At 37.8% G+C, this 288,358-nt stretch overlaps 5 protein-coding genes across 15 annotated transcripts; 3 read left to right on the plus strand and 2 right to left on the minus strand.

The window, feature by feature from the left end:
- The first annotated feature begins 11,884 nt into the window (after nt 1-11,884).
- CFAP206 (cilia and flagella associated protein 206) lies at nt 11,885-50,786 on the plus strand. Of its 4 annotated transcripts, none has more exons than XM_049896957.1 (13): nt 11,885-12,155; nt 19,783-19,895; nt 20,498-20,581; nt 22,002-22,092; nt 23,974-24,162; nt 24,947-25,105; nt 26,484-26,692; nt 31,915-32,034; nt 33,146-33,344; nt 35,291-35,431; nt 39,011-39,204; nt 44,331-44,474; nt 50,413-50,786. In XM_049896957.1, exons 2-13 carry the CDS (start codon nt 19,788-19,790, stop codon nt 50,641-50,643), a joined length of 1,869 nt encoding a protein of 622 aa, XP_049752914.1. In that variant the 5' UTR covers nt 11,885-12,155; nt 19,783-19,787; the 3' UTR covers nt 50,644-50,786. The 4 variants fall into 4 exon arrangements, with proteins under 4 accessions (XP_049752914.1, XP_049752928.1, XP_049752922.1 ...); XM_049896971.1 differs by having other exon boundaries at nt 26,484-26,608; XM_049896965.1 differs by having other exon boundaries at nt 19,787-19,895.
- Nucleotides 50,787-58,569: 7,783 nt separating this feature from the next.
- Nucleotides 58,570-95,590, plus strand: SLC35A1 (solute carrier family 35 member A1). 3 transcript variants are annotated; one of them, XM_049897016.1, is made up of 8 exons: nt 58,570-58,646; nt 64,138-64,315; nt 84,258-84,417; nt 84,610-84,762; nt 89,762-89,828; nt 91,860-92,036; nt 92,491-92,625; nt 94,729-95,590. In XM_049897016.1, the coding sequence occupies exons 1-8, from the start codon at nt 58,631-58,633 to the stop codon at nt 94,851-94,853; spliced, it is 1,011 nt and encodes a 336-aa protein (XP_049752973.1). In that variant the 5' UTR covers nt 58,570-58,630; the 3' UTR covers nt 94,854-95,590. The 3 variants fall into 3 exon arrangements, with proteins under 3 accessions (XP_049752973.1, XP_049752964.1, XP_049752983.1); XM_049897007.1 differs by lacking the exon at nt 94,729-95,590 and adding an exon at nt 93,263-94,708; XM_049897026.1 differs by lacking the exons at nt 58,570-58,646; nt 94,729-95,590 and adding exons at nt 62,056-62,609; nt 93,263-94,708.
- Nucleotides 95,591-97,026: 1,436 nt separating this feature from the next.
- RARS2 (arginyl-tRNA synthetase 2, mitochondrial) lies at nt 97,027-154,231 on the minus strand. Its single transcript, XM_049896995.1, has 20 exons — nt 154,148-154,231; nt 150,286-150,359; nt 145,431-145,533; nt 144,018-144,101; nt 131,719-131,816; nt 130,578-130,633; nt 127,807-127,890; nt 124,718-124,794; nt 113,194-113,352; nt 112,127-112,233; nt 110,663-110,758; nt 107,598-107,658; nt 106,302-106,378; nt 105,618-105,742; nt 101,768-101,835; nt 101,578-101,687; nt 101,046-101,141; nt 99,804-99,878; nt 98,306-98,369; nt 97,027-97,844 (listed from the first exon to the last, which is right to left on the minus strand). Exons 1-20 carry the CDS (start codon nt 154,181-154,183, stop codon nt 97,758-97,760), a joined length of 1,737 nt encoding a protein of 578 aa, XP_049752952.1. The 5' UTR covers nt 154,184-154,231; the 3' UTR covers nt 97,027-97,757.
- Nucleotides 154,232-154,332: 101 nt separating this feature from the next.
- Nucleotides 154,333-240,375, plus strand: ORC3 (origin recognition complex subunit 3). Of its 6 annotated transcripts, none has more exons than XM_049896917.1 (20): nt 154,333-154,421; nt 159,784-159,838; nt 172,499-172,596; nt 173,712-173,856; nt 176,200-176,304; nt 177,724-177,875; nt 179,124-179,254; nt 181,062-181,221; nt 182,428-182,577; nt 185,180-185,313; nt 185,814-185,877; nt 199,928-200,044; nt 200,893-200,972; nt 224,011-224,144; nt 228,357-228,436; nt 229,615-229,715; nt 234,913-235,054; nt 236,750-236,866; nt 237,817-237,893; nt 238,475-240,375. In XM_049896917.1, the coding sequence occupies exons 1-20, from the start codon at nt 154,398-154,400 to the stop codon at nt 238,578-238,580; spliced, it is 2,172 nt and encodes a 723-aa protein (XP_049752874.1). In that variant the 5' UTR covers nt 154,333-154,397; the 3' UTR covers nt 238,581-240,375. The 6 variants fall into 6 exon arrangements, with proteins under 6 accessions (XP_049752874.1, XP_049752854.1, XP_049752864.1 ...); XM_049896897.1 differs by having other exon boundaries at nt 179,121-179,254; nt 238,475-240,371; XM_049896907.1 differs by having other exon boundaries at nt 179,121-179,254; nt 228,360-228,436; nt 238,475-240,369.
- A 7,767-nt stretch (nt 240,376-248,142) lies between these two features.
- On the minus strand, nt 248,143-271,109 carry AKIRIN2 (akirin 2). Its single transcript, XM_049897036.1, has 5 exons — nt 270,289-271,109; nt 253,578-253,721; nt 249,727-249,876; nt 248,757-248,828; nt 248,143-248,499 (listed from the first exon to the last, which is right to left on the minus strand). Exons 1-5 carry the CDS (start codon nt 270,521-270,523, stop codon nt 248,489-248,491), a joined length of 612 nt encoding a protein of 203 aa, XP_049752993.1. The 5' UTR covers nt 270,524-271,109; the 3' UTR covers nt 248,143-248,488.
- Between the last annotated feature and the right edge of the window lie 17,249 nt (nt 271,110-288,358).

The raw sequence follows: 288,358 nt of genomic DNA on the forward strand, positions 1-288,358 counted from the left end.
AAAGATGTCCTCAGCAAAATCAGAAAAGAAAGAACCAAATCAACCAAGTGATACTCCAAATCCATAATGCAGGTATCCAGACCAGACCAGTTGCTGCTGAGTCTATTCTGTCTCATGGTTACCCCCACGTAGGTCAGAGTAGAATTGTGCTGCACAGGGTTTTCAATGGCTGTGACCTTTTGGAAGTAGATCTCCAGGCCTTTCTTCCAAGATGCCTCTGGGTAGACTTGAACTTCCAACCCTTTAGATAGCAGCTGAGTCTGTTAACCATTTGTACCATTCAGGGACTCCAATGCAGGGTATAAGGAGCTTTTTTTCTCCCCCCACTCAAAAGATTCTTGCCTATTAAGAAAATAGGACAAAAGGTTTTTGCTATCATTATTCATTTTTGTAATTTGGAATACTGTTTTCTAATGAGGTTTTGAGAAGATCTACCTAATGATTAACAAAATGACACGTGAAAGAGCTCTGCAAAAAATAAAGTCCTTTTTACTTAGTTATTTCTTCTCAAATAACTTGTAACACAATTTACGTTAATGGGAAAATAATATAAAATTAAATACACGAAATGGAAATGTATCCATAATATAAACAAATAATAAACAATATTCTTCAGAACAAAGCGAGAGAGGAGAAGAGGCAGAGTGGGAGGAGGGAGATGAAAGGGGAGATGGGGGGTGTCTTAGTCATCTAGTGCTGCTATAACAGGAATACCACAAATGGATGGCATTAACAAGAGAAGTTTATTCTCTCACAGTCCAGTAGGGTAGAAGTCCGGATTCAGGGCACCGGTTCCAGGGGAAGGCTTTCTCTCTGTCAGCTCTGGAGGAAGGTCCTTGTCATCAGTCTTCCCTTGGCCTGGGAGCATCTCAGCACAGGAACCTCAGGTCCAAAGGACGCACTCTGCTCCTGGCACTGCTTTCTTGGTGATATGATGTCCCCCTGTCTCTCTGCTTGCTTCTCTCTTTTATATCTCAAAAGAGATTGGCTTAAGACACTATCTAATCTTGTAGATCTCATCAACATAACTGCCACAAATCCATCTCATTAACATCATAGTGGTAGGATTTACAACACATAGGGAAATCACATTAGATGACAAAATGGTAGACAATCATACAATACTGAGAATCAGGACCTAGCCAAGTTGACAGATATTTTGGGGGGACACAATTCAATCCATAGCAGGGAGATAAGATGAGAAAGGAAGGTAGAGAGTAATGGAAGATGAATTGAGGGAGGAAGGGAGGGCCCATAGGAGACATCAGGGTGGATAGAGCTTAGGTATAAAGCAAGCAAGAGACTTCAAAAGTTCCTCATGTATTCACTGCCCTCTGCTTCTTCACCACATCTTCCATCACTGGCACACTCATTTGAAAGTTCTGGGCTGGATACTGCTTGCTCATCTCCAAATCCAGGAATAAAGAGAACTTAAAGGTCATATCTAGGTCATGGTTCACATGATGATAAGCTCTTCATCCACAGTCTATGATTTGATAAGGCTTTCAGAAATTGCCTACCTTTGCAAAAGGCTTCATAGGTTAATAATTTTATTGCAAAGACATTTCACTTTTCAAAATGCCTTCATATCCATTATCGCCTCTAATCTTACAGCTATGTAGGGCAAGAATTCTTTTCCTCATTTGGCAGATTAGGTAAAACGGCTATAGGGTCTTCCTGAGTACAGGATATCCATTTCCCAAAGAACTATCTATGTCCATTAAGATGTCATCCTGGTAAAAATATAAAGATATGAGTGGATCAGATGTCTGTCAAGTGAGCAGAAACTATTTGTCCTTTATAAAACACCAATAACGTTTTAAAATCAACAATTACATAACCTGTTCCTTTTTTTTTTTTTTTTTTTTGGAGAGAGTAGTTTATTGTAGTGAAAAGGCTACCAGGTTGAAACAGAAAATTTGAGTTTTAATAGTAATAGTGATACATTTAAGCCCCAAAAAGCAAACCTATTGCCATAAAGTCAATCCTGACTCATAGTGACCCTACAGGACAGAGTAGTACTACCCCATAGGGTTTCCAAGGAGCAGTTGGTGGATTCTAACTGCCAACCTTTTGGTTAGCAGCCAATTGTTTAACCACTGCACCATAGCTAGTAAGCACTTACAACATGCCAGACACAGTGCTAAGTCCTTTACGTGCCCTATTGCCTTCCATCTTTATCACGATTGTATGAGGTCAATAATATTTTTTGATAAGTGATAAAACTAAGGCTTAGAGAACTTGAATAATTTGGCCAAAGGTTTTAGTTGAGGCTTTGTGTCATTCAAACAATTTAAAACCTCTTTCTGTCTCTCATTTCTTTATTTGTAAAATAAGACTAAGATGATTCGAAAAAAGAAGATACAGTGTTTGCATCAAAGCAAGAGGGTCTGATACACTATATTAGGGGCTGGCAAAATTTTTCTGTAAAGAACGGCCATACCATCTCTGTTGTAACTACTGAGCTCTGCTGTTGTAGAACGAAAGCAGCCATAGGCATCACATAAACTGTGTTCCAATAGAAAACTTTATTTATGAACACTGAAATTTGAATCGTATATAATTTTCACATCACAAAATATTATTCTCTTGATTTTTTCAAGAGTTTAAAAGTGTAAAATTCATTTTTAGCTTGCAAGTCACACAAAAACAGGCAGTGGGCTGGATTTGGCCTTCGGGCCTTAGTTTGCTGACCCCTTATGCTTCGTGGAGATACTGTAGACATGCATGTTTATGGAAGATCTTCTTATAAAACAGCTTCACCTATAAAACAGACATGACTGATATTTTATTTATAAATCATTAGGAAGATAATGTTATTCAAGTAGAAGAAACCTATTCATCTATCCCCACCAGTAACCACTGATTCTGCAGTGCTTTATAGTTTTGTTTTGTGCCTTTTTAGAGAGAATTGCCAGAACACATAAGAATCTAAAAATTCTGGGGCTGGATGGACTGAGGACTCAGTAGAGGGCAATGATCAAATTGATTTCAAAGGCAAGCTTCAGAAAAGATACTTCTAGGTAAAGCATTGTTGCCAGATTAAGAAATAGTGTCTAAAAAAATTAATGAGGAATTTAGTACAAATGAATGAATAGTTTTTCGAACCTATACAATTATGGACCTAGGTCTGCTCAAGATGGTCTGGCCACAGTGGACAGACAGGTTTGGAGGCAGCATCAGTAAAAGCGACCACAAATATACTGTCTTCCATCTTGTCTCCACAGGCAGTCTTTTCAGTGAGCACCCCGCCCCAGTCCCTACACGCCAAATTTCAGCACCTAGAAATAAAATATCAACACCCCCTAGTCCATGCTCGCAGGCACGTACGCGCATGTGCAGAGCATTGCCTGATGCGTTCCTGGCCAGAGTCCTTTCATCTTGTTGGCTTCTCTTAAACACTTAGGGATTCTGGCATAAGAATTTCTTTCATATCCTGATACCCTGACCAAAGAAGTTAGTTTGTGACCACCTAATACTGTACATATAAATATCTTATACAGACTTTAGGTTTATTTTGTTTTCCTGTTGAGACTTAAGAATAGGTCTCATTTGTTTATTCCTCTGGCAGTCCATAGTCTATTCAATATTCTTCACCAACACCACAATTCAAAAGGAATCAATTCTTCTTCTGTTTTCCTTATTCATTGTCCACCTTTCACACACATAGGAGGTAGCTGAAAATACCATAGCTTGGTCAGCCGTGTCTTAGTCCTCAAAGTGACATCTTTGCTTTTTAACACTTTAAACAAGTTTTTTTGTAGCAGATTCACCCAATGCAATGTGTTGTTTGATTTCTTGACTGCTTCTTCCATGGGCATTGTTTGTAGATCCAAGAAAAATGAAATCCTTGACAACTTCAATCATTTCTCCACTTATCATGATGTTGCTTATTGGTACAGTTGTGAGGATTTTTGTTTTCTTTATGTTGAGGTGTAATCCATACAGAAGGGTGTAGTCTTTGATCTTCATCAGTAAGTGCTTCAAGTCCCTTTTGCTTTCAGCAAGCAAGGTTGTGTCATCTGCATATCACAGGTTAATTATTAGGTCAATAGCAAATGCTAGCCATTAGTATATCTCACCATGAAGCAGTGTGTGACGAAGTGCCAACAAGAGAGGCCACTGTGGGATGGAGCACTGATGTGGTCTTCACGGAGGAGGTAAGACTTGAGCTGAGCCAGCAGGTTGGGTACAATTGAGACAGTTAAAGACAAGTTCAGGAAGGCACCGTGGGTGGAGGGATTAGTATTGCCAAAAAACACTAATCAGCAAACTGGCAGGGATATTACTATAGATAGCCTTATTAACACAGGTACAACAGGACATTTTTTGAGGATTGCAATGAGTTACAACTGTGATATGATATTTAGTGAATATTTCCTGACTTGCAAAAGAGACAGGCTACTGTGGATTGTTTCTCCCTAAATTATTTATACCAATTTCTAGAATTCTACAAAACTGTTGGTCTGGATTATTGCAGCTAAGCTTAAGCGGTCATGTAGCTGGAAAAAAATTGGAAGAATTTGTAGCTGTAGGATCCAATTTTGACAGCAGGTGGCTCCATCACCTAAGTGTAAGGAAGTGGCACTGTGGATGGGAATCCTTTGAGCCCTGTGAGTATTGAGTAGTTGTCACTTATTTTATATCATTGAGGCTGAATTTGGAGTCAAATCTGCACATTGATTTTTGTGCAAAAGATTTCATTAAGCAGCAGGAGGGTTTTTCTTCCTTCTTAGGAGCTATGCTTGCCTCTCAGGATGACAATATCATTATTTTTCTTTCTGGGGATAAAAGTCAGACACTTGGCAGTACGTGTTCACACCAATTGTCTCATAAAGACTGCCATTCAGTTTTAACAGTACCTCATCCGTACATTCTGTAGACATCATAAATTTGGACCTCTAAGCCACTTCAAAATTAGGATATTTTAGTAACAATACTGAAGACCCACCAGAAACCTTTTCATTTTTCATGGTTCAGCTCCATCCTGGCTAGCTTGGCCCATTGTCCCACTCCATTTCTCCATGACTACATGAGCTTTGCTATAGTCCCCCATTCTTGAGTACTGCTGAAGAAAGTCCATAAATGGAGAAAATTTGGGCCACTACAGATTTAAAGTAATAGGATTACAGAGTTGGGATGTCACTTCGGGCTCCTCTGGTTCAAATCTCTCCTTTTATGGTTTTTTCAAATGAGGAAACCAGAAAGGTTACCTAGTTTGTCAATTGCTCCTTTGCCTCTGTAAATCAAAAACCAAACCAAACCATTTGCCACCGATTCTGATTCATGGTGACCCCATGTGTGACAGAGTAGAGCTGTGCTCCATAGGATTTTCAATGGCTGTGACCTTTCAGAAGTAACTTGCCAGGACTTTCTTCTGAAGTACACCTATGTGGATTCAAATTGCCAACCTTTCGGTGAGCAGTTGAGTGCTTAACTATTTGTGCCACCCAGAGACTCCTCATTTGCCTCTGTAGGCAAATCTTACTCTATTTTCCCAAAACCACCCAATGGACTGTCTGTCTTACTTTCTTGGCCATACCCTGAGTATTTGATACAGGACAGACTTGAGGACGGCATCACACTAGAAGGGGCCGGGGGGATCCGTGAAGAAACTGCATTCACATAGCAAACTACTGTTTCTACTTAGAGTGTATGTTTAGTGGAGGAGTGTTGTTGTCGTTTACTGTCATGGAATAGTCTGGTGTTATGGTGTGACAGAGTAGAACTGCCCCATAAGGTTTTCTAGGCTATAATCTTTATAAGAGCAGGTCTCCAGGTCTTTCTCCCACAGAACAGCTGGGTGGATTCAAACTACTAGCCTTTCAGTTAGCAGCCAAGCGCTTAACCATTTCGCCACCAGAGCTCCTTATTGGGAGAATAGGATTAACTCCAAGCCAATCCTTGGTGCCACCACTGCTATGTTCCTTACCCTCCTGCCCAACATGATGACTGTGAAGATTGTGAGCACTGTTGAGCAGATTTCTCTCCACCATACCACACCCTGTTCCCACCCTGTCAATCTTTTCAGTTCTTAACAAAGTGCATTCTTGTTAAGGCTATTGTTAAGCGATAAAATTAAATCTAATTTAAATTCTTGAATCATAAAATCCTTTGAGAAACTAATGAAGCCATGATCTCTTTTTCCAGAAATCATGTCCATATACACAAAAGTATGAATACCGTGTCAGGTCCTCACTGTTTTTGAAGTCCTTCTGTGTTCTTCCAATTGAAAACCTCTGTCTTAGAGAAGTTGATGGTTTTCTTTCAAAAAGATATCCACCCTATCTGCAACATCAGATTCTTTCTCTCTTGACAAGATTTTTTTCTTATAACTGCTAGCATTTCTTGATTACAAGATTTCCTGGTTACAAGTAGTCCTGCTGGTGCAATCGTTAAGCACTCAGCTGCTAACCAAAAGATTAGAGGTTTGAACCCACCAGCAGCTCTTCAGGAGAAGAGACCTGGCAATCTGCTCCCATAAAGATTGCGGTCTCGAAACTCCGTGGGGCAGTTCTACTTTGTCCTATAGAGTTCCTGTGAGTCACATGGTCTCTGCTAAGAACATCCCATACATTCAATGATAGAATTATCACAAGAATCACATGGTTGGTGGGTACTCCCGAGCAGATCAGAAAAGTGAGATTCAACCTTTCCTGAAAAACTTTCCCTAGGCCACACAGTCAGCAAGGCTGTTTATTTCCAAAGCCTAGGTGCTTAATCATTCAACTCTATTTGTACCTTTTTTTCTAACCTATTTAATTTGTAGGTTTAGATTAGTAGAAATAATTTGAAGAAGTCTTCAATTAGTTTCCTAGGACTGCCATAACAAATTACCACAAACTGTGGCTAAAAACAACAGAAATGTATATTCTCTTACAGTTCTGGAGGCCAGAAACCTGAAATCAAGGTGTTTGCAGGACTGAATTCCCTCTGAAGGCTCTTGGGGCAAGTCAGTTCCTGGCCTCTTCCAGCTTCTGGTGACTGCCAGCTTTCCTGGGCTTGTTGCTTCATTTCTCTCTGCTCTGTGCTCACACTGCCTTCTCCTCTGTGTGTCTGTGTTGTCTGTCTTTGCTTCTCTATGATGGTATTTAGGGTTCACCAGAATAATTAAAGTAAACTCATCTCAGACCCTAAATTTAATTACATCTAAAAAGACTCTTTTTCAAAACTAGGTGACATTTACAAGTTTCAGGAATTGGATTTGGTATCTTTGGGTAGCCATTATTCAACCTACTACTAATCTTTCTTTAAAAAAAGAAAAAGAGCTAGGGCTGTGTGATACTATATTTTTAACTGACAATTATATTTTTAAATGACAATCCCTCAAAAATACTGATGATAGGTTCATGTCAACCTTGAGAGAGGTTTCCAGAGCAGTATTTCTTAACTCTGACTGCACACTAGAATCATCTTGGAAAAATACAAGTGTCTGGGTCCTATACCAGACCAATTGAGATATCACTTTATACCCGCTAGGATGGCTATGATTTAAAAAAATGGAAAACAATAGGTGTTAGGGAGGATGTGGAGAAATTGGTACTCTCGTCCATTGCTGGTGGGATTGTAAAATGGCATAGCTGCTGTGGGAAACAATTTGGTAGTTCCTCAAAAAGCTGAACATGGAATTACCATAAGACCCAGCAATTCCTCTCCTAGGTATATACCCAATAGAACTGAAAGCAGGAACACAAACAGGTACTTGTACACCAATGTTCACTGCAGCACTATTCATAATAGCCAAAAGGTGGAAACAATCTAATTCCATCAACATTTGAATGGCTAAACAAAATGTGGTACATACATACAATGGAGTATTATTCAGCCCTAAGAGAAATGAAGTCCTGATACATGCTACAACATGCATTAACCTTGAAAACATTATGCTAAGTAAAATAAGTCAGTCACAAAAGGACAAATACTATATGATCTCATTTATATGAAGTAGGCAAATACATAGAAACTGAAGCTTATTAGAAGTTATAGAGGTGGAAAAAAGGAGGGAAAGGGAAGTTACAGTTTAGGGGGCAGAGTTTATGTTAATAATGATAAAATAATTTAGAAAAGGATAGTGATGATTAACAGGTGCACAATATGAAAAATGTAATAAATGTCATCGTTGAATTGGCCAATGTTTTGTTATGTATCTTTATAACACAATAAAAAATGTTTGCTCTCTAGATTAGAAGTTTAACATTTCCTTTTGGAAGAGAATAATAACAATGATAAAAGAATATGTTTCAGTTGCAGTAAGAAAAAAAGAATTCAAGAAAGGGGCTAACAGAAGACAGGGGAAAGGCAATTTGGCTAACTCATCAAATGTGCCACTAGCAATGATAATCACATTAGTCACAAAGACAAAATCATACTTAACATTTTGGTCAATGTAAGAGAAGAAAGTAATTTTCATTATAAGAGACACTAACCAAAACCAAAAACCTATTGCCGTCGAGTTTATTCCGACTCATAGCGACCCTACAGGACAGAGTTGAACTGTCCATAGGGTCTCCAAGGCTGTAATCTTTACGGAAGCAGACTGCCACATCTTTGTTCCGTGGTGCTGCTGGTGGGTTTGAACCACCAACCTTTCGGTTACCAGCCTAGCTTTTTAACCATTGGGCCACCATGACTCCTTTAAGAGACAATAAGGAACCTGTGAATTCCCAGCCATTATACCACAGGATCAGAATGTTGCTCTTGGGGTCACAAATACTCTACTCACTGAAGGGCTAGGAAGAAGCCCAGATGGATTCTGCCTCATGATCTTACTCCCTAATGTTAGCATGGTGAACTGAAATGCCCACTTTCCCCATCATGTTCTCATATCTCATTCTCCTGACCAATTTCCTCTGGGCTGCATCTACAGCAATCACTGTGGTTTTGATTCAAACACACTCGGAGCAGGAAAATTTTTAGAGATTTTTTTTTTCTCTAGTCCTCACCATACTTCATCTGGACTGATGGGATATGGATGAAAAAGCAGTAAAAACGAGTTTCAAGAAACTTAGGCAACTGTAGAGTGAATAAGAAGGTATTCCATATTCTAATATCCTATGCTGTTCAGAAGTCTTGGGGAATAGTTGAAACTAACTGGATTGATTCAAGTTGATGTTAAGCTGCTTTCTGCAGGCCGACATTGCTTTGTATAACAAATGAATATGCATTGTTTAATTAGTTTTACGTTTGTTGTTGTTAGGTGCCTTCATCTTGATTTCCAAGTCACAATGACCTGGTGTGACGAAGTGAACTACCTCATATGGTTTTCTAGGCTGTAATCTTTACAGGAACAGATCGCCAGGTCTTCCTCCCATGGAACCACTGGGTGGGTTGGAACCACCAACCTTAACCCACTGCTGTCGAGTTGATTCTGACTCATAGCGACTCTACAGGACAGAGTAGTACTGTCCCATAGAGTTTCCAAGGAGTGGCTGGTGCATTTGAACTGCAGACCTTTTGGTTAGCAGCTGAGAGTCATTGATTCCAATTAGGGAAAGCATCAGGCTATTGATATTTTAAACTACATCCTACTGATTTTATGAAGATTTTATGAAGAAGAACAGGGCATCGGGGTTGGAGGAAGACTCTTGAACAAACTGTGTTATGCAGATGACACAACTTTGCTTGCTGAAAATGAAGAAGACTTAAAGAACTTACTGATGGAGATCAAAGACCAGAGCCTTCAGTATGAGTTACACCTCAACATAAAGAAAGTGAAAATTCTCACAACTGGACCAATAAGCAACATCATGATAAATGGAGGAAAGAGTGAAGTTGTCAAGGATTTTGTTTTACTTGGATCCACAATCAACACCTATGGAAGCAGCAGTGAAGAAATCAAAAGACTGATTGCACTGGGCAAATCTGCTGCAAAAGACTCTTCGAAGTGTTGAAAAGCAAAGATGTTACCTTGAATATTAAGGTGTGCTTGACCCAAGCCATGGCATTTTCAGTTGTTTCCTATGTATGTGAAAGCTGGATGATGAATATGGCAGATGGAAGAAAAATTGATGCCTTTGAATTATGGTGTTGGCAACAAATATTGAATATACCATGGACTGCCAAAATAACAAACAAATCTGTCTTGGAAGAAGTACAACCAGAATGCTCTTTAGAAGCAAGGCTGGCGAGAATATGTCTCACATACTTTGGACATGTTATCAGGAGGCATCATGCTTGGTAAGGTAGAAGGTCAATGAAAAAGAGGAAGACCCTCAATAAGATGGATTGACATGGCGGCTGCAACAATGGGCTTAAGCATAACAGCGATTCCGAGGATGGTGCAGGACCCAGCAGTGTTTCGTTGTGTTGTACATGGTGTTGCTATGTGTCAAAACAGACTTGATGGCACCTAAAAACAACAACAACAGATTTTAAAGTATATTGACTAACATCATCAATGAACTTTTGACTGTAACAGGATCCTTATGTTCATGTTTAATTTAGATTAAAAATAGAATTTAATTACCTACAGTTTGAATCGACTTGACGGCAAAGGCTTTGGTTTGGTTTTTGTATAGTTTGAAAAAGAAAACAAAAAGCTTAGACAAATTGCAAAAATATCAAAGATAGTAAAGCTACAGAAAATTGAAACTCTCATACAGAATTGACATAGAGATTGATATACCCGCAGTGGATAAGAGCTCACCTGCTAGCCAAAATGTCGGCAGTTCGAATCCACCAGCTGCTCCTTAAAAACCCTATGGGGCAGCTCTGCTCTGTCCTAGAGGTCACTATGAGTGGGAATTGACTCAATGGCAATAGGGTTTTTTCTTTTCTTTTTTTTTTGGTTTTGTGGAAAGCAATGTGGTACTACGTAGCAAAAATTTCACAAATGTTAATACTTTCAGATTCTGACATTTCACCTTTGGAAATCTTTCCTAAAGAAATTACTTGCAATACAAAACATTTTTATACACAACAGTATTTTTCCCAGTGTTATTTATCTGGTGAAAACTTAGAAAAATGTTAATAATCAATAACAGGGAAATACCTTAATAAGTTATTGCACATCCATTCAATTGTATATTATACAGCTATTAAAAATAACATGTAAAAAGCCTGTGTTACAATGTTAAATATAAAAGAATAACAAGGTATGATAAGCAGTAGCTTTTTTAAAATTAAAATTTTGTTGTTTCATGTTCTGCTTCTGATGTCTGTTTAACCTTGTTTAATACTTTCATGTCAATAGGCAGGCCTAACGAACCTTATTTATTTTTTTTAACGAGCCTTATTTTTAGGGAACCAAACCTTATTATTCCAGCTCCGAACATGTGCTTCTCGAAAGTGCAGTTTTCTCTTCTGGCGTCTTGGAACACCCTGCCACAGACTTCTTCTACGTAACAAGACATGAAATGAAACTGCGATCTATTTTATTCTTGGTTTTTAAAACTGGATAGACATTTTGATAAGAACTCTACTTCTGTTTTCCTACGCCATCTGAACTGGCTCCTCCCTCTCTCCCAATCCTTTTGAAAATCCTTATACGTTAGCTACAACAATAAAACAAAAAACAAAAAACAACAATGGGCTCAAATATATTGAAGTTCATGAACATGGGCATGGCGCAGCATGTTGCAATGTTTCCCTGTTACACACAAGCTCGCCAGGAGTCTGGGCCGACTGTAACTAACAATAGGTTCTCGCGCCAGCAAGTTAATACTTTTGCTTTATGTTTGACACTTTTCACCATTGAGATGAAGTGAATCTCCCTTTTTCTGCCTAGGGTTTGGGCCCTTCCGTTTTTTCTTGGTCTTTGAAAGTTAGTCCGCCCATCTTTTCAGGGAAGACTCTCTAGCCCAGCCACGCCTCCTCCGCCTTGGCCCTTCCCCCTTTACTCCCGAGCGTTTGATCTCCATGGTTACACTGCCGCTATGGAAACCACCCACAGCCGGAAAGGCCAAGGCCGCCGGGCAGAATCCTATAGACAGGGCTCGGCCTCACGATTCCGGCTATGGTCGGCCTACTCCGTGCTCCGCGTCCTTGAACCGGAGGCGTACACCGCGAGGAGGCGAGTGCCGGGAAGCGGGCCGAGCGCGGGCGGCTGGAGGAATCCGTCCAGCCTCCTGGAGACTTAACCGTCAGCTAGGACCCTTCTACTGCGCCGGCGAGCGGAAACTTCGACTGCTTCCGGCCGGAGGCGCCCAGGTCCCCAGGTTAGACTTGTAACCGCACTATTCTGGGACCTGAACTTTCCCGCCTTTGCCCGGCGCGGTTGTACCGCCAATCGCCAGAGCGCGAGAGAGTTAGCGCTTTGGGGTGTGGGTTGCTGGAGGGTACTGAGGAGAGTCTTTAGCGACCCCCAAGCACGTTGCCGGACAGCGCGCGTGCCCAGGTACACACACACACCACACAGAGACGCCACACAGACATTCAGGTGTCCCCACGGAGGCGGCTCTGAGGACAGCCACTTACCCACCGATATACCAGGAACAATTACTTCACCGCAGTAAGCCTCAATTCTCCCACTTGTGGCCAGTTGCCTTTGAGTCAGCTAACTCCTGGTGACCCCATGTTATCAGAGTAAAATCGTGTGTCATAGGGTTTGCAATGGTTTCCTTAAGTAGATCAGCATATCTTTATTCCCAGTCTCCTCTGGGCGAACTGGAACTTCCACCTTTACCGTTAATATCTGAGTGCCTTAACTGCACCAACCAGGGGCTCCCCCACCAGTGGAAGAGGGTGATAAAGTTGCCCACCTTATCCACTCAAATGGGAATGAGGAGTGAAGTGAGGCCATGAATGAAAAGTGCTTAGTTCACATAGCAAGTCCTCAATATATGTTATAACACTGAGATGAGGTCAGGGAAAGGCCCTTGTGTGCATATTTCTGTCACATGTTTTAAAGAACATCAACATCTTGTTGAATTGCCGATGTTTATTCTTATCCTGGAGTCCCTGAGTGGTGAGAATGGTTAGGCCCTAGGCTGCTAGCTAAAAGGTTGGCAGTTTGAACTTACCCAAAGGTGCCTCAGAAGACAGGCCTGGTGATCTGCTTTCAAAAGGTCACAGCCTGGAAAACCCTATGGAGCAATTCTGCTCTGTGCACATGGGATCACCATGAGTAGGAATCCACTTGTAGGCAACTAAAAACAACATTCTTATGCTGCACTACAATGGCAATGTAAAAAGATGGAAGATTCAGAGTGGAATTCCTAACCTCCATTTGGAAGGTGGTGCAACTAATGAACTCCAGTGTACACTGCAGTAACAGGCTCTGATCCTCTGCCTGTTTTGTTTGTTCGTTTCATTTGCAAATCTGGCTTCAGAGCCCTGTAATTTTCAATACCACATTGAAAGCTGAATTTAAGTTATAAAAGGAAAACAGTAAAAAGATTCTTGATATTCCATCCTTTCAGAACAAAATTCACAAAAAAACCATAGCTAACGTTCATTGGGGAAACCCTGGTGGTGTAGTGGTTAGGAGCTATGGCTTCTAACCAAAAGGTCGGCAGTTTGAATCCACGAGGTGCTCCTTGGAAACCCTATGGGGCAGTTCTACTTTGTCCTATAGGGTTGCTATGAATCGGAAGCGACTGGACCAATGGGTTTTGGTTAATATTCATTGAGTACTTGTTACAAACTGCTGCTTTAGGCACTTACCTTATGTCATACACTATCCTAACCATTAACCCATTGCTGTCCAGTCGATTCTAACTCATAGTGATCCTATAGGACAGAGTACAACTGCCCTGTAGAGTTTTCAAGGAGTGGCTGGTGTATTCAAACTGCTGACCTTTTAGTTAGCAGCCAAACTCTTAACCACTTCGCCACCAGGGTTCCATCATAACCACTAAATATATAAAATCCAAAAACCATACCCATTGCCCTTAAGTTGATTCCAACTCACGGCAACCCCGTGTGTTACAGAGTAGAGCTGCTTCATAGGGTTTTCGTGGTTATAATCATTATAGAAGCAGATCTGCAGGCCTTTCTTTTGCGTTGCAGCTGGGTGGGTTCAAAGCGCCAAACTTTATGGTTAGTAGATGAAAGCAAACCATTTGTGCCACCCAGGGACCTTACTAAATATATAGAACTCATGTCATCCTCACAACAGCTTCTGGGAAGAGGATAGTAGTGTTATCTTCATTTTTCGGATGAGGAAACCATTTCGTAGCTGAAATAAGTGCCCAAGTTCTCACAGCTACAAAATGTGTGATGATGGAACCTAGGCAATCTGATTCTAGTGGACAAAATGCCAAGTGCTACCATTTCTCATCCACCTAAACACTAACAGTGCTTAGAGTTACCTTTATTTACCTGCCATTGCCTTTGAGATTCTCTACATGCTAAGTTTGCTTGCGCTCAGTTAATGATACTCAGGAAAGTCAAAAAATGCAATAATTGTTAAAAACCTACTACTTTTTGAAATTCCTCAACACAAGAAAGGGCATCTATACAAAACCAACAGCCAATATCATTCTTAATGGACAGAGGCTGAAAGCATTCCCCCTGAGAACATTAACAAGACAAGGATGCCCTTTATCACCACTCCTATTTAACGTTGTGCTGGGAGTCCTAGCTAGAACAATAAGGCAAGAAAAAGAAATAAGAGGCATCCAGATTGGTAAGGAAGAAGTAAAACTATCCCTATTTGCAGATGATATGATAGTATAGAGAACCCAAAGGACTCTACAAGAAAACTACTGGCACTGATAGAAAGATTCAGCAGAGTAGCAGGATACCAGATAAGCATAAAAGATCAGTTGGATTCTTATGCGTCAATAAAGAGAACTACAAAAAAATAAAATAAAATACTTGGGAATAAATCTAACCAGGGGTGTAAAAGACCTATACAAAGGAAACCACAAAACACTACTACAAGAAACCAAAAGAGACCTACATGTATGGAAAAACATACCATGATAGGTGGACTCAATTTGTCAATTCTACCCAAAACAACCTACAAATACAATGCAATCCCAATCCAAATACCAATGGCATTCTTTAACGACATGGAAAAACTATCATTAACTTTATGTGGTAGGAACGAGGCCCCAGATAAGTAAAGCACTATCGAAGAAAAAGAATAAAGTCAGAGGCCTTACACTACCTGACCTCAGAATCTACTATACAGTTGCTGTAGTCAAAACTGGTACAGTGACAGACACATTGACCAATGGGACAGAATTGAGAACCCAGATGTAAATCTATCCACCTACCATTCACTTGATTTTCAACAAAGGCCGAAGGACAATTAAATGGGGAAAAGACAGTTTTTTTAAACAAATGGTGCTGGCAAAACTGGATGTCCACCTATAAAAAAATGAAACAGGAGCCATATCTCACACTATACATAAAAACTAATTAAAACACAAACAGATATATGCACATCCATGTTTATTGCAGCACTGTTTACAATAGCAAAAAGATGGAAGCAACCCAGGTGACCATCAATGGATGAATGGATAAAAAAATTATGGTATATTCACACAATGGAATACTACGCATCGATAAAGAACAGTGAGGAATCTGTGAAACATTTCATAACATGGAGGAACCTGAAAGGCATTATGCTGAGTGAAATTGCAAAAGGACAAATATTGTATAAGACCACTATTATAAGAACTTGAGAAATAGTTTAAACTGAGAAGAAAACATTCTTTTGTGGTTACGAGAGTGGGGAGGGAGGGAGGGTGAGAGGGGCATTCACTAATTAGATAGTAGATAGGGACTACTTTAGGTGAAGGGAAAGATAGCACATAATACAGGGGAGGTCAGCACAACTGGACTAAACTAAAAGCAAAGAAGTTCCCTGAATAAACTGAATGCTTCAAAGGCCAGCGTAGCAGGGGCAGGGGTCTGGGGACCATGGTTTCAGGGGACATCTAAGTCAATTGGCATAATAAAATCTGTTAAGAAAACATTCTGCATCCCACTTTGAAGAGTGGCGTCTGGGATCTTAAACGTTAGCAAGCAGCCATCTAAGATGCATCAGTTGGTCTCAACCCATCTCGATCAAAGGAGAATGAAGAACACCAAGGACACAAGGTAATTATGAGCCAAAGAGACAGAAAGGGCCACATGAACCAGAGACTACATCATCCTGAGACCAGAAGAACTAGATGGTGCTTGGCTACAACCGATGACTGCCCTGATAGGGAACAAAACAGAGAACCCCCAAGGGAGCAGGAAAGCAGTGGGATGCAGACCGCAAATTCTCATAAAAAGACCAGACTTAATGGTCTGAGACTAGAAGGACCCCGGTGGTCATGGCCCCCAGACCTTCTGTTGGCCCAGGACAGGAACCATTCCTAAAGCCAACTCTTCAGATGGATTGGAATGGACAATGGGCTGGAGAGGGATGCTGGTGAGGAGTGAGCTTCTTGGATCAGTTGGACACTTGAAACTATGTTGGCATCTCCTGCCTGGAGGGGAGATGAGAAGGTAGAGGGGTTTAGAAGCTGGCGAAATGGACACAAAAAAAGAAGAGAGAGGGCTGTCTCATTAGGGGGAGAGTAATTGGGATTGTGTAGCAAGGTGTATATGGGTTTTTGTGTGAGAGACTGACTTGATTTGTAAACTTTCACTTAAAGCACAATAAAAATTATTTAAAAAACTAATTAAAAAAACCTGTAAAGATCACAGAAGAAAAAATAGGGTCAGTGCTAGAGACCCTAATACAAGGCATAAACTCATACAAAGCGTAACTAACAATATACAAACACCAGAAGATAAGCTAGATTACTGGGATCTTCTAAAAATTAAATACTTAGGCTGATCAAAAGACTTCACCAAAAAAGTAAAAAGAGGACCTACAGACTGGAAAAAATTTTTGGCTATGACAAATCTGACAAAGGTCTAATCTCTAAAATCTACAGGAAAATGCAGCAGTTCTACAACAAAAAGACAATCCAATTAAAAAAAAAAATGGGCAAAGGATATGAACAGACACTTCACCAAAGAAGACATTCATGCAGCTAATAGACACATGAGGAAATGCTCGTGATCACTAGCCATTAGAGAAATGAAAATCAAAACAATAATGATATATTATCTCACTCCAGCATTACTGGCACGAATCAAAAAACCAAAAAATAACAAGTGTTGGTGAGGCTGTGGTAAGCTTGGAACTCTTATGCACCGCTACTGGAAATGTAAAATGGTACAACCATTTTGGAAAATGGTATGGCCCTTCCTTAAAAAGGTAGAAATAGAAATACCATAAGAGCTAGTAATCCCACTTCTAGGAATATATCCTAGAGAAGTAAGAGCTGTCACACGAATAGACATATGCACACCCATGTTCATTGCAGCATTTTTCACAATAGCAAAAAGATGGAAACAGCCTAAGTGCCCATCAACAGATGAATGTATAAACAAAATATGGTACATACACACAATGGAATACTACACAACAATAAAGAACAACGGTGAATCTGCAAAACATCTCACAACATAGATGAATCTGGAGGGCTGTATTCTGAGTGAAATAAGTCAGTCTCAAAAGGACAAATACTGTATGAGACCACTATTATAAAAACTCATGAAAAGGTTTACATAGAGAAGGAAACAATCTTTGATAGTTACTAGGGAGGGTAGGGAGGGTAAGGGTAGGTAGGGAAAAATACTAACTAGGACAATAGGTAAGTGGTAACGTTGGTGAAGGGTAAGATACACAATACTGGGGAAGTCAGCGCAACTTAACCAAGGCAAGGTCATGGAAGCTTCATAGATACATACAAACTCCCTGAGGGACCGAACTACTGGGCTGAGGGCTAGGGACCATGGTCTAGGGGGATATCTAGTTCAGTTGGCATAAAATAGTTTATAAAGAAAATGTTCTACATCCTACTTTCGTAACTAGCATCTGGGGTCTTAAAAGCTTGTGAATGGCCATCTAAGATACTCCACTGGCCCCACCCCACCTGGAGCAAGGGAGAATGAAGAAAACCAGAGACATGGAAAGATTAGTTCATAGGACTAAGGGACTACAAGTACCACAGCCTCCACCAGACCGAGTCTAACACAACTAGATGGTGCCTGGCTACCACTGCCAACTGCTCTGACGGGGATCACAATAGAGGGTCCCAGACAGAGCTGGAGAAAAATGTAGAGCAAAATTCCAGCTCACAAAAAAAAGACCAGACTTACTGGTCTGTCAGAGATGAGAAGCCCTGAGAGTATAGCCCCAGAAAACCTTTTACTCAGTACCGAAGCCACTTCTGAGGTTCATGCTTCAGCCAAAGATTAGACAGGCCTATAAAACAAAACGAGACTAAATGGGCACACCAGCTCAGGGTCAAGGACGAGAAGGCAGGAGGGGGCAGGAAAGCTCGTAATGTGGAACCCAAGGTTGTAAAGAGGAGAGTATTGACATGTTGTGTGGTTGGCAACCAATGTCACAAAACAATATGTGTGTTAATTGTTTAATAAGAAACTAACATGCTCTGTAAACCTTCATCTAAAGTACAAGAAAAAAAAAGATACTAGAAATGAACAGTTAGAAAAAAACTACCTTTTCCTGGCTTAACGTAAATAGAATTAATAACCAGGAGTTTTTTTTTTTTTTTTCTGTCATGCATAACTCTCAGAATATATTTTGATTTTTTGCCTTTTTTTTTTCAGTCAAAAGTCTAAATTCCAACTTGGATGCAGAAGACAATTTAGACGACTTGAGCAAGAAGTGTTTTCTAGCAGACTCTTATAATTATGAAAGGTTATTTAGTGAATGTGGTAGAATAAGCATTTCCTCCTCTTTCAGACTGTACTCTGCTGCCTACACAGATGGGGTTTGGGTTTCTTATTAATTCATTCTTTTTCCCAAATACTGTTTAGCTTTTTTTTTAATTAAAAAAATAATAATGTAAATATGTTTTTGGTGATTACTATCATTTAAGTAACAAAAGGAAATGTTTCAATCATTTGATGTTCCAGCTGCTCTCTGTTATCAATAAAGTCCTTTATTAAAAAAAAAAAAAGTAACTAATGAGAAGCAGGAGAGTCCTGTTGCTCTTGCTATTAGGTGCTATCGAGTTGGTGTGGGGTCATAGTGACCCTATGTACAACAGAATGAAACACCGCCTGGTCCTCTGCCATCCTCATAATCGTTGCTGTGTTTGAGCCCATTGTTGCAGCCACTGTGTCAATCCATCTCACTGAGGATCTTCCTCTTTTTTGTTGACCCTCTACTTTACCTAGTCCTCCTTCATGGACTGGTCCCTCCTGATACGTCCAAAGTATGGACGATGAAGCCTTGTCATCTTTGCTTCTAAGGAGCATTCTGGCTATACTTCTTCCAAGACAGATTTCCTTGTTCCCTGGCAGTCCATGGTATATTCAATGTTCTTTGCCAACACCATAATTCAAATGTATCAGTTCTTCTTGGTCTTCCTTATTCATTGTCCAGCTTTCTCATGTATATGAGGCAATTGAAAATACCATGGCTTAGGTCAGGCACACCTTAGTCCTCAAAGTGACATCTTTGCTTTTTAGTACCTTAAAGAAGTCTTTTGTAGCAGATTTGCCCAATGCAATATGGTGTTTGATTTCTTAGGAGAGGCCTAAATACTAATAAGTTAGGAGGCCTGGTGGCGAAGTAGTTAAGCATTTGGCTGCTAACCAAAAGGTCAGCAGTTTGAATCCACCAGTTAGTTGCTCCTTGGAAACTGGGGCAGTTCTACTCTGTCCTATAGGGTCACTATGAGTCAGCATTGACTCGATGGCAATGGCTGTGGGTTTTTTGTTTTTTCAGTAATTAATATCACGGGTCTTTGGAAATGTAAAGTGGAGAAAAGCAATATATTAATACATTTTTAAAAACTCAATCATTGTTTTATTTAGCCAGAATGCCTCCCACTCAGGCAGAAAGTGTTATAAAGAATATCATTCGCGAAATAGGACAAGAATGTGCGGCCCATGGAGAGATTGTTTCTGAAACTTTGGTTGCTTTTATGGTAAGAATGGATATTTTTGTGAATTACTCCATTATTAAAATTTTTTAAAGTGGAATTTTGTAAAGCTTTCCTAGATGTTATTCAGTTTAAAATACATAAGATCATAGAACAAGTTAGTGAAAAATAATTTTTAAAAGTCTATGAAGCATGTCAGTTCTATATGTATAGAGACAGATTTAGAAGATCTTGATGAGTTTTAGAGACAATAATGTTCTCTTCCTATGTAGAAATTTTTTAACATGTATTTTTGTTTGTTATTGTAAATATTACTCATTGCCATGGTCTCTCTGTTCATGCTTTTGGTTAACAAGACAAAAGAAAAACACAGTAAAATATGCAAATAATTTCTCAACCTAAAATCTAGCGATTGCTTTCAACTTATTATTTCGTAAAATTTTTCTAGCACCATTTTCAATTTTGATGTTTATTGCTTCCTTTTTTCGACCTCTGATGAAAGTGCCGATGAATTGGGCAATATGAAAAATAGCCGAGTAATCAATCCCTGAGTAAGCAAGAGGCAGATGTTAAAAAATGTAAAGGTATTAATTTCATAATAATATGAAATAACAAAATTATTTAATGACCTGTTTTCCTACTCTCAGGTGAAAGCTGTTGTCCTGGATCCAAGTAATGGATTTAACATGGATAGAGCCCTCATAAAAAGTGATGTGCAGAAACTTGTTAAGGTGATTATCCACCAATGCTCAAAATTGGAATTATTTATTCTCAATTCTACAGTATTTGTTTTAGTCACTTTTGCCTTCAGATGCATGAAACAATAGGAGAAATGACTGTGAGGATCAGACTGTGATGGAAAGCTTTGGAGGAGAACCAGAAAGGGCAGAAAATAATTTTTTTTCTCTTTCCTGGTTCAGGAAGAGTTTTTCTTTTTTTTCCTCTAATTCAGCTAAGTTGAAAGCAATGAAGTTCAATATACTTTTAATATCACAGGTACATAAACTAGTAAAATATATCATAATTCAAGTGATAAAAATAGTGCCCTTTTATCTCAGTTAAAAATCATGCGGGTGAGCTAATCTTTTTATTTATAAAGTCTAGTTTAGAACAGTACTTGGACGTGGACGATCCAGGTGCACAGGCTTCCATAAAGACAGAGTCTTCAATCTTCCCTTCTGCATTCTACCCCCAGCCCTACTTCCCCACACCTCAGGAAAGCGGGGTTATACTGGAGGAGGTGGGTTTGAGGGTGATGTTGCTAATGTGGTTGCCAGCTGCAGTATATGAAGCCTAAGGGGTGAGATGGCAAAAAAAAAGAAAGAAAAATTCAGGTTGACTACCCAATCTAAAAGGACAAGGCAGAGAAGTGAACTGAGCCATTTATGATAAGATACATATATACGTATATGTATGCATATATATATAATGTATATAACATAACATATGTATATACATATACCTATAGCCATTGAGTCAATTCTGACTCATAGTGACCCTAAAGGACAGAGTAGAACTGCCCCATAGGGTTTCCAAGGAGCGCCTGGTGGATTTGAACTGCCAGCATATATATACACAGAAAGAGAGAGAGAGAAACAGATCAGAAGAAGAACTTTTGAAATAGAACACAGAGCCAGAAAAATTTTGTGAGCTGAGAAGGGTAGCTGCGACAGCTTTTTATAAAATGCATGTAACCTCTACCATCCACAAAGAAGGAGTGTTGTCCAAGAGTCAGATAAAATAGTAACAAGGAACTCTAGAAGAGCTCTAAACAGCATTAAAAGCTTCGTGGGATGTTTGCCTGCATTTAAACTGCATCGGCTAACCAAAATATCAAGTTTTGTTGCCTTGCACTGGGCTGTTAGCACCTGGGCATGGTGATATTGGTTAACTTAGTGGGAGATAACTTGTTATTTAATAAATATTGGGGAAATAACTTATTAGTAAATAACTAGTTACTTAATAAGCATTGTTGGTTGGGTAGGCTATAAAGCATAAAGCCCTCAAAGAGAAAAATAATAAAAGGGTCTCTTGGTGGATAAATATCACAGCCATTGCTTCGATGTGCCTCTTTGGAAAATAACTTTGGAAAATACTTTTGAATGTTTCAGGAAATGTAACCAGAAGCATTCATGGGCTATTCTTTTCTAGCTTTGTGTGGCTCGGCTATTGGATAGTAAAAATCCATCCCTGGATACCGTTAAGATGCAAGTCTACTTTGATATGAATTATACAAGCCGAGGTAACACATCTCTACCTATTTTGATGATTTTTAAAGTTTTCATAGTATATTTTAGGTAAAAACAATTTTTGGGAGGCAATATTTTTAAATGTTTTCCAACTTTGAAGAATATAGTAATGTTGGAATTGCTAAATGAGAAAACCACTAATGGCCTTTGTGAGTATTAAAAGTTAATCCTAATTATGATACCCATAATAATTATGTTTCCAAGTCTATTGTGTTATAACATTTATGACGCTAAAATCCGAAAACCCAAACCCACTGCTGTCAAATTGACTCTAATCCTATAGGACAGAGTAGAACTGCCCCATAGGGCTTCCGATGTTGTCAATTGTTATGGAAGCAGACTGCAACATCTTTCTTCTGCAGAGCAGCTGGTGGCTTCAAACCACGGACCTTTTGGTTAGCAGCCAAGCGCTTTAATCACTGTGCCGCCAGGTCTTCTTTTTTACATAACAATTAGAAACTAAAATAACCAGGCCACTGAAGTTCAGTTTGTAATTTGCATATTTTTTCTTTGTTTCTGGTGTATATTATTATTTCATACAAGCTTAGCCAAATTATGTAACTGGCCATAAAAGAAATGAATGATGGGAAATTTAAGTAGAACATATTTTGATGTGTAGATAATTTAATACATCAAAGACAAGTTGTAAATAAAAGAAGGAAAATAAATTTCTCTGTTGACCGCCTTGCCCCCCACTGTAATGTAGTCATTATTAACCATTTGGTGATTTTCTTTGTTTTTTCTTTCCCTCTTTGTATTGGACTTTTAGTTATGCTATATATTTAAAATCACGTATTTTGCTTTTTTTGCTTAATAAGGATGACATTTTAAAGCAATAAAATAGTCATGCAATTGATGCAATTATAAGTGAGATTTTTTTTTTTTGTTAATTTGCCGAAAGTTCTCAGTTGCTTTTGTGGTAAGATTTTAGGTATGAATTGTGCATGTTTAATATGTTAATTAATGTCCTTGTAATGGTAATATGGGGTGTATCATTGAGTCAGTTGCAAGAATCACTACCAGAATGCTCAGGAAGATAGTCTCCTGCCACATTCAAGCCTAGATCTCACAGTATCACAGGGATAAGAGGGATGGATATAGTTCTTGATGTAACGTTATATTATCAGAATTGTTATTCAGAGGAAATTTAACTAGAGCCAAAATAAAATTACACATATTTGAAGGAGAATGTGTATACTACATATTTAAATACTGAATATGCTTATATAAGTGTATGTCTCTTTATGTCTATGTATGTACACACACTATAATGTATAAAACCAAACTATATACACACATATACATCTATATATATATATATATACAACTATATACATCATGGAAACCCTGGTGGCGTAGTAGTTAAGCGCTACCACTGCTAACCAAAGGGTGGGCAGTTCAAATCCTCCAGGCGCTCCTTGGAAACTCTATGGGGAGGTTCTACTCTGTCTTACAGGGTTGCTATGAGTCAGAATCGACTCGAAGGCACTGGGTTTGGTTTTTGGTTCGGTATATACATCATAGTGACCCTATAGGACAGAGTAGAACTGCCCCACAGGGGTTCCGAGGAGTGGCTGGTGGATTCGAACTGTCGACCTTTTTGGTTATCAGCCGAATGCTTAACAGCTGTGCCACCAGAGTTCCCCATATGTGTTGAAGTCACTGTGAGTAATAAATCTTTCTCACTGGCTTCTTGTCTTAAGGTTACTTGTTGGCTACTGTTTATTTTTATTTTGGTTATTACATCTTAAGAAAATCCTTGTTTTCATGTAGTAGAATTGCTATTCTCCAGACAGTTTTTCTGGTCCTACTTTCTTTTACGAACAGAATTCTAAATATCAATTATATCGAACATTGTCCTTTACCACTTTTAGAGGAATTTCTTCAAGAACATCACCGGGTTCTAGAGTCTAGATTAGGCCCTATTAGCAGAGAGATTACAGATAACAGATCATGCGCTAGAGAAGAATTGGAAAGCCTCTATCGGAAGATTGTCAGCTACGTCTTACTACGCTCCGGACTTGGATCCCCTACAGATATCAAGATTGTCAGAGAGGCAACAGGTAAAAAGGCATGAAGAATTTCCTTTCCCTAAGTGAAGATATATAATCACTGTATTTTATAAAATATGTTCAGTTAGAAGTGTAGAAGATCGAAGTTTCCTTTTTATCTGGAATAAAAACAAAAAACAAAAGCACAGACGAGGTAAAAGCTTACCCAGACTGCTTTTACACTGTGTGTCAATTCTAAAACTGAAGTTAACACCTCTAGAAAGTGAAATATTATTAATTTTCTTAGAGTTGTATGTATATAGGGACCTATCACACCTCATTAAAACATTGGCAATATAATTAAGGGTACCAGAATGATTGAGTATAGGAACAACTGATAAGGGAGATTTCATACTGATAAAAGGAGTTGAGTCTGTCACCAAAAATGGATGAAGGAAGAGGACAGGAAATACTTCCTCACTTTCATACCTTAAGATGAAGACCAGGTGAGATCTCTTAGTCTTCCTATAGCTTTCTTCCATAATTATTTTAAAAGTGATTTTTTTCTACTCACGATCCTAGTTACAAAACTTGTTTTATTACCCATTGCCAAAAAATAAAAAATAAAATGTATTGATGGATGTTTAATTATTGGAAATGGACCTGAGAAAATGGCATTAATTTTTAGTAGTCTAGCTTTGATATTCAAATGTCAGAAATTTAAAGAATCATATAAGAAACCCTAAAAAGACAAGTCCCTTCATGACTTTGTGCTGAGGGAAAGAAAAAAACTTGTGATTTAATTTTGGATATCTTTATTCTGCCATTTTGTTTTCCTTTTTATGCATTATTTTAGCTGCCCTGCAGAGTGTCTTTCCTCAGGCTGAGCTTGGGACATTTCTAACTCTTTCTAAAAAGGACAAAGAACGCCAGCTGAAAGAACTCACCATGATTGTTACTGGAATTCGTTTATTTAACAGAGACTGTGGAAAGGGAGGAGAAGGCATTGATGATTGTAGGTACATTAGGTTAATTCTATAAATCTGTGATGATTTATATAGGGTTAAAATTTAACTTGCATCATGAGGAAAATAATACACAACACACTGTTGATATTCTTAGATTTAAGATTTGCAGTTTTGATTTTTCCTGAGGGATAACTGCTGTTCATAATATGTAGTAATTTTTAATTTTGTTGGGGCAAAACTTTAAATTTCATGCACCGTGAAGCAGTATGGAGAGTAATCAGTGAAAGGGATGAGGGGGCCTGCCCAGAGACCAGCCTTGTCAATACAGTGGGGACTTCACTCCAAGTCAAGTAACCAAAATGGAGTAAAACTCACTGATTTAAAAAATAAAAATTACCCTTAAAAGAAAACAGTCGCTGGTGCTGTTAACGAAATGAAAAAGTCCAAGAAAAGATATTTGCAAATCTATAAATTCAAGAGTGTCTATTATGCTGTTATATGTTGTTGGTGATGTTAGGTGCTGTCAAGTTGGTTCCGACTCATGGTGACCCTGTGTACAGCAGAACAAAACCCTGCCTGATCCTGTGCCATCCTCACAATTGTTGCTATGTTTGAGCCTATTGTTGCAGCCATGTGTCAATCCATCTTGTTGAGGGTCTTTCTCTCTTTTGCTAACCCTCTGCTTTACCAAGCATGATGTCCTTCTCCAGCCCTGGTCCTTCCTGATAACATGTCCAAAATATGTGAGACAAGTCTCGCCATCCTCGCTTTTAAGGAGCATTGTGGCTGTACTTCTGCTGTACGTTTACTGCATTCTTTATCAAGGAGTCCGAAAGTACTCATGAAATATTTGATCAAGGACCTACCAGTAGAAGAAACTTTTTTATGAATTTGGCACTTGTGTAGGCCCGCTGGCAAGGTGTCTTATCAGATCATCGCTGGTCTAGTAATAGGGTAATTGTTAACATCTGAAAAATTGCTCTAAAAAGTCAAATTCTCATTCTGGATAAAGTTTCCTCCCTTGTGAGACTATTTTTCAGTATCCTGAGAGTTTGTAGACAGCATCCTTTTTTTTTTTTTAACTTTCTTACAAATAGAAAAGTAGATATAGGAGGAGAGATCACTGACTTTTTCTAAGAGTACATTGTCAACCTCCACGTAATACCAAAGCCTATCTCTTGTTTTAGTGGCAGTTCATCAGCTCTAACTTTGGGTTATCATTGTGACGGTATCTTTGTTTGCATAAGGTCTTTTTGGTATCCCTTCTTTCATGGTGTGGGACCCATGAGACGTGTGCCTCATTATCATTAATTTGGTTGGGAAAAAAGTACTTCAACTTAATGCTTAAAATAAGACCACTTTCTAAGTTTTTTTCTTAATTCTTTTAGACTCCTTCTTGACCCTCTTTTAAACCTTTAAAAACAGTGCCAGCTATTCTACATGAAGCAATCCCAGCCACCACGCAGCACATTGATACCCAACTTCAGACTGCTCAGGACCAAGCCTACCGCTACACAGCCATCCTTGAGAAAGTAGCACAGAACCCACTCGTGAGTCAAGAATTTCAGCCATATATGCTAAAAGAAGCACTATTTAACGTGCGACAGTATGAGATATTCCTTCAGATAGTTTTGGTGAGCTAACGTCACAATATCTGGCCTTTTCCATATAATGGAACCTCTGTATATTATGGGGCTAAAATAGAAGTAGAATCAAGTCGTTGATTAGAAGACTACCTCAATAACTGCTCAGTTTACATTGAATCTGTAGAACCAAGGACTAAAATAGAAATGGGAAAGTTGGATTTTGATTTGAATGAAATATATTTTAGAGTTGTTGACTTTCCTTGATATCCAGTAATATGATTGTTAGCATGCTATAGTTAAGGAGGGGTAAGTGTGTGTATGTGAGTAGTGTTGGTGTTGTTTGTTTTAAGTAAGAGCAAGTGCTTAACACATTTGCCAGGTAGTTGTTTGTTGTTGTCGTTAGGTGCTGTCGAGTCGGTTCTGACTCACAGCGACCCTATGCACAACAGAACGAAACACTGCCCAGTCCTGAGCCATCCTTACAATTGTTGTTATGCTTGAGCTCATTGTTGCAGCCCTGTCAATCCACCTCGTTGAGGGTCTTCCTCTTTTCTGCTGACCGTGTACTCTGCCAAGCATGACGTCCTTCTCCAGGGACTGATCCCTCCTGACAACATGTCCAAAGTATGTAAGACGCAGTCTTGCCATCCTTGCCTCTAAGGAGCATTCTGGCTGCACTCCCTCCAAGACAGATTTGTTCGTTCTTTTGGCCGTCCATGGTATATTCAATATTCTTCACCAACACCACAATTCAAAGGTGTCAATTCTTCTTCTGTCTTCCTTATTCATTGTCCAGCTTTCACATGCATATGATGCAACTGAAAATACCATGGCTTGGGTCAGGTGCACCTTAGTCTTCAAGGTGACATCTTTGCTCTTCAACACTTTGAAGAGGTCCATTGCAGCAGATTTACCCAATGCAACGCGTCTTTTGATTTCTTGACCGCTGCTTCCATGGCTGTTGATTGTACATCCAAGTAAAATGAAATCCTTGCCTTGACAGCTTCAGTCTTTTCTCTGTTTATTATGATGTTGCTCATTGGTCCAGTTGTGAGGATTTTTGTTTTCTTTATGCTGATGACATGATTTCCTTGCAAAAAACAAGTTGTCCTCACAACTGGCCTACTATCTAATTGCTGTCAGAAAGGAAGACTTTAAACCAGCTATTCAAAATCTAAATCATCTTTTAGGGTAGATGTTCCCCTAATATTTAACTGACTTGTGGCAACCAGCCTTATATAACTAGTCAGATACTGTTGTTGTTGTCAGGCGCCATCAAGTCGATTCTGATCATAGCAACCGTATGTACAACAGAACAAAACACTGCCCGGTCCTGCACCATCCTCACAGTCATTGTTAGGTTGGAGCCCATTGTTGCAGCCACTGTGTCAGTCCATCTTGTTGATGGCCTTCTTCTTTTTCACTAACCCTCTACCAAGCATGATCTCCTTCTCTGGGGACTGGTCCCTCCTGATAACATGTTCTAAGTACGTGAGAGGAAGTCTTGCCATCCTCACTTCTGAGGAGCACTCTGGCTGTATTCTTCCAAGACAGACTTGTTTATTCTTCTGGAAGTCCATGGTGTATTCAATATTTTTTGCCAACACCATAATTCAAAAGCATCAATATTTCTTTGGTCTTCTTTATTCATTTTCCAGCTTTCAAATGCATATGAGGCAATTGAAAATATTGTGGCTTGGGTTGGATGCACCCTAGTCCTCAAAATGACATTTTTGCTTTTTAACAATTTAAAGAGGTCTTTTGCAGCAGATTTGCTCAACGCAGTGCGTTGTTTGATTTCTTGATGGCTGCATCCATGGGCGTTGATTGTGGATCCAAGTAAAATGAAATCTTTGATAGTAAAAGGCATATTTTATAATCAATTTATCTTGAAGTGCATATGGGTCCACATGGCATTCTGCACTACAGGGACCTTTTAGGGTGTAGAACCTCACATTCGCTTTTGTCATTGGCCTTCGGAAAGGATATATTAGAAGAAAGAGCCTTATGAAACTGTTACACATACTGTAAGGATGCTGTAAAGGACATTGTTCATTATATAGTGTCTTCTCATAGCTTTCAATCATGAATAGTATTCAACCCACTTACATTCTTGCATTCTCATTGGAGTTCTCACCTCTCAGTGCTATGCAGACAATGAGTAGAGTGTAGAAGTGATAAATGTGTAGAAGTGATAAGTGTGGGTTCTGCAGACAATATGGGTTCTTATGGTGACTTGGCCACTTAAGAAATCTGCATCTTTGAGGAAGTTGCTTAATTTCCCTGTGTCTTGACTTCCTTATCTGTAAAATGGGAGTATTAATAATCCCCACTATCTATCGACAGCAAGTAGAACAGTAGGTGACATGCAATAATAGCTCAATAAATAGATATTATGTTGGTGATGATGCTGATGATTAACACCATCATTATTGTCAGGGCCCTAGGAGAACTGCCCTAATTTCATTTTGTTAGGGGCATAAGCTGAAGAGCTCTTATTTTTCTAGACAGTATCTCATTGCCAAGCCCCTTGATGTTTATACTACTGAGAAGGTTAACTTTCTAATCTTAGCACTCTTCATGGCTATTTTATACTGATGTTATACAAGATGAGTTCTCTTAGCTTCCTGACTTTGCTTGATCAGTGTTTCTTCTTATTGTTTAGTTTTTAACTATCCAATCCTTCCCGATCAATATGCCTTAGTTAAAATTAAGATTGATTATTACAAAGTAGATATTGGATTAATCAGTAATATTTCTAGGTTATAAAAAAAGAAAAAATAGAGTATGTCAATTAATTTATCTTTAGCTGAGATATTTTCCTATCTTAAAATCTATTAATATTTTTTAAAGTCATATTATTTGAATAGATATTGATATAATTTTGTATTGATTTTGATGGAAAAAAATTCTTTTGCTACTGCTATATTCAGTTTATGTAAAAAATCCAATTACAGCCTGGATGAGACAGTGGGTTATTTTATTTTGACAAGGCCTTTTTCTGCTGCAGTGAGCAATTTCAAATATTCTGGAAAAGGAAAGGGAGGGGCGTCTTGTTGACCCTCTTAGCTGAGAGAACAGAATTCCATCCTCTGTGGGCTTTCAAAGTGCAAGTCAGTCACCAAAGGGAGAAAGCTGCCAGTTGTTATCATGCAAGTAAAAGTTGTGTTTGTTACATAACACTTCTTAAAATTTGTGAGGCTTTTGAAGACTTCTGTTCCAAAGTTACATTTACAGGGTCTATTTACATAGTAGGCACATAGGACTTCTTGATACTTTCTGATGATGCAAGTGAAAACCCAGTTAGAATTTGTGCTTGTTTTAGACTTCTTGAAAATTGTCCATGAAAGAAGGTATGGAGCGCTTACAAATTAAAAAGGAGAAGGAAAAGAAGCAGCAGCAGCATACCAGATCACATGTTTTCCCCCAAGCATTTGACTGCACTGTGTGAAAACAGAAATTTTAGGTGACAGCATACCTAGAGGGCTAACTTTTCAGCTAAAACTTCATGCTTGTGAACAAGTCTTTTTTTTGGCAAAATGTATAGAAAGTAATTGTTCTAGAACATTGTCAGGAAAAATCAAAAAGTTCTGTGTGCCTACCCTATGAATGGGCTCTGAAAACATAGCTTGAGGGAAGGAATCTATGAGTATCTTTATCTATAGGTTTAAAAAAGTGTAATGTACTCAATTAATGTCACTGATTTGTACATGTGAAGAATGTTGAAATGGCAAATGTTATATATATTTAACACAATTAAAAAAAAGTGTTCTGTGTTGATGGAAATTTTACTTTGGAGTACCTGCAAATTTTCTTCTGTTTCTTGTGACCTACAAATACAAAAAGACTTTAAAGATTGCATTTTCATATTTTATTTTGAAAACAAAACTAAAAAACAAACAGAAAAAAAAACTCAGTGGAATAGGCAAAAGGACCTGTAGTCTAAGGATAGGATTGATAACATTATACAGGAGAATTAAGCAAGAGGAAAGGTAATGTTTAAACAGTAGTATGGATAAAATGCAAACCCTGGTGGTGTAGTGGTTAAGAGCTAACCAAAAGGCTGGCAGTTTGAATCTACCAGGCGGTCCTTGGAAACTCTATGGGGCAGTTCTACTCTGTCCTTAGTCAGAGTTGATTTGACGGTAATGGGTTTGGTTTGTTTTTTTGGATGGGCAAAATAAAACAGGATGCATGTTACATTTGTAAAATAAAAGATTTTGTTAGTTGACCTGCATTGATAATATTTTATATTTCTTATGATGCAATTATTTTTATCGTTAAAATAGTCTAGTAAAGCGTGTTATTAGGCTATTGATATCTGAGAACTCATTTTTTTTTCTCTTTAAAGAAATGTCACTCTTTTACAGTGTACTGGTAAACCCACACTACCACCGTTTCTGATCACATCTTACACAGTGTAGTATAAAGGTTAAGGGCTGGACTCTGGGTTCAGGTGGTCTGGGGTAGAACCACAATTCTACCCTGAATATCTGTGGGCAGTTTAATTACTCTTTTTACACATTGGTTTTCTCATTTGTACTTACCCCTTTTTGTACTTGTCAGTATTTAATAAGGAGCCCTGGTGGTGCAGTGGTTAAGTGCTCGGCTGCTGAAGGAAAGGTCAGCAGTTTGAGCCCACCAGCAGCTCTGTGGGAGAAAGATGTGGCAGTCTGCTTCCATAAAGATTTACAGCCTTGGAAGCCCTGTGGGACAGTTCTACTTTGTTCTATAAAGTTGCTATGAGTCGGAGTCGACTCAATGGCAAGGGGAATGTATTAGCACACAGGAAGAATAAATTTTAGTAATTATCTCAAATTCGGCATTTTGCACCTTATTTCAGATTACCATTGTCATGTCAGAAATATATTGTTTTCCTTTCAGTGCTGTGCTTTTAAAGATTTTATGCATCCTCGAGTATAATTTTACTAAATCGTGGTATCAAAATAGTTTTCAAAGGAATGCCTCATTAATTTTTATCATTGGGAAATGGGAAAATAATAGCTATACCAAGCTCTGTTGGGGGAACACTTTTTCAGGAATTCATTTATATTGAGTATCAAAGAATAATTTAAGAATTTCAAGAAATTCATCCATCTAAGAAATATTTCTGGAGCACCTTCTATATGCAAGTACTATTCTCAGTGTTGGAGATAGAGTGTAGAACAAAGCCCTGCTCTCACTGAGCTTACCCTTAGGGGGTGAGGGAAGAGGATAGGGTATAAACTGCATATGATATTTATAATTAAATTATAAAAAATCGTTCACAGTCAGATATAATTACCTGTGCTCAAGAAGTGGAAATGATGATAAAGCAGTTAGCAGCCCAACTGGAACAATTAAAAATGACTGTTAAATCAAAGACTGCTGTCCCAACATCACAAGTCTTTGTAAGTATCTGTCATCAATTTTGACCTTGTTTAAGGGTGAACATACTTTTTGAGTCCTATATGTTAGATCAGAAGGCATTACAATTATATTTAATTACTAAAAATACAACATTAATTTTATATATGTTGATTCTGTCCTTTATGGTTATTTTGTAATAATAGTATATTTTGATGAGAGGATTCCCCTTTATAAGCAATTGTTACCAAAGGAAATGAGAATATATATTATGATAAGCATAAATTAGTATTGGTTGTGGCAAAAGAAGTAATAGAGTGCAATGTTAAAAATGTGTTCATAAAATCTTGTCAGAAATTTTCTGCAGCAAGGAGGTGATAGAAATTGCGACCTTTGTGAAAAGACAGATAATAATCATCTTGTTTATCAGGCCTGCCACTTACCCTTTCTGATTATTATTTGTACCATTTTGTGGGGAAGCTTGGCAGCCCCTACCTGGACAAACAGGTATAAGATGTACATGCCGTATTTTATAGAGCATTTGAGACTCTGATAACTTTCTGCAATCATTCTCAATATTTCTTTTTGAAAACCAAGATATAAAAAGCTAAGTTGTTTTACTTGTATGTGGAGTCTGTTTTTTTGTTTGTTGTATTAACAGTGCCTTTAATGTAATAAAAACATTCATCTTATTGACCCAAAAACCTTTGACTTGCAGATCACAAGACATGCCCCAAGATCTTTCTCTAGACTTTCCAGGTTCTTTTGAATCATAATTGGGCCAGAAAAATCTAATTATAATGAGTCCCTATTTAACCTTTTAAAAAAGAGATGATATTTTTGCCTTGATTTTTTGAGGTGAAGCTTCCATAAATCTTTCTTAGGTAATTGAATGTGTTTGGCTTTTTTTGAGTACATTGACTTTATAACAAGTATGCCAAAATTAAATGCTTTGAAATAAAACACAAGTTTATTTTCTCATAATTTATAAGCCTAATTTCTATCTAGATTTTATACTCTAACTTCATAAGACTTTCACTTGATTAAGGAAGAAATAATTTCTTTACAAATGACAATTTGTATTTATTTTCAAGAGCACATTGCTTTATAATTTTATTAAATAGTTAAATTTAAACCTTTTTTTCTCTTCCTCAGCCCATTTTCATTGCACTTTCCAATCTGTGGACTAGCTTTCAGGATGAAACTGTGTTGCTTAGTGTCCTCAGTAATTTAACTACTCACCTTGAGCCATTCCTGGGCGCTCACGAACTACTCTTTCCTGAAAGAGTAATACAAGATCTTCTTGATGGGGTGACTGTGAAAACTGATGTGTGTAGAATGAAAGAACACATGGGTAATGGAAATTATCTATTATTTCCTCTTCTTTTAAGAATTACCTCCAGGATAAACTCACTCTTTTGTTTTAAAATTTTAATGTCTTTCTAATAAAGTATTAAACATTGTAATGTTCATTACAGCAAATGTAGAAAACAGAAAACATGTAAATTGAATATTTTACTATCCAGCAATGGCTGTTGCTGATTATTTCTGTTAACAATGATTTTCTGTGCTTATGTATTTCCAGTGCAGTCTTAGTGACTTTATTATTGATTTGTAGTAGGAAAGGGTATTAATCCTTTTTTATATTTGTCACAGAAAAGGCTCCATTTCTTTGGAGTGCTATTTGGCATGTATCTACCTAAGATTCAGATTTAGGATTTATAAATCAATAAATTTCTTGCATGTAAAAATTAATTGAGCTAATTTTATGCCCTTTTGGAGATACCTTGGTTCTTACTGAAAGGCTGCCTTTATCAATAAACTGCTTTGGACTATTCTATCTTAGCTAAATGCAACTTAAAATTTATGAGAAATGCCAAAATACAGCTTGGAACTTGAGTTATTTTCTAAAAAGAAAGTTTTCCCAGAAAACGAAAGTAGATAATTTTCTTTTACATGTTCTATTTTTGAAAAAAAAGGAAAATAAAAAGGTAGCAGTAATTTATTTTCTTAAATTACTAAAATATATAAAAACTGAAAATAAAATATTCAAAAGCATCTTTTTAGTTCAAGTTTTTACTAATGTCATTTCATAAAAACAGCATATCAATGCAAATATAAATGAAATTTATATTTATATACATTTATAAAAACAAATTTGTATAAATGAAATATATTAATATATTTCAAAAATATATTGAAAATGTTTTTAATATAAATAGAATTAAAAAATTAATGTAACTTTAACACTGGGTATTAAACCAAACCAGACTGACAAGACAGTTCACTTGCAACTTTTTAGATTTACCAAACACCCAGTGCTAGAGGTGTTATTTTCTACCACACATCAGAACTTTCTATTCACTAGGACAGTTTTTATTATTACTGCCCTAGGGAACTGGGAGACCTAATGTTCTTTTGAAATAATTTAACTTACACCTGTTGCAGCTCATCACTGTTTGAGGCCTCCGGGCATATCAGAAAAAAAGAGGGGAAGTTTATTTTCTCCAAATTATGCATTTACTTCTAGTTGTGGGGTCTTCTGTTTGGATGTAGAGCCAGGCACAGAAGTCTAGATGGGACTGTGAAAGCTGAGAACCTTGGGGAAACAATGTTTTATAAAGATACATTTTTATTTGTGTCAAAATATTTAGTCAGTTTGCTCATCAAATGTAAATAGGTAAACCAATCAATACTAGGAAGAATTTTTAAAAATATAAAGAACTGTATACCTTGTTATCAAAATCAAGTTATGAAGAGATACTTCTTTAACTCTTACTATTGAGAACATTCTCAACGATTTCAAGAAGCAATGGTCCTAGAGTATAAGTGTCATTTCAGAACATTTTCCACCTAGTGTATTACTGAGAGCTACACCATCTTGAGTGAAGTTGGTCTATCTCTTTCTTGTTCACCTACCAGCCCGTCTCTTCCTTGTTTATTCGGAAGCAGCAGGAAGTCTCACATGACCTTTCTGAAGTGTGTTAGTCAACTTTTCCCTTAGCAGCACAGCATGCCTTCCCTAAATGGCTGCCTCTCTCTCCATTTTGGAGCAAGCTTCTGCCTTAACTTTGCTCTGGGAAGTTTTGTAACTTTGGAAATCACTGAGGTCATTGGTACTTCTTTGCTTGAGTATCCCTCCCCATAAATCTGGTCTTTTGAGTGTCAAGTTTTTTTTTTCTAGTAGAAAAAGTATGAAGCAATAAAGAGTTAATGTTTATGATGAGCTACTACTACTTTACATAGGATGTTTAACCTTCTTACTGATAAAAGCTTTTCTTGTCTCTTTTTCCATTTTAGAAGACAGAGTACATTTGGCAGATTTCAGAAAATTAGAATGGCTTTTTCCAGAAACAACAGCAAATTTTGATAAACTGTTAATTCAGTATCGGGGATTTTGTGGTTACACGTTTGCTACAACAGATGGTCTTCTCCTTCCAGGTAGATAATTGGAAATAATATTGCTCCCGTCCTCCATTTTTTTAATATGAAATGCTGTCATTGTCACTCACTTATTCACTTTGTAAAACTTTATGAAATCAAATGGTGAACTAGAAGAGAAGCTACAAAGATCTTGACAAAGTCTTGTTTTTGAGGTGCTCATGGTATTATCTGGGAGACTGACAAACAAGAAATTACAAGTGACAAATGATGGAATGTGTATATTATGAAATACAGATGCTACAGTGCTATAAAAGGAGGAATAATTTGTATGTCCAATGTAGGATTTCAGAAATGTTAGGCAGCATTACTAAAATATGTATAATCTTCCAAAGTAATTACTTGAAAGAACACTAATTTTTTTAAAATAATTTCTATTGTGCTTTATGAGAAAGTTTACAAATCAACTCAGTCTGTCACATATAAGCTTATATACACCTTGCTACATACTCCCATTTACTCTCCCCCTAATGAGTCAGCCCTCTCCCTTCTTCTAGTCTCTCCTTTCATGACCATTTTGCCAGTTTCTAACCATCTCTACCCTCCCATCTCCCCTCCAGACAGGAGATGCCAATACAGTCTCAAGTGTCCACCTGATACAAGTAGCTCACTCTTCATCAGCATCTCTCTCCAGCCCATTGTCCAGTCCCTTCCATGCCTGATGAGTAGTCTTCGGGAATGGTTCCTGTCCTGGGCCAACAGAAGGTTTGGGGACCGTGACCGCTGGGATTCTTCTAGTCTCAGTCAGACCATTAAGTCTGGTCTTTTTATGAGAATTTGGGGTCTGCATCCCACTGTTCTCCTGCTCCCTCAGGAGTTCTCTGTTGTGTTCCCTGTCAGGGCAGTCATCAGTTGTGGCCGGGCACCATCTAGTTCTTCTGGTCTCAGGATGATGTAAGTCTCTAGTTCATGTGGCCCTTTCTGTCTCGGGCTCACAGTTATCATGTGACCTTGGTGTTCTTCATTCTCCTTTGATCCAGATGGGTTGAGACCAATTGATGCATCTTAGATGGCTGCTTGTTAGCATTTAAGACCCCAGACGCCACACTTCAAAGTGGGATGCAGAATGTTTTCATAATAGAGTTTATTATGCCAATTGACTTATAAGTCCCTTTAAGCCATAGTCCCCAAACCCCCGCCCTTGCTCCGCTGACCTTCGAAGCATTCAGTTTATCCCGGAAACTTCTTTACTTTTGGTCCAGTCCAGTTGAGCTGACCTTCCCTGTATTCAGTATTGTCCTTCCCTTCACCTAAAGTAGTTCTTATCTACTAACTAATCAGTAAATAACCCTCTCCCGCCCTCCCTCCCTCCTCCCTCTTGTAACCACAAAAGAATGTGTTCTTCTCAGTTTATACTATTTCTCAAGAACTTATAATAGTGGTCTTATACAGTATTTGTCCTTTTGCAACTGACTGATTTCACTCAGCATAATGCCTTTCAGGTTCCTCCATGTTATGAAATGTTTCACAGATTCGTCACTGTTGGAAGAACAGTAATTTTGACTGATGTATTTATTAAAAATTTTTTTGGTCACTTTATAGTTATATCCTACTAACATAGGTTAGGATTTCTCTATAAATCAAATCCCTGTAAGGAAATGGCCAGTATTTTATCAAGAAAAATTTCTCCATAATGTATGTTTTACTAGAGCTTTCCCAAAACAGAGTAAATCAGAAAGTGAGAGGAGGTGCTGTGTGAATTGGAAATAGCAAGAAGCCTGCTAGGTTTAGAATGAAAGCAGTTTGACAAGATTATTTTCTATTTGCCTTCCACCATTAAACTCTTTCCTTTTCTTATTTGTTTGTTATTTCTTTTGTCATGTTACAATTGGGTGTTACTTTTTTTCACCAAAAAAATTATTGGGATCGTGTGCATACAGGTCAGAGAACATACAAGATGACTTTTTATGGCATTACATTTTTTTATAATGGAGTAACAAAGGTTTACAATGGGGGTCTGAGATAATAGAATTCTGAGGCCCAGTGAGTGTCAGCAATGTACTAGGGAGAGAACAACTAAGAGCCATGTAGAAGTAAAAAGCAAGTGAATATAGATGGCTTCTTTCTTTTCTTTTGCCTTTTTTTCTTAGACAAAATTAAAAGGTAAAGAAGGCATGCGTGAGACACATACAGAAACATGGGTGTGGGGGTGAACAACAGAGGTGGCATTATGTGGTTGAAAAAGCAGTGGCCTAGGATTGAGGAACCCAGTAACCATTGCCGTCGAGAGCCTGGTTTCTAGTCCCAGTTGTACCATTAGTGAACTGGGTAACTTTTAGCAAGTCTCATGCCTTCTCTGGACCTCAGTTTCCTCACCAGGAAGATGAGAAGGATCAATCAGGAGATCTGTAAGGTCTCTTCCAGCTTCCACAAACTGATTGTAAGAAAGATGGAGAAAGAAAAGTGGAAGGGCTTGCGGGGCTATAGGTTTCAGACTAAATAAGCTAGTCGTGACCACCTGCCAGTGGGGAGATTGTTTTCTGTGCAGCAGCAACCTGGATTATCTCAGAGGAATTCTGTAGGATTTCCCTCTTTCCATTTGGGACTGCAAACCACATGGCTTAAATCCCAAGGTAGCACTGTGGCTTACCAGTCAGGGTCCCGTTCAGATGATTTCATTGACTTCATTGCCTTCTACACTTTCCTTTGTTCACTCCATTTCTACTACACAGGCCTTCTTTCTGTCTTGACCGTCCAACGTCCACTCTCAACTCAGAGACTTTGTATTTGCTATTCCCTCTGCTTGGAAAGTTCTCCCCACGCATAGCTATATGCCTTGTCCCTTCACTTATTCAGCTCTCCCTGACCATCCTATTTAAGTAGAAATCTCACCCTCCTTGTTTTTACTGTGTGTTTAACCTGCTTTATTTTTATTATTATTTTTCATAGTGCTGATCACTCTCTGATCTGTGACATTTTTGCTATCTGTTCCTACTAGAGTATAAGCTTCATGAGGGCAGGTACTTTGTTTCCTTCTATATCCTTGGTGACTAGAACAGTACCTGACACATAGTGGGTCAAAAACTATTTGTTGAATAAATGAAAAAATAATAAGATAGTATTGCTGTTTTCTATATAATTCCCACAAACTATATGGACCAGATTTAATAATTCATATTTTATGTAGTATTTTTTACAGTAGGAAATATTTTTTAATCTGTAAATTTGAATGTTGGGAAAAAAGTTATATTTTTTTGCAGTTCTTACAGAATTAAGGCAATTCCTATAGTAGTTAGTTTAATTTAAGATTTGAAAAATTTATCAGATGACTAAGTAGCTTCTTGTAGAAGATTTTTTAAATAGCTTGCATATGGATAGTAAAAAAGTATTTTTATATAGGTGTATTTGAAAATCATATTTTAAAGTAAAATTAAATATATAAGCAATTTAGAATAAATTTCACATAAAATATGATTTAATACAATGTATAAAAATTGCTAATTACAACATTTTAGCAAATCAAAAACATAAGGGATATGTTAAAAATGGAGTGAATAGGGAATGGCTCTATGGGTATACTGCAAACATAGAATCACTTAATATTTCATAGCCAATTCAGTTTCTTCCCTTAATTTTCAGGAAATCCAGCAATTGGAATTTTGAAATATAAAGAAAAGTATTACACTTTCAATACCAGAGACGCTGCATATTCATTTGCACAAAATCCTGAAAAATATATTGATTTGATTAGAGAACAGGCCAAAAAAAATGCAGAATTAATTCAGCTACTAGAACTTCATCAACAGTTTGAAACCCTCATTCCATATTCTCAGGTAAGCAGGGTTGATAGGCTAAGAATTTATGACCTTTAAAAAGTACAGTTAATTAAAGGTTATATTTTATTGTAGAATGGTTCTTAAGTCCAGGAAGAGACAAGGTCAAATGAAGGCCTTTATAGTTTTTCTGAAAGGGATTTACAACTGAAAACAGAAACTAAGTAATTCACAGCGAATAATAAAAACAAGATACAGAGCCAAACTGATGAACTTATAGGCTGGAACCATCTGAAAGAGAAAGGCTTCACTTAGTTAAATAATTGAAACTATGGCATTTCCTTACCTAAAGTTGAAGGAGCTCGGCACAGATACCGTAGGTGATATCTTCCTTATACTCAGAGTTGTAAAACAAGTTAAAAGGTTTTAAATAGTAATAGTCTCAAAGGGCACAAAATGGATCTGCGGGTGCTTTTCTTTATATGTCTGTGCCTATTCATTCAACAGATATTTACTGAGCTACTTACATCTGTACCAGGCACTATTCTTGGCATAGGGGATTTAGTAGTGAACAAAACAGATGAAAAATTCCTATCTGCATGGAGCTTGCATTCTAATGCTCTATATTCTTCTAATTTTCTTCCTCTTTGTCATTTCCACTGTTCACTTTTCTGTCTCTCCTCCTTCTTCAGCTTTTCTCTTTTAAACTCACTAAAATAAAAACCTGAAATACATGATTTAAAATGTTTACTGTTCGTTATTCTATCTTCATTTTAACTATGAAGTGGGTGGTTTTGGTATGGCTGACTAGGTCAGCAGGGATCCAGGCAGTAACTGGTTAGAGGACTGTTGGACTTGTGACAGTGAGGTACAGAAGGTAAAGCTGCACACTTGGCCAGGAAGACTGGAAACAATGCTAAGGACAAAGTGGTCTGAGAAGGGGAGAGAGAGCTGTGCAGTCAGGACCCTGGACAGCTCAGTTGCAGCTGTCTCAGATTGTGCTACCAGTCTGCTGATGATAAACTCTAACTGCCATTTTGGGTGAAGCTTTCTGGATTCTTCCTCTTGTAAAGAAAGATTAGCTTTGTCTGTTTAGTATCCTTCTATATGTGAACCAAGAGTTAGGCCTACAATTTTTGGCTCAACTGAGAGGTAAATCTCAAAATAAAAACATCAATAAACTCCAGTACATGAAGCTTTTCACTTACCCATATTCCTGCTAGCACTTCCTGCTACCTGGAGTTATAGTTTTTGCCAATCTGATGAATATAAAATGATATCTCATTTATTGTTTTATCCATTAATTGATATAATAGAGTCTACTGATAGAGTAGCATAGACAATCATAACATCTGCAAACATTGACAGTTTTTCCCAAACTTTATACCTTTTATTTCTTTTTCTTATTACATTGACAAGCAGTTCAGTGTTGACTAGAAGTCGTGAAGTTGGGCATCTTTTATTTCTTATCCCAAAATGAATACTTTGGACGCTTCATAATTAAGCATGATGTTTGCTAGAATAATTCCAATGATTTTATCAAGTTAAGCGTTTCCTCTCTTTTCTTATGTGGTTAATTTCTTATGTGGATGATTTTAAAATTATATCAAATTTCTGCATCTTTTGAGATGACTGTCTTTCACCCTTTATTAGTGCGGTGAATTATATTAATTTATTTTTATGATTAAGCCAATGCATTACTGGGATCAATTCTACTAGATTCTGGTGTATTTTTTCTTTTTCTTTTTTAAAATACATTGTTGGATTCAGTTTGCTGATTTTTCTTCTGAATTTTTATGTCTGTGTCTCTGAGTGAGACTGGCCTATGAATTTCCTTTCTTGTACTGTCTTTATACAGTTTTGATGTCCAGGTCTATACATTTTATAAATGAGTCTAGAAGTGTGCCTTCTTTTTCTATTTCTGAAAGACTTTATGTAAGATTAGAATTATATGGTTAAACATACCGGTAAAGCTCTCTGGGCTTTTCTTTTTTGATTGGAAAAATGTTAATTACTGATTCAACTACTCATTTTAACTTTATTCTCAAAAGTTGTTCACAGTATCCTTTCATTATTTGTTTAACCTCTATATTCTATCCCTTAAAAAATTCCTGATATTGTTTATTTGAGCCTTCTTTCTTTTTATTTCAATTAATCTTGCTAGAGATCTATTTTATTAGTCTTTTCAAAGAATCAGCTTTTGGCTTTGATCCTATTTCATGTTTGCTTTCATTTTATATTTTCTGCTCTTATATTTATCATTTCCATTTCTAATCTGCTCCAAAAGACTTCTTGAAAGTGTTAAAAAGCAAAGATGTCACTTTGAGGATTAAGGTGTACCTGACCCAAGCCATAGTGTTTTCAGTCGCCTCATATGCATGTGAAAGCCGGACAATGAATAAGGAAGACTGAAGAAGAATTGATGTCTTTGAATTATGGTGTTGGAGAATATTGTCTATACCATGGACTGCCAGAAGAACAAACAAGTCTGTCTTAGAAGAAGTACAGCCAGAGTGCTCCTTGGAAGTGAGGATGGCAAGACTTCGTCTCATGTACTTTGGACACATTATCAGGAGGGACCAGTCCCTAGAGAAGGACATCATGCTTGGTAAAGTATAAGGTCAGCGAAAAAGAGGAAGACTCTCAACAAGATGGACTGACACAGTGGCTGCAACAATGAGCTCAAGCAAAACGACGATTGTGAGGATGGTGCAGGACTGGGCAGTGGTTCGTTCAGTGTATATAGGGTCACTATGAGTTGGATACAACTCGACGGCACCTAACAACAAGAAGTTTATTTTATTCTTCTTTTGGTTTTCTAAGTTGTAAAACTGGATCCTTAGCTTATTATTGTTTAGCCTTTTATTTCTTATTTAAGACAATAAATTTCCTTTTTGTTATACATGAGCTGTATTTCACATACTTTTGAACACAGCTATTTTCATCATTGTTCATTTCTAAGTATTTTCTGATTCCTTTTAGGATTTCTTCTTTAATTTATGGGTTATTTAAAAGTATGTTTATTAGTTTTCTCACAAAGGAGATTTTCCATTTTGCAATGCAAATTAATTACTTTATTATTGATATAGAATTTTATTACATTATGGTAGAATCTCTTTTTAACTTCAGCTTTCATGGAACTTTTAAAATACACTTTTCTTTCTTATAAATGTGTTTATGTATTTCCTTTAAAAAAAAGTATATGTGTGTGTGTATCTATAGATAGATATAAATACATAAGAATGTGGAAGCATAATATGGCCATTTGTCACAAAAAGCCTCAGTGCTACTTCTGGCAGAAAATTGATATGTTCACTTTTCAAATTACTACCAAATTTATTTTCCCAAGACATTGGTTCTCAAATTTATTGAAATTGTAGAGCCCTGGAGATTGTAGTTCTTTTTGAAGAGCCCCATGAACGTTGCTATATTAAACTTAATATATATAATTTGATGTTCAATTAAATACTGTGTTATACTAAATTAAATTTAGAAAAAATTATACAAAGAGCCAACAATTTTTTAAAAAAATTATGAGAGAAAAATTTACAACAGAAGAAATTATAGTAATTAATTTTTCTGCAAATTGGAAAAATGTCATTCACCATTTTACTGTGAGTTTAAAAATACTCAATGCATTATCTGTAAGATGAAAATCCAAACTCCTTGGCTTGGCATTCAAGGCCCACTGTCTTTTTATCTTCTTTTTTTCTGATTAATTTTGGTCATGACTTCTCAGTGTCAGAAAAACCATAAGTTATATACTGGCCTCAAACCTGATCTGCCACCTTTGTTTAGCCTGGTCTTCTACTTCTAAAAAGATAATTAAAAAAAAGAATTCTCTTATAGATGTAAAAATTAATGTATTTAAGATTATACTCTATCCATTAATTAATGAGGGAACCAGGCAGATGTTATAATCTGTTCAAAAGGAATCCTAAGAACAGACACATATATAGATCATGAATATTGAAATGAGTATGCAAAAGGAGGCTACACTAATTTTTCTACAGAGAGAAAGGGAAGTGAACCTCTACAGGCAGGACAGAATTCTTGTCCATAAACAAGAATTATTTTACTTTGCTTTCACTTATTTACAGCTTCCAGTTTTGTAAAATTGCTCAAAGGCAGAGAAAGGCTAGAATCAGATAAGTGGGAACGGTGTGCTATATGTAGACAGTGCATAGTCATCCATTGAATCGCTATTTTTCCCTCCATACCTAGTCTTGTTTTTCCTTTTCTTTCTGCCTATTTAATTTCCATCTGTTCTCCAGTGACCTTCAATACTGATGGAAATGAGTTTCCTCCCCTTATAGTTCATAAAGTCCTTATTGTCTCATTACTTACTTGTCATTTACTCATATAAAACCTACCTAGTGCCATCGACTCATGTATTATTGTTAATTATCTCTTCAGCATGCTTTTACTTACCGAAATTTATCTATATCATAAGATCATTTTGAAGGCAGTAATTTTATCTTATGTTAAATGATAGACACTTAGTGATGATCTGTTGCTTGATTTGGGGAAAGAAGTTAATCTCTTCTCCCTCCTCTTCACTGAGTTCCTTAAACCTCTACCACCCCTTCTAACAACTTCCTTAGGCATAATCATATCTTGGGTTAGCCTGGAATTATTGAAGACCTAATATCTGAATAGTGAGCTTCTGCAGTATGTCAATAAAAAACCAACATATTCTACTAAAAAAATCTTGAATAATAATCTGCTATGTATGACTCAAGGGTAACATTTTTTTTAAATGTACGCATAGTTCTAGTTCAGTATCCTAATGTAGTTTTAATACTTTAAACAGATGTGATTTATAGCTAATATTTAAAAACTTTTTAAATTTCTATCCATTTCCAATTCACTTATGCTACCAATTGTGGAAATTATGGAGGGACATTTAATTTGGGAATGAATGATGTTAGATCATGCCCTTCCAAAATATACATCTTACATCCTATATTCAGTTCACAAAATCAGGTACAAAGACATACTGCTCGGAAAAATAAGTATGTCTAACTTACTAATTATGGCCTTATTTTCTTTGCTGCTATTTACAAATACCCTCTGTGTTAAAAAATTGTTTTTCTAATCTTTTGTCAATTTTACCTAAATTTTTAGTTGTCTGTAAATAATGCTTTTTTTAAACAAATACTAATAACAGAATTCTATTTCTTTAGATGAAAGACGTTGACAAACATTATATAAAACCAATTACAAAGTGTGAAAGTAGCACACAGACAGATACGCACATATTGCCACCAACTATTTTGAGATCATATGAATGGAATGAATGGGAATTAAGAAGAAGAGCTATACAACTGGTTTGTAACAATATTTTCTAGAGTTAATTTTAGGTTGGAGAATTTTAATATGTTGTTACTCATATTAAATTGTATATATAAAAGAATGAGTTCCATGCAGAGTTTTTGCTAACATAAAATCAATTAATATAATTTATAATTTTGCCAGCTTTATGTTGCAGAATTGTCCTCTAAGAATAGATAAAAATACAGAAACATGGGTTGTTGTTCTATGCCATCTAGTTGATTCCGACTCATAGCAACCCTGTATGACAGAGTAGAACTGACCCATAGGATTTCCTAGGCTGTAATCTCTACAGGGAAACCCTGGTGGCCTAGTGGTTAAGTGCTATGGCTGCTAACCAAGAGGCTGGCAGTTCGAATCTGACAGGCTCCTTGGAAACTCTATGGTGCAGTTCTGCTCTGTCCTGCAGGGTGTCTATGAGTCAGAATCGACTTAATGGCAGTTGGTTTGGTTTGGGGTAATCTCTACAGAAGTAAATTACCAGGTCTTTTCTCTCAAGGAGCTACTCTTGGGTTTAAACCACTGACCTTCCTGTTAGCAGCTGAGTCCTTAACCATTGTGCCACCAGAACTCCTTAGCATGGGACTACTCTCAAATTATACAAGCCAGTAACTAGAACAATGATAGTTGCTGTCCTATATTTGTATATATCCAAACTAGTTTTAAAACTTGGTGCCAGTATTTGAAGCACTCCCAACATCCTCTAATCATTTAGAGTATACTCTTCTCTCTTTGGACTTTTTAAAAATGTTATATTTTATTTTTATTATTGTACTTTAGATGAAGGTTTGCAGAACAAACTAACTTCTCATTAAAGAGTTAGTACACGTATTGTTTTGTGACACGGGTTACCAACCCCATGACATGTCAACACTCTCCCTTCTTGACCTGGGTTCCCTATTACCAGCTTTCCTGTCCCCTCCTGCCTTCTAGTCCTTGCCCCTGGGCTGGTGTTCCCCTTTAGTCTCGTTGTGTTTTATGGGCCTGTCTAATCTTTGACTGAAGGGTGAACCTCTGGAGTGACTTCATTACTGAGCTAAAAGGGTGTCTGGGGGCCATACTCTTGGAGTTTCTCTAGTCTCTGTCAGGCCAGTAAGTCTTTGGACCTTTTTAAGGAATAGAATGTTACCTCTGTTGTATCACAGATACTATTCCCCTCTTATTGTCAGCATATTCTCTCCAGACACTGGTTTCCCTCATCCTTCTGATTCTCAGTCACCTTAAAGCCTATCTTAGAAACTCTCATCCCTACTAACTCAGTGGAATTCTCCCAACTCACCCCTTTTTAGAATATCTTTTATTTAAAAAAACAAATGTTTATTTTATGCTGCTGCCTTTTCTTAGAATATTTTATCTATATCTTTAATTGAAACCAGTTATGGCACTTATTTACAGCTTGCTGTATAGCAAGGGACTCAGCTACCATCGCTTGTGTTTGGCAGAGACTCAAAGGCAGGCAAGGGAGTGGGAAAGCTTTACAGTGAAAAAAAATAAAAAGGCTTCATGTGCTCCGATTAGAGGTTGTTGACATGGGAAAGTTAGAGGAGGGCTAACTAGAAGTGGGGCATCTTATGGGATTGGTTTGGGGAGCATATTTGGCTTTCTCTGATAGATCTAAAAAAAAAAGAGTTGGAAATAGGGGAGGGGCAAAAATAGGGAAGCTGGTAGTCATTGACCAAGTCTGGGCTGACTGCTGCAGAGGTTGTGATTTGGCTCCCCAGACTGATTGCTGCAGAGGTTGTGGGTCAGAACTCTATTGTCATATATGGTTCTACATTGTCCATTTGCATATACTGTCTCTTATAGGCCTCCCCCTAACCACAACATTTCCCTTGCCATCCTTTCTGGTGGTAGCCTTTCGGTCCTCTGGTTTTCTGGGATAAGGAAGGAAGTATTACATCCTGACACATCTTCCAGATCACTGTTGTATAAATGTTCCCATTAGCCACTTCATGGCCACTGCAGTTCATGAACCCCCTCCCCCATATTCCTATTATTTACCAAATTCACGTGAGTTCATCAGACATTTATTGGGAGATAGATAAATAGATATAGATATCCTACTACTTGTTGTTCAGGAGCTAATAGTCTAGCAAGTGATACTGATACACTAAAAATTTTAGTACCTTTTGGTTGGTGATAAAACAGAAGCTAATACAAATATTATTCAAATTTACACACCAACCAATAAGGCCAAAGATGAAGAAATTGAAGATTTTTACCAACTTCTGCAGTCTGAAATTGATCAAACATGCAATCAGGATACACTGATAATTACTGGTGATTGGAATGCGAAAGTTAGAAATGAAGAAGAATCGATAGTTAGAAAATATGGCCTTGGTGCCAGAAACTATGTCGGAGATTTCATGATAGAATTTTGCAAGACCAATGACTTCTTCATTGCAAATACTTTTTTTGAACAACATAAACAGCATCTATACATGTGGACCTTGCCAGATGGAATACACAGGAATCAAATCGACTATATCTGTGGAAAGAGACAATGGAGAAGCTCAATGTCATCGGTCAGAACAAGGCCAAGGGCTGACTGTGGAACATACCATCCTCATATGCAAGTTCAAGCTGAAGCTGAAGAAAATTAGAACAAATCTCTAAGAGCCAATGTATGACCTTGAGCATATCCCACCTGAATTTAGAGACTATCTCAAGAATAGATTTGACATGTTGAGCGAAGACCAGATGAGCTGTGGAATGACATCAAGGACATCATACGCAAAGAAAGCAAGAAGTCATTAAAAAGACGGGAAAGAAAGAAAAGAACAAAATGGTTGTCAGAAGAGAGTCTGAAAATTGCTCTTGAATATTGAGTAGCTAAAGCAAATGGAAGAAATGATGAAGTAAAAGAGCTGAACAGAAGATTTCAAAGGGAAGCTTGAGAAGGAAAAGTAAAGTATTATAAAGACACGTGCAAAGACCTGGATTTAGAAGACCAAAAGGGAAGAACATGGTCAGTATTTCCTTGGCAAAAAACAAAGCTCCAGAAATTGACAGAATACCAACTGAGATGTTTCAACAAACAGATGCAGCCCTGGAAGTGTTCATTCACCCTTGCCAAGAAATTTGGAAGACAGCTACCTGGTCAATCAACTGGAAAAGATCCATATTTATGCCTATCTAAAGAAAGGTGTCCCAACTGAATGCAGAAATTATCGAACAATACCATTAATATCACACACAAGTAAAATATTGCTGAAGATCATTCAAAAGCATCTGCAGCAGTGTATCAACAGGGAACTGCCAGAAATTCAAGCCAGATTCAGAAGAGGATGTGGAACAAGGGATATCGTTGCTGATGTCAGATGGATCCTGGCTGAAACCAGAGAATATCAGAAAGTTGTTTACCTGTGTTTTATTGACTACACAAAGGCATTTGACTGTGTGGATCATAACAAACCATGGATAACATTGCGAAGAATGAGAATTACAGAACACTTAATTATGCTCATGAGGAATCTGTACATTGATCATTATGCAGTTGTTCAAAAAGAACAAGGGATACTGCGTGGTTTAAATCAGGAAAGATGTGCATCAGGATTGTATGCCATGATTTTGCCATGCTTATTCAATCTGTATGCTGAGCAAATAATCCAAGAAGCTGGACTATATGAAGAAGAATGGGGCATCAGGATTGGAGGAAGACTCATTAACAACCTGTGATATGCAGATGACACAGCCTTGCTTCCTGAAGGTGAAGAGGACTTGAAGCACTTACTGAAGAAAATCAAAGACCACAGCCTTCAGCTACACCTCAACATTAAAGAAAACAAAAATCTTCCCAACTGGACCAATAAGCACATCATGATAAACGGAGGAAAGACTGAAATTGTTAAGGATTTCATTTTACTTGGATGGACAATCAACACCCATGGAAGCAGCAGTCAGGAAATCAGACTCATTGCAATGGGCAAATCTGCTGCAAAAGATCTCTTTGAAGTATTAAAAAGCAAAGATGTCACTTGAATACTAAGGTGTGCCTGAGCCAACCCAATGTGTTTTCAGTTGCCTCATATGCATGTGAAAACTGGACAATGAATAAGGAAGACTGGAGAAGAATTGATGCCTTTGAATTATGGTGTTGGCAAAGAATATTGAATATACCATGGTCTGCCAAAAGAATGAACAAATCTGTCTTGGAAGATGTACAGCGAGAATGCTCCTTAGAAGCAAAGATGGCAAGACTTCATCTCACATACTTTGGACATGTTATCAGGAGCGATCAGTCTCTAAAGAAGGATATCATGCTTGGTAAAGTAGAGGGTCTGCGAAAAAGAGGAAGACCGTCAACAAGATGAATTGACACAGTGGCTGCAACAAATGGGCTCAAGCATAGCAACAATTGTGAGGATGGTGCAGGACTGGGCTGTATTTCATTCCATTGTACATAGGGTCGCTATGAGTTGGAACTGACTTGATGGCAGCTAGCCACAACAGCATAACAGAAGTGAAATAAAAATTCTACTAAATTGACTTGGGGCGACATTTTAAATTGGTCTTGAGATACAAACAGGCAAAGGAGAAGAGTGGATGATGGCTGGATAGGATATAAGAGGTAGAGGTAGCAGCATAGATGTGGACTGGAAGTGTTAAAAGGATAGGGTATTTATTCATTCAGTGGGGTTGAACTTCATACTGAGTGAAACCCTCTCTTCCCATTCTGTAACCTCCACTTCATTTTGATTCCCACCTTAGACCTAGTAATCCCCTTGACTTACATCATGTTGAATGCCTGCTCCCCAATATCACCACCACACTCTGTTCGTAAGACAGAGCTGAGTTTCTTACTTACTTACTTAAGGGAAAACACCACCTCAACAGATCTCTGGCAGTGCTTCAGAGAAGGAAAGACAGAGTGGAATTTATTGAGAATTTGTAGTTTGATTTAAGGCAGGTCTTTTAATTCTGGAAGTGAGGGTGAATTGGGGACTTGAATAGAATTGGGTAAGCATCATGAAAAAAGAATCCTGGAATGGTGGAAATAGCAAGATGAAGATGCTGAGGCAAAGAGTTCAAAGAATCTTAGTTGTGAACTGTGTGTTGATGCTTATTATTGAAGAGTTGATGAGTCTTTCAGACATTTATTGGGTAAATCAAGGTATTTGCCTGGGCAAGAGTATCCTAGAATAGTAAAGTTAAGCTAATGAAGACAGCAGAATAGTAAAGTCGTATTAATGCAGACAGTAAAGCGTGTGGAGGGATATAGTTTCAATCCTCAATCACCTGAAATATCTCAAACTCTGAAATGCTTCCTCTAACTCCAGGTCTCTCCTTTACTCACATGCTTTAACACCTTCTGAGTTTTTTCTTGGCCTTCATCATATCCTTAGCAACTCCCTATTCTCCTTTTTATAAGCCTACCTTGCGACTCAGCCTGAGTGATCTGTCTCACTTACTAGTGCTTACCGGTAACTCATAAAGAGAATAAGCAAAATGTAGAAGGTAAAAATATAATCTGAAAATATCAGAGCCTTTTATTTTAAAAATAACAGAGCTTTTTATTTTAAAAATCTGGGATGAAGTCCATTCTTTAAAAAACAATATCTTAAATTTTTGTCTTAAAAAAAATAGAGTAAAACAAAAAAAGCCAGGTTTATGAATCTCGAAGTGTAATAATGAAGGAAATAGAAGATTTCATTAACAAATAATTGAGTTAACTGTAACTTCAAATCTGTATACAATATTTTATATATATTTTCCTACTTCTAGGTAAAGGATATTTAATTTTCCTTTATGTCTAGATGTTTCTAGTGTTGTTCTTTTTCCTATATATTATCTGTTAGCATATGTTATATGTTAAGTTATAGGACTAATTTCTTTATGGATAAATTAGGCAGATACTAACAGGTACCTGATAATATTTTATATTATTTGTGCTTCGGGGAAATGTTAATTCCTGTGTATTTTCTTTCTACTTAGGCCAATTTGCGTCAGAAAGTTACTCACTCAGCACAAACTGATCTTAGTCACATGAGAAGAGAAAATTTTTCACAGGTGTACTCTTCAAAGGATGCTAGCACCCAGTCCACAAGGGAAGGCAGCACCCGTGTGCCTAGGCCCCAGATTTACATAGCTGGTCTCCGAGGAGGAAAGACTAAAACCACCCATGGAGTCAAGGTGAACTTAACTAGAGCTGTTGATGAAACCTAGTTAGAAACAGCATTTTAAAAGTAGATGCTACCCAATTATGAACAATGGCACATAGTTAATTATATGGGCCTGGCACATTCCATTAGTTGTGGGAATGTTTATTTTCACTGTCCAACTGCTACAAAAAATTAAAACAGTTTTTCTGTAACACATTTTTCATTCTATTAAAACTGAAAGGTAAAACTCTGTTCATTAATCTTTGTTAGAAAAACTTTGCCATCATTAAGATTGAAATTATGATGCTATTTAGATATTAATACATTTTAAGATTACTGTTATTGGAATAGAAAGCTATTTATTTCTAAATTCATATTTAATGTTAAACATTACCATTTATAGCTCAGTAAATATTTAACATATATTCAATTGATATAAAATACAATCTTTACTAAATTGATAATTAGAGCAAAGTTCCAAATGATGTTTTTAAAAATCTGGAAATTTTACATAAAAATATGGATTTCTGGACCATCAGAAAAGGTCAGAATATCTGGCAATACTTGGTTATCATTCCTGCAAGTGGTAGCTGTACCCTTTAATAGGGTAGGTGCTTCCAGCTCTCCAGTCTAATCCTTGCAGGCCTGCCACTTCAGTCTTTTGCCTTATAAGCATGATCCCTGCCTTAGTTATCTGGTGCTACTATAACAGAAGTACCACAAATGCATGGCTTTAACAAACAGAAATTTATCCTCTCACAGTTTAGGAGGGTAGAAGTCTGAATTCAGGGTGCCAGCTCTAGGGGAAGGTTTTCTCTCTCTGTCGGCTCTGGGGCCTTCCCTTGGGTTTAGGAGTTTCTCAGCACAGGGACCCTGGGTCCAAAGGACACACTCTGCTCCTGGCTTTTCTTTCTTGGTGGTATGAAGTCCCTCTCCTCACTTCTCTCTTTTATATCTCAAAAGAGATTGACTCAAGATACAACCTAATCCTGTAGATTGTATCCTGCCTCACTAACATAACTGCCTCTAATCCTGCCTCATTAACATCATAGAGGTTAGGATTTACAGCAGATAGGATAATTTAGAATAATTACATCAGATCACAAAATGGAGGACAACCACACAATACTGGGAATCATGGCCTGGCCAAGCTGACACATATTTTGGGGGGACACAATTCAATCCATAGCTACCCCGTAGACAGTTGTGTTTGGAGCCCCTGTATTATTGTTGTTGTTGGCTGCTGTAGAGTTGATTCCGATTCATGGTGACCCAATGTGTGCAGAGAACTGCTTCATAAGGTTTTCAAGAGTGTGACTTGTTTGAAGCAGATAGCCAGGCCTATTTTCTGAGGTGGTTTTGAACTACCTCAGGGTGGGTTTGAGCTGCCAACCTTTTGGCTACTATTGAGCAATTAATCGTTTGCACATCTTTGGGACCCTGTATTAAAGTGTGTGAATTATTGACAGTTCTACTTTAGAACTTAGGGTTGCTGAGTCGGAATCGACTGGACGGCACTGGGTTTTTTTTGTTTGTTTGTTTGTTTATTTTAGAGCTGTAGTTTTATTACTGTTGTGCTTACTTCTAATACCAAATCATTGATAATAAAGGCTCCCAGCTGGAGGCCTGTTAAACCTGTTTTAGTAGCTAGAGGGTCACTTATATTTAGTATACTTTTTTCTGCACAAGTGACTTTTATTAATCTGTTTGTATAATTTGTTTTCTATGTAGGTTACATGTTATTTATAATAGGTGTAAGTTTTGAAATCCATTTTCCATAGAACTTTAAAGATAAACTTCAAGCAGACCTACTTCTAAGTATTCATGACTTTCACACCTGTAGCTTAAAAATGATGTTAAAGATATGCTGGCTGGCTGTTAAGACAAGGCCTAGAGGTACCTGTACCTAAAGGAAGTGTGGTGGTTATAGCTAACCCTAAACTTTACTTTCAGAAATTTGATTTTATCTGTTCCTTCAACTCTTATTTGGTTCTGCAAGATTCCTAAACACAGAAAAGAATGGCTGGTAAGCCACAATTTGGAGTTACCAAGTTAGGGCTGAAAGTAAAATCGCCAAATGAATAAAAGTACCACATTCAATTTGAAAAGCCAAACTTAATATGAGAAAGTTGCCTGCTAAGTACAACAGAATCAGAATAAAGGGAGCTAAACCAGATGGTAAGCTCATCTCCTGGGGCTTCCACAGTGCCCTAAGCCCCATCAGTCTCTGAAGATTTCTAACCACATACTGGGCGCAGTGTCTGAAGGTCACCCCATTTCAGCAGGTAACAGACTGAACTAATTTTCTCTTTCAAACTTGTTTTTCCTTCTGTATTTCCTTTGATTATTACTCATGTTTAACCCTCCTAGTCCTGACTGAATTTTACATTATCTCCCTGTATTTTTTTTTTTTTCTCAGTTATAAAATGTAACAGCTCTTCTGGCTGTCTTCAGTAATATTATACCATAGAAAGAATTGGGTTAAAATAGCACTATAGCATGGATGGAGCCTGAAGACATTATGCTGGGTGAAATAAGTTAATCACAAGAGGATAAATATTGTACGGCTTCACTTATAGAAAAAGACAAGAACAGGCAAATGTTTAGAGACCAAAGTTTATTAGTGGTTACCAGGGGTGGGAGGGAGTGGAAGAGGAAGGGTAATTGCTTATGTAGCACTGAGTTTTGGTTTATGGGATGGAAAAATCACAGTTAGGGTGGGAATGTAAAATGGTACAACCATTTTTGAAATCAATTTGGTGCTTCCTTAAAAAGCTAGAAATAGAACTACCATACAATCCAGCAATTCCACTCTTTGGGATACATCCTAAAGAAATAAGAGCCTTTACGCAAATGGATATATGCACACCCACGTTCACTGCAGCACTGTTTACAACAGCAAAAAGATGGAAGCAACCAAGGTGCCCATCAATGGATGAATGGATAAAAAAATTATGGTATATTCACACAATGGAATACTATGCATTGATAAGGACAGTGATGAATCTGTGAAACATTTCATAACATGAAGGAACCTGGAACACATTATGCTGAGTGAAATTAGTCAGTTGCAAAAGGACAAATATTGCATAAGACCATTATTATAAGAACTCGAGAAACAGTTTAAACAGAGAAGAAAATATTCTTTGATGGTTACAAGAGTGGGGAGTGAGAGAGGATGGGAGAGGAGTATTCGCTAATTAGATAGTAGATAAGAACTACTTTAGGTGAAGGGAAAGACAACACAGAATACAGGCGAAGTCAGCACAACTGGACTAAACCAAAAGCAGACAAGTTTCATGAATAAACTGAATGCTTCGAAGGCTGGCATAGCAGGGGCGGGGGTTTGGGGACCATGTTTCAGGGGACATCTAAGTCAATTGGCGTAATAAAATCTATTACGAACACAAGGACAAAAACAAAAAATCACATTGAGGGTAGGGTTGCACAGCTGAATAATGTAATTGCTGTCAATAAGTTGTACACCTGTAAAACGTTGAATTGGCAAAAAAACAAAAACAAAACCTAGTAAATTGGTTTTGAACGTTTTTCTTAATAGCAGAAAAACAATTTGCTTAAACTGCCACAGAAACAATTATTTTAGGTGTATTTGTCTTCATGTTCTTTATAATTAAGAGTTTACTGTACTTTAACCCTTAACACATTTAATAAGCTCCCATGTCTGAATTTAAGTATAACCACCTTAAGCCTTTTGGTATTTGTTTCCTGCCCAGCCTGTTATGTGATCTTTTACTTCCTTACCAATAGGTGTAGTACCCAGTTTTCTTTTACACGTCTTATTGAAACTAGTGTGGCTTTCATTACTGAGCAGAGAGTTGTGAGCAGGGTACAAAGGCAAATATTGCAGCTTGATGGTGACAATCAGAGCTATCAGTAGGATCTCAAATGGTAATAGAAACAGTTGCCTGAAGCACTGTAAGGTGAATTATCAGGTAAATGACATTGTGGCCTGCATGATGGAGATTGCTGCCTCTTGCTCTGAACAAGGTTCTGCAGAAATCTAAGCATACATAAAATAAACACTTTAAATATGTTTTCCTCCAAGACTTAGAATAATTCAGAGTGACAAAGTAAAAATTAGCTTGATTAAGAATGTAAATATCTGCTTGCCTATTCATCAGGCTGGAATAACAAACACAGATAAAGCCAACTGCAAAGTTAACAGGAAATAATATTTCTCCCACAGACATGCTGCAGCTATAAAACGTAATAATAACCCCCTTCTTTGAGTGGCTACTTTCTTACTCACCGAAAAACTTTGTTCTCTAAAATCACAGACTATCAGAAACTTTGCTCTTTGAAATTATGTCAGTAAGAATGAAATATCCTACTATTGCTTGGAGGATCTAGTCACTTTGACACAGGGAAGCAGCTTTGATTTCCAACCTATGTACCAAACTTCATTTTTAAGGGGTTCCTGTACACAACATTCCACGTCTGTCATAACTTTGCAGTTTCTAGGAAACAAGATCCTGAGCCCATTTTGCAGTCTGGATCTGATGCTGACCGCTTTATACACAGCCCTGCTTTGAGTTTATCAAAAACTACTTATTTAAAATTTCACCTTAACTCAATTATTTTTCCCAGAATTCTGTAACTTTATCTTTTGCTTTATTTCCTGAGACACCTCAGAGTTCCTCTGGTGTGCAGTTTCATGCATTGCAATGTGACTTTATCAGAATACAGGTTTACTCCTCGTGGTCTTGGGCTGATGGGGCTAGGACAAGAGGCATCCAAACCTAGTCAAAGTTAGTGCCAATGGAGTAGAAAGAAAGTCTTTGTTGGCAATGAAAATTTATAAGTAGGGTTCAGCGGCATATGGGAACCGGAAATGTTACATAAAACACCATAACAGCATTTTACTCACCACCTTAATGGTGTGCAGTTTTTTGGGGTGTGTGTATGTCTGATACTATTCTCCACCAGAAGGAACTATGGTTCCTTGAAGTATGGTTGATTCTATAATCTAGGGCAGAGAAAAATCAAAAGTGGCTTGCAACTTATTATTGTTGCCAGAGATAAAAAATGCTTTAAATAGAAAATGGCCAGTGCAAGTTTAGAAAAGAAGACTTAAAGGGGCCACACTGGAACTATTTGAGCATTAAAAAGAATGATATTGTTGTTAAGTGCCTTTGAGTCAGTTCCAACTCACAGCAACCCTATGTACAATGGAACGAAACACTGCCCTGGTCCTGAGCCATCCTCACAGTTGTTATGTTTGAGCCCATTGTTGCAGCCACTGTGTCAACCCATCTCCTTTTCAGTCCATGGTATATTCAATATTCTTCACCAACACCACAACTCAAAGGCATCAATTCTTCTATTTTCGTTATTCACTGTCCAGCTTTCATATGCATATGAGGCGACTGAAAATACTACGGCTTGGGTCAGGCACACCTTAGTCCTTAAAGAGACATCTTTGCTTTTTAACACATTAAAGAGAACTTTTGCAAGCGCATTTGCCCAGTGCAATGTGCCATTTGATTTCCTGTCTGCTGCTTCCATGGCTGTTGATTGTGGATCCAGATAAAATGAAATCCTTGACAACTTCAATCTTTTCTCCGTCTATCCCAATGCTGCTTATTGGTCCAGTTGAGAGGATTTTTGTTTTATGTTGAGATGTAATCCATACTGAAGGCTGTGGTTTTTGATCTTCATCAGTAAGTGCTTCAAGTCCTCTTCAGTTTCAGCAAGCAAGGTTGTGTCATCTGCATAACACAGGTTGTTAATGAGCCCTCCTCCAATCCTGATGCCCTGTTCTTCACAGAGTCCAGGTTCTCAGATTATTTGCTCAGCATACAGATTTCATAAGTATGGTGAAAAGATACAACCCTGACACACACCTTTCCTGATTTTAAACCACACGGTATCCCCTTGTTCTGTTTGAACAACGGCCGCTTCGTCAAACAGATCCTGCATGAACACGATTAAGAGTTCTGGAATTCCCATTCTTTGTAATGTTATCCATAATTTGTCATGATCCACACAGTCATATGCCTTTGTATAGTCAATAAAACACAGGTAGACATCTTTCTGGTGTTTTCTGCTTTCAGACAAGATCCATCTGACATCAGCAATGATATCCTTCATTTCATGCCCTCTTCTGAATCCAGCTTGAATTTCTGGCAGTTCCCTGTCCATTTACTGCTGCAACTGTTTTTGAATGATCTTCAGCATAATTTTACTTGCATGTGATATTAATGATATTGTTTAATAAGCAGAATCATATTTCTTTGGAATGGGCAAAAATATGGATCTCTTCCAGTCAGTTGGCCACGTATCTGTCTCCCAAATTTCTTGGCATAGACAAGTGAGTGCTTCCAGTGTTGCATCTGTTTGTCAAAACATCTCAACTGGTATTCTGTCAATTCCTAGAGCCTTGTTTTTTGTCAGTGCCTTCGGTGCAGCTTGGACTCCTTTTAATACCATCAGTTTCCTACTTACGTAGTATAGAACTGAATAAGGAGTGGCAACTGTACCAATTACAGGAAGAGGTGATTAGCACCAATAAGCACAGGTACGACCACACAGAAACAAGGTCCAAAAGTGTGTTCCAAAATGCAATTAATCAAATCTCTGGCTCTGTAGAGTCAACTCTGGTCTCCTGGGAGCCCCTCCTAATTATAATGAGATACTAGTAAGTCACATGAAATTTCCCAATAATGTTAATAGGCCAGGTTTATCTATGTGATATCTAATGACATGGCATTAATATATAACATTAACAACACAAGCATCTAAAAAATCTTAGGAAAGGATCATACTACAAAAGTTGTAGGCTGCTGGACGTCTCAGAAGCTTGTACCTCTGTTCTGGTAAGGACTGAGGTCCCTTTATGGTATTTTTAATTCATCCACATAGGTTGCCCACTCATTTTACTAAGGAATTATTTCTAACATATGCTCTAACATCTTCTAGTGATTGACTTTATAGTGGCTGAAATGTCTGTTGATACCTCTAACATTTCATTTCTGAGGCCCTTTTGTTGTAAGAAGATCATGTAGTTAGAAAGTCTGGCTAGCTAAATATAATTGACAATCTGACCACAAGGACGCAGGCACAAGACTTCTAAACAAATATGTAATATAAATTGTATTTAATTTAAACAAGGGATAACTATGGAAGGTAATGTGTGAGGTGGAAGTTATAAAGAATTGCTGAAAGTAATTTCTACCTTATTAAAAAAATTTTTTTTATGATATGGGGCAGATTATACAATAGACATGGTAAGCACGGCTCTTACCTTGCTTACCAGATCATCTGTAGTGAACATCAAACGTGGTGAAACCCATGTGAAACTGTTGACTACAGGTTAGTAAGCACAAGTAAGCCCCTGCTTATTTACTGGGTCTCATCCCTCCCTTTCAAGGCTTACAAATTTGAAAAGAGGCTTTAATTTTGTAGGAAGGTGCTGTGCGTTTGGGAGACAGACGCCTGCCATACCTCCAAGGAGAATCTTTGATATGATGAAAAATCTTAAATTGTTCACTACAGACATGTGGTCTGCACTACAAATACGTGGTCTGCACTACAGATCATCACGGGTGCTTACCTTGCCTACTGGATAATCTGTCCCTGTTTACGATTTCTGGAGGTTTTTCCAACATCTTTGACCGGATCGAATCACTAAATCTAACCGCTAATCCTCATCTGCCGCCTAGTCCCCCTTTGCAGGGAATACAATTCCCAGAAGGTGACGCTCCGCTCCCTCGACTCCGCTCCCTGAGCCGGCTGGGAGTTGTAGTTTACTTAACAACACCTTCCAACTGAGTCTTACACACCTGTCACCCAAGACTCGGCCGTAAAGGCCTGTCCTCTCTCCGGGTCCTTCCCTTGTTTGGAAGTGGCTCAGCGTTCTGGCCTTAACCTCAGTTCTTAGCTGGGTGGTCGGCAGCTGGGCGGTCGGTCAGCGAGGCGCTCTAGGCCGAGCGTTTTTCGTCTCTATGACCATAGTGGGCGGTCCCCCGCGACTTGCGCACGGAGCGCGGAGGGGGGCGCGCGTCAGTTCCGCGCGGGGCTGTCGGGGCACCATGGCTGCCCCAAAAGGTGAGGCTGAGGGGCACCGGGAGGGCCGAGAGCGGGCGCGGCTAGAGCTCGGAGCCTGCGGGGGGCGGTGGTGGACGAGCGTCAGCAATTGTCGGCACCTGTCGGGCGGCAGTTCCTCTTGAGCCGCTCCCTGGCTTGAGTCCGCTCAGCCGCCTCTCTGGGCAGTGCGGGGCAACCAGCCTCCTATTGCGGGCTGCTCTCGGCGCGACGGACTCCGCGCCGGCCGGTTCGGCTGTCCGAGAACGTGCCTGCCTCGACGAGCTGGTTGTGGGTGGGAGCCGAATCCAGTCTGGCCCAGGCTGCGGCGGAGCCGGAAGCGGACCCGGGCGCACGTCCGGCACTGGACTCCTATCATCCAGCGGGAGGCAAGACAGTTCTTCGTTCTGGCCCGGTTCACCGCGACTGCGGTCTCTTCTGCGTCTCCTGCCCTGCAGATGCTTAGAAACTTAAGGGCATGCTCCGGGTGCAGAGCCCAAGCAGCAGCTGGTCTGTGTCACAGCCACTAAAAACATCCCTGGAGGGTTAAAACAGCACTGATAACCGTAGCGAGATGGAGAAAACCCTTGTTAACAGAATTCCCAAGAAGAAATGTTTGTGGTTAGAAGGAGCATTGGTATTTTGGGTGGGAGGTGAGATCCATCCTCCTCCCCCAAGGATTGGTACTTTCGGGTGATAATATCTGGTGACTAATTGCCATTTAAGGAGGGGGAGTTTGATTAAGTCCTCACGATTTTGTTTTGCTGACTAGGGTATGGTAAGCAGGGACCAGAACTGAATTTCTGGAAGATAGAACTGTAGCTAGCAGGAGTTGGGTGACACTCTGATTCTTCCTCCACCTGTCCCCCATAGAGCTCTTGGTTTCAGCTCTTAATAAATGTTGAACAAATATTTGAAGAATATCCTGTTGCAGGGTTGCCAGATTATTTTCCTGGTTGGGGAGTCCACAGTTATCATTAAAGCCCTGCCCATGGGCATTGTCTGTAATGGCATATGCTGTTTTTATGCATTCTCCCATTTCATATAAGTCCAACCTTAAGAGTCTATTTTGTGGCAATATAGGAAGTAAAAGGAAAAAAAGTGTTTTGATAACTAACATACAATAGGGACAGCAGCATAATGAGAAACAAAAACTTGAAAATTACAGAACTGAATTATTTGAAATTGGTGCAATATTTTACAGATCTAGCCTTATTGCCAATAAATATTGGTTGTGCCTCCTAAAAACCAAACCAAACCAAACTAAACCCATGGTCGTCAAGTTGATTCCAACTCATAGCGACCCTATAGGACAGAGTAGAACTGCCCCATAGGGTTTCCAAGGAGCGCCTAGTGGGTTTGAACTGCCGATGTTTTTGTTTAGCAGCTGTAGCTCTTAACCACTGTGCCACCAGGGTTTCCTGTGTCTACTAGAAATGAATAATAGAAAATTGCATAGTTTGCAGTTTCAGTAGTTTAATATTCACAAAGGTTTTATCTTCACCCAGACCCAGTGCCGTCGAGTTGATTCCAACTCATAGCGACCCTACAGCACAGAGTAGAACTGCTCCATAGAGCTTCCAAGCAGCGCCTGGCAGATTTGATATAACCCAGGTTATATCTGGGTCTCCTGAATTTCCAAATTCTCAGGTCTTAAAAATAATGTCCTCCATAAACTATAGTAAAATATAACTGAAAAGTATAACAACACCTTAAATGCGCCTATAAATATAGAACAAGAGTGATTTAATAAGCTATTAAAATTTTTGGCACACTTATCGAAAGATGTAAATTATAGAGCAGACTTGATCAATTCACAGAAACTGTTCTGTGCTTTATCCAAGACTTATATTTTTAGTTAAGGACTATTGATTTTTAGACCCCTTCATTTCTGTCACTGTCATTTGCAGTTGTTGGCTTTCTTTGTGGGGCCATTTTCCACATAGAAACAAATATTTGTGGGGACTAATGTGAACTTGTGAGAGGCAGAATACGATGAAGGTTAAGACGTTGCATACAGTTGAGTTGTGGGCTAGATCTATAGTCACTGACTGTGGGCATGATTTAAATCCTCAGCAAAATTTAATATGATTACATGTCATGGATTTTATGATATTAACCCTGAAAAATTAAAATTGCTGGTAATTGAAATCTCATACTGGATAATTTGTGAATGGAGTGAAGAGATATTTTGATCTAATGTTAAACTGAAGGATGGAAAGTCATACTTAGAATATTATTTTTGAAAAATTCCTTTAATATACTTTAAAAATGATATTCCCTGCCAAAACCCTGTATGTTTTACAAATATCTAAATTTATTTGATTACCCTTCCACTTAGATCAGTAGTTATTTTCAAGAATATAATACGTATTCTCATGTAATCATTACGTAAATATTTTCAAAGCTGATAAGAAAATAGTATTACAGGTCAGAGTATGTTTGCAGGCTATAAATATTTGGTTTAGTGTTTAAACATTCACTGTGTAGTTTTTGGAATCCGGAACCTATATAATACCTAAAATAAAGTAGTTTTTAGTTTGACAGCCCTAAACTTTCTTTTTATGAAAATGATAATCTAGGACATGGTTTGGCAAATTTTTCAGTAAAGGGCCAGGTTGATTTCTGTGACAACTACTCAGTTCTGCTATTGTTGGGTAAAAGAAGCCATTGGCAGTATGTAAATAAATGAGCTAACCTATGTTCCAGGAAGCTCTGGTGGCACAGTGGTTAAAGTGACCAGCTGCTAACTAAAAGTCCAGTGGTTTGAATCCACCAGCTGCTCCGAGGAAAAAAGATGTGGTAGCTACCTTCTGTAAACATAACAAGCTTGGAAACCCTGAGACAGTTCTCCTCTGTCCTATAGGGTCATTATGAGTTAGAATTGACTCGATGGCAGTGGGTTTGGTTTTTGGCTTACCTATGTTCCAATAAAACTTTATTTTTGGACATTAAAATTTAAATTTTATGTGATCGTCACATGTCACAAATTGTTATCTTCATATTTCTTGTCAACCATTTAAAAATGTGAAACCATTTTGAGCTTGCAGGTTGTATAAAAACATGATGAGAGCCATAGTTTGCTCACTGTTAATCTAGAAGATGGGAAATGTTTTCTCCTCCACTGAGTAATTAAAGATTATTGCTGTTTATTTTTTGAAGGCATACATTTATCCCTAGTGTAGGAAAGTTTAGAACAAAGGCAGTATTGTGATCTCCTTCACTTCCTTTTACATAAACGCTGCTGTTTTTTCAAACATAAACAGATCTTTGGAAAGAAAGTTTAGGCAGATAAAAGCTTTATTTCTTCTGTGCTACCTTATTACTTTTCAGTTAATACCTGATGTAATTTTACAGATTTGCCTGCAATTTGCAAATTGTTTTAACTCATTTCTTTAATTCCTCCAGTGGAAAATACTTATATTGAAGAATCTGTTTTCTTGTAAGTTCCTGTTTTACAAATGTAAAGATAATTGGTGTGGAAGTTTTATCATCCTTTGCATTTAAATTATGATTAGGTTCCCAAAGCAGTGAATTAAAGTGTACTTAGCACATACTGTAGGTACAGTAGTAGTCCAGAATCAACCTATGTCCCTTTGAACTCTTAACCTGGGGTTGTGTGGCCCCTTGGCCAAATCCGGCTCATTTCCTATTTTTGCATGGCCTGAGAGCTAAGAATGGGTTTTACAGATGAATATTTGCAATTGATTTGATGAAGGAATGCTAACTTTGAGCCCAAGTTAAGTGAAATGTTACCCTCCGCCCCCCCCCAAAAAGAATTCCATTCTTCTTGTTAGTCGACATGCAGTCGGCTCTGACTCACGGTGACCTTATGTTTAACAGAATGAAACGTTGCCCAGTCCTATGCTATCTTCATGATCATTGCATTCTTCTCATTAGTGGACTTATATTACAAAGCATTGTACTCAATTATTACTACATTTTGAATTTTGTCAAAGAATTTTCGAGAATTTGTTTTCTTGTCACGTAAGTACTTATAATATCCTCAATTTTTCTTTGTTGCCTGGAAAGCCTAAAATATTTAATAAAGAAAAAGTTTGCTGATCCCTGTTTAATCTGAGCCTGAATATTTGGATGGAGGTTAAGGAGAGCTGGGGGATGAGAGGTGGGAGATAGGTAAAGAAAGTAGAAATAGTTTGAACTTTGGAAGATTTGGATGGAAGTTATGGAAAGCTGGGGGATGAGAGGAAGTAGGTAGGTAAAAAACCAAAAAAAACCCAAACCCATTGCTGTTGAGTTGCTTCCAACTCATAGTGACCCTGTAGGACAGAGTAGAACTGCCCCATAGGGTTTCTTAGGAGTGGCTGGTGGATTTGAACTGCCAGCCTTTTGGGTAGCAGCCATAGCTCTTTACCACGGAGCCACCAGGTAAGTAAAGAGATTGCAAACAGTTTGAGCTTTGGAAATTTGGATGGAAGGTATGGAGAGCTGGGGGATGAGAGGAGGTGGGTAGGTAAAGAAAGTAGAAATAGTTTGAACTTTGGAAGATTTGGATGGAAGTTATGGAGAGCTAGGGGGTGAGAGAAGGGAGGTAGGTAAAGAAAGTAGAAATAGTCTGAACTTTGGATGATGCAGTGTTAGAGAAAGGCTGGGAGTAAGGAAGTATGAGGGAGGGCAGAAGGAGGACCTTGTACTTATCCCCAGTGTTTGTGGTTTTATTGAAGGTGTTTGATCAGAAGACATCAAGGGCTAGAGGTGGTCTTGGTGCCTGAGTGATGGCTGTGGCTCCGATATACTTGCAGGCAGTTCTTAAATTATTTATAAATTGTGTATTTCCTGCATTTCAAGTTTCACAGAGCTTCAGTCTTTCTTGTTTGTGTTATGAACTATTTCTCTGCATAATGCAGTGAAATGAGAAGCTAGATGGAATTTGTTTTTTATTATGATAAACTTCCATAAGCCCTACTGTTATCTCTTAGGTACTCCTTTTCTTTCTGCTGTTGTTACATTTGGAATACACATTACTACAGTTGTTTTCATGCTTTGCTTTGATAAATTTGTAATCGTAAAGATATCTAAAACATGAACCCTGGTGGCACAATGGTTAAGCTCTCGGCAGCTAACCAAAAGGTTGGCGGTTTGAACCCACCCACTGGCTTCTCAGGAGAAAGACTTGGTAATCTGCTCCCATAAAGATTACAGTTTAGATTACAGTTCTACTCTGTCACATGGGGTTGCTATGCTATGAGTTAAAATCGGCTCGATGGCACCTAACAACAACCTAGAGTTAGTATATCATATGATCTTGTAATTGGGGCACTCCCAGGAACAAAACTAATGCCTAACTGAAGTCGATATTTAAAGTCAGCTGTGTTTTCTGTGTTTGTTGTATTCATGTAATTGGAAAATATTGTTTTGAAATAAATTTTTAAATGTCATTGATTTTAAAAAGTATTTTGTACTTGAAATTGGAAAGCATTTGGGCTATAACAGCAAACTTTTATATACATAATATTCTCTACTCAATAATGTTTTTGTTTCACATATTTTCCAGAGAATGTCAGTTTGTTATTCAAGTTATACTGCTTGATAGTGATGACCCTGGTGGCTGCAGCTTACACCATAGCTTTGAGATATACAAGGACATCAGACAAAGAACTCTACTTTTCCACCACAGCTGTGTGTATTACTGAAGTTATAAAGTTATTGCTAAGTGTGGGAATTTTAGCTAAGTAAGTATAAATACCTTTTAGTATGTAAAATTATTTTTTCCACTTAGTTAAGATACTTTTTTAATTAGAAAATTCAAGCTACATCTCTTTATATTTTTGATTGCTGTAGAGTAGTGTTGTGGTTAAGTGCTACAGCTGCTAATCAAAAGGTTGGCAGTTCGAATCCACCAGGTGCTCCCTGGAAACCCTATGGGGCAGTTCTCTGTCCTATAGGGTCGCTATGAATCAACTCGATGGTAATGGGTTTGGTTTTTTTTCTTTTTTTTTAGAGTAATGTTTCTTAACCTGGGGCAGTTTTACCTCCCCCTACCCACCAGGAGATATTTTCGGTTGTCACAACTGGGCGGATACTGCTGGCATCTAGTGGGTAGAGGCCAAGGATGCTGCTAAACATCCTACAATGCACAAGATAACCCTCCAGAACAAAGAATTATCCAGTCTAAAATGTCAGGAGTGTCCAGGCCTGAGAACCCTGCTCTAGAAAGGGGATGGGGGAAATTATGAGCCTTGGGCCAAATGCAGCTTGCCGCCTGTTTTTCTTGCAACAAAGAGCATATGACCCACAAATCCTAAAATATTTGCTATTTTATCCTAACAGAAAAAAATTCCTGACCTTTGCTTTAAGAGGGATAAAAGATAATAGTTGACATTTTTGTGTGCTCTATGCTAAGTGCTTTTCATGAATTATCTCATTTAATCTTTATACATTTTTGAGGTAAGTACTATAATTATCCCCATTTTATCAATACAGCATCTGAGGTTCCTCAAGATCACATTGTTAATATGTGTTAGTTCTGGGCTTTGAGTCAGTAACATCATATAAGAATTGTTTTAGCTAAGGATGCAGTATAAGAGAGGGTTGAGAATAGGGGCTTTGGAGTGAGACAGACCTATTTTTAATCCTAGACTCACTGGGGATTATGGCTATGCATACATTTCTTAACCTCTCTAAGCCTTAGTTTCTTTGCTTTTTCGGTTGAGGAAAATAATATAGAGTTTTGAGAGTGAAATAAAATCCTGTAGGTAAATTACCTAGCATGGTGGTTGATGCACAGTAAGCCCATACTAAATGGTGGTGGTGGTAGTGGTAGTATTTACATACAGATAAGGGATTTTATTTGATCAAGTTCTTTCTGGTTCTAAAAGTGAGGATTAGATCTAGGATTGATAGTTTTCTTGCAGTCTTTCGTTTTTGAAAATGCATTTTTTTTTCTAGCGGAAATGGCAAATATAAAAATTTTCTTAGTTTTTAAAATATGTACAGGTGGGAGCTGTTGGCTTTTAGACGAAGCTGAAGTGCTACTTTGGGAACTCCTAGTGGTACAGCAGTGAGCACTGACTGCTGCAGAGCCATTTGCCGTTCTTGGATCTCACTCTCTGTAGGTTTTGAGCCTCCATATCCTCATGCCAGACATGTAGCCAGTGTGCTGACCAATCAGCTGCCTTCCTTATGTATCCCAGGGGCTTAACAGCTTGCTAGCTCCTAGTGTATTTGTTGCTTGACTGGTCTAGTGATAAATGTTCTCGTTCTGGGCTGCTATATTTTGTTTTTGTAAAAATTTTTTTTCGGTAAGCTCTATTGAGGTATGTTTTATATCATAAAATTTATGTCTTTTAGTGTATAGTTCTGTGAGCTTTGCCAGATGTATACAGTACAGTTCCCTCATCTCAGAGCATTCCCTCTGCCCCTTTGTAGTCAGCCTTTCTCTTCCATTCCCAACCCCTGATCTGTTTTCTGTCCCTATAGTTTTTCTTTCCCATGATATCATATAAATGAAATCATATTGCATATAGCCTTTTGAGTCTTGCATCTTTCATTTAGCATAATGCATTTGAGAGTCATCCATATCTGTTGATGTATCAGTAGTTTATTCCTTTTTATTGCTGAGAAGTAGTCTTCCATTCTGTGGTTAAACTGCAGTTTGTTTATCCATTCACCATTTAAAGGACATTAGAGTTGTTTACAATTTGATTTTAAGCTAAATTTCAAATTATTGTATTCGAGGGGCAAAATTATGCTTGTAGGATAGTTTTAATTATGAGAAAAGTCAGTTCTCTAAATTTTATCCTTAACTTTTTTTCTGTTTAAGCAAAATAAAGACAGTTTGTAAAAGTGCAAATGGAAAACTCTTCAGTTTTCAAATTAAAGTTTAAATGATGTTAAAGTCAGTCATTGTTGAGCAGCTTCTAGGTACTGGACTCTGAGGCAGCTGTTGACAATGTACTACTCAGAAAATTTATAGTTGAGATGGGGATACAGACCTACATATAGCTAATAATACGGCAGTGTCTGATGCATGCTAGGTGAGTGGTATGAAGCTACAGAAAGATGAATGTAGACTGGCTTGCTTGGGGGAGGATTTAGGAGAGGGGTGGATCTGATTCACATGGGCAGATGAGAATTCATACAGCTTTTAGGATGTATTTTGGTGAGGGCAGGGGAAAAGTCTATAGACTTGTAGGCAGAAACAGACAAATTACATTTAAATACTTTCTATTTCATTTAACAAGTATTAATCGAGTGATTTCTATGTGAAAGTTATTATACTGAAGGCTGGGTGTATAGGTATGAATGCAATAGATATGGACTCTGCTTGCATCCCCTGCGTGTCTGTCAGTTTGTTGTACTGTGGGGGCTAGTGTGTTGCTGAGATGCTGGAAGTTATGCCACCAGTATTCAGGCATCAGCAGAGTCACCAGTGGTGTACAGGCTTCAGCTGAGCTTCCAGACTAAGACAGAGTAGGAAGAAGGATCTGAAAAGAATTAGCCAGTGAAAACCTTATGAATAGCAGCAGAACATTGTCTGATTGCTTGGTAAAGTAGAGGGTCAGCAAAAAAGAGGAAGGCCCTCAATGAGGTGGATTGACACAGTGGCTGCAACAGTGGGCTCAAACATAGCAACAATTGTGAGGATGCTGCAGGACCGGGCAGTGTTTCATTCTGTTGTGCATAGGGTAGTTATGAGTTGGAACTGACTTGACAGCACCTAATAACAACAACAACAACAACAACAACTGCTTGCTTGGCATTCAGGTTTGGTGAATGGGACAGAAAATAAATCAGTAAACACAAACATGATTACTGATGATCATGTGAAGAAGAATACTCTGAAAAGGCTTGGGGCAGGAGAAAAGACCAGAAAAATAATGTGGGACCAGGTAGTGGAAAGCTTGAATATATTTGAGTTTAAAATTTATCTTGTAGGTAAGAAACTTATTAGCTTGTAAGAGGCTAAAATCTCACACCCCTCACTGTTTCTGGCTTACCAAGATTCAGTTTTCTGGAAATTTACTTTTATTATGGCATTCTTGATTCTGGGTGATATCAGATAAGTGAGAGGCCTTATGGTACCTTTAAAAGACAACATTGCAAAAGTGAAGGTCTCTTATGTTCAAAACTCCACAACAATGTCCATTGAACAACATAGAATTTAATAAATTCATAAAGTGTTAAGGCTTTGCTTCCTTAAGAAGAAATACAAGGGAATTGGAAGAAGAGGCATAGGGGAGCCTGTTTCCTCTCCTTGTTCTTCATTTTCCAAAGGGGCAAAACATTATAACTCAGGAATTAAATAGGACTGTTAAAGCATGCATGACATTTTAAACTATAAGTTGAAGTCATGGCAAAAGCAATGACACCTTTGGTATAACCCGGCATTCGGGCTGGTGTTCTGCCAACCCACCTGTGCAGACCTTTTATTTTGGTGCTTTTTTGGCTTTGCATTGTTTTATGTGCAGTATTTCTTACTCCTCTTCAGTTATTCAGTCTTACAAGTATGATCAATTGTAATTTGTTTTATGGAGACTTTTTTGGGAAATTGGGGCCCTCGTGGTGCAGTGGTTAAACATTTGGCAGCTAACCGGAAGGTCAGCAGTTCGAATCCACCAGCTGCTTCTTGGAAACCCTATCGGGCAGTTCTACTCTGTGCTATGGGGTTGCTATGAACTGAAACCAACTCAGTGGCAATGGGCTGTGGGTTCTGTGGGGAATTATGTCAAATTACGTCAAAATAAAAGCACAAAAATTTCTAAAAATTCACCAGTCAGGTCAAATAGTGGTATTGAAATTAACAGCAGTGTGGAAAAATCGAATACTGTACTTCATCATCGTCATCGTCATCATCATCATCATCTGTAATTAACTGCTATATTTGTCACCAGCATAAGGTAGAGGATTTTGGTTTTGGATGAACGTTTACCAGTGTTCATTTTGTGAGCACTTTGTAAGCACGACCAAAGCCAATCAGGGAAAAGTAATGAATTATGATGTACAGAATTTTAGTAGTTGGCATTTGACATTTCTATAAAAAAAATTTTTTTTTTATTTCTATAGCCAACAATAATTTGGCTGTGGAGAAGAATCCAGATTTACTGGACCTGGTGAGACAGTGGAATTCCTGAGACTATTACCCTGAGATATTCTTTAATCTTTGAACTGAAACTATCTTGTCAAGTCACTTTTTAGCTAAATAGCAGTTTAGCTCATAAAGTAAAAAATGTCACCCTTAAGTACTACACTGTTAAAAAAAAAACAAACAAACCCTCTATATGAGACCAAATGGTCAACAATTACTCCAAAGCATAGATGAGAAGGTTGAGGTTAATGAGGATGGAACAACTGCAACAGAAATAATAAGAGTGTTGATATAGTGTGAAGAATGTAGCCAGCATCACTGAATGATATGTGTAGAAATTGTTGAATGGGAACCTGCTACTGAAAATACAATAAAATATTAAAAAAAAAAACACACAAGGAGTTTCTAGGTGGAAAACGCATTGGAAAAAAATTCAGAAAGAAGTGAAATGCATTTGAAACCACTGAAATTTACAGTGAATCCTAATTTTTATGGAGAAATATGTTATTACATTCTTATTTGAAACACACTGGTAGAAAACACCTGATACTCTAAGAAAAATATTTTATTTCTTGGAACAAAGGGTTTACTTTTAAGAAGATGTCCGTGAAAAATGTTAAATTTTTTTGAATTATAAAAGATAAAGATAAAGAAAAATTGTTTTACCCTATGAGGTCACAGATTGAAAGTGAATAAATTTCAAAATGAAATGTTACAGCACATTGTGATTGTTTTTTCAGCTTATTCAGCAGTGTATGGTGAGAGTTGGTAATGAAACTAAACCACAGCTATGAGTTTGGGACAGGCTTCTAACGGAGGGGTTGGCAGCTGGAACTCACCAGCTACTCCATGGTAGAAAAGACCTGGTGATCAGCTCCTGTAAAGATAATAGACTTGGAAATCCTGTGGGACAGTTATACGCTGTCCTATAGACTCGCCGTGAGTTGGAATCGACTTGACGGCACACAGTTTGGAAATATTGAAAGTTAGTTCTAGATGTTGAAAGGACACCTGGGTTTTAATACTTCACCTGAAGCAGTTTGGAATTAGAAAAAGATGAATGAAAAGTATGGCCATGCTATGATTGAGCCACGAAGAATGAACTGAAAAGGGTTGCAGCAAATGAAAGCGCCTAAAACTTTATATCTGTCTTTTAGACTTAGTGGTGTGAAGCTTGCAAAGAAGTAAAAGATTTTTTAGATACTTTTAATGCTGTCATTTCTTTGTACACTTATTCAAATTGGTATTTAAAAAAAATAGAGCAAAGGCAAATAGGATGTTAAAAAACACAGGTTGGATGTCAGTCAACATATCGCTCTAATGGGGAAACTTCTAAATATCAGAAAATATTTGTTACTTGAAAATTTTATGAGGTGATTTGCTGTACACAAAAAACTAAAATTGATTTCATATTTTTGGGAATTTACATTTGCTTAAAAATCCTTTACCATACAGTGTTGAAATAATTCTTTCTATAGAGCTAAAAAAGACTTTTTCTTTGTTTTCAAAGTAGAAGCAATATTTTTTATCATCTGAGAGAAAGAATAATGATATCAGGATACTGCAGGAGAATTATTGTATCAGAAATAACAAAAAGTTTAGAACTTGAAGAAAACTTTAACAAAAAAATTAGGTCTTGATAATGAATATAGTGTGTTTTCCCATACTCTCAGGAAAATAGTATAAAGTTAACTTAAAAAAAAATAGATAACATACTACTAGATTTAGAGTTGAATTTTTTGAAAAAAAAAGGGAACAAACCCTTACTAGTTTTAAAAGAAAAACTATTAAATATAAAAGCTTCCAGACCCAAGTTTTAAATGAAATGCCCGTTTCGTTGTCAGGATTTAAGGCATAGTGGGTTTTCATAACTAGAGAGTCTTACTGGACAGAGCCCTGAATGACAATGTGGGTCAAATGACTGAGACCCCATTCTCTTTGGCTTTTTCTCTTCCCTTTTCCCTACCGCAGAGTAGGAGTAGGGCTTGCATCCCCTGGGGCAAGGAGTGTTCAAACATTCACTGTATTCGAGTGGTGAAAACTTTGTTTAGCGTATAGGCTGGAGCATATAGCTGGCTTGCTAAAACACTGGAATACCATAGTTTAATCTTATTTTTAATCCCAGTTCTTTTCTTTGCCCTACTTATTTATAATATTTAAAAAAACTAAAACCTTATCAGTGCAATTAACTTGAGTTTTTTCTCCCTGATATGTTCAGGTTATTTAACTTCTTAGAATAAACATAGACGTCTTTCAGTGAAGAGTGCCTGATATATATTGGGGCTAAAAAGATTATGGATTTCATTTTCATTTCTTCAGAAAAAAAGCAAAATCTTATTCCTTTTAGGATGTGTTTAAAGAACAGGAGGCAGAGAAATGCATACATTGGTGTGATCTCCAAGAAAACTGTAATAAATTATGAGGAAACCACTTAAACAAATTATTGATGTAAGTTATGATTGCCCTGTAAAGCCAAAGAATAATGCCCCTTTTGGGGGCTATTGTGAAAAATGCATGTTTGAAAACCTCATTAGCAGATATCTAACTTCTTTTCTTTAGAAAGCAAGCAACTATGCAGAATACCAGCTGTTAATCACTGTCAAACTGTGTTTTGTAAAGTGCCACACATCTACCTACCTCTGAGACTGCAGCAACTAAATTTGCTGCCTTCAGACATTCAGGATTGTTGCAGGGTGCCAGAGAATGGTGGTATTAAGGAAGCAACTTTTCGTGTCCCCGTTTAGAAACAGGTGAGGGAAACATGCAGGTAAATACAGCTAGTTTTCATTTCATTCATGGACCTCTATTTTAGCTGTGATGAGAAGTCTCGGGCTGAGAGAAGTTTTCATTGGCAGTGATAGGATTAGAAGACAAGTTCCTTGATCTTTAGTTTTCAGATTATGAGTCTTTCAGACAAATGAAATAAGCAGTTTTTGGTAATCCAGGACAGAGATAAGTACTTACTGACATTGTTACACATATCAGTAATTTCCAATAATTTTATTTTTTCTCTTTTTGAACTCTTTATTTCCAAATGTTAACAATTTACCATGTATGTTTTATTATATTTTCTCTGTGTATGCATTTGTATGTGTGTGTAATTTTTTTCTGAACAGCTTGAGAGTAAGTTGTAGACCAGATGCCCCTTTGTCCCTAAATTCTTCATTGCATGTTTCCTAACAACAGGGACCTTTAATCACAATAAAATGATCAAAATCAAGACATCAGTGGTACTCAAATAGTACTATCACCTAATTTACTAACCATAGACAGATTTTGCCGTTGCCCCACTAAGGTCCTTTATAGCAAAATAATTGTTTTTCCTCGACTGAGATCCAGTTCAGGATCGTACTTGAGGTTTAGCTGTCATGTCTCTAGTTCCTTTAATCTGGAACAGTTCTCCCATCTTCCTTCTTCTTTTATGTCTTTGATATTGCTGAAGAGCATAGACCATTTATTTTGTAGACTGTCTTTCTATATATGTTTATTCGATGTTTTTTTATGATTATATTCAGTTTTTTTGGAGGTCAGGGATACGACAGGAATGGTGTTGTATTCTCAGTGTGTTATATCATGAGGCATATGATACTTTTGTCCCACTACTGGTGATGTAACTTTGATCTCTTGATTAAAGTTGAGTCTGCTCTGTTTTTCCACTGTAAAGTTACCATTTTCATCTTTATAATTAATAAGTATCTCATAGAGAGACACTTTGAAACTAGGTAAAGATAATGTTTCTTATCACACTTTCACTCACTAGTGTTATCCTCTGTTGATGAGTCTTTCCTGAAACAGTTATTTCTATGGTGGTTGCTGATCGGTACAGGCATACCTCAGAGATATTGGGAGTTTGGTTCCAGACCACTGCACCAAGGCAAGTCACATGAATTTTTTTTTAATTTCCCAGTGAGTATGAAAGATAGGTTTACACTATAGAGTAGTTTGTTAAGTGTGCAGTAGCATCGTGTCTAAAAAACAATGTACATACCTTAATTAAAAAATATGTTATTGCTAAAAAAGTGATAACCATCATCTGAGCCTTCGGTGGGTAGTAATCTTTTTTGCTGGTGGAGGGTCTTGTTGATGGCTGCTGACCAGAGTGGTGGTTGCTGAAAGTTGGGGTGGCCGTGGCAGTTTCTTAAGATAGCAATGAAATTTGCCACATTATTTAAATCTTCCTTTATGAAAGATTTCTCTGTAGCACGTGATGCTGTTTGATAGCGTTTTACCCACAATAGAACTTCTTTGAAGATTAGCATCAGTCCTCTCAAAACCTGCCGCTGCTTTATCAACGATTTTTATGTAATATAAAACCTTTGTTGTCATTTGAACAATGTTCACAGCATCTTCACCAGTAGTAGGTTCCATCTCAAGAAACCACTTTCTTTGCTCATCCATAAGAAGCAACTCCTCATCCATTAGAATTTTTATCATGAGATTGTAACAATTCAGTCACATCTTCAGGCTCCACTTCTAATTGTAGTTCTCCTGCAGTTTCCACCACAGCTGCAGTTACTTCCTCCACTGAAGCCTTGAACCCCTCAAAGTCATCCATGAGGACTGGAATCAACTTCTTCCAGACTCCTGTTAATGTTGATATTTTGACCACTTCTCATGAATCACAAACGTTCTCAATGGCATCTAGGATGGTGAATCCTATCCAGAACGTTTTCAATTTACTTTGTCCACATCCATCAGGGGAATCACTAGCTATGGCAGCTCTAGCCTTATGAGATGTATTTTTCTTTTGTAAAGTTTTATTGTGCTTTAAGTGAAGGTTTACAGATCAAGTCAGTCTCTCATATAAAAATTTATACACACCTTGCTATATACCCCTAATTGCTCTCCCCCTAATGAGACAACACACTCCTTCCCTCCACTCTCTCTTTTTGTGTTTACTCGGCCAGCTTCTGACTCTCTCCACCCTCCCATCTCTCCTCCAGACAGGAGATGCCAGCATAGGCTCATGTGTCTTCTTGATCCAAGAAGCTCATTCTTCACCAGTATTGTTTTCTATCCCATTGTCCAGTCCAATCCCTGTCTGAAGTGTTGGCTTTGGGAATGGTTCCTGTCTTGGGCTAACAGAAGGTTTGGGGACCATGACCACTGGGGTCATTCTAGTCTTAGTCAGACCATTAAGTCTGGTATTTTTTCAAGAATTTGAGGTCTGTATCCCACTGCTCTCCCGCTCCCTCAGGGGTTCTCTGCTGTGTTCCCTGTCAGAGCAGTCGTGGGTTGTAGCCGGGCACCATCTAGCTCTTCTGGTCGCAGGCTGATGTAGTCTCTGCTTTATGTGGCCCTTTCTGTCTCTTGGGCTCATAATTACCTTGTGTCTTTGGTGTTCTTCATTCTCTTTTGGTCCAGGTGGGTTGAGACCAGTTGATGCATCTTAGATGGGTGCTTGCTAGCATTTAAGACCCCAGACACCACTCTCCAAAGTGGGATGCAGAATGTTATCTTAATAGATTTTATTATGCCAATTGACTTAGATGTCCCCCGAAACCATGGTCCTCAAAGCCCTGTGCCTACTATGCTGGCCCTCTAAGTGTTCAGTGTATTCAGGAGACGTCATTGCCTTTGGTTTAGTCCAGTTGTGCTGACCTCTCCTGCACTGTGTTGTCTTTCCCTTCACCTAAAATAGTTCTTACCTACTATCTTAACTAGTGAAAACCCCTCTCCCTCCCTCCCTCCCTCCCCCCTCTCGTAACCATCAAAGAACATTTTCTTCTCTGTTTAAACTGTTTCTTGAGTTCTTATAATAGTGGTCTTATACAATATTTGTCCTTTTGCAACTGACCAATTTCACTGAGCATAACACCTCCAGATTCCTCCATGTTATGAAATGTTTCATGGAATCATCTTTGTTTATTGATGCATAGTATTGCGTTGTGTGAATATACCATAATTTATATTCCATATTCATTCATCTGTCACTGGGCACCTTGGTTGCTTCCATCTTTTTGCTATTGTCAGCAGTGCTGCAGTGAACATGGGTATGCATGTAGCTGTTCGTGTAAAGGCTCTTATTTCTCTAGGATATATTCCAAGGAGTGAGACTGCTGGATCATATGGTAGTTCTATTTCTAACTTTTTAAGGAAGTGCTAAATGTATTTCCACAGTGGTTGTACAATTTTACATTCCCACCAGCAGTGTATAAGTGTTCCAGTCACTCCACAGCCTCTCCAACATTTATTATTTTGTATTTTTTGGATTAATGCCAGCCTTGTTGGAGTGAGATGGAATCTCATTGTAGTTTTGATTTGCATTTCTCTAAGGCTAATGATTGTGAGCATTTCCTCATGTATCTGTTCACTGCCTGAATGTCTTCTTTAGTGAAGTGCCTGTTCATATCCTTTGCCCATTTTTTAATTGATTTGTCTTTTTGTAGTTGAGTTTTTGCAGTATCGTGTAGATTTTAGAGATCAGGCACTGATTGGAAATGTCATAGCTAAAACCTTTTCCCCAGTCTGTAGGTAATCTTTTTACTCTTTTGGTGAAGCCCTTGGATGAGCATAGGTGTTTGATTTTTAGGATCTCCTGGTTATCTAGTTTTTCTTCTGCATTGTTAATAATGTTTTGTATACTGTTTATGCCATGTATTAGGGCTCCTAGAATTGTCCTTATTTTTTCTTCCATGATCTTTATCATTTTAGATTTTATATTTAGGTCTTTGATCTATTTTGGGTAAGTTTTTGTGCATAATGTGAGGTATGGGTCTTATTTCAATTTTTTACAGGTGGATATCCAGTTATGCCAGCACCATTTATTAAACAGACTGTCTTTTCCACATTTGACTGACTTTGGGCCTTTGTCAAATATCAGCTGCTCATATGTGGATGGATTTATGTCTGGATTCTCAATTCTATTCCATTGGTCTATGTATCTCTTGTACCAGTACCAGCCTGTTTTGACTACTTTGATGGTATAATAGGTACTAAAATCCAGTAGAGTGAGGCCTCATGCTTTGTTCTTCTTTTTCAGTAATGCTTTACTTATCCGGGGCCTCTTTCCCTTCCATACAAAGTTGGTGATTTGTTTCTCCATCTCATTAAAAAATGTCGTTGGAATTTAGATTAGAATTGCACTGTATCTATAGATGGCTTTTGGTAGAGTAGACATTTTTACAATGTTAAGTCTTCCTATCCTTGAGCAAGGTATGTTTTTCCACTTATGTAGGTCTCTTTTGGTTCCTTGCAGTAGTATCTTGCAATTTTTTTTTTTTTTTTTGTATAGGTCTTTTACATCTCTGGTAAAATTTATTCCTAAGTATTTTATCTTCGTGTGCGCTACTATAAATAGTATTGATTCAGTAATTTCCTCTTCAGTGTTCTTTTTGTTGGTATAGAGGAATCCAACTGATTTTTGTACATTTATCTTGTATCCTGATAATCTGCTGAACTCTTAGTTTCAGTAGTTTTCTTGAGGATTCTTTAGGGTTTTCTGTGTATAAGATAATGTCATCTGCAAATAGAGATACTTTTACTTCTTCCTTACCAATTTCGATGCCCTTTATTTCTTTATGTAGCCTATTTGCTCTGGCTAGGACCTCTAGCACAATGTTGAATAAGGGTGGTGATAAAGGGCATTTTTGTCTGGTTCCCAATCTCAATGGGAATGCTTTCAGACTCGATCCATTTAGGATGATGTTGGCTGTTGGCTTTGTATAAATGCCCTTTATTATGCTGAGGAATTTTCCTTCTATTCCTATTTTGCCGAGAGTTTTTATCACGAATGGGTATTCCACTTTATCAAACGCCTTTTCTCCATCAATTGATAAAATCATGTGATTTTTGTCTTTTGTTTTACTTACATGATGGATTACATTAATTGTTTTTCTAATGTTGAACCCATTCCTGCATACCTGGTATGAATCCCACTTGGTCATGGTGAATTATTCTTTTTGATATGTTGTTGAATTTTATTGGCTAGAATTTTGTTGAGGATTTTTGCATCTAAGTTCATGAGGGATATAGGTTTGTAGTTTTCTTTTTTTGTGGTGTCTTTACCTGATTTTGGTATCAGGGATATGCTGGCTTCATAGAATGAGTTTGGGAGTATTCCTTCTTTTTCTGTGCTTTGAAATACCTTTAGTAGCAGTGGTGTTAACTCTTCTCTGAGTTTGGTAGAAGTCTGCGGTGAAGCCATCTGGGCCAGGACTTTCTTTTTGTTGGGAGTTTTTTGATTACCTTTTCAATCTCTTATTTTGTTATGGGTCTACTTAGTTGTTCTACCTCTGTTTGTATTAGTTTAGGTAGGTAGTGTTTCTAAGAATTCACCCATTTCTTCTAGGTTTTCAAATTTGTTAGAGTACAGTTTTTCATAGGAATCTGATATGATTCTTTTAATTTCAGTTGGGTCTGTTGTGATATCATGAATCTCATTTCTTATTTGGGTTATTTGCTTCATCCCCTGCTTTTCTTTTGTCAGTCTGGCCGGTGGTTTATCAATTTTGTTAATTTTTTTCAGAGAACGAGCTTTTGGTTTTGTTAATTCTTTCAATTGTTTTTCTTTTTTCTATTTCATTTAATTCTGCTCTAATTTTTATTATTTGCTTTCTTCTAGAGCTTGAGGGTTTCTTTTGTTGCTCTCTTTCTATTTGTTCAAGTTGTAAGGATAATTTTTTGTCTTTGACGCTTTCTTCTTTTTGTATGTGTGCAGTTATGGATATGAATTGACCTCTGAGCACAGCTTTTTAATTTTTATTATTTGCTTTCTTCTAGAGCTTGAGGGTTTCTTTTGTTGCTCTCTTTCTATTTGTTCAAGTTGTAAGGATAATTTTTTGTCTTTGACGCTTTCTTCTTTTTGTATGTGTGCAGTTATGGATATGAATTGACCTCTGAGCACAGCTTTAGCTGTGTCCCAAAGGCTCTAATAAAAGGTGTTTTCATTCTCAGTGGATTCTCTGAATTTCTTTATTCCATCCTTTATGTCTCCTATAACCCTGTCTTTTTTGTGCAGGGTATCGTTCAGTTTCCAAGTGTTGGATTTCTTTTCCCTGCTTCTTCTGCTATTTATTTCTACTTTTATGGCCTAATAGAGAAGATGCTTTGTAATATTTCTGTGTTTTGGATTCTGTTAAGGCTTGCTTTAAAGACCTAAAATGTCTATTCTAGAGAATGTTTCATGTGCGCTAGAAGAGAAAGTATACTTCGCTGCTCTGGGGTGGAGTTTTCTGTATATGTCTATAAGGTCAAGTTGGTTGAATGTGGCATTTAGATCTTCTGTGTCTTTATTGAGCTTTTTTCTAGATGTCCTGTGTGGTGTGTTGAATGAAATGTATTTCTTAGATGGTGAGACTTAAAAGTCGAAATTACTTCTTGATCCATAGGCTGCAGAATGGATGTCGTGTTAGCAGGCCTGAAAACAATGTTAATTTCCTTGGACATCTCCATCAGGCTCTTGGGTGGCCAGGTGCATTGCCAATGAGCAGTAATGTTTTGAAAGGAATCTTTTTTTCTGAGCAGAAGGTCTCAACAGTGGGCTTAAAATATTCAGTAAACCATGTTGTAAACAGATACGCTGTCATCCTGGCTTTCTTGTTCCATTGACAGTACAGGCAGAGTAGACTTAGCATAATTCTTCAGGGCCCTAGGATTTTCAGAATGCTGAATGAGCATCGGCTTCCATTTAAAGTCACCAGCTGCGTTAGGCCATAACAAGAAAGTCAGCCTGTCCTTTGAAGCTTTGAAGCCAGGCGTTGACTTCTCTCTAGCTAAGAAAGTCCTAGGTGGCATCTTCTTCCAATAGAAGGCTGTTTCATCTGCATTGCAAATCTGTTGTTCAGTGTAGTCACCTTCATCGGTTCTCTTAGCTAGATCTTTTGGGTAACTTGCTGCAGCTTTTGCATCAGCTGTTGCTGCTCTACCTTTCGGTTTTATGTTATGGAGAGGGCTTCTTGCCTTAACTCTCATGAACCAACCTCTGCCAGCTTCAAACTTTTCTCCTGTAGCTGTCTCACCTCTGATCCTTCACGGAATTGAGGAGAGTTAGGGCCTTGCTCTGGATTAGGCTTTGGCTTAAAGGAATGTCATGGCTGGTTTGATCTATCCAGACCACTAAAACTTTCTCTGTCAGCAGTAAGGCTGTTTCACTTTATCATTTGTGCATTCACTATAGTAGCCCTTTAATTTGCTTCAGGAACCTTTGCATTCACAACTTGGCTAACTGTTTGGCACAAGAGGCCTAGCTTTCGGGCCTATCTCAGCTTTTGACATACTTTTCTCACTGAGCTTAATCATTTGTAGCTTTTGATATAAAGTGAGAGACATGTGACTCTTCCTTTCACTTGAACACTTAGAGGCCGTTGTAGGGTTATTAATTGGCCTAATTTCAATATTATCGTGTTTCAGGGAATAGGGAGGCCTGAGGAGAGGAAAAGAGCTGGGGGAACGGCTGGTCAGTGGAGCAGTCAGAACACACACAACATTTATCGATGAAGTTTGCCATCTTGATTGGGTGCGGTTTGTGGTGCCCCAAAACAATTACAATAGTAACATTAAAGATCACTGATCACAGATCACCATAGCAGATATAATAATAATGAAAAAGTTTAAAATACTGTGAGGATTACCAAAATGTGACACAGAGACATGAAGTGAGCACGTGCTGTTGGAAAAATGGTGCTGATAGACTTGATTGGCACAGGGTTGCCACAGACCTTCAATTTGTAAAAAACGCAGTATCTGAGAAGTGCATTAAAGCAAAGTGCAATAAAATGAGATATGTCTGTAGTTTCCTAATTTCATCATTCCCTGTACATTTACTAATTGGCACTTTAAGGAACTTCCTCTTCTCTTCCAATTTCTTATTTGTTTATATGAGCATGGACACCTGAATTCTTTATATATAGGTTAATAACTTATTATTATCATTACTTAATTTGATCATCAGATTGTCCCAGATTTAGACAGTGGTATCTCCTTCTCCTGTGGGTTTTTTTTTGTTGTTTAAATTTTATCAATCTTAGAGCAGTTTCTTACCTTTTAATGTAGCAAATGTTCTAGGCTTATCTTGTACTTTCCCTATTTCAGCCCTGAAATAACATCTCTCCAAGGAACCCTTTTCGTTTTAGTGGAGAATCATGTTTAGAAACCAGAAACTAGGCACTAGATGTGAGCAATCCTACTGGGTATCATTGCTTCTAGACCTTCTCAGCACACAGATAGGAAATACATGTATGTGTATATGTACACACTCATCTATATTTATACATGCATGTGTGTGTGTGTGTGTGTGCATACACAACAGTGAGTTATAAATTGGTTGATACCTACAATTCTGATCCAGCAGCACAGGATTCATTCTAGCCTCCCTTTTTCCATATTTGTTTCCCTCCTCCAGTAGTAACAAAGGTTCCCATTATTCTCAAGATATTTTATTTGTTCAATCCTAGAGTATATAATAAGTAGTTTTAGAATTTGTAACTTAAACTGAAGAAACAAACTTACCAATTTAAGTTCAGTATTCATATACTGTTCTTTATGTTTTCAGCTTTATGCACATAGTAAAAAATACTGTAGAGTACTCAGGTTAGTTCTGTCTCCATCATTGTAATCTTGTTATTCATTTGAAATAATGTCAGGTTTTTGGTGTTTGTACTCAATTTTGGGTTCTCCCCATTCTTGTTGATTTAACTTATAATTTCCAGTAAATTTTGCAATGTGAACTTATACTTGTAATTTCAAACAGACATTAAATTAGAATTGCAAGGAAAAATAAAAGGGTGTGGGGAGGAATTAATGGGTGGCTACTTTATTTTGGTAAATAGGGTTTACATGGTCTAGTTGGTGAATTTTAATTATATGCTGGGCACTGTGTATAATACACACTGTATACGCTGTTTCACTTTACTTTTTCTTTTCGGTTAAATGTTTTACCTTAGTGATGGTTCCGTGTCAGTACAGATATACCTCATTCTTTTTAAGAGCTGCATGATATTCCATTATATGGATGTATCATATACACCAGTCTCTACTGATGGGCATGCAGGTTGTTTCCATTCTTCTGATACTGAAAAATAAAGAAGTGAGAATTATCTTTGTACATACATCTTTGGCACATGTATGATTACATCAGATCACTTGTAAATTGAAAGTCACATGCTTCATATGATGGTTATTTTTGTCTTCAAATTGACTTCCTTACTGGTTTTTACACCAGGCTCCCAAAGTCTTTTATACGAGTTAATTATGCTTTACTTTGAAAATAAGAAATTTGTGTACAAGATTTAAATTTCTTAAGCACACGAGTAACTTTTGCTGTATTCTATTTCCATAGTGCCTTGGTAACCTAGCCAGATTTTATGCGTCCTAGTAGTTCTCATCAAATCAGGAGCTGGAAGAATGAGGCCTATTTTTGACCAAACACAGATCAGAAAGAATTGGTTTCAGCTGGTTGATAGGAAATTTAGGGGGGGTAGGCGGCAGTGGAATCTCTCTGCAATCAACATGGAGCTTCAGAATTTCTTCAGGTAACAAAAGGTTACACATGGATCCTGTATCAGTGACGGAAGTCAAACTAATTGTTTAAATAAGAAGCTTAGTGGGAAAGAAGACTAGATGTGAAAATAAATTTTATGTATGCTTTTCGAATATACTAGGAGCCCTGGTGGCAGCGGTTAAAGCACTTGACTGCCAACTGGAAGATTGGCAGTTGGAACCCACCAGCCGCTCCACGGAGAAAGATGCAGCAGCCTGCTTCCGTAATGGTTTACAACCTTGGAAACCCTATGGGGCAGTTCTCCTCTGTCCTGTGGGTTCACTGTGAGTCCGAATTGACTCAGTGGCAGTGGGTCTGCTTTTTTGGTTTTGTTTATACATGCTCTTTCTCTTATCTAGCAATATTATTTATATAATTAAATTTAACATACTTAACAAAAAGTGCTCATTAAGGTGCTTGTCATTTGATTTCCAAGAAAATATCAGGTCAGAAAAATAGAAGAAAAAAATAACTTGGTTTTTGTGTATTCCTTTTATGGTATACTCAAGGTTATGGTGTATTTAGAATTGATAATTTGTTTTTGTCTCCTTAATAGTAACAGAAAAGGACAGATGATTACTAGTATTTTCTGGAAGTTATGTAGCTCTTGTTACTTTTTTTTTTTTTTTTTAATAACTTTAGTGAGTAAAGCTAAATATATGCTTTAAGAGCTATATTCTTAATAAATAAGCTTAATTAAACAGGGTCGAATCTGATTAGCACTGAAACCATTTACACCTGTTTTAAAACTTTCTGCATGGTGAGATTCCCACTTATTCTTTCTTCTACCTCCTAAATACCTTGATTCTACTTTCTGATGTTTTTCTGTTAGCCTTAAAGTCTTTTTTTCTCTTTTACTGGTTCTTTTAGCATGCTTAGCTAATTTTAATAAAGCTAATTTTTGCAGCTTATTTCAAAATATTTTACTTTCTATGATTATGTAATACTGCTGTAATACTTGAACTTTCTTAGTAGTTAGCATTCTAGTGTATCTTGGCTTCTCTAATATCTGCTTTAGAGAAGCCAGAAAAGGGTATCTAAACCTTCCTGACAGTGAAGAAATAGCTCCTAAGCATCCAACAAAAAGGATTTAACCAGAAGAGCCAAAGACCTTGAGGTTAATTCTGACATATTGTGCTTTATTGGATTTTATTTCTGTGAGGGGGGAGGGTGGTAAAATTGCATTGCCTGTAGACGGGGATTAAGGGAAAGGATAAATAACTACTACCTGTAGCCTTTAAAGGTTCCATTTGAGGAATCTTATGAGAGATAAATGGATATGGGAGGAGGTGGAGTGTGAGAACTGGGTACAGGCAAACAGGTACTCTTGGTAGCTCCTTATGGTGTCACCCTGAAGGTATACCAGGTATATAAATTAGCATTCTAGAAGGATATTAAAAGTGATAGTATAGTGAAAGCAGTGTCCCATACTTCACATAGTTTGTGAGATTGTACTATCATATGGGGCTTATTAATGATAACTATGGTAATCAGTGTTCCATTGTGTTTTCTAATACATCACCTTGTTAAGATGGTCATTGGGTTGGACCCCTGTGTTTCGCTTTTTACTTTAATCTTTATACTTTTGTCTTTAATATTTTTCTTCATTTTTAAGATTGAGAGAAAAATATTTTTTGAAAAAGTATCCTTTATACACTGTTGAAGATGTCAGGAAAGTATATAAAACTTCTTAGTTTATATTGAAACACAGGTAAAAAAAGAATGTCAAACATTTAAAGGGCCAGTCTTAAGGTACCTGGAGAACTCTGCTGTCTAGAATATCTCATAGAGTGATCTTTGTGTATTCTGTCCCTCTTCTGATACAGTTTGTAGTCCACCACCAGACTGTGCTCATTACTTTTCAGCATATTTACCGTTGCGGCATGGAGGGTGTAGGACTTAGCAACAGAAGGTCTGTAAGAATGTCTTTTGTCTCTGTGGCCCAGACCATATTTTCTGTCTTACTTAAGCATTTTCTTGGGGGCTGGAATGTTCTACAGGGAACAGATAGGCACAGGTAGTCAATTTGACATTACGGACTTTTTGTTCCCAGAACTTAGGTAACTATTTTTGAAGTATTGAAATACGAAAAAATTCAGTTCACAACTGTTGATGGTAATATGTTAACCAAACATGTAGAGGCTCATTGTGATTATCATAAATACTGAGTTGAAGTGTATCTGTCTCATGGTCAAGATATTATGGTCTTTTTAAGGAAAACTTGCCGTTAGGACCCTTCTGATGAAGTTTTCTTTTTGTATTGATGGTTACTATAAAACATTGTTTTATTTTTATGTTCAGGAAATAAACGAGCTGATTTACAAAAGGATCCAGATTTGCCAATTCCTTTCCTGAGCAAAAATAAGAATAGCTAAGAGCATGCATAAGCAATATGCAGTCAAATAGCAAATTTTGTGTACATCACAGATATGGTTTACTTTTGTTGGTATTAATTCAGATTTCCTGCAGCATTATACAGATATGTACTTAAGAGCTTTAATGAGAATATGCTTATGTAAATGAACGATTTAGTCTCCTATATTTCATAAGCTCTGAGTTCATTTATGGCAATATTGATCTGAGTCTCTCAATTCCTCACCCAAGTGACTTCCATAAATATTAAAGCCTTTTTCTTTCTTCCTTTTTTTTTTTTTTGCAATTTATTGTAGTTAAAAAAAAAAAAAAGAAAACTTTAAATATGAATATGTTGTCCAAATAATTAAAAAATAATCAGGGTGAACTTGACATAATGACCTTTAAAGTGGCAGGGGATGAAATTAATTTCTCATAGGTAATAGCAATTCTGGGTTTCTAATGTCTCATTATTTAAAATACTCAAAAACTCCTGGAGCTTTGACCAGAAGTTGACATTGTAGATGTACTTTCCCAAATAGAACTTGTAGTTGTATGTCTTTTATAAGGATGCATTGTTGGCATGTTTCTTTTAATTAATCTAAAATTAGTTGGAAATTATTAAAATAAGCTTCCTAAATTGCATCAGTGGACTTACCACAATATAGCTATCCTGTGTATGAGGGAATGTATCTAGAATATGCTCATTAATTCTCTTCCTCACCATCTTCCTTTCTCCCCCCTTTTGTTTTCAAAGAGAAACTGGTAGTCTGGGTAGATTCAAGACGTCTTTAAGAGACAATGTCTTGGGGAACCCCAAGGAACTGATGAAGTTAAGCGTGCCATCGTTAGTGTACGCTGTTCAGAACAATATGGCTTTCTTAGCTCTTAGCAATCTGGATGCTGCAGTGTACCAGGTAAGTGGAGTTGTTGCTAATGCAAGGCACAGAATCTTAGAAAATGTTTTTATGGTGAACAGCTTTTTATTAACCCTTTATAACATTATCAAATACTTTTTTCTTGATAATTCTATAAATGAATCAGAAATTATATATATGTGCTAGAGACTGATATTAGCTGAATTCATTAATTCATTGTTTTGCCTCTAGGTGACTTACCAGTTGAAGATTCCCTGTACTGCCTTATGTACTGTTTTAATGTTAAACCGGACACTCAGCAAACTACAGTGGGTTTCAGTTTTTATGCTATGTGGAGGAGTCACCCTTGTACAGTGGAAACCAGCCCAAGCTACAAAAGTTGTGGTAAGAAACAAAATGTATACCATGAATAAAATAAGAAACTTCCTTAAGTCTAATACACTTCGAGCAGTCACATTGATGAATACAATATGATTTCTTTGATTTAAAATGAACTTTCTTAGTATAATGTTGCTTATTAGAAAGGATAATACAGCAACACTGGCTTTCTGTTTCTTAGAGGGGACTATACATAAAATAAGTTAGAGATAGAAAGTACAATGTAATCTAACCCCATCAAAATTGAAGTCTAAAGAGGCAAAGTAACTTGTCCAAAGTTATACAGTTAATAGCTAACTTATGACTAAAACTGCCAGCTTCCACACTGTATATGTAGAACTTCTAGGCTTCTTTTAGACATCTTCTCAGAAACACTGGGCAAGGTAAAGGTTTTCTTCAAGTTTTCATATTCGCCCTCAACTTAAGAAGTTTCTTACCCTTTGCACATAATCTCACTGTCATCATTGGAATTATAGGGGAGTAGAGTTTTTTTTTTTTTAGTGTTCTTACTGATAATTGATAACTAAAATAGGGCAAAAAATCCCCTTTACTTAGAATGAACTTTTAGTTTGTTTAGAGTTGAATATTTAGGTATATACTTGATTTTTTATATAAGCCTCAATCAGTTATTTTCCCAAAGACAAGTAGGAAGTGAAGCTCTAGTGAATGACCTTCTGAAGATCAGGGGCTTCCCTCTACCACCAAACTCTCTTCAATTTTTAGCCAACAAAGGAGCATGGTTCTATTAGGAGTATAAGGCAGCTGGGAATATATGGGGAGCCTGTGAAAGTGGAAAGTCAATTCCTTTTTAGGTAGTTACCTTCTAGCCTGGTGGAGATATGGTGTGTGTCCTCTCCCCGCAACCCCCAAAAAATGAGTTTTAGAAAAAAAATGAGTTTTAGGTTAATATTTATTGTCTTCAGATGATGCATAGCATGCTCATAATCTTGGTGACATTTCAAAACATTAATCAAATATGAGCTGCCCGTTTAACTCGGTTGTAGACCATCAGAGAAATAATTTGTTTAGGAAGTAAGGCAAATACTTCATAGTTAAATATGAGTTTTAAGTAACACTTCACAACCTTAGAAAAGATGTTAGGTTCTGCCTCACATAGGTTATGTTTTGAAAAGTTAGTGAGCTCAAGCAGAGCATAGGGCAGCTCATTCTGTTTTTGGACCACTCTTGAAAGTTCTTTCATATTTTAAACAGAATGTAGCTTCCTGTACCTGCCTCTCGTTCTTTGTGTCAGAATCACTCAGATCCCTACTCGCTTTATATGATGATCCTTTGAATATTTGAGGACAGTTATCACCTCCTTACCTTTCAAGACTTTTTTCCTTCATTTAAACAACCCTAATGTTTCCTTTTATAATATGGATTCTAGACAGAGACTTCCCGATGCCCACCTCCTGCCTGAAACCTTTCCTTTACCTTATTTTTCTCTTCCAGATGCACTCATCTGCCATTGCCCCTCAGAAAGTCTTAGACTTCACATCTTCTCCAGATGGTGCCTGAGTAGTATAAGGTGTAGCTTGCTAACTACCTGCTTTGTTCTGAATTCTACACACTTGTTAAATCAGCATAAGATTATGTTACTTTTTTTTGGGGGGGGGTGGGATATCCATTCTCAAATTGATTATATACAGTGACATGTAGCCGCTACACATAAATTTTGATAAATATGTTTCAAATGTGTCTTGTGCATGAGCTTCTTCTAAACCAAAATGCAGGATTTTTTTTTTTTTTTGTATTTATTAAGCTCATCTTGTTAGTTTTGGGTCATTGTTTAACCTTTTGGGATTTTACTAGTCCTTACCCGTTATTAGCTTTTCCCTCGAGTGTTATTCTTTCTACACATTTGATAAGTAGTTCTTCTGTGTCTTCACTGAAAATTTTGGATAGGATGGGACTGAAGTTCCGTGGCTATACCTTTAGACTGCCCTCTAGCTTGATTTTTTAAAAATTGTCTTTCTTACTTAGTAAATATTTATTTATGGGTCCGGAATTTGGGGACAGCTTAGCTGGTGGTTCTGGTTTATGGTTGCTGATAAGGTTGTAAGCAAGATATCAGCTAGGGCTGAGGTGAACTGAAGGTTTGACTGGAGCTGTAGGATCTGTTTCAAAGATAGCTTGTTTGCATGCCTTGCATGTTGGTGTTACTTGTCATTCTAGCTTGATTTTGTTCTATTAATTAGCACTCTTTAGTATGAGGATTTACTCAGCTCAGTACCAATTGAGATATTTCAACAAAGGGATGCAGTGCTGAAGGTGCTCATTGCCTGTGTCAAGAAATTTGCAAGACAGCTTCCTGGCCAACCAATTGGAAGAGATCAATATTTGTGCCCATTCCAAAGAAGGGTAATCCAACCCAATGCAGAAATTATTGAACAATATCACTAACATCACACACAAGTAAAATTTTGCTGGCGAAAAGCAGTTGCAGCAGTACACTGACAGGGAACTGTCAGCAGTTCAAGCTGGATTCAGAAGAGAACATGGAATGAAGGATATCATTGCTGATGTCAGATGGATCTTGGCTGAAAGCAGAGAATACCAGAAAGATGTTTACTGGTGCTGTATTGACTATGCAAAAGCATTTGACTGTGTGGATCATAACAAATTATTGTAATGTTGTGAAGAATAGGAATTCTAGAACACTTAACTGTGCTCATGAGGAATCTGTATATATAGACTAAGAGGCAGTGGTTTGAACAGACGAAGGGGATACTGCATGGTTTAAAGTCATGTGTGTGTCAGCGTTGTATTCTTTTACCATACTTTTTTTTTTAGTCATTCTGTATGCTGAGCAAATAATCCCAGAAGCTGCACCATATGAAGAAGAATGGGGCATTGGGATTGGAGGAAGACTCATTAACAACCTGCATTATACAGATGACACAACCTTGATTGCTAAAAGTGAAGAGGACTTGAAGCACTTACGTGAAGATCAAAGACTACAGCCTTCAGTATGGATTACATTTCAACATAAAACAAAAATTCTTACAACTGGACCAATAAACATGATAAACAAAATATCGAAGTTGTTGAAGATTTAATTTTACTTGGATTCACAATCAATGCCTATGGAAGCAGAAGTCAGGAAATCAAATGACGTATTGCATTGGGCAAATCTGCTGCAAAAGATCTCTTTAAAGTGTTAAAAAGCAAAGATGTCACTTTGAAGACCAAGGTACACCTGACCCAAGCCATGGTATCATCAGTTGCCCCATATATATGCGAAAACTGGACAATGAATAAGGAAGACCAAACAATTGATGCCTTTGAATTATGTGGTTGGCAAAGAATATTGAATGTACCATGGATTGCCAGAAGAACAAACAATCTGTCTTGGAGGAAGTACAGCTAGAATGCTCTTTAGAAACCAGGATGGCGAGACTTCGTCTTACGTACTTTGGACATGGTATCAGAAGGGACCAGCCCCTGGAGAAGGATATGCTTGGTAAAGTAGAGGGTCAGCAAAGAAGAGGAAGAGCCTCCATGAGATGGATTGACACAGTGGCTGCAACAATGGGCTCAAGCATAACAGTGATTGTGAGGATGGTGCAGAACCGGACAGTGTTTCATTCTGTTGTACATAGGGTTGCTATGAGTCAGAACCAACTTGATGGCACCTAACAACAATAAGAAGTGGTTCTCAAACTTTAATGTACCTCAGAATCAACTGGAAGGTTAGTTAGATCAGATTGCTGAGCCCTATCCCCAGAATTTATGTTTCAGTAGTCCGCGGTGGGACCTGATAGTATTTATTTCTGTCAAGTTCCAAGTGCTACTTTTAGACCAGGGAACACACTTTGGAGAACTGTAATGTACTTTTATTTCTCCTTTTGTCTTCATGCAGACATTTTAGGTCAAGATTTGTCCCTCAGGTACTTAACATAAACTAGTGCTCTCCTTGTATCAGACTTATTATTTTGAACACGATGTATCCTTCCTTGTCATGTTACAGTCGTGAGTCTTATGAGTTTCAGTAATACTATCAAGATAGTATTTATCTCTCAGGAAAGGCTAAGGAAAGCCCATGAGGGTTAGTTTAGGGCAGAAAGAGGAAATAAAGATAAAACAGTAGGTTGGGGCCCATATACACGTATCTGTTAGTACTTTTCTTACAGTATTATAATTATGTATACCTGTTAGTCTGTCCTATACATGAATTACTTAAGAACCTTCTGATATATCATCTTCGTCTTTATTCATTTAGTATATAACAAGATATTTGGGTACATAGCAGGTATGCTATAAATATTTGATAAAAATTCAACAAGGCAGAGTCTTAAAAGCCAGTACTTCTGCCTATTGTTGATAGGGACCCTTTGAGAAGTTTTCAGCAAAGATTGCTTCAAAGTAGCAACTTAAAACAAGTTAAACTATTACATTTCCAGGAATGATGCTATAAAGGCTTGAGTTAGAGTAGTGGCAATAGTTAAAATTAAGAATCAGGCTGACTATGCAAATTCTATGCCAGGGTACTTACTGGTATTAGGAACAGGAGGTACACATGACGATAAGTATTACACAAAGCCTTTACTGTGGCTGTGATTTGAGAGACACACTAAGTGCAGTGTTTTGGTTAATTTCTGTGATAGTCCTTTTGTTTGGTATTGTCTTATTCTATAGAATAACTGTGTCTGATGTAGGACAGACTTTCGGTAGAACTGTAAAGTTTTTTTAAATTTTTTTTGTTATTGCTGAAAATATACACAGCAAAACATACATCAATTCAAGTTTCTATATTACAATTCAGTGACATTGATTACATTTTTCAAATTGTGCAACCATTCTCGTCCTCCTTTTCCGAATTATTCCTTCACTGTTAATGTAAACTCTTGCCCCCTAAGCTTCCTATCTAACTTTTCGAGTTGCTGTTTTCAATTTATTCCCATGTAGATATGTAATGCAGATTTTTGCTTTTCATTTCTTTGGTCTCTTGGATGGTTGCTACTCATTAGTTACTAAAACAACTTTTACAAAATTAATATTGCAGGTGGAACAGAATCCATTATTAGGGTTTGGTGCGATAGCGATTGCTGTATTGTGCTCAGGATTTGCAGGTAAATCATAAAACCGTCAATTTATTCTGTTGTCAGATTTTCTGAAAACACTGGACTTTAGATAGGGATCGTTTATCTTGCTTTATCATAACTAACAGTTTCCTTCCCATTGAAGCTTTCTTACTTTTAGTTAGTTTTATGTCAGCTGTTTTGCAGTAAATGTGTGGCAGTGTTGGACTCAGTTCAGGCCTTGGTTCTTATTCCTACTTGCAGTTATCTAAGAATGTATTTCTGCCCACTTTGACCATCCACAGTTCAGCCAAGAACCCAAAAATAAGTGCAAAAAGACCTCTGAAAATGGAGGAAATTAACTGTCAGAAAGGTCAAGTGCTTACTTTCATTTTCCCTGGAAATGATGATGTCCTTAAGCTAAATCCTGCTGCTTTGAGTTGTTAATGCCACCAACTCCGTATATGTTTTTCCCTGGTGACCTCAAGTTCTTCTACTTTAACAGATGAAGGACAATAGAGTGGGAAGGTAGGAAGGAGGGAGGAGAGTCCTTTAGAAAATTAAACACATGGAAGTAACAGCCAGAAAAGGAGGAATAGAACACAAAATCAGTCACAGAAAAAACCATGGACATCTGGGGTCACAAGTGTAAGGTCAAGAAAAGACAAAGTATGAATGCTAAGTGTCACATAAGAAAATGAATGTGTTTTAGAAAAAGTCCCAACAGAAAGACTTAAAGCTCTTTTTTAGTAAAGAATGTATCATAGCTGTAAGTTTTTATTATTTATTTTTCGTTTGTGCTGTTTAAGAGTTAGGACTGTTTTTATTTTTGACTATGAAAGCAGCTGGATATGGGGGTGAAATACTGCTTGTAAGTAAGATGTTTTATAAGATAGGTGAAATCTAAACTTAGCAATATACTTAATAACATCATGCTAAGCTGTGATTCTTAGGAACTAGCAAATTAGGAATAAAAATTGAGTTACCCCCCAAAAAGTTACAGTATGTGACTTTTTAGCACTATTTTTGAACAATTAAACGTTTACATCCAACATTCTATTTGGTTCAGTCTTTCATTACACAATTAAGGAAAGCGTGGGTGGTTTAATATTCCTCTATGTTTGGAATGACTAAGCACTGAATAGTTAAATACTTTTCCCAGGTGGTAGAATCAAAGGTAGAAAATAGGAATAACCATTGTGTTTATAGCCATTTTCTGGCTCTTTCCAATCAAAACAATCTTGTTCTTCATTAGACTTTTCAGTTGATTAATCTCTTAGAGACAGTTCTTAGGTCTCTAACATCATGTCTATAACTAAAATCTTTAATGTCCTTGTTAAACATGCATTCCTTGTAACTATAACCAGAGCTTACAGCAATGGTTTGTGGCATTTTGGGGAAGATCATATACTCCTCTGGAGTATCTGAGAAAAATTATACACCCTCAACCCCAGAAAATGCACACACATGCAAAATCGATTCTCTAGTTAGGAAGTGCATAACCCTTCTGAAATTGTATGTGACCTTGGCTTTTGGAGCCCTGCTTTAAAGAAAATGGCTTCACTCAGCAAATTCTATTTAAATTTTAATTTAGTTGTGTTATTTGCTCTGAAAAAATTCCAAGCGGTGATTACGAAGTTTATTTTGCAAAGTTAGGAGTATTCATTACTAGACATGTATTACAGGGGTATGATTAAGATAATTCACTCTAATAGTACAGTTTTCCAGCTGACCAAAGCAAGTCTTTTATTGGCATTAAGTAGTACACAGAGATTTTGTGATCCTACTGCTGTAATACAGGCAGAAACTGTTCTTAAAAATAATTTAGCAGTCTTCTATGAAATGTGGCATGTAAAAAATTCCCTCTTATTTATTCTGTGAGATCTGTAAAAATGTAAATTGGTAATGTTCAGTATGCCATATGCCCCAACCTACATAATATTTACATTTAATTAACCTAAAGTATGTTTGTTCCCCTAATCATATACTTTATATATCTCTAGGTTATTGTTCTAAATGAAAAACATTTAATTTCCAATATCTTTATTTAATTCCATATTTGCATATCTAATTTTCTTTCAGGAGTATATTTTGAAAAAGTTTTAAAGAGTTCAGACACTTCCCTTTGGGTGAGAAACATTCAGATGTATCTCTCAGGGATTGTTGTGACATTAGTTGGAGTCTACTTGTCAGATGGAGATGAAATTAAAGAAAAAGGATTTTTCTATGGTTACACATATTATGTCTGGTTTGTCATCTGTAAGTATCTAGGAATTGAAGGCTCTGGGTAGATCCTCCCTTCCCTTTTTTTAAAAAAAGTTAGCTGTCTGTTTTAAGCGTTTGCAGCATTTTGAAATTATTCCTTTGATACTGTGAATACCCATTTGAAAATGTAATTTTGGTTTTATTGACTTACTTTTGTGACATAGCTATCCCAAAGCAATTTTGCCTTCACAATCAGAAGTATCTAATGTGTTAGCAATGAATGTGTACAATTTAGTAGTATACCACATACCTTTTGGGCATCTGAAATACAATGTTGTTATGCAGGAACTACTACTCAGTTTTAATACAAACTCAAATGGCTGCTTTTAAGGAAAATAGTATTCTGTAGGTTAATTAGTGTGTCATTTCTGGGGATGAAACTTGTTTTACCATGATAGGATGTTTCATTTATTGGAGTGTTAAGATTTTCTTTCTTTCCGTATACAAGTTCTCGCAAGCGTTGGAGGCCTCTATACTTCTGTTGTGGTCAAGTACACAGACAACATCATGAAGGGCTTTTCTGCAGCAGCAGCCATTGTCCTTTCCACCATTGCTTCAGTGATGCTGTTTGGACTACAGATAAGTATGTCCTCGTTTGTAGTTATTAACATGGAAGAGTCTCACTTCCTTGATTTATTTAATCTCTTACTAAAAATGATAGTCGGTCATAGTGTTTATAGAAATTCCTAGCTTTGTTACTATAATTCATTCTACAAGTGCAGCAGTTCAGTTGTGTGGAACGTGAGTAAGCAGTACTTAGGTTGTTTAAATGGTCCCAGAGCTTAAGCTGAGGGGTGCTGGTTCTATGTCAAAGTCAGGGACTACTCAGTTATAAGAGAGGATTCATGGTGAAATTAGAGTGATTGGGCACTTAAGGAAATAAATACGTGGACTTTTGGAAATGATTACTTTCAGCAGGGTTTTTGTTTTAAGGAAAGGGCAGAAAACATCTTTCATTTCCTTGTTTTGTACCTTCCTAAGACTTGGGTATGAATTGGCTTTGAAACTATTATCCAAATGTAGGTTTTCTTTTATGAAAATTATTTGTTTCATGTAATATGTAACTAATACAAAATTCATTAGTATAGCTAGCATTCTGGCACCACTGCTATGCTAGTCCTTCTAATATAGTTTTCCCTAGCCCACATCCAGCATTATGTTGGCTTCTGAATTAAGTCATCTTACCTTAACATTTAAGTGATGTTACCTTAACATTTCAGGGTGCTTTTATGCTGTAAGGAAACCCTGGTGGCGTAGTGTTCAAGTGCTGCAGCTGCTAACCAAGAGGTCGGCAGTTTCAATCTGCCAGGTGCTCCTTGGAAACTCTATCAGGCAGATCTGCTCTGTCCTGTAGGGTCGCTATGAGTCGGAATCGACTTGACATCAGTGGGTTTGGTGTTTTTTTGGGTTGTGCTGTAATGATGATTTTCCTTACTAATCAGTTAATATACCATAAACTAATGTGTGAGAAAAATCTGTCAAATATCTACGGTAAATAAAACAGACCTGGCCTGTATTTACATTTCATTTTAAAATTGGCTGTTGCTATATATGCAAATAGGGGAACACCAGCTTTGTAGAAATTCTAGAAAATCATTTTATAGTGTAGTTCAAACCTTGGCTATACCATTTATTAGCTGTGCAACTCTGGGGAAGGTACTTAGCCTGTGTCAATTTCTTCATCAGGAAAATGGGAATAATATCACCGACCTCTTAGGGTTCTTTTCAGGCAAAGTGCTTGGACCAGTACCTGGCACATAGGCTAAATGTTTTGTAGAAAGCCAGTTACGTACGATTTTAGAACCTTCATTAGATATTTTTATTACTTGATTTGGGTGAACTTGTAGTTCTAACTCATCCTTACGCTCAGCAAATCTCCTCATGCGTTTGTTCCTTTTCCTAATACTCAAATAGTATAAAATGCCTTTTGGTCAATGTTCTCTCCTACTGTTGATGTCAAGGAAGTTAATTAGAACGCCCTGGCGATCTTTCAGTTTTCTATTTAAATTAGCCCCCCCCTCCCCCTTTTGAAAGCAAAGCTGTTCTTTTCTAGTTAGGGATAAACTAAAATCATAGCTTGCCATTTTTAAAGCTCTTAAGACTGTGCCATTGTAGTTCATATAGAATATGGTTTGGTTTTGAACAGAATATAGAGTTTTAGCAAGCTTTTGATGTAAGCGTTTAGTTACATAATGATTGTCAATTTTGGGCAAGTTGTGATTCAATTTGTTTCCTGATTTTCAGGATTAAGATGAAAAGAGGAAAGGCAGGCAGTCTTGGGTCACCTGAATCTGAATTTTGCTCAACTATTTAGACTCTCACAGGTTTCTGCTGATATTATGGAAAAGCTACACCCTACTGCTTTTTTTTTTTTAAATCAGCATACAGGAAGTTAGTATGTCCTTTATGTCAGAGTGGTCCAGGACAGACACACTGGTGTTCTTAAGTGTGTAGTCAAAGATTGTCACTCCCTTGATTTTACTACTCCCCCCCTCCTTTTTTTTCTTTTTTTGCTACAGTTGATGACCTTTCTAAACCTGCCATCATAAAAGTAGAATACTTTATTTCCTATATGGTCTGATAGTATAAACACACTACTAGAAGTTTTCAGAATGTTAAACTGATCATTGTTATATAGTTTTAGAGATACAAATACAGATTAAACTTTTTTTTTTCCCCTTTTTAGCACTCACCTTTGCTCTGGGTACCCTTCTCGTATGTGTTTCTATATATCTTTATGGATTACCCAGACAAGACACTACATCCATCCAAGGAGAAACAGCTTCAAAAGACAGAGTCATTGGTGTGTGATTTCAATCTCAAGAGAGATTCCTACTAAGACTAAAGCATTTGCATCAAACTAGAGCCTTAAGAATCCCAGAGGGTAGCTTAACAAACAAAAACAAAAAATCGTATGGCATAAGAAGAAAGCTACCTGAATTAATTGCTAATGTGGACCTGTTTGGGGTCAAACTGTTTTGTTTCAGAATGAAGGAATTTTATTACTGTATATATCATGTACATAAAAAGTATAGAGATGATGTGGTGTTAAAAAATCACGTGAGGCTACAAGTGGTCTGGGACGATATTTAAGAGTTAAAGTGCCAAAGCCATTTCTGTACTAACCGTCCTCTTGTTCATGTACCAGGGGAGAGGGGGGAATCCCTCTTTGCTCTTTGTTCACATACAGTATTTTGTCTCAGCAGCTGTGAAGACCAAGTTCTTCTCTTTCAAAAGAGAGGCAGAACTAAGACAGGCTAGTTCAGAAAAACAAACTGAATGTGTAACTTTTTCTCAAAATGAATCTGTTTCGTAACTCAGACAGTGACTTCTGGGTGGTGACCGAGTACTACTCCTTTAGTGCTGTATTTGTGCCATTCATTGTCTGGATTCATATTTCTTTCCTGTTAGATGATATACTTTTCTTCAAAAAAATTTCTAATGTCACTTTTGTACTTTTTTTTATAAAATGTTTAACTGTTGGACTCTCAATAACTTGTGAAATTTCAGTGTTTTTAAAAAGATTTTTATAATGTTAACAGGGAAATTCAGCAATAAACCTAATTTATATGAATTCTATTTAGTAACTTTTTGTATTATAGATATGAACATTAAGGTAGTACAAAAACAGAACAAAAAACCCAAAACATTACATTTTTTATCTTCTATATGTTGGATGGAGCCCTGGTGGAGCAGTGGTTAAGAGCTCAGTTGCTACCCAAAAGGTGAGTAGTTCAAATCCTTGGAAACCCTATGGGATAGTTCTACTCTGTCCTATAGGGTTGCCATGGGTTGGAATCAACTGGATGGTAATGGGGGTACATGTTAGATTATATCTGTTAGGGTTCTCTGGTTGCAAAAGTAACTCTGACTACCCTTAAAAAAGGAATTTATCGAAGGACAGCAGTCAGGGCTGTGGAGCTGAAGGTTGTAAAAATTAATGAACAGTCGTTTCAGGGAGCTGCTTTAGCAAAGACTTGGCTCTAAGTGGCTTGCCTCATTTCACTCAAGATTCAAATGCTCACGAGGCTATCACTGATCTGGGGAGGGGACAGTTTCTCAGAAGTGGAGGAGGATACTAGACATGTAAGTCATGTCCCAAATGTACATTTTTATTCCATGATTGGTTTGTGCTAAGGGAATTCTAATGTTACTTTTAAGCAGAAAATTAGCAATCTGGAAGCGAATTCACTTAAAATTGAGATTGCATGGATGAGTCTTTTCTAGGACTAAGACGGTTAACCGTACTGGCCAATGTAAAAGTGTTCATTCTAACTGGAGAAGCTTTGGTTCAAGCTAACTTACTTTTCCATTTGTACAAACAGATTGTCAGTGGTATTCAGAAGGCTTCTAGTAGCAATGTTTAGAAAAAAATTATAGCAGACCTGAATGGGAATACTGGCAAATGAGGATGGCCATACTGATCAAACAGATTGCATCCTACTCATGTTACCTAAACAAGTCACACAAATGGAGCAGGAGTTAAGAGCTACAGCGAGCTACGGCTGCTAACCAAAAGGTTGGCAGTTTGAGTCCACCAGCCACTCCTTGGAAATCCTGTGGGACAGTTCTCCTCTGTCCTATAGGGTTGCTATGAGTTGGAATCGACTCGACAGCAGCGGGTTTTGTTTTTTTGGTGTTTTTTTAAATATGCAGATACATGAAGGAGATGGTTTGAGAAACTGCATTTCAGATTATGGTTTAACTACTAGAGTCATTTTTGGGAGAAGATACTAATACAATGTCTATACAAGTAATTCCTTGCTATCCAAACGTGTTCCGTTCCTGAGTTCATATAGTAAGGGTTACCTGTATATATCAACTAAAAGGTACGCATGAGATCTGTACTCTTGGGGTAGTTGTCAGCTATACTGACAAAAAGATGCTTCTTTCTGGTCTTCCTAAACTTATTCAGAACTAGGCACAATATAAGAAAATTGAGATTTTACCTCATCAGTTATTTTATTGATGGAAGAGTTAGATGATCTCAGTTATAAGAACAGTTTCTGGAAGAATCACTCTGTAAGAAACCTTAGGCCAGAGTTTAAACTTTAACCCTTTTCCCCATTAGACCACAATGGTTTGAATTTAAAAAAGTCTTGACTCAATTTTATTTAATGTTTATTTAGTACCTTTTAACCAAGTGAAGTCCCTGGGTGGCACAAATGGTTAAGTGGCTAACTACTAACCAAAGGGTGGTGGTTTGAAACCACCCAGAGGTGCCTCAGAAAAGTCCTGGTGATCTGCTTCTGAAAGGCTACAGCCTTGAAGGCCCTGTGGAGCAGTGCTATTCTGCACAAGTGGGGTTGCCATGAGCTGGAACTGACTCTATGGCAACTGATTTGGCTTTTTTTGACCATGTGGGAATTCAGATTTTTTTTAAGGATAAAAACTTTAAGTTGATAAATCACTTAGATTTAATATAATATAGATTCTGACACAGAGTGATAGTTTAAATTCTATTTTGAAAAGCAAGGCATCTAAGAATAACCCAAAAACCCAGTGCCGTCGAGTGAATTCCGATTCATAGCGACCCTATAGGACAGAGTAGAACTGCCCCATAGAGTTTCCAAGGAGCGCCCTGCAGATTTGAACTGCCGACCCTTTGGGTAGCAGCCGTAGCACTTAACCACTACACCACCAGCGTCTCCTGTGCATCTAAGAGTAGATAACTAGAATTCATTTAGCATTTTTTAAAGCCATTATAATTCAAAATTACATCCGAGATACAGGTGTTATTCCCAGAAGCTTCATTCCATTGGCTAGGACACAACGGGCAGCTCTGAAAAGAAGAAGTCTGGCCTATAAAACAAAAAAATGATTAAATGTTTAATTCAGTAATAGGCTATTTATAAATGAATAAATAAGAATGTTTTTAAAAGTAATTCTTTTTCTTCTAATTTAAAAAGAACAGTATCTCCGAGTGCCCTAGGGTTTAGCATAGGTAAAGGAAGATGTATTCCTAGCATCCCTTAGGGTAGCACTGGTCCACAGGAGGCTGTGGAGTTGGGGGTGAGAGCATCATCATAGTGTACAGCTTCAGATAAGGGGAACTTAGCACTATAATACTTGATGTAAAAAAATGTGTTTCATAGTCTTGTATGTTGGAAAGTACATACACATTGTTACAGCCCAATTCTAATTACTGAGTCGGTAAGTACACTACTGTAGTTGAAGAATACAATGCTCCTTCAGAAAAATTTACAAAACTAGTAATATTAATCTGAGGATGCTAGGGATTATACAGGAAACACTCAACATACCCCAGCCACTTCAGGAGGACTGTGTTTTACTTGCAGTGTTTTATGTGCCACAGCCGCAAGATGACTGAAATGGGAAAGGGGAAACGATGATCAGGACATGTAACATACTGTAACATATGAACTTGCTAGCTAATCTTATTCCCACAACTTAAAAATAAAAAAATCAAAGCTTACAGCCATTAAAAGATGTATCCAAAGTTGCAAAGTTGAGACTGGAATTCATTGCTTTTCTATACTGAGAATGGTAAAACACACTAAACTCAAGCTTTAGATTCTGGTCCTGCTTCTACTACTACCAGGCAGCAAGTTCTTAAGATTCTAATTTCATTGCTAGTCTTAGAAGTGTAGGGGATTACGTTCTAATAATTAGAACATTTGGGTATCCATTACTATTAAAGGTATAACATGTCATGGCCTTTCCCCCTCTCGTCCAGTGAGAAGGTAGGGAGAGACTTGTCATCAGTCCACTCTGCACATACTCTGCCCTCTCATCCTTCTGTTTCGGTAGAGTAGCAAGTAAGATAATGTACCAGGAGATGACAGTTGTTTTAATTACATTTAGTAAGACTTTCTGGCTTCTTTGCCTCTGTATGTCTAAGTGGAATTTAAAGGTCTCGACTTCAGTAAATTCTTAAGAAAAAATTTTTCTTAAATAGTTTTATGGGACAATATAGCTGCTGCTATGCAGTAGACTCAACTTTACTCAAAGTCTGCAAAACAGCTACCATGAAATTTCTATCCAAGTGTCCCTGATTGATCTCCCAACTCACTCTCCACCCTCTAGCTGACTGATTTTTCTGTACCTCTGCTTAAAACCCTTTTATGGATTCCACTGCCCTGAAAATAAAGTCTAAATGCCTTAGTACATAGTGAAAAGGTCTGTATATGCTTCATTTCTCATCCCTTCTAGGACTATGCCTGTAGTTCCTTTAGTGCATCATGTTCTTGCCCAGCGCTGGGCTTTTCCTCTTCCCCTGCCACCAGCTTCTCCTGATTAATACCTACTCCCTTCCTCTGAGAAGCTTTCTCTGATTCTGCAAGGCTGGGCTGGGTGCCCTAACATAGTCTCTTATGTTCATGCTATCATAACCCATAATCACTACTGTTACCACCTGTGTAGTTGTCAGTTCCTGCTCACTGAACTGTAGTGGCCACAACCTGTGTCGCTGAATGTGTGAGTGAATGAACATTAACTGCTAATTCATAAAGAAATGAAGGAAGAATTTCTATAACTTAAGCACATTACTTCTTACGCCAAAGAATTTGTTTTATAGGAAATTTTAGAATGAAAGAAAGGTTGTTTGTCAGATTAGGTGGTCTCAGATGTCACTTAATATTTGAAAATAGCAAGATCTCAATAAAAAATCCTCTTGAAGGAATGGAAAATGCTATGAGATGTAATATGCTGAGTCATATATTTGTCATATCTCTGTCCCACACCATTAGGCTCCACATAAATGGATAAAAGCCTTTTGGCAGGAACACAGTGTTAAAATACCTTAGAGTTATTAGGTAACTGACAATGTGCCTGGGCTGAAGGTCCTGAGAAGATCTGTAAAGCACCTCGTCGAACCTGAAAGAAAGATGACAAGAGAAGTTGGCGGGGAAGACTGTCCATGTGCTACACTAAAATGTTAAAGATCTTAGATGTAAGGCTGACTTGACACCATTAAGAGTAAAAGATAACATGAGAAAAGACCCTGTGTACATTTGAAGGCAAAGGCACTTTTTCTTTCTTACAAATTCCTTGATGGCAGGGACTTTCTAAATCATCCTGGTATCCCTTAGGCCTAGTCCAGAGCAAGGACTCTAGCCATGGTTGTTAAACTGAATGTAAAAAGCCTCCAGCCACGTTTTGGAACACGATCTACAAAGTAGCAAATAGAACTACCCTCAGTGCTCAGAAAACCAGGTTGGCTTATTTTTCCTCACAAATTGGCTTTTATGAGTAAAATAACTCCTAGTCCCAGGAAAGAACCATTATGTGGCAATCAGAGAAAACTGCCTTTATCCTAACCACCCACATCCTTTCCAGAGACTTATCTCCATAGGTCTGGCTTCACCAGCAGTGCCTGTGAGAGCTAAAAGATGTGGACTCTCGCCCAGTGTAAGGACATCAGGCAGATCTGTATGTGAGACTGTGAACTGAAATCAAGAGGCAAATGAAGTACTTATAGCCTCACAAAGGCAGAGATTTTCCTTCCCTTATCACAGAGGGTGAGACAATGATCTCTTCCAACATTACAGCACGACCAAGCTTCACATCAGTGTGACCAGGGGCTAGAGGATGCTTAGCATGTTCTAAATCAGCAGTGGTAACATTCTTAAGACCTAAGAATTGACCCTGAACATGGGCTTAATCCAAGCCCTCAGAAGGAAAACATCACTTTTTGGTCATACCTTTAAGAAAATGCTGTCTAGAGGCAAGAGGCAGGAGCCAGCTACTGGCCTGTTCACTCTGTTGTTCTGTGCCGTCAATTCCGACTCATAGTGACCCTACAGGACAGAATAGAACTGTCCCATAGGGTTTCCAAAGCTGAAATCTTTATAGGAGTAGATTACCAGGTCTTTCTCCCGTGGAGCTACTGGTGGGTTCGATCAGCCGACCTTTCAGTTAGCAGCCAAGTGCTTAAGAACTGTACCACCAGGGCCCCTTTTGTTCACTCTACTGGTCAACAAAATGCCAAAAGCCATTATACTAACCAGAAGCATACTTGATAATATTAGAAAAGCTTTATACCTGAGAAGATGCTGGAGAATTGAAATAGACTGTGGCTCTTGTAAACAAGCAGGATTGAAGTCATTCAGATAACTGTATCCAAAAGTCTCTTCCAAACTGTTATTGAAGGTTAGAATTAAAAACAACAAAGGATTAAACAAGTCCCCAAGCACACATAGGTGCAAATGATGAACATCACAGCCTTGCTCTCCTAATATAGCCTCAGGCTTTGAAGCTAATACTGTTTGACCTGAAGCTTCAATTTTCCCTACATCTATTTCTTCATGTGTAAAATAGAAGAAACAGTATACTCTTGTTGGGGTTATTCTAAGGACTAAATAAGATAATATTCATGAAAGTCTTTCTTACATAGGTGCTTAATAAATAACTATTAATTAAAAAACAACAAAAAGGAAACAAAAAACAATAAGGTCCCTAGTTTTGAATGAGATGTTGGAGAAGCCCAGAAAACAGAATCCTTGGAATTGCAACAGCCAGGTCCCGCCGTGGGGAGGGCAGAGTAGCCCAGCATTTCCCTGCAGCCTCTTCTCACCTGTGCAGGCGGGCATGTGTGTACTGTAGGAAGACTCCAGTGTCACCGCGACTCTGGAAAACACGATCCCAGCTAAACTGATAGTCAGATAATAGTAAACCTCTGAAGTCCTAAAATGACAGAGTAAACCTTGAGCTCTGGGATTTATTCTGGTGCCCAATGAAAGGGTCTCCCAGGAGTCTTAACAGACCTGAATAATGAGTGCTGCGAGCCCGACCCTCTCTGCAGTCTCCTGTGGGTTCTCAAGTTCTTTAGTTGCTGAAACAGACAAAGGCAGCTATCTTTAATCTTCCAGGGTCATGATGGAAGTGAACATAAAATCTGCCAAAAATGTATGCTGACAGTATCAAGAGCAAACACATTCATAGTAGGCAATTTGCTTTCTAAATTTAGGCTAATTTACCTTTGTTAATATTTCCCCTGCTACATTAAAAGGCAAGAACAGTCACTGATAAATAGAAAAATACAAGTTTATTTTTCTTATCCCTTGTAAGACTTTAGATATAGCTGATACTTATTTTTCCAGTGAAGGTTAAACAAAACCATAAGGACTTGTGACTCGTATCCAATTATATAATATAGGAACTTTGCATGACCACTTGGACAATGGAATGATGCTGCTGAGAATGTCAATGAAAACGGGACCGGGGTTATATTAACTCAGATTATATAAATAATTCCTGAGCAGCAAGTCGAGAAACGTACTACAAATTAGTGAAAGCTACTTTCAACACCACCACTTGTCTGTCGGTTTGTCGTACTGTGGTGACTTGCATGTTGCTGTGATGCTGGAAGCTATGCTACCGGTATTTAAAATACCAGCAGGGTCACCCGTGGATAGGTTTCAGACTTAGACTAGGAAGAAGGATCTGGTGATCTAATTCTTAAAAACATGGGCCAGTGAAAGCCTTATGAATAGCAGCAGAACACTGTCTGATACAGTGCTGGAAGATAAGTTCCTAAGGTTGGAAGGCACTCAAAATGACAGGGGAAAAGCTGCCTCTTCAAAGTAGAGTTGGCCTTAATGACGTGGATAGAGAAAAGCTTTCGGGACCTTTATTTGCTGATGTGGTATGACTCAGGATGAGAAGAAACAGCTGCAAACATCCATTAATAATCAGAATGTGGAATGTATGAAGTATGAATCTAGGAAAATTGGAAGTCGTAAAAAAAATGAAATGGAATGCATAAAGATCAGTATCCTAGGCATTAGTGAGCTGAAATGGACTACTGTTGGCCATTTTGAATTGGACAATCATGTGGTCTACTATGCAGGAATGACAAAATGAAGAAAATGGCATCACATTCACTGTCAAAAAGAACATTTCAGGATCCTGAAGTACAACACTCAGTGATAGGATAATATCCATATGCCTACGAGGAAGACCAGTTAATATGACTATTATTCAAACTCACTCACCAACCACTAATGGGAAAGATGAAGAAACTGAAGATTTTTACCAACTTTCACAGTCTGAAACTGATCAGACACACAATCAAGATGCATTGATAATTACTGGTGATTGGAATGCAGAAGTTGGAGACAAGAAGGACTGGAAAATATGGCCTTGGCAACAGAATGCCAGAGATCGCATGATAGAATTTTGCAAGACCAACGACTTCTTCATTTCAGATACCTTTTTTAACAACTAAAACGGCGACTATACACCTGGACCTCGCCGGATGGAATACACAGAAATCAAATCAACTACATCTGTGGAAAGAGATGATGGAAAAGCTCAATATTATCAGTCAGAACAAGGCCAGGGGCCAACTGTGGAACAAACCATGCATTGCTCATACACAAGTTGAAGTTGAAGAAAATTAGAACAAGTCTACCAGAGCCAAAGTACAAGGTTAAGTATAGCCCACATGAATTTAGAGAATATCTGAATAACACATTTGATGCACTGAACACCAATGACCGAAGACCAGAGGAACTGTGGGATGACATCAAGGACATGAAGAAAGCAAAAGGTCATTAAAAAAACAGGAAAGAAAGAAAAGACCAAATGGATGTCAGAAGAGACACTCAAACTTGCTCTTGAACGCAGAATAACTAAAGTGAATGGAAGAGATGGTCTCGTTAAAAAGCTGAAACAAAATTTCAAAGGGTGGCTCAAGAAGACAAAGTAAAATATTACAATGAAATGTGAAAAGACCTGGAGTTGGAAAACCAAAATGGAAGAACACACTCAGCATTTCTCAAGTTGAAAAAACTGAAGAAAAATTCAAGTCCTGAGTTGCAGTTCTGAAGGATTCCATGGGCAAAATATTGAATGATGCAGGAAGCATGCAGGAATACAGGGAAGAAGATGGAAGGAATACATAGAGTCACTGTACCAAAAGGAATTGGTCAACGTTCAACCATTTCAGGAGGCAGCATATGATCAAGAACTGATGGTACTTAAGGAAAGAGCCCAAGCTGCACTGAAAAAAAAGGCACTGGTAAAAAACAAAGCTCAGGAACTGGCGGAATACCAACAAATGTTTTCAACAAATGGATGCAATGCTGGAAGCACCTGCTTGTCTATGCCAAGAAATCTGGCCAACCGATTGGAAGAGATCCATATTTGTGCCCATTCTAAAGAAAGGTAATTCAACAGAACACAGAAATTATTGAACAATATCATTAATATCATACGCAAGTAAAATTTTGCTGAAGATAATTAAAAAACAGGTGCAGCAGTACACTGGCAGGGAACTGCCAGAAATTCAAGTTGAATTCAGAAGAGAATGTGGAACCAGGAATATCATTACTGATGTCAGATGGATCTTGGCTGAAAGCAGAGAATACGAGTGCTTTATAGTCTGTGCAAAGGCATTTGACTAGGGATCATAACAAATTATGAATACCATTGCAAAGATTGGGAATTCCAGAATACTTAATTGTGCTCATGCAGAACCTGTACCTAGACCCAGCGGCAGTTGTCTGAGCAGAAGGGGATACTGAGTGGTTTAAAATCAGAAACAGTGTGCGTCAGGGTTGTACCCTTTCACCATGCTAAGTCTGTATGCTAAGAAATCTTAGAAACTGGACTACGTGAAGAATGTGGCATCAGGACTGGTGGAAGACTCATTAACAACTCGTGATATGCAAATGACACAAACTTACTTGCGGAAAGCGAAGAGACTTGAAGTACTTACTGATGAAGATCAAAGACTACAGCCTCCAGTACGGATTACACCTCAACATAAAGAAAACAAAAATCCTAACAACTGGACCAATAAGCAACATCATGATAGAAGACTGAAGTTGTCAAGGATTTTCATTTTACTTGGATCCACAATCGAAGTTCAATGGCCATGGAAGCAGCAGTCAAGAAATCAAACGATGTATTGCATTGGGCAAATCTGCTGCAAAAGATCTCTTTAAAGTGTTAAAAAACAAAGTTGTCAATTTAAGGACTAAGGTGCACCTGACTCAGGCCAATGGTGTTTTCAATCACCTTATATGCATATGAAAGCTGGGCAATGAATAAGGAAGACAGAAGAAAAATTGATGCTATTTAATTACGGTGTTGGCGAAGAATACTGAATATACCATGGACTGCCAGAAGAACAAACAAATCTGTCTTAGAAGAAGTATAGCCAAAATGATCCTTGGAAGTGAGGATGGTGAGACTTCATCTCACGTGCTTTGGACATGTTATCAGGAGGGACCAGGCCCTGGAGAAAGATGTCATGCTTCGTTAAGTAGAGGGTCAGTGAAAAAGAGGAAGATCTTCGACAAGATGCACTGACACAGTGGCTGCAACAATGGGCTCAAGCATAGCAATAACTGTGAGGATGGCGCAAGACCAGGCAGTGTTTCGTTCTGTTGTACATAGGGCTGCTATGCTGAAAATGCCTTTTTTTTGCCCTTTATCTGTCTTAGAAAGAAAATGTATTAAGAAAAAAGCATCAGTGATAAATTGATTTACAAGGTTAGTAAAAGTTCAATGGAGAGACAGTCATAATAATTCACACTGCATAAATGTCCACCAAAACATAAAAGTCACTTCAAGGTTTGAGTACAAGAACAAAAAAAGTGAATTCACTCTTAATAGAAGCCATGTTCTGTAGCATCCTTAACTGAATCTCATTTAAGACATCTTCCAGAAAAGTAACATCTCCTCTTCGAGTCTTCATTCCCTGCACTACTCCGAAGGGCACATGCTGGCACCTGAAATGAGAGTGGGCGTTTAGTTAACCGAAAATTAAAAAAGTATCTAACAATACCCTTGCAGAGAGTAGTTTGAACTTTAACTCTCACAGAGGAGTTTGTAAAAAGTAATAAATTGAAATACAATGTGATTTGCTGCATGTCTTAGGCACACAGCTTAATTTTATAAAAATAATCACTAGCAAGTGACTAAATTACCCCAGACTTTATTGAAAAAAGGAGATAAAGAATTTGAAAATCAAGCCCGAGAGCAGATGTCTAATAAAAATGCATTAACTAAAATGTTTATAAGATAGAAATTACTATAAAAACCAAAAAAACCCAGTGCCGTCGAGTCAATTCTGACTCATAGTGACCCTATAGGACAGAGTAGAACTGCCCCATAGAGTGAGAAATTACTATAAGCAGGACATAAATTAATGTAAAAAAAATCAAGTCTGCTTTTCCACTCTAAAATCTTAAGACAAGGAACTGAAGTTTGAATTAAAATCTTTTACAACTGGGTGCAACTGTTGGCGTGGCTGGCTGGCCAGGCCATTAGGAGCCGTAGAGACGTTACCTTTCCACCCAGTCGTACCCCATGGTCTTCAGCATCTGGAACACGTGCTGAAAATGCTGTTTTTGCCCTTTATCTGTCTTGGAAAGAACATATGTTCACAAAAAGGGTCAGTGATAAATTGATCTATAAGAACAGTTGGACATGAATAAATGAACATATTTGAGTTTCAATAGACTAACCACCTCATTGTCAATCAATATGTTTTAAATTTTTAAAAACATACTTAACATATGTAATTTTTAAAAGAAACACAGAAAGCGTATGTATGCCACCAGGACTGTCTAAACTGAGCGCTCTACAAGAAGGAAAGAAGAATGGCAGCACTCCACCGAGTCAGCAGGAAAGGGGAACTTTCATCTTCTGAGTATTCCACTTAAATTCCTTCTCTCTTGGCTGTCATGATCTTTATCTCCAAGAAGGCCAAAGCGAAGTTCTAAAAAGATGTTTGACGGCAAAGTTTTTTCTTAGTGGAAAGGGAAGTTGCTCATGGAGAGCAAAGAAAGGGGAGAAGAGATGGGAACAGTACCAGCAGTAATAGGAACAGACAATTGCTACACACCATGCTTGGATGGCTCTCAAGGGCATTCATTATGCTGAGTGAAAAAAAGCCAGTCTCAAAGGGTTACATTCCATTTATGTAACATTCTCAAAGTGACAAATTGTAGCGATGGAGAACAGAGGTGGGGGTTAGAGTTGGGGGGAAGGTGTGTTATTAACTGGTAACTTGAAGGAGTTTGTTGTGAGAAGTTCTGTATTCTGATGGTGGTGATGGTTATATGAATCTACACATGTAATAATATTTCACAGAACTAAACACACACACCCACACATAAAAGCTGGAGAAATCTGAATAAGGTCTTTACCAAGTCAGCAATAATGTATTGATGTGAATTTCCTGGTATTGACAATGTACTACCGTTGCGTAAGATATTATCACTCGGGAAACCTGGATAAAGGATATTTGGAAACTACTACTTTTTACACTTCTTGTGAGTCTTAAACTATTTCCAAATAATAATAATAATAAACTATTACAATATTCACTTCACATATCCATTCTCCTGTGCCAGGTAATTTTTTACAATGAAGCAACGTACATTTTTCATTTTTAAAGATTAAAAAATAAAATAAAATTGCCACCTTAAATATACCTAACATTGAAATCCCTCTGCAGTTTGACCAAATGAGCAGAAAATTATTTTTTTCTATAGTTTCCAGCATGGCAGCCAATCTCTATCTTTGCAGTTTTCATGAGGTGGGGACCATAACATTTTGATCTTTATTGTGACTACTTACCACATAAATCATTGTATCAAAATTATACTTGTCCATTCGATCTATAGCAGCTGCAAGATCTCTGAAAGAACGGTCATAAATTAGGAGTTACTAAACAGATCTGGGCAGTAGTTTGCTTTCCCTATGTAATAGCAATGAGCCATTTCTAATTAAGAACTCCTATTATCCCACGGCCTTGGGTATACCACTCACCCTTGTAATCCCAAAACCATACTTTGATACAAAGTAATAATAACAAAAGTCCCTTTGGGAAAAGCAGTCATAATAAGAGCTCCTGAAAAAGCAATAATAAAATGAAAATAGATAAAAGCTCCAGGAAAAGTAGTAAGTAGAAGAGCTCTGAGAAGTGTCTCGTAGGTAAATGTTTTATGATTAGTTAACTCTCTACTAGAAAGAATCACCTACTTTGCCACCTGCCTGCAATATATTTTCTTAAAAAACATATTTAAAACATGTTGATGTGGTAGCTAAGCAGGCATCTTCTAGCTACTCTTCTGTTAGCACTACCAAGGACTTTTAAAGTTCTCGGTCAATCATAATATTTTCTGAAGCATTTATTTTAAAAGATTGTAAATCCTCTGACAAAAATTCCACTTATCTCTTTTATCTGTTTAAATACAAAATACCCGGCTTGCATATTGTATGAAATAAGGAAAAATAGATCATAAACTATAAAATTTCAAATCCAGGATTATGAAGATACTGAAGTTTTAAATTAAAGTTATTTTTGGATAACAGCCTAAGAATTCTGGGAGGGCTTAAACAGTTCCTAGGTCTTTTCAAATATTAGGAATCACCAAAATGCCATCATTACCCACTCATGATCCTGAGATTGCAGAGCGTGCATTGACAGTGGAGGTGGAAACTGGTTCTTGAGGGGCAAAAAAGTCTTACTGTTTTTGTGTGTAAAGCACAGATATAGTATGTATATATATATATATGGTATCTGTGGTATTAGAGTTTCATGGGGGTGGGCAATTGGGAAAAAATACCTAAAAGGCTTTTGAGAAGGCTTATAATTAAAACAAAAAACAAACAAACAAAAAACCCTTGAATAGAGGGTTACCACAAAAATGAAGTCATAAACCTATGCCCTGTTATATTTTTTTGGTTTGAGCAAAAGACAAAACAAAGAAAAGCCTTTTGATCAGAGAAGAATATAGGACAAAGTTCTAGGTTGAGTTTGGAGAAACTGAACTTGAAAACTGGAAGAAGTACCAGGTCATTTTGTCCAGGTCTCTCATTTCACAGGAATCCCTGGGTGATGTAAATGGTTAACACACTTGGCTGTTAATCGAAAGGACCGCGGTTCGAGTCTACCAGAAGCATCTTGGAAGAAAGACCTGGCTATCTACTTCCAAAAGTTCAGCCATGGAAAACCCTATGGAGCCCAGTTCTATTCTGACACACTTGGTGTCACCACTGAAGTCGATTAGACAGCACCTGGCCTTCTCATTTCACTCAGGAGGGAACCATGGGCCAGAGAAGTTAAGTGATTGCCTGGGTCTCAAAACACAAGCTCAGGTATCCAGCCTTGCACTCTGTGTGCTTGTCAATATTTTCTTGCACTTCATCTACTATAATGACTCTTTCAATTCACGTTCACACACATAGATGTGTACTATGAGAAATCCACTAGAAAGGCAGAAACAACTAAAGTAAATACAGGTGAAAAATCAAACATTTCAACCAGTGACAAAAAGAAAATCAATTTTACCAAAGAAGAAAGAGGAAGTTAGGTGTTAAGGTAAATACATAAAAAAATCTAGACCTAACGACAGCCTGACAAACACACCAGATCAGGATAGTTATATAACTTTTAGGACATGGCGCCTCTATTCTGAGTGGACACAATTCTTGTAACTTCTGCTTAAGCAGTTCTTTCTTGAATCTGCCCAACAATCAGCTGCCACATACACACACACAATTCTATTTTTTTTTTTTAGTGTCTCAAAAGAGAAACGTACCACTTAGATATGTGGGTCCTTCTTACTTCTTAACCCCATTTGCATGGAATTGATATAGGGAAGTATGAAAAAATAAAGTGAGAGATGAATTTTCTAAGGAGCAGTAAACAGGTTGGTTGGTTAAAATTGTTTGGAGCAAATGATGGTAGCTAATAATGGCAACAATAAAATATCATTACTTTAACTATGTTACAAAAGTGGTTGGGAGACAATACAGCCTTTTGTCAGCAGTATCTGGATATGGCTGTGTTTGCTGTGTGACTTTTTTATTGTCCTACCTCTTCTCCTTCCTGTTAGCTTTGTCCCAGAAATAGGTGAAACTAATAAACCTAGTTCTTACTGATTAACAGAGATTGCGCCTTTCTACAGGGCTCAGTCATGGTGATGGATGGAAAGAGTATGAGACAGGGCCTACTCTTCCCTTGGCCTATTTGACCACATCATAATGAGGTCTGGTATACTCATGTGCATATAAGATGGTCTTTTACAGCGTGAGGAGACCACTGAGCCAACAGGGCCACCTCCTAGTATTATTTGTATTTCCTGCCAATGTGTCATTGTAAAATACTTATGGTTCATTGTGAATTACCTCACTTTTAAAGTTTGAAGAATGATGTAATCAGCTGAAGTAATTCTATGGTATTTAACAAGAAAGTTTTTTGGTCACTTTTCTGATGATATTAAACCTTTTCAGGAACTGGAGCTGGTAATAAGGAGCCCTGGTGGCGCAGTGGTTAAAGCACTTGGCTGCTAACCACAAAAGGTCAACAGTTCGAACCTACCACTGTTCCATGCAAGAAAGATGTGGCAGTCTGCTTTCATAAAGATTTATAACCTTAGAAACCTTAAAGGGCAATTCCTACTCTGTCCTACAGGGTTGCTATGAGTCAGAATTGACTTGATGGCAGTGGGTTTGGTTTTGGTGGGTAGCTGGCAATAAATAGAATAGATATTCCTTGAATGATGATAGCAAGAGATGTTGAAACTTGCAACTAGGACTTGGTAACAGTTTTGAGGAAAAAATGATTATTTTAACATTAATCTTAGAACAAAGAACATGAAGTCATATTACTGTTCACCCTCAGAGAAGATACAAACCTGGTTGCATAGAGAGAAGTCCCATCACTTCGCATTACAGTACAAATTGAGGAGGGATCACCTTTCCCAGAGAGATCCACTATAGCTGTTCCTTTTCTAGAAATGCAAAGAGAAACTCTGAAGCAACATGAATAAATTGAGACCTCCAGAAGTCCATCTACAGCAGTACATTTGGCAAACCATAAAAGCTATTTTTATCCCAAGTAACAGTGTCAATTTCAGCTATAGTCAACAATGAAGAAAAATAAGAAGGAATATGACTATGAATCTATTAAGAGTGGGTATGATATAATATTTGGTTATCTTCTTTTTAATCTGTAGTTCTGGATAAGGCACTTATATAAAATTTTTTATATTCCCAGCTGTAGAATGAGACTGCAACTTCAGTTTAGTGAAAGATAACCATAAAACATCACAGATTCTTCTTCTAATTCAAGTTATTGTAACATTCAATATTGGGCTAATTTTTAACATGCCAGAAAACACCCTTGAGTAGTAAAAATCATGAAATTTTGTTACTATTGTTCCTGTTCAATTAAAAATTAAAATCTGTGTATTGCAATCTAAAAATTTTCTTTCAGACATTACTGAAGATGTATTAACTATATTCTTACTATGTGTCTTCCCTATAAGGATTACAGGAAACCCTGGTGGTGTAGTGGTTAACTGCAACGGCTGTTAACCAAGAGGTTTGCAGTTTGAATCCACCAGCCGCTCCTTGGAAACTCTACGGGGCAGTTCTACTCTGTCCTATAGGGTTGCTTTGAGTCGGAATCGACTCAACAGCAGGGGGTTGGGTGGGTATAAGGATTATAGGAGAAATTGCTCTTTGGTACTATCGAAAGGGGCATTTATCCTAAGTAACTGGATCGCATCTATCATACAAATGCCTGGTTCCCATGACTGGTATTATTTCTCTGTTTGGGTAGCAGGAAGTGCAAAGCTAAGTTAGTAACCTACCTTTAGCAAGTAAACAGAATCCTAGTGTGTGTTTATGAGGCACTAACATCATCCCCGATTTTGTATTATTTTTCCTGTCCCTTCCTGATTTCCTCATTTTACTGTTTCAAAAGTCTGTGGTATTATACCTATGTCCATAAATCCTTTTTGGTACAGGACGGGATTTTTAAGAAAGGCAGTGCTGAGTCAGAAGACCTGAATTCTAGTTCTTTTTTCCAGGTATACTCCTGCCAGGCTGTGGGATCCAGGCAGATCACTTATAGTGTGCTTCCGTATCGTTACACATAAAAAGCAGACAGCATCCTTTCTCGCAACCTTACCAGGATTTTGCTGTAGCAGCAAAAGACAGCATGCGTAAAAGTGCTCTGAACAGCAAAAAGCAGCGTTAAAAAACGCTGGGAATGGGTGCATACCACATCCTGTTGTCCTTACTGAAAGAATATATTAATACCAATTTCAAAGAAGAACAAATAACTTTACTAAAGAATAGTAACCTGATCATACACTGTTTTCTGTAGAAGTCCTTTACTGTCCAGCAATTTTAACACTTCTTGAGATTTTTCACGATAAAATGATTCTCCAGAGTATTCATCAAAGTGTACTCCAAGACGCTAAAGAGGTTCAGAAACAAACAAAAAACTAAAAATTTAGTTCCTTAGTCACACTATCCTACTTATACTTCAAGTACTCAATGACCACACGGGACTAATGGCTACCATATTAGACAGCACAGATAGAGAACGTCATAGCAGAAAGTGCCACTGGACAGCCCTGGACAATGTCCTACATTATGCCCTGTCCCTCAACCTCTTCCACCTCCTCTGCTACTATTCTGCATCTTGCTTATTCTGTTTCAGACACATGGGCTCTTTACTGATCCCTGCTGTGAATCTGCATTTTTACCCTGGATATACTGAATCAGAATCTACATTTTAACAAAATCTCCAGGTGATTCTTATGTATAACTTCCTGGGAACTTGTTAGAAAAGCAAATTCTCAGCAGAGATTTGAACCTGAAGAAACTGGTTCAAAGCCCTGACTAAAAATGCCTCCCCCGTCATTCTACCCACAGACAGCAGCACAGCTGATCTTCCTTTCCCTGCTTCGTTTTTCTCCTCACCACCTCTAATCATCTAACACACTAGGTATGCTTCTTGTTTATGGTAATTTGCTCTCTGTCCCCTTGTTAGAATGTAAGGTCATAAGGGCAAGGACTGTCACCTCTTCTATATACTGCTGTTACCACCCACCCCAGATGTTCATTAAATGAATGAATTTATATCCATCACAGATAGGCCTAAGGAAGCAAGAGAAGAAAAATGAAAGTGAAGGAGTGGTAGAAGACCAACAGGAAAGGTCAGACTGAAATAAAATATCAGAATTTTGCTGATACCGCCTCAGGATTATTTTATAGCTCTTCTAGCACAATGAACAATATCTGAATCCTAATTTTCAACTCAATGACAAATCTATTCTGAAAATATGAGCTTATGATGCACATTACTACACAGTAGTATCAGTCTAGAGCTGTAGCACACCACAAGAAAGCAGATGGGAGAATCTACAGGTACCTTGTAAATCCGAATGTACTCCTCAATGCTCAGGTCCCGAAATTTCTGCCATAGAGAAAGTGCTTGCACGTCTCCTAGTTCCAGTCGCTGGAAGAACTCATGTGCTGATTTTGCTATATTTTTATCATCTGCTGCTTCTTTATTAACTTGTACATAAACCTAAAAGTACAGCAATATATTAAATGAAGCACATTACTAGTCACTGTTATCTTCAATAAGGAAAGGAAGAAAACAAAGCACAATTCTGAGAATTCTCATTTAAAGGTTATAGAAGTGGCCTCATCAGAGTTTAATCTTTTTTTCCTGCCATGGATCCTTGGTGAAGCCAATGGACCCCTTCTCAAAATGTTTCTAAATGTATTAAATAAAATACATAGGATTACAAAGAAAATCAACTACACTGAAATACAGTTATCCAAATATTTTATAAGAATTCACTTATGATATAGTAATGGAGGAAAATGCTGAGTTTCAGAGAGAGGTTATTGAAAATAAAGTATAATTTTTTTCCCACCCAAGTTCACAGACCTCCCCCAGCCAGGTTAAAATGCCTCATTTAGACTAAACTGGCAATTCTCCTTTTTTTCAAAATGCCAAATTTTCATCCTTGCAACTACTCTGAGACAAGGTCAAAGAAAGTACGATGGCTCAACCTGGCAAAGAAAATGCCAAAGGATGATTTAGCAATTGTTTTAATGAAAGACTTTTAAAACTGTTCTCTAAATCTGTGAAAGATTACTAAAATAGGTGGTCTTGGTAAGAAGGAAGGAAGGCCTGTTGGATAATTAGCTTAATTACCCTCTAATACGGGCTTCTGAAAACTGTGTAGAGCACCCACTTCAGGCATGATTCCAGCACCATCTGTCTCGGCTGGTTTAGCTGTGCACCCACCCGATGACAGACTCGAAGTCAGAAAGCTTATGAAGGGCTCTTCCAGCTCTAAGATTCTGTGTTCATAATGCAGTTATTGATCATCTTCCAGTCTCCAAAGTGTGGTGTTAATAAATGACATTAAAATATCAATACTATAGATCACGCGGTATTGAAGTTATACATATGGACTACAAAGGGTTTACTTAAGAAGCTGTAACTCATTTCCAGGTTGAACCTAATGATAAATTTATTACCCTTATATTATTCCCTGAAGCCTGTTAAAGTAACATAAAATAAAAATTGGCAAATATATTACCAAAAAACACGAGGCCTCTAAACTCTTACAGTAATATCATCAAGATATCATGGCAGCAACATTTGGGTAAAAAAGTTTATTTTTGTTGTTGGAGAATATACTGGGACAAGAATAATATGGCTTATACCCACTAGACACCAGTGATAAAAGGGACAGAGTATCAATCATCCATCTCAAGGTGAAAATGGCTCACATTTCATACATGGTTTGTGTTATCACTGGAATGGTATATTAAATAAATGCTGTGTTAAGTAAAGGCTAAAAACTTCCTAGTATCTTGTTTTGTAAAGCATATTGTGCAGAAAAGAGTTAGTATTAAGTCTGAGCCTGCTATACTTAAAAAGGCCTATTTGCAAAGTTGGGCCTTGGCTTGTACTTGGAAACTCAGAATTGGGGAATGTTCTTACCACTCTGACAATGAGTGGCTGATTGTGCCTAAACTGTTTGTGCAAACAATACTGTTTATGCTGAGTACCTGCTTTCCTTCTGGGATTCTGAAATTTTAGCACAGAGGTGCCTATATGACCAACCCCCAATAAAAACCTTGGGCATGGAGTGCTGAATGAGCTTCCCTGACAGACAACATTTCACATAATTGTTACAATCTATGGCTGGAGGATTTAAATGCACCCTGTGTGACTCTCCTGGGAGAAGACTCTTAGAAGCTGGGGCCTGATTTCCTCCAGGCTTTGTCACATGGTGCCTTCTCTCTACTGATTTTGCCTTGCATCCTTTTGCTGTAATATATGATAGTCATGAGTTCTCCCAGTGAATCACTGGACCTGGGGATGGTCTTGGGGACCACCAAGGCACGTATCATAAAAAATTAATTTCCACCATGGTCCTATCAGTAAATGCAGAATAATGCATATAATGCCAGTTAGAAAACAGAGAAAGAAGATTTTGGTAAGGTATGGGAAAACTGAGAGAACCACTTGAAAGAGTAAACTGTACACTCCTGACACTTGAATGACCTATCCATTTGACAGCTACTTAACAGTGCAAAACCAAAAAACTCATTGCCATCGAGTCAATTCAGACTCACAGTGACACCATCGGACTGAGTATAACTGCCCAATAGGTTTCTAAGGAGCGGCTGGTGGATTCCAACTGCGGTCCTTTTGGACAGCCAAATTCTTAACCACTGCGCCACCAGGGCTCCCCTAACAGCGCAGCCTACAGGAATCAAGACATACTCGTACGTACACAAATGGCTTGAGACACATATATGCATGTGTGTGCACAAAATTTATGCACAAAATTTATACATAAAAATACACACAAAATGTCCTTTTCAGAAATGTTTGTTTTTTCTTTTTAAGAAAATCCAGGACTCTAAACTCAAATATACATTTAAAAATTTAATATGCATATAAACTTCTGATATGAATATTTTTAGAAAAAACTTCACCAGTCTTTTCCCTTCTTAAAACAATTAAAACAAAAAACCCCTAATACTTGAAGGATCTTGGCATTTCGCAATTTGTAGTTAAAAACCGAACACTGAAAATCAATCAGCAATAACCAACAGAATAGGAAAGTCCTAATAAGCCCTTAATCTCTGTGTAAATGCCTGATAGAAAACTGTAATTATTAATGTTTATCAGTTTTAGAAAATAATCACTTTTCTCTTCAAAAAATAAATTTAATACTATACACTTCTGAACTTACACAGTTTTAATTAGTTACCGTGAACCTTTTACTCTTAGAAAGTATGCATTTTGAAGATATCTTCCTTTTGAGGCTAGATCTAGACACAAACGGAATAAAACAGATATTTTAAATTTGGGTTTGATAATAAAACAGTGTTTTTCAGAATGGAAACACAATTTTTCTTTTAATGCAAAAACCAGCTGTATTTCCATTATAAACTAAATGTCTTAAACTTCTTTAAAGGAATATTAACCTTTTTTTTTCACTATATCTACATATGAGGATTGGCAAAAAGCATGATCTTTTAATTCAAAATTAATTAATTAATATAATTATAGGCAGTTCTGGGGATGGCCTGTCCAAATGTAAAGAAGTAAGTGTGATGCCCTTCTATCTCAATCTTAATTGTGCTCATGTGGAACCAAGAGACAGTCATTTGAGCAGAACCAGGAGATACTGCAAGGCTTAAAATCAGGAAAAGCATGCGTAAGGGATGTATCCTTTCACCATATTCAGTCTGTATGCTGAGCAAATAATCCAAGAAACTGGACTATATGAAGAAGAATTCAGCATCAGTACTGGAGGAAGACTTGTACAACCTGTGTTATGTAGATGACACAACCTTGCTTGCTAAAACTGAAGAGGACTTGAAGCACTTACTGATGAAGGTTAAAGACTACAGCCTTCAGTATGGATTACACCTCAACATAAAGAAAACAAAAATCCTCACAACTGGACCAATAAGCAACATCATGATTAAAGATTTCATTTTATTGGATCCACAATCAATGCGCACGGAACCAGCAGTTAAGAAATTAAATGACATATTGCATTGGGCAAATCTGCTGCAAAAGACCTCATTAGAGAGTGTTAAAAAGCAAAGATGTCACTTTGTGGACTAAGGTGCGTTTAACCCAAGCCAAGGTATTTTCAATTGCCTCATATGCATGAGAAAGCTGGACAATGAATATGGAAGAACATTGAAGAATAGATGCATCTGTATTATGGTGCTGGCAAAGAATACTGAACATACCATGGATTACCAGAAGAATGAACAAATCTGTCTTGGGAGAAGTATATCCAGAATGCTCCTTAGAAGCAAGGAAATGAGATTGCATCTCACATACTTTGGACATGTTATCAGGAGGGATCAGTTCCTGGAGAAGGACATCATGCTTGGTAGAGAGTCAGCGAAAAAGAGGAAGACCCTCAAAGAGATGGACTGACAGAGTGGCTGCAACCATGGGCTCAAATATAGCGAGGGTTGTGAGGATGGCACAGGACGAGGCAGTGTTTCCTTCTGTTGTACACAGGGTCGCTATGAGTCGGAACTGACTTGGCAGCACCTAACAACAACTCTCAATCCTTAAATTCGATTCTAAATTCTTGCCACATAGGGACAAGTTTAACACCTTGGTGCCGAACTCTAACCCCACACTTATTCTTAACAATACTAAGAGTCACTGCTAAATATGGTTAGCCTAACTCAGACACTACACTCCTCTACCTTAAAATGCATTTAATTTTTATCTGTTTAGAAAAGAACATTTAATAAATTGGTGGTTAGAATTTAAACAAACAAACTCATTTTTTCCTGCCTTGATCGGTAATGTCTTAAAGAACTGCTGGCTAAGACACAGTCCTATCGTTAAATGAAATTCAAACAATTTCGTATGATTAAAATTTAACATATCAATACAAGTTGTCCCTGACTTACCACAGGGTTCCATTCCAATAACTCTGTCTGTTGTAAGTTGGTTCTGATGTAAGTCCAATACCTCATTTTTTTTTAAGCCTTCATTATTACTGCCTTTTATTATCACTATCTCTATATATCATAACATTGAACATCTGTGTGTGAACATGTGAGAATGATAACATCAGCAAATTACACACTGTAACACTGTATGTAGTACATATTACTAATGATAAGGTGTACCAAAAAAACCCCAAAAAACCAGATGGTCCTAAGTGTGGTTCATTGTAACTTGAAAACATCATTGGTCAGGGACCACGTGTTCTTGAAACAGTTAACAGTAAGAAGAAACCTTACTAGTAAAAAAATAACTCACTTAAACTAATTTCTCCTAATAATTATTAACAGCGTATAAACAATATTTTACCATCCATTCATCGTCTTTTAATTTTGGGAATCTGCTACCTTTATGCTCCCTGGTATCTTACATCTTTATCCAAGGGTGATAATTAATGTCTTGTAGATCACCATGCACTAATGCTTAATAAATGCAACATTTCTCATGAGTATTTTTTTGGACATTTCCATGTGGTGGGATAATTATCACGCTATCAGCTTTGGCCTTGTTAGGTATTTCTATCTTCATACTAGGGACAGGACAAAGAAGACAATAACACATTGTTGGGTTGTCCCAGACAAGTAGGAGTAGGGGAGAAAGGCAAGCAGCTTTAGGGAAGGCAGTCAGGCATCAAGATGGAGGGAAGAAGGTGCCAGGCTGCAGGAAAGGAGAACTGCCTAGATGGGGGAGGGGATGGGAAACACTCCCAGGAGTAGCAGAAACTGGGCAGCCCTTGGGGTGGTGGCAAGCCCTCAACAGGAAGTGCTTCACTGTGTTTATACAGGGAGGCTGGCCTCTGGCCTGTGGAGCGGGGTGCAGCAAGAACTTCTCCAGGCAAAGCTTGTGACACAGCAGAGCTGCTAGCCTTCAAAGCCTCACGTGAGCTTGGTACTGGGCATATCATTCCTGACCAGTGTGGACTGAAGACAGAAGTCTTCTATGACCATTTTGGGATGCACAAAAGAGCCTGCGGAACTATGTGAGATTTGGAGGTGGGAAGTCCCTAATAATGACTTATTGACTCTTATCACTCTCAAAAGTCATAGCTTGGGACAGATTTAATTAGATTTATACTTAGACTTAAAATTCAAAAGTTATTTCTTGCATATAAATATTATTAAGAACTAAAATTCATACCAACTGTAACAGGAACTTTCCCTGAAAAAATTAAAATTTCTAACTGCACAGATATTCCTACGTATATCTAGAATCAATTTGTCTTGAATTATTTGCTTAACTTTGTGAAATTGTTTGACAATCTAAAGTCAGGAAAAAATGTCTCAATGGGTAGAAATAACAAAACTGTGGGGGTCATTTTGAACTTAAGGAAATATACTATTTGTATTAATAGATCATGTGCCAGTACTAGGGTACAGGGCTAATGTGTACTCTTATTGGCACGATATTTATCTCTTGTGAGAGGTTACCATTCTGTTTCAGAAGAATTTCTATGGTTATCAAATCCATGTTAATAAGCAACATGCAAGGAGTCAAGTTTTAAACCTTTTATATATATATTAAAAAAAAAACCCAAAACAAAAAACCAGGCTATATATTCTCAAAGATACTACACTAGATGTTATAGTTGTTCATATCCAGGAAGAACCCTGAGAAATTACTTGTAAAAAATACTAAAACAGATAAAACTAAAAGATGACATCCACACACCCATGATTTAGATTTAACTGTTAATATCTTACATTTAAACAATTTTGCAGAAGATAATTAAAAAACAACTGCAGCCATAAATTGACAGGGAATTGCCAGATGTTCTGGCTGGATTCAGAAGATGATGTGAAACGAGGGATATCACTGCTGATGTCAGATGAATCTTGGCCGAAAACAGAGAGTACCAGAAAGATGTTTACCTGTGTTTTATTGCCAAAGGCATTCGATTATGTGGATCATAATAAATTATGGGTAACACCGGGAAGAACGGTAATTTCAGAATACTTCATTGTGCTCATGTGGAACCCCTACATGAATCAATAGGCAGTTGTTGGAAGAGAACGGGGGATACTGTATGGTTCAAAATTAGAAAAGGTGTGTGTCAGGGTTGTATCCTTTCACCATACTTATTCAGTCTAATGTGCTGAACAAATAATCCCAGAAGCTGGACTATATGAAGAACATGGCATCAAGGTTAGAGGAAGACTTGTTAACAACCTACAACATACAGTTGACACAACCCTGTTTGCTAAAAATGAAGACAACTTGAAGCACCTACTGATGAAAGTCAAAGACCATAGCCTTAAGTATGGATTACACCTGAATGTGAAAAAAACAAAAATTCTCACAACTGCACTGATAAAGGATATCATGATAAATAAAAAGAAATTGAAGTTGTCAATGATTTCATTCTACTTGGATGAACAATCATATCCATGGAAGCAGAAGTCAAGAAATCAAACGATGCACTGCATTGGACAAATCTACTGTAAAAGACCTCTTCAAAGTTTTAAAAAGGAAAGATGTCACTTTGATGACTAAGGTGGTCCTGACCCAAGCCATGGTCTTTTCAGTTGCCTCACATGCATCAGAAAACTAGACAAGGAAAAAGGAAAACAATAATTATTGATGCATTCAAACTGTGGTGTTGGCGGTTGGCAAAGAATGTTGAATATACTGTGGACTGCCAGAAGAATGAACAGATTAATCTTAAAAGAAATAAAAACAGACTGCTCCTTAGAAGTGAGGATGGTGAGACTTTGGTTTGCTTACTTTGGATACATCGTCAAAAAGGCCAATCACTAGAAAAGGACATCATATTTGGTAAAGCACCGGGCCAGCAAAAATGAGGAAAACCCTCAATAAGATGGAATGACACAACAGCCGCAACAATGGATTCAGACATAGCAACAATCATAAAGGTGGTGCCAGACTGGGCAACTTTCATTCTGCTATACATAAGATTGCCAGGAGTCAGTGCTGACTCAATGGCAACTAACAACATTCTGCCATAAGAAATTTTCAGTATACTTGGAAAGGCTTTTTGGTAAGTGTTCCAAAGCTTATTACAAATATTTTCCATGAATCACTAGTGTGAATTCTAAATAGGAAATACATTAGTTACTTAACCCATCAGCCAATACAAGGGAGAGGGAATTATTAACAACTGTTTTCCACAAGCGGCCATCTAAGATGCCTCCATTGGTCTCAATCTACTTGGAGCAAAGGAGAATGAAGAACATGAAAGACACAAGGAAAATAAGAGCTAAAGAGACAGAAAGGGCCACATAAACCAGAGACTCCATCAGCCTGAGACCAGAAGAACTAGATGGTGTCCAAATATCACCAATGACCGCCCTGACAGGGAACTCAACACAGAATCCCTGATGGAGCAGGAGAAAAGTGGGATGTAGAACTCGAATTCTAGTAAAAAGACCAGACTTGATGATCTGACTGAGACTGGAGGGACCCCAGAGGACACGGCCTCTGGACTCTCTGTTGGCCCCAAACTGAAACATTCCTGAAGCCAATTCTTCAGACAAACATTAGACTGGACTATAAGACATAAAATGATACTGGTGAGGAGTGTGCTTCTTAGCTCAAGTAGACACATGAGACTATGTGGGCAGCTCCTGTCTGGAGGTGAGATGAGAAGGCAGAGGGGGACAGAAGCTGGTTGAATGGACATAGAAAACAAAGGGTGGAGAGGGGAAGTGTGTTGTCACATTATAGGGAGAGCAACTAGGGTCACATAACAATGTGTGTATAAGTTTTCGTATGAGAAACTGACATGAATTGCAAACTTTCACTTAAAGCACAATAAAACAAAAGAGGGGGGGAAACCATTTTCCTGTTTTGTGACAGGAGCAAATAAATAAATTAAAACAATTAAGGAAAAGGTTTCAGATGTCAGTCAACGGAAGTCCTAAGTCCATGCACAACACAGCCAGCTGCCACAGGAAAAGACTGTAGAAAAAGTGAAAACTAGTCGCAAAGCATATGCAGCAAAGCAGAAACACAGTAGAGAAATGAGTGTGGGTGCTAAATATTTTTATTACAGAAACAAAATGCTAAACTATCATATAGTTTAATTTCTAATCTGGCAGAATAACTGAAACTTGGGGTACCATTTAGAGGAAGGTACTAGGCACACAAAATACACAATTGGATGGCCTACACCAAATTCAAAACAAGGACGCCAGAGGTTGAAACTACAAAAACACAACTCTAGTTGTGTCTCTGGTACAGCAATTTGGGAATGAAAGAAAAAAATGCTACGTAAGTAATTGCAGCAAACAGAAAAGAATGGTTCAGAAAGGCACTTTGTCGTGCCAGCGGGGGGCAGTGCAGTGCAGAGCACACAGCACTCTGGGGCCAGCCTGCTGGTGTTGGAATCCTAGGTCTGGCCCTTAGGTTTTTCATCAGTAAACTGAGTCAATAAAGCAAGTCAGATTCTGATAAAGTCAATTATCGTACTACTGCCTCCCCTGGGGCTATACAACAGGTTTTACATTCCACAACTTGAATGAAAAATAAAGGGGCAAAAGAGAACCACGGGATTAAACTCATTGCAACATCAAACATGTGCAAGGCCCCGCGTTTGGGACTGAGGATAAAAGATCAAGAAGACACGGTCCTTGCTTTCAACGAACTTACAACTACAATCTGATAAAAAAAACAGGGGTTTGAACAAAGCCAATTACAGAGATTTTCACAAATAAGAAAGGTAAATACAAACTGCTCTAAAGTTTTTGTTTCCCATCAGCCAGTGCCAAATTATTTACCACTACTGAACACCAAACACCAAGCTTAGAACCACTCTCTAACTTTCTGGTCACCTACTGTGGGCACCTAACAACAGCAACAACAACGTCTGTAAATGCTGCTCCCCTATAAAGCTTCCAGGCAAAAAAAAAAAAAAAAAGCGAGTGAAAGCAACAGCCTTATTCTCTGACCTTTCACAGGAGAAGTGCCCCCTGACTCTTCTGTTACTTCCTTACTGTACCCATCAATTAACAACCTTTAACAAAGATGTGTGAGCTCCCGCTTTTTATCAGTCTTAAAAGGCAGAAAATGGCACTAAACTGCAGAAAAAAATGTATGCTCAGGTTTCTCTGAAACTTTAGAACAGATTTCACTAAATTATTTAAAACATTACAGAAAAAAGATTTAGTATTTGCAGTACTAAATGAAAACTGTTGAAGGGGTGGGAGAAAAATGAGAGTAATAATTCTCAGATGTAAAGCTGTACTCTAAATAGTTAAAAATGTTCTCTCAATGACACAAGATCTCCACTGCATGCATTTTTACTGGATTGGATGAAAAGTTCGCTAAAATTGTGGTAAAAAAATACTCACCATTATTCAAAGTTTTAAAACATAATAAAGTAAAAATTTCAGTAACTGCGGGGGGCACGCCTTATTTATAGACAACCACAAACAGCTATTAATTTTTAAACCCTTGTCTATCAATCAAAACTCTTAATGGGAAAGAGGGAAAAAATCTTTTGGTTAACATTATAAACCAAAATGTAGGCATTTAAAGTACAGTACAGACATGGATTCCGGAGGAAATTGTAAACCTTTAGAGGTCCTTGAGAATTAGAATATATTTTTGTTGAATTTAACTACAAAGCCAGTGGCAGGAGAAAAACTATCTTAAAAAATAAAAAGGAAAATGATGAAGCACTCCCTGTGGTTTTGGCTGGAGAAGGAAAACACTTGGGCAAGGGCTTTTTCTCATACTCAGGCACAGAACCTCAGTCTGCTCCCCTGGTCTGTCACCAACATGGCTAACGCTGTTTCCTCTTGTAAGCCCCAGAAACAGCAGAGATAACAACTGGGACAACGAAATGAAACACATCCCTGGAGATGATTTGGACAGGAAGAGTTTTATTAATGAACTCCAGGAAAGTACGGAGGATACAGAAGCTAAGTATCTAAGGGATTAAATGAAGTAGAACGGAAAGCAGCTCCAATTGGGCGAAAGCCAGGAAAGGGAGAAGGATATAAACAAAAAAAGCACACACAAATTCAGAGAGAAACACATGTATCCCTCCCCAGAGAAAACAACAACAACAAAAAATACTCTTTTTCAAGTCTGAATGTATTATAGCTATTACCATGAAGAAAGTAGCAATACGTATGACAGATTATTAAAAAAGTTTGCTCCATATAGAATCTGTTACTCAATGTGTTATTCTTAGAAGATTCTATGCCTGGAGAAATACCATCTCAAATCAACTAAAATAGTAATAAAACAAACACTTGAATCTGAAAATGAAAAGGAGAACTCCCTGGTAAAATAAAAGCAATGTTTTCCATTAAGTTTTCGTTCTTCCTTTTAAGAAACAGATTTTAGACCTCTGGGATTAAAATGAATAATTTTTAATAACTGCAGTGTTACTGAGCTGCACATCATTGTTAGGTGCCCTGGAGTCAGTTCCAACTCACTGCGACCCTACATACAGCAGAATGAAACACTGCCCAGTCCTGTACCATCCTCACAACTATTGCTATGTTTGAGCCCATTGTTATAGCCATTGTGTAAATATATCTTGCTGAGGGTCTTCCTTTTTTTACTAACTCTCTGCTTTACCAAGCATGAAGTCCTTCGCCAGGTCCATCCTGATAACATGTCCAAAGTACATGAGATGAAGTCTCACCATCCTCCTTTCTAAGGGGCACTCTGGCTGTACTTCTTCCAAGACAGATTTATTCATTCTTCTGGTAGTCCATAGTATAGTCAATATTCTTTGCCAACACCAGTTCTTCTTCAGTCTTCCTTATTTCACTGTCCAGCTTTTGCATGCATATGAGGTGACTAAAAATACCATGGCTTGAGACAGGCAAATAAAAAAAAAAAAGTACTCTGAAAAAGCAGTTCAAGATTTTTCTAGCATTGTTTCTTACCAACTTACTTCAAAAAGATGCTGTAAAGGATTGGACTGGAGCTTTTCTTCATAACCAAACAGTTGGAAGCCAGTTCCCAGAAGACCTACCATAATAATCAGTAAATGAAAAGATTATAAAATGGAAAAGCAGAGAACAGTCATGGCAGGGTACAGGTATAGTTCTATATAATGATCAACCTCTCATAATTATGTACCCTAAGAATTATCCCCAAACACAGATTACTACTTTCTGCTACCCCGTAAACTGACACAAGTCAAGTCCAATATATGGTACACACTGAAATTAATTTCATAGAAACCAAGAGACTATAAGCTCATCAAAGGTAGGGCCTCGGACTACTTTATCTTTGCACCAGTGGTGCCCAACACCTCCCTAGGAGACACTAGTAAAACAAACATTTATTGAGCAGCTACTCTGTGAAATACATCATGATACGAGACACTGGACACTCAAAATCTGTGAAAATTGATGGAAAGTGGTTTAGAATTAGAAACTTACTTTTTAAGTTTGTAGATGTTAAAATAAAACTAGGAATGGACTTAAACCAAAAATAAATAAATAAATAAACAAACCTATTGCCTTCGTTGGGCTTAATGTTAAAAATTACTCCTTAAACAAATAATTGAAAGAAAGCAAAAACGGATATAACTTCAAACATTCCTGATTGCTTCTCCCATTCAAAGTGACCAAACATCAAAATTGTTTTATTTGATCATGTATTTGTCTTTTGTTTGTCAATTCTATTTTGCTAGTCTTTGAGTATCAGTTCAGGGTTCAGGGATACTGTCAAAAAAAAAAAAGAAAAAAAAAACTTTTTTTTTAAAATACTAATTGAGGTTTTTGAGCTAGCAACGAAATTTTCTATTATGAACTGTGAATATTTATACTCTCAAGATATTTAGCTAAAACATCATCATAACTGCAGTTTTAAAGGATATATATGCAGTTTGGGGTCAAGAGCAATAATATAAAAAAAACAAAACCCAAACCAATTGCCAAGTTGATTCTGACTCATAGCGACCCTATAGGACAGAGTAACTGCTCCACAGGGTCTTCAAGGAGTGGCTGATGGGTTCAAACTGCTGAGCTTTTGGTTAACAGCTGAGCTCTCAACCACTGAGTCACCAATCTGTTTCCACAACAATATCAAGTTACCAAGCTTCTAAAGGAGTTGCTGCCAGTGGGCCTTGCTGACGTATACTTTTCCATTAAAGGCTCAGCAGAAAGGGGGATGCTACTGAACACAGGATATGCAATACTTTGGAGCTCAGACAGCAATGAGAAGTACCACTGAGGTATGGACCAGCTCTACTTGCTTTCGAGCAAGAGCAAATGTGATTATCATTCAGGGCCTTGGGAGCAGGGTGTAGAAAAATGCCCAGCATGCTCTCCGAAACAGAAATGGGAAAAGTAAAGGCCAATTACATTTAGCATTCAATCTAATACATTTTCAAAACCTAATTTTGTGCTTAGGAACTGTCTGCCAACTTTCAACAGAGGATAGCATTTGAAATAGCCAAAATGAAAACTCTTCAGCAATGACGGCTATAATGGAAATGTTGACAGATCATTAACCACAGTAGTCCTGTAGAGAAAAACCACTATCATAAAATCCTGCAGCTAAAATTTAATGAATACCATAATCACATATTTGCTAATGCCTGTGAAATGTCTAAATCTGTCAAACTAATATAAAGAGGATGACATCTATTAAAGCTAGACTGTCAAACCTAGAGCCTAAACCTCTGAAGACCAGCTGTTGTGAACTGCAGGTGGATTAGTAAAATGCAGGACATGTTCTGATTTCTCTACAGTGAATATTAAGGGTGCTGTAGTAGGTTCAAGTTCTACCCTTTTTAATGTCTAAAAAATACTTTCATTAACTGAAAGAATACTATTCAAAAGAGGTCATGACAAATCTGTTAAGAAAAAAAAATTCCTTCAAATGTACCAGCCTTCCTTTCGGAAACAATTTCACTTCACTAGATAGGGAACATAATAGTATCAGCAAACTTTAGAACTAGCAATGAGTACTTCATACCTTATAGAAGCTTTAAAATATTACCTAACCTTTCTTGTGGATTAATATTGTAAAAGTCTACATAGTACAGATTCATCCATCATTCTAAGGGCCTGTTACGTGCCAAGCACTGTGGACACAAGAATAACCAAGACACAGTCCACAACTTCAAGAAGCACGTGGTCTAGCACAGGAGAGAAACAAGTGGATATGAATGCAATGATACCGAAGCCTATTTGAGTAGAGCTGAGTACTAGGAACTTAGCGCTGGGAGAACGTGGGCAAGAATGCGTGTGTCAGAGAATGCTTTACAGAGGTGACATAGGGCTGGACCTTAAAATGTACATGGTAGTTGCCAGAGATGTTTCAAAGTTTGTATTTCACATGCTACCAATCCTTCACTACTTTGATAACATCATTTATCTTGATACCCTTCCCACCCCCCAAAACATTACTCTATTACTGGTTTACGTATATGAGCTAGGAATGATTGAGTAAACTCATGATGCTAGAGATCATTTGTGGCACTCAACTGTTAAGGTCTTGCCTCCGCTCTGTTTCCTCTCTTTTCCTTTTGATCCTCCCACTGTGCAGTTGAAGGAAGCCAAAGTATCCCACTTTGTTCTTCCTCTGGCTCACTGGCTCCTGGTGTATCAACAGACCCCACCCTTGTGCAGGAAGGCTCAAGGAGGCTGGACCTCACTAGATTTAAAAATGGCAGGGCAATGGTTGAGTAGGGTGTATGCAACTAAACTTCTTCCCTGAATACTCACTTCTACGTTCAACTAAAAATGTAAGCTAGTTTTATTAAAACCACAAAAGCCTATATATATCAGGTCTTGCTCTGAATGTGTAAAGTTTCCTCCCCTCAAATTTACTTGTGTGGTCAGTTATTCTACGGAATAAAAAATAAGCTTTTGTGCAAAAAAGTCATTAGAAAAAAAGAACAGATAGGAAGCTGTACTTCATCCAATGGGATTCTGCCTATGTTCTGTCCAGATGATTAGGTGACATGATATTAAAAGAAATTAAACTTTATAAGGAAATGAAAAATAAAACCACGAACAAACTTACCAAATTGCATGCCCCAATCTCCAAGGTAATTTATTCTTGTTACTTGATGTCCTAAAGCTTCTTTGAGATTTGCTATAAAATTTCCTAGTAATCGATAAAATATACAGTTTCTCATTCTTATTATCAGTTTTGGCATAAAAACTATGTGTTTCTCTATTATCAAAGCACAGCACAGTAAATTCTTTTCACAAAATTTACCAACTCAATTTTTTTTACTAGAACATCCAAAATAGTACTTTCAACTATGTGAAGGAAAGGAAGTGATTAATTACTTTCGGGGTAGTTGTTCCAGACAGTGTCCCAGTTTTCACAAGAACAGAATTTTCATCAACATTAACGGAAGTTGGAAACAGAGGTTTGACTAACTGCTATTCCAAATCAACTCCAAGGACAGAAAACCCTATATAACAAGATGGAATCTCAGTATTTAACAAGAAATATATAATTTGGCCGTGCCTTCAAGAACCTGAGCCACACTGCTTTTTCTCTAAACAGCTTGCTGTACCTCCTTTCAGTCACTGAAGTCCACCCTCTGCAAGCCTGCTCCCTAACAGATAGCACCCAGTAGTCTAAGGCTGTCTCCTTCCTGTACCACCTGTGGTAGTCTCACTGTTCATCAACCTGCACATACTGCAGAGACCAGAAACCTAAAAATTACATCTTCCAGAATCTCTTGCTGTTAAGAGTTCCAGAAGTCATTTAGGTTCACATAATCAGATACACTCCGTGGGATTTAGAAGGTAGAAGTGAAGCGGAGGGAGGACTACTTCTATTTTCTCTGTTAAGCAAAGTTGTGGAGGCTTTTTTTGTGTGTGTGCGTGGCACCACTAGTAGGGGTCCTAGTGTCCTGTCACACTGGTACTGAAAGACAGGATATGGGGCTGCCTCTTTAGCCAGTACGAATTCTAGAAGGCATGGCAGGAGTAGTAGCAGTTTCCTGATAGTGACAGTGGTAACCTGCTTTTAGAGGAGTGGATTCCTGATTGTAGAAGAGCAGTTGCTCCCTTGCTGGTCAAGTTCTGTGACGTAATTTTGGGAGTCATTTATGTCAGCTTAACGCAAAGCTTCCTCAGCCTTTCCAACAACTTTGTGAACCATTCCATATCCTGTAATAAATCTCTTTCTGCTTTTGTAAGAGTAGATTTAGTTTCCGTAACTAAAGCTTGACCATGCCTGGCTTAAATTACTGTGGCTACCTTCTTTTTCAGCTTCCCTGCTTCTAAACTTTTCATCTATATAGTCCCAGCAGCAAGAATCACCTTCTTTAGCTGGTACTCAAACTGTATTCTTATTTTTTCTTAGTACTTCATCATCTTACAATCCAATTAAATGTTTGAACCTGTTGTTGTTGCTAGGTGCTGTCAAGTCAGTTCCGACTCATAGCCACCCTATGCACAACAGTTTAAACCCAAGCTTTTGGAATTAGACTGCCTAAGTGCAAATCCTAGCTGCAATACTTACTAGCCAAATGCTCTTGGGAAAGATACTTTCAGCACCTAAGTTTCCTCATCCATAAACCAGAGTTAATAGTACCGTACCTACCTAAAAGAGCTGTTGTTAAATTAAATGAGATAATACATGAAAATACTTAGCATGATAAGTTCTCCATATATGTTCCCTCTTCCTGGTCCAAATATTTCCTTTAACAACAGTCAGACAACTTTATCATGCCCTACCCATCATTTAAGAAGTCCTCGTAGCACGACAGTTAAGTGCTCAGCTGCTAAGCAAAAGGTTGGTGGTTCGAACCCACCTAGTTGCTCCATGGGAGAAAGACCTAGCGATTTGCTTTCGTAAAGACTAGAGCTTAGGAAACCTTATGGGGCAGTTCTACTCTGTCACACTGGGTAGCTATGAATCAGAATTGACTCAGTGGCACCTAACAACAATGACAACTCATTGTTTACTCACTCCTGTGCTTTTGACTTATTCACGTGACTTTCCTTTTATAGAATAACTGCACCACTTTTTTTCATCACGCTCTGTCCTCTCCACTCTTAAAATACTGCTTGAAAACTTTGTTAACACTAAGAGCTGACCCCAGTTCAATAATAATCTATGCTACAGAGTACCAATCTTTCCAATTCTTAAAATTATTCAAATTTAAGGTAAATGACTTTCTCTCAAGTATGCAATATACAGATTCCTACAAACAGAAGACAGATTATGTGAGTTGGCCTCCAAAGTTCCTTCCAATTCTAACATTATAAAAATTTAATTTCAATTTTTAAATTGCACTACTACATAACATGCATGTTTTAAGTAAACAAAAGTCATGAACACATAATACACTGAAGCATTATAGCTATGATATACTACAGGAATCAGTCTTTATTAGAATAGCATCATTTTAATTTCAGTCTTAAATGTTTCAGTTAGTACTCACAACTGAGACTGAGTTTCTTTTCTAATATAAAATCTACACAAAAAAGTTGGGGGAATTACTATAATTCCCACATAACTACTTTCATTTTTACATCTTTCAGTTCTTCTCCATATGTATACATATTTTTATAAAGATAAAATCGTAACATACAGGCCAGTTAAAATTGATTCCCTGATTTAATCTTTCTGTTTTGGAACTAAATTCTTTTGTCCATTTCTAAACCATTTTTTTCCCATTTCATGTAATATTTAGTTAGCACAAGGCTCACATCAATTTGAAGTTTTTTTTTTTTTTTTGTCATTTAAGCATTAAACCATTGGATTGCATTATCAAAGACTGCCCCAATTCCATGTTTGGTATTTTATGTGAAACTAATGACACTTACCTATGATGGTAGAACGTAAATGTCCAACATGAAATTTTTTGGCAATATTAGGTGAACTGCAACAAATTACAAATGTTACTTTTCTGTTACAAAAAAAAAAAAGCAGTTCTAAAAATGAACTAGGTCATGCCTCCATAGTTTAACCTAATTGGGGGCCAAGGTAATTTAGGGCAAAGCTAAGTTAAAAATTAGAAATTTAGAACAAAGATAAAACAGAACTCAGAAAGAATCCTCTTTAGTGAAATTGAACCTGTGGGTCATGAGGATGTACCATGCACAGAAGTGGTACACTTATGAAGCAGATACACTTAAATATTACAGAAAGATGAAGAAATCTGGAAATACTGATTTGATGTAAACAATGTAGATTACTGGGAACTAAGTTCAGTCCAGTGGTTCTCAAATCTTACTAAGGATCTCAAGGAAATTTTGTTTATATGGATAATATGTATCAATACTTACTGTATCAGAAATTAAAATGTAAAATATTTATGCATAAAACTTTCCAAAATAATGAGAAACCTGATTCATCACTCCAACTACTCAATCAACATGTTTATCTTGAATCTGGGTGATGAGCATTTGGGGGTTAATTATACTATTCTCTTCGTTTTGTGTATGTTAGAAAATTTTGTAACTTTTTCAATACAAAAAAATTAGATAAATTAACTTGAACGTAGTTAACTAAAAGCAGTAAAGTCAGAGCTTAAATTTTGGTCATCTGACTCCAAAGCCTTGTTATATTCCCTTTTTAAGGGTCTTATAATTTTAAAACTTGATCTCACAGATTTATGTACATAACTGTGAAATTATGAAACCACAAGGATGTTCACTTAATCATTTGAAAACAAAGTAAATGTCCTTCTAAAGGGTTAAACAGCAAGTATTCTTCCACTACCAGCCAAGATAGAGTGACAGGGACTAGATTTACCCTTCTGCTTTTAAACCATGAGAAAAACCAGAAAAAATATATATAAAACTGCTTTTTCAGACACTGGATGACAGGCACTAAAGACTATGATCCCTCAATGGATTTCAATTTTTCCATGTGTAATTCAGTGAGACCCCAGAAGATAATGAAAAAACCCTCAGCTGCCCAGCCAGCTTGATTAGCCAACACACAAGAAGGGTAGGTACTCACCTGAATTCAACCACTATTTTCTTCTGGGGAAGATCAGAGAAAAGTTCACTTTTTAATCCATATTTTGAACCATCTTCGATTACTTGTTGTAACACTGTCTAAAATGTAAAAGTATGAGATTTAGTGACTGGAAAAAACTGCAATTTTTCTTAATTACTTTGTTATTGGGAACTAAATGTTCCTAATTTGCTAATCCAGGCAGCCACTATGACCAGGTCACAGTGGGCATGTAAAATGAAACCTATTTGTTCTGTCTGTTCTAGAATCTCAATTTAACATTGTTCCTGGGTCTCCAAGTCAGGGGGCTGCCATGTTAAGGAGTCTGCCTTTTTTCTTAATTAAATCTTGGGTTCAAGAAAGAGCAAACAGTATTATTCTTGAATTCTATACCCATCACTGATCCACCAATCACTACCTATTTCCTTGCTGAGTCATTTAAGGGACAGTAAGAGTAAGAGGAGGAGCCCTGGTAGTGCAGTGGCTAAAGCGCTCAGCTGCTAACCAAAAGGTTGGTGGTTTGAACGCGGCAGCCATTCCATGGGAGAAAGATGTGGCAGTTTACTTCTGTAAGGATTTACAGACTTGAAAACCCTACAGGTAGTTCTACTCTGTTCTTACAGGGTCGCTAATGAGTAGGAATCGACTTGATAGCAATGGGTTTTTGGTTTTGGTTTTAATTTGCTAATACTAATTTATAGAAATGAGAATTTTACAGCAGTGGCGGCAATAGCACCACCACCTCCACCACCCTGTTCTCCTGTTACTAAGGCCAGTCAGAGTAGCAATAACAAGGGTTAACATCTTTGGCGGTCCTAGGCCCTTTTACATGTTCATGTCTATTAATGTAATAACTGATGCTGTAGATGTTTAGCAGATGAGGAAACTGAAGCTTAGAGAGGCTAAGTAACTGTCAAAAGTCTCACAGGAAAGAGTAACAACAAGATCAGAAGCAGTATCCATTAACTACTACACGATGCTGCTGCTTCTGTGAAACTAATTATCACAAGTAATGGTAGAAGACAAGTAAAAAATTATAATACAAATGTCTACTGGCCATTTAATTAAAAAACAAGAAAATCTCACAGAAACTTACAAAACATATTCCAGGTTTCTAGTTATTAACAGTATTATAGTTCACAAAATTCTTACTTTATTTTGCTAACGGTGATAATGCAGTTTTTTATAGTGTAGGGTTTCGAATTACTATGATAACCTTATATTTACTCTTACAGTGGCTTAGCTTCACACACTGGAATTTGAGTCCTAAAAAAATGTAGTTTATGATGTGAAGAATTTTATTAACATAAGAATTGCTTAAGATGATCACTAAACTGAGCAGGCAACAAAACAATACAAAACAACCAATATTCAAGAAGCATTACAAACTGCTAGGTTTGAGACTAGGTGCTTCTATGTTTTCTTAAAGCTTCATGATCTTCTAAGATGGGCAGTATTTCCCATTTAACAGATACAAAAACTGAGGTTCAGAAAAAGTATTTCCCCAGGGACACAGAGAAGATGAATATTCTCTTCATTCCCACCACGCAGTAGGAAATACAGAAAAGGGACTAATACAACATATAGATAGATGTTAAATAGAATAGTGCTTACCCTACATTAACCAAAAAAAAAAAAACCAACTAGCTGCTGTCAAGTCGATTCTGATAGCAACCTTATAGGACAGAGTAGAACTGCCCCACAGAGCTTCCAAGGCTGTAATCTTTACAGAAGCAGACTGCCACATCTTTATCCCGTGGACTGGCTGGTGGGTTTGAACCACTGACATTTCAGTTAGCAGCTGAGCGCTTTAACTACTGAAAGATGACTGGTGACAAAATGATTGGAAGCAAGGAGATAAATATTAGTGAGAAGGAATCAATATTCAAATTATTCTAAATTTAAGGTCTATCAACCTGTTTACTTTCTATTTCTTTTTATGTAATGGATGGTTAATAGAAAAATTTTCGAATTCTCTTTAGCAAATGACCGTAGGTTCACTTATTTCTCTGGCACACACACAAAAAAGTATCTTCAATAAAAGACTATCTTAAAAGCTCTAATTCCTGAGGTAGAGCCAATGTGGCACTACAGACAGAAGCACTATGGTGTCCCTCCATAGCAAAGACCTGAAAAAGCAAGTAAAACAGAGTCAAACATCAGTGCTAGAATCCTAAGCATCAAATGAAGAGATAAAGAACTCAACCAAGCACTGAAAGGAGTAAGAAACTGATAGATAATAGAGAGCAAGGAGAGCTACAGAGTGGAGCTCTCTAATCAGCTAACTCAGCACGGATTGGCCATCTTGGACTCCTGTTGGAGATCAGAAGACAGGGAGTACAGAAAAGCAGCTTCATGGAGCTCCCAGCAGGAGACAGAGCATCCACTGGACCTGCCCTGCTGCACCATAGCTGAGCAATTGGCCCTGCCTACTGGAAAAGGTGGTGAGAAGTATTGTGCCCACACACAGGCAAACAACAAAGAACTTGCAGCCTGCCTGCTCAAACATAACCAAATAAAACAAAACAAAACAAAAAAACAGGATGAAACAAACAAATCTACAATCAATAAACAAAGAAAATAACTACTGAATGTCTTCAAGACAGCAGATAATTTCAAAACATATAAAGAACAAAACAGGATGGTTCCAGTAGTGTCCAAAATAAAACACCAGATGACTTTCCAGTAGAAGAAAAGGCACTGGAACTCTATATTCAGAACTATCCAAGAGTCGAAGGAAAAAGCAGACAAAAATGAGGAAAACATAGACAAAATCATAGAAAAGACAGGCAAAACAATAGAAGAATTCAGGAAAATAATACAGGAACAAAATGTCAAAATAAATTCACAACTAAAGATCATACAAAAAGAGCAATTAGAAATCCAAAAGATAAACAATAAGATTTCAGAAATGGAGAGTGTCATAAGTGTGAGGAGCAGATCTGAAACAATGAAAGACAGCATCAGTGAACTTGAAGACAAATAACTGCATACCACTTTGTTAGGTGAAAAATCAGAAAAATGAACAAACAAAAATGAAGAAACCCTGAGAATGACATGGAATACAATCAAAAGCAAAAATCTGTGAGTGATCAGAGTTCCAGAACAGAGGGAGAAAACGAAAACACAGACAAGATCACAGAAGAACTGCTGACAGAAAGCTTCCCTAATATCATGGAAGATGAAAAGCTAACCATCCAAGAAGCTCAACAAACCCCACACAGGATAGACTCCAAAAGAAAATCACAAAGGCATATCATAATGGCACTCACTTAAAACAAAGACAAAGAACCCTGAGAGGAGCTCTAGAAAAACAAAAAGTCACATATAGAGGGAAAACTGTAAGACTGAGTTCTGATTACTTGACTGAAACCATGCAGGCAAGAAGGCAATGGGATGACATATACAAAACCTTGGAAGGAAAAAACTGCCAACCAAAAGTAATATATCCCACAGAACTCTCATTCAAATATGATGGTGAAATTAGGACATTTCTAGATAAACAGAAATTAAGGGAATATATAAAAACCAAACCAAACTTACAAGAATTATTAAAGGACGTTCTTCAGTCTGAGAACAAACAACATCAGGTGACAGCCTCAATCTAGGACACAAGACTGCACCAGCCAGATACTAACCTAGGAAATGAATTCTCAAGGATCAATCAAAACTAAAAGATTTACAACAGGGAACCACAGAAATTAGTCTGTAAATGACAACAACGTCAGAACAATAAAAGAGAGAATAAATGGTGTAAGTATAGAACTTTCTAATGGAGAGGAAGGCAAAGTGATACCAAGTAATAAAAGACTGGTTCAAACTTAGGAAGATAAGGGTAAATTTCAAGGTAACTACAAAGACAGTTAACAAACCTACTCATCAAAATAAAGAAGAAAAACAAGGTCTCAGTAAAAACAAAATCTATAAAAACAAAGGAAATGAAAACAAACAAACCCACAAACAAAAGAAATTCAGCACAGGAGAGAGTAAGGGGAACAAAGAAAATATCAGCGCCACAAAATGACAGCAATAAATTCGCACCTATCAATAATTACACTGAATGTCAATGGTCTCAATGCACCCATAAAGAGACACAGGGTGAGAGAACAGATAAAAACACAGGATTCATCAAAGTGCTGTCCACAGGAGATAAAACTTAAGAAAGACACAAATTTATTTAAAAAATCAAAGGATGCAAGAAAATATATCAAGCAAACAGCTACCAAAAAAGAGCAGGAGTGGCCATACTAATGTCAGATAAAATAGACTTTAAAACAAAATCCACCATAAAAGACAAAAAAAGGGCATTATATAATGATTAAAGGGATGAGCCATCACGAAGACATAACTATAATGAACATTCATGTACCCAATGACCAAAACCAAACCCAGTGTCATCAAGTCTATTCTGACTCAAAGCGACCCTATAGGACAGAGCAGAACTGCCTCATAGAGTTTCCAAAGAGCGCCTGGCAGATTCAAACTGCCGACCCTTTGGTTAGCAGCCGTAGCACTTAACCACTATGCCACCAAGGTTTCCTACCCAATGACAGGGCTCCAAAATATATAAAACAAATTCTAACAGCACTAAAATGAAATTGTCAGTTCCACAATAACAATAGGGGACTTCAACACACCACTCTCAGTAAAGAACATACCATCTAGGAAGAAATTCAACAAAGATACAGATGATCTAAAGGACACAATCAGCCAACTTGAACTCATAGACATATATAGAACACTCCACCCAACAGCTGCAAAGTACGTATTTTTTCCAATGCACATGGAACATTCTTCAGGATAGACCACATCTTAGGTCACAAAGCAAACCTCAACAAAATCCAAAATATTTAGATAATACAAAGTACCGTCTCTGATCACAACACCATGAAAGTAGAAATTAACAACAAGAAAAGCAAGGGAAAAAAATCAATTACATGGAAACTGAATAACTCCCTGCTTAAAAACCACTAAGTAATAAAACAAATCAGAGATGGAATAAAAAAATACCTAGACTCAAACAAGAGTGAAAACACATCATACCAAAACCTTTGGGACACAGCAAAGACAGCGCTCAGAGGTCAATTTACAGCAACAGATGCACACATCAAAAAAGGGACAAAATCAAAACATTAGCTATACAACTCTAACAAACAGAGAAGAGCAAAAGAAGCCCACAGCCACCAAGAGAAAGGAAATAATAAAGATCAGAGCAGAAATAAATGAGAGCATAGAAAAATAGAATCAACAAAACCAAAAGTTAGTTCTTTAAAAGGATCAACAAAATTGACAAACCAGTGGCCAAATTGAAGAAAGAAAAACAGTTGTTGCTGTTTGTTGTTACATGCCATCGAGTCAGTTCCAACTCACAGCAACCAGAACGAAAGAAACACTGCCTGGTCTTGCATCATCCTTACAATCGTTGTTATGCTTAAGTCCACTGCTGCAGCCACGGTATCAATCTATCTCATTGAAGGTTTTCCTCTTTTTTGCTGACACTCTACCAAGCATGATGTTCTTCTCCAGGGACTGATCCCTCCTGACAACATGACCAAAGTATGTGAGACACAGTCTCGCCATCCTTGCTTCTGAGCAACATTCTGGTCATACTTCTTCCAAGACAGATTTGTTCATTTTTTTGGCAGTCCATGGTGTATTCAATATTCTTCTCCAGTACCACAATTCAAAGGCATCAATTCTTCCGTCTTCCTTATTCATCATCCAGCTTTCACACGCACAGGAGACGACTGAAAACACCATTGCTTAGGTCAGGAGTAACATAGTGTTCAAGGAGACATCTTGGCTTTTCAATACTTTAAAGAGATCTTTTGCAGCAGATTTGCCCAGTGCAATCGGTCTTTTGATTTCTTGACTGCTGCTCCGATGGGTGTTGATTGTAGATCCAAGTAAAATGATATCCTTGACAACTTCAATCTTTTCCCCGTTTATCGTGATGTTGCTTATTGGCCCAGTTGTAAGGATTTTTGTTTTCTTTACGTTGAGGTATAATCCATACTGAAGGCTGTGGTGTTTGATCTTCATTAGTAAGTGCTTCAAATCCTCTTTACTTTCAGCAAGGGAGGTTGTGTCATCTGCATAACACAACTTGTTAATGAGTCTTCCTCCAATCCTGGTGCCCCATTCTTCTTCTTATAGTCCAGCTTCTCGGATTATTAGCTCAGTCTACAGACTGAATAGGTATGGTGGAAGGATACAACCCTGACACACCTTTTCTGATTTTAAACCATGCAGTATCCCCTTGTTCTGCTCGAACAACTGCCTCTTGATCTATGTACAGGCTCCTCAAGAGCCCAATTAAGTGTTCCGGAATTCCCATTCTTTGCAATTTTATCCATAATTTGTTATGATTCATACAGTCAAAAGCCTTTGGATAGCCAATAAAACACAAGTAAACATCTTTTTGGTATTCTCTGCTTTCAGCCAGGATCCATCTGACATCAGGAATGATATCCCTGGTTCTGTGTCCTCTTCTGAAAACAGCTTGGATTTCTGGCAGTTCCTTGTGGATATACTGCTGCAGCCACTTTTGAATGATCTTCAGCAAAATTTTACTTGCATGTGATATTAACGATATTGTTCGATAATGTCCGTATCTGATGGGATCACCTTTCTTGGGAATAGGTATAAATACAGATCTCTTCCAATCAGTTGGCCAGGTAGCTGTCTTCCAAATTTCTTGGCATAGACAAGTGAGTACTTCCAGCGCTGCATTTCTTTGCTGAAACACCTCAATTGGTATTCTGTCAATTCCTGAAGCCTTGTTTTTCACCAATGCCTTCAGCACAGCTTGGACTTCTTCATTCAGTATCACTGGTTCCTGCTCATATGGTACCTCCTAAAATGGCTGAACGTTGACCAGATATCATCTGACTGATGATATAGAGGTTTTCCATCATCTCTTTCCACAGATGTAGTCAATTTGATTTCTGTGTATTCCATCTGGCGAGGTCCATGTGTATAGTCACCATTTACATTGGCGAAAAAAAGTATTTGCAATGAAGAAGTCGATGGTCTTGCAAAATTCTATCAGGCAATCTCCGGCATCGTTTCTATCACCACGGCCATATTTTCCAACTACTGATCCTTCTTCTTTGTTTCCAACTTTTGCATTCCAACCTCCAGTAATTATCAGTGCATCCTGACTGCGTGTTCAATCAATTTCAGACTGCAGATGTTGGTAAAAATCTTCAATTTCTTCATCTTTGGCCTTAGTGGCTGGTGTGTGAATTTGCATAATAGTTGTATTAACTGATCTTCCTTGTAGGTGTATGGATATTATCCTATCATTGACAGCATTGTACTTCAGGGTAGATCTTGAAACATTCTTTTGACAATGAATGCAATGCCATTCCTCTTCAAGTAGTCATTCCCAGCATAGTAGACCATATGATTGTCCAATTCAAAATGGCCAATACTTGTCCATTTCCGCTCACTAATGCCTAGGATATCAATGTTTATGCATTCCATTTCATTTTTGACAACTTCCCATTTTCCTAGATTCATACTTTGTACATTCCATGTTTCGATTATTAATGGATGTCTGCAGCTGTTTCTTCTCATTTTGGTCATGCCACATCAGCAAATGAAGGTCCCAAAAGCCTGACTCCGTCCACGCCATTAAGGTCGACTCTACTTGAGGGGGCAGCTCTTCCCTAGTTTTCTGAGTGCCTTCCAACCTGAGGGGCTCATCTTTTGGCACTATATCAAACAATATTCCGCTGCTATTCATACTGGCTAAATCTTTTCAGAAGGAGACTGCTGCATCCTTCCTAGTCTATCTTAGTACGGAAGCTCAGCTGAAACCGTCCGCCATGGGTGACCCTCCGGGTATTTGAATACTGGTGGGATAGCTTCCAGTATCACAGCAACATGAAAGCCCCCACAATACGACAAGCTGACAGACATGTGGGGAAAAAACAGGAGAGGATGCAAATAATCCAAATATGAAATGAAATGGAGCCATAACAACAGATCCAACAGAAATAAAAGGGATCATAACAGTACCATAAAAAACTGTACGTCAACAAATTTGAAAACCTAGGAGAAATGGACAAATTTGTAGAAACAAACTACCTACCTAAATTAACACAAAATGATGTTGAAAATCTGAACAGACTCACAACAAGAGACTGAAAAGGTAATTAAAAAAACAAAACTCCCAACAACAACAATAAAAAAACCATGACCCAGATTGCTTTACTGCTACCAAACATTCAGAGAAGAGCTTACGCCAGTACTACTCAAACTATTTCAGAACATAGAAAATGAAGGGATACTTACAAATTCATTCCCAGAAGTCAGTATAACCCTTATACCAAAACCAGGCAAAGACACCACACACAAAAAAAGAAAATTACAGACCAATATCTCTCATGAATATAAATGGCAAAAATTCTCAACAAAATTCTAGCCAGTAAAATTTGGCGTTTAAAAAAAAAAAAACCACCACCACCACAACCAAGTGGGATTCATACCAGGTATGCAAGGATAGTTCAACATTAGAAAATCAATCAACGTAATCTACCACATAAATAAAAGAATCACATGATCATCTCAATTGACACAGAAAAGACATTCAATAAAGTCCAACACTCACTCCTGATAAAAGCTCTAAATAAAATAGGTATAGAAGGGAAATTTCTCAACATAATGAAGGGCATCCATACAAAACCAACAGCGAAAACACCATTCTTAACGGAGAGAAACTGAACATTCCTCTTGAGAACAGGAACAATTAACAAATATTCCAAAATGGCTGATACCTTCTGTTTGTCTACTTCCATCATCTTTTTCTGTGAATGATTTTTATCATTTAATCTAACTCTTCATTGATCAATATTTTTCTATGGTTCTTATGAGGATTTCTAGGGATGCTATCACTACCTACCTGGCCTGGTCAATTCTTTGATCAATAGTTGAAAAGTACTTAAAATCATTCACACATTGTTTTTGTGGGTTCAGTCACCTAGCTTGAAAGGTATCTACTGCCTATGGGCATAAAACAGTCAATGAAATAATGAGCAAAACTGGAACTGTTTAAATTAGTATCTTTTTTTCTGCCTTTCTGTAATTTTTGTAGAGCATGCAAGGTTGAATTTGGCAAATGAAAAAATGCATGTGGAATAAAATGATGTTATTCGTTATGTATTTCTGAGGTACACCTAAGAAACAGGGTTTTGTTTACATTTTTTTCTATTTGGTTAGGCTCATGTCTCCCCACCCCTTCTTAATTGAGTTAGCTAACGCTCAACTTACAGTTTCTCTTGAAAGTCAGCAAGCTACTAATAGGTGGAGGTTTTCTACCAAAACAAGTTTTTCACTTTTTAAAAATAAATGGATCACATCAATTTCTAGCTTTGAAAAATTTATTATCTAGCCCCAGAAATTTGTAGTTCCTACTGCTTTTAATTTCATTCTGACCGGATTTAAAAAAAAAAATTAAAAATCAAACCAGTTGACTTCGAGTCGATTGACTCATATTGACCCTATACAACACAACAGAACTGCCTCATAGGGTTTCCAAGGAGCGCCTGGTGGATTCAAACTGCCAACTTTTTGGTTAGCAGATGTAGCTTAAGCACTACGCCACCAGGGTTTCCTCTGACTGGATATACAATCTTTTACGAACAATCTACTAACTCTGAGAATGATCTGTGTGAAGACATTTTAAACCACTATTAGTGAACCAAGCTTAAGCTAACATTTAATCACCACTGGTGCTACCAGTGCTAATAATTCAGTTTGCAGTGCATGAAGAGATATATTCTATGGGAGGCGAAGCATGTAGAAGCAATGCCAAATTAATAATTATCTGCCTGAGGAGTACTGGACATAGAACACCGGTTACATCCTAGTGCTGAGAACTTTTAAATGTTCAAAAAAGAAAAAAAGTTTTCAGAATAGTTCTAGGAAGGGTTGAATTTTTTTCTTGATATGATCTGAAAATTCAGAAGGATTTAGGCAGATTTTTAATAAACAAGCTAGTGGGCATGCTTAAACCAGAGAAAATTCTATAGTTTGTGAAGTTTAATAAAGCACGAAAATTCACAGCCATTGTAATTTTAAAATATTAAGTATGTGCCTCACTTCAAAATAGAGACCACATGTCTCTCAGCTAAGCTGGCTATAAAGGCTAAACTCTGTCTACCGGAGTCCATTTCCCGATCTCAGGGGTAGGGAAAAAAAAAAAAAAAGGAATATTTCTGCTGATCAAGTGGCCAGAAGTTTGGAGCACACTTTGGGGAACTGCATTTCTACTTCCATAAAAACTGAGACAGCAATTAGAAGAAAGAGTCACTTATTTAAAAATGGAAAATTAGATTCCCTGGTTCCCTAAGCTGACATAAAATATTATCAAAAGCTCAGCAGGTTGTAGGCACTTTTTAACAAGGTCAAAACATCTGTTCTTCTTGTCCTTGTGGCTGATTTTGGGTTAACTAATTTACCTTGATGTAAAGAGTGAAAATAGGAGAAAAGTTCAAAGATCCAGAGACAAGCATAGAATACTAATAACTCTTCTTCAGGGGAATTATAGGGTTGATGGGCCAACGTCTGTAAGCTGTATAACCTTGGCAAGAAGCAAAATAATTAAAAATTTTGGCCTTATAGTTATTTTCAAGTCTGCAGCATTTACTAAGCCTGATCTACACGATACATGTGGTTTTTGTTTTGTTTCTTAAAGTAACAGACTAAAGCCCGCATTGTGATAAATTATAGAATTCAGTTAAGATGAAACTCTCAACAAAAGGCCAGGTACCACTGCAGGATTATCTGTCCTTCAAGGCTTCGCTGAAGTGAGACCCAACTCCTCTCTGCGATTTCCCCAATCCTTCTATGCCATCCTGATTTCTCCATCTCTGAACTTTCTTACGCCTATTGTATAAGCCATTAGTTTCCAGTATTTTTTGTTTTATTAAAATAAGGAGCTGCTTATGGCTTCTTCTATATACATTTTATGCTTCCAACAATTACAGGCTACCAGAGAGCAGAAACCATTTCTAACATTTTTCTTGTTTTCAATACAGAGTCCATTCATTTATTCAACAAATAAGTTATCTAGCACCTACTACATACCAGGCACTGTGCTAGGAGGCTAAGATAAACACATTATAAGCCCTCATGGAAATTAGAGCATAAAAGGCAATAGGCATTAATCAAATACAAATTTAATTAAAACTATTGAGTTCTCTTAGGCACAAAAATGGTATTGAGTATGTGAGAGAATTTCCTAATTTTTAGAAAATACAGGCTGTATGTTTAGGAGTGAAGTTATGATGGCTGCAACTCACCTTCAAATGACTCAAAAACATACATGTACAAAGAAAGACATTATGGCAAAAGGTTAACGATTGTTGAATCCAGGTGATGAGTATCTGAGTGTCCACTGTACTGTTTTTTCAGCTTTTCTGTATGTTTTAAAATTTACATGATAAAAAGTTATGGAAAAGATAAATATGAAACAGGGCTAATAATCCCTATTCCATCTATTCTGCCAAACCAAAACCAAACCTGCTGCTGCTGAGTCAGTTCCAACTCACAGCGACCCTACAGGACAGAGCAGAGCTGCCCCTATAGGGTTTCCAAGGCTGTAATATTTTGAGAAGCAGACTGCCGCACCTTTCTCCCACAAAGTGGCTGGTAGGTTACAACTGCTCACTTTTTGGTTAGTAGCTGAGGATTTAACCACTGTGCCACCAGGGCTCCTTATCTATTCTACAGGCAGCATGGTATTAAAATATTCAGTGATCGATACAAAATATAAATTAATACAGAAAAAATTAATATATTTTCCTTTATTCTTGAAATAACCTAAAAAAAAAAATTCATACACACACATAAATAATGAACAAAGGGTATATATTATAATACAAATCATTCATCAAATCATTGTAGTAATTTCCAAATCATTTTTTTAAGCTTAGAATTTGTTAATGTGATTTTTGTTTGGCATAGCTGTCACTAGCTAAATAGCGTCCCTGCTCGGGCCATGATTTGACTTAGGAAATTGTCAAAAAAAAAAGCAAAACAGTAACTGTGATAAGTTCTTCAAAGGAGAGACACACAGTACTCTGTGAGAGAACATATAAATGTGGGGGTCAGAAAGGAAATATCAAAAGCTGAAGGACAAGGACTTACCTTGGGGAGGTACTCCAGGCCGAGGCATTGGCGTGTGTAAAGGTTTTGAGGTAAGAGGAGACACAGTGAGTTCAAGAGCTACAGGAAGACCACCACGGCTAAAGAGACAGTGAAAGCATGATGGCTGGAATAAAACTCATTCTTACCTTTGTTAATAGCTCTCTGTTTATTTTGAAATTTACAGTCCCTTGACCAGTGCTGATTTCACTCACCACTGTATCACATTTGAGCTGAAAAGACAACAAATCAAGTAAAACATGTATGTTATAAAATATGCCTAATGAGATACGTAGTTCTAATATGATAAAAACAGCTTACGAAGGCAGCAGGTGAATCTTCTCTTGTAGTCAATATATCTGCAACTGGACTTTAGCTAGCCTCTTCAGTCCCGTTCCTCTAAACACAATTTCCTCTTTTCCTGACTAGAATACTGTTCTGCATTCAAAGAGTCTCTCTTCCTCCTTCCCTCTCCTCAGATTCTTCATCTAACATAGAAGAAAGAGCATATCACTCTATCCCCTGCCCTGCCTATGCTGACATGCAGTGAACAATTTGTATCTTACCTATCTTTCAGAGTCATAGGACAAGACACTATGTGAAGCCTACACTAAAGCATTTACACCAACATGTAAATAATTTAAATACTGTCTTCTATGCATATACCTTCAGTTTTTAATCTACTAGATGCTCAAAGTACCTGATAAACCTAGGGAACTTGAAGAGATCCCTGTTGCCACTGAAGAGCCACTACTCTTTATTTTTGAGAATTCACAAGAGATCTGGTAAAGGGTCTAAACATTTTAATTAGAAATAACTCTACTCCTGGTATACTTCCTGATAAAAGTATGTGGTGATTTTTGCGATCACATAAATATTTATTCAGCTACCAAAGCTCCTTTATTATACTCTCTCATTAATTAAATGTCATTTCCTAAGATACTGACTTTTGCTGCTCCAGTTCTTCAGCGTACCCAGATGTCGTAAACCTATCAAAATAACCTTACCCAACATCTGCCTTTTCTGATGATGTAACATGAACGATTTAGATTTGGCCATTGTATACAATCCTTTCAATTCTTCTTTTAGCTGCCAAACCCATCAGAGAAATTAGAAAGAGGTTTATTAAATCATCTAACCACCTCTTCTCTGCAATCATGATTCTATTTACATCTAATCATTTCTTTTTATATTTTAAAGTTCATCTCAGAAACTCATTTAAAAAATTGCAACCCACTGTTCTAATTTACCAAGCTTGTTCTCTAAATCCAAGTCCATCCAGCTTCAATCTGTAAACTTAATTAACACTTCAGTCCTCCTTTAAGTAGTTAATCAACAAATTGAACAATGTCAGCTCAAGAGGAATCCTTTATAAATAATTTGAAAAACCACCCTAAAACCTTACAGTACAGGGCTAAAACGAATTTAGACATTTTCCAAGGTGTCTTGAACAAAGAAACACTATTAAATTCATTATTATGGTTGAGATAGCCTGCAGAGTATTTTTCTTTAAAATAATAGGTTTATTATAATGTCAAAAAGACATAATAGTGCTAAGGTACCTTCTCTGCCAGTCTCTTGGCTTGATCTTGAATGTCTGGTCTTAAATGGTCTCTCTTGTTTTCCAATAGAGAATCCACAGAAAGCTGAAAATCAGCTTCTTCTCTAAAGACAGGCATTGAAATGGGAAAAAGCTGTTGTTACCTTAAAATATTATTAGCATAACAAAGATTTTAATCACTTGGGGTTCTCCACATCAACACAATTTTATTAGAAGGTGGTATGCTTTGAAAATAAAAAAGCAAGGAAATTAGAAATAAAACCTTTTATTTATTTAGAACTGTTATCTTTTATCATTTTATAAAATTCTTCCTCTTCTATTACCTAACTCGCTTTATGTTATCTCTGTGAGACAGGTACAACAGTTATTTTATAGATGTGAAAACTGATGTCTGACAAGTTAATTAAACAAAACTCTACTACAGGCTAATAAAAAGACTAAGGAAAAAAAAAAAAAAACCACCTACACCTCTTGAACTCTTCTATAATACTTCCCTATTTCAAGGTCCCTTCAAGTGACCATTTATATCTCTAAAACAAAGCCAGATATTTTTAAAATGCTACGATTTAAATCTTCAACATAAGAAAAAGAATATTATTCTTAATACTCAGTAGTTCACTAAAGAGACACTTTAGCCACTGCCATTTGTCCTTTTCATTGAGTTGAGGATGAAACAGTGCAAAAACAAAGCAACAGAGAAACAAACACAAAGCAACCAATTAATAAAAACAATCATTTGCTTCATAATAGCAGTTATTTCTATTTTTAGGCAAAAACGGTGGGGAATGGAATCAGTATGTATACAGGTAGCTTCCACAGTATCCATGTTTTATTTAAAAAAAAAAAAAAAAAAGAATCAAGATTGTGCCCTCTCCACTGCAAAAAAAACTGAAGTGAATTTGGGGAAAAGACCTGACAACGATGGAAAATAAGCACATGAGTGCTCATTACATTTTTCTCTATAAACACTTCTGGAGAGGTGAAATAGTTTAAGGTGTAAAAAAAAGTTTTTTGAACTCAATCTATAAACATCTATATTTAACTACCTATACTGACCTATTACTGAACACCTCCTGATGTTTAATAAGGAGCCAGGGAATGAGACTCTACCGGCAGAATAAGTGGGTTGATCCATTGTCTGTCTAGCCCATCTGTCACTGGAACAAAAGGGCATATTTTGGAGGGGGCATAAGTGACTTCTTTCATGTCACTCCTGAAATTTAGGGATATGCCTAAAATATCTTGTGTGGCTTCTGCTTAACATCACATTAAAGAACCTACTCTATGATGACCATTAAGAATCATCCTGAGTCTTAATCCAGTATCTAGCAGTGTAGCGTGAATTGCATTTACCAACCCGAACTCATTTCCTGACATTTAAGCTGCGACTACTGACCCAAATCCACCTACCAATCAGTATGTGCATGGTCTTCGGCATGCTGCTTGCCCTCTTTGGACCTCAGTAAAGTGGTGATGATGTTGGTAACTACTTCACAGAGTTACTGGTAAGTCAAGTCCTGGTTAAATAATACTAATTCTAGTTCTAATGTTAAATAAAAACATTAAATAAGACCAGTATTGATTCCTGGGGAATTAGTCTGTCTGTACTTCTTCACACACTGGCTTGGCAGGCAAACTATACCCTTTGTTACTTTTCTCAGATTATTCGCTAACCAAGACATTACAATTCAATTTTCTAAAAATTAATTGCAGAAATTCATATAAAGCTTGAATATATTTATCGTATTCATTCTTACCAAAGGATTCTGATAGTTTAGTCAAGTAGCTGTACCAATAAATAAAGTGGGAACTGAAGAAATTAGTTTAATGAGATGGGAATAACACACAAAGCAGGACAGAGTAGCACACGAACACACAGATATTTAAATAAATAAAATTAAATTAAAAGTAAGCCCTATATAACAATATTAATTAAAATTATAAAGATTTCAATATACCAAAGATTAGATCATGACTTTTGAAACATAGTTAGAATACTTTAAAAAAGGTTTAATTTGACCACAAGCATGAGAGAGCATGCCTCTCAAACATTCAGGAAACGTAACAGTCCAAATGATTTTCTTTGGATAGTTTTTAAAAAATTATGGATATTAGGATGGCATCTATAATTTTATTCTGGACATGAATAACATACTAGTATAATCAAATTTTTAAAATTTATTATGTCAATAGAATCACAAATATTTCCGATTGGTTCAGTGGCAAGAGGATTAAAAAAAAGTCACCTTTTGGTCTAGTAACAATGATTAACAACAATTTGTTCATCTAGGAATATGTAAAACATAAATTCTGAAATTATGTGATGGGTTATTTGCCAGTAAGAAAGGCTTCAGAAAAGAAAGCCCTAAGAGAGAGGTAAACGCTTCAGGGAAGTGCGCATCAACCGGACTTCACCTTCATCCCAGTTTTCCCTTTTGAGAGCTTTTCATTATAAACCTACAAGGAACTTCTGCACTATTAAAAGAGGTGATTCTTGTATGTGAATTATGTATAAAGTCTGAACGGTAACAACCTAAATGTCCATGAACAGGGTTAATGTTAGAATATTTAGCCACTACTAACAGTGATAGTTACCAAAAAAAAAAAAAGATGTCAAGTGAAAAAGGATAAAAAAAAAAAATCATACATTGAGCAGGTTTTATAGCTATTTAGGAAACTGTTTTTTAAAGGCTGCAAAACATATACAAAGACAAAAATAAAATAAGATATACCAACTGTTAGTATCAGTTGTCTTACTGTAGTAAGATTACTGGGAACTGTTTTCCCTTCTTATTCTTCACAGTTTCCTGAATTTTCTTAAGGAGATTATCTGTTTTGCTTTTGTGATAGAAAAAACAAATTAATTTTTAAAAAAACCTTTAAGAAGACATTAAAACTTGGCTGTAAGATGCAGTAGCCATCAAAACAACCCAATGTGGAGAAGGAGAATGGGTAGGAGTATAGATGAAATGAAACTGGCCGTGTGTTGGTTGATGACGGTGGGTGATGGGTACAGAGGGGTTCATTATTCTCTCAACTTTCATACTGTTTATTATCTTAAGAAATATGTTTAAAAAGCAATTAACTACTTTCTTACTACATTTGAGGAGTTGCTGTGGTGGTGTGTGTTACTGTGAAATCCACACATAGCCTTCAGTATTACTGGTTTATAACAAAGTCATTATAGTATTTTCCGGAGTAGCGCGCCCAAATATAGCGAGCCTATGAAAATAATGCTGGAAGGGGTCGTGCAGCTGGCAAAAAAACTTGTAAGGTGTGTGCTATTTGCATAAAATATGGTAATTCTGTTTACTAAATCAGTATTATACAGGAATTTCACTATAGTTGAAAATTTAATTAAGAGAATTAGGAGACTTGAGAAAATTGATTTATATATTAAATAAGCCATATTAACAAAAACAATATTTCTTAATTCTCCTGCAACTTAATAGTATTTTAGAATAAAGTTAGAAAGGTAGACCAGATAACTTGCCTTTAGTACTATAAAGAATACTAGGGTTCCTTATGGCAAAATAGTAGCGGATCCTTCAAGCAAATTTAAAATGCAGAATTTTAGATTATAGCCCAGAAAAATTTTGAGCCCTCCTGCAAATTTATTTTCTACAGGCCAAAGTCTTAGTATTTCAGATTATTAAGGTGGAGCTTCCAAAGGAGCTCCAAGAAGGTAAAGGATATTTTATTCACAAGATGGACCAAGATAATTCAGCTTATTGAAAACCTTTGAAACATAAAACGAGTAAAACTGAGATATTCTCCCTAGCACACAGAATGACTTTTGTAGATTTTACAAAACAGGTAACTGGTTTGGAATGTTACCTCAATTTACATATAATTATGAGGCCCCCTTGGTCAGTGATTGCCTCTGTTCTTAGACTCAACATACAAGTATCAGCAAGCCATTTTGCAAGCGCTCTCTTTTACTACAAGGCCAGGTATACCCTGTCAAATGTAGACTTTCTCTTCCTTTTCCACTTATTTCTTTGTCCTCTTCTGGGAATAAGGGTATTCATTCTATTCCACTTTAAAGTCCTGACAAAGTTAAGGGGATAATGTACACTGACATAAGGGTACTGATAATTATTCTTTACATCTTCTCCAAGCTTAGGGCTCAAATTCTCCTATCTGGTTAACTTCTAGTCATTATTAATTGACTGAGAGGATACTTTATCCAACTACTGAAGTTTTTCTACCCAAATGGCAAACTAATATGAATTAGAATGATCAAACTCATAAAGATACAGATATCTCCCCACATCCAAGGAAGGAACTACGAGTTATAGGTAGTCTTTTCTGGGTAACCACTAGTTCTCTATTATTGGGAGTCCTCAAGAAAAAAGTGAAATAAGAAGGAAAAACAAAATCAAAAACCCTAGAGAAAAATGGTGTAACAGTATTCAAGCATTGGATAGTAGTCTTTAAGATCTCCTCAAAAAACCTGAGATTCCAACTGCAATTTTAGTTCAGGAAAAATTCCAGTTCTATTATTTGTTGTTAAATGCCAACCTTAACTCTAATTTTTCTTATTTTGCCATAATTATAATCGCTAACATAAACAAGCATCAAAACAATTAATATGTGAGTACTAATATAATTTGCCACATCTAAAATACAGATTTTATTATTATTATTTAAGTCAATGAAAAAAAGGTTGAATATACACAGTCACATCTTATGGTTAATTTCAGGAATTATCTATTCTATAACCTGAAGGATATATATATTTTTTATAACCTGAAGGATAGCAAATTTTGTGTTTTGTTTTTTTTTTTTCCTGTGTGTTCTGCCTATCAACAAAATCAGCAACAGGTTAGACGGTTACAAACATTATACTTAACTCTTTCTTGGAAACTGGAACTGCAGATATTGACTTGATCAAGTTTTCCGGTGGAAGATCCAACACCCTGGAAAGCTAAAAACAAAAAACAGAGAAAGAGAATTGTTGATCTATTGTTCAAAATTCATGTTCAGTTAAGTACTACTGAACTTGGTTAAAAAAAAAAAAATCCAATGTTTTTGGTCAATATCAAGTGTACATGTGACAGTTTGTTGGCGCTAATAGTCCTCAACCGAGCCAAAATATACTGTAAATAAAGAGATATTTAATCTCAGTGTAATCAGAACATTTAGTCCAACACCAAGAAAAATCAAACAGCATTAGATTAAGGCCCAAATCTGCAAGTGGCAAACACCTAAAATTGCTGCTGAGTTGTTTTACAGTGTAGCAAATCAGTATTTGCACCCATTCCAAAGAAAGGTGATCCAACAGAATGTGGAAATCATTGAACAGTATTACTAACATCACACAAAAGTAAAATTCTGCTGAAGATGATTCAAAAGTGGCTGCAGCAGTACATTAACAGGGAATGTCAGCAATTCAAGCTGGATTCAGAAGAGCATGTGGAACAAGGGCTATCACTATGGATGTCAGATGGACCTTGGCTGAAACCAGAGAATACCAGGAAGATGTTGACCTGTGTTTTACTGACTACACAAAGGCAATCAATTGTGTAGATCATAACAAATTATGGATAATATTGCAAAGAATGGGAATTCCAGAACACTTAATTGTGCTCATACGGAACTTGTACATAGACCAAGAAGAAGGCATTTGAATAGAACAAGGGGATACTGCATTGTTTAAAATCAGGAACGGTGTGTGTCGGGGTTGTATCCTTTCACCATACTTACTCGACCTGTATGCTGAGCAAATAATCTGAGAAGCTGGACTATATGAAGAACATGGCATCAGGATTGGAGGAAGACTAACAACCAGAGATATGCAGGTGACACAACTTTGCTCGCTGAAAGTGAAGAGGACCTGATGAAGATCAAAGACTATTGCCTTTACTGTGGATTACACCTCAACATAAAGAAAACAAAAATCCTCACAATTTGACCAATAAGCAACATCATGATAAACAGTAAAAATATTGAGTTGCCAAGGATTTCATTTTACTTGGATCCACAGTGAACGTCCATGGAAGCCACAGTCAAGAGATCAAACGACATATTGCATTGGGCAAATCTTCTGCAAAAGACCTCTTTAAAGTGTTGAAAAGCAAAGATGACACTTTGAGGACTAAGGTACACCTGGATCGAAGCCATGGTACTTTCAATCACCTCAGATACATATGAAAGCTGGACAAAGAATAAGGAAGACTGAAAAAGAATTGGTGCATTTGAATTATGGTGTTGGTGAAATCTGTCTCGGAAGTATAGCCAGAATGCTCCTTAGAAGTGAGGATGGCAAGAATTCATCTCATGTACTATGAGTGAGATGAGCTGGAACCAACGCAACAGCACCTAACAATAACAACAGCAAATCTTTAATACATTTAAAAGTAAAAATTCAGGTAAAGTAATACTAGTAACTGGTATTAAAGCTATAAAACAGAAATTCCCGATTACATATGGGAGAGAATACATGGGATTATAGTCACTTCTTACTAAAATCCATATAAAGTGAAAGCAAATGAATAAAAACCAGCATAAACCCACAAGTCAAATACTGGAGAAGATGAAAGCAACAAAATTTTGAAGATGGAAAACAGATGGGAAGTGCTACTAAATTAGCAGACCAGAGAAAGCAGAAACCCAAGCCTGTGGGGGGTTGGGGAATGGCAGCAGCAGGCACTTGCATTCATGGTTCAGAGCCTAAAAAGGAATTGGAGGCACCAGTATACATGCAATCACACGAAAATTTGTGATCCTGTACTAGAAAAAAAACCCAAAACATTATTGAAAAAAAGGACAAAATTGGCACGTGGACTGTATATGAAGTACTATATCTATATAATTGCACGTATACTACAGTTTAAAATCAGGAAAGGTGTGTGTCAGGGTTGTATCCTTTCACCATACTTTTTAAATCTGTATGCTGAGCAAATAATCCGAGAAGGTGGACTATATGAAAAAGGCAGCATCAAGATTGGAGGAAGACTCATTAACAACCAGCGATATGCAGGTCACACAACCTTGCTTGCTGAAAGTGAAGAGGACTTGAAGCACTGATGATCAAAGATCACAGCCTTCAGTATGGATTACACCTCAACATAAAGAAAACAAAAATCCTCACAATTGGACCAATAACCAACATCATTATAAATGGAGAAAAGATTGAAGTTGTAAAGGATTTCATTTTACTTAGATCCACAATCAACGCCTATGGAACCAGGAGTCAAGAAATCAAAAGACGTATTGCACTGGAAAATCTGCTGCAAAAGACCTCTTTAAAGTGTTAAAAAGCAAAGATGACACTTTGAGGACTCAGGTGTGCCTAAACCAAGCCGTGGTGTTTTCAATTGCCTCATATGCACGTGAAAGCGGGCAATGAATAAGGAAGACCAAAGAAGAATTGATGCATTTGAATGATGGTGTTGAGGAAGAATATTGAATATACCCTGGATTGCTTAAAGAACAAACAAATCTGTCTTGGAAGAAATACAACCATAATGCTTAGTAGAAGTGAGCATGGTGAGACTTCTTACACACTTCTGACATGTTATCAGGAGGGACCAGTCCCTGGAGTAGGACATCACGCTTGGTACAGTAGGGTGTCAGCAAAAAAGAGGAAGACCTCATTGAGATGGGTTGACGCAGTGGCTGCAATAATGGGCTCAAGCATAACAATGTGAGGATGGCACAGGACCATGCAGTGTTTCATTCTGTTGTAGGTAGGGTCACTATGAGCTGGAAGCGACTCGATGGCACCTAACAACAACATGTGCATACCATTGTGCTAATAAAAGGCAGAGGGACTTCCTCACAAATGTTCAGAAACACTGTAAAAATGAACTAAGGGGAATTTTATGCCAGGCAAACTATATTCATTAATAAAAAAGGAGAGGGAGTTCCCTTGTAAAATTCCATAGGTGGCCGATGAGTTTTAAAATTTCTTTCTGATGAACTGCAGACTTTTGTTGCAGTTTTTCATCCCTTCTTATTAGTTGTTGAAATACGGTTCTGAATAAAAAACAGGGTCTCATGTACCTTTGGAGTTAATAAAAATAATGCTAGGACATGCTGCCAAAGGCTGCAAGAGAAGTAATCAGCTTTTAAATTAGATCCTTTCAAATGGATATTTACAGCCATTAGCAACTTCACTGTCTTCGTAAAAGTACAGCCAAAATGCTCTTTGGAAGCAAGGATGGTGAGACTTGGCCTCACGTACTTTGTACAGTTATCAGGAGAGACCAGTCCCTGGAGGACATTAAAAAATTTTATGCTTGCTAAAGTAGAGGGTCAACGAAATGGACTAACTCAGTGGCTGCAACAGTGGGCTCAAAGGTAACAATGATTGTGAGGACAGCAAAACCAGGCAGCGTTTTTTTCTATCGTACGTAGGATCGCTGTGAGTCGGAATCAACTCGAAGGCACCTAACAACAAGGAACACTACTATAGGACCTAATTATGGTCTAATAACTTCCCATCCAAGTAAAGGATGCAAAGCTGTGCGGTGGGGAGGAACAAAATCCACACGTCTTTCAAGGTTTACTTTTCACCCTGTCCCTCTCTACGGATTTGCCTCTGCAAGCTCCAGCAGCTCCAGAGAAGGGGAAGGACGCGAGAGAAACAAACAAGATTAGGGAGGTTAGCGGCCCTCTAACTGACTGAGAAGCGATCCGCTGCGGTGAAAGGACTTCGGGGTCGGGCTCCGCGGGGAAGCTCGTTCTTCCCGCTCGCTCCGGAGTTCGTACCTGAGAAGCGATGGACCTGCGGAAACTGCACGCCATGTCTTGTTACACAGAGGCTCTTCCTGTAGGTCTGCCTGGGCGTTTCGCCCCGCCCCCTCCTGGACGCCACGCCTCCGCGCGCCGGAAGCCCGCCCCCGGGGACGATATCAGCCAATCAAAGACTCGTATGGCCCGCCTCTAACCTCTGCCCTTCTGCCGCGAGGGCGCGCGGGAAATCCTGAGTGCATCTGGAATCCCGCGGTCCGGTGAAACCATGGCTACCTCCTCGGTGTCCAAGGTACGTGGCGGCTGGCGCCAGTGGGGTTTCGTCACTGTCTCATTCCCTGTGGAGAAGGGATGAAACGGAGGTTACGTAGGCCTTGGTTCTGCGGCTGATGGGGAGGGAGCTGCGGACCAAACTGAGGCGTCTACCCAGGTCCGGTTGAGGCCAACTTATTTTGCTTGAGGGAGTGAGGACACGGAAACTGCCTTAGCCGTCTGGTTAGGAGGATTTTTAATTTCTGGTTTGTGGAAGTGGGATGTCCCGGGATGTACTCCAGTCTGTCTTCTTTTTTCCCTCATAAATATTTGCTGTGCGCTAAGCACTCCGTTAAGCACTCGAAATACTGTGTTAAACAAAATAGACCCAGTTTCTACCCTCAGAAAAGGCATTGAACCTACACATTTAAAATGGTTATCACAAATTGTCATAAGTGTTAACAAGAAAGAAGTTCTGAGAGAACAAAAGGATAGGAAGAACCTAAAAAAAATTTTTGAGGGGGTGTGGTGGTCAAGGAAGGCCCCTTTGAGAAAGTGAGATTTTAGCCAATACCTGAAAACTGAGTAAAAGTTCGTCAGGCAAAGGATGGGGTGGGGGAGCTGTTGTAAAAGAAGAGCGTGTGCTTTGGCCCAGCGGATAAACGTAGAATGTAATATTAATGAAATTGAATAGCCAGTATAATCAGAAAGTAGAGTAACAGGAAGAGTTATGAAAAATGAGAATGAAAAGTAATGTGTGTGTGATCATATTGACTGCTTAATAAGGACTGCCTAGATTGCAAGTAATTGCAAGACATGATGGTGTATTTGGCAAAAATAAATTCTAGAGCTGTGTGATCTAGTGCAGTAACCACTAACCACTAGCTGTTGGCACTGTATCGAATGTGCTGAATAACCACATGTACCGGGCTAACATATTGGATAGCACAGATATAGAACATTTCTATTATTGCAGAAAGTTGTTTTGGACTGTGCTGCTCTGTACCATGTACAGTAAAACTATTATATTTATATTCATATTATATCATGTTATTATTGAGAGCAATGGGAAGCCACTGGAAGACTTGTAAGCTGAAGAGGGATATAGTTCTTCACTGTAATCTTTGACTATGCCTTTGTTTTATTAACAAGCCTTTGCTCTGCTTATAATGTCATATTGATTCTTACGAAGGGAAAATAAGGAGAAACATGTAGAAGGTGATATGGGTACTGTTTTAAGCTTAATGTAGATGTCCGACAAATAGTTTTTCAGAAAAGCCACCACAGCTTACACACACTTTCATGGGTCAATAATTGTAGCACAAACTATGTAAATAACAGTAGGGTTGAGTCACAGGAACCATTAAAAGAAGCTTCCTGGAAAAAAAATTGACTTTTAAACCCAACTGTTCTGAGTCATATCTTGCTATGTCTTTTAACACTCTGGGGGGCTTGGCTTGCGTTCTCCATGTGTTTCAAGCAGTTCACATCTGTTTGGTCTTTAATGTAATCCTGTGAGGTAACTAGAAAGAACAGTATACTAATTTAATGGATAAGGAATTTAAGACACTGGAAGAATAAGCACTGTCCATTGTGATACATGAGTTAATGAGAGATTCAGAACTAGAATCTAATATCTAAAGTAAAACTTCCTAGATTTTAATAAGCTTAGGCATGCAGTCATATTTCAGATTGTACTTTCTTTTGTCCCCTGGTCCTCATTATTTAGAGGCCTTTTTATCTATTTGGAAATTATGGGAGTTGCTGATTTCTCTTGCTCAAGAGTTTTACAATGTTTGCATCCTTAACAGTGCAACAAGGTGAAAGGAAGTCAGTATAATTGAAAAGCACATGTATTTACCTTCTCATTCCATCTTTGAGACCAGATGTGGTCGGAGACAATGTGTGCCTAGTTATTGAATAACATGGGATTTTGAGATTGTAATATGTGAGGTGACTCAATTATTATTTGCCAGTTGTATGAGTCAGAATTGACTCGACGGCACTGGGTTTTGGGTTTTTAGTTGTATGTATTGACTTTCCTTCACTCTGACCAAGAGCTGCTTAATAAATTCAGTCTGTTATACTACAACTTGTGTTTTTTGATTCAAACTACCTTGTTTGCTATTGGTAAATAGGAGAATGATGTCACGGTAATATGGAGGTTGTGTCGGTCTCCTCATACGTGATTTTACTTGGCCTGTTAACATCTGTCACTGTTAAAGAGAAAGCCTAGCAATAAATGAAGACCTTAAAAAAAAAAAAATGAAAATCTACGTAAGTACTTTCCTTTAGTGCAAACAGCACCTGGTTCAGTGGTTTCAAGAACCACTAAGCTTTCTACAAAGTAAAACTCTGACAAAGCTGAGAATGCAGGTAAACTGCAAAGATGTTTCTCCCTATGTTAAAACAGTGGATTAATGAATAAGTCTATACCCTGGATCCAATTTTCAATTTTGATTAAAATGGCCTGTAAGAAGCAGTGCCTTCCAAGACTACATCTCAAAGAAAAAGCATAAACCCTAACATTAAGGTTACAAAATATTTACTGTGATACTAGGTACAAATGCCAGAAGATATTTAACTGTGATTAGGTATTGTTTTGCCATGGTTATAAGGTTCCATAGGTTTTGAGTGGTCCGTTTTCTAAGCTTGTTGGTGTAAGTTCCTCTTATTTTTGTGTTATCTTGTAGCCTGTGAGTTTTTTTTTTTCAGGAAAGAATCTATGGCATTATAGCAGAATTGCCTATCTTGGGATGATTATGAGGGAGACCTCACATAAATAAGAATTTTTAAGGACCATATCAGGAATTCATGGAACTGCCATTTTTTTAATTTAACCTACCTAAACATTTTTATTTCTCTTTCTTCATTGTATTTTCTGGTTGTTGGCCTCCTCTTAGACTTTTTCCTTCATCACAAATACCATCACTTGACCAGCAGTTCAAAGTGGTTAGCTATGTTATTACTACCATTGCCATCTGTTAGGATCTGTTTTGGGCCCTCTTCATATCTCAGTTGTCCACAGCTCCTTTCCCTTATTGAATTGCAGGTGGACATGGAAAGGAGCCAAAGACAAACTCTTCAGTGTCCCCTGCCTAAATGTCCTGTGGCAGCAACTATTACGCATTTCTGCTATCCCTATTACTAGTCCACCTACCACATCTCCCCAATACACACACCCCTGGATGCTGTCCAGATTAATATTAGGAAACAGCAAATTCAGCACCTCAATTTATAGTATAAATTTTATATCATCATGAATTCAGTTCATTCTTTCAAAAATATTTTTGAGTCTCTGCTAGATGCTAAGCCACCGTTCTAAATGATAGGGAAAAAGTGAACAAAACAGGCAAAAATCTCTGCCTTCATTGAGCTTAAATTCTTGGAAGAGGGAGAGACCGGCCATGAGCAAGAGAAGAAAACATACAATATTGATGGTGATAAGTGCTGTGAAAGAAAGTAAAACAGGGAAGGGAAAAACTCCACAGAAAAGGTACCATTTGGGTAAAGACATGCCTCAGGGAGCAAGCCAAACAGATATCTAGGAACAGAACATTCCAGGAGAAGGGAACAGCAAAGACAGTGGTCCTAAAGTAGGAGCTTGGTTGGTGTGTTCAAAAAACAACGAAGAGACCAATGTAGGTGGAGAAGAGTCACCAAGGCAGGAAGTGATAGTATATGAAAGAAAAGTAATGGGGAGGGGATTGGAAGGGCTTTAGTTGGCAGTGTGTATGATTAGAAACCATTGAGAGTTTTTGAACAGAGATGTGATATGATTTGACTTAAGTTTTAGCAGGAACATAAAATTGGAAGGTGCTTTTTATAGGTCATCTAGCAGTACCTGTATCCATTGCAGGAGTTCCTTCTGTGATACCTCTAAAAGATGGTCTTTTAACCTTTGCAGCGGCTGGGAATTCTGAAGTTTCACTTTTGTACGGTGTTTCCAATTATGTAGAACTGAAAGCTACTTCCGTAAGAGTAATTCTATCCATTGTCTGTTGGAAGTACCCTACGAAATAATTAAATATTTAAATACAGATATGCACTCTTCCCTCCAGTCATTGCTAAACCAAACTAAACCCACTGCCGTTGAGTGGATTCCAACTCCTAGTGAGCCCATAGGGTTTCTAAGGCTGTAAATCTGTATGGAAGCAGACTTTGTCCCATGGAGTGGCTTTAACCACTGCACCACCAGGGCCCCTTCTGGTCATTACCACCCCAGTATAAATGGCCACAGTTCCTTCAGCTATTAGATTTCTTTGGAGATCCTTTACTATTGCTGCCCTTGCTGTCTTCTGGTTGTGCTCCATTTTGTCTGAATCTCTCTTACTGCCCAGAAATGAACTGGACACTAGTTGTGTATAACCAACACAAAAAGCTTGACATTGTCACAATATTTTCTGATTCTGGAAATTATGTATCAAATTAATCTATAAGGCACAGTTCTTATTATGGAACGTATAATCCACTATCCTGAGATGACTTTTTCTACTGTTTTTCATTTTCCATAGAAATGGCTTTAAGATTGGTAGAATAGACAGGACCAATAGCTTGGGGGCTGTGTGTCACTAGTTAAATAATAATATGAAACTGAATGTAGCTAAGTATAAAAGGGATTTTCTAGGAAATTATAAAAAAAATTACATGACAACCGTATACTGATTGCCTGATATATGTATAAACACTGTCCTAAACAGTGGGGAAACAATGATGAGTTAAATTCAGTCTGTGCTCTGAAGGAACTCAGAACCTACTGGGGAAGACAGACCCATAAATAACTATGATACATAGTGAAAGTGATTTAAAACATAAAAGATTAATCAAGCACTTTGAGATCATAGGGAAAGGAGCAATTCTGAGTAGAGAATTGGAAAAGTTTTCCCAGAAGAGGTGATTTTTTAATAGAACTTTCATGTATAAATTAGTAAGAGTTTACCAGATAAAGAAGGTATGTAGGGTGAAATAATAGCCAAAATTGTTTCTTTCCCAGCGAAGTGCTAGATACCTGGAGTTTAATTAAATAATAAATACTTCTTTTGGAATAGGAGAATGCTACTGTTTTTGACCTTGATCTTCTGTTAATGTATAGTATTTTTTTCTCCTCTTAAGTTTTATGAAAATAAAATCTTTATGGGTTTAAATTTTACTAGCTTTTCTTTTCTTTGTTTGCCTCTTAGATCAGGCCGCAAAGACAAAATCAAAGGGAAGGAAATGGATACTCCCCTGTTTGTTTAATTAAGAATTTTCCTTCTGTAATACAGTAGAAGAGATGTGGTATCTTAGAACTTTAAGACTTTTTTTTTTTTTTTTTAATCTGCTTATCCTTAAGATTTTGGTTAATCAGACTTGTTTGATGCTTGGCTACTCAGACTTTATACTTTTTCCTTTCTTTTTTAAAGGGCTGCTTTGTGTTTAAGCCAAATTTTAAGAAGAGAAAGATCTCTGTGCCAATAGGTAAGATGTCTTAATATCAAATTTGTTAGCTTTCCCTTCTAACTCTTCTTAAATCTAAAGAACTAACCCTAAATTGAGTTTGGTAATTCTCTTGTCTAAGCTTGGATTACCATATTGATGTAGCAGTTATGTTCCAAGGCATAGAGTAAAGGGATAAAGGTATATAGCCCAGGATTAAAATCTAAAAGGGTATCCGAATATACCTTTAAAAGGCAAGTTGGAAGGTAAATTTCTTTCAAAGGATATCTACCATTTTTTAAAAGAGACTATCTTAAAAGTAGATCAGTGGTTGCGTGTGGTGAGGTGGGGGGAATTGACTGAAAAAGAGCTTGAGGAAATTTTTTGGAGTAATGAGGTGATTATTGATTGAGGTGGTGCTTACATGAGTGTATACTTTGTCATAAAAAGGAAAGATGTCAATTTGAAGACTAAGGTGTGCCTGTCCCAAGTCACGGTATTTTCAATTGCCTCATGCATGAGAAGGCTGAACAATGACTAAGAAAGACCGAAGAATTGATGCATTTGAATTATGGTATTGGTGAAGAACATTGAATATACCATGGATTGCCAGAAGAACAAACAAATCTGCCTTGGAAGAAGTATAGCCAGAGGTCTCCTTAGAAGTGAGGACGGCGAGACTTCGTCTTACATACTTTGGACATGTTTTCAGGAGGGACCAGTCCCTGGAGCAGGACATCCTGCTTGGTAAAGTAGAAGGTTGTTGAAAAAGAGGAGGGCCCTCAGTGAAATGGATTGACACAGTGGCTGCAACAGTGGGCTCAAACATAGCAAGGATTGTGAGGATGTTAAAGGACCGGGCAGTGTTTTGTTCTGTTGTACATGGGATCGCTATGAATTGGAACCAATTTGACGGTACCTAATAAAAAAAAATTTTTTATTTTTTTGACAACAACATATTTTGTCTGGACATACTGAGCTGTTAAAATAGGTGTTTTTTTTTTTTTTTTTAATTATTCATGAATTATACCTCAATAAAATTGAATTATTAGAAAAAAAGAAAAATACTGTCTTCAGTTTCTTCCTTTATCTCCAGATATCTGGTTAGTGATCAAGTTGTTAAGAAGATTTCACTCCTTCAGACAAATCAGAGTATTTATTGCAGTGGTGTGCAATCCCAGCTATACATTAGAAGCACTTCTAGCGACCCTTTGTACAACAGAATGAAACACTACCTGGTCCTGTGCCATCCTCACAATTATTACAATTGAGCCAACCGTTACAGCCACTGTGTCAGTCCATCTTGTCAAGGGTCTCCCTCTTTTTCACTGACCCTCTATTTTACCAAGCATGATGTCCTTCTCCAGGGATTGGCCCCTCCTGATAACGTGTACAAAGTACGTGAGACAAAGTCTTGCCATCCTTGCTTCCAAGGGGCACTCTGGGTTTATTTCTTCCAAGGTAGACTTGTTTGTTCTTCTGGCAGTCCATGGTATATTCAATACTCTTCACTAAACCATAATTCAAAGGCATCAGTTCTTCTAGAATCATTTGAGGGACCGTTTTTATAACTTTGTCTTGAAATACTTGTAGATTTACATGCAGTTGCAAGAAATAGTACAGAGACATCCCCTGTACCCTTCACCTGGTTTTTCCCATTGGTAAAACCTGAATAACTATCATACAGTATCACAACCAGGAGACTAATGTTGGTACAATCCACTGACCTTATTCATATTTCAGTTTAGGGAACTTTAAAAAAAATCAATGCCAGATTCCAACCCATGCCAATCGAATCAGAATATCTGGGAGTTGGGCCCAAGTGTTGCTGTTTTTTTAAAAACTTGTGAGCTGATTGAGTATGTTGTTGTTGTTAGGTGCCATTGAGTCAGTTCCAACTCATATTGACCCTGTGCACAACAGAACGAAACACTGCCCGGTCCTGTTCCATCCTTACAATCGTTATTTTCGAGCTCATTGTTGCAGCCGCAGCGTCAGTCCACCTTGTTGAGGGTCTTCCTCTTTTCCGCTTACCATGTACTCTGCAAAGCATGATGTCCTTCTCCAGGGACCAATCCCTCCTGACAACATGTACAAAATATGTAAGACACAGTGTTGCCGTCCTTGCCTCTAAGGAGCATTCTGGCCACACTTCTTCCAAGACAGATTTGTTCATTCTTTTGGCAGTCCATGGTATATTCAGTATTCTTCGCCAACACCACAATTCGAAGGCGTCAACTCTTCTTCGGTCTTCCTTATTCATTGTCCAGCTTTCACATGCATATGATGTGATTGAAAATACCATGGCTTGGGTCAGGCGCACCTTAGTCTTCAGGGTGACATCTTTGCTCCTCAACACTTTGAAGAGGTCCTTTGCAGCAGATTTGCCCAATGCAATGCATCTTTTGATTTCTTGACTGCTGCTTCCATGGCTGTTGTTGTGGATCCAAGTAAAATGAAATCCTTGACAAGTTCAATCTTTTCTCCCTTTATCATGATGCTGCTCATTGGTCCAGTTGTGAGGATATTTGTTTTCTTTATGTTGAGGTGTAATCCATACTGCAGGCTGTGGTCTTTGATCTTCATTAGTAAGTGCTCCAAGTCCTCTTCACTTTCGGCAAGCGAGGTTGTGTCATCTGCGTAACGCAGGGTGTTGATGAGTCTTCCTCCAGTCCTGCAGTCCAGCTTCTTGTATTATTTGTTCAGCATACAGATTAAATAGGTGTGAAAGAATAGAACCCTGACGCACACCTTTCCTGACTTTAAACCAATCGGTATCCCCTTGTTCTGTCCGAACAACTGTCTCTTGATCTATGTACAGGTTCCTCATGAGCACAATTAAGTGTTCTGGAATTCCCATTCTTTGCAGTGTTATCCATAGTTTGTTATGATCCACACAGTCGAATGCCTTTGCATAGTCAATAAAATACAGGTAAACATCCTTCTGGTATTCTCTGCGTGTGTGTGTATATATATATGTGTGTGTGTGTGTGTGTGTGATTGAATATATTTATACTGTATTCAGCACTGTGGAGTTCAATGGAAAGAATTATGAAGTAGAATTAAGCATACCTTCGCACTAATTTTGAATTAAGAAGGAAAAACTGAACTATACCATTGTTTGACTAAGGAAATATGTAGGATTTTTCTAAGTTGTCACGTAACGCAGACATTAAGCATTAATCCTTTAGTCTAAGACTAGTTAGATAAGAAACTTGTGGTGAAGGAGAAAATAATAGTCCATATTGGTTGGAGGATAGAAAGTATGACTTAAAACAAGAATTTGGTTTCTGATTAACAGGGGAAAGCCAGCTGTTTACAGCATTACACCCTTATAACTTAGTCTCAAAGAAACCTGAAGCTTTCTCTGCTTTTTGCCCTCCTTCATCTCCCCTGTGCCCCAAACAAAAGGTAAAAATTGTGTTTTTGGAAATAGTGAACAAAGGAAATCCACGTTATAAATTATTTACTTTTTATGTGATTGACTTATGAACAAATTTTTGAAATTGTTAAACTTATTCAAATAGATGATTTTCAGATAAAATTTAAGACTTATTCTATTATCCATGAAGGACACACAGCATACAGTAACGTGTCATTGGTAATGTGATAATAATTAATAAAATTGCTAACATTTATTGGGAGTTTACTACATGTCAGACGTGCTTCTAAGCACTTTATATGTGTTAATTTATTTAACCCCCTTAAACTGTTAGGAATGCACTGTTATCTCCATTAAAATTTATGAAGCCACCTAGATGTTGAAAGGACTTTAATGTTATAGTGCTGTAAGTGTATAAGTGGAGGAACCTGGATTTGAACCCAAGTGTCTGATTTCTGAGCCCATGATCTACAATCATTACTTTTTACTGGCTCTCGTGATATGAAGTGAGGTTTTGTTAAGAATTTTTTTTTATTAATTTCAACTATAATTTATTAAGATTTGTTTAAAGATTTTACTAGTAAATAGTAAACCTAATTTAAGCTGTGCCTTAAAAGTACATTAGATTTTTTTGCTGATCTAAGACCAACAGATAATGTTAAAAAATGAAAATCTGAGAAGAGTTAACCTGATTGTAAGACAAACAGAGCAGGAATGAAAAAAACATACGCAGATTTTAGCACTTGCCTTCACTGGCTTCAATTCTGGAAACATTTTCTGAAGTAGGAAGATGCTCTGCATTTTGTGATCATCTGTCCCCTGATTTGAAGACACTTGGGTGTTGTTTTAGTTATCTAGTGCTGCTATAACAGAAATATCACAAGTGGGTCAGCTCTGGGAGGTCCTTGACTCTTGAGCTTCTTCTTCTGGATGATCTTCATGGGCCTTGACATCTCTCTTTCCCCCGGCTATGTTTACCTAATCTGCTCCTTTTATCTCTTATAAGACATTGACTTAATACACATGCTGTGCTAATCCTGCCTCATTAACATAAGGAAAACTCATTCCCAAATGGGATTATAACCACAGGCATACAGGTTAGGATTTATAACACGTATCATTGGAGGACAAAATTTGATCTATAATGGGTATGTACCTAATAAAAGACTGTAAACCCTTCCTCTCTTTGGTATTCTGTGGTAACTGTTGCTATTATTCTTGTTAGGTGTCCTCAAGTCAGTTGTTAGGTGTCTTCAAGTTGGTTCTGGCTCACAGCGACCCCATGTACAACAGAGCGAAACATTTCCTGGTCCTGCGCCATCCTCACAATCGTTGCGGTGTTTAAGCCTGTTGTTGAAGCTACTGTGTTAATCCATCTCATTGAGGGTCTCCCTCTTTTTCACTGACCGTCTACTTTACCAAGCATAATGTCCTCCAGGGACTGGTCCCTCCTGATAACATGTCCAGTAAGTGAGACAAAGTCTGACCATCCTCGCTTCTAAGGGTGTCCTTCCAAGACAGATTTGGTTGTTCTTCTGGCAGTCCATGGTATATTCAGTGTTCTTCACCAGCACCATAATTCAAAGGCATCAGTTCTTTGGTCTTCCTTATTCATTTTCCGGCTTTCACATGCATATGAGTTGATTGAAAATACCATGGCTTGGATTGGGTCCACCTGAGTCCTCAAAATGGCATCTTTGCCTTTTAACATTTTAAAGAGGTCTTTTGATTTCTGGACTGCTGCTTGCATGGACATTGACTGTGAACCCAAGTAAAATGAAATCCTTGACAATTTCAGTATTTTTTCCATTTATCATGATGTTGCTTATTGGTTAGTTGTAAGGAATTTTGTTTTCCTTTTGTTGAGATGTAATCCATATTGAAAGCTGTATTCTTTGATATTCATCAGTAAGTGCTTGAAGTCCACTTTACTTTCAGCAAGCAAGGTTGTGTCATCTCCATATCACAGGTTGTTAATGAGTCTTCCTCAGATCCTGTTGCCAAATTCTCATTTTTTGGATTATTTGCTCAGCATACAGATTGAATAAGTATGGTGCAAAGATACAACCTTGATGCACACCTTTCCTGATTTTAAACCACGCAATATCCCCTTGTTCTGTTTGAACGATTTCCTCTTGGTCTATGTGCAGGTTCCTCATGAACACAATTAAGTGTTCCTGGAATTCCCATTCTTCGCAGTGTTACCCGTAATTTGTTATGCTCCACACATTCCAGTGCCTTTGCAATAGTTAATAAAACAAAGGTCAACATCTTTCTGGTGTTCTCTGCTTTCGGCCAATATGACATCAGCAACGGTATCCCTGGTTCCACATCCTCTTCTGAATCCGGCTTGAAATCCTGGCACTTCCCTGTTAATGATGTATTGCTGTAACCATTTTTGAATGATCTTCAGCAAAATTTTACCTGTGTGTGATATTAATGATACTGTTCAATAATTTCTGCATTGTGCATTCACCTTTCTTTGGAATGGGCACTAGTCGGTTGGCCAGGTAGCTATCTTCCAGATTTCTTCGCACAGATGAGTGAGCATTTCCATTGCTTCATCTGTTTGTTGAAACATCTCAATTGGTATTGCATCAATTCCAGGAGCTTTGTTTTTTTGCCAGTGCTTTCAGTACAGCTTGGACTTCTTCCTTCAGTACCGTTGGTTCTTGATCGTATGCTACCTCCTGAAATGGTTGAATATCAGCCAGTTCTTTTTGGTACATTGACTCTGTGTATTCCTTCTACTTTTGATGCTTCTGGTGTTATTCAGTATTTTGCTTATAGCAAACCTGTTGCTGTTGAGTCCATTCCAACTTATAGCTACTCTGTAGAAAAGAATAGAACTGCTGTATAGGGTTTCCAAGGAGCAGCTGATAGTTTTGAACTGCCGATCTTTTGTTTAGCAGCCAAGCTCTTAACCTCTGTGCCACGGGGGCTCATGGAATCCTTCAATATTGCAGCTTGAGGCTTGAAATTTTTCTTCAGTTCTTTCAGCGTGAGGAACGCTGAGTGTGTTCTTCCCTTTTGGTTTTCTAACTCCAGGTCTTTGCACATTTTATTATAATAGTTTACTTTGTCTTCTCCACCCGCCCTTTGAAATCTTCTGTTCAGCTATTACTTCATCATTTCTTCCATTCGCTTTAGCTACTCTACATTCAAGAGCAAGTTTCAGAATCTCTTCTGACATCCATTTTAGTCTTTTCTTTCTTTCCTGTCTTTTTAATCATCTTTTGCTTTCGTCACATATGATGTCCTTGATGTTATTCCACAATTTGTCTGGTGTTCGGTCGTTAGTGTTCAGTGCATGAAATCTGTTCTTGAGATGGTCTCTAAACTCGGGATATACTGATCATCACACTTTGGCTCTTATGGACTTGTTTTAATTTTCTTCAGCTTCACCTTGCATAGGAGCTATTGATGGTTTGTTCTGCAGTCATCCCCTGGCCTTTTTCTAACTGATGATATTGAGTTCCATCGTCTCTTTGTCCAGATTTGATTCCTGTGTATTCCATGTGGTGAGGCCTATATCTATAGCTGGTGTTTACGTTGGTGAAAAAGTGTATTTGCAATGAAGAAGTCATTGGTCTTGCAAAATTCTATCATGTGATCTCCGGCGCCGGGTCTGTCACCTACACCATATTTTTCAACTTCTGTTCCTTCTTCATTGTTTTCAACTTTCACATTCCAGTTACCTGTAATTATCAATACATCTTGACTGCATGTTCGATCTGTTTTAGCAGAAATTGGTAAAAATCTTCAGTTTCTTCATTTTTGGCATTAACGGTTGATGTGTTAATTTGAATAATAGTCATACTCACTGCTCTTCCTTGTAGGCGTACAGGTATTATCCTAGATCTTGAAATGTTCTTTTTAACAGTGAGTTCGATGCTGTTCTTCAATTTGTCATTTCTGGCGTAGTATACCATATGATCGTCTGATTCAAAACTACCAGTAATTCATTTCTGCTTACTGATGCCTAGGATATTTATCTTCAAGTGTCCTTTTCATTTTTGGGAGCTTCCAATTTTCCTGGGTTCATACTTTGGACATTATACACTCCAGTTATTGGTGGATGTTTGTAGCTGTTTCTTCTCATTTTGAGTTGTGTCATGTCAGGAAATGAAGTTCTCAAAACCTTTACTCCATCCATGTCATTCAGGTTGACTCTACTTTAAGAAGGCAGCTCTTACCCAGTCATATTTTTAGTGTCTTCCAACCTGAGGGGCTTATATTCAGCACTATATCAGACAATGTTCTGCTGCTATTCATAATGTTTTCACTGGCCAGTTTTTTTAGAAGTTGGCTGCCGGGTCCTTCTTCCTAGTTTGTCTTAGTCTGGAAGTTCTGCTGAAACCTGTCCACCATGGGTTGTCATGCTGGTGTTTGAAATACCAGTGACATAGCTTCCAGCATCACAGCAACACGCAAGCCACCACAGTAGGACAAACTGACAGACGAATGGTGGTGGTGACTGCACATCCATGGAAACAATTGGGCAGGAACTAATGGGAGACAGTGGGGCGGGCAGCGGCAGTGGCACTCCAGGCAGTGTTCACTAGTGAAGTAAAGTACTGAGCAGGAGCTGAGGCAGGAGGACACCGGTTAATAGCGAGAGCTCACATTCTTTTGCTCCTTTCAGTACTTATCATTTTTTACCTACTGACCTATGTGGCACAGTGGTTAAAGCACTCAGCTGCTAAAAGAAAGGTCGGTGATTTAAACCCACCATCTGCTCCGGGGGAGAAAAATGTGGTGGTCTGCATCTGTAAAAATTATAGACTTGGAAACCCTCTGGGGCAGTTCTCTGTCCTGTAGGGTTACCACGAGTTGGAATCCACTCAACGGCAACAGGTTTGGTTTTTGGTTGATCTGTAAACTACTGAGAGAAATCGTAGTAACAGATTAAAGTGTCCTCCTGCTGTCGTTTCCCAATTCCTAACAGTTTTTCCCATTATATGTTTTGATACATTATTATTCAGCACATAAAAAATTCATGTCTTGATTTACCACTTTAACATTTTACACTGATTTTATTCGTTATTAATATAAAATGACCATTTTTGTTCTATTTTAGGCTACTTTGTTATTCTGCTTTGTTTTACTTGTAGTTACTTCCCTGCTTTTTTGTTTGCATTTCCATAACCTTGTCTACCATTTTACCATGATTACTTTTACTGCATAATTACTTTCTTTTGATAAAATTATAAATCCATATTTGCTTTAAAAAAAAACTGAATGAACTATGATTAGAAGGACAGTTCCTTTGCATGAAAAAAGAATTTCCTTTCTAAGCTATCAGTTAACATTAAAACTTGATGGTAGAATACTAGCAGCCTCTCAGTGAGTTCAGGAATAAAATGTATATTTTCACAATCATTATTTCACATAGTGGAAGTTCTAGCAGGTGCAGTATAATACCTAGCAGTAAATAACAAGAACTATGAAGGAAAGTAGAAAATCATGAGGCACAAAAAACATTTATTAAAGGAAGAGATGTATAGTGTTTCTGGATGGGAATTTCTTAATAGTTTAAAGATGTCATTTCTCCCCCAAATCAGCCTAGAAATTTGATTTTGTGTTAGTCAAAATACCAGTATAACCTTTTTTTTTTAGTTAACTTTTATTGAGCTTCAAGTGAACGTTTACAAATCAAGTCAGACTCTCACATATAAGTTTATATACACCTTACTCCATACTCCCACTTGCTCTCCCCCTAATGAGTCAGCCCTTCCAGTCTCTCCTTTCGTGACAATTTTGCAAGCTTCCAACTCACTCTATCCTTCCATCTCCCCTCCAGACAGGAGATGCCAACACAGTCTCAAGTGTCCACCTGATATAATTAGCTCACTCTTCATCAGCATCTCTCTTCCACCCACAGTCCAGTTCCTTTCATGTCTGATGACTTGTCTTCGGGGATGGTTCCTGTCCTGTGCCAACAGAAGGTTTGGGGACCATGACCGCCGGGATTCCTCTAGTCTCAGGCAGACCATTAAGTATGGTCTTTTTATGCGAATTTGGGATCTGCATCCCACTGATTTCCTGCTCCCTCAGGGGTTCTCTGTTGTGCTCTCTGTCAGGGCAGTCATTGATTGTGGCCGGGCACCAACTAGTTCTTCTGGTCTCAGGATGATGTAGGTCTCTGGTTCATGTGGCCCTTTCTGTCTCTTGGGCTCTTAGTTGTCGTGTGACCTTGTTGTTCTTCATTCCCCTTTGCTCCAGGTGGGTTGAGACCAATTGATGCATCTTAGATGGCCGCTTGTTAGCATTTAAGACCCCAGACGCCACATTTCAAAGTGGGATGCAGAATGTTTTCATAATAGAATTATTTTGCCAATTGACTTAGAAGCCTCCTTAAACCATGGTCCCCAAACCCCCGCCATTGCTCCGCTGACCTTTGAAGCCTTCAGTTTATTTCGGAAACTTCTTTGCTTTTGGTCCAGTCCAGTTTAGCTGACCTTCCATGTATTGAGTATTGTCCATCCCTTCACCTAAAGCAGTTCTTATCTACTAATTAATCAGTATCCAGTATAACTATTTTTGAAAATGTGGCAAAATTATCGTAAAATTAACTTGTAAGAATAGCCTAAGATTTTTTGAAAAAGAAACACAGTGTTTGGTGATGATGAGGCGAAGACCTGGATGTATTCAGCGTTAAAATGTACCACAAAGCTACAGTTCAATGAATAAAAAAGACTGAAAAAGAATTGATGCCTTTGAATTATTGTGTTGGCAAAGAATATTGAATATACCATTGACTGCCAGAGGAAAAAACAAATCTGTCTCAGAAGAAGTACAGCTAGAATGCTCCTTAGAAGGGAGGATGGCGAGACTTCATCTCACTTACTTGCAACATGGGGACTAATCCCTGGAGAAGGGTATCATGCTTAGTAAAGTAGAAGGTCAGCAAAAAAGAGGAAGACCCTCAGTGAGATGGTTTGACACAGTAGCTGCAGCAATGGGCTCAAACATAGCAAGGGTTGGGCAGTGTTTTGTTCTGTTGTACTTAGTGTCGCTGTGAGTCAGAATTGACTCAGCAGCACCTAACAATAACAGCTATAGTAATTAAAACAATTCAGGACAGATATAGGAATAGAGTTGGATTCACGAGAACAAAAGAAGAAGTTCAAAAATTGTTCCAAGTATATATGAGTATTTAAGGGCATCTCAGAAACCCTAGTGGTGTAGTAGTTAAGAGCTATAGCTACTAACGAAAGGGTTGCAGTTTGAATCCACCAAGGCACTCCTTGGAAACCCTATGGGGCAGTTCTGCTCTGTCCTTTATGGTCGCTATGAGTCGGAATCAACTTGACAGCAACAGGTTTGGTTTTTTTGGAAGACCATCTTAAATCAGTGTGAGAAAGGATAGAATATTCAGTATGTCAGTTTTTTTTCAAACTGAAGGTCATAACCCATGTGTGACTCATGAAGTCAATTTAGTGCGTCATGGTGGCATTTAAAAATATGTATATAGAATAGAATAGAATACGTTTGCTATCATGTGTTATAGGTGAGTATTGTTTTGTGGTATTTTTCATTTAATACCTTATATGTATGTATATTGGCTTATGATGCATTCCTTAATGTGGCTCATGATTTGAAAGCTTAAAAACCACTGCAGTAAATAGTATTTGGACAAATGGCTAATGATTTTGAAAGGACTAAAATTATAGAGACCCAAACCAAAAAAACAAACCTGTTGCTGTCTAGTCAATTCAGTAGAAGACTGGGCTCAAAGACAAGATTGTAGTAGTAGTAATCATATTTATTAAAGGAGAGTTCAAAGCAAAGAATATGAGGTATACTAGATTATGGAATAAAAACAAATAATGAAAACACCATAATATTAAATGTATATTCTTTAAGCCAAAAATATTAAATAAAAACTGCTAGAAATTCAAAGAGCAAATGACAGAAATACATTTATAAAAAGAAAAAGTCATTTTTAATTGTAAAAATATAATATTGTAAAAATATAAGCTATATAAATAAAATTAGATACAAAGGATATTGACATTACCTATCCCCATACATGGAGCCCTGGTGGCACAGTGGTTAAAAGAGTTCGACTGCTAACCAAAAGGTCAGGAGTTCGAATCCACTGCTCGCTCCTTGGAAACCCTATAGGGCAGTTCTACTCTGTCCTCTAGGGTTACTATGATTCAAAATCAACTGCAACAAGTTTTCGTTTTTATCCGCATATATTTATTTTTCCATATATACAAAAATAATTCAACTCCATCATTTATTGTATGACTTTGCACAGAGATTTTCTTTTACGATATAAAAATAACTTTTTTCTCCCCCCTCCTTTTTTTATTGTACTTTAGATGAAGGTTTACAGAGCAAATTAGCTTCTCATTAAACAATTAGTACACATATTGCATGTACCAAGCCCATGACATGTCAATACTCTCTCCTTCTTGACCCTGGATTCCCCATTACCAGCTTTCTTGTCCCCTGCTGCCTTCTTGCCCTTGGGCTAAATGGTGTGCCCATTTAGTCTCATTTTGGTTTATAGACCTGTCTAATCTTTGGCTAAAGGGTGAACCTCAGGAGTGACTTCAGTACTGAGTTAAAAGGGTGTCTGGGGACCATACTCCCAGGGTCATATAATATAAAATTAAGTTAAAAAAAAAACTGATTCTTAATTGGTCTCAACCCACCTGGATCAAAGGAGAATGAAGAACCACAAGGACACAAGGTAATTACAAGCCCAAGAGACAGAAAGGGCCACATGAACCAGAGACTACATCATCCTGAGACCAGAGGAACTAGATGGTGCCCGGCTACAACCGATGACTGCCCTGACAGGGAACACAACAGAGAACCCCGGAGGGAGCAGGGGAGCAGTGGGATGCAGACCCCAAATTCTCATAAAAAGACCAGACTTAATGGTCTGACTGAGACTGGAAGGACCCCGGTGGTCATGGCCCCAAACCTTCTGTTGGCCCAGGACAGGAACCATTCCCGAAGCCAACTCTTCAGTCATGGATTGGACTGGACAATGGGTCAGAGAGGGATGCTGGTGAGGAGTGAGCTTCTTGGATCAGGTGGACACTTGAGAGTATGTTGGCATCTCCTGCCTGGAGGGTAGATGAGAGGATAGAGGGGGTTAGAAGCTGGCAAAATGGACACAAAAAGAGAGAGTGGAGGAAGAGAGCTGGCTGTCTCATTAGGGGGAGAGTAATTGGGAGTATGTACCAAGGTGCATATAAGTTTTTATGTGAGAGACTGGCTTGATTTGTAAACTTTCACTTAAAGCATGATAAAAATTATTTTTTAAAAAAAACTTTTTCTTATTTCTTTGTTTTTAGAGGACTATTTTAATAGAGGGAAAAATGTGTCTGAAGACAGTAAGCTCCGATTTGAAACTTATCAGCTGATATGGCAAAAGATGAAATCTGAAACTGAGGTGACCACTTCTTTTAATAACCTAACATTTCTCTAATACCATAAATCTCATATTTGGTGCTTTCCAACTTCCTTTCCAATTCACAAGAATATTGATAAAATGCAGGAAATATTGGTTAAGCATAATTTGTAAATCTAAAAAAAAACCTCATGTTCTAAATATTAAGCATTTTTCATATACTGGCATACATGTTTACTATGATAACTGCTAAGGCAAGGAGACTTTTACATATTTTCACAGCTTTTAAATGGTGGCACTTTACTTATCCACTCAGTTAAACAAGTAAGAAATAAAGCTATTTCTAAGCTCTTTTATGTCCTCAGCCTCATACCCAGTTACTGTGTTCTTTATATTCCATATTTCTAAGCTCTTTTATGCCCTCAGCCTCATACCCAGTTACTGTGTTCTTTATATTCCAATTCAAACATTTCTTCACTTGAGCAAATTGATATCCCCAGGGCCAGTATTTCGAGCAGACTTACACTGTTTGGTCAACACAGTGTTGTATTTTTTGTTTTTAAATGCCTTTGGGAGGGATGTGTATTTTCCAGTTTACTACTACTTGCCGCCACTCTTTCTTGCTTTATACTTAGTGGTTAATTTCCAGGAAAATGATGGGAAGATTTGTTTGTTTATTTAACTCTTTATTCCTCATTCATGTGTTCCATGTGGCCCTTGAAGGTTATTTGAGTTTGTGGTTTCCATTCTGCTGTCCATTTAAGACTTGGCCCAAGTATATCACCTCCTCACCTTAAGTTAGTCCTTCTCTTTGCACCTATATTATCATAGCACTCTGCACACTGTATTTTAATTGTAAGTATTCTTGCCTAATATGCCCACTTTTTTAGGGTAGAAACTACCTTTCATTTGTGAGGTAGTTAGTAAATGTCTGTTGAATGAATAAATGAATAAATAAGAGGTATTCCTTAATGGGGGAGTCCAAAACAGTAATCACTAGAGATCTAAGGAAAAAATGTTTTTTTTATTTCATCCATCTAATAATCATTTTACGTGGAGTCCTTGGAATTGAATCTGTGACAGTTTTCTTTCCAAAACCAGAAAGGATGTGTCAGATTACTACTGATAACTCATAGAGCTTGGTGTTTTCCTTATAGCAATTGCAAGAGGAATTAAATAAAAACCTGTTTGACAGTCTAATTGAATTTCTGCAAAAGTCTCATTCTGGATTCCAGAAGAATTCAACAGACTGGAGCTGTCAAATAAGACTCAGAGAAATTCCTACTGCTGCTCTTGTTCTAGGTATGAGTGTGTGTGCCCATGCATGTATATATTTTATTTTTTGATATTAGTGGTTGTTTTGCTGTTGGGAATAGTGAGGAACAACCTCTTCTGACTTGTAGAATTTAAACCAATTATAGTTTGCTGTGCATACCCTCAAAACCAATGAAAGTTCTTAATACTAAGACTATCGGCAAATTAAAAGAAATGGATCCAGGGTTAGCTCATGCTTTCCTCAATTTTTTGTTAATTTTCAGAAAATGATGGAGAAAACATTTGTTTATTTTTCTCTTTAATTCCTTAAACATAGCATGAGGATATATGAGATTTGGATTTGTTAATAAAGAAACCATCATTGTGTCAATAGGTCATATCTTGAGTGGAATTACTCTCTGACCTTAATTTTTATACTTGTTTTTTAATCTCTGGATCATTTTATTGTATTAACATTCATTGCCCAGAAAGGGATTTAGATAAGTTATATATAAATTGCTTTGAGATTGTGGGTTGTAAACTTCTTAGGTACTTAAATAACTGTTATTATTATTCCATCTTTACCGTATATTTGGAATGCAGGATAGTGGAAAAAAATTTTTTTTAAATATTAGCAAATTTTTTTCATTCCTTTTAAAAAGAAATTTGAATATGTATGGATTCCAACCATACTCTCCACTTCCAATTCGTTATCATTCGGGGTTTACTGTACTAGTGAGCTCTGAGGCAAGAAACTAATTCTGTTTTAATACCATGTCTAGTACTGTTTATTATCTACGTCGTATTCCTAATATTCAGGGCAATACTTCTCAAACTTCAATGTATCTACAAATAACCTGGGGATCTTGTTAAAATGCAGATTTTCATTAGTAGGTCTAGGGTAGGATCTGAAATTCTTTTTTTCTAACAGGCTTTGAGTTGTTGCCCAAATTGCTGGTCCTTAGACCACATTTTGAGAGCAAGACACAGGAGATGATTTTTATGCTATTGTCCAGCTTTACTGTGTGGCCTGCCATCTGATTTCAAAAACTTCTTCCATTTATGGATGAGAGAAGGAGGCCCAGTGATGACCCACTTGTACTGTTGGGTGCTTTCTCTACTGCCAGGTTACAACAAATGGAGGTGAAGGGGAGGGGACACAATCGAGAGGGATGGCCTGATATGTGGTTGTGAGAGCACTGTCGGTATAAGAGTGGCAGGTAGTATTTTCTAAAGAAAGTTTAAATCCCGGTCCTGCCTATGGCCAAAAGGAGAAGAGGTCCAAGGAGAATATTTTTCAAGTTGAAGACGTATATTGTTTGTAATATACAAGTCCGTTGTCTTAAGGAGCATAATGTTAAATAGCGGATAATGTCTGTCGGTGAAAGCCAGTGTTTTACTGAACTCCCAAATAGGTTCAGAGCTGCAGCATTACAATCATAGACCATAATGTATGCTAGGAAGATAGTTTTGATACTGTATTTAAAAAAGTCTGTACTCAAAGAATGCTTAAGCACAGTTGCACATTATCTGATTTTGAAAAAATATATGTTTAAAAAACAGCCTGCCAACATTTTTATTTGTTCTCTCTCCTGAAAAAAATAAAGTTGCTTATTTCTGGTGTGGATGATTCAGAACCTGCTGTCTTTCTGTCAGGCAGTGGAAATTTTACAGTAGCAAGTCTTAAGCAGTTTCATGGTGTCTGCTGCTTGGCACCTGCCTGAGCATCAAAATACTTTCTGGAAATCATAAATTGTTACTTGAGAGAGGGTTTCAGTTCACAGAATCTTTTCCAAAGAGTAGTGGGAAAATGTCCACTCCACTCTGATGACTGTATGCAGAGCACTAAAACCCTGACTTGTGGACATGAGAACCATGGGTTTGGTGAATACCAAAAGAATTCATAGTTTTAATTTGTTTTTAGGCTCTTCCCTCAGAAATCAGCTCAGTGTACATTTTACCTATTGTATCCAGTGCTGTGATGATTAATGGTTGAATTCTCAGTTGTTAAGCAGGCTAAGTCAGGGTCATAGTAAGGCTTGGATTCATAACCCCTTATTTTCAAATCAGTGTTTTAAAGAGCTCTTTATTTATTTGGCAAAATAATGAAATTACTCTTAAGACATTTTCAAGAGTCAAATATATATCCCTGGTGATTTTTTTGAAACAAGAAATGTACTAAATATCTTCCCGAACAAATAAGTATAGTTTATGCATCTAGATATTTATTGTTATTGGATATCTCTTTATGTAGTAGATTTTCCTGGTTGCTGTTATTAATCATGTTTTTGAAATGTCTTTACTTGGTAGTTTACTTGACATGTTAAATGTCTTGTTGTCTAATTATTATTAATAAAAATGATTATTCAGTATTGATATATTATCCCATAGGTGTGAATGTAACAGATCATGATTTAACATTTAGAAGTCTAACAGAGGCCCTTCAGAAAAATGTCACACCGTATGTAGTTTCATTGCAAGCTAAAGATTGTCCAGGTAAAGAATAAATGTTATAATAACCTTGGAGAAATGTTACAGATTTCTACCTTCTCTCTCTCTCTCTCTTTCTTTCTTTATCCCTTTTTATTTGTGAGAAGAGCACAGTGCTACAATTTTGACAGAGTGAGGTTTAGTGCCTCCCCGAGTAACCCTGACTGTTGCAGAGCTCTTTACTACCTTTTACTTCCTTTGTTCTCGCCCCACTCCTGCTATACCACCTTCACTGTCAGTATTAGTCCAGGCATTTAAAAGATGTATTCTTAATCTAATGAAACTTTTAATAACTAGAAAGGTTTGGGGAGCTGAGAATTGGGAAATTGGGAGCTTTTATTTCGCCCAGCAGAGAGTAAACTACATGGCCTCATATTTGCAGTCCCAAATCATCTTATTGTCCCAATTTGAAAGGTCACCAAGCTAAATATATTCCATGGGCAGAGCTAATCTTGTGTACCTGAAGCCATCAAATCACAAAGGATGTGGACACTAATACAGGTAGTTCCCAACTTACTATGGGGCTCTGTTCTGCCTACTCCGTTGTAAGTTGGTTCTGACATGTTGAATACCTCTTTTTTTTAGTTTTCATTATTATTGCCTTTATTTTCAGTATTTTTATAAGTCTGATCATTGAACACCTGCAAGTGAACATGTGGGAATGATCCCCCACCCCCTCTACCCTGTTGCCTTCGAGTCGATTCCGACTCATAGCAACCCTATAGGACAGAGTAAAACTGCCCCATAGCGTTTCCAGGGAGCACCTGGTGGATTCGAACTGCCGACCTTTAGGTTAGTAGCCGTAGCACTTAACCACTATGCCACCAGGGTTTCTGTGAGAATGATAATATCAGCAAATTGCATGCTGCAACATTGTATGTAGTACATATTACTAACAAAAAGATGTACAAAAACAAAGCAAACTGTTGTAAGTGCTGTTTGTCATAACTCATATACGTCATAAGTCGAGGACTACCTGTACTGTAAAATGTGTTTGGATTTGGACTGATATAAGGGATTTATGTGCTTATATTACTTTCATATTTAAAAACTGATTGGAATTAAGGAAAAGCACTTAGGGCATCCTTGAAGATGACTATAAGGAAGACTTGTAATCAGTAAAATAATTTATGTAAATAACACTTTTGATGTTTTTTAGAGACTTTGAAAATAACTTAGTTTTCATGTTTACACTTAGGGAATACTTTTGTTATAGATAATACATATAACCTTTGGCCTAGTCTTGGTATGAATTAATGAAATTTTATATATTAAGGAGAGCATTAATAGTTCATATGTTAAATGTTATGTCAGTTATATTGATGAGGAGTGTAGAAAAACATTCTGCTCAGATAATATACAACCAAGAATTTTCAGGGCCTTCCAATATGTTTTAAGAGGCAGCAAGCTTTTTCTATTTTGCAGATATGAAGCATTTTTTGCAAAAGCTGATCTCACAGTTGATGGATTGTTGTGTAGATGTAGAATCCAGAGAGGAGGAGAGTATGCAGGCCACTCAGAAAAAGACATATTGTTCAATGGGTTTCCTTTCCAGTTGGTATATGAACGTTACACAGGTAAACGTAAACTGACAGTTTTCTCCTAGGAAATTGGCATTTGATTGAAGAAGCTGGGAATTAGACTTAATACTATTTTATCCTAAGAAGGATATGCTTATGTAGCACTGGCCGTTGATTTAATAGTAGCTACTTATTTTTCCTAAGGCTACTAGAATTTAGAAGTGTTCTTTTATTAGTATGCAGTCTAATTCCTAGTAAGTGCTTAGGCTCTTACAAGGACATTTTATGTGTGGCAAAATGTCATCGAGTGACAAAAACAGCATCAGGAGTTGGTTCTGTTGCAAATTCTATCTCTGTGACAATGACTATAGCTTTAACACATTATCTCTTATTTTCTTTTCTGCATTAGAATCATGCTGCCAGTACCCACTGTCATCTTAGTCCTCTGAAGAATAATCATGTTTTCTTTGTTCTTTAGTATGTTCTATGCTTATAGTTCTTTGGGAATAAATGCTCTGTAAATAAATATATGCGTATAGCAAGCAAAAGAAATTCCATCCTATCATGACAATAGCTGGTGAAAGTTAATGACTCTCTAACATCATAAAACCATAGTTTTATGATGTCGTGTGGCCAGGCAGTATGGGGAAAAATACTGTAGTAATATTTTCTAATCAACATTTTTGTCATCATTAGTGAGGTTTCATGAAAATACATATTTTGCTTTATATAGAGTGAAACTAGGTCTAATGCTTACCATAATGGCTTAATTTGATCCACAATTTTACATTTTCTTTAAATCAAATGCTATTGATTTATGTCAGATATCTTTAATAGATTGTGATTGAAACAGATGATATTTAAGGTTCTTTCCAAACTTTAAATTTCAGAGTAACAGAATGGCAACTAGTGTTACTCCTTATGCCTTTTTATTAAAAATAACTAGCTCTCACTTTAAAGCAAAGCAAACTATAGTAGTGTACCAACAGAAAAATCAATTTTGTGGAAAATTTTCTCTTCTCCCCGTGCTTTTCCTGTCATTTTTGCAGATAGCAGAAAATATAAATATTTTATATGAGTTATAGATTTTACTGAACCTTTTTCTTGTTATTGCTCCCATGTCAGACACAGAAAAATTCTGCTAGTAACTGTTGGAATGACTTTCTATTTATTATGTGGAAGAAATAAAAGAAATGATATTACTGTGAACTGTAAAGGGAGATACATGAACATGTGGTATTATATCATTGTTTCCACGGTAAGGCTTATTTTTAACTCCTTCTTTCCACAATGGCTTAAAAGAAGACAGGCCCAAAAGTGCCAAGCAGAAAAAGGACTTCGTCTGGCCAATGGCAGTCTCCTCCTGTTGTGCTTATCTTGAAAGATATGGAAAGCTTCACCACAAAAGTACTTCAGGACTTTATAATTATCAGCAGGTAGATGGTGTGTTTCCTGGCTTTTGTGCTGAAATTCTCTTTCTTTTAATTAAGAAAATGTTTCTGTTAAAAAGCAACAGTTTTCAGAGAAAATGGTGATTTAATCTTCATTTTAATACCAGTTGACTAGAAACTGAAGTAATTTCAGGTTCTTAATGTTCAAAGGGAAACCCTGGTGGTGTAGTGGTTAAGAGCTGTGGCTGCTAACCAAAGGGTTGGCAGTTCGAATCCACCAGGTGCTCCTTTGAAACTCTGTGGGGCAATACTCTGTCCTGTAGGGTTGCCGTGAGTCGGAATCGACTCAACGTCAACGGCTTTGGATTTTTGGTTTAATGTTCGAAGGTCTATCAAATTTTTATTTGCTTTTTGATCAAAATCTGAGAATCAGACAAAATTGAGCCAATTTTTAATTATCGTAGTGAGGCAGTGAGATGTAGTTTATCTCACTAAGGTTGTCAGTCTCTTACTTGCCCGTTAAACAGATACTGCTCCAGGTTGGGATATTTTTGTCAGGTGTTATTTTTTCATCTGTGTCCACCTGTAGAGACTCTTGAGTTACCGATAGCTCTAATGAGCAAGAATATTTTCTAAATAACATTATCATATATTTAAATATTTATAGTGGGAAACTACTTTCATGATCTCATTAGATCTTCAGGGCAGTACCGTGAGTCTCAGAAATGGAGTAACTAACCCTATTTTAAAATCTAGTGGCGTGCATTTCCTGTTTTAAGGGTGTAATTTATTTTGGCCACTTCTATATGTTAACTTACCTTAATAATTATGGCTACATTTGCCTAAAGCTATATCGAGTCATAATTTACTAATATAATTTGTTTTGATAGTGTCTCTTTTTGCAATTGACTTTGAGATATGTAGGTCCTAAGACTTTTCTTAATGCCAACATTGAACCATTTAACGTGCTGAAATCACTCATGGTATGAAATAGTGACGGTAAATCTCCAATATTTTGGAACTCAGACTTGTGACTAACTACCAAAAGTAAGGAAGAAGAACTTAGAACAGTAAGAGAATCCAGGCACTTTACTCCTGTGAAGATAGAACTGCATACAGCTTGAATACTGAAAAGCAATAGCTGACAGAGAGGAGCAAGCAAAATAAATCATCAGCCTTGATACAAAGGACTCTGACTTGCAGTAGCCCCCAACTATAGCGCTGTTTGACTAAATGACTCTGTGGAAGTAATTTGTGTTCTTATTGATAATGCTAAGAGGCACGTCATGTTTAATAAGTTTGATTTAAGACTATAAGGAGGGGATATAACATTTTTTAATGTTGTCCATTAAAAAGATGTCTTACGTATGTATAAGAAAAGTTTTCTCTTAGCTATTATAGCTGAGTGACATAGTGTCTGTTAGAAATCTCCATAGATAGAAAAAATTACCTTGAAAATTAGTATCATGTCACTGATCTCAAAGCATAGGGTGAATACTAAACTGTGAGGTTTGAGTGAGAGGTTAAGATGAATGGTACCTAATACCTCCTGTAACGCTTGAGGTTGTGCAACCTTGGGGAAAGCACTTTGTCTCTCTAGACTCTGTTCTTATTTATAAAATGAGAAGATCCATTAATAGGTTGGTTTCAGAGCTAGAGTGTCTGGAAACATCTATCTCTGTGTTACTTTAGCAGAGGAAAATGAGTGACCTAGAAAATTTTAGTATTTAGAATGATACTCCTTAGCAGTGGGTTATAAAGTAGTTATTAAAATTTGTCTTATTTTGAAATACAATGTGTTGAAATACATTGCTAAAGAAATTCTACTTTTGTGTCTTCCTTTGAAAACTAGTCAACATCTACATGAATTTCCACTAATACTCATTTTTGGAATTGCTACATCTCCTGTTGTCATCCACCGGTTACTTCCTCATGCAGTGTCATCACTGTTGTGTATAGAACTATTCCAGTCTTTGTCTTGCAAGGAGCACCTGACCACAGTACTTGATAAGGTAAAAAGAAAAAATTTTACCAGTGACATAAGATGAAAAGAAACTGCCAAGAATAGATTGTAAATATAAATGTTAATGATAAATCTGTATATCTCTCAGAGTAGAACTATATGGAACGCATTTCCTCACATATTTTGATTGTTTTTGTTTAATGATTTTCATACTTGTATAGTATTGCCTCTTCAGAAAAACATAAGCTTTATGAGAAAAGTGATCATATATATGTGTGTGCGTATATACAGATATATATCATTAGTCAGGGGAAAAATGCAGGCCTTTAAAATAAATATTTGCAGAATTTATAGACTTTGTAGTAATAATAGCAATGTTTTGACTTACGTTTTACATAAAACAATTTGAAGTTTTTAGTGCACTCTTTCCTGACTGTCATGCTGCTCTTGAGAACAAATAGATAAGAAAAATTTTCCATACTTTAGCTACTATAACGTTTCTATCCAAGTAGAAATAAGATTGTTTTAGTTTTGAGCTTCCACAAACTGTTGCTGGACTGTGCTGTTTGCATGAGGTAAACTAAAGACAGCCTGCCACTTATTTACTTGACAGCTTCTACATTTTTCCCTCCAAAAAGATGATAGCCATCTGATTTCCTGGCACTTAAGGGACAATTTTTCCAGCTACAGTATTTGTGACTGCTTTGTTGTGGCCAAATTCACTTGGCCTTCTATGACTGTGGTTCTGTTTATTCTGAAGAAGAAGCTTTGTATGACTGTTCATTTCCACATGTAAAATCTCCCCTATAGGCCTTTGAAAATTTGCTGAATGATACAAATTAGACATCTGTCAATTTTGTTGTATTCCTCATTCAGTGGTACATAATGTGTTATTCTTCCTTAATTTGCATCATTAGGGATGGAAAAGAAATCTTATCTGGTAACAAGAATTGTCAAAGGCTGCAGCTTCTTCAGTGGCTTCTGGTGGGAGAAAAAGAATTAAGTAGTTAGTTAATAGGGGGTACTTTATAAAAATCAGGAATTGAATGGAGGATAATGGCCATCTTTGGTTCTGAAGATGTGTTATGGATAGATTCTTTTGGGTTGTTGTTACTGTTATATAAGTTAATTTAAAAATTGATATTTTACCTAAAAAATAAAAAAGAAAGTAGCCACAATTGCAGCTTTCACAGTTACGAGTAATAGTATCATTCTTTGCCTTATTATTTACATGTCATATTTATAAATTTTATAGTGTGTTCTGTCCCCCTCTCTGTTTTATATCTTTCAGCTACTTCTTACAACTCAGTTTCCCTTTAAGCTAAGTGAAAAAGTGTTACAGGTTCTAACTAACATCTTTTTGTATCACGATTTCTCAATTCAGAACTTTATAAAAGGACTTCAGGTAAGAAGCACTAATGAATTTGAAAATTCATAAGCTGATTCTAAATAATTTGCATGTTTATTTCAGACTGACTATTTACTTGGATACTTAAGGCCTTTTAAATGGTAATATCTAGATGAATTCAAGATTCTATCATTTTTTGGTTATCTTTTAGCTAAATATAGAGAACATATTAATTGGGATATCAATAGTAGGAAAAATACGTCAGCCATTTCAGTGATTCTTAACCATTTTGGGAATGTAGGAGGGGAATCTTTTTGAAAATCTGATGAAAGCTTCTAGACTCTGTCTAGGAAGCCCTATGAGAGGTCAGCAAACTTTCTGTAAAGAGGCAGATACATTACATTTTTTCAGCTTTGCAGGCTGCATTTGGTCTCTGTTACATATTTTCTTTTTTTGTTTTTTTATATAACCCTTTAAAGATGTAAAAATCATTTTTCGCTCATTGGCCGTAAAAAACGGGCTGCAAGCCATAGTTTGCTGATCCCTGTACATGTGTGTGTGTAAATTTATATTTATTGTTACATACTTGGAATGCATTTTCAACAGAGTCTCATGAATTGACAAATGCCCACTCATGAACTTAGCTTCAGAACATCTGCTATAATCCAAAAAAAGAAGGCCCCATTCTCCAGTTGTTTAAAAGTTAATAAGATTTTCTTTTCTTGACAACTACTAAAATTATCTTAGCAAAATGTAATCATTGTGAACACACTCCAGTTGTCAAGTTGATTAAAACTTACATGTAGTAGTAAGTGCAATATGATGATAACTCACTATATGTTTGTGTAGTGCCTTGGAAATTATAAATTGTTTCTAATGTGTATCCTTTCTCTATAAAACGCTGTAGTGATTCTTATGATTAATATGTTTTTTTTTTTCCCTCAACTTTGGCTCTTGTTTTAAAGCAAGAAAATCAGCAATACGTGAAATTAAATTGAAGTATAATAACTCAATTATATAACAAAAATTATGTAACTATATATATATGTATGTGTATACACACACATTTATATATGTTACATAATATATGTGTTGTTAGGTGCTGTCAGTTGGTTCCAACTCGTGAACCTGTGTACAACAGAATGAAACACTGCCTAGTTCTGCTTCATCCTCACAGTTGTTGCTATATTTGAGCCCCTTGTCACAGCCACTGTGTCAGTCCATCTCATCGAGGGGCTTCCTCTTTTTCACCAACCCTCTACCTTACCAAACGTGATGCCCTTCTCCAGGGACTGGTCTCTCCTGATGACATGTCCAAAGTATGTGAGACAAAGTCTCACCGTCCTTGCTTCCAGGGAGCACTCTGGCTATATTTCTTCCAAGACCAACTTGTTCATTCTTCTGGCAGTCAGTGGTATATTTGGTATTCTTCGCCAGCACTGTAATTCAGAGGCATCAATTCTTCTTCAGTCTTCCTTGTTCATTGTACAGCTTTCGCATGCGTCTGAGGCGATTGAAAATGTCATGGCTTGGATCAGGTGCACCTTAGTCCTCAAGGTGACATCTATGCTTTTCAACACTTTAAAGAGGTCTTTTGCAACAGATTTGCCCAATGCAATACGTCATTTGATTTCTTGGCAGCTGTTTCCATGGGTGTTGATTGTGGATCCATGTAAAATCAATCTTCTGTTGCTAAATTAGTTGGGCCCTTTACCTTACAACCTTAGGGAACAGACTATTTTGGAGGATTTCCTCCAGCCTTGGGTATCTGGTCTTTAGGTCTATAGGCTCAGAAATTCATTATCAGTTCACCCAGGAAGGATCAAGCTCAAGATCAGATTCTTGCCCACCAAATACCTTAAGGCTGATATATAATCTAGCATGTTAGTTTATAAATTTGTGATGGGAATACCATTTTCCAGTGACGAGAATGTTTATATCCACTCTCTGGGGAACCATCTTTCACGTATCAAGGTAGCTAGAAAACCAAATTGGTCTTGAAAATGTTGCTTAGAATCAGCGTATTTAACATTTGGATAGCCTTCTGAGATATCTTGCAAGTTATGTTAGAATCTGGAAAATCATCCCCCCTTCCACTGTGGAGACCACAGCGTTCTAGTTACTAGCTAGAATACATGTATCTATCAGCTGTGCTACCATGTTTGCAATTTAAAGAAATAACTTTTCTTTATCGTTCATTTTTCGTTATTCCTTTTTATAAATAGACAAAGCTCCTACCATTATAATATCTTTATTTATTGGATACTAATTTTATACTAATATTAGATTCATATTTTCTTGTGAGTATTTGAGCATCTGGTGGACTCTTTGAGTTACACTTCAGTCCCAGCAGCACCACGTTTACAGTTATTTTTAGTGGATTGCTTCTGCAGCTAGGTAATCTATCTGCTTATTTAAATTTCCGTAGTTTGTTTCAGAGTTACCCTGTTTTGACCTTGTTCACAAAATTGAAATCTTTAAATATTAAATGTATATTGTCTTATGTAATGTTTGCAGTGTTGCTCTGACACCTTTAAATGTATTAGTGCCATAAAAACTTCCGTTCTTAAAAAAAAGAACCTTAAAATTGAGCAGGCACAGGGCAAAAGATTTACTGCCAAAATATAACAAATACATTTAATTTACATATTTCTTTCAGCTTTCTCTATTAGAGCATTTCTATTCCCAACCCCTCAGTGTTTTGTGCTGTAATCTTCCAGAAGCCAAAAGAAGAATAAGTTTTTTATCAGATAATCAATGTGAAAACATCCGACGTCTTCCATCCTTTAGAAGGTAAGAAGGGAGATAGATATTTAAGACATTTATCATAGAGTTTGGGGAGAAATAAGGGATCTCAATCCAGTTATTTTTGAGGAGGGAAAAGAAAAAATAACTTCTACCTTTTTGTTTTGAGCAAAATAAAGGCCTTCTGTTTTTAATTGTGAGATTTCTTTGTTGGATTTGAACATGTGGCATAAAGAAAAAATATGTTTTACAAAGAAACATAATTTGTGAGTTAGCGAAAGTTAATTTTTTAGAAATAATATTTCCTGTGTCTGGGGTTTATGGTCTTTTTTTTTTAATAATTATACCCCTAGACTATGAAATGCAACTGATTTATGGAGTTAAAAATTACCAGTGAACTATGACTGTCACCTTGAATTTCACTTTGAGAAGAAATTAGAGAATGTACCCACCAATCTAGAAAAAGTAGTTCTTTTTTTCTACATGCTATTCAGATAATTAGAATGTTTAATTTTCTCTTCTTGTGTATGGGATTGTAAAAATTTTAGGTACGTGGAAAATCAAGCTTCAGAGAAGCAAGTTGCGTTATTGACCAACGAAAGATTTTTAAAGGTAGAAATGTATTTGTTTCAATTTTATTTTTTCCATGAAAAAAGTGTACACATAATATTTATTGAATTAATTTTATAAAACATCTGTATATCCTAATATAGTCTGCACAGTAAAGTACTGGATTTGATACCTAATTAAAGCAAAACCAAAAAGCCAAAACCACTGCCATCAAACCGATTCTGACTCATAGTGACCCTGTAGGACAGAATAGAACTGCCCCGTAAGGTTTCCAAGGGTGTAATTTTTATGGAAGCAGACTACCACATCTTTCTCATGAGAAGTGGCTAGTGGGTTTGAACTGCCAACCTTTTGGTTAGCAGCTGGACACTAAACCACTGTGCTGCCAGTGTTCTTTGATACTTAATAAGGAATGTGAATATTAAAGTTGACAGAAAACCTCATCTCTAAAAGACAAGAGTCTTTTATGGAGAAAGACAATATTAACTAGAACACTGGGTTTCTCCTGTAGTCTGTTTTGAAAGCACATTTAGATCTCAACTTTCTTTGCACATAACAATTGGAGTCTATAGGCAATTTCATTTTAATGTTCTTCTAAAGGCTGTCATACATAAGAGCACATAGAAGCCGTGCAGCTTAGGCACCCACTGCTAAGTGGGTATTGCTTCGAAAAATAATACAATGCCAGGAAAGAAGTAATGAGCTTAGAAAATTATGACCTAGGCATACAGCATAGGGAATATCAAAAGAAGGAGTTATTTTATTATTTTTTCTTTCTTGAATGGATAATACTTGGAAATGGCATATAATTCAAAAGGCAAAAATAATATATAGTGAAAAGTCTTCCTCTCACTTCTGTCCTCCAACTACAGTGTTTCCCTCCCTGCATACAGCCAGTGTTACTAGTTTCTTATATATCATTCTAAAGATGCTGTGTGCATATACTAGTAATCACATGTATTTTGGGGTCTTTCCCTGTTTTGCAGAACATAAGTATCCCGTACACATTGTTTTGCACTTAATCTTGGCAATCATTCTGTATCAGCACTACAGAATGGCAGAGTATTCTCTTGAATGAAACCGCTTACTGATGGACATTTAGACGTGTCTTGTGTTACATTTATCTTCTTACTCCTCACATCCTTTTATGGGAAAACACTAATAAAATTAAGATGAGATTAAAGTTAAGTCTTGTGCTGGTGTAAGTTTTGTTGATACATACTGTTTTCAAAAATTGAATAAAATAATGTTACTTCCTAGAAGGCATGTGCTCTGTATAGTTCTAAATATTTATTTGCCTCCATTGTAAATTCTCAAAAAATACTGAGACTGGCTTTTATTAAATATTATTTCTAATGCAGAATTGACATTGCTATAAGATCCCTTCTAGATTGGGTCAGTAATTTTTTTAATAATCTCCGTAACCTTTTCAGAGCAGTATGAGAAGCCCTCAAACTGATGCAGGTTATTTCAATAGAGAAGAAATTTAAGAACCAGTAGAAAAAGATGTATGCATGTTTACTCGTTCTTTTAAAATTAGATATATTAGCTCTCTGCTGAAAGAGCAGAGTTCTAGCAGAGTTGCCAAGTACATTTCCTGCTAGAACTTTCTGCCGGATTGTATCTTCAGAAGCCAGGAATAGATTTTTAAACATTACCTTTAACCATTGAGATTACAAAGAGAGAGAACGTCTAGGCTAGTCTATTCTGGAAATATCCTCACTTTTATATCTGCTTTTCAGTGACTTTTTGTATATTTCTAAGCATTTATTTATATTGTACCTGTTCTTGTTGCATTTACAGCCCTGTATATTATTACCTTTGCCTAAAGTTGTAGCCTGACTTGTATTACATTGATTCAAGACAGGTATTCATTTTTGGAATGCATGTTTTGTCTTAGAAGGCTTATTTCCTTCAGACTTAACAATGAGAGAGGTGAAGGAGGACAAAGATTTGTACTCTTACTCTGAAAAAGTTACCTGCAGGCTACCTGCTAAATTCAAAGGCCAGAAAATGTCTGTGAGAAAATTTTTGGGAGTTTTATCCTACTTTGGTAAAATATTTAATCAATATGTCTGTTGCTTTCTCTAGAGTAGAAATATTTTGAATATTTTATTCTCAGTATAACACTTCTCTTTTTATGGTTTTATAAAAATAATTGATAGTAATATGTTACTGCATGACATAGTAAAAAATCCCTGATCTTGAACCTGGAAATCTTGCATTTGAACTCCAGCTGCTCATCATCCATGTATTGTTAGGAAAACCACCTTAAGCCTTAGGTTTCTTATCTATTAAATGGGATAATAATTCCTAGTATGATTTCCTCATAAGGTTATGGTGATAATCCAGGTTTGTTTAGCAAGTGAGAGTAAATCGAAAACAAATATAACATTAAGAATTTTATAAATGTAAATCATAAACATTGTAACTGTTATGTAACCTTCACTATGATGAGAAAAATTAAGGTATCAATATGAATACATAGTTACTTGCTTTATGTGGTATTATGGAAACCCTGGTGGCGTAGTGGTTAAGTGCTACGGCTGCTAACCAAAAGGTTGGCTGTTCAAATTCACGAGGCGCTCCTTGGAAACTCTATGGGGCAGTTCTACTCTGTCCTGTGGGGTCGCTATGAGTCGGAATCGCCTTGACGGCAGTGGGTTTTTTTTTTTTTAATGTGGTATTTTTTATATATATATATACACATATGTATGTGTGTGTGTGTGTATATATAATAAACCAAAACCAAACCCTTTATACTTGAGTCGATTTCGACTCATACCAACCCTATAGGACAGAGTAGAACTGACCCATAGAATTTCCAGGAAGCTCCTGGTGGATTTGAACTGCTGACCTTTTGGTTAGCAGCCATAGCTCTTAACCACTACACCACCAGGGTTTACATATATATACTAGTGCATATAATACAAGAGCAGTGGTGCTTCAGTGGTAGAATTCTCGCCTTACATGTAAGCCACAGGTTCAATTCCCTGCCAGTACACTTCAAGCGAAGCTACCACCCATCTGTCAGTGGAGGCTTGCCTGTTACTGTGATACTGAACAGATTTCAACAGAGCTTTCAGACTAAGTAAGACTAGAAAGAAAAGCCTGGCAGTGTACATCTGAAAATACACTAGTGAAAACCCTGTGGATCACAATGGACTGATCCTATCGTGCATGGTGTTTCCATGAGTCAGGGGCCAAACTTGACAGCAGCTGACAACAACGTATAATTTATAGTTACATAGATGATATAGTTATATAGACATGCCTTTTGTTAAAGTGGCAACACTGGTGGCGTAGTGGTTAAGTGCTACAGCTGTTAACCAAAAGTCTATAGTTTGAATCCACCAGGCGCTCCTTGGAAACTATGGGGCAGTTCTGTCCTGTTCTGTAGGGTCACTATGAGTCGGAATGGACTCAACGGCAGTGGGTTTTTTTTTTATGGTGTTGTTAAAGTTTATAATTTTGTACTCATTTTCTGTACTTAGGTTTCTAAGAAAGACCTCAAAGTATACTCCAAAGAAATTTATACTCTTTATATCCAGACTGTTTCTGCCCAAAGATCTGCTTTTCTCCCTAAGCTGATAAACTATACCAGTGGTTCTGAAACTTTAATATTTGAGAATCACCTGGGGGACTTGTTAAAACACAGATTTCTGGGCTTAATCCTCAGAGTTTCTGATTTTGTGGGTCTGGGGTGGTGCCCAGGAGCCTTGGTAGCACAGTGCTAACCAAATGGTTAGTGATTCAAACCCACCAGCTGTTCCATGGAAGAAAGATGTGGCAGTCTGTTTCCATAAAGATTACATCCTTGGAGGCCTTGTGGGGGCAGTTCTTCTCTGTCCTATAGGGTCACTATGCATCATAATTGACTTGACGGCAACAGATTGGAGTAGTGCTCAAAAATTTGCATTTCCAGCGAGATCCCAGGTGATGCTGGTGCTGCTAGTCTGGAGACCCTGTTTGAAAACCACCAAACTTGACTGGCTCCCTAGAAGGAAACATCGTTTTTCTTTACCTCATTTTTTAAAGTGTAGAACTAATCTATTAGGTTCCAAGTCTAAAAATATAATTAATCTCAATTATTCTCTGGCTGGATTCAAGATATTTAAAAAAACCCTTCAACTTTATAGTTACCGCTTCAAAACTTTGTCAGTTTTGTACATAATAGACTTCAGGTTTGGGTTTTTTAACACTGTACTTTTAAATTCAAATTAAAAAGAAAAAAATTCAACTGACAGAGCCATATACACTTTTAGAAGATTCATTAGAAATTTCAAACTAGGGTGGAACATTGGAAGGCCATATAAGCTGATGAGAGACCAAAGATTCTGTGAATTTTCTCATTTCTGAGTAGTTTATCCCCTATATAGTTTATACAGTGCAGCCGGGTACATTGGCCAAAAAGTGTACTCTGGCAAGTCACAATCAGGTTCTTCTAAGTTTAAAGAATATGCTTGTACGTTCTCCCATACATTGAAAGCTCTGGTGACCTTATAGCTTTCAGATCCTGTAATAGAGTTAAACTAATGTTTTTAAGGTTCCTTTTGGCTCTAGAGTGGTGTGATTTTATTTAGTCTTTTCATTAAACGGATTAGTAATAATTTTTCTCTGACAGTTTCAATCATTTAGATTCCTCATTAAAGTTTGATTTTAGTGCCACAGGCTTAAAAGAATATAGATAAGTTATAATATTAAACAACTGTAGGTTTTGGTGGAATAGCAGGATCAGTGATTGGATATGTTTTTATCATTTTTTTTGTTGCTTTGGTAATCAAGCTTTTCTTTTTTTAACTTTTAAAAACTTTAATTTGTGAAAATATATCTAATAAGCAATTGAGCTGTCAAAAGTACCTTATACAGAATTTCAAATTCACTATAATAACAAAGATGCAACTTTTTATTATTGCTTGTGCCTGAGATTTGGTTCAAGTCAGACATTAAGGAGAGCTTTGAAGAAGATTGTGGCCTCACATCATATTTGCATAGCTGTCATCATTATCGGATAATAAAAACTGCTAGTTCTTGTAGTACTAAAAAGACTTTTTTAATAGTGAAAAATTCTCATCCATTTGTACCGCATGAACAAATGTTTTGGAAGGAATAGGGGAACATTAACAGCTTTTGCCTATTAATAGGTAATTTTTATGTATTGTCTCATTGTAAAATAAGGCCCCCACATAAGTTAGATGTTTTTATCCCTTTGTATACATGAGAGTCACAGGATTAAGTGACTTGCCTGTCTAAAATGTCACAGTTAACATGGGGGAGGATCTGACATCTACAACACTTAATTGAAGAATTAGTACAGCTGACAGGAAGGTGCCTAAAGCTCTTTATTAGTGTTCAAGAAGTCAGAAATGAGGTTTTCAAGTACCGTGGCAAGTTAATAGTGAAGATCATTTGTAGGAGGCCTAGGAAACCACTTGGTGTGAGGCAGCTTCAGCCTTTGTAATCAAGTATTCATGTCAAGCTGCCCAAGTGCCATGCAGCAGTACATGCTGCTGCTTCAAGCACAGAAGGAAAGTGAAGCAGCCCTCTTCTCTCCACCACATATGTATAGTCATGTCATCACATACTTTTGTACACATTTGCACACACATTTATTTTCAAGAGACTTTTTTTTTTAAAAAAAGCAAGTTCCCAACACCATAAAGACCATTTTAATGCTGTGCTGTCTATACCATCTTCATCATCTGTATTACCAGTGATGATTTGCTATTCATGTTGATCTTCTGTTGTCAAGAGGAGGTTATATTATGCACAGTATACTTAATGAATCCATATATTTTAAGAGAATATATGTTTTTATTCAAATCTTCCTTAAAGCTGTTTGGCATGGTTTCACCCTTAAAGGGTTAAACTTCCTACTATGTAGAAAACTTAGATTCAATCCCACACAGGTGCCAGTTTAAGTTTTATTATTCTGACTTGTTAATATTTCATGACTATATGCCTATTTGCCCAACTAGATTTTAAATCCATAGAGAGTGGCAAGTAAGTCTTCACCTTCTGAAAATTGTAATATATTACTGTTAGAAAACCCTGGTGGCATAGTGGTTAAGAGCTGCGGCAGCTAACCAAAAAGGTCTGCAGTTCAAATCCACCAGGCACTCCTTGGAAACCATATGGGGCATTTCTGCTCTGTCCTATAAGGTCACTATGAGTCGGAATTGACTCAGTGGCAATGGATTTTTTTACTGTTAGAAAGATAACTTGATTCAACACTCAACATTTTACAAATGAAAAACTAAAGCCAAGAAAAAGGAAGTGAAATATCTGAGGCCACAGAGCAAATTAGTGGGAGAGCAAGTACTTCTTTTTACCCTTTAGGATACTTACCAGTGATTTATGAATAAAAGGCATAAAATGAGTTTGGTGGAGATTACCATTCGCCTTTCCCCCGCCTCTTTCTGTTTCCTTTGTTAGACCTAAAGAGCAGGAGGAGGGGGAAAATCTAATAGAAAAAGTAATAAGTGGAAAAGAGAAGAAAAAGGAAAACAATCACAGCCTACCAAATGTGATGAAATGAGCTCGGCATTAGCCTAGTGTGTCAGGAATTGGCAGTTTAAATCCAAATTTAAATCATCAAGTAATTGTCCTGATCTATTTTTTTTTTTTTTTTAAGCTGTTGGGTTAGGAATACGGAGAACAAAAGGCAGAGACAGATGAGATGCCTAGCACCCATGCCACAGGAGCTGGGAGAAAGCTGTGGGTTGGTGCCGTATTAGATGGCTGTAATATGATAAGTCAAGTCTGGGAAACACTGCCAGTCAAAATTACTCTCTAATGGGAAAAATAGTGCTTAGTTATATCAAGATAAGTGAGAAAATGCTAAAATATGTGTTCTTAGATGATACGTCTTAATCTAAAAATTCTGTATAGAGCTGTTTTATCAGCTTTTAATAATGGTGAATTGAAAAGGAACGAATTACAAAAATTGTAGTTGTTTTTATTTACTTTCTTTAAATCTTCTTGAGGTCACTGATTACCCCACACATGTAATTCTAGGCACCAAAAATACTATGAAAACTGAAAGAGAATTAAACGCAATGCAAAATAAAACATAGCTAATCTAACGCTGCTTAATAATTTTTTCTTTACCTATGTACCTTTCAGTTTTATGTAGACATTGGCTCCTCTTCGAAAGAAAGCAACTAGTTCATTAATGATAGGGGCTCTGTCTTACAAGTAAACAATAATAAATGAATGATTTTTGAATAAATGATGGACAGGATTAATGTGGTTGGAGATGACTCATTTGAGACAGTGTATTAGACATTTTGTCGTACTCCAGTGGTTTGCGTGTTGCTGTGATGCTGGAAGCTGTTCCACCAGTATTTCAAATACCAGCAGGGTCACCCAAGGTGGACAAGTTTCAGCGGAGCTTCCAGACTAAGACAGGCTGGGAAGAAGGACCTAGTGATCTACTTCTGACAAAACTGGTGAGTGAAAACCTTACGGATAGCAGCAGAACATTGTCTAATATAGCGCTGAAAGATGAACCGCCCAGGTTGGAAATCACTCAAAATATGACTGGGAAGAGTTGCCTCCTCAAAGTAGAGTTGCCCTTAATGATATGGATGGAGTAAAGCTTCTAGAACCTTCATTTGTTGATGTGGCATGACTCAAAATGAGAAAAAAAAGAACAGCTGCAGACATCTACTAATAATTAGAACGTGAAATGTACAAAGTATGAATCAAGGAAAATTGGAAATTGTTGGAAGTGAAATGGAACACTTGAAGATAGATATCTTAGGCATTAGTGGTATAGTGAAATGGCCATTTTAAATCGAAAAGCCTTTGGCCTCCTATGCCAGGCATGACAAACTAAAGAGGCACAGCATTGCATTCGTCGTCAAAAAGAGCATTTCAAGATCTATCCTAAAATACAGTGCTGTCAGTGATAGGATAATACCCATATGCCTGCAAGGAAGACCAGTTAATATGACTATTATTCAGATTTATACATCAGCCACAAATGCCAAAGATAAAGAAACGAAGGTTTTTACCAACTTCTGCAATCTGAAATTGATCAAACATGCAACCAAGATGCATCGATAATTACTGGTGATTAGAATGTGAAAATTGGAAATGAAGAAGGATAAGTAGTTGGAAACACAGCCTTTCTGATAGAAACAACCCAGGAGATCACATGATAGAATTTTGTGAGACCAGTGACTTATTCATTGGCAATACCTTTTTTCGACAACATAAATGGCGACTATACACATGGACTTTGCCAGATGGAGTAGTCAGGAATCAAATTGACTACATCTATGGAAAGAGACAATGTAAAAGTTAAATACTAAGTGAGAACAAGGCCAGGGGCTGACTGTGGAACAGACCATCAGTTGCTCCTAAGCAAGCTCAAGCTGAAGCTGAAGAAAATTAAAACAAGTCCGTAAGAGCCAAAGTATGACCATCAGTATATCCCACCTCAGTTTAGAGACCATCTCAAGAATAGATTTCATGCACTGAGCACTCATGACTGAACACCAAACAAATTGTGGTATGACATCAAAGACATCATACCTGAAGAAAGCAAGAGGCCATTAAAAAGACAGGAAAGAAAGAAAAGAAGAAACCCTGAAACTTGCTGTCCAGCATAGGGAAGCTAAAGCAGATGGAAGAAATGATAAAAGAGCTGAACAGAAGATTTCAAGGGTGGCTCGAGAAGACAAAGTAAAGTATTTTGTAATGAAATGGGCAAGCACCTGGGGCCCTGGTGGTGCAGTGGTTAGGAGCTTGGCTTCTAACCAAAAGATCAGCAGTTTAAATCCACCAGCTGCTCCTTGGAAACCCTATGGGCCAGTTCTGCTCTGTCCTCTAGGGTTGCTATGAGTCGGACTCAACTTGACAGCAGTGAGTTTGTTTTGTTTTTTGGTGCAAGGACCTGGAGTTAGAGAACCAAAAGGAAAGAACATGCTTGGCATTTCTCAAGGTGAGAGAACTGAAGAAAAAATTCAAGCCTTGGGTTGCAATATTGATTGGATTCTCTTGGCAAAATATTGAACAACGCAGGAAGCATCAAAAGAAGATGGAAGGAATATGCAGAGTCACTGTAGTAAAAAGAATTGGTTGATATTCAGCTACTTCAGGAGGTAGCATATGATCAAGAACCAGGGGTAGCGAAGGAAAAAGCCCAAGCTACACTGAAGGTATTGACAAAAAACAAGGCTCCAGGAATGATGGAATACTAATTGAAGTGTTCCAAAAGACAGAAGCAGCGCTGGAGGTACTCACTCATCTATGCCAAGAAATTTGAAAACAGCTGCTTGGCCAGCCAACTGAAAGAGATCCATATATATGCATATTCCAAAGAAAGGTGGTCCAACAGAATATGGAAATTATCAAACAACGTCATCAATATCACATGCAAGTAAAGTTATACTGAAGATAATTCAAAAACAGTTGCACCAGTACATCAACAGGGAACTGCCAGAAGTGCAAGCCGGATTCAGAAGAGGGCGTGGAACAAGGAATATGATTGCTGATGTCAGATGGATCTTGGCTGAAAACAGAATACCAGAAAGTTGTTGACCTGTGTTTTATTGACTGTACAGAGGCATTTGACTGTGCGAATCATAACAAATTATGGATAACATTGCAAAGAAATGGAATTCCAGAACACTTAATTGTGCTCATGCAGAACCTAGACATAGACTGAGAGGCAGACATTCAAACAGAACAAGGGAATACTGCGTGATTTAAAATGAGGAAAGATGTGTGTCAATATGTATCCTTGCACCATTCTTATTCAGTCTGTATGCTGAGCAAATAATCTGAGAAGCTGGACTGTATGAAGAATAGGGCATCAGGATAGGAGGAAGACTCATTAACAACCTGTGATATGCAGATACCATAACTTTGCTGAAAGTGAAGAGGACTTGAAGCATTTACTGATGAAGATCAAAGACTACAGCCTACAGTATGGCTCACACCTCAAAACAAAACAAAAATTCTCACAACTGGACCGATAACCAACATAATGATAAATGAAGAAAAGATTGAAGTTGTCAGGGATTTGGTTTTACTTGGATACGCAATTGACACCCATGGAAGCAGCAGTGAAGAAATCAAATGACATATTGCATTGATCATATTTGCTGCAAAATTCTTCTTTTAACTGTTAAAAAGCGAAGATGTCGCTTTGAGGACTGAAGTGCCCCTGACCCAAGCCATGGTATTTTTATTTTGCATTGCCTTATATGCATGTCAAAGCTGGACCATGAATAAGAAAGACCGAAGAAGAATTGACGCCTTTGAATTGTGGTGTTGGTGGAGAATATTGAATATACCATGGACTGCCAGAAGAACGAACAAATATGTCTTGGAAGTATAGTACAGCCAGAATGCTTCTTAGAAGTGAGGGTGGCAAGACTTCATCATTAGGAGGAACCTATCCCTGGAGAAGGACATCATGCTTGGTAATGTAGAGGTTCAGGGAAAAAGAGCAAGACCCTTCATAAGATGGATTGACACAGTGGCTGCAACAATGTGCTCAAACATAGCAATTATTGTGAGGAAGGAGCAGGACAGGACAGTGTTTCTTTCTGTTGTACATAGGGTCGCTATGAGTCAGAACCGACTCAGCAGTACCTAGCAATAAAAACTATTGCACATTGACAAACAACAATGTGGTTTTCAGGTTCATACTGTTTTTTAAAACTCTGAGCCAAAATTGGTGAATTAAGAAGCTTTGCATTACTAATTCAGACCTTTGGCATCTTTTGAAAAAGTAGGAAATGTATCCCATATCCAGCAAGACAACCAGTAGTTGCCCTTTTATTTAGAAAAGAGACTCTGAATGTCTAATATATGAATGTCAGCCTCTGTTTATTAATGTACATTTTCATTCAACAAATACTTTTTGAGTGTCTGTTGTGTGCTAGCTGTTGGTCCAAAACCAAACCAAACCAAACCCATTGCCATCAAGTCGATTCTGACTCATAGTGACCCTACAGGACAGGGTAGAACGTTTCCAAGCTTCCAAGGAGTAGCTGGTGGATTGGAACTGCCGACCTTTTTGGTTAGCAGCTGTAGCATTTAACCACTACACCACCAGGTATTGGTCTAGGCCCTGGGAATACAGGAGTGAGCAAAGAGGCAAAAAGACAAAACAAAACAAAACAAAAAACCCTGCTCTTGTAGAGCTTGCATTTCATTGGGGAAGAGAGACAATAAAACAAGATAAAAAAGTGAAGTGTTTACTGTGGTAGTTTTAAGTGCTAAGAAAACAAAGAAGCAGAAAAGGGGTTATGAAGTTTGGTGTGCATGGAGGGTAGTGCTGAAATTATAGATAAGGGCCCTACTGAGGAGGCGGATTTTGATCAAAGACTTGAAGGAAGTTATGGCGTTTGCCGGCAAGAATCTGCAGGAAGAGCAGAGGGACAGCAAGTGGAAAGAACTTGAAGTTGAAGCATGTCTGAGGAGGAACAAGGAGGTTGGTATGTATTTGCTCTGTTTTTCATACAACAGAGAAATATTTCTGTTGCCATATTTTTATCAAAAATCAATAAAAGAGCAAAAGTTGTCATGTTTCAAGAAGAACAGAAGAAAGCGTATCTTTTTGGGAAATAATGAATATTCCTAGGGAAAAAATCTCCCTTTGTTGAAAAGAATAAACACGGTTATGAAGTAAAACATATTGAGAACTATGACTGATGTATAGAAAAGATGCCTGAGGAAAAAAAAGGAGTACTGTATCAACAGGCTTTGCGTTTGCATGTGCATACTGGAAATGATGCCGTTTTATCTAAGTGGGAAGATTTTTCATACTTCAAAACCTTTTATAAGTTTGAGTTTTATTGTAAAACGGTATCTGCAAAGTATATCAGGAATTGTCATCCTGGATAGGTAAAGGCAGATGTATATCGGTAAGACAGTAAACTTAGAGGACAGGTTACATGAAAAAGTTAATCATTCATGATACTTTCTTTTGCAGCTGATAAGAACACAGATACAAGTAACAGCGGAATCTTTCTCAGGTGGAGATTAGGTTCTAAAGTCAGCACATAAGGCAAAGATCCGGGATAGTGAGAATTACTCTTGAAGATACCTTAAAAAGGTGTAATACAACAAACCTTCTCTCATTGAGTTTGACATAGCCAGCTTTAAAAAAAAAAAAAAAAAATTTTTTTTTTTTGTAACTAGATGTCCATTTCCTCAATTGAGCATCTGATAAAATAGACTGCATGTTATATGAATTAAAAAAAAAAAAAACAGTTTTTAAACAACAGATTTCCACTCAGCGTGGGGACATAGTTATTACACAGTGAGAAATATGAAAGACTAAGACTACCTGGAAGGAAAACATGTTCATATCGCTCATCTCATACTTGCTCCAGGGCATGGTTAATTGAGTGGTACAGTGCAACATCTCCCATACTATGTGAAGTATTTCTTTTCCCTCCTTCTCCAAATAAATTCAGTAAGCATGTCACTCAGTTCTACTGCATTACCCACGTACTTGTACATACAAGTACTCCACAGAGCAAAAAGTAAATAGGCAGTGCAAGTAACATGAAGTAGCATGAAATATGATTACTATTCAGTAATGGATTCCTTTTCTTCCAGAATATTCCGGGTTTAAAAGCTGATTAAGCACACAGTAAAACAAATTATCAATTGATGGCTTTTCTGCAATCTCTCTGTTATAACTTACAGTAAAAGTAGAATAAAAGTATACTCTCTCAGTGGTGGCTAAAGTACCCTTTGATTATGGCTGCCTTTGTTATGATAAACCAAAAAACCCAAACCCACCGCCTTCGAGTTAATTCTGACTCATAGCAACCCTATAGGATAGAACTGTCCCAAGGAGCGCCTGGTGGATTTGAACCGCTGACCTTTTTGGTTAGCAGCCATAGCTCTTAACCACTGTGCCACCAGGGTTTCCTTTGTTATGATAGGAGAGTTGAAATAATGGGAGAAAAAAAAAAAAACATTTTGATACTAAAAGTTTTTCTTTGCCATATGATTTGTGGTGATGACCCATAGATTGCTGACAAAGGAATTGCTTTCTAAGTGAGTTAGAGTTTAGGAAAATATATCAGATTTGTTGCTTTGTATAGGTTAGATTTGCTTGATTTATTGATATCTGATACATTATCTTCTGCATGGGTAAGTGCTAAAAACAATAGGTACCTGCAAGATATTACTGAAATTAAAAAAAAAAAAAAGACACAGCCCAGTAGTTACAGTCCTTTATTTGACTTCTTAGAAGGAAAAAAAAAAAAAATGAATACCATGCCACAAGTCATAGCCCTGTTAAGGAAATGTTACAGAATAAGCAATTGTAGAAGGAATTGAAGCCTGAAAACTCTGATATGGTCTAACACTATTCGAGAAAGCTCTAGACAGCTTTTGAAAAACTTTCTAGTCATCCTATAGGTTTCTTAAGACACTATCCTCCATTATCATACTTGCTAGATTCTAAATTATAAACCTTTCTGGCTTCATATTTCTTTTTTTTTACTTTTTTTCCCCTTAATTGTTAAAGTGAATCAACCAGTAAAACGGATTCCCTACAAGAAGCAAATATTTTTTAGAATCACCTGTGGTGTTTCTTCCACAGTCCTGCCTTCTCCAAACACAACTCTAGCAGTACTTTAGGAAAAGGATATATCAGCAGCAGAACTTCAACAACTGTTAATTACATTGTACTGGGCTTCCAGGGGACCTCTACATCCTTCTGATGACAGTGAGGTAGAGGATAACAGACCTTCCCTCACTGTGATACTCACCAAGTGATTAGCACAGGACAGGTATTCAGTAAGTGCTTTTTTGTACTCTTGTATTATTTTGGGGCCAATATACTGTAGCATTGCTGGAGATGTGAGGAGATTGAATTGCAGTATTAATTCTGATGTGTGTATATGACCAGACTTAATACTAAATAGAAAATACCCAGTCTTTGTCCAGGATTTTATGTGTATTATAAATTTTCATGAATTAAGCAGGCTAATTTGTAATTCTGATCTTCTCTTGTCAGTTTTCCAGAAACTATTAAAACCATGAATTAAATTTTATTATTATAGCCTTTTAATTACTGACATATATTAATAATATATTCTGTGATCTTTAGGAGGAAACACAATCACTACTAGAAAACCTGCATGTTTACCACACAAATTACTTCCTGGTTTTGAGATGTCTTCATAAGTTCACCTCTTCTCTTCCCAAGTACCCATTGGGTCGACAGGTACCAAAGCTCCCTCATTTGGAATCTATGAGTAGGAATATGAGTAGCTTCTTGCTTTGATTTTTGTAGCATTGCAGGCATAAGAATTTGAAGTAGATCTAAATCTTGCAGTGAGAGCACAGTCTGAATCCTTTCTAGCTGTACACATAACTGGTAATTGAAGCAGTGTTTTTTGTTCTGAATGCCACAGCTAGAAAGAGCCACATGAATCCCAGTGGTGTTGCCTCCCTTCCAGTATATTTGTGGAAGGAATTTAACTTTCCTTCTTTAATACTTCTTTGTCACCTATACAGAGTGATGGCCTTCCACCCTTAGTGAGCTGAAAAAAGCAAAGCTGTTTGAGAATGTTTCATGGTTAGCCTTGTATTATACCAAGAACTAAACTAGAAGCAGTACTTCTGCTCCTTGCAAAATTATGCTCAACTGGCCTTTGTGCCATAGCATAAACCTCATGAACCATCTATAGGATAGATGTTAATGAAAGAATTTTGTGATCCTAACTCTTTGCATCCTTAATCAAAGTTTTGGAGAACCGATATAAATATATAAGAGTGACTTGTTTTTGAGATGATTTCTGCCATTGAGTGTTCCTTTTTATAATTGTATTATCACTTTTAATTCATCATTTTTTTACTACAAAGTGACCAGTGATATCAGCCATAATTTTCAATATTATGTAAATAAGAATATAAAGCCTAATTCATGTGATAATGCCAAGTCTAAAGAAAGTGATTGTTTTTAATAACATTATTTTTTTTTTTCTTGATTATACATGGTTTTACCAAGCTAGTAGCGTGTAAACATAGTGCATTACTTTTGGTTCTTCACTATGTGCTGTTCATTTACAGATCAGAGAGCTATACTGCACATGTTTAGAAAAGAACATATGGGACTCAGAAGAGTATACATCGGCCTTACAGCTGCTGAGGTAGTTTTTCTTTCCTTTTTGTGTGTTCTAAGTGTGGCAGTAAGTAACACCTTCCTCCAGAACTCCATCTGCCAAGAAGTTTCATAAGTAGCTTTGTTGTGTCTAAGAATATTTGTATATATCTAGACTATATATTGGTAATTTTATGGTGTTTTTAATGTAGCAACTATGCATTACATTGCTTGCTTTAATGTTTTTTTTTTTAACTTATGGTTTTTAAAGTAAAGCTAGTGATTGTTCAGTCAGTTATCAATAGTACATGAGGAGAACTTAGTTTATGGATCATTAGAAGCCAGCAATATTGACATCATGGGAGGAAAGTAGTCGTGGGAAGCAAGCTTACCATTCCCCTGATGTGGTTGGGTGGAGGAGTAGCTCATTTGGTGAAATACACGTTGTAAAGGAGGTCACTGCTGACCTTGATTAGGAGCAACAAGGAGCAACTGCCTAGTGGTCTTCATGCCTTCCCCTACTCAAGTTGACATAACACATTAACAATAACTCATTCATAAATTATTTACTTAATAGGGAAAACATTAGGGGCCCTAATATAGGGCACTTATAGGACACCAAGCATAACTAAAAAAATACACAGACAGCATGTTAGGGATTGAATTGTGTCCTCCCACAATATGTGTCAATTTGGCTAGGCCATGATTCCCAGTATTGTGTGGTTGTCCACCATTTTGTGATCTTATCTGCTGTAAATCCTAACATCTATGATGTTAATGACACAGGATTAGAGGCCGTTAATGAGGTAGGACTCAATCTACAGGACTAGGTTGTATCTTGAGTCAGTCTCTTTTGAGACATAAAAGAGAGAATTGAGCAGAGAGGGACCTCATACCACCAAGAAAGAAGAGCCAGGAGCAGAGTATGTCCTTTGGACCTGACTAGAGGCTCCTAGACCAGGGGAAGATGGGTGACAATCACTTTCCCCCAGAGGTGACAGAGAAAGCCTTCTGCTGGAGCTTGTACCCTGAATTTGGACTTCTAGCCTCCTAAACTGTGAGAAAATTAATTTCTGTTTTTTAAAGCCATCCAGTTGTGGTATTTCTGTTACAGCAGCACTAGATAACACAGCAGAAGATGAACTAGGTAAATGGGACCACCTAAAAATTAGCCACTGTGCTCATCAAAAGACATATCCAAAAGAGTAAATAGAGAACCTATAGACTGGGAAAAATTTTTGGCTATGACATACCCGAAAAGGGTCTAATCTCTAAAATTCATGGAAAACTTCAACACCTCAACAATAAAAAGACAAACAATCCTGTTAAAATGTGGGTAAAGGATATGTAGAGAAAATTCACTAAAGAAGACATTCAGGCAGCTAACACATGAAGAAACGCTTGCGTCAGTCACAAAGGGACAAATATTGTATGAGACCACTATTACAAAAACTCAAGAAAAGATTTACATCCAGAAAAAAAAATTTTTGTTTGATGGATATGAGGGAGAGAAAGGATGGAGACGGGAAACCACTAAATAGATAGTAGACAAGTATTAACTTTGGTGAAGGGAAAGACAATACACAATATAGGGAAGTCAGCAAAACTTGACCAAGGCAAAGTCATAGAAGCTTTGTAGACACATTGAAACACCTTGAGGGACCAAGTTACTGGGGCTGAGGCCATGGGCCATGTTCTCGGGGGACGTTTGGTCAGTTGGCCTAATAGTTTATAAAGAAAATATTTTACAAACTACTTTGGTGAGTAGCGTCTGAGATCTTAAAAGCTTGAGAATAGCCATCTAAGATACATCTATTGGTTCCATCACATTCAGAGCAAAGGAGAATGAAGAAAACAAAGGACACAAGGAAAATACTAGTCCAAAGGACTAATGGACCACATGAACCACAGCCCCCACTAGCCTCAACTCAGAAGAACTAGATGGTGCCTGGCTACCACCACTAGCTGCTATGACAGGGATCATAATAGAGGGTCCTGGACAGCGCAGGAGAAAAATGTAATACAAAATTCACATTCACAAAAAAAGACCAGACTTACTGATCTGGCACAGAATGGAGGAGCTCCGGAGACTGTGGCCCCCGATCACCCTGCTAATTCAGACCTGAGGCCGCCCCTGAAGTCCACCTTTCATCTAAAGAATAGACAGGCCTATAAAACAAATAACATACGTGAGGAATGTGCTTCATTGTTCAATCAAGCATGCAAGACCAAATGGGCAACACCTGCCCAAAACCAAAGATGAGAAGGTAGGAAGGAATGGGAAAACTGGACAAATGGACACAAAGAACCGAGGACGGAAAGGAAAAGGGGCAGATGGCTGAAACATTGCGGAATTGCAACCAATATCACAAAACGATTTATGTATAAATTTTTGAATGAGAAATGAATCTGCACTGTAAACTTTCACCTAAAACACAAAATAAAAAACAGAAAAAATGTTCTTGATCATTAGGCGTTGTTATTAGGTACTCTCGAATCAGTTATGAGTCATAGACCACATTGTACTTCAGGATAGATCTTGAAATGTTCTTTTTGATGATAAATGCAACATCATTCCTGGCATAGTAGATCATATGACTGTCCAATTCACAATGGCCAGTACCAGTCCATTTCAGCTCACTAATGCCTAGGATATTGATGTTTATGCATTCCCTTTCATTTTATTGATTTCCAATTTTCCTAGATTCACACTTCATACATTCCAAATTCCAATTTTTAATGGATGTTTGCAGCTGTTCCTTCTCATTTTGAGTCATGCCACTTCAGCAAATGAAGGTCCTGAAAGCTTGTCTCTACTGCATCATTATGGTTGACTCTAATTTGAGGAGGCAGCTCTTTGCCAGTCTTATTTTGAGTGCCTTCCAACCTGAGGGGCTTATCTTTTGGCATTATATCAGACAATGTTCCACTGCTATTCATAAGGTTTTCACTAGTAATTCTCTTCAGAAGTAGACCAGGTACTTCCTTCTAGTCTGTCTTAGTCTGGAAGTTCTGCTGAAACCTGTCTGCTGTAGGTGGCCCTGTTTGTATTTGAATACCAGTGGCATAGCTTCCAGTATCACAGCAACACGCAGGCCCCCACAGTATGACAAGCTGACAGACATGTGGGAGTATGAGGCATTAGAGAGGTGAAAATCAACACTATAATGAGATATTTCACCCCAACAATAATGGCACTAATCAAAAAACCAGAAGATAACAAATGTTTGTGAGGTTGTGGGAAGATTGGAACTCTTACACACTGCTGGTGGGAATGTAAAATGGTACAACCACTATGAAAAATGGTATGGCACGTCCTTAAAAAGCTAGAAATAGAAATACCATATTATTTAGCAATCCCACTCCTTGGTATATACCCTGAAGAAATAAGAGCTATCACACAGATAGACATATGTACACCCTTGTTCATTGCAGCATTATTCACAATAGCAAAAAGATGGAAACAACCTAAGTGCCCATTAAGGGATGAATGGATAAACAAGCTGTGGTACATACACACAATGGAATACTACGCACCAGTAAAGAATAATGACGAATCCACAGAACATTTCACAACATGGATCAACTTGGAGGACATTGTGCTGTGTGGAATAAGTCAGTCACAAAAGAACAAATGTTGTATGAGACCACGTTCATAGAAAAAAAAAAAGAAGAAAACCTTTACACACTGGAAAAAAAAATTCTTTGATAGTTACCAGCGATGGGAAGGGCAGGGAAGGAAAATTACTAGATAGAAGACATGTGTTAATATTGGTGAAGGGAAAGGCAATACACACACAATAGGGGAAGTCAGTACAGTATGACCAAGGCAAAGGAAGATACTGAGAAGAACACAAGAATAAAGCACAGCTGTGGTAATTACTATAACATAGACAATACTGCAACAATGGTGTTAATAAACAGTGATCTACAAATGAATACATAGGTAGATAGGTAAGCTAAAGAGCTGTGGGAGAGTATAAGGGAGCACATTCAACTACAGATACAGGTCTGGTTGTTGGTATTTCTACGTAATTGTAGGTGCTGCATTATATTAATATAGAGTACACAAGGGGCACAGTAGTCATGGAAACACCTCGCAGGATGAAGTTCGTAGGCTTGAAGGCAAAGGACCATAGATTCAGAGGACAGCTAGGTCAGTTGGCACAACATAGTTCACAAAGACAGTGTTCTGCATCCCACTTTGGTGAGTAGCATCTGGGGCCTTAAAAGCTTGTGAGCAGTCATTTAAGGTACAAGTATTGGCCTCTTCCCATCCAGAGCAAAGGAGAGTGAAGAAAATCAAAGTCTCAAGGGAGCAGTTAGTCCAAAGGACTAACAGACCACATGAACCACAGCCTACATGACCCGGAGACCAGAAGAACTAGATGGTGCCCTACTACCACTGCCGACCGCTCTGACTGGGATCACAACAGAGGGTCCCACACAGAGTGGGAGAAAAATGTAGAACAAAAAATCAGGTTCACAAAAAAGACAAGACTTACTGGTCTGACAGAGACAAGAGGAACCCCCAAGACTGGCCCTAAGACACCCTTCTGACTGGAACTGAAGCCATTCCTGGAGATCACCTTTCACCCAAACAATAGAAAAAAAATTTTTTTTTTTTTAAACGTGTTCCTTAGAACAAGCGATTGTACAAGATCAAAAGGACAATATTTGCTAAAAAGCAAAGATGAGAACACAGGGAGGGGTAGAAAATCTGGATGAAAGGAAATGGGGAACCCAGGGCGGAAATGGAGAGAGTACTGACACATTGCATGAAATGCAACCAAACTATTGAATGGAAAACTAATTTGCTCTGTAAACTTTCACCTAAAGCACAATTAAAAAAAAATTTTTTTTTTTTTTTTAATTATTAAAAACCAAAACCAGACCCACTGCTGTTGAGTTGATTCCAACTCATAGCAACTCAATAGGGCAGAGTAGAACTGCCCCATAGGGATCCCAAGGCTGTAATCTTTATGGAAGCAGGCTACCACATCTCTCTTCCTGCAGAGCAGCTGGTGGGTTCCAACTGCCAACTTTTGTTGGCAGCTGACTGCTTAACCACTGTGCCACCAGCGCTTCCTTTAAATTATTTACCTACTATTATATAATTATGAGGTATCGAAGATCACTAAGCATCCCTGACACACAGGCCTTTCAAATTTAAAGTCATTTGTATTTATTTCTTCTTATGTTTGGTGAATTTTTAGTCTTCCATAAAAATGATAATCACTTAGATAGTGTGAAAGAGAAATTCAGTGTGAGCCAAGTTTCTGAATACAGTTACATAATTTTCCCCAGTAAATATAAATGCTTATATGAAACAATCATAAAACAGTCTGAGAACCGAATGTTTACTAAGTATTGGTTTCCTCTGGGCCCACAAGAAAAGAACAGATGGGCACAGTAGGAGGAAAATTGACACAGAAAGCACTTTAAGTCCAGATACTTAATAATACAAATGTTAGTGATCTAGCAGGTGCAGCTTAAGATAGGGAATTAATTTCATGTTATCTGGAAAAATAACTCCCCATGGAAACTAGATTGCCACTGAAAAGTTATGTTTTATTTCATCCTTCAGAATCCCAATAAGAGATTTTAATGGTGCAAATGATTAGCATGCTGGCTGCTAACTGCAAAGTTGGAGGTTCCAGTCTACCCAGAGGCGCCTTGAAAAGAACAGTTATGATCTAATGGAAAATCAGCTGTTGAAAACCCTATGGAATATGAAAACTAAAACCATAAAACTCTTAGAAGAAAATTCAAGGGCAAGGCTGTTGGGCCTAGCTTTTAACAATGGATTATCTAACATAACAGAAACACAGATGGCAAAAGATAAAATCAATAGTTGGGATCTCATAAAAACTAAAAATTTTTGTTCATCAGAAGACTTTCCCTAAAAAGTGAAAAGGCAAGCTACCGGCTCTGAGAATATGTTTGGAAACCATACGTATAAGAATCTAATAACCAAAATATATAAAACTTAGACAACTTTACAGAAAGACAGATAACTCAATCAAAATGAGCAAAGCACTTGAATAGACATTCACCAAAGAGGACATTCAGATGGCCACCAAACACATGAAAAGATGCTCAACATCATTAGCCATTAGAGATGCAAATCAAAACCACAGTGAGATACCATTTCACCTCCAGTAGGGTGACTAAGATAAGAACAAACAAAATAACAGTGCTGGCAAGGATGTGGGAAATGGGAAACCTTATCCATTGCTGCTGGAAATGCAAAATGGTACAGCCATTGTGGAAAACTGTGGACATTTCTCAGAAAACTAAAAATAGAACTGGCATATGACCCAGCAATTCCGCTCGTAGGTATATACCCAAAAGTCTTGACAACAGAGACTCAAACAGATACTTGTACACCAGTGTCCATTGCAGCACTATTCACAGTAGCCAAAAGGTGGAAACAGCCTAAATGCCTGTCAGATGATAAGTGGATAAACAAAATGTGGTAAATACATACAATGGAATACTAAGCCAATAAGAGAAATGAGATCTTGATTCATGCTACAATATGGATGGAGCTTGAAGACATTATGGTGAGTGAAATGAGTCAACCGCAAAAGGACAAATATTGTATGACCTCACTTATATGAAAAGACAAGAAAAGGCAAATGTATGGAGGCCAAAGTTTATAAGTGGTTACCAGGGGTGGGAAGGAGGAGGAAAGGGGGGGATTATTGCTTATGGAGCACTATGTTACAGTTTACAGTGATGGAAAAATTGCATTGATTAAGGGTACGGTTGCATAGCTGATTAATTGCCGTAAAAAAGTTGAATTGGCAAAAGTTGCATGATAGATACATTTATAACAACAGAAAAGAGTAGCTGCTGAGGCTGCTTACGTACAACTGAACATCTCATGAGATTTGGTTCCTTGGTTTGGTGGTTTAGGTCCTGGTTTTATGGGACATCTCAGTTAAATGGACTAAATGGACCTCAAGTACCATAGCCTCCACCAGACTGAGTCCACCATAACTAGGTGGTGCCTGGCTGCCACCACCAACTGTTCTGACGGGGATCACAATACAGGGTCCTGGACAGAGCTGGAGAAGAATGTAAAACAAAATTCTTATTCACAAAGACCGACCAGAACTGGTCTGACGGAGACTGGAGAGACCCTGAGAGTCATGTTTAGTGCTTCTGTTCTACCTCCTAGTTTGTTGCTTAATGCCTAGGGTTTTATAAGCTTGCAAGCAGCCATTTAAGACACAACAATTGATCTCTATTCTCCTGGAGTATCATGAATAGTAGGAGGAAATGGAATGTGTGGCTAATTGTTTCCATGAACAAGTGCCCGCTTTGCCCATGAAACCAGAACTGGATGGTGCCCAGCTACCATTGTTATGGTCATCGTTGAGTGTTGTCACTTAGATTCTAACTCATAGTGACTCTACTTCTATAAAAATTCCCAAAGATTACAGCCTAGGAAACCCTATGGGGCAGTTCTATTGTGTCCTATAGAGTTGCTACGCGTCTGGCTTCAAAATTGAATCAAAGATTCTGCAGAGGAATCCTGATCAAATGGGGGAAAATGTAGGACAGAACGTGCAAGTTTTCATGGACTCTAGACTTCATGTAGCCATGAAGCCTGGACGAATCCCTGAAAGTATTGTCCTGAGGTATGTTTGTTTTTTTTCTTTGTATTTTAGATGAAGGTGTACAGAGCAAATTACTTTCTCATTAATAATTAATACAAATAATTATTTTGGGACATTGGTTGCCAACCCCCTGACATATCAACACTCTCCCCTTGTGGACTTCGGGTCCTCCAGTATCAGCTTTCCTGTCCGCTTCTGCCTTTTCGTCCTTGCCCCTGGGCTGGTGTGCCCATTTAGTCTCATTCTGTTTTTTTGGCCCCTTCTAATCTTTGGCTGAAGGGTGAACCTCAAGAGTGATTTCAGTACTGAGTTTAAAGAGTGTCCAGAGGCCATACATGGGGTTTCTCCAGTCTCTTTCAGACCATAAGTCTGGTCTTTTTTGTGTGAGTTAGAATTTTGGTTTATATTTTTCTCCAGCTCTGTCCAGGACCCTCTATTGTGATCCGTATCAGAGCAGTTGGTGGTGGAAGCCTGGCATCATGTAGTTTTGGTGGACTCAGTCTGGTGGAGGGTGTGGTAGTTGTGGTCCATTACTCCTTTGGATTAATGTTTTCCTTGTGTCTTTGGTTTTCTTCATTCTCCCCTACTCCAGAGGGGGTGGGACCAGTGAAGTATATTAGATAATTGCTCACATGGTTTTAAGACCTCAGATGCTACTTAACCAAAGTAGGATGTGGAACATTTTCTTTTATAAACTATGTTGTCCCAATTGAGCTAGATGTTCCCCAAGACCATGGTCCCTAGCCCTCAGTCCAGTAATTTGGTCCCTCAGGGTATGCTGAGATAATCTTTATCCTTAAACTTTAAACCAGAAATAACCCTTGAAGTCGTCTTAAAAACAAAAAATAGTTCAGCTTAACTAGTAAAAATGCCTGCCTTGAGCATTGTGCTTTTTTAACATCTATATGGGTAACAACGATTATAAGGATGGCTCAGGACCGGGCAGTGTTTCGTTCTGTTGTGCATAGGGTCACTATGAGTCGGAACCGACTCGACGGCACCTAACAACAACAACAACATCTATATGGGAACAAATCAACAACAGCAACTTGAAAGGTTAGGTAGGAAATTTAGGAGGCAGTGACATTCTGGTAATGGGCAAGAAACAACTTGGAAAAAAAAAGGTAAGAATGTTTAGACAACTTAAAGAATATAATCAGTGTCACTGAATTGTACATGTAGAACTGTTGAATTGGCGTTATGTTCTGCTGTGTACATTCTCAACAACAAAAATAAACTATTTAAAAAAAACGCTGTGGAGCTGATAACACATGTAGTTGCCATGATTTGGGGTTGAGCCTGGTTTTGGTTTCATGTGTTCATATATTTACCTCAACTAGAATATTTCTGAGACTTCCTTTTGTTTTCTATTCAAGTGAACATACCTATTCCAAACACCCAGTGGGTTCTTGTTGGGTTTTGTGTTTTAATCTTCATGATTAGTGTTTTCTTCCTTCTCCAGCTGGGTATTCATAGGTTACTTCATAAGGAAGGGACTTGCTCTGTTCTTTGTGAGTCTCCCTGGCACTACTAAACTTGTAATACACTCAAGAATCAGGAATACCAATTCCAAACTAGATTAAAGAAACGTGAACGATAATAGTAATGGGACAATAACCCATAACTATAGCCTGTTGCAGTTGGGTCGATTCTGACTCATAGCGACCCTGTAGGACAGAGTAGAACTGCCCCATAGTATTTTCAAGGCTGTAAATCATTACAGAAGCAAACTGCCACATCTTTCTCCAACGGAGCAGCTGGTGGTTTCAAACCACTGACCTTTCAGTTATCAGCTGAGCGCCTTAACCACTGTGCCAACAGGGCTCCATATAAAGACATGAAAGCCCAAAAACACCACTGCCGTCGAGTCGATTCCAACTCATAGCGACCCTATAGGACAGAGTAGAACTGCCCCATGGAGTTTCCAAGGAGCACCTGGTGGATTTGAACTGCCGACTTTTAGTTAGCAGCCATAGCTCATAACGACTATGCCACCAGGGTTTCTGTGTGAAGGTACAGTTAAGTGAAAAAGTCATTTGGGAAGAGGAAGTGGTAAAAAACGCTAGCCCAGCAGTGAGCTAGGGTGAGTACATCTGCTTTTCCTGGTCAGCTGTGAAAGACCTTAAGAGGAAAATTTTACCTTTCTGTTGGAGAAAACTTCCAAACAATCATGTAGAAATAAAAAAGTAGACCAAAATATCAAGCTTTTGAAATTTATAGAACCTTGCTTTTGAACATCCCTATGGAGTGCTGTTCTACTCGGATCTACTCTGATACACATGGAGTCTCTACGAGTCAAAATCGGCTCCACAACAACTGGTTGCATGTTGGAAATAACCAAAAGTATTTAAAATGTCTTATACCTGCCATTCCGTCCCCAAAATTTCAGTCTACAAAGGACACATTTGTAATTTGAATTTGGTAACTAGATTAACAAGTTTTTTTTAATATTAGAGTAGGGGAACTATCAGTAATAATTTAGTAGTAGGGTGGTACAAGTGGTTAACACGCTCAGTTGCTAATCAAAAGGTTAGAGGTTCAAGTCCACCCAGAGGTGCCTTGGAAAAAAGACCTGGCCATCTATATCTAAAAAATCAGCCACTGAAAACCCTAGGGAGCACAGTTCTACTCTGATACACGTGAGGTCACTATGAGTCACAGTCAGCTCAACAACAACTGGTTGGTGTTTGAGCAACATTTTAAGGGTTGCTGTAAGCCATAAGTCGTCAACTTATAGAAACACTGTGAATCAGTTGGACTTGAAGAATATTTCATTCTCATTGGTAGCAGTGGATCAAAATGGCAATGATTCTTTGTACTGATGGATATGGAAAAGTGGGCCCCCCTTCTTAGGGGAATTAATCAGCCCTCCACCCTCATCATATCAGAATTTGTCATCTAGAGTTACCCAGTTTTCTTCCAAACAAGGAAACCAAGGCCAGAACACTGAGTTGACTTTTCTGCAATTAGAAGAGCTGGAATTTAAAATGGTATCTTTAAAGTCCAGTTCTTTTTTCAGTCGTACTCTAATTATTTGAGGGATGATAATTAAAAAAAAATTATTTGGGTTTGTGGCCATTGACCCATGTTTTAAATATCCAAAATTTTAAGATGAACCAGCATAGTCAGCTTCTGTGGAATCAACTCCCCATCCAGACTTGTCATTTCAGCACAGAGTGCAGATATATAAGTGAAAGACACCAGTATCTAGCCTGCTTATCCAAGTGTAACCTTATGAGCTTGCTACAGAAACAGACTTATAACTTGAAGTTGGTTGATAACTGAAGGAATTTAATTGAGGCTGAAAGAAATTCTAATTTCTGAGTAGGGCTTTTGACTTAAACAGTAATATATTAGGTTAGCTCAGCTTTTATTGAGTTAAGAAGAAAAAAAAGTGACCCAAGTAATAATAGCAACATTTGATTACTTCTGCTTAGTTCAAAGAGACCAGAGATTTAGAAACTAAATAATGCATTGTTTCCTGATTTTGCAGATAAACTTTAGATCATATTTAAAGATCTTGTTATGAAAAATTACCTAACACTTCAGTCTATGAGGAAACCCTGGTGGCATAGTGGTTAAGTGCTATGGCTGCTAACCAAATGGTCAGCATTTCGAATCTGCCAGGCACCCCTTGGAAACTCTATGGGGCAGTTCTGCTCTGTCCTATAGGATTGCTATGAGTTGGAATCGACTCGATGGCACGGGGTTTGGTTTGGCAGTCTCTGAGATGCCTCACAAATATTAACAATCTAACATTTTATGATACAGATTTATTCATGCAAAAGATATATGAAATTACACCATTAAAATATCATTTCTTTTAGGACAGGGATTGTCCATCCTGAATTTGCATTATATCAAGTTCTCCACAATTATCTGTAGGTTTGCGGTGAAATCAGACAAACTGCTGTAATTGTTGAAGCCTCATTTAAATAAAAACTATTGAGAATCACCGTTTTTAGAGTAGTGAGTTTCAGACTTCAGTGTGCGTAAGAATTGTTGTGTTGTTGTTAGGTGCCATTGAGTTGGTTCCAACTCATCGCAACCCTTTTTATAACAGAGTGAAACACTGCCCAGTCCTGCTCCATCCTCACGATGGTTGCTATGTTTGAGCCCATTGTTGCAGCCACTGTGTCAGCCTGTCTTGTTGAAGATCTTCCTCGTTTTGGCTGAACCTCTGCCTCACCAAGCATGATGTCCTTCTTCAGGGACTGGTTCCTCCTGATAACATGTCCAAAGTACCTTAGTTGAAGTCTCACCATCCTCACATCCAAGAAGCACTCTGGCTGTACTTCTTCCAAAACAGACTTGTTCATTCTTTTGGCAGCCCATGATGTATTCAGTATTCATGACCAACACCGTAACTCAAAGGCATCAGTTCTTTGGTCTTCCTTATTGTTTGTCCAGCACTGGCGAGCATATAGTGATTTAAACTATCATGGCTTGGGTCAGGCACACCTCAGTCCTCAAAGTGACATATTTGCTTTTCAGTACTTTAAAGAAGTCTTTTGCAGCAGATTTACCCAGTGCAAAACGTTGTTTGATTTTTTGATTGCTGCTTCCATGGGTATTGATTGTGGATCCAAGTAAAATGAAATCCTTGACACCTTCAACCTTTTCTCCATTTATCATAATGTTGCTTGTTGGTCCAGTTGTGAGAATTTTTGTTTTCTTTATGTTGAGGTGTAATCCATATTGAAGGCTGTGGTCTTTAATCATTATCAGTAAGTGCTTCAGGTCCTCTTCCCTTACAGCAAAGTTATGGCATCTGCATATTGCAGGTTGTTAATGAGTCTTCCTCCAATCCTGATGGAGCATTCTTCATATAGTCCAGCTTTTCAGATTATTTGCTCAGCAGGCAGATTGAATAAGTATGATGAAAGGATACAACCATGACACACACCTTTCCTGATTTTAAACCATGCAGTATCCCCTTGTTCTGTTCAAACAACTGCTTCTTAGTCTATGTATAGGTTCTGCACGAGCAAAATTAAGTGTTCTGGAATTCCCAGTCTTCGAAATGTTATCCGTAATTTGTTATGATTCACACAGTCACATGCCTTTGCATAGTCAATAAAACACAGGTAAACATCTTGCTGGTATTCTGTCCTTTCAGCCAGGATCCATCTGACATCAGCAATGATATCCCTGGTTCCACGTCCTCTTCTGAATCCGGCTTGAATTTGTGGCAGTTTCCTGTTGATGTACTGCTGCACCCGTTGTTTGAATTATTTTCAGTTAAATTTTACTTGAGTGTGATATTAATGATATTGTTCAATACATTCCATATTCTCTTGGATTGCCTTTCTTTGGAATGGGCACAAATATGGATCTCTTCCAGGTGATTGGCCAGGTAGGTGTCTTCCAAATTTCTTGGCATAGATGAGTGAGAACCTCCAGTGGTGCATCTGTTTGTTGAAACATCTCAACTGATATTCCATCAATTCCTGGGGCCTTGTTTTTTGCCAGTGCCTTCAGTGGAGCTTGGATTTCTTTCTTCGGTACCACCAGTTCTTGATCATATGCTGCCTCCTGAAATGATTGAACGTCGACCAGTTCTTTTGGCACAGGGTCTAGGTGTATTCCTTCCATCTTCTTTTTTGCTTCCTGCATTGTTCAGTATTTTGCCCATAGAATCCTTCAAAATTGCAACTCGAGACATGCATTTTTTCTTCAGTTCTCTTAGCTTGAGAAATACCAAACATGTCCTTTCCTTTTGGTTTTCTAGCTCCAGCTCTTTGCACATTTCATTGTCATACTCTACTTTGTCTCCTTGAGTAGCTGTTTGAAATCTTCTGTTCATCTCTTTTACTTCATCACTTCTTCCATTCACTTTAGATGCTCTGCATTTAAGAGCAAGTTAGAATCTCTTCTGGCAACCATTTTGGTCTTTTCTTTTTTTTTTTTTCATCTTTTTAATGACCTTTTTGCTTTCTTTATATATGGTGTCCTTGATGTCTTCCCACAACTTGTCTGGTGTTTGGTTATTAGTATTCAGTGCATCAAATCTGTTCTTGAGATGGTCTCTAAATTCAGATAGGATGTACTCAAGGTCATACTTTGGCTCTCGTGGACTTGTTTTAATTTTCTTCAGCTTCAACTTGAACTTGGATATGAGCAATTGATGGTGTGTTCTGCAGTTGGCCCTGGCCTTGTTCTGAAATGGAATACATGAAGATCAATATCCTAGGCATTAGCGAGGTGAAGTGGACTGGTATTAGCCATTCTGAGTTAGACAATCATATGTTCTACTATGCCAGGAATGAGAAATTGAAGAGAAATTATGTTCCATTTATTGTCAAAAAGAACATTCCAAAATCCTGAAGTACAACACTGTCAATCATAGGATAATATCCATATGTCCACAAGGAATACGACTCTTATTCAAATTTATACATTAACCACTAATGCCAAAGAAGAGGAGATTGAAGATTTTTACCAGCCTCTGGAGTCTGAAATTGATCAGCCAAAATCAAGATGCACTGATAATCACTGGTCATTGGAATGCAAAAGTTGGAAACAAAAAGGATCTGTAGTTGGAAGACACGGTCTTTGTAATAGAAACGGTGTTGGAGATCGCATGATAGAATTTTGCCAGACCAATGACTTCTTCATGACAAATAACCTTTTTTTCAACAACATAAATGGTGACTATAAACGTAGCTTTTACCAGATGGAAAACACAGAAATTAAATTGACTACATCTGTGGAAAGAGACTGGACTAGCCCAGTATCATCAGTCAGAATAAGGCCAGGGGCCGACTGCAGAACAAACCATCAATTGCATAAGAATTAGCTGAGTTTTATTAAACATAAGGATTTCTGTCCTCTCGTCCCCCAAAGATTCTGAAGCAGTCAGTTAGAGCCCCAGGTGGGGTAGTCAGCAGGAATCTGCATTTAACAAGCATTCTGGCACATCCTGAACAGATGACTGAAGACCACACTTTGAGAAACATTGTTCTAGAAAATAAAGGAGAATGAAAAAGTAGTAAAAGAAATTTTAGGAAAAAATGAATCCTTCAGAGGAGAAGAAAAATATCCATGGGGAAGGTAGATGGCTTTAGGCATTTGGTCTCAAATTGGTTCCAAAACTGGAGTAAGGTATTTCAGTAATAGTGAAAAATGAGTTTTTGTCCCAATAAACAGAAAGAAGATCTGAATTTGTACTTCAATTTTAAGTTTTTCTTTTTATATTAAATGTTTGATGCCTGCTCCCACCTTTCTGCTAGTAAAATGAATAGATAGTTAAGGAAATACTACTTTTGAAAACTCAGAAATAGCTTATCAGATTTTGTTTGACTGCATTTTTTTCTTCTCGTTAACTTGGGGCTGTATAAAATATGTGTATATTTTAACCTATTAAACTTTTTTCTAACCATAGGATTTATTCCCTTTGACATACAATGTTCCTTTAGACATAAAATGCTCCTCAGATGAGGATGGTGTTCCAGGTGCTCTCCCACATGGACCAGCTTGAGAACCATTCGCTTTAGACGTCACTACTCTTCACTAAGGCCTGGAGTGATGAAATTCTTTTATCATTTTTGTCATTCATTGCCTTGTTCTTTATCCATTTAGAAAATATGTATTTAATGCCTGGTTTGTGGAACGCTGATCTGGTGAAAAAGATGACCCTATTCCTCACCTGGAAACCCTGGTGGCATAGTGGTTAAGTGCTACAACTGCTAACCAAAAAGTTGGCAGTTCAAATCCACCAGGCACTCTTTGGAAACTCTATGGGGCAGTTCTCTGTCCTACAGGGTCGCTATGAGTCAGAATCGACTCCATGGCAACAGGTTTTTTATTCCTTACTATATAGAATTTCGGTCAAGTGGGACATTCAGGTGTACAAGTAGACTAGGAAGCACAGTACAGAGTAATAAGTGCCGTGCAGGGTGAGGTCCATGGTGCCAAGGAACTAATACACTGCACAGTTAACCTAGTAAACCTCCCATTTGTAAGGTTGGGGCAGCTTCTCAAGAGTGGCATCTAACACGGAATATCAAAGGCTTATCAGGAGGAGTGGCATGGGGGTGGGTGGGCAGCAGTATGGTATGCAGGAGGTACTGAAAGGTTCAATATGGGAGAGGTTAGATGAGGTGAAGGAGTACTGATAATCTCTAAAATCTCCAAATCATACAGGTTTTCATTTTTTCCTCCTTTGTTGCTTAAAATAGAGTGGAAGCTAAAAGAAAGTGTACTTGTGTCTTCCTTTGAGCATTCCCATAAAGACCCCAGGAAATTAGGGAAACGATTTAAACGTGAGTCTTAATAGTCCAACAGAGAGGATGAATCCTGACTCTTGAGTCATATATGACTTTTGTACGTATCATTGCCTAAAAATTCTTGCTGATCTTTGTTAAGTCTGGTTAGGTCTATAATCTTGTGTTTAAATCAGAAGTAGAGACTGTCTGACAAGCTTGGCAGTATAAAGAGGTACTTCCCTTATTTTATGCTTATATATATATATATTAGAAAGTATAACTTAGCATCTAAGATAGCATGAAATAGAATAGGTTTTTAATATTTTTTATGAATAAAATGTTTTAATAAAAGATATCTAGCTTTATTTTTTATTAAAAGATATATTTCTCTGTAAAAAAAATTTAGTGTTATGGAATATAAAAACTGGAAGTACCCTCAATTAAATGTACTTCCACTAATATAATTTTTAACTTTTTCCTTCCAATTATTAACCCTTAATAGAAAAAAGGCTTATCACTTTTATTCCCAATAACGAATAGAAAGCACTAATTCTTTCTGGTTCTTTAACTGTCGTCAATATTTTCCTCTAAATTTCTAGATAATTTTAGCCATTTGAATTATACGTATTCAGCTAGAAAGGAAACAAATTATTTTAATATATTTTCAGCTTTTGTTTCACTTATTGAAATCACATATGGTTTATTGGTATATTATCTTTGAAGAAGGTGATCTGTGAGTAGGTTGTTTTACAGACATTTTTATCTGGTTTCTTAACTTCAAGCCTTTATTGATGTGTAATACATTTGCAGGTTTGGGATTTGAATATTTTTTAACCTGCCTTATAAGAGTAATATCTGTTTAGAGCTTGAAAACTCGTTAGTCAGAACATCTTCACGTTAGAGATGGATTGACCAGTTTCTCCTTATAGCCCGTTCACATAATCAGAAGTTTATATAATCAGTATTTAACCAGAAATTATTGGCTTTCTGCATGATGAAGCAGAACACGTCAGTGCCCTGGAGGATGGTTGCTTTTATTGATTGCTATTTAATTCTCTTTTAGACTTAGTTAAGGAAATATTTTTAAAATGACAATCTATAGAGCTTTTTAACACATTAAGTATTACAGACCTTTTTTGAACCATTTACCTGATAATGATATAATTACTTATAAATCAAATTGATTAAAGATAAATAGCTCTTTTGAGGTATTAAGGTGACCCATCTTAAATATGTTTTTTCTTTCTCTGAAAAGTAATCTCGTATGGTAGCTTTCAAACTTTTTAATTTTGATATTTTCTTTTCAGTTTTATTTAAGACAAAATGCTAGTTGGAACCCATCAACTAGCATTGTCTCTAATTTCTCTCTTAAACTGGCTCTACTTAGACTTTTACACTCCCATCAAGGTCATCAGTGACCTCCATGTTCCTAATCTAATGGTCAATTCTAAGTCTTTATTGAGTTGACCTATCACCAGCATTTAACACAGTACATCACCCCTTTCTCCTTAATGGCTTCCGGGACCCAAACTCCCTTGCTTTACCTCCTACCTCAGTGTTTGCTGCATCTCAGTCTTCTTTGGTAGTTTCTCAACACCTTTGCCTCCTATCATACAATGCCCCAAGCTTAGTTTTAAGCCTACACCTCTTTCCTGAGCACCAGACTGTTAAATCCACCTGCCTATTTAGCACCTTTACTTGGATGTCGGAAACTGATGGAGTAGTGGTTAAGTGCTATGGCTGCTAGCCAAAAGGTCAGCAGTTCAGATCCACCAGGTGCTCCTTGGAAACTCTATAGGGTAGCTCTTCCTCTGTCCTATAGGGCCACTATGAGTCAGGGTCGACTCCATGGCAATGTTTTTTTTGTTTTCTTGGATGTCAGATGGACTATTGAAGTTAACATATTGAAAACTGAACTTGTCATCTTTTCCCCAAAACCTATAATCTTGTGGTTTCACTATCCTTCCAGTTGTTCAAGCCAAAAACCTGAATTCTGCCTTCAAAATATATCAAGAATCAGACTTCTTCTTGCCGCTTTGCTTCACTGTCAAAGAAGTGGTCCAAGTTATCATCATCTCTTGCCTGAATTACTGAAAAAGCCTTCTAACTGGTTTCCCTACTTTCACTTACGCTACCTCCCCCCCACAGCTTTTTCTCAAAACAGTAGTCAGAATAATCCTTTTAAAATATGTCATATAATGTCACTGTTTTGCTGAAAACTCTCGCTGAACTCCCCATTTCAGTCAGAATAAAAGCCACAGTCTGTACAGTAACCCCCACTGCCTCTCTGACTTCATCAACGGCTCGCTCTCTCCGCTTCAGCCACCTTGGCCTCTTTGTTGTTTGTTGAATATACCCTACACACGCCCACCCTAGGACCTTTGCACCCATTGCTCCATTGTGCCAGGAAAAGCTCTTCTCCCAGATGTTTGTATGGTTAACTCTCTTACCTCCTTTACATATTTGATCAAATATTTCTTTCTTAATCAGGCCTAACCATTTTAAAATTGAAACCTACCTGTCCACCCTATTTCTTTCCCCTTTACCCTGCTCAATTTCTTTCCATAACATTTATCAATTTTAACATTATGTATGTGTACATATATATGTATGTACATATACATGCGATATAGATAGTGCTTAGTATGTGTGCCTCCTCCCACACCACTAAGATGTAAGTTCCATGAAGACAGGGATTTGATTCACTAATGTGTACTCCAGGTGCCCAAAACAATGCCTGGTATGTAGTAGGCATTCAGTAAATGTTTCTTGAATGAAGGAATGGTTTCGTGACTGAAACCCACAGTTTGAAAATGCTGGCCTGTCAATCCTTAATTTTCTATTTGAGATACTATATATAACCACCTTTTTTTGAATGGACTAAATTTTTCACTTTTTAGTTGTTTTCAAATAATCTTGTTCAGTTAGGTTTGGATTATCCGTAGTGCTTGTTAATCCAAAACACATTGCTGATGAGTTGATTCCGACTCATAGCAACCCTATAGGACAGAGTAGACTGCCCCATAGGGTTTCCAAGGAGTGGCTGATGGATTCAAAATACCAACCTTTTGGTTAGCAGCCGAGCTCATAACCATCGCACCACCAGCGCTCCAAGTGCTTGTTAGAGTCACTCTAATAGCAATTGACATGAAAAAAAACAGCCCTCTTCTGTTATTACCCCTTGTGTTATGTAACTTTGAAAGCCAGTCATCCACATTAGTAATTTGTACTTCTGTATTTTTTTCCAGCACAAGCAGGTATTAAATCATACTATGTACAGTGTTCACAAGTTGTATTTTTTGTTTTTGGGTTTTTTTGTTGGTTTGTTTTGCTTTTTATCATGGTGGTTGTTTTGTTTTACACCTACTATTCTACCATGGATGCTGTATCTTGAGATGCAGTATAACACGTATAAGAGCATGGATATCAAGCCAGACTGTTTGGGTTCAAATCTCAGCTATGCCAGTTATCAGCTTTGGGACTCTGCATGAGTTACATAAGTACTCTGTGCCTCTGTTTTCTCATCTTTAAAATGAGAATAATAATAGTACCCATATCATAAGGTTGTTGTGATAAGCAAATGACATCAGACCCATATATGTGCAGATATAAATGTTAGCTATCATGATTAGTATTACATATTGCCCTGATTCATTGTTTTTTATTTTTGCATAATATCCCATGTTTTGAAAGTGTAACATTTTATTTAATCAATCCCTTATTTGATATATATTTAGATTTAATATATACTTAGGTTGTTTCTAATTCTTTACTAGTACAAACAGTGCTATAGCGAGTATCCAAGGTGAATGTGTGTTTGCACGTTTGTATAATTATTTCCACTAAATAAATATATAGTTGTAAACCTTCTGACTCTAAAAGGTAAATACTATTGTACCTGTGTACACTTGCACCAGTAATGTTTCAGTGTTTTCCCGTACTCTTGCTGGTGCTGGATATTAACAGTCTTCAATATTTTTGTTCTGGTATTTTACGACTGATGGGTTAGTTCTGTCCCTTGCTATCACAACATACACACTTAAATTTTTATTCTATCTGAAATATATTTTTGTGTATAATGTGAGGTAGTGATCTGTTTTTTTCTGGTTAATTCTAATATTTACCATCTTTCCCCACTCATTTGAAATGCTACCTCTGTCATCTCCTAGACTCCCACGTATACCTTGATGTCTTTCTGGACTCTTACTCACTTCTCTTGACCTATATATATTCCTATACAAGTATTGTGTAATTTTAATTACTGTAGCTTATATCTTTTGATACACCCTGCTGCACACACTTAGAGAATACACATTGTTCCCTTTTTTCAGGAGCAATTATTCTCGATAAATTTTAGAACCATTTTGTTGGGTTTTTAAAAATACTGCTTGGAATTTTGTTTTAAAAAGAGTTAAAATTCTAGATTAATTTGTAAGCAGTTTATATCTTCACAGTGTTAAGTCTTATATCTTCAATGTGTTAATCTGTTCAGAACTTTCAGTTTTTAAATAGGCCTTACACATTCGTTAAGCCCTGGTGAGGCAGTGGTTAAGAGCTCAGCTGCTAACCCAAGGGTCAGCAGTTCAAATCCACCAGCTGCTGCCTGGAATCCTTGTCTTACAGTGTCACTATATGGCAATCGGTTTGGTTTTTGGTTTACGTATTTGTTACAAAGTGTATTAATGTGTATTCTATAATTTTTTGTTGCCATTTGGAACATGTTCTTTTTTCCATTACATAGTTTAATGTAAACTATTTATTACCTATATGTGTAGGTGTGTGTGTACATATACATATGTATGTGTCTTATATTCACATATCCTTTTACACTGTCATGGTGGTATAGTGGTTAAGCACTCAAGTGCTAACTGAAAGGCAGTTGGAATCCACCTACCGGCTCCGAGGGAGAAAGACCTGGCAATCAGCTCCTATAAAGATTCTAGGTTAGAAAACCTTATGGGGGCAATTCTATTCTGTCACATGCAGTTGCTGAGTCAAAAATGAATTCGACAGCACCTAACAACAATACTTTTACAGTTCTCTTGGATTTTTTAACTTTACAGCCACATCATATACAGTAATAATAAATTTTGACTTCCTTTCTAATGTTTAAACCTCTTGTTTTTCTGTGATTAGACTCTAGAATGATCTTGAATAATAGTGATGATAATTCATTGATTTTTACTATATGTGTATGAAAAATACACAAAAAATTTAACTAAAAGAAATTTTAATTAATGACTTTTATTGATTAAATTATTAGCTCTAATCAGCCTTTCCTCAAATTTTGTTGTTTGACATTAAACCAGAGTACGTGGGGAAGTGTGAGATCATTTCCCACTCTGGAACAATAAGAACATAATCTTTAATCTTTAGCTATGCACAAAAGAAGCAATAATTATCCGAATGCCTGGAAGTTACATGGAGGTGAGAGATCTACCTCCTTTAGACACATGCCACAGAAAAGTTATGACTGATGTAAACAGATAGTGGTGATGTGTGCACAACATTGTGTGTGTAATTAATACCACTGAAATGTACACTTCAAAATGGTTAAAATAGCAAATTTTAACACAAAATTTTTTAAGTTAAGACTAATGAAGTTTGACTTAAATTGTATGACATGATGCAGTTTTTTCTGACACTCGAAAATGGATACTAGGCTAGGCTTGACCTTCCTCAATATTCACATAAATGAAAAATGGGTTAGGTCAATTATTTTGAGCTCAAGATGGCTTCGAGTTGTGGCTGGCTGCCTGCAGCCTGGGAAGTTAATACTGTGTGCTGCTGATGTGTATTAGACCTCCCACTGGTATTGCCTCAGCCTCTTCACTCCTCCCAGGCAAGCTGGTGATTCTTTGGACACTGGAAATGCTGAGCTTGTCTACTTGAAGAGGGCTAAAGGTCAGGTGTAACAGATTGTTCAAGTATATCTGACTTTGAGTTAACTGTCTTCTATGTACAGTTTAATTCCATCTGGGCAATAGATAGCCAGAAATTTTAAATAATCACAAATGTAATCAAGAATTAAATGTCTTGGCTTATTTTTCTGTGACATGTTAGCTGTCTTTCATTCACAGGTAAAGATTACGCTTTGGGTAATTATTTCAGGAAGAAGGGAAAACTTCATACTTTTTCTTAAAACCAGGGAAAAGTTTACTTTTTGTCCACCTGTACCAGTTTCTATATTTATTGTACGTGTAACTTTTTTTTGTTTGAGTTTCAATATTTGTTGAAAACTGTTAACCAGCTTAATTTCTCAGCAGTGATAGTCTACTTGCTTTATATCTGTTTTTTCCAATATAGCAACATTACAATTTTTTACAAATCTTTTTATTATGAATAATGTCAAACCTCAGATTGTTGTCTTGAAGAATGCCCCACATTCTGGACTTGTCTGATTGTTTCTTTGTGGTTAATATTAATACTTTTTATCATTGCAGGTGTAATTATTTACAACCATTTGTGAAAATAATTTGTATATCTGTATCATGCCCCTTAATAATTACTAACCCTGACCTGATTGCACTTGATTCTGTTAAGATGATCTTAGTAGAGAGATCTTGTAAGTAATGGATCTGAGAATAGGGTTCTAGTTCCAGACTATCTGTGTTCTCTGCCATTTCTAACAATTTGCTGTGCAGCCTTGAATGAGTTACTCAGCCCCTCTGCCTGTGCTGTAAAACAAGGAGAATTGCTTACCTTGTTTACTGACTGATATTTGTAAAGCCCAGAGAAATGTAAAGGATAGCTAAAATGGTAATAATTGGAGAAATGATTGTGATACTTAAAATTTTGGTCTCCTTTCAGATAAGCTTGAATTTAGCAGAAGTGTCTTATCCTTGGTAGAAATTTCTTGTCTCCTGTTTACATTTAAATCAGAAGGAAGGGAGAACTAACAAATGCCTACTGTGTGATAAGCACTGTGCTAGGTTCTTCAAATGCATCTTCTCATTTAATTTCTAAGTCTCCACCTAACCTGTTGAATATATAAGTTATTTCCGCTTTATAGACAAGAAACCTAAGATCAGAGATGTTTAGTAACTTGTTCTATATTACAAACATAGCAAGTGTCAGAACCAGGCCATGAACCCAAATCTTTGTAAATTTCCTATGCTGAGCTTTATCATGAGAACTCTTATGAATACTTCTGAATGTCACATACATTGAGCACAAACATTGACTATGTAGAAAATGGCTTTTAAGTACGTTAATTTTCCAGTTATATCTCCTGTCACTGATTTTGCTCTAGGATGTTGGCAAAGGATGAGCTGATGATCATACTTCAGAAATGTTTCAGTGTTTTTAAGTCCTCTTCTGGAAAGCAGCTTGGCAGCACAGCAAAGAGAATAGAGGAGTTCCTGGCCCAATTTCAGAGTCTTGATGGTGAGAGTGTAATATCCTGCCATTTCTACTGGCTATGACAGTCATTTAACTAAAACAACATGGAAAACCCCACTTTTCTGTATGCCAAGAGTTGAAGAGAGAAATTATTTAGTTCATGAACAGTGTCAGTACTACACCAAGCCTCAGAATATCACATCTTGACAATCTCAAATAGGCCAAATGTTTCTCTTCCAAATTTGTTTTAAACAATGAAGAGCATCAAATGGGCAGGGGGAAAAAAAAATTATTTCTCCAGATGGAAAGTTTGGAGGACTTAACAGCAACAACAAAAAAGATTAGAGAGAATAGCAGGGCATAATTAAGGACTCCTTTTAGATGTTTTTTCTTCCTTAAGCATTTCATCAAGTTCTTTGTAGATTTCAAAAACACTGCATAAATCATTTGTAAGCCAGAAAAATTAATAGCTGTGAACTGCTTTCACAGCAGTGAGGATCACTGGTATGCTGACTACCAAAATATGCATGAGGCTTACTCTAATTGGATTTTACGAAAGCATGAATCTTTTAGTCCTAAATAATCTGAGGCAGCCTGGCACTGTTCAGTGTTGGAGGGCTACAGTTTTCTTTATTTGCTATGACCTCCACATAATCATTTGTATCTGCTAAATGCCCGGGATGCCCGCATGTGTAGGTAGCCATGTTCCCTAATGCTGGAGGTTTTCTTTGTTCTATTGGTGTGCCATGGATTGAAAATGGTCAAGAACTTTTCACGGGCTCTTCTCTTGCTCTGTTTTTAGTACCAAAGTATGGTATTCTTTTGGTAGAACAAAAAAAAGAAATAGTGTGTACCTTTTCCTTTTCCCCTATTTAAGGAAAATTTTAATGGAGTTTGAGCAAAGAGCCAGCTTGGTGTATGAGCACATAAATTGGACATGACATGGTGAAAAAATGTCTCATTTGTAATGTTCATTTAGTCTTTTCTTTGGCAAATGTTCCTTGTCTTGAAAATCCTTTGGATATAGGAAAGTGTTCTTGCAAAATCCCTCCATGTCTTTCCATGGCTGCAATGCTAGGCAACTGATGAGCTCAGTCAATGGATGATGAAAGACAAAGCTTATCTTACTGAAGTGGCATGAGCAGGCAGAATAAGGAGTATTCTAGAGGGACTAAAGGGGTTCCTTCCAAGTTATGTGTAGGCATTGCTCTTTTGCCCATTGCAGCATGAGTTGAACCTCTTTCCAAATGATAAAAATTTTTAAAGGCTAGAAGTTGGTATCATAGAGATCACAGATTCTAGCTACAAACATAAACTAAAGCCCAGGAAGAGAAAGTAACTTGTTCAAGATCTCACAGCTAGCCAGTGGTAGCACCTGGACTAGAACTCACCTCTCTTAACCACCAGCTTATTGTGGGTTCTTCTTTTTTTCTTTTTCCTCACTGATTCACAATTTCAGTGCTCCCTAATTATGATCACTGGGCCAGTGAGAGGCCTCCATTAAGAGCATAAATAGAGTAAAAGACTTAGAAGAATGTAAGATAAATTAGGTAAATTTCAGTCTTTTACAAAGTGGAACTCATGGGATTTTTGTAAAAAGAAACCATAGATACTATAATTTTAATTATAGCTCATGTAACATAAGCTAGTGAACAAACTTGGTGATGGGCTAGCACTAAATAAAGGAATACAGCTTTTATAAATGGGAAAGTCAAGAGATGAAGATGCTTAACAGCCTAAAGAATAAAGAATTTCACAAGTTGAAGCAAAACCATTATCTTAAAGAAATGCCTGTTTCTTTCTTTTCAAAAATGATAATTCAAAAATGATAGCTAGCTACCATTGAGTCAACTCTGATTCATGATGACCTTATGTACAACAGAATAAAACATTACCCAGTCCTGCATTTTCCTCACAATCGCTGGCATGTTTGAGTCCACTGTTGCAGCTGTTGTGCCAGTCCATCTCAGCAAGTCTCTCTCAACCTCACTGGCCCTCTACTTCACCAAAGATGATACCTTCCTCCAGTGATTGATCCCTCCTGATGATGTGTCCGAAGAAAGTGAGCCAGACAGTATTTTGTCGTGATCTATAAGGTTTTCAGTGGCTAATTTTCAGAAGTAGATTTCTAGGGCTTTCTTCCTAGTCCACCTTATAGTCTGGAGGCACCACTGAAACCTGTCTATCATGGGTGGCCCTACTAATATGTGGCATACCGGTGGCAAAGTGTCCAGCATCACAGCAACACACAAGCCCCCACAGTACGACAAACTTTCGGATGGTGGTTGTTAATAATAAAGTGAACAAATAGAAATACCTGGTTATATGCCGTCTATGGTTCCCTAACACTTATTACACCTTACAGTCTGCGTTTAAAATTATAGTTGGAGGAGGGTTAAATAAGACAGTGTCATACCAGATTAATTTATTTTTAAGGCTCTGCTACATGTTTATTGAAGAGGGAACAAGAATTTATTAGATATTTTAACCTTAAATTATATCTTTCTGAACCAGGCATTATCCATGGCTAAAAAGAAATTAATTCTTTGAGAACAATGCATATTTTCCAGCTGCATCCTCCTGGTTTACGTTTAGGCCAAACAAACCAGTTAAGTGTGAAGTTCCTAAAACGTGCCCTACACTGAAAACCAGAATGGAAATTCCAGAACACTTAATTGTGCTCATGAGGAATTTGTACATGAATCAAGAGGCAGTTTTTCAGACAGAACAAGGGGATACTGCATGGTTTAAAGTCAGGAAAGGTATGTGTCAGGGCTGTATCCTTTCACCATACCTATTCAATCGTATCCTGAGCAAATAATCCGAGAAGCTGGACTATGAAGAGCGGAGCATCAAGATTGGAGGAAGACTGATTAACAACCTGCATTATGTAGATGATACAACCTTGCTTGCTGAAAGTGAAGAGGACTTGAGGCACTCACTGATGAAGATGAAAGACCACAGCCTTCAGTATGGATTACATCTCAATATAAAGAAAACAAAAATCCTCACAACTGGACCAGTAAGCCACATCATGATAAACGGAGAAAAGATTGAACTTGTCAAGGATTTCATTTTACTTGGATCCACAATCAACACCTATGGAAGCAGCACTCAAGATATAAAAAAACGCATTGCATTGGGAAAATCTGCAAGAGATCTCTTTATTTAAAGTGTTAAAAAACAAAGATGTCACCTTGAGGACTGAGGTGCGCCTGACCCAAGCCATGATGTTTTCAGTTGCCTCATGCATGTGAAAGCTGGACAATGAAAAGGGAAGACCGAAGAAGAATGGACACCTTTGAATTGTGGTATTGGCGAAGAATAAAATACCATGGGCTGCCAAAAGAACAAACAAAATCTGTCTTGGAAGAAGTACAACCAGAGTTCTCCTTAGAAGCAAGAGTGGTGAGACTGCATCTCACATACTTTGGACATGTTATCTGGATAAGGACATCATGCTTGGTAAAGTAGAGGGTCAGCGAAAAAGAGGAAGACCCTCAAAGAGATGGATCAACACAGCAGCTGCAACAGTGGGCCCAAGCATAGCAGTAATTGTGAAGATGGTGCAGGACCGGGCAGTGTTTCATCCTGCTGTGCATGGAGTCACTATGAGTCAGAATTGATGGTACCTAACAACAACAACAACAACACTAAAAACTATACCAAACCCATTGCCATCGGGTTGATTCTGACTACGAGGGTATGAGAACCTCATGCTGTGTGGAAGAAGTACAGCTACCTATTTCACCAGATGTGGTTTTCCCTTTGCCAAAGACCCATGGTATAGTTTATGTTTTAGTGGATTATGTCAAAATTTACACAACACCCTCTTCATACTCAAATACTGTTGTGTCAAAAATAGTCAGTGAATTGGAAGATCTAGGCTGAGTTTGCCAGAGTGTAGGTCTGTGTAGTTTATAATCTTGGCATAATCAAAGGACTGTAATTTTTGTTTGTTCTTTAAAGCTATTTATAACGGCACAAGAATTTGGGACTTAAGGTTTTGTTTTGTTTTCATTGTGGTAACACTTAAAATTCGGTGGCTGATTTTTTGAAGACCTCACTACAGCATAAAGTAATATTTATTGACTTTCAACTTCTAGAAGAAATAATTTGATAGAACCTTGATCCCTTGCCACATTACAAAAAATAAAAATAGATGAAATTTTTTTTTTCTTGGATTAGTAGAAATGTTTATTTTCTTGACATGAATGGATTTACCCTAATTGCTGTATATTGGTTTTCTATTAAAAGCAGAAGCCAAAGAGGAAGAAGATGCTTCTGGGTCACAGCCAAAGGGGCTTCAGAAGACAGACCTCTATCATCTTCAGAAGGTTAAGTCACTTTTTCTTCCAACTACATTCTTGACTCCCCCTCTCCAGTTTGTGTTCTAGATTAGCTGTGCCTGGATGTTTTTGTTTTAATTTTTAAAAGCACACGCAAGAACAAAGCAGGCTTTGTAACTCACTTATAAATTGAACATCCTGTTTATCTCACTGCCATCCTCACTCTACATGTATGCTATCTGGAATTTACTAGCCAACACAGGTGGAAACTGTTCCTGCAAGCTCAGTGAGAATGAACTAAAGAGACTTAATTAGCAGCAAGGGGAAACGCAGGCGGCCCCACTCTGATGGGCAGGACCTGGCCCCTCTACTGTCCCCCTTCCCAGCCCCGGCCCTTCCACCATGATTTTGCCCCCTCCCCCCCATTATCCCCAGTCCCACTGGCAGAATCAGCTTTGAGTAACTGTACAGTTTTTCTTGTTGCTGGAGAAGACTTATTTATTGGAGTTTTACTCATGTAATGGTCTGGGCTTATTTTGAAAAAAAAATTCTGAAAAAAAAAATCAGAAAGGGGCTCTCATTATTTATCTAATGTATGTTTTCTTTTTGATCAAACTGATTCAGAAGAACCTAATTCATTAGTTTTAAATACTCAAATTCTTGACTTTTCTTTTATGCATATCCATTATAGAGTTGGAAGTAAGCCACAGTTTGTCTAATATATTCTTTTTCAGATCTAACTTCAGGATGTTGGTTGTCAAATTAAGAACTTTCCTTGTACCATGATATCAAGTTATGATAAATGTAGAGTAAAATTTTAATCTAAGTGAAATAAAACACATGGAATCTATTCTGTTAGTATGGCAAAAAAGGCAAGAATTTTTTTTTTTTTCCTTCTTCTTGTCAGTCTTTTTCTTGAAGTAATGGGGTGTAAGTAGTGAGTACTCAGCCATATAACTCAGTACTGAAGTGTACTGCCCTTTTCCATCTTCCTTGAAAATTCACTTTTTATGTGTTTGAAGAAAAATATCTAGGGAGAGAGGCCCTTTCTAGACCTTAAAAATAAAAAAATAATTGGAACCCATTTTGGTCTAGTTCTTTCTGTGCACATCTGTCTATGGAAAGGGCATCAAGCTGCCTGTACCCAAGTAGAAGGGCTCCCCTCCATAGGAGAGGAGCTTTCTGTCTTCAGACTCACAAGAAAAGGTATGTTCTTTCATCCACAGTCCTTGTTGGAAATGAAGGAACTGAGAAGAACAAGTAAGAAGCAAACCAGATTTGAAGTACTCAGAGAAAAAGTTGTAAACTTCATTGACAGTCTGGTCAGGTGAGTCCATTGCTTGTAAGAGCTAAAAATCATGTTATTTTTCCAAGTGACACTGGTGCAATAGCCCATCCATAGCCAATCAAGAACATTTCCTCTTAGATCAGGCTTTATAGTTGTCTGATATAGTTCAGAATTGTAATTTTGATTCCTTGCCCATCCTTATTAAAACGTCCAATCAGGTGACCTAGTTTAATCCCTTCCCTGACAGCTCAAGATCACAGGTTTAAATTTGATGTAGTTCATTAGTCCTGGGGAGGAGGATGGTAGGGACAAGGGAAGACAGTATTTTTCCTCTTTCTTATAATTAGGTATGTTACGCTTTATCCTTTCTCTGTCTTTGCTTGGAGTAAATACTGGCTCTGGGCCAATCCCAGAAAACACACAGCAGACTGACCATACCGCCTTGGGAACCCTGTGGGGCAGTTCTGCTTTGGCTGTTGGGTCACTGTGAGTCAGAATTGACTTGACAGCAGTGGGTTTGGTTTTTTGGTACAGGGCTTCTGATTTTAAAAAATAGCAGTGCCACTCATTAACAGCACTAAAATAAATCTACTCATGATAAATTTAGAAATCAGCCAATTCTGCCTGTATTTTAAAATGATTTCCTTTGTGGGAAAACCAAATCATTCTGATGCAGGGATTTCCCCAAAAAGTCAGCTCTATGTAGCTGTATAAATTCACCCACCTAAGCTACCTTTCAGGCAACTGGGATATGCTACAATGGGGGGAAAAAAAAGAAGCCATGAGAGGCATGCAAAGAAAAAGATTTAATAGTTAAAAAGTAGAAAGAAACTGTTATATATCATTGTTTATTCTGTTTTTAATGGCAGCTGAAACCCACCAGCAGGCTAGCCACTAAACAGGACAAAGTACTGACAAAATAGCAGTTCAGTTATTGAAAACAAAAGGTGGCTTTCTGATAAATTACATGTCCTTCTTGAAAGTGCAAAGTTCTGTCTTCCAGGACAAAGCCAGGGCAGAATCATTGTTCCTAGTCATCAGGGAGAAATTAAAAGCAGTCCACAATGATCAACTAAGCGTGACAAAGGGAAGGTTAAAGACAGAGAAGTGTGTTATACAAAAGTAATGCACTGTAATATTGAACTGACCTACTGGTTAGGACGCAGCCCATTAGAACTCATGGAGTTAACCTTGCCCTATTGTCATTTCTAGTCCCAAGCACCTGGCTCTTCGCTGGTACCAAACTGTGATCATTGTAGTCACTAAAAATAATTTTGGAATGTAACTTAGTATCATTTATAGGCCAAATGTCAGGTCCTTTCTGTGTTCCTACAGTTCATAAATTGTGGGTTCTGAAACCAAACTAACCATTGCCCTCAGGATCTTTGTTCTGTCTGACTTTTACCTTTCTCAGCAGCTATTGAAATAATGCTGATCAGTATTGAAATGATTCTATTTGAACTGATATATTTTAGATTCTTTTTGTAAATCTTGAAATACAAAAATTGTTGAGTTATGCAACTTGTAAACTGCCAGCAGAACTTAAGGGGGATTGTAGGCAGGCTGTGCAGACAGCTATTATATATATATGTCTTGGGTGGAGTGGAGCTCCGAGCACTGTCACGGTTTTTATCAGAGCATCAATAGAAAAACAAAAAAAATGAGTGTCAGTCTATTGAAAGAACGGTTGCAATTGTCCTTCACTTACCCTTGCCAACAATATGGGACATACCAAGCTCTTGCCTTGACTGGATGGGGCCAGCAGGTAACTGAATAGAAGTCAGCTGCTGCCAATATAAACCATGACCCCACTTCTTCTGAGTCACTTGGCATGTTTGAATTGTTTATCTGCTCATGTTCCTTCCTGATGTTTTCCCTAGGCCTGTATTCAAACACTGCAGTTTGTTAGCCCTTGAAATTTCTGGGTATGGATTTGTACTTAGCCACATGCACCTGATTTTTTTCTGTTCCAGCTCCATGCTTAAAGATTTCCTTTGAGAACTTGCAGTATAAGACCAATCACTATTTTCTTTATATAGAGCCTTTGGGAGATTCTACAGAAAAGCTCTTCACGTTCTCAGGAGGAGTACCATGTACACGGACGGTCCTCAGGCTGTGGCACCAGTCTTGCATAGACAGTTGGCTTGCCTGAGGCAATCAGCCTAATGGTCCAGGACTAGGCCCTTTCTACTAGTGCCATTCTCCATCTCTTTATATATTTTGATGGTTCCCTTACTCCATTCAGTTTCAGCTCCTTTAGAGTTCCTCAGTATCTAGTCCTCTCAAATATAATCCTATTTTTACTCAGCCATTCCAGATACCTTCCTTAGGAAGCCTTGTGTTTTGTCAGATAGCCAGGTAAGTAGAGAATCTGTTTCCACTTCATTTCTGTTTACTGGGTTAAATGTGTTGTGTTGTGGAATCACACTGTTCCATACTGGGATTTACTATCTTCACCAAGAACATGTATCTCAGGAGAGGAGAGACTAGTGTTGCGGCATGTTAGCGCTAAAAGGGGCCTGAAGAGTCAGGTGGCAGCCAAAGCCCAGAGAGAGGCTGTGACCTGGGAAAGGTCACACAGCTCTGTCAAAAGGCTCTCTCCATTTCTTCACACTGCCCACAAGGGCCACATCACAGATATTTGAACAGGGCTTGGAGTTCACTGAAAAAAGATGTCCACTTTAAAGATAAACATAAGCAGCAGACAAACTCCAGGAGGTTTCACAGTATACCAGAACCTCTTGGCTAAAATGCTGAGAGCTGAAACTTTCTAAGTTACTGTTTTCTCCATAATACAAGCTTCAGCTTTGTAGCCCTGTAGCCTAAATGCTCCTTCCACTTCCCTCAGAACCACTCCTTTTGGGGAGGTGAAATGCTTATCTTTTGCTTATAAACTTTGAATCCAAAATGAGCATCATGTTGTGCTCAAGTGCCAGACTCATTGCTTATTTCTTCTCACAGCAAATAAGTAGAAGTTCATTTGTATGCCAAGCTCCAAGTCTGCGGTTGGACAAAAATTCTAATGTATTTTGTCACTGTTGTTTAACTAATATAGCCCAGTGAAAACAAAATAAAGGCAAACATTTTATTTTGCCTCTGATGGAGGAGATTCTATGTAGGTAACTAAAAAGGCTGTCTAGAGAATTGCCTGAATTTCTAAACATTAAGTATAAAGATGTTTAAAAGGGAGAATAGCACATATGTGAGACAATAATTTTTTTGAGTTTCTGAAACTCTTCGATGATCTGATAAACTTGTTCAGTTTCCAGTCCTTACACAAAACAGGAACTTCAACAAGGTCTTTGTGATAGGCATGACTGACAATTGGGGAATAACTGCATGTTGGTAGACAGCCACCTAGGGAGGCCATTCAGCATCACAGAAATCATTCCTGAGGCCACAGCTAAGTTAACCCAATCCTGAGTAATTAAGATGTTAGCAGTACTTACACAGCATGCAGGTGCTTAGTGAGGGCCAAGTCAAAATCATACACTCTTGGCAAGTGGGTTTTATTCTCATTCACTCTGGAGGAAGAGTGAGTCTAGAACTGGAATGAGCACAGGACCAGGAGCTCTTGAGATGGGGAGGAGGGAGATGGTGAGGAGTATACGTAGTAAATACCCTCTTCACTTCTCTCTTCCTCCAAGCTATGGAGCACAGCAGGGCAGACCAAGGGTAGGGAGATTTTCTAGGCAGTGGTAGCCTCTCCCAACCAAAAAAAGAAAAAAAATGCTTGTTGCCATCCAGTTGATTCAAACTCATAGCAACCCCAACAGGATAGAGTAGAACTGCCTTATAGAGTTTCCAAGGAGTGCCTGGTGGATACAAACTGCCGACCTTTTGGTTAGCAGCCGTAGCACTTAATCACTACGCCACCAGGGTTTCCATCCTCTCCAAAAGGAGTGAGGAAAGCCAGAACACCTGGAAGAAGGCTATAATTCCTCCAGTGGCTGGGCCAAGGTAGCTGCCTTGTTCTGCCACATTGGTGGGAAAAGGAGCTGACACAAATTTGTCATGTGGCCAAAATACTTAAAGCCTGAGACTGGACTAAAAACCCCAGCACTTTCTTTATGAAGGGATGTGTTAGCTACATTGAGGTTGTGTGCACTAAAGCATCTCCTTTCCATTTTGCCCCCTCCAGTTCTGAGAGAGATGTCACTGTTGTGGCACACACCAGCTGGTGGGTTCATTATGTACTCACAGTGAACTTATTAATGCCTTATTGTTCAGATTTCATTAACTGGTTTTTCATCTAGTTCATAGGTAGAAAATAAGAATGCCAAATTGTTTTTTTTTTTTTAATGACTGAAATTTTATTGAACAATTCACTTATTTTTCAATACTCTAAAACCAACATTTAACATTTGCTGCCTTCTAAAGTAAAAAATAATTGTAACATATAAAAAGCTTTTGAGGTATTATTTCCATGAGAGATATCAATTAAAACATGTTTTGTGATCCAAAAATTAATGTCCTAAACTCTTAGGTCAAGGCCTGATGCCACTGCCATGAGTTTAAATGTTTGCTATGATAGAGAATGTAGATAATGCAATTTTCTAAATAAACCAAAACCCGTTGCCGTCCAGTCAATTCCGACTTACAGCTACCCGATTGGACAGGAGCGCCTGGTGGATTTGAACTGCCAACCTTTTGGGTAGCAGCTGTAGCACTTAACCACTATGCCACTAGTGTTTCCAGTTTTCTAAGTATTTACTTTAAATTCATTAATTCCTGAGACAGTATTCATTAATACTTTAATTCTACCTTAAAGATATGGGGCAGAAATATAATGCACATTTGTTCCTAAAGGTTGTCTTGTACTTTAGAGTCTGGAGGAGTTGTTATAATATTGTATGGCAGGGAGTTACCACTTTAAGAGGCTCTGAGTTTCTGTTAAGGGTGATGAAAAAAAAAATTGGAAATGGATATTGGTGATAGTTGCACAACACTGTGAATGTAATTAACGTCACTGAATTGTACACATTAAAATGGTTGAAATGGCAGTGATCTTGTTATATACATTTTACCACAATAAAAAATTATATAAGTGCAATTGTGAGCTAACCTGCACTGGATTTAATATTTGGGTTTTGTTTCATTTGTGTGTGTTTTTGGTTTTACTGATTTTGCTTTTTAGATAAATTGCTTCATCCTCCGCAGAGGGTTGACAAAAATGGTATGTTGAAAATAAACCTATGCATATCTAACAGCTGCCATCTGACTTTGGCTGTTCCAGAGAATACCTTCTGCCTCCTGAGACACAGCCTCTGCATGAGGTGGTATACTTCAGTGCTGCCCACACCCTCCGAGAGCACTTAAATGCTGCTCCGAGAATCGCCCTCCACACTGCTCTCAACAATCCTTACTATTACCTCAAGGTAAGAAAGAGATTAATTTCTCTGACAGTTTACTTCAGGCTGCAGGCTTCATTGTCACAAAATGCTGTAAGTTTACAGCTCTAATTTAATGAGCAGAAATCTGGCAGCTCAGGGTTATACCTCTTTCATGTATTTTTAAAATCCTTTAGACTTTAGGAGGGACTTCTACTTGATGCTGCCTACTTTTGACCATGTGTGCCCTTCGTGTGATAAAACCAGATCATAGACGCTAAGCCTGTGGAATATAATGTTACTACTCTTAGGAAAATAGAGAGGAAATGTTTCCTAGACATAACAGCAGATAATGGGTCAAACAGTATGGCCTAAGCAGCTTACTTAATGATACAGATGTGTTTTTCTGGCAGAAAAAATACTTTGGGATTTCATCTTGTATTTTAAAACAAAGAAAGATCTGTTCTGAAAGTATCTGCAGAGCTAAGTGTAGAAGATGGCCAGCTATCCATCAGGCTAAAACTCCAGGGGAATGCACTGCAGCAGAGCCACTTGCTACTTGCGTAAAGTCCGTATACACTTACCAATTCCCAGAAGTTCTTTAAACAGATAATTCCTGCTCAAGACAGTTCAGAGTTTTAAACACTAGCTTTCTCATAACCAGCTTAAGTGATCACATTAAGCATTTTTGTAAGGGGGTTAAGAGCTCAGGCAGCTAACCAATGGAAACCCTGTGGGGCAGTTCTCCCCTGTCCTGTAGGGTTGCTACGAGTCAGAGTTGGCTTGATGGTAACAGATTTGTTTTGTTTTGGGTAAGGTATATTATAGGTAAACATGAAATAATTTGGGAAGCATTATCAACTCAATTAAGCATCTTGAAATTTTGCCACAGAAGATACTTACAAAGTGACTACATAAAATCTATGAGAAGCATGCCAATGTACGACTGATTTCCTTTTGCAAAATGGCAAAGATACATGCAAAGTATTGCAAGACTACTGAGATAGAAAGCAGTGGCTTTCAATGGTGGTGGTGGTGAGGAGCTTGAATAATAACAACAAAAAAAACTAAGAACTCTTCTTGGCCTAGTGGTAGTTCATGAGATGTTTTTCTACTGGTACATTTGATTTTGGCAGTCTGTGGGAGGATATATTAGAATATAAAGTGGGGGTGAGCTTTTCTCAGTAAGAATCATGGATTTTAAATAGGGTAAAAAAACACTAATGGTTTAAGTAGGGTTTAGGATTTACAGTGTTGACAGTCTTTTCTTTGAGATAGTCATCCCTGCTAGTGCTGCACTGGTATTTACTAATACAATATAGTAATTGCTAGAATTACTATATTGTATTAGTAAATACCAGTGCAGCACTAGCAGGGATGACTAGTAATTACAAATGTTGGAAATGTCTTTTTATTGAAAATTCACCAAGAATTCCATAAATTTTTTAGGATAATCAGAAATGCATTTGGGTCTCAGAAATTAACAATTCATGGTTAAAATAAAAAATACGTCTTCTGATCCTGGAAATATTCTAGTGACTAGGAGCTAGAGGGATTAGGATCAAGACCTAATCCTAAACAAGAATTAGCTAACTGGTGAAGAGTAAATGCAACTCATTAAACAGGACATATAGAAACCAAAAGATTCCATTTAATAATTAAATTTAGGTTAGGGTGTTCATTCGTGTCGATTTTGTTTTTGTTTCTAAAAAGTAGTCATCTTTAGTTTACTGTTATTTTTAGAACGAAGCTCTGAAGAGTGAAGAAGGCTGCATTCCAAATATCGCACCAGATATCTGCATAGCATATAAACTGCACCTAGAGTGTAGCAGGCTAATCAACCTTGTGGACTGGTCAGAGGTAGGTCAAAGGGAAAATACCAAGCTGTGTATTTGTCTTAACTCCCTGACAGCTTTCTTGGAATGTTTTTATGCTTTTGGTACTTTGGAACTCACCTTTTATTTTTTTTAAAGTCCTGTATTTTGCTTGGAAATTATAAATCACCTCATACTTCAAAAGTTCCTCAAGAAATAGTGCTAACTGATCAACTCCCATTCCTGCCCTCTGACCCTTCCACCAAGCCAGTTCTGAGTTCATGCCAGGTCAAAATAAGTATATGATCTAACCCAATAGTTAACGTTAAGCAAAAGCTAAACAATTTGGGTTTGTTATGTGTTATTCCATAAAATAAAGAAGTACAGTATCAACTAGCATTTTCCTCTTTTGGAAGAAGAAAAAAACGTATATTGGAATGCCTTCACAACAGATTATTAGCAATCAAGACGTACAAGAAATATTTGGCAAGACACTGGACAACTGTTGTTAGTCTTTAAAAAATTCTTTCCCTCCTCAGAGTATAACAAAGATTAAACTCTGTTGAAGGCCCTATTTGACAGATGTCTCGTCACCATTTAAGAATACACATTATTAGCTGCTTCAAAAAAAAAAAAAAAAAAGGCATTTTCCTGGGGCAAGGGAGGTTTATGGAGGATGCAGAGCTCCGTTTGACTTTTGACTTTATCAAGCTTTGTTTCTTGGGGTTTTTTTTTTTTTTTTTTGTAGATGTTTTGGTTCTTTGAAACATAAGATTATTCAGAAACAATGACATTATCTCTTAATGTGTAATTGGTTTAACGTGGTTATCACTTAATTTTGAGTATCTGAAATTTGGTGTAATGGAAAAAAGTGCCTGCCACCAGCCAAAGCAGTGCCTGACCTGGCCTTAACTGTAGAATCATCAAAGGAAGCGCAGTAAAAGATGTTGGGCTGCTGTACAGATATTTATTTTTTCTGTTTTGTCCCTTCAAAAGGCGTTTGCAACAGTTGTGACAGCTGCTGAAACGAATGCAGGTTCTACAGTCTCAGAAGAAATGAATGAAATTATCCAGTATCCTTTTAAAACCAGTTGTACAATATCCAAATATACATAGGATAAAGTTTATAGACTCTCTGGATCTACATTAAAGATTTGTAAAGATATGCTCCAGACAACCTTATTACTTGTTGATATTAACCATACCTGTCCAGAATAATTCAAGTTTCTAGATATTCTGAGTTTAATCTAAAATAACGCCAAACCTAAATATTAGGTTCAAAATTTGTATCAAGATCATATTTCAAAGTATAGGTTTTAAAAAATTCATCCAAAATGAAACCATCAGTATTAAATTCTCTAATTCTTTAAGGGTATTAATGTACTTTTAGAAGTCGGGGGAGAGGGGATTATTTTATATTGTGTGAAAAAGTTAGATTCAGGTAAGTACTGACCACATTTTCATTCATGTCTTACTGCCAGTAGATTCTGATGACATTTAATGTTTTCCAGTAAGGGTTAGAGCTTATTTTAGGAGTATATACTTGAACTGTCTACTTCAGTTTACCAACTAATATCTTAGCATTGAGATTTTAATTTTAGCCTCCTGTTGTCAAAATTATAACCTGGCAAGTTTCCTTAACTACTGTCTTCAGTGCTCGGTTTATTAGAGCTGTTTCTGAACTAGAACTTTTAGGATTTATAAAACCTACCAAACAGAAGACTGACCATGTGGCAAGGCTAACATGGGGAGGTTGCTAAAAGGCAAATGAGTGAAGCCAAAAGAATGACATTTAGTTTAAGAGAAAAAGGAGACTGGTCATATTTACATATCACTATAGGAGTTTATTTTGGTGAGAAATGTGTAATCACCCACATTATGTTTAACCAGAAAATAGATATATGTTAACCCCAAACAGGTGTATTTCAAAACATCTCTGGAATACTTTAGAATCCAACAGATAACACTCTTATGTTGTAACTAAAAGCTGTGTGATATTATTGCTGTAACTTTCAAAAAGTTAGTACTAAATTACGAGTGAATTGTTCTTCAGCATATGTACTGTATAAATATAATAAATTCCTTTACTGGGAATATAAATTTACAGTTGGTTTAGCAGTTCTCATTCCTCCTCCCCCAGTTTCTTGCATTGGCATTCCTCACTCTAGTAAGTTGTACAGTTAAGTAACATGAATATTCTACAGATTTCTCCAGGTGACTACGAGGTTCTGACCGCCTCTGCTTCCCTACTTCCTTCAGTCTTAAAAGGTTACAAACTTTCTGGCTTTATGCTTAAAGGCAGTAAATGTTCTACTTCAGGATGACCCATCATGGAGTCTTAGAGCCAATAACTCCTTTAGAAATCACGTTCCAGAATAAGGCCCAAGTTAAATGAATCTGGATCTCTTCTATGGCCAGAACTCATCAAGACATCATGAAACAAGGATACCCAACGTTCAGTATTTAATGTTTTACTACCAAGAGAATTCTGGGACTTCTCTTTAAGGCTACTCACTAACATATGAAAATTACTATGTAAATACATAAAAAACTCAGTGCCGTCGAGTCGATTCCAACTCATAGGGACCCTATAGGACAGAGTAGAACTGCCCCAGAGTTTGCAAGGAGCGCCTGGCGGATTCAAACTCCAACCCTTTGATTAGCAGCTGTAGCTCTTAACCACTACGCCACCAGGGTTTCCTGTAAATATATAGCTGGGGGAAAAAATCCAAGTCCAGTAAAATTGCTTTAGTTAGCAAACCTAGGACTAGCCACATATCTAATTGCAGGTATTTGGTTTTGTGTGTGTATGTTTGTCTTTAAGGACAAAATAAATATGTAATTAAAACTCAATTCTGGAGTATAAAAGGAGATATTGGGTTTAGATTAAAGAATATCCTAGAACTCTGGCAACGTGATGGGCAGAAATAACATTAATAACTCCTCCCCTTCCCCCCACCCCCATAAAAATGAGGGAAATCCCAGGGTACCAGAAACATTCAACTGCAAGCAAGGGCAGAAAGTACCTGGCCGTGTAAGGACAGAATGCCCCTGTACCCTCACATGGTAAGGGGCTGAGACAGACACCTTGCGTTAAGTTGAAGACCTGCCCTCTCTAAATACAGAAGCAGGAACATTCCTCCCATCTGCACAAGGAAGCAGCAGGAAATCTGTCTCTTCCCAGGGCTCTGTATCAGAATAAAAATTCACGATCCCATAGGAAATCAAAATCCCAGCCTCTGCCACAAACAGGTCTGAAACTTTACAAACTATATGATGCAAGAACCACAAGTAAATAAACTAACATAAAAACTTGGTGCCGTACTAGTTGAAACCACACTGAACACACTGATAATTGCAGATGTCAGAATCTCCCATTCTTAGTACTGTGACCATGTACTGAGCCACAAAGCAAATCTCAGCAAATACTATAGAATCAGTATCATACATACTACAGTCTCTGACCACAATGCAATTAAATTTGAAGTCAGTAACAAAAGGGTGTGGGGGGGACACTAAGGGTATCAAATCAAGACACACATTGTAAAATTAGCGGATATCAATAACATGTTAATATGGCAGAGTATGTTCAGACTTTAAAGCTTTCTTAACTACACGTTTGTTGTTCTAAACACATTTGAAAAATTTTAAATACTTCTAAGTATGATTAAAACAAGAAATGTTTCATTTTTCAAAGATTGTATACATAAAAAAAAGATCTACAAATAAGTTTCTGAAATCACAAAAGATAAAAATCAATAGTAGCCCTACTTGCCAGCAACTACCAATTCAAAATTATAATTTTTACAAACATAATTTCAATGAAAACTGGTCATCTTTGAAGAGATTTATAAAACCTTTTAGGAGAAAATTACAGACTAGAAAAAGACCTAATAGATGTTGACAGATTAGACTCATTGACAGAATGTCAATTCCTCCCTAAATGTCCATAATTATTGTGCAATTTCCAATCAAAACCGCAACAAGGTTTTTCCACAAATAAGACTGCAGATCGTGAAACTTATAAACAAGAATTGAGACAAATTTTAAAGAAAAGCTAAGGGGAGAATATGTCTTACCAGATACCATGACTTTTTTATAAAGTTATAAGAATTCAAATAGTGTGGTTTTTGCTGCAGGGACAGACAGATCAGTTGATCAAAACAGAATGCAGAAACATATATGGGAACCTGATCTATTAACACATCTGTGAGAAATGTTTCAATAAGTTAAGGCGGCACAGTCGGCTATCCATAGGGAGGTATGCCTGTTTCACCTCATACAAAGAAGTTATATGGATTAAAGTTCTAACAGGAAAAAGCAAACTTTAAGAAAATATTTTTTTAAATATCAAAGCTGGAAAAGGGTTTTTGTTTATATGTATATCTATATACATACACACACCAAAAACCACAAAACCATTAATAACTAAATTTGGATACATTTAAATTAGCACCACCACACATCAAGAAAATGACCAAAAAAAAAAAAAAATACACAGACGAATGAAACATAACCAGTAAACTTAAAAAGTGCTTAACCTTATTAGTAATGAAAAAAAAAAGCAAATTAATTTTGAGATACCATTTAACACCCATTAGGTTGACAAAAAGGAGCCCTGGTGGGGTGGTGGTGAAGAGCTTGGCTGCTAATTGAAAGGTCGGTGGTTTGAACCCACCAGCTGCTCCTCCAAAGAAAAGATGTGACAGTGTGCTTCTGTAAAGATGACAGCCTTGGAAACCCTATGGGGCAGTTCTACCCTGCCCAATAGGGTTGCTATGAGTCAGAATCAACTATAGCAATGTGTTAGGATGAAAAAAAATTTAACTTAAAAAACAGCTGCCATTGAGTGGACCCTGACTGTAACCAAATGCAGCTTGTTTATCTCCAGTATTTCCCAAAAACTGAAAATTCTGTCTGAACACTTGCTGGTTTCTGATTGCCTAGTCCCTGCTGTTTCAAACTGTTGTAGAGAACAATGGAAGGACTCATCTGAAGTTAAGAGAGTGCAAACTGATCAACATTTTGTAGAGTTACATACCTAATACAGATGATACTATACCCTATGGGCTAGCCATTCCTCTTTCAAGAGTGTGCCCTAGAGAAAAATTCATACATTTTGATCCTTGTGTACAAATATGTTCACAGCATTATTTGTAATAGCAGGAATTTTAATTTTATCTGCCATTAGGGGGATAGATAACAATTGAAGTAAATGAACTAAAAAGACATGTTAATGAATACGTAGAAAAAAAGGTTGCCACAAAAATATGTAGTGCAAACATAGCAGGAGTTTTTTTTAACCTACAAATACTCATCTAAACTCACAATACCATGTATTGTTTATGGATTCATACATATGGAGAAAAGTATAAAAACTTGGATGTGAAAGAAACACCAAGTTTAGGAAAGCAGTTCATTGTAGATGAAAGAAGGGACAGAAGAGCTTTCACTATATTCACTTTTTATTCCTTTAATAAAACCTGAAGCAAATATGGCAAAATGTTAATATTTGTTAATTTTAGATAGGTATATACGGCATTATTATATTTACTCTTGGTACTTTTTTTGGTAGTTTAAAGATGTCTTAATTTTATGAAGATAAAAGATTTAGAAAATGTCTCAAACTATTAGAAACCTGACCACTGCTCTCCTATAATTTGAATGAAATGAAACATTCCTAATAAACATACATTTTGAAGATATCACTCTTCAGGAGTGCCATTATAAATCTAGAAGTCCCTGGGTGGCACAAACAGTTAAGTGCTCTACTACCATCTGAAAGGCCGGCAGTTCCAACCCACCTAGAGGCACCAACAAAGGCCTGGCGATCTGCTTCTGAGGGTCACAACCTTGAAAGCTGTCCAGTGGTCCTACTCTGTACACATGCCGTCGCCATGAGTCAGAATCGACTTGACAGCAACTAACAATATAAAACTAGCTGCATTAATTCTGTCTGCCCGTTTAAGAGTCGGCAGAGTTTATTTATATCAGGAAAAATTTAAGAAAGGGTTTACTATTCACTGTGCTAAAAAATGTCCAGCTCAGTGGGTGCTTCTTCACCGAGGGAGCTCATAGCCTGGTACTGATAAGTTACAGGTACTAAGCAGTCTGCTATCCCAAGAGACCCATGATCTTCAGAAAGCATTTAATATTTATTATTTGTCTTCAATCATAAAATACTTTAGGTCTGAGTTAGGACACTTGACAAAACAATCACAGAGCTTTGAGAAAGACAATTTGAGTAGCATTAGTTAAGGTAGATTAGGTATTTTACCATCTTCGTTTAAAATTCCAAGGTTCCTTACTCAGCAGAATTTAAGCACATGCACAAATAGCTGTCGACTTGAAATAAAGGAATTTACGAGATAAGAAGCCAGATAAATACGTGTTTTGACACCTTGGAGCCCGTTAAAGGCATAGCCTCTGTCATCCTATGGGTCCCTAAATGATGGCATGGAGTACTGCCTCTGCCAATTGGATGACTAGAAGAAAGAATAATTTGTATTGTGTCAAGTCAGATTCCATGATTTATCAATATTCTAAGTCATTCCCCTCCAGTCAAATGCACCCTCAACTATGAAGTTCCCTTCTTTTAAAGACACTTAGTAAAATCTAGGACAAGAATGTGTGAATGATTTAGAGTTTCCCCTCTATGGCCTATTTAGATGAGGCAGTCAGCAATGGGGAAGGTTTTCCAATATCCCACTGTCATCTTAATAGAGTACCAACAACGCGAACAATGTAGCTTCTCCAGCTTTCAGAGAGATGAGCACCAGATGAAGTCAGTGTTCAGAAACTTAAAACAGTGGACTCATACGGCAAAATGCTTACACTACGAGGTACAGAGAAACCAGGCCCCACGCTGGCCAGCAGGTTCACTTGTCTGAGGCATAGATTTAGGTTCCATAGGTAAAGTAACCCTGGTTTACTTTTTTTTTCCTTTGCTGGTCACTTAGTTGAATTTCATGCAAACATGCAAAGTACATATTTCATGTATGAGCCACTCTGATTTCTCTTAGCAGGATACTGTCCTATTTCCATTATTTATACTCAAATGAGCTAAAAAATTAAAACATGAAGCCCATTTGTGACAATCCCTACTGGGACAAAAGCCCTCAAGTCCACCTATGAAATGTCAGCTCAGTTCTGTGCCCATGCCTTAATACAGTGTAAGACCTTAGTCAAAATACGATGGGTATTCTGGTACACTAAATTTAGTAAAAGACTAACTTGACAACCCTTAAGTAATTGAAGTGCGGCTTGAAATTCATTTAAAAAAAAAAAATTTATTGAGCACCTACTATGTGCCAGGTACCTGTTCTAGGCACTTTTGATACTTCATGAACAAAGACCTTTGCCCTTACTGCATTCTACCAGAGGGAGTACAACAGGTAAGTTATATGTTTCAGGGTAAAGAGAACCAGGATGTCACACTGCAAATTTGGAGGTAACATATGAGTAAAAAATGATGAAAGGTTCAGTGGCAGAATTCTCGCCTTCTATGTAAGTGACCTGGGTTCAATTTTGGCCAGTGCACCTCAGATGCAGCCAACCAGTCTGTGAGTGGAGGCTTGCAGGTTGTTATGATGCTGAACAGATTGCAAGCTTCCAGACCAAGGCAGACTAGGAAGAAAGGCCTGGCAATCAACTTGCCAAAAATCAGACAACAAAAACCCTATGGATCACAATGGTCTGATCCACAACTGATCAAGGGGGTGCGGATGACACAGGTGCAGATGGCATTTTGTTCAGTTGTGCATTAGGTCACCAACAGTCACGGGCCTATAAGACAGCTAACAAGAGAAAGTTGCAGGAGTCCCTAGGTGGTACACATGGTTGCTAACCAAAAGGGCGGAAGTTAGAATCGACCTAGAGGTGCCTTGGAAGAAAGGCCTGGTGATCCACTTCTAAAAAAAATCAGCCAATGAAAACTCCATGGAGCATAGTTCTACTCTGACACATGGGGTCATTATGAGTAGGAGTTGACCTGAGGGCAACTGGTAGGCCATTGTAAGGTCTTCTGACTTTTACTTAGAGAATAAGCCATCTAAGACTAAGCTCTATAAAGGATTACTCTCAACTTGAAGTTATTTTGCCATATTTTGTGTGTCTCAAAGCTATTGACATGACTGCTATGAGGACAGACTGGGATGGATAAGGAGACACAAATGAGACAACAAAGACCAGTTAGGAGACATGTGAAATAATCCAGGCAAGACATGACAATGTCTTAGAGTAACAGCAGTAGAGAGAGTGAGACTTTAGGTGGAACCCAAATTAGAGAAAGGATATGAAGAGTTCAAAAAAAACAACGAAACCCACTGGCACTGAGTCGATTCCAACTCATAGTGACCCTAGAGGACAGAGTAGAACTGCCCCATTGGGTTTCCAAGGAGGGGCTGGTGGACTGGAACTGCCAGCCTTGTGGTTAGCAGCCAAGCTCTTAACTACTGTGCCACCAGGGCTCCATGAAGAGTTTGGGGCTAAGGTTTTTTTGCTGAGGAACTACAAGAATGGAATTGCCACTAACTTATAAATAGCAGCTGAGCATTGTCTGATATAGTGCCAGAAGATGAGCCCCTCAGGTTGGAAGGCACTCAAAATATGACTAGAGGAAGAGCTGCCTTCTCAAAGTATAGTCGACTATAATGACATGATGGAGTCAAACTTTTCGGAACCTTCATTTGAAGATGTGGCATGAATCAAAATGAGAAGAAACAGCTGCAAACACCCACTAATAATTCGAATGTGGAACATACAAAGTATGAATCTAAAGAATTGGAAATCATCAAAATGAAATGGAACACATAAATATCGATATCCTAGGCATTACTGAGCTGAAATGGGCTGCCACTGGCCATTCTGAAGGAGAAAATCATGCTGTCTACTATGCCAGGAATGACAAATTAAAGAGGAATGGCACTGCATTCACCATCAAAAAGAACATTTCAAGATCTACCCTGAAGTAAAATGCTGTCAGTGATAGGGTAATATCCATACACCTAAGAGGAAGACCAGTTAATACAACTAGTATTCAAATTTACACACTAACCACTAAGGCCAAAGTTGAAGAAATTGAAGATTTTTACCAACTTCTTTAGTCTGAAATTGATCAAACATGCAGTCAAGATGCATTGATACTTACTGGTTATTGGAATGCAAAAGTTGGAAACAATGAAGGACTGATAGTTGGGAAAGAAATGCTGCTGGAGATTGCACGATAGCATTTTGCAAAACCAATGACTTCTTCATTGCAAATACCTTTTTTTCCACCAACATAAACTGAGACTATACATGTGGACCTCACTGGACAGAATACACAGATATCAAATCAACTACATCTGTGGAAAGAGACTATGGAAAAGCTCAATATTCATCAGAACAAGACCAGGGGCCCAACGCAGAACAGACCATCAACTGCTCATTTCCAAGTTCAAGCTGAAGCGGAAGAAAATCACAACAAGTCCACGAGAGCTAGAGCTAAAGTATGACCTTGAGTATTTCCACCTGAATTTAGAGACTATCTCAAGAATAGATTTGATGCATTGAATACTAATGATCAAAGATCAGGCAAGTTATGGAATGACATCAAGGGCATCGTATGTGAAGAAAGTAAGAGGTCATTAAAAAGACAGGAAAGAAAAGACCAAAACAGATGTCAGAAGAGACTCTGAAAGTTGCTCTTGAATGTTGGGTAGCTAAAGCGAAGCAGAAGAAATGACGAGTAAAAGAGCTAAACAGAAGATTTCAAAGGGTGGCTCAAGAAGAGAAAGTAAAGTAGTGTAATAACATGTGCAAAGACCTGGAGCTAGAAAACCAAATGAGAAGATCACACTCCATGATTCTCAAGCTAAAAGAACTGAAGAAAAAATTCAAGCCTTGAGTTGCAATACCGAAAATCTACAGGGAAAATATTAAACGACGCAGGAAGCATCAAAAGAAGATGGAGGGAATATACAGAGTCACTGCACCAAAAAGACTTGGTCGATGTTCAAATATGTAGGAGGTAGCATGTGATCAAGAACCAATGTTAGCGAGCAAGTCCAAGCTAAACTGAAGACAGGGAAAAACAAGGCTCCAGGAATTGACAGAATACTGAGATGTTTCAACAAACAGAGGTAGCACTGGAGGTACTCACTACTACCTGGCTGACCAACTGGAAAAGATTCCTATTTGTGCTCATCTCAAAGAAAGGTGACCTAATAGAATGCAGTAATTATCAAACAATATCATTAGTAGAAGAGCCCCTCACAAAAAGGATTTTTCCAGCCCAAAATGTCAATAGTGCTAAGGTACTAAGGATCATTAAAACCAGGTTAAATTATCCATCTTATGGCTACCATCCCCTACACCAATGCTTCTCAAACACTAACAGGCATATGAACTACCTGGGGATCTTGTGAAAGCCCTATACCACTTTTGGCGTTTGTTTTAAAGAAAGAATTGGTGAAATATAATCACCAAGTTAAAAAGAAAAAAAGTTCATAATTTGTTTCACTAATTAGGTCAATTATAAATGAGTATTTCCGAGTACATTTATAATTGATTTAATTAGTGGAAATATGCTATTAGAATTCAAGAAAAAATTCACTGAAGCATATTTTATTCCCTTCTTCGTAGGAAACCTAAGCCACCATGTATGGAAAATGAGTTAAATTTGCTGAATCATGCTTTCACATATCAAATCCCTAAAAAAAAAAAAAAAAAGAAAAACAATCTCTTTGAGAAAAAACTCAACAGCTGTTAAGCTGATCTATTATGTACCAAATATTCTATAATGTAGTTAGTTACAGGAGAAGTAATTTAGAATCAGAACTCAAGTTTTTTATAATAGCACTCAAATCTTAGATGATTTGGTGTATTAAAAGATTGACTTTTAAACCATAACAGAAAATCAACTTCATTTGACTCCTGGAAAATGCTCACATTTAAAACATTGGTTTTATTCACATACTACCCATCTATCTGTTCATTAAAAAAACAAGCAGATTAGAAGTAAATGTTTTATTCTTTCAACTAAATTCCAGTACTACAAGGGCAGTAAAACAATGATACACTGGGGGGATGCAGCAATAAACATTTGTTAAAAAGACTGATAGAATAAATAAAAACTACCAAAAAAAAAAAATCATATAAACCCATTCTGAAACCCCAAGAAGTCCAGGAATACAGAAATACCCTCCTCCTTCACTATTTCACAGGAAACACTGTAGGCTATTTGCTTAACATTGTCCTGGGATTACATTCTAAATTATTAATAACTGGTTACAGGTTATAGCTTGCTTGTAGTGCATAATAAAAATCACACTAACTTCAGTCTGAAGTGTCATTCTACAGTTTTATTTACACAACCAGTGAAAGGCATGTTCTAGAATACCAGCTTTAATCCTTTTCAAACATATCATTAATATAAGCAGCCAAATTGTAATGATATAGCAAATGAGGCCACTGGTATTAATACAGGTAGCAAAGGTCCACATCCGGGTGGTACTGACATCAAGGAAATTTCCAAAACCAGTTGCTACCTAAGAGTGGTTGCCACTGACAAAAGCTTGAAATAACCTGTATTCACAGAGGGGTATTGGCATTGCTGCATGTCATAATTGGGACCTCTTGCAACAACTCAACAAGGAACAAGGCAGCCCACAATTGCAGAAAACGTGATTCATGAAACATCTAAAGAGGGAAAAAAGACAATTAGTGCAAAGACCAGGCCAAAACTCAAATACATACCAAATCCTCATCCCCAATACTGCCCAAGGTATTTAAGTAACCAAAAATAAGCCTTGTGAATTCTGCTGCCTACTTCCTACATGACTTTTCTCAAAGACTTTGTTAAAATCTTTTTGGGTATGAAAACATTTATAATAAATGTCTTTTCCTTGAAAGACTGTCTTACTTCCAGTTTATATCTTCAAAAATGAAATACTTACAACTAGCAGGCTGTTCTCCGTATCGTCGCATTATTTGATCATGCGTAAACTTCACAAATGCGTCATATTGTTCTACAAATAAAAGTATATGTCAATTATATGATTTGTAAAATGCTTTCCCTAATAGATCTAGACAAAGTCTGCAAATCCAAGATACACAGTGAAACAATTCTAAATTGGCACTTTAATCTGACATCACATAGCCTCAGTAATAATGTATCAAACGGAAAGAGTACAGTACTAGGTTTTAGTCCAAATCACTTATGCCCTTGGTGGGACTTAATTCCTAACCTATGAAAGGGCTTGAAATAAAAAGATAATCTTTCTGCTCTGAAATTCACTGAAAAAGTGGCAATTTACCATAATGAGAGCAAACAGGACAATGAAAGCTTAAGAAAATATACAACATTCAAAAACACCCACCTGTAACTTAATCAGGTGCCACAGAAAAAATTAGATTAAAAGGAAAATAAGCTGTAGAGCTAAGTAAGTTCTCTCACCTATATTATGCACCTTGATTTAACTCCTTAATCTAAAAGCTTACATACCTATATCTAGTAAAATCCATGGCTTAAAATTAGAAAACTGAAACATTCTGGTTAAGTTACGATATATAATTTTATTTACTGTACTTTAAATGATAAAAAAAAAAATTTATTAATCCCAAACGCCAAATTATTATAAAACTCTAAAAACAGCTAAAATCTGTTTAGCACAAGGAACACTAAAAGAAAAATCTAGGTCACTAATACTGCTGCTGTTTTACATAGCTAGGTAATATTCTTTCTCAAGGTCACTAGAGCTATAAGAAAGTTCATTTCCCTTCTTGAACTAAAATTCTCTGGTTCTTAGAAAATATATTGTACCAGTGTATACAGACAGTACTCTAAATGACAGGACATACACACAGGAAGTAACACATTTCTTACCATGAGTTTCTGGGAAACTCTAAAATAAACTCATCTCATACCTGCAAGTTTTGTGTTCAATATTTCTTCATACTCTTCTCGAACTTTCTCTTCACGTTCTTTCAACAAACGTTCACAGATCATCCCAACCTGCCGCAGAGTGAATAAAGGCTGTTCTTTTTTTAATGGTGAGGATGATGCAGATGAAGTCCCTATACAACAAAAAAACAGCATGATTTAGAGCCATCATAGAAACAAATTTATTAACATCTTTTTAATAAAGAGTTGCTGTATGAGTCGGAATCAACCTGATGGCAATGGGTTTAATGTTCATACATAAAAAAGCATTTTCTATCAATTTTTACCACAGCATTTCCCAAGGAGTCTTAAAATACGTTTAAAGGAATAATTCTATCAGCTTGTGACTAGAAAAATCACACCAAAATGCAGCCAAAAAATAAGGGGAAAACTTACAGTCTAAAAGTAAGTAGAGAAATTTATAATTTTTGAACACATAACTTGTAACAAACGCTACACTGATGGGTCCCAGTACCAAACTTCCCAATTCCACTCTGGCAAATACCACGCCATAGTGTTTTCGTGACTAACTTCTCCTACAACAGAAATAAAGAACATCTCTGGTCTAAAGCTTAATGTTATTTGGTTCCAGATTAACAAATGATATTTACACCTGTGAGAAGACACTGCTATACTTTAAAGCCATAATATCCTAACAGCCCACAACAAACTAGGAATTATTCTACCACCATTTCACTGCAACACTCCCATTTCCCAAACCCTTAAAGGGGTTTTTTCTTCTCTAAAAAAAAAAAGGAAAATAGATAACATGTTAATAAAAGCTTTATGTTTAAAAAGAAGTTATAGAAGAATGTACAGCATGACCTCTGAAAACATTCTGGAATCGGGATACTCATTCCTTACTGAAGGATAATAATTGGTTCTTTAGGTTTCCAAACACAAAACCATTAACTTCCATTAAATTAACAACAATAGCATTTCTAATACTGGAAAAGTAAGCTCAAGCATTAAGTTGATAATGATAGGCTCAAAATTATAGTCATATAACTACACTGTTAACATACTAAGAGTCCTAAGGCAACTAAACCCCAAAGCAGCTAGTGTTTGTCAATTTCATTAGTAAAGAAATTACCTTTTTATACCTACTAGAATTTTTTTTTTTATAGAACAATGTTTTGTGTTAATAACAAAAATTTAAAAATTTTAAGACACCAAGCAGAAATTTATGAGAAGGCGCATTTCTGTGATCTCTTGAAGGAACACTGAATTTTTATTTCTTAATTTGGTACTTTTTCTACTGAAGTTTTTGTGTTTAATTATACTAAGAGACCACTTTGTTAAAAAGAAAAAAAAAGAAAATCCTGACAAAAATATACCTAACATACAACACTTATATTTTATGGTTAAGAGTTCCTAAAGATTATTAATCTAACGCCCACTTGGCATTATCAGATGGTGAGATACTCCATATAAAATAATGCTTTCATCAGAAATGCATTCCTCTTCAAGTATTACTTAAGGCACTTTGTTTCAATTTTCCAAAATCATCATTCCCCACTTAAGAAACATTTGAAATTCATCTGTTTTGAGAAACTCAGGATTATGATCTTCACTGATTAGTACTGCTGCAATTTTTTACACACAAACCCATATGCACTAATTTACTATCAATGGTTTCTTCCTCGTGCTCTGTGTTATCTGCCTCTGGCATCCTCTATTCCTCTCCTTTGACTTGATCATTATAACCTGCCATGGCTAGGACCAGTTAACTATGCTTGTTAGAACTGTGTCTATCGAAGAATAAGGTGCATAGTACTACACAGCTACTAAAGCTATCTTTACTTTCAAATTCTCAGCTTAGTTGAGGTTGCCAGTCAATTGATCTTCTGTGAAGTAAACTGATTAATAAATGACAATGGTCTTGGTTTCTTGCTGATAGTCTTGTCTCCATTCTTACATGCCTTTACCATGTTTTACCCACTTGTATTTTGCCCCCAAAACGGCAGGAGTACTGCAGTAATTTTAGTTTTTGAATAATTTCATGTTTTCTAATCTAATTTTATTTGACTGTTTCATGGCCTTTGAATGATTTTTTTTGTTGTAGTTCAGGTAGGTTTTCCTAATGAGAAAGCAGGCAGGCAAGACAGGCAAGCAAAGGCTGTTGCTAGAATAATACTTTGCTGAGAACTTTACTAAAGGTAAGAACCACTTCTGATGGTCCTTTGTCAGCAAGAAGCTACTGCCTTAACTTTCCTTTGCCTTCACCTCAAACAGTCCTCAATTTTCCCTCCAACAAAAGGATATAAACAGAAACACGATTAAACACACACACACATCATTTTTAGGAATCCATAATAACAGGACAAGTATGTGAGGGTATGTACATGTACAAAGACTGCAGTATGGTTGGGTTTCTCTTATATGTGGCTTTTCTGGCCCTGGGTTTGTAGTTCTGGCAAAATGATCTGCTAGGCCACAATCTCACAAAGGGATTGATTAGTCTACTATGCAAATAGGGTGCATAAAACCACCCAATAGGATTAAGTGAACTTCTGGGAATTGGTCAATTACTGTGCAAATTAAGTGACTGTGCTCTACCAAGGGGACTGGTCAGTTCTACCATCCTGCTAGGCTTATAATCTTGCCAATCTCACAGAAGTAGATGAGGATCTCACTACCACGAAGAAGAGCCTGGAGTGGAGCATGTCCTTTGGAATCAGGGTCCCTGCACTGATAACCTCCTACATCCAGGAGACAAAGCTGTTAACATTGGAGACAGTGTGAGATAGCACAGGATGGCGGCAGCAGCGGCACTAGCAGTGGGAACCAGGAGACTAGCACAAGGTGGCAGCAGAGGGCTTGCCAAACCACAGAGTGAGAGACAGCTGACCGCCTTCAGGCAGGAGGCTTGCTGGCAGAATAGGGTGCCTTCAGGCACTTATTAGAAGAGTCAAAAGAGCTGCAACCCTTGCCCAAGTGGCACAGAGGCCAAGAGGAGGACCAGCAGCTGGCACAGCCGAGAGGAAGCTGAGAGCTGTCTTGGTTGGAAGCTGTCCTGATGGATGAATTCTATCCTGTCTCCTGAGTTGTAGCCTGTTACCTCTCTAATACACCACATAACCATGAGTATGGTCTGTAAGTTCTGTATAGCCATGGCAATGAATTATGGAACCCAACAGAGAGGCAGAAAGTGCTGTGGGAAAGAGGGCTGGTGCAGAAAGAGTAAAAAAGTTGACAGTGGAAGTATGTTTGACCGCCACTTCACAGGAATCAGCTTTGTACCAATCTTGATTCTCATTCCCCCTCATGAATTTAGACTTTCTGATGACAGCAGATTACAGGGATATTTCTGCACATATTATAAATTTTGAGTCTATCAATAATGGATAGTTAAATAATTACGGTAAATCCACAGAATGGCATAATAGTCAGTTATGGCAAGATACACATGTCTAGGAAACCCTGGTGGCATAGTGGTTAAGGGCTACAGCTGCTAACCAAAGGGTCGGCAGTTCGAATCTGCCAGGTGCTCCTTGGAAACTCTATGGGGCAGTTCTACTCTGTCCTATAGGTATAGGGTCGCTATGAATCAGAATCAACTCGACAGCACTGGGTTTGGTTTTTTTTTTTTTTTTACACCTGTGTCTAACAAAGAAGTACATGGCATACGGTTGACTTAAAAAAAAAAAATGGAGGCTACAAATCATAGCATTTACAGAAAGTCCAATTTGGGAAAATTATATACGGGTATGTATTACTTGTGTAATATTTTTCTTAAGGGGTAGAGGCAGGAGCTAAAGAGACTAACGACAATTTGGATTACACATTCCCCATGCTAGTAACATTTCCTTTTACTTATTAAGTTTATTATTACCTGGTGAAGCTGGTCCACTTAGGAGAAATGCATGTGGCTGTGCATCAGATGTACAACATGGATCTGTCTGTTGGAAACTAGTTTCTAAGTGTCTTCTCTTCTGCATACGTTTATACTCTTGTTTTATATTGTACAGAATTTGTTCTAAAAGAAAAAAAGTTAAAATTTGGCAAGATAAAAACTTTCAAGACTGGGTTTCCAACAATTACTTAGTAGAACCAATCTATCCAAAAACATAAACAGAGGCACTCATTCAGAAACAGCACAGGCACACTACCTGGAATACAGCTATTTCAACGGCATCCTTCTTCTTGAGCGCTGATTAGCAAAAAATAAACTTAAAAGGCTTTCGTTCAAAATAAAGGCCAGGGAGCCTGCGCACTACATATACATTTTACTCAGATTCTTAAGAGTCCCCAACTGAATTTTTATTTATTCATACACTAGAAACATTAGAATAGACTCTTCCATGCCCAGAGATAATTAGAAGGGATAAGACTGTCCATTCAAGCACAGATCAGTGAGAAGTGACAGCGTAGGCAGCAAAATGATACAGCAGACGGGAGCTAAAAAACATTATCATACATTAAATAGTCAGCTATTAATGTGAAGCTCAACAGAGTTTAAGAATATTATAGCATTAACAGCCAAGAGTGGTTCTGAATCTTGGGGGTTGAGAGAAACCCACATAAAATGATACATAGCAGGTACCCAATAAAAAGATACACTACACTATCACCACAGTGCAATTATCATGGCCCGCAACCATCAAAAAGGGGGAAAAATTGTGTCCAATATATTCTTGAGGCCAGAATGAGTCATTCTGGCAAGATTTCTAACTCAAAAGAGTTACCATTTGACCTCTCCAGAAAATCCCTGCATGAGGCTTCCACTCTTCAATGAAGACCTTCTCACACCCACCGCCCCCCATAGTTTCTAAATTAATGTTATCCATCTGAAACTAAATCCCAGTAAGTTTACTAATCTCAATCCAAAGCAAGACCAAACAAATGAAACTTTAAGGTGGCAATAAAAAGATTTTCAGGTGTAACAGAGTATAGCTTTAATATTAGATTCTACAATAATCCTTAAGAAATGAAAACTCAAGTGAAGGCTAAAAAGACATGTAAAATGACAACAATCCTTTTCTAAATTTAATACTGGTGATTTTCTTAGGTATATACTTATTTTTTACCTGTTTTTTTCCTTAATTTATATTGCTCCCCTAGTAGAGAACCGCTCTAAGGACTTTTGAGAGATATATACTCTAAAGGGGCATCAAATCAGTCCCTTAAACATTTTATGTACTGTTACTTTAATGGCAGGAGAGCAGAGACACTAGGTGTAAAAGATCCAGTAAGATAGCATTTGTGTAAATTTTGTGTGTAAACAAACATATTTATATATACATGAATGTATGGTTTAAGTACAAAATCACACATTAGAATAACTCCAGGATGGTTGTGGGGGTATTTTAATTCGTTATTAAACATTTAAAAAAAAATGTTAACATTTGTTTAATATGGGTTATGGTCATTTTCAGTTCTTTTCTGTATTTGTAAATCCATAAACTTTTTAATATATAAGCAAAATTACTAATGTGAAATAAAAAGGCTCTCTACTGAGCTCTAAGCATCCCTTGATATAAATGGGCTTCCTAAGATTCACCAGAAGTGTCTTACAAAACTAGTGCAAAATTCTATACCAGCAGAACAGGCACAAATACCCGTACTTTTTTTAAAAGCAGAACTCTCTTCTATAGGAATATTCTAAAAAGTTACAAAGGCAAAGATATTTCTGCCTCTGGTAGACAACAAGCTTCACTGTTTTATCACTTTCTGTTCAAAGCTACCATCATCCTGATCAAAACTACCATTCAAAGCATCTTAAAGTTTATTCATAAGCAGAGGCTTCAAGAGGCACTAGCCCAGAGTGGAGCTCCGGTGGCACAGTGGTTAACAGTTCAGTTGCTAACCAACAGGTCGGCAGCTCAAATCCACCAGCTGCTTCTTGGAAACCCTATGGGGCAGTTCTACTCTGTCCTGTAGGGCCGCTACAAGTCAGAATCGACTTGACAGCAAAGGGTCTGGCTTTTTGGTTTCTGAGCCCAGAGTAACTTGACCTTAATAGCTATCCTTTGTGTGGCTTATGTACACTTTTTGGTCACCACACAGCTGTTTCTCAGGTGACCTTAGTCTTCCTTTTGCTTAAAAAAAAAAAAAAAAAGTCAACTAAAGCACAATTAAGATGTATCAAAAGAATACTTGTAACAAAATTTGTTCATTTGACAGCCTCAACAGAAATCTATCTAATCCAGGATTAAGATATGGTAAAACTTTTTTAAATTTAGCTTTACAAACCTCCATACATCTGATACTTAGAGATATCACCAACAAGTTAAAGAATTTTAAGGTATAATTTACAAGCAACAAAATTCGCCAATTCTAAATGCACAATTTACTATGTTTCAACAAGTTCATTTAGCCTTGGAACCGTAATACAGAACTTCTGATCACCCTAAAAAGTTCTCTCATGTTCCTTTACAGTTGACTGCCCCCTCAATCTGCTGTCACTATATAATTCTGCCTTTTCTAGACTCTCATAAGAACAAAATCATACAGTGTAGTTCTTCAGTGTGACTTCCTTCACCACTCAGCAAAATGCGGTATGATGTTCCTTCATGATATTGCATGGAATCAGTAATTCATTCCTTCTTACTAACTGGATCCAACTGGATCCCAGTTGTAGGTGGCAGCATCCAATATCCACTGTATAGATATGCCACAATTTGTTTATCCATTCTCCTTCTGATGGACATTCAGACTGTTTCCAATTTGGGACTATTATGAATAAAACTGTTATAACATTCAAGTACAAGTCTTTGGGTGGAGATGTTTTCATTTCTCTTGTGTAAACACATGGTTTTACTTTGTAAGAAACTGCCAAACTTCCCAGAGTGGCCACACCAGCTTGCATTCTGACCAGCAATGTATGAGAGATCCAGCTGCTCCACATCTTTGCCAACACTTGATGTTGTCAGTTAAAGGGCTAAAGAATTTTGAGTGCTACTGCCTGCACTGCTTCTTACATATATTATGATGCAACTGTGTCATCTAAGCCTTACTGTGCCCTCAAATGCTCTAAAACTGGTAACATGTGATCAACAATGTTATGCAGTGAATGGCCCAATTTAACTTGGCCAAGATCTCCACAGCCAAGGAGCAAATAGCTATCTGCTAGCTACAAGTTCAATTTAATCTCAGTAAGGAGGTATAAAGTTTTAAAGCTGCTAACTCATGGCATTTCTCCAAATTCACGATTCCACAACTCACATTTCTAAGCTCAATCTAGATATCTTGCTTGCTTAAGTTTCTTTAATAACAGCTGGAAAGAAGTCAGAAACCCTGGTGGCACAGTGGTTAAGTGCTACGGCTGCTAACCAAAAGGTCGGCAGTTTGAATTGGCCAGGAACTCCTTGGAAACTCAATGGGACAGTTCTACTCCATCTTATGGGTCCCTATGAGTCAGAATCGACTCAATAACAACGGGACAGTCATGCGCCACATAACGTCTGTTTGGACAATGTCCGACCACAAAGATCCTTGGTCCCATAAGGTTATAATAAGAGTTCAGAAACCTCAATCGGAGAATGGGATGTAGCAGACGTAAACGGACACAGCAGACACAACAGCTTCCCATACATGTGTAATTCATTTCTCTTGTATACACACCAACTGTGCTGTCAGCCGTATAATGGTACAATACATATATAACCTATAATACATAGGTCTTGACAGTCAAACACCTACATTACTAGATTATGTACTGAACTTTCTATCGTTACTTTAATGTGAATGTTCCCTACTTATAAATAAAAAGTTTACCTAATAACAGTGTATTCTTCTACTCATAGGCAGCAGCATCCAATCTCATGTTCACACAACGTCCAAATCACTTAACGTCCTATTTCACAGAATGTATTGTGGACTTCAAGCAACTGAAGACTCTACTTAGATCTAACCATCAAACTACTAAGTAACATTTTATTCCAAATACCTGTAAAATCTGATATCGTGCTGCCAACACAATTTATGGTTCATTAAAACTAAGTCAAATAAAGCTTCACCTGCACACTATCGGCTGCATACTCCAGTTTTAATCACCTGGTATTCCTATCTGCCTTATGAAGCACAGCCTGAATTTACAGCAATCAGTCACAGCAAAATACGCAGAGTTATCTTCATAGCAATCTACATCCTAAATGGCTGTATAGCCCTTTTTAAAACCCTACAACTATATTACTTTTGTACCGTGACATATAGCTAAGACTTTTTACCACCATACTAGGCAAAGTGAAAGTCAATTAAAAATCAGCAAATTCCATGACTCATGGCATTTTCATTCCCAAATCTAGAAAATGTCACTGAAATTGCTAATAAAGTTCTCCTGCTTAACAGGTAGGAGATACCAATGAGGCAGCACTTCATCCTTTGCAATATTAAAAAAAAAAAAAAAAAAAACACTAGGTAAATGTGAAAAACACTAAGTAAATGTGAAAAGAAAAACTAGCTAGGGTGCAATATTAAGCCTACTCTCAACACCCCCCCTTATTATTTTTTTTACTCTTCTTGGTCGCCACTGATGACTTACGAAAACCTGGACACATAGAATATAGCCAACAACAGAAACAAGAGAAAGCAGTTGATGGCATAAAAAGTAGCATTTAATGAGGGCAGGAGGAACAGCATCAAGATGGGACTGAGAGCACAGGAAAGACCACGGAGTTAGAAGCAAACGAAAATGTGTTAAAAACAGAACCATATCAAGAGTACATAACATGAGCTTTAAAAACTTGTGATATGTAAAACTAAACTTTTTCTCCAAATTCATAAAGCCTTGTTTTTTCCCTGCTGACATCATTACTAGATCAAATATTAAGTTTTTGTAAACAATTTTAAGTTTAGGTGCACAAGTATCACCTTATATGCCAATAAGATCATTCATTTCTATTATGGAGTATCTTTGAAAAAACGTAAAGTGAAAGTGCATCTAAACAGACAGACAATGGGATTAAAAAACAAATCTTCAAAGTCTGTCAATTCTAGGCAAGAACACCAATGATATGGGAAACCTATATATAATGAAGTACAGGAAACCGGCAGGAACTAAAGACCTAAAGTTAAGAAACTATTCCAAATAAAATAAAACAAATCTAAACCTCTAAACTACATAGCAGATACTGGTATATTTACTTTATAAATTAAAACACAATTGAGAGTTGCTCAGGAGATCCATCTTTGTAAATCAGCTGTTTTCCCAGGATCGTCTCTTCAGAAACTGAACAGGTCTTATGTTGTCCTTGGAAGAATCTTAAGGACAATTTTCTTCTCCAGGCAAGAGCTATCTGACTAAAAGGAATGAGATGATGTCATTTTCAATTCACTTTAAAATACCTGCTATATTAAAAGCAAAACTGGATCAAGAATCCATTAACAGGAGCTTTAAAAATTTGTGATATATAAAAGTAAACTTTTACTCCAAATCCATAAAGCCTTATTTATTTCTAAGTTGCCACTGATTACTTAAGAAAACCTGGACACAACGAATAACGTCAACAATAGAAACAAACATTTCTGGTCAGTAGCAAGTTCAGGTTCACTAGTTCCCATCTAAGTTTACATCACTCATTAATACTACCTGCCTGGAACCTGCTTAAAACACAAGACAGTCAAGGTACTCCTATAGTTTTAACTTGTATCTGAATTAACATGAATCCTAATATGCATAATACAGTTGCACAGTTATATAAATGTTAGGGTATTATCAACAATATTTTACAAGTCTCTGGCTTAGGTTCTAAATTTACACTTTATAAACACATTTCATGGTGTAAGAGGCATTCATTTATCTTCCCACAGGAAGAAGAAAAACTACAATCACTAGAGGCCAAATTCTACTATTCCACTGGTACAATAGTGACTGTCGATTAATTATTTGAAAAATAAATGACTCAATTTGTAAAACCCTGCAAGTTAAGTATACATTTTACAAATTAACTGCACAATGGGATCTCACTAATACAGGTTCAACAACTCTCTGTATCAACAGGTGGCTCCTCCCTGAGACCCAAGAAGTCTCAGTCCTCTAGTTTATATTACACTAGATTCTAAGGGGATATGTTACCCTGTTGCTTTTGTTTAGTTCTTTAGTATCTGCTAGTTCCTTACTGTTTGTGAATAGCTTCTCAAATAGCTTACAATCTTGAAAAATACAGACTTAGTAAGACCAAGATAAAGCAGTAAATGGGGAGAGGAAGCGGAAATCGATCCAAAACCCAAAATGTGCATGCTGCACAAAACATGTGGTTCCAAAACTGAGGTACAGTTCCTATTCCAATCAGTCATGAACAAAAGGAAAGGTAAGGTTTGCTAGGATTGGGAAAGCCGACTGCCTACGAGGGACTCTAACATCAAAAAAAAAAAAAAAACCCCAACTCCAAAACAAAAAACAATCCAAGCCAACTGCCCTCAGTTGATTCTGACTCAAAGCAACTCTAGGGCAGTACAATCAAGCTGAAGAACAAACCTGTCTCCTTGTTAGGGTACCAAAAACACACATGCACGCAAAAGTTGAGCTACAGAATACAAATATGCACACAAAACCTGAGCTATAGCATACCAGGAAACCAGAGGGTGCAAACTGATGATTCACGGGCCAAATCGAGCCCACAGACATGTTTGGCCTGAACACTTTTTTTTTTTTTTTTTAAAAAACAAGTGTGAATTTGTGGCCAACATTTCAAGTCAGGTGATTTTACATAAAAAGATTTCTGGCTGGTCTTAGAGGTGGGAAACTGGACCAATGTGGCAACACTGAGCTATATTCTCAAGTGGCAAAACTCAGCTGAAACTGCCTTTTGGGCATAAATTCTCTAGTGCTTCTAAAGCTTCAGTGCAAATGTGTGTTTAATAGTCTGTCAAGCATGTAACACTGCTAATAAAAAAGTTAAAAAAAAAAAAAGGCAACTTCAATGCACACAAATCTCCTGGGGGATCTTGTAGATTCTGATTCAGGAGACAGGGTGGAAGCAAAGATTCTGTATTTCTAACAAGTTCCCACATGATAGTGCTGATGCTGCTGGTCAGCAGCAAGTTGAGGTTCACTAGACCCCACTAAGTTTTACATCATTCATTGATACTATTTGCCTGAAACTTACTGAAAATATTAACTCCCTTACCATGACAATTAAAAAAAAGGGGGGGGATGGCTGGTTAATTATTGGACATACCAGGAAATAGAGGGCAGCAGAAGGCAGGCAGTAACAGTGAGGATTATTACAAGTACAGAAATACCTAAACTGATCTAAATTCATTTTGCCACCCTCACTTGAATGGCTTTTGTAGTTCTAAGTTAAACATCACTTCCTAGCAAGAAAATATTCTGCAAATTAATTTAACTTGACTGGACCTACTAAGAATCATTACATGACAGGAACATACATACATTTGATTCTTTCTAATACAGCCTTGGACTTGTTCAGATCACAAAGTCATCTGGCAATTGTATTTAAGGCACTCACCTTTATCAACAGGTGGTCCTGAACTCCTAACTTACTGCTATCTACACTAAGGTATTTTACCCTCGCCAAACTTGTTCCACCTACACCTACTCTGCACCATCTCAAATTCCCGTGATCCTTCTATCACTTTAAGAGTTTCTTAAGAGCTGTATCCTCCATAATAATTTCCGTATTACCCAAATCCAATTAAGTTCATTTCTCATAACACTTTTTTTTTAAAAAAATGAAATTCATGTTCATCAGTACGTGATTAGTGGTAAACAAATTCATTTGCTTCCCTATCATGTCTGCTTTAAAATAGTAATTAAGACCACCTCTCACACCAAGGGGTGCTGACTGGCAACTCAAGACATCTTTTGTTTATCCTATTTTTTAAATATAAATTAGTTGCAAACATTTAAAAATCAATAGATTTCGCAAAAACTCTGGTTTCTGGTGTGTGTGTGAGGAGGGGGAAGCTACTGGGAAGATCTGACAATAAAAATTCTCCATGGTTGGAATTAAGAGTGGTCTGAACTAATGATATAAATTAGGGGGTCATCTGAAAGTGGAAACTGAAGTCAAAGGCTTGCATATAACTGCTTAACAAAAAAAAAAAACAAACCCAGTACCGTCAAGTCGATTCCGACTCATGGCGACCCTGTAGGACAGAGCAGAACTGCCCCCGAGTTTCCAAGGAGCGCATGGCAGATTTGAACTGCTGACCTTTTGGTTAACTGCTTTAAAAAAAGTATTAAATGAGGAGAGGCGTGGTGCTAAACCTAGAACTAAGGAACTCTTAAGTATAATGGCCAAGCGGAGACAGTAAAAGGAGCCAGAGAAGTAGAGGAAAACAGTGTTGTCACCAAAGAAAAAACGTTTTTTCAAAAAGAAGGGAGTGGTCAACAGTATGCATGCTACACTGAAAAACCAAACACACTGCCCTAGTTGATCCCAACTCATACCAATCCTATAGGACAGGGCAGAAATGCCCCCTTAGGGTTTTCAAGAGCCGGCCTTTTGGTTAGCAGTTGAGCTCTTAACCACTGCACCAACGAGGTCAAACAAGGTGAGGAGTGATTTGAGTGGCATGGAAGTCAGTGGTGACTTCACAAGAGCTATTTTGGAGGCACAAATACACTGGGAGTGAGCTGAGAACTGAAAAATGGAAGCAAACAGGCTACTGGAAAACTTTGGAGTTTGGTTTTTGAAACGAAAGAATCCGGATAATAGCTGGACGAGAATGAGGGTGTTTCATTTACCTTATAATGAGAGGCCTGAGGATATTTAAAGGCCAAAGCAAAGATCCAGTTGAGAAAAAAAGGGAATAATCAAGAGACTAAGGTTTCTTCTGACAGAAGTAGGATCCCTAGAAGACTACAGCTAAAAAGCACTGTGTAAACTGCTTTAGACACATCCCTGCGTGGTGCAAATGTTTAACCCACTCAGCCGCCAACGGAAAGATTAGAGTCCACCAAAAGGCGCCTCAAAACAAAAGTCTGGCAATCTACTTTCAAAAAAATCAGCCACTGAAAACCTGTGGTGCATAGTTTCACTCTGACACACATGAGGTTGCCATGAGTCAGAGTCAACTTCATGGCAAGTGGTTTTATTTTTTTGGTAAAGCAGGAAGCAAGGTTTATTCACTGAAAGGCAGAGGGCAGCAGGATTGCTGGGCAGTGCTAAAAAAAAAAGTTCCATTTGAGGTTGCCCTACTGTGATGTCTCTAGCACTATGGGGCAGGAAGTACTTTTCATCCTTACAATTCTGGGAGGTAGGTACTACTATCATCATGTGCATATTTTTATAGATGAGGAAAATGAAATGGGTCTACACTTCAATATCTTCTTAAAGGTTACAAAGCTGGAACATGCCAGACCTCACAGCCTAACTTCAGGGCCCAAATCCTAGCACTACTTCCTTCTCCATTCTCCAGTACTGTGTAACTACACCCAGCCAATATTCCATCAAGTACCTAAAGTTACAATAGATCACATAAGGGAAGCTAATTTTTAAAAATCAAGATTTCAGTCAAAAGAGAGGAATCACTACCATATAGCAATGGCACTTTCATACACTGAAACTTCAAAACCATTGTTGTCAAGAAGGTAGCAATGAAGATGAAACATAACCGTCATCCATTTAAAGGCCTGGAACGGAATGATCACTTACTATAACAGACCAAGTTATGAGATAGCTTCAAAGTACATTCAAATTTTTACATAAGGGATGGTTCAAGAGACACTGCTTAAGACAGATCTTAGGATAGGCAACTATATCCAACCAGAATGTTTTGTTAGTGTTTTAAAAGTACAAAATTATTTTAAGTTGGTAGGTTAGCATTTCTACTCGTGCACGACTAATTACAGTGCCAGCCCCTGATACAACGCATTATTTCATCTTGGGCCATGGATGGTTGTTACAGTGAGCATCTGGTTTCCCTGTTCTGTCATAGTAACCTAAAATCTCCCATACTTTTAACCAATTATAACTTAGAAAAGTTTTTCTTCCAGAGAATTAATACTTTAGCATTAGAAACAAGGCAATCCCCTATGAAGGCATAGCTCAGGAACAGTAATGTTTGAAAAACTGACTTTCCACAATTTTTCAAATTCTGCCACTCCTTTCTATTTCTGAACTGCTCATCAATTCCACAATACTATCTTATTTTTAGAAAAAGAAACAAAGGAAAGAAAGCACTCCACAGTCCCTCTCGCCAACCTTTCCCTTTAGTCTGTTGGAAGGAGTTTTCTAATAGCTAAGGAGAAAAAAATGTAGTAACGGAAGCATTAACAAAATGAAAAGTGAATGCTAGACCAAAGTCAGGATGTATCATAGAATTAGAGTTTCAGAAACTTAGCCAGTACACAAGATTCAAGCCTCACCTAAAATCAATTTTTCTTTAACATTTCAAGGGTAGTAAAAGTATAAGCTAACCAGTAAACCAATTTCAACACTCAGGCTGCAAAAAGTGACAATAATGCTAATGTGGGAGGAATGTACGCAAGGAATTAAAGTAGGTACAGTAATCAAGCACCAAAGATTAAAATGTTTTCATTCAAGTTTAAACAGCAAAAAAGAAAATATCAGTAGTGGCTGCTCTATCAAACCCTTCAGAGCCTGTCTTATTCATGTTTTTTCCCCCTTCTGCCTGACTGGCACAGTATATGAAACACAAATGAGGTTCATAAAGATTTAAACAATGACTTCTACAGTTGAAATTTAGCTTTTAGTAAAGCTGAGAAAAGCTGGGTATATGAATAGACATGTTGTTAGATGCCATCGAGTCAGTTCCAACTGATAGCAACCCTCTATGTACAACAGAATGGAACACTGCCTGATCCTAAAAACTAAGTCAAATCCCAAAAACTGTATTAAGAAAAAGATTATAATTTTAATAAACATCAAAAAATTCTAAAGACTAGTACATTTCAGGATGCTCTGTCTATGACACCTGTGATATAAAAACTAATGACAAGATTTTTAAAGGGAGAAAGAAATTATATCCGAAGACAAACTAAAGGTATATCATGAGCTGCTTTTCTAGTGCCGGAAGGTTAAAAACCACTACCCGCCAACCAAAAAACCTACCATGCCAAGAAAGGTTACAAAATCTGGCAAAATATGCCCTAAATAAATAAATAAGCTCAGATCTGAACAAAGTGACAAACAGTAACATTTTTATTTACCTGTAAGAACTGCCTGCTCAATGTAGCTGCAGTATGATCTTATCACATGAGAACTCTGGTGTAACTTAAATCACTCAAATCCTTTAAAGATAAAAGATCGGACCTGAGGTCCAAACTCAACCCACTTTGCATTCTTCTTAACATAAGAGAAAGGAGACTCAAAAGCTTCGTTGCAAATAGTAAAAAAATACTCAGCACTGGGTTTCATGAATCTCTTTTACTCTCAACTTTTCAAAACAAGTGTTTCTATCACTGTGTCCTCCTGGGTCTATCTAAACACATAGGAAAACACCTGAGTAATACACATATTCTTTTTCCTATAAAGCCACTCAAGAATTGAAGAAGTTTACTATTCTTCCTTATATCTCAGGTTATGCCTCCAAAGCAACCATGGTGGCTAGTACTAGGCGTATCTAAAGAGGGACCAAACTCTGATGTAGCCATGTTACCCTATGTGTTTTTGTGCTCAAGTTAGGTTTTATTTTTCTACCTTCAAAATAAAATACCTCAATAATGAATACAGCTGCACTCTGCTTTAACAGCCATAAATTTACAGGGTTCTCAAACGCATAATTCATAGAACTATGAAATAACTGCAGCTACATAAGTAGTCCCAAATAAAATATCAGGTTTAAAATCCAATGTACAAAGACCATCAAAAACAGTCTATTTGCCAAACACACAGAGAAACTAGAAGCAGCTTAACAGCTATCTAAATACCCACAAAATATTAAAACACTTCTGGCTCAAAATAAACGGCATCTGAAGTGAGATTCTGCCTCCTCCAACAGACATCTCATTTGTTTTCCTAGAGCCATTTATACTTCATTTAAACCAGCTGGTGTCTCCGTTTGCAGGCATGCATCAATGTCTAGTGAACAATCTATGTTCCTGTAAACCCTTCCCCATTCACAAGCTGCAGTGTCCAATTTTAATGGCAAGCTTCCAGTAAATACAATGAGTTCTTAAAAGGAATTTTAACCCTTCAACTCTATTTTAAGGCAGACCAATTGCCAGTGGTAAACCAGCTGCCCACTCATGGCGACCCCACGCATGTCAGAGTAGAACAGTGCTCCACAGGGTTTTTGATGGCTGATTTTTCAGAAGCAGATCACCAGGTCTTTCTTCCAAGAAGCCTCTAGTTAGACTCAAACCTCCAACCTTCAGATTAGCTGCTCAACAAGTTACCATTTTGGCAATACCCAGGACATAAACAATGCATATGAATGTACTTAGCAAACTCACAAACAGGTTAACATCTACAAGAAGCACTTCACTAGACCATTCACTGTGCACTAATTATGAAAACAATGAACTGGATTTGATTGACAGTCTCCTATAATGTTGCATAATATTTTGGCTTTATCAAAATAACTTTGTCCTTGAGAATGTCATGACAATCTTTTGGCTAAATGGTAATATTCTGAGATTTTACAAAAACCAATCAAGACAGATAAACGCTTTCCGAATCTGTCAACTAACTTACCAAGATTAGTACTGGTGCAGCTACTAAAGGTATTCATTTCCCCCACCACAGTCAATGCTTCTTTCCTCCCATACTTCCACTCTTCATCCACTTTTCCTCTTCCACATCCAGGGGTTTTATAAACCTCACTGCTGACACCCTACACCAGGGGTGAGCAAACTTTTTTTGTAAAGGGCCAGACAATAAATATTTGCACTTTGGGGCAATACAGTCTGTCACAACTACTCAACTCCGTTACAATAGCGTTAAAGCAGCCATGGACAATAAACCAAAAAACCCATTGCCGTGGGGTCGATTCTGACTCATAGCGACCCTAAAGGACAGAGCAGAACTGCACCATACGGTTTCCAAGGAGCACCTGGTGGACTTGAACTGCCAACCTTTTGGCCAGCAGCCGTAGCTCTTAACCACTACACCACCAGGGTTTCCACCATGGACAATAAGCATGACTGTATCTCAATAAAACTTTATTTATGGACCCTGAAATTTGAATTTCACCAAAGTGTGTTCTTTTGATTCTTTTCCAATCATCTAAAAATGTAAAAATGTAAATAACATTATTAGCTCCTGGGCTGCACAAAAATAGGGCCGTAGTTTGCTGACACTTGCCCTAGGCCCTGGAAAGTATTTCTGAAATAGCACCTCAAGCATTCCAAAGAAAGTCTAACAGGTGTAACGAAAGTCAGTTTGGGGTATGCTGCATATTCAGGCCCCCTAAAAAAGTCACAATGCTAATCAGCATAATAAAGTCGCCAAGTCTTGCAGTTAGGAAAGCTTAACAGCTGGGCCAGCCTTTTCCTTTTTCCTGATACTAAGTTGCAACAGTTTGAAAAATGTTGATTAAAACAAGAACAGTAATCAGGGCAAACTTTGTAATAGTCTTCTTGGAATGACTCAAATACTAACAGCTAGGGTTTAAAAGCTGTCTAAGTTCCTTACTAAAGAATATCTGACAAAAAAAACTTGAAATTACTAGCAAAGCTCCAACACGAAGTAACTACACCATCAGAAAACACCTGGCAAGCGTTCAGAGAACAAGAATGAAAGATAAATTATAAATACACTGAAAAAAAATCCACCTCAGTACTCTAGTTCTAATTTAGTCAAATTATACTTGAACTCACAGAAGAGCCCCTGCACAGCCTCAGCCAATCTCAACTTGGTGAGGCACCATCCACTTGGAAACCCTGGTTGCATAACAGTTAAGTGCTACTGCTAATAACCAAAGGGCGGGCAGTTCAAATCCACCAGGCGCTCCTTGGAAACTATGGAGCAGTTCTAACCTGCCGTATAGGGTTGCTATGAGTCAAGATCGACTCGACAGCAGTCGGTTCGGTTTTTTTGGACTGTCCACTTGCAACCCTTGCCATTTATTTCAGATCAGGATATATGGGTACCCAGGCCTGTAAAGTTTAAGAATCACCACTGCAAAAACAGGAATCTAAATATTAGATAGATGGGAAAATTGTTTCCAAGTCTGGTGACGTAACAACTGGGGAACTCTTTTATGCCTGCACAACACTGCAGCTCCCATTATAACAACATCATTACAAAACTAGACACGAGCATACCCAAAACCGGCCATGTGATCGCAAAGCCAAATTAAAAAACATTTAGAATGTCATTCAAACTCAGTTTAAAAAAAAAAAAAAATCAATTTTAACTGGTTTTCCCTTGTCAACTTTTTATGTTAGTATTCAAATTTGTTGAAATAGCCCAATAACTTTTAGCCAACTCAATAAAACTCAATTAGCATATGACTTCAGATTTCAGGATATGATCAAGCTTTAAAAACAGATGTCGAAAAGTACCTTGAAGAAGACATAACCAGTGTTTTGAAAATGAAAGTGAATTTGAAGTAGCTGGCTTTAACAATTCCAACTGTTTTATTGTTAAAGTCCACTTAATCAATTGAAATATGTGAGATAACTCAGAGCCAACTGCATCAACCAATGCTACAAATATATAAATTAGATTACAGGCTTTCAAAGGATCACAATTCTTTCGGAATAAGTTACCTTTAAAGTGGGGAAAATGGTACAGCTTCGGGCTGGCTTACCATATGCTCAAGACTGTTTCAGCACTGAAATATACTTTAACTCCCAAACCTAACACTGTATTAATTCACTCCCTTGAAGGAAATTTATTGCTGGTTAGCTTACAGCTCCCAAACCCAACACTGTATTAATTCACCCCCTTGAAGGAAATTTATTGCTGGTTAGCTACAGCTATTTTTAAATGGCCTTGATAGTTAAGTACAGATTCCATGATACCATTTCAACTGACACCATTTCACTAAAAAGACAGACTCTAAATGTAATGTTAAATACCAGCTCATCCTGAACACTGTGTTTCCTTTATGTTTTCAAGTAAAGTTTCACAATAAATCAGTGAATGCCTTTACACAAAAGATGATTTTGATATGGTCATTAAATAAAAATACCTGTGAATTCAAGGCTCACTACCACTCTGAAACAGCATGCCCTTAAGTTAGACCAAATATTTAACAGCAAAAACGGAAGCCTGGGTATGTAAGCCCCCCCTCCCCAACCATCTGGAAAGGGAAATTAAAAACCTGACTTCAATACAATAAAATTTAAAACCAGTCAATTTCAAATTGAAGTTACCAAATACAGAGCTACATGCTGCCCACAGATTTTTGTTTGTTTTAAACTAAGGATAACAAGACATTTAAATCAAGCCATGAAAAAGGCTTTTTATCTAGGGTCATATTATTACCAAAGGCTCATATACAAAACCTTTGCGTGCTCCACACAAAGGAAACAGATTTACACTTCAAGTCCACAAAAGCCTATCCTAGGACTGTGCCAGGGGCACACAAGGCTTTCAAAGTACAGAAAAAATTGGGCATACACATGCTGTAGGGAGCAGCCAAAAGGCATTTCCCCATAGTCACTTTCAGAAAATGTTTCAACATGAAAAGAAAAAAGTCCCTCGGAATGTGGGGTTCATTTATTACTCTCAATGCCTAGGCTTTTTTCTCCCAACATATTTTCTTAGGCAGAAATAAAGCATTTCCAACTAAAAGCAAATGCTCAGCCCGTGTTTCCAATACCATTTGCTTGTCATTAGAAGTTCAGTATTCCTCGGGGTCTAGACGTTTAGCAAGGAGCCCTAGTAGCGCAGTGGTTAAGCGCTCGGCGGCTAACTGAAAGGTCAGTGGTTCCAACACTCTAGACCAGGAGAAAGATGTGGCAGTCTGCTTCCGTCAAGATTCAGTCTTGGAAACCCTATGGGGCACTTATACTCCGTCCTACAGGGTCGCTATGAGTCGGAATCGACTCGACGGCAATGGTTTTGGTTTTGACATATTGTGTGGTCATATTACCGTACCCGGGAAACGCATTTTCTTTGTTGTTGACCCTGCTAAAGAAACAGGTCTTGACTCACCCAAAGTGGCGTTCTTGTGGGTGATTAATGACAGGCCTAGAACTCGCCCCAGTGACATCCATCCCCACCCCCCACCCCCTCTATACTAAAATCAGCCATGTCTGAACTGGAGGAGGGGCTGCCGCCTCGCCTCAAGCCCCCCACCCCGCCGTCCTAGCGTTAATAGCTGCAACCAATCGATTCAGGCAAGAAAGACGAGATTCGAGTGAAATGTGACTCCTCTCTCGCCTAAATTTATGAATAATATCGCCTTATCTGATCGTTTCCGCTGGGCCTCTGCCGACTACGGAAACACTCAATTCCAGTCATTCAGCCTAGAGAAAAGCATCGTCCTCTTCCCCACAGTACCGGCAGAACACGGTTCCTACCCGCCCCACCTCCCGACCCCCATGACATAAACCCATTTCTATTGTGTCTCTGTAGCTGGAGAAACAAATTAAAAGAAATGTGCTTGCCCGGCTACTTAGCTCAGGACACGCGGAACAGTCCGGAACCCCCACTTCAGCAGCCGCATCCCGCGGCCCCGGGACCCCGGTCCTCTCCCCTACCCCGGCGGGCAGGACCCACCTGTAGTGAGGCGAGAGGAGACATCGCCGAAGGGGGACGGCTCCATTCGGTGATACTTCTGCGGCGAGGCAGCGGCGGCCGAGAAGGAGGCGGCTGTGGCCGCTGCCGCCGCCGACGGAGAGGCAGCGGCCGAGGTGGGCGCCGACAACGGTGCACATCGCCTCCGCTTTGGGGACGCCGGGCTCAGCAGTGGGTCGAAATCAAGAGTCCTTTTCAGAGTGGCTCCGCACGCCATGGCCGGGGGCAGCGAAGGCGCCGGGCTCGGGTGGGGTCGGGAAGGGGTGACGGGAGGGGGGGGAGGCAGAGGAAGGGAAGGGGGAACGCGGGGTCTGAGAAAGCCTAACCAACGGGTTCACAGAGATAAAGGCTGGTCGCCGAACGCCGGCTGAGGAGAAGAGAGCCGCCGCCGCCGCCGCCTCCGCGGCAGGGCAGTGGCCGGGGCCGGCGGGGGCAGGAACGAGAGGGGCGGTGGCGGCGGCTCACGCCAGCCGCGTCAGGGGGGGCTCTTCCGCCTCCTCAGGCGCGGCTCCCCGGGGAGAGGCTCTGGCCGCCCCCACCGTCCGTGCGAGCTTTGCGCCGCGCCTGAGGCGCTCCCGCGATGAGACTGGCTCCCTTCGGAAGTCGATAACAACCCCGAGAAGTGTGAGGCTTGAACGCGGCTCCTAAAGTCCCCGACTAGGGTCAGTAGCTTGCGAGCGGCGGTCGATGCGGAGGGATTACGAGGTGAGGCGGCTTCAGGAGCTCAAACAAACACGTCCAGCCGCTTTCCTCTCCACTGTATGACTCTTCCACCCGCCGCCGGCCCCAATATGGCGTCAACAACAACGCCGCCGATTCAAATCCTGCGGCCTCAAGGCGCGTGCGCGTAAGGGAGGTGCCACCCCCTCCCCTTAGGGTGTCTTATGGGAGTTGTAGTTTTTCTCCGTGAGAAAGACTCGGCCCGAAAGGCGCTGAGATACCTTCGGACAAACTACGACTCCCGTCTTGCAAGACGGGAGAGTCCGAGTTCCGGGTTGGATTTAAATCCCCCTTACACAGCTTGAATGTAAAAGGAACTGAGCTAAAGAGGTAAAAGCCGGAGGGGGAGAGAGGAGAGCAAACCCATGGCAAAAGCGGATTAAGAAATATACAGACCATAAAAACTCAGGAGGTAGTTATTCTCATACAATTCCCCCTAGTGAGTTAACAACTGGGAAATACAAAACTAAACCAACCTAACAGTCCAAGAAAGGTTAATTTCAATAATAAGAGTTCCAAAACCTGTCACATCGAGGGGCTAGAAAATGAGATTATGGAACCCAGTTAGGACTGCGAGCGACACTATTAGATTACAAGGTCCTCATTTGAACTCGATTTTTTCCCCTTCCCAGGTAGCTGCTTGCATCCACTTAATTCTGCAAAGACAGTTTTATTTCTGTAATAAATAGGATTTGAACAATGTCCAGAACCGAACTGTTTTGCTTTGGATAAAAAGCGAATAATATGAGAAATTGTATTATCTCTGTTGCATATTGGCGTATATCCTATGTGGATGGTAAGAATTAAAAAGACAATAAAATGTATAAACCAAAAAAAAAAACCAAACCCTTTGCTGTCCAGTCAGTTCCGACTCGTGGCAACCCCATGTGCTGAACTGCTTCATAATGTTTGTCTTGGAGGAAGTATAGCCAGAATGCTCTTTATAAGCCAGGATGACTAGACTTTGACTCAGGTACTTTGGACATGTTATCAGGAGGAACCGGTCCCTGGAGAAGGACATCATGTTTGGTAAAGTAGAGGGTCATTGAAAAAGAAAAACCCTCAACAAGATAGATTGACACAGTGGCTGCAACAATGGGCTCAAACAGCAGGGATTGTAAAGATGGCACAGGACTGGACAGTGTTTCATTCTGTTGTAGGTAGGGTTGCCATGAGTCGGAACTGGCTGGACAGCACCTAACAACAACAAAATTTTTATAGAAGCAAATCACCAGATCGTTCTTCTGTGGCACCACTGGATGAACACCAACCCCCAACCTTTAGGTTAGTACCGAAAACCCAATCAAACACATTGGTATTGTGTGGATTCTGAGTCATAGAGACCCTACAGGACAGAGTGGAACTGCCCCATAGAGTTTCCAAGGCTATAATCTTCACAGAGAACCCCTGGTGGCGCAGTAGTTAAGAACTATAGCTGCTAACCAAAACATCAGCAGTTCAAATCCATCATCCACTCCTTGGTAACTGTGTGGGACAGTTCTACTCTGTCCTGTAGGGTCGCCTCCACGGCAACAGGTAATCTTTACAGAAACTGTCACATCTTCCTGTTGTGGAGTGGCTTGTGGGTTCATACTGCCTTTGAGTTAGCAGGCAAGCACTTAACCACTGCACCATCAGGGTTCCTTTTAGGTTTGTAGTAAAGAGCAAATTGTTTGCACCACCCAGGGACCCAAATAAAATGTGTAAGTAGTAAATACTGAACCCACTTTGTAAGCAGAGAAAAAAAAGTTTATGAAAATTATACTCTTGTTCAGGTACTAAAATAATTAAATACAGCGTTAGTAAGAACTAGCATGTCCTCGGCCTATAGAAGCTGTCACCAGTCTAATACAAACTATTTTATGTGAATGGCATTCTATCAAATGATTATAGATGTCAAATACTGGCTTTCAATGCCCGTTTATTCAGTAACTAAAAGATGTTTTGTAGCCACTTTGTCTATTATTGTTTATACTGTTTTTGGATAGTAGTTCAATATGTGCTTATAGAATTGTCCAGCATTTCAAAGATCAGCAGTCCTGATCACAAGGTTAGTCTCAACAACTAAGCCATGTACATCTTAACTTATACTGTGGAAAATATCTTTTGAAAAGATCAGCTTTTAATGAGATACTAGTTTAACTATGACACTTACTAGATAAATTTTTACTAAATACTAAACTTTAATCCATGAAACCCATGAAACTATGGGTTTGGTTTTTTCTTTTTTTTCGGTTGTTGTTGTTAGCTGCCCTCCAGTCAGCCTCCAGCATAGCGACCCCACGAACAACTGAAAAACACTGCCCAGGCTTGTGCCTACTGACACTTTAAGACTCACCCCAGGGATTAACTCCTCCAGGAAGTCTTCTCAACCCTTCAGGGCTGAATTAGTTTTACTAGTGATAAATTATCTTCATCATTACCCTCACCACATTGTAATATAATTCTTTGTTCATAAATCTGCTTCTCTCATCGTTGTGTAAGCTCCTTGCCAATAGTACAGTGCGTTTTACTCTTTAATAAATACTCAGTGAATGTTCTTAAAGGATTATTTTTATCGCCCTATCCACATGGGGTCCCCGTAAGTCGGAATAGACTCCATGGCAACTCACAAAAACATCCTCCCACGGCCCACATCACCCTGTGCCTTAAGATAGATATCTGCTAAAATATTATAGCAACCGTTTTAGGGTAGAAGAAAGCTGATGGAGGAAAAAAAAAGAAGAAACCTAAAATAATCTTCGACTACAATTGAAAAACAAAACTATATTTAACACATTAATAATTTGAATCAGGTTACATGAACCTAAATATTGAGTACAGCAAGTGACTCCAGTGATCTACGAAGACCAGAATTGCTCTTGTTGTGACTAAAAGGCTTTTAAGGAATTTTAGAGGTTTGAATTATTTAGAATAGTTTTCCCATCATCTAACAAGTATTTTCTGATTTGTACAAATCTCAGAAGCCTCTGAAGAAAAACTGTTTTACCAACATGCTGGAATAACTTAGCATTAGGCTTTTCTAACACCTCCTAAAATATTCCCTAGGATCTGATTCTGATGAGTCATTCTTTGACTAAAGCCAGTAAAAGTAGACATGGCTGGGTGACACAAAGTCTCATCATCCTGAGCCTGAAGAGCCTCTTCATATTAAAAACCATCTTCAGACGGTTTTTCTGACATCAAGTAAAGATAAATGCAAATACATGAGGTGTGGAGAGACGTTTGCTAACTGCGTACTGAGTTTGAGTAATCATAGGGTCAGCATTAGGAAAAGCAGTTCTAATTCAGAAGCTACTTCAGATCTACATTGAGAATAAGCATTAAAATGTTTAATCATAGTGTGAATGAGCACAGTTAGGGAAGAATAGACATTGTAATTGGTTCCTCACAAGATTTTGTAGGCTGGCCCAAACCTCTTCTAAGCACCATGTTTGAAATACATACAATTCTTCATTGTAGATAAGATGCTGGCTAATTTTACTTTGGCTTCATTATTCTGAATTTGTGTCATTATTTTGAGTTGCTATTACAGAGTAATCAAAGCCATATGGCCTCAAGTAACCTCAATATGTCACATAGTCCAGCCTCAAGCCTCTAGGCAAGAATACCTATACTCTGCTCAAACCAGATAGGTATCTGTCTGACTTCCTAAAGATTTTCTGGAACAACATCCAGAATCCTGGTCAAGTGTAAAAACACCATTGCAAATTCTCTAATCTGGCTTTAATCTTTTCTACATTAGAAGCTGATTTCTACTTGTATCGTGCTCTATAAAGAACAGAGCACTCCAGGAAATAAGCTATAACTCACTTATCCTGAGGGACTTTCAAAGGAACACAGCACGATTTCTATGGAAATTTCTGTGGAAGGATTATAAGAAGTCCTTACTTTAAAATTTGCAGGGTGTTGTTCTCAAGGGAGAACCTCTGTACCTTACTCTGAAACTATTTAACTTAAAAATTCAGAATATTCTATCTCGTTTGGGGATTCTATTTCCCAGCCCAAACCAATTAGAAGAATCAAGTAGGAGTGGGAAAAGAGGACTGGAGATGCTGCTGTACACTGACTACAACAAACAATAGAAATCACTGAAGAGCAAGGAAAAAGACTATTAAAAGAAAAAAAAAAACTACAAAATTCAAAAAGCACAGCGGCCTTGAGCCACTTAAACATCAGGACAATTACAGAGCTCAATTGCACCTGAAGCATCCCTGCGTTATTATAGCACCGTGTGATAATGGTAGGGTTGCCAGATTTAACAAAGAAAAATATAGGAAGCTCAGTTAAATTTAAATTTCAGATCAAGTATTGTATGTGCTTTTCTGAAACTCAAATTTTACTAAGTGTCCTATATTTTAGCTGGCAACCCTAGATAATGCTGTGCAAGACAGTGACCCTGAGACATCAAGAAAAACCTCAAACTAAGTTTAGCAGGCTGTTCAAAAAGTGTTTCAGTTTTCACATTCCAATACAATATTAGTAAATGTCCTATTGATAGTATTTAAGAAAAAGTTTCAATTATCTGGCAAGCTAATTTAAGTGAAATAACTTGGGCTATCCCTGTCGCGGGGAGCCCGGGTGGCGCAGTGCTTGAGCACTCAGCTGCTAACTGAAAGGTTCATGGTTCGAACCCACCAGCCACTCCACAGGAGAAAGCTGTGGCAGTCTGCTTCTGTAAAGATTTACAGCCTTGGAAACCCAATGGGGCAGTTCTACCCTGCCCTATAGGGTCGCTATGAATTGGAATCAACTTGCAATGGATTATACCTGTTGTATTCACTGCAGAGTGCTGGCATGAAGTAAACAATAAATATTGGATGAATAATGAAAAGCTTAACACATACTCTCCTCCGCAATGCGTACTTCAAGCCCCTGAGGGTTGTCCCCAAGCCCCGCCTGGTCACTTAGTTTTAGAAATCCTTCACACCTTTTACTGCAGGTGCCATCTCTGTTGTCTCACTTGAGTCAAAGCCTGACTCAGAGTTGTTGGCCTCAGGGTCCCGTTTCCTCTTGTGCCTATTGTCTTGTGCTTCCATGATGGCACCACAAAACTTCCCCAATGAGGTTTTTCAAGAGAATGAAATGATACCTACACTTCCCCAGTAGTTTGGGTTTCCTTCTATAAACCCATTGTTGTAAGGGTCAGTCAGGTGTTTGGTATGAAGGAAATGATGAAAGACCCAACTCTTCCCCCAGGAGCAGCTTTTCCAATCCCCACTGATCACTTGTTACCCACTGATAATAAGCATCAACCTAGGATCAAGTACTGGTCACTTGCACACCTTGGGGCCTATGTTAAGAAGAGGGCTTCACTGGCTGATAAGCCTTAATTCTTACCTCTGATTGCATTTCTAGAGTGGGTCCTTATTATGTTCTGTTGTGTTTCAAAGATTTCTTATGAGCTTTCTCAAAAGGGAGTGGGATGTTCAGACTACAGCTGTCAGACTGGTATTCTCAACCATTCTTGAGCTGCATTATTCCTATTCTAATTAGAGCTTCATTTTCAATTGTTCTGGTCATTCACAATTTCTAAGCCAAAATTCACAATACTTCTGAAACCAAGGCCATGATTATTTCTCGTAAAGAGGATCAACCAGACCAACTTGAATGGTCTCTGACAAACCAAGCAATCTAGTGTAATGAGTGTCAGTGATTATGGCCTGATTTCTGATCTCCAAAATCCCTTCTGCCTTTTGGAATTATAAGAGAAGATGATAGTGATCGGTTAATTAAACTAGCACTTTGGAAGCTTGTTCTAGATTATGAAAATGACATAAAAGATGGAATTGGAATGTATACAAAAGCTATTTAAAATTTTTTGGGTGTTCTTCCATGCATTTGTTTAAATAACCATGTATTCAGAGCTGCTAGTGTTTGGCTATGAGTCGGAATCGACTCGACGGCAGTGGGTTACTGTTTGGCAGCATGGAGGGTAGAAAGATTACAAGACATTGTTCACACCTTTAAAGAAGCTTACAATCTAGCAAGAGAGATGTGTACACAAATATCCTAGAAAGAGAACAAAGAAAGGAATTCAGAGAACGTTCTAGGGTCTAAATCAAGGTAAACAGGTAACAGGGTATAAGCTACACTTTAATTCTGCTTAGCATAGGGGAGTTAGAGCCTAGCTTGGCAATATTTGCGGGCAATAAAATTATTATTTCCAGGGATCCCATCATGGCCCAATATATTTTTGGTTTATTTTATTCTAATAAAAATTTTATGAGGTAGTAATGTTAATCCCATTTTATTGTTGAAACTGTGGCTCAGAGAAGACAAGTATCAGGGCTAAGATCATACAGTCTAGTATGGATCAGAGTTGAGACTATTACTGAAGTTTGTAAAATCTTAAAGGTGTGTTCCTGTGCTCTACACTGTTGACTTGGGTAGCAAAGAAACTTGGAAGGAATGAGATGAGTTAATTTAAATTTTCCAAAGCATCATATTGGATATAAGTAGCAGGTGTTCAATTTTTTTTTTAAGCGGAGACCCAACGTATGTTCTAGAAGGCACACAAAAAATGTCTCCTATGACTGCTTCACTATATTTGTTTCTTCCTGGAATCTGACACTTGAGTACTGAACTTTGAAAGATGATTGATTGTTGCAGTATCGTGTTTCTGTTCCAAGGCAATTGTGAGTTCCCAGAGAGTATTGTGAAATGACATGTGGTCCACATGACTTATTTCTCTTGCCTAAAAAAGGTCTTTCATTTGTCACTAACACAGCTAGCACCTATATACAGATCAGTAAAAATCTCCCCTAAATCATATTAACCACATCTTCATTTGCTAACAAGTAGCTAAATAGAAGTTCAGATTCCCTTCATTCTCATAGTTCCTTACTAAACAAAATGTGACCCATGGACCAGAAGCATTGGCATCACCTGGGAACCCACCCAGAGCCATTGAGTCAAGATCTGCATTTTAAAAAGATCCCCAGGTGATTCCTAAGCACATTACATTTGAGACACTCTGTTCTAGTTCACTTAGTCTCTCTCTGACAGACGTGGTAATAAAACAATACCATGGTCTTCAGGTGTGTGCCAAGCCCTCTGTGAAGGTGCAGGGATACTGAAATAATCATGACATGGCCCCTGTGATACAAAGAATAAAAGAAAGGGGTCTAGGCAATCTAAAAGAGCTGAACTGAATCAATGAGATTTTCTGTGTCTAAATGTGCTCCTGCTCTGAGAAAAGAGTGGAATTTAGAATGGTTTAATGGACACAATGCCCCTGAATGTTTTGTTCAGGGCTTCAAACTGGTTCATTCCTGTTCAAATGCCTGCTGAGAATTTGCATTTCCCCCCCAGATATACTGAATCAGAATCTACAGTTTAACAAGATCCCCAGGTGATTCTTATGTATAGTAAATTTCAAGAACCCTTGCTCTACTAGTGTTTCATAGGATTGTCCCCTAACGAATAGCATTAGCATTGCCTGGGAACTTGTTAGAAATGCAGGTTTGAAGCCCTGGTTTTGTTTGATTTTCAAGAGATCATAACTCAAGAACGGAGAAACAAGAAAAAGGAAAGATACACATATCTCCCATACCACTAAACTCTTCCTTCTTTCCCTAATAACTATCTCTCCGTATGCTCCAATGGAGTTGTACAAAAGCTAAGCTTCTTGGAATCCACTCATTTCACAAACATTTATTGCTATGCACCCATCACTGTGCTCGGTGCTACTGTTACAGATAAAAATTCCGTGGTTCCAGCTCTCATGGAGCTGACAGGTCAGTATGAACAATTATTACACAAGTCTGTGGGTGTGAACAGAGGACTGTGACTTGCAGAGGAAAGGAAACGACTAATTCTGCACCAGTTTCCTTATCCTTGCAAACTTCGCAACGTTGCTTCATAGCCTGGGTGTTCCTCTCAAGAATTCTTCTAACACCTAAATGCAAGTGTATGAATACAAAAATTCTTTCTTCCAGAAGTAAAAAACTCAAAAACTGAAGCATCACCTGCCATCCAATGATATTTCTCCGAAAATTATGCAACTCAACATTTTAACACTGTGCCCCATATCAGTGCTACTCAAAATCTGGTCTGTGGGTTTGTTCCTAGCCACAATAAGTGCAGAAATCAATAATGACAGTTTAGAAACTTTTATAGCAATTTGACATTGTCACGACATAAAAGCACGTGATCAGAGGACCAATTTCGTTGAACAGGATATAGTTTGGATGCTGAACTGGAATGGGTGATTTGCATATGGCATGAACTGCTTATTAGTCATATACACTAGAAGCACATATAATAGTTTAAGATTAATTTGTCAGCTATAACTCAAAAGGGCACAAAGTCCAGAATTTGTTTTGCCCATTAAAAATATTTTAAATCTAACTCTAACCTAAAAGGATCAATTTTGGAGCTGACTATTGATGAAGGATAGAAAATGAATGTGAAACAGACAACATCATGTGCTTTATTTTAGATAAAAGTTAAAATGAAGACTGAGAGCTTGCAGAAATGGCTTGACATTCTCTTCTTCCTTTCTCATCAACCCACCTTTCTGAGCTTAGTTTCACTACTATGAATGTTGTTAAAACAAACATAGAACCTGTTTAGGTATACATGATCTTTTCTGAGTATTAGTTAATTTATCTACCTGAGATTAGATAAATTAACAAGCAAAAAGCAAGCTCACTTGTCACATGAAAAACTTTAAATATTGGTATGTAAAGTGTTTGTTTCAAGGTGCGTATCACCACTTAATATAAAGAATTACTCTTTCCTTAGTAACTTCTTTTGTCACAAATGTGGAATGACAAAAAAAAGTAGGGGCGTAATAGCAATACTCTATTTAAATTGTCTATGCCCAGCCTTTCAATGAAAGGAGAGGGCTGGGCTGAAGGAGCCAGGAAGACAGAAGCTAGGGACTGCTCAGCCACAGGGGGGCATCTTCCAGTGTCTAGGAATCATGAGGGAGCTGGGAATTACCAGTGCTTAGCTCCCCTATCTCCATTCCCTTGACTGTCTGCAGGAGCGATGCTATCTAACTCATTCTATCTGGACAATGGAATCCTCAAAACATCCCTGGCCCATCAGAAGCCCAAGGGAAGATGACTGGGGCCCTGGTCAACCTGGAAGGGTGGTGGGAGTCAAGAGAGGAGCAGCTCTAAGCACTCAAGTCAAGCTGTAGATCCTCCCTGAGCTGGAGAGTAGTTTAACACACAGGCATTTTTTTTTTTTTTTTTTTTTGCTCCAGTATAAGAAATTAGCCTTTTTTTTTTTTCTCTCTCTCTCTCTTTCTTCATTGTAATGCTTTTGGGAAGGGACTGTGCACTATCTAGTGCCCCACTGTCCTTTCTCCCATCAAGTCATTTACTCATCAACATTCTCTGCTTTGCCCCTGAGGGCATCTAAATTTTCCAAGCCCTTCTATGTAACGGGCTTAACTGATAGTAAGGGGGGCCTTTGAAATTAATCCCTGAAACCATACAACATCATGAATACGTACTTTTTTTTGAGGAGAGAATCTTAGCTTTTATCAGCTACTTGAAGGGGTCCCTGATACAAAAAAAGGACAGCAGTGGGTTTTATTGTGGTCTGCAAAGACGAGGCCAGTTTGGGCAACTCAAGCCAATATAGTCCTTCCTGTCCTCCAGTATAGATCTATGGGGTAAGTGGAGATAAGAGAGTTCAGTATCAACTCTAATATGGAGTAGGAGTAATACCAAAATTCCAAAGAAGTGATCACATCTGATTGTTTGGCTCTGTTGGGGATATAGTACACGGTAATGAGAGGGCTGTCTATGGAGTCTGGCCACCAACACTGCAAACCTGACTGCTGCTCACTAGCTGTGTAACCTTGAACATATCACTTAATCTGTCTGTGCCTCTGTTTACTCAACTGAAATGGGAATACTAATAGTACCTAACTCTAAGGTCTGATTTGAAGAGATGAGTTAGTATCTGTAAGGTGCTTTGAATGGTAAACTCTTCTAAGTGTTGGCTATTGTCTTAGTTATCTAGCGCTGCTATAACAGAGATACCACAAGTGGATGACTTTCACAAAGAGAAATTTCTTTTCTCACAGTGTAGGAGGCTAGAAATCTGAATTCAGGGTGCTAGCTCCAGGGGAAAGCTTCCTCTCTCTATCAGCTCTGGGGTAAGGTCCTTGTCATCAACCTTCCCCTGGTCAAGGAGCTCCTCAGTGCAGGGACCCTGGGCCCGAGTACGCACTATATTTCCGGCGCTTCTTTCTTGATGGTATGAGGTCCCCATGTCTATGCTCACTTCTGTCTTTTGTATTTCAGAAGAGATTGGCTTAAGACACAACCTAATCTTGTAGATTGAGCCCTGCCTCATTAACATAACTGCCTCTAATTCTGCCTCACTAACGCCATAGAGGTAGAATTTACAACACACGAAAATTACATCAGATGACATAATGGTGGACCATCACACAATACTGGGCATCATAGCCTAGCCAAGTTGACACATACTTTGCGGGGATACAATTCAATCCATGACAGCTATCATTATATCCAAAAGGTGAGCCCCCTCAGTTGGAAGGCACTAAAAAATGGACAGTGGTTGCAACAATGAACTTGAGCATACCAACAATCACGACGATAGTACAAGACCAGGCAATGTTTTTTTGTCCTGTTGTACATGGGGTTACCATGAGTCAGAGCTGACTTGATGGCAATTAACAACAACAACAACAAAATCAAGATTATAGAGGAGGTAGACCGTGAAGAGGGTGGAAAGCTGGTGCCTGAGAGACCAGCCTAGGGTAGAGATATGAGTGATGGCACTGTTGGTGACCCCAGCCCATCTTTGGGATGCAGCCTGCACAGCCCTCGGAACTCATCTAAGGCTGTTGTCCCATTTGTTTAGCGAAGGGTCCAGCATAAACGTCACCTTAGAGATGAGCAGCAAGGCTTTTCTGCAAGTGGCCCAAAAGGCTGCTAGCCACTGGAATGCCAGTCTGCCTCTTGTTCTGAGAAAGACATGAATCTGAAGGTGGCAGTCAGCGGGGGCCTGAAGTCGTGATCTTGGAGACCACAGTTCTGCCCTAGAATGCAATGTTGCCTCAATTCTGGGCTCTAGATGCTGAGCTGGGCCAGCCTGGGAGCAGGTGGTTTAGCAGAGTCAGACAGAGGAGACTGGAATCCTGCTCTACTACTTTCTGGCTGTGTCCTTGGGCAAGTAACTAAACCCCTCTAAGCCATAGTTTCCTCTTTTGTAAAATGAGCAATAATATAACCACCAATTAAATAATATATATTTTTTTATATGTAAACCCCCATGCACCTGTCAGTTTGTCATACTGCGGGGGCTTGTGCATTGCTGTGATGCTGAAAGCTATACCCCCGGTATTCAAATACCAGTAGGATCACCCATGGTGGATAGGTTTCAGCTGAGCTTCCAGTTTAAGACAGACTAGAAAGAAAGACGGGCGGTCTACTTCTGAAAAGAATTAGCCATTGAAAACCTTATAAATAGCAGTGGAACATTGTCTGATGTAGTGCCAGAAGATGAGCCCCTCAGGTTGGAAGGCACTCAAAATATGACTGGGGAAGAGCTGCCTCCTCAGAGTGGAGTCAAACTTAATAACATGAATGGAATCAAGCTTTCGCGACCTTCATTTGCTGATGTGGCATGACTCAAAATGAGAAGAAACAGCTGCAAACATTCATAATAATTAGAACCCGGAATGTACGAAGTATGCATCTAAGAAAATTGGAAATCCCCCCAAATGAAATGGAACACATAAAGATTGATATCCGAGGCATTGATTAGTGAGCTTAAATGGACTGCTACTGGTCCTTTTGAATCAGAAAATCATACGGTCTACTTTGTGGGGTATGACAACCTGAAGGGCAATGGCATAGCATTCATCGTCAAAAAACATTTCAAGATCAATCCTGAAGTACAATGCTGTCAGTGATAGGATAATATCCATACGCCTACAAGGAAGATCAGTTAATATGACTATTATCCAAATTTATGCACCAACCACTAAGGCCAAAGATGTAGAAATTGAAGATTTTCACCAACTTCTGCAGTCTGAAATTGATCGAATATGCAATCAGGGTGTACTGATAATTACTGGTGACTGGAATGCAAAAGTTAGAAAAAAGAGAAGGATCGGTAGTTGGAAAATATGGTCTTGGTGATAGAAACGATGCCAGAGATCTTATGATAGGATTTTGCAAGACCAACAACTTCATTGCAAATACCTTTTTTCACCAATGTAAATGATGACTATACACATGAACCCGGCCCGATGGAATACACAGGAATCAAACAGACTATATCTGTGGAAAGAGACAATAGAAAAGCTCAATATCATCAGTCAGAAAAAGGCCAGGAGCCAACTGCAGATCAGACCATCAATTACTCATATGCAAGTTCAAGTTGAAACTGAAGAAAATTAGAACAAGTCCACAAGAGCCAAAGTACGACCTTGAGTATATCGCACCTAAATTTAGAGACCATCTCAAGAATAGATTTGAAGAATTGAACACTAATAACTGAAGACCGAGTTGTGGAATGACGTCAAAGACATCATACATGAAGAAAGAAAGAGATTGTTAAAAGACAGGAAAGACAGAAAAGACCTAAACTGATGGCAGAAGAGACTTTGAAACTTGCTCTTGAACGTCAAGTAGCTAAAGCAAAGGAAAAAAAGATGAAGTAAAAGAGCTGAAGGGAAGATTTCAAAGGGCAGCTCGAGAAGACAAAATATTATGATGACATGTACGAAGACCTGGAGGTAGAAAACCAAAAGGGAAGAACATGCTCAGTATTTCTCAAGCTGAAAGAACTGAAGAAAAAAATGTAAGCCTCGAGTTGCAACACTGAAGGAATCTATGGAAAAAATATTAAGCGACGCATGAAGCATCAAAAGAAGATGGAAGGAATACACAGTTATTATACCAAAAAGAATTGGTCAACATTCAACCATTTCAGGAGGTAACATATGATCAGGAACTGATAGTACTGAAGGAAGAAGTCCAAGCTGCACTGAAGGCACTGGCGAAAAACAAGGCTCCGGGAATTGACGGAATACCAACTGAGATGTTTTAACAAATGGATGCAGCCCTAGAAGGGCTCCCTTGTCTATGCCAAGAAATTAGGAAGACAGCTACCTGGCAAGGGGCTGGAAGAGATCCATATTTATGCCTATTCCCAAAAGAGGTAATCCAACCAAATGAGGAAATTATTGAACAATATCATTAGTATCACATGCCAGATAAATTTGGCTGAAGATCATTCAAAAGCAGCTGCAGCAGTATATCCACAGGGAACTGCCAGAAGTTCAAGCAGGATTTAGACAAGGATGTGGATCCAGGGATATCATTGTTGATGTCAGATGGATCCTGGCTGAAAGTAGAAAATACCAGAAAGATGTTTACCTGTGTTTTATTGACTATGCAAAGGCATTTGACTATGTGGATCATAACAAATTATGGATAACGTTACGGAGAATGGGAATTTCGGAACACTTCATTGTGTTTATGAGGAATCTGTACATGGACCAAGAGGCAGTCATTCAAACAGAACAAGGGGATGCTGCATGGTTTAAACTCAGGAAAGGTGAGCATCAGGGTTCTATCCTTTCACCGTACCTAATCAATCTGTACACTGAGCAAATAATCCGAGAAGCTGAACTATATGAGAAGAATGGGGCATCAGGATTGGAGAAAGACTCACTAACAACCCGTGTTATGCAGGTGACACAACCTTGCTTGCTGAAAGTAAAGAGGACTTGAAGCACTTACTGATGAAGATCAAAGACTACAGCTTTCAGTATGGATTACACCTCAACATAAAGCAAACAAAAATCCTCACAACTGGACCAATGAGCAACATCATGATAAACGGAGAAAAGATTGAAGTTGTCAAGGATTTCATTTTACTTGGATCCACAATCCACACCCTAGGAAGCAGCAGTCAAGAAATCAAAAGATGCATTGCATTGGGCAAATCTGCTGCAAGAGATCTATTTGAGGTGTTAAAAAGCAAAGATGTCACCTTGAGGACTAAGGGGCACCTGACCCTCATATGCATGCAGAATCACCTCATATGCATGCGAAAGCTGGACAATGAATAAGGAAGACCAAAGAAGAATTGACGCCTTTGAATCGTGGTGATGGCCAAGAATATTGAATATACCATGTACTGCCAAAAGGATGAACAAATCTGTCTTGGAAGGAGTACAACCGGAATGTTCCTTAGAAGCAAGGATGGTGAGACTACATCTCATGTACTTTGGACATGTTATCAGGAGAGATCAGTCCCTGGAGGAGGACATCATGCTTGGTAAAGTAGAGGGTCAGAATAAAACAGGAAGATCCTTGATGAGATGGATTGACACAGTGGCTTCAATAGTGGGCTGAAGTGTAGCAACAATTGCGAGGATGGCGCAGGACCTGGCAGTGTTAAGTTCTGTTGCACATAGGATCACTGAGTCGGAACTGACTTGATGGCACCTAACAACAACAACAACACATGTAAAGCATTTAGCAAGCACATAGTAAGTACCTGATAAATGGTAACCATTACTACAGTAGGAGCCTTGTTGGCATAATGGTTAAGCCGTAGGCTGCTAACTGAAAGGTTGGTGGTTGGAACTCACCCAGAAACTCCAAAGTAGGAGACCTGGAAATCTGCTCTCCTAAAGGTTGTTGTTGTTGTTAGGTGCCGTTGAGTTGTATCCAAATCATAGTGACCCTATATACAACAGAATGAAACACTGCTTGGTCTTGCACCATCCTCACAATTGTTGCTATGTTTGAGCCCATTGTTGCAGCCACTGTGTCAGTTCATCTCATTCAGGGTCTTCATCTTATTTGCTGCCCCTCTACCTTACCAAGCATGATGTCCTTATGTCTTCCTTATTCATTGTCCAGATTTTGCATTCATATGAGGTGATTGAAAATATTATGGCTTGGGTCAGGCGCACCTTAGTCTTCAAGGTGACATCTTTGCTTTTCAATACTTTAAAGAGGTCTTTGTAGCAGATTCCCCCAATGCAATGCATCTTTTGATTTCTTGACTGCTGCTTCCATGGCTGTTGATTGTGCATCCAAGTAAAATGAAATCCGTGACATCTTCAATCTTTTCTCCGTTTATCATAATGTTGCTTATTGGTCCAGTTGTGAGGATTTTTGTTTTCTTTATGTTGAGGTGTAGTCCATACTGAAGGCTATAGTCTTTGATCTTCACCAGTAAGTTCTTCAAGTCCTCTTTACTTTCAGCAAGCAAGGTTGTTTCATCTGTATATCGTAATGCATATTGTTAATGAGTCTTCCTCCAATCCTGATACTACGTTCTTCTTCATATCGTCCAGCCTCTCGGAGTATTTACTCAGCATATGGATTGAATAAGTATGGTGAAATGACACACCCCTGACACCCACCTTTCCTGATTTTAAACCACACAGTGTACCCTTGTTCTGTTTGAAAGACTGCCTTTTAATCTTTATACAGAATCCTCATGAGCAGGATTAAGTGTTTACGAATTCCCATTCCTCGAAATGTTATCCATAATTTGTTATGATCAACACACTCAAATGCCTTTGCATAGCAATAAAACACAGGTAAACATTTTTCTGGTATTCTCTGCTTTCAGCCAAGATACATCTGACATCAGTAATGACATTCCTCATTCTACATCCTCTTTTGAATGCAGCTTAAATTTCTGGCAGTTCCTTATTGATACACTGCTGCAACCATTTTTGAATTATCTTCTACTAAATTTTACTTGCGTGTGATATTAATGGTATTGTTTGATAACTTCTGCATTCTATTGGATCACCTTTCTTTGGAATGGGCATCAATATGGATCTTTTCCAGTCTGTTGGCCAGGTAGCTGTCTTCCAAATTTTTTTGCATAGACAAGTGAGCACTTGCAGTGCTGCATCGTTTGTTGAAACATCTCAATTGGTATTCTGTCAGTTCCCAGATCCTTGTTTTTCACCAATATCTTCGTGCATCTTGGACTTTTCTTTCAGTACCATTGGTTCTTGATCATATGCTACCTCCTGAAATGGTTGAAAGTTGAATGTTGAATTGTTTTTAGTACACTGACTCTGTGTATTCCTTCCATCTTTTTTTGATGCTTCCTGTATTGTTCAATTTTTTGCCCATATAATCCTTTAATATTGCAACTCAAGCCTTGAATTTTTTCTTCAGTTCTTTCAGCTTGAGAAACGCCAAGTGTGTCTTCCCTTTTGCTTTTCTAATTTCAGGTCTTTGCCCATTTCATTATAATACTTTGTGTTCTCAAACTACCCTTTGAAATCTTCTGATCAGCTCTTTTACTTCATCATTTCTTCCACTCACTATGTTCAAGAGCAAGTTTCAGACTTCCTTTTTTTTTTTTTAATTTTATTGTGTGTTTTAGGTGAAAATTTACAGAGCAAATTAGTTTTTCATTAAAAAATTTATACACAAATTGTCCTGAGATATTGGTTGCAATCTTTGTAATATGTGAGCACTGTACCCCTTCCACCCTTGGTTCTCCGTGTCTATTCGTCCAGTTTTCCCGTCTCTTCCTGCCTTCTTGTCTTTGGTTTTGGACAGGTGTTGCCCAAAACATCTAGTATACTTGATTGAACTATGAAGCAAGTTTCTCGCGTGTGTTATTTTTTGTTTTATAGGCCTGTCTAATCTTTGCAAGGTGCACTTTGGGAATGGCTTCAGTTCTGAGTTAGCGGTGTGTCCAGGGGCCATAGTCTTGGGGGTTCCTCCAGTCTCTATCAGACAAGTAAGCCTGGTCTTTTTTAGTGAATTTGAATTTTGTTCTACATTTTTCTCCTGCTCTGTCTAGGACCCTCTATTGTAATCCCTGTCAGAGCTGTGGGTGGTGGTAACCAGGCACCATATAGTTCTTCTGGGCTCAGGCTGGTGGAGGTTGTGGTTCATGTGGTCCATTAGTCCTCTGGACTGATATTTTCTTTGTGTCTTTGGTTTTTTTCATTCTCCTTTGCTTTGAACAGGATGGGACCAATAGATGTATCTTAGGTGGCTGCTCGCAAGCTTTTAAGACCCCAGATGCTACTCACCTAAGTAGGATGTAAAACATTTTCTTTATGAACTATGTTATGCCAATTGACCTAGATGTCCCCTGAGACCATGGTCCCCAGCCCTCAGCCCCAGCAACTTGGTCCCTCAAAGTGTTTGGATGTGTCTAGGAAGGTTCTATGTTTTTGCCTTGGTCAAGTTGTGCTGTCTCCCCTATATTGTGTGTTGTGTTTCCCTTCACCAAAGTTAACTTGTCTTAAATCTAGTTAGCAATTTCCACTCCCTACTCCTCCCCTTGTAACCATCCTCCCCTCCCTTGTAACCATCAAAGATTTTTTTTT

This window comes from Elephas maximus, chromosome 1 (assembly GCF_024166365.1).
Source record: "Elephas maximus indicus isolate mEleMax1 chromosome 1, mEleMax1 primary haplotype, whole genome shotgun sequence".
NCBI lineage: Eukaryota > Metazoa > Chordata > Mammalia > Proboscidea > Elephantidae > Elephas > Elephas maximus.

What these genes read in the sequence shown, in the direction of transcription:
- CFAP206 (XM_049896957.1), top strand. Translation starts at nt 19,788, where the DNA reads ATGCCTCCCACTCAGGCAGAAAGTGTTATAAAGAATATCATTCGCGAA. An exon ending in ATGTGCAGAAACTTGTTAAG is followed by an intron (nt 20,582 to 22,001) that starts GTGATTATCCAC and finishes ATTCTTTTCTAG; the next exon opens with CTTTGTGTGGCTCGGCTATT. An exon ending in GATTGTCAGAGAGGCAACAG is followed by an intron (nt 24,163 to 24,946) that starts GTAAAAAGGCAT and finishes GCATTATTTTAG; the next exon opens with CTGCCCTGCAGAGTGTCTTT.
- SLC35A1 (XM_049897007.1), top strand. An exon ending in CCCAAGCTACAAAAGTTGTG is followed by an intron (nt 84,763 to 89,761) that starts GTAAGAAACAAA and finishes TTAATATTGCAG; the next exon opens with GTGGAACAGAATCCATTATT. An exon ending in TTATGTCTGGTTTGTCATCT is followed by an intron (nt 92,037 to 92,490) that starts GTAAGTATCTAG and finishes TCCGTATACAAG; the next exon opens with TTCTCGCAAGCGTTGGAGGC.
- RARS2 (XM_049896995.1), bottom strand. Translation starts at nt 154,183, where the DNA reads ATGGCGTGCAGTTTCCGCAGGTCCATCGCTTCTCAG. An exon ending in GTTCCAGTTTCCAAGAAAGA is followed by an intron (nt 145,534 to 150,285) that starts GTTAAGTATAAT and finishes GCCTGTCTTTAG; the next exon opens with AGAAGAAGCTGATTTTCAGC. An exon ending in GGGTACGACTGGGTGGAAAG is followed by an intron (nt 105,743 to 106,301) that starts GTAACGTCTCTA and finishes CTCTCATTTCAG; the next exon opens with GTGCCAGCATGTGCCCTTCG.
- ORC3 (XM_049896897.1), top strand. Translation starts at nt 154,398, where the DNA reads ATGGCTACCTCCTCGGTGTCCAAG. An exon ending in TGACCACAGTACTTGATAAG is followed by an intron (nt 181,222 to 182,427) that starts GTAAAAAGAAAA and finishes TAAATTTTATAG; the next exon opens with TGTGTTCTGTCCCCCTCTCT. An exon ending in ACCTCTATCATCTTCAGAAG is followed by an intron (nt 228,437 to 229,614) that starts GTTAAGTCACTT and finishes TTTCATCCACAG; the next exon opens with TCCTTGTTGGAAATGAAGGA.
- AKIRIN2 (XM_049897036.1), bottom strand. Translation starts at nt 270,523, where the DNA reads ATGGCGTGCGGAGCCACTCTGAAAAGGACTCTTGATTTCGACCCACTG. An exon ending in CTCCTCTCGCCTCACTACAG is followed by an intron (nt 253,722 to 270,288) that starts GTGGGTCCTGCC and finishes TTTTTCTTTTAG; the next exon opens with AACAAATTCTGTACAATATA. An exon ending in AAGTGGACCAGCTTCACCAG is followed by an intron (nt 249,877 to 253,577) that starts GTAATAATAAAC and finishes TTTGTTGTATAG; the next exon opens with GGACTTCATCTGCATCATCC.